The sequence below is a fragment of the Cylas formicarius genome, unplaced genomic scaffold (assembly GCF_029955315.1).
Source record: "Cylas formicarius isolate icCylForm1 unplaced genomic scaffold, icCylForm1.1 PGA_scaffold_4__25_contigs__length_36172078, whole genome shotgun sequence".
Taxonomy (NCBI): Eukaryota; Metazoa; Arthropoda; class Insecta; order Coleoptera; family Brentidae; genus Cylas; species Cylas formicarius.
The window spans coordinates 22,242,686-22,471,155 of record NW_026844334.1 but is presented as its reverse complement, the minus strand read 5'-3'; the positions used below and the strand labels follow the sequence as shown (position 1 = coordinate 22,471,155).

General features: G+C 33.3%; 16 protein-coding genes and 1 non-coding gene across 33 annotated transcripts; 12 read left to right on the top strand and 5 right to left on the bottom strand.

The window, feature by feature from the left end:
- Positions 1-768: 768 nt before the first annotated feature.
- LOC132701525 (nose resistant to fluoxetine protein 6-like) lies at positions 769-25,738 on the bottom strand. The gene is made up of 11 exons (XM_060669539.1): positions 25,268-25,738; positions 17,376-17,557; positions 12,610-12,779; positions 10,610-10,785; positions 9,139-9,403; positions 8,873-9,070; positions 8,629-8,811; positions 7,124-7,314; positions 6,892-7,037; positions 1,122-1,337; positions 769-1,060 (listed from the first exon to the last, which is right to left on the bottom strand). The coding sequence occupies exons 1-11, from the start codon at positions 25,602-25,604 to the stop codon at positions 953-955; spliced, it is 2,172 nt and encodes a 723-aa protein (XP_060525522.1). The 5' UTR covers positions 25,605-25,738; the 3' UTR covers positions 769-952.
- A 2,805-nt stretch (positions 25,739-28,543) lies between these two features.
- On the top strand, positions 28,544-38,263 carry LOC132700543 (calcium-binding mitochondrial carrier protein Aralar1). Of its 6 annotated transcripts, none has more exons than XM_060667924.1 (13): positions 28,553-28,882; positions 31,471-31,786; positions 33,253-33,539; positions 33,595-33,833; positions 34,017-34,052; positions 34,113-34,203; positions 34,606-34,681; positions 34,975-35,183; positions 35,238-35,318; positions 35,807-36,024; positions 36,084-36,304; positions 36,925-37,015; positions 37,127-38,263. In XM_060667924.1, the coding sequence occupies exons 1-13, from the start codon at positions 28,841-28,843 to the stop codon at positions 37,290-37,292; spliced, it is 2,073 nt and encodes a 690-aa protein (XP_060523907.1). In that variant the 5' UTR covers positions 28,553-28,840; the 3' UTR covers positions 37,293-38,263. The 6 variants fall into 6 exon arrangements, with proteins under 6 accessions (XP_060523912.1, XP_060523907.1, XP_060523909.1 ...); XM_060667927.1 differs by lacking the exon at positions 28,553-28,882 and adding an exon at positions 30,683-30,904; XM_060667925.1 differs by lacking the exon at positions 28,553-28,882 and adding an exon at positions 30,926-31,378.
- A 1,240-nt stretch (positions 38,264-39,503) lies between these two features.
- Positions 39,504-42,668, top strand: LOC132700545 (probable dolichyl pyrophosphate Glc1Man9GlcNAc2 alpha-1,3-glucosyltransferase). The gene is made up of 7 exons (XM_060667930.1): positions 39,504-39,857; positions 39,921-40,193; positions 40,246-40,402; positions 41,406-41,654; positions 41,709-41,814; positions 41,868-42,144; positions 42,214-42,668. Exons 1-7 carry the CDS (start codon positions 39,799-39,801, stop codon positions 42,641-42,643), a joined length of 1,551 nt encoding a protein of 516 aa, XP_060523913.1. The 5' UTR covers positions 39,504-39,798; the 3' UTR covers positions 42,644-42,668.
- Positions 42,669-43,283: 615 nt separating this feature from the next.
- LOC132701134 (probable insulin-like peptide 7) lies at positions 43,284-46,239 on the bottom strand. The gene is made up of 3 exons (XM_060668839.1): positions 46,139-46,239; positions 43,892-44,049; positions 43,284-43,792 (listed from the first exon to the last, which is right to left on the bottom strand). The coding sequence occupies exons 1-3, from the start codon at positions 46,237-46,239 to the stop codon at positions 43,620-43,622; spliced, it is 432 nt and encodes a 143-aa protein (XP_060524822.1). The 3' UTR covers positions 43,284-43,619.
- A 5,062-nt stretch (positions 46,240-51,301) lies between these two features.
- On the bottom strand, positions 51,302-75,030 carry LOC132701132 (uncharacterized). Of its 3 annotated transcripts, none has more exons than XM_060668838.1 (11): positions 74,768-75,029; positions 74,587-74,710; positions 74,385-74,531; positions 74,155-74,333; positions 73,033-73,239; positions 71,583-71,804; positions 71,145-71,351; positions 68,805-69,001; positions 62,740-62,914; positions 62,398-62,657; positions 51,302-51,751 (listed from the first exon to the last, which is right to left on the bottom strand). In XM_060668838.1, exons 1-11 carry the CDS (start codon positions 74,777-74,779, stop codon positions 51,742-51,744), a joined length of 1,740 nt encoding a protein of 579 aa, XP_060524821.1. In that variant the 5' UTR covers positions 74,780-75,029; the 3' UTR covers positions 51,302-51,741. The 3 variants fall into 3 exon arrangements, with proteins under 3 accessions (XP_060524821.1, XP_060524819.1, XP_060524820.1); XM_060668836.1 differs by lacking the exon at positions 51,302-51,751 and adding an exon at positions 52,139-52,602 and having other exon boundaries at positions 74,768-75,028; XM_060668837.1 differs by lacking the exons at positions 51,302-51,751; positions 73,033-73,239 and adding an exon at positions 52,139-52,602 and having other exon boundaries at positions 74,768-75,030.
- Positions 75,031-75,857: 827 nt separating this feature from the next.
- LOC132700684 (RNA-binding protein squid) lies at positions 75,858-83,195 on the top strand. Of its 4 annotated transcripts, XM_060668164.1 has the most exons (8): positions 75,860-76,138; positions 77,168-77,208; positions 77,563-77,837; positions 77,894-78,025; positions 78,661-78,922; positions 79,665-79,715; positions 81,213-81,313; positions 81,382-81,742. In XM_060668164.1, exons 1-7 carry the CDS (start codon positions 75,984-75,986, stop codon positions 81,290-81,292), a joined length of 996 nt encoding a protein of 331 aa, XP_060524147.1. In that variant the 5' UTR covers positions 75,860-75,983; the 3' UTR covers positions 81,293-81,313; positions 81,382-81,742. The 4 variants fall into 4 exon arrangements, with proteins under 4 accessions (XP_060524148.1, XP_060524149.1, XP_060524150.1 ...); XM_060668165.1 differs by lacking the exons at positions 81,213-81,313; positions 81,382-81,742 and adding an exon at positions 82,717-83,195 and having other exon boundaries at positions 75,858-76,138; XM_060668166.1 differs by lacking the exon at positions 79,665-79,715 and having other exon boundaries at positions 75,859-76,138.
- On the top strand, positions 78,517-78,592 carry LOC132701631 (small nucleolar RNA snR61/Z1/Z11). Its single transcript, XR_009618797.1, has one exon. It is a non-coding gene; the product is annotated as a small nucleolar RNA snR61/Z1/Z11 (small nucleolar RNA).
- A 196-nt stretch (positions 83,196-83,391) lies between the features above and the next one.
- LOC132701189 (ras GTPase-activating protein-binding protein 2) lies at positions 83,392-90,995 on the top strand. Its single transcript, XM_060668922.1, has 9 exons — positions 83,392-83,551; positions 83,932-84,087; positions 85,325-85,466; positions 85,578-85,736; positions 85,805-86,183; positions 87,934-88,167; positions 88,229-88,483; positions 88,542-89,052; positions 89,967-90,995. Exons 2-9 carry the CDS (start codon positions 83,990-83,992, stop codon positions 90,016-90,018), a joined length of 1,830 nt encoding a protein of 609 aa, XP_060524905.1. The 5' UTR covers positions 83,392-83,551; positions 83,932-83,989; the 3' UTR covers positions 90,019-90,995.
- Positions 90,996-96,213: 5,218 nt separating this feature from the next.
- On the top strand, positions 96,214-102,844 carry LOC132701148 (SPARC). Of its 3 annotated transcripts, none has more exons than XM_060668857.1 (8): positions 96,214-96,275; positions 100,885-100,991; positions 101,051-101,234; positions 101,300-101,415; positions 101,739-101,885; positions 101,947-102,149; positions 102,211-102,358; positions 102,417-102,844. In XM_060668857.1, the coding sequence occupies exons 2-8, from the start codon at positions 100,917-100,919 to the stop codon at positions 102,465-102,467; spliced, it is 924 nt and encodes a 307-aa protein (XP_060524840.1). In that variant the 5' UTR covers positions 96,214-96,275; positions 100,885-100,916; the 3' UTR covers positions 102,468-102,844. The 3 variants fall into 3 exon arrangements, with proteins under 3 accessions (XP_060524840.1, XP_060524839.1, XP_060524841.1); XM_060668856.1 differs by lacking the exon at positions 96,214-96,275 and adding an exon at positions 97,729-97,882; XM_060668858.1 differs by lacking the exon at positions 96,214-96,275 and adding an exon at positions 98,392-98,411.
- A 788-nt stretch (positions 102,845-103,632) lies between these two features.
- On the top strand, positions 103,633-104,804 carry LOC132700518 (histone H2A.V). Of its 2 annotated transcripts, XM_060667886.1 has the most exons (5): positions 103,633-103,713; positions 103,851-103,928; positions 104,038-104,151; positions 104,208-104,414; positions 104,580-104,804. In XM_060667886.1, the coding sequence occupies exons 1-4, from the start codon at positions 103,711-103,713 to the stop codon at positions 104,400-104,402; spliced, it is 390 nt and encodes a 129-aa protein (XP_060523869.1). In that variant the 5' UTR covers positions 103,633-103,710; the 3' UTR covers positions 104,403-104,414; positions 104,580-104,804. The 2 variants fall into 2 exon arrangements, with proteins under 2 accessions (XP_060523869.1, XP_060523868.1); XM_060667885.1 differs by having other exon boundaries at positions 104,208-104,802.
- An 824-nt stretch (positions 104,805-105,628) lies between these two features.
- LOC132701552 (uncharacterized) lies at positions 105,629-109,332 on the top strand. 2 transcript variants are annotated; one of them, XM_060669584.1, is made up of 10 exons: positions 105,629-105,852; positions 106,386-106,612; positions 106,668-106,890; positions 106,941-107,114; positions 107,165-107,444; positions 107,527-107,609; positions 107,658-107,854; positions 107,999-108,319; positions 108,722-108,849; positions 108,902-109,331. In XM_060669584.1, the coding sequence occupies exons 1-10, from the start codon at positions 105,742-105,744 to the stop codon at positions 108,976-108,978; spliced, it is 1,821 nt and encodes a 606-aa protein (XP_060525567.1). In that variant the 5' UTR covers positions 105,629-105,741; the 3' UTR covers positions 108,979-109,331. The 2 variants fall into 2 exon arrangements, with proteins under 2 accessions (XP_060525567.1, XP_060525568.1); XM_060669585.1 differs by lacking the exon at positions 105,629-105,852 and adding an exon at positions 105,891-106,293 and having other exon boundaries at positions 108,902-109,332.
- Positions 109,333-113,774: 4,442 nt separating this feature from the next.
- LOC132701550 (phenoloxidase 1) lies at positions 113,775-117,479 on the top strand. The gene is made up of 10 exons (XM_060669583.1): positions 113,775-114,022; positions 114,111-114,277; positions 115,199-115,497; positions 115,552-115,786; positions 115,843-116,018; positions 116,109-116,326; positions 116,380-116,607; positions 116,677-116,903; positions 116,964-117,159; positions 117,219-117,479. Exons 1-10 carry the CDS (start codon positions 113,882-113,884, stop codon positions 117,381-117,383), a joined length of 2,052 nt encoding a protein of 683 aa, XP_060525566.1. The 5' UTR covers positions 113,775-113,881; the 3' UTR covers positions 117,384-117,479.
- Positions 117,480-119,211: 1,732 nt separating this feature from the next.
- On the top strand, positions 119,212-128,270 carry LOC132700603 (chaoptin). 2 transcript variants are annotated; one of them, XM_060668028.1, is made up of 17 exons: positions 119,212-119,375; positions 120,623-120,914; positions 120,979-121,149; positions 121,206-121,381; positions 121,439-121,744; positions 121,800-122,110; positions 122,680-122,899; positions 122,961-123,185; positions 123,237-123,627; positions 123,814-124,061; positions 125,365-125,649; positions 125,703-125,897; positions 125,957-126,241; positions 126,292-126,417; positions 126,472-126,591; positions 127,355-127,593; positions 127,646-128,270. In XM_060668028.1, exons 1-17 carry the CDS (start codon positions 119,373-119,375, stop codon positions 127,911-127,913), a joined length of 3,861 nt encoding a protein of 1,286 aa, XP_060524011.1. In that variant the 5' UTR covers positions 119,212-119,372; the 3' UTR covers positions 127,914-128,270. The 2 variants fall into 2 exon arrangements, with proteins under 2 accessions (XP_060524011.1, XP_060524010.1); XM_060668027.1 differs by having other exon boundaries at positions 119,212-119,575.
- Positions 128,271-128,450: 180 nt separating this feature from the next.
- On the bottom strand, positions 128,451-191,221 carry LOC132700604 (homeobox protein Hox-A1). The gene is made up of 3 exons (XM_060668029.1): positions 190,281-191,221; positions 131,478-131,697; positions 128,451-129,354 (listed from the first exon to the last, which is right to left on the bottom strand). The coding sequence occupies exons 1-3, from the start codon at positions 190,999-191,001 to the stop codon at positions 129,126-129,128; spliced, it is 1,170 nt and encodes a 389-aa protein (XP_060524012.1). The 5' UTR covers positions 191,002-191,221; the 3' UTR covers positions 128,451-129,125.
- On the bottom strand, positions 163,787-164,546 carry LOC132700606 (sperm flagellar protein 1-like). The gene is made up of 2 exons (XM_060668032.1): positions 164,118-164,546; positions 163,787-164,061 (listed from the first exon to the last, which is right to left on the bottom strand). Exons 1-2 carry the CDS (start codon positions 164,515-164,517, stop codon positions 163,787-163,789), a joined length of 675 nt encoding a protein of 224 aa, XP_060524015.1. The 5' UTR covers positions 164,518-164,546.
- On the top strand, positions 174,023-184,280 carry LOC132700605 (kallikrein-1-like). Of its 2 annotated transcripts, XM_060668030.1 has the most exons (4): positions 174,023-174,206; positions 174,262-174,516; positions 182,954-183,217; positions 184,058-184,280. In XM_060668030.1, exons 1-4 carry the CDS (start codon positions 174,039-174,041, stop codon positions 184,265-184,267), a joined length of 897 nt encoding a protein of 298 aa, XP_060524013.1. In that variant the 5' UTR covers positions 174,023-174,038; the 3' UTR covers positions 184,268-184,280. The 2 variants fall into 2 exon arrangements, with proteins under 2 accessions (XP_060524013.1, XP_060524014.1); XM_060668031.1 differs by lacking the exons at positions 174,023-174,206; positions 174,262-174,516 and adding an exon at positions 180,564-180,898.
- A 32,645-nt stretch (positions 191,222-223,866) lies between the features above and the next one.
- LOC132701401 (mesoderm induction early response protein 1-like) lies at positions 223,867-225,330 on the top strand. The gene has a single exon (XM_060669282.1). The coding sequence runs from the start codon at positions 224,314-224,316 to the stop codon at positions 225,328-225,330; it is 1,017 nt and encodes a 338-aa protein (XP_060525265.1). The 5' UTR covers positions 223,867-224,313.
- Positions 225,331-228,470: the final 3,140 nt, after the last annotated feature.

Here is a 228,470-nt window from a genome sequence, read left to right as displayed (position 1 = left end):
TTAAAAGATACTTACCGGTTTTAGAAATATTTTCTCCTTGTTTCTTCTATTCTTAATATAGTCGGTATTTTGCATGCAATACTTATGTATACCATTTATTCAAAATATTTTGTTTTCATCGCCCCTGATGAAACAGAGTATAATTGACTTTCAATACAAAAGCGAGTTTCAGCTTGTATAAATTTCCTTTTCATACGCCGGAAGTGATTTTTTTTCTACTCCCGTTTGTAAAATTCCTAATTACTCACCGATCTAGCGTGCGGGAAGCGTCACTTTACCACGTCACTTTCGTTTCCCACTGATCCGAGCAACTTCGGACATTTCTGGGACTTTACCGCACGGATTTGGGAGCAATCGGATGTTTTCGGAAATATTTCCCACGCTTTGAATTTTGACGTTTGTCAATTCTGACGGTCATGTCAGTGAATATATTCGTGATGTTTTGCGAAAATATACTCAAAACCTAACGGTCGTAGAAAAAGTATAGTATGCAACATGTTCGGTAAAATTTTTAAGTCACTCGTTTATTAAACACTCGCTCCGCTCATGTCTAATAAACTCTTGAGTCAAATACCGTTGTTGCATAATATGCTATTCCATGTAAATTGGCATCTTCTTCAATCATGACGCTTGCAGTTCAACTGTCAAAAAATATATCTTTTGGAGTAAGGAAAAATCGCCTTAGCAAATAATCTCCTTGATATCCGGCATAAATATTTTTAACGTCAGCTACAACAAGGAACATAAAAGGTGTACTTTTATTCGACTCCAATTCAGTTTTCTTTTTGCCTAGATCTAGTTTTATCCGACAAGTAAATAAAGAAGCCACAATCACTAAATATCAATCAGTTTATTCTTTTTCATCTCGTTTTCACACTGCCTGGGAAGGTAACAACCCAGTTAGTAAGGAAAGTCGGGCAGTCTTGGCTCGGACTTATCTGGATCGTTTCAATTAATTAAAAATGACTTTTAATAAGTTTACCGCGGGAGCTTCAAATGCAACGGATATCAAAAACGCGCACATAAACGAGACCACTACGTTTCCAAAAAATATCACAATCTAAAACAATCAAATGCTATGTTATGAGATCTCGCATGTGATAGCGTTGACAGACACTCACCGTCATTACATTGTGCAGTTGTAGAGATCCGTCCAAGGCAAAACTTGTAAGGCACATGATAACTGGATGGACCAAATAAGCTCCGTATGTCAGTCTACTGAGTGGTAAAAATAGCTTACAACTAAAAATGCAATTAAAAGGGCCTCCATATCCTGTACAGCAGGCCACTGTTATCCACGCTATAGCCAAACCCCAAGCGGTATGTCCTAAAGCAACCTAAAAAAATATTTTCCGTACCCAAATTTGCAAAAAATATGATAAATGGATTAATATTATTACTGCCAAATAACTTTAAGGATGTTTATCGAGGTCCATTATAACAGTATTTTTCCAGGGAAGTGTCTTAAGACACGAAAAATATTCTTGCCCTTTCCTCATAAATAACGTATAACTAGAAACGTCAGTTATTTTCTATATTTATTTTATTTATATGATTTATTTATATATTTGAATATATTTTCCACAAACAAGCGTATCTCCCAAATAAGTCAAAACAAAGTAGATGTACTGAAATTTTAAATTTTAGAATTCGTTTACCTGGAAAATAAAAAATTCTTTATTTTTCTCGCAAAGCTGTTGTCATTTTTGCACTAACCGCAGAAATTGAAATATATGAAATTGGATATTTGGAATAGAACATCAATGAATGACAATGGTCTCGGCATATGTTTGTTCTCTTGCTTATCCGATAAATTTACAGTTTCACAATGTACGGCAAGGAATATTGCCTTTCAACAAGCTATATATGAGTGTCTATTATGATTTTCAGGTCTATTTTTCAACTAAATTTTCGCGAACTGTGTGAAAATACGAAGAGTTATAGAACACCTAAATATTATTGGATAAGTAAGTAATACCTACATCCCAGGTATAATTTAAAAAATACGCCGTTGTACGTCAAGTTAGTATTAGACTAGATTACCTTAAAACTCTTAAATACTTCTTTCGTATTTGTTAGGTTACGTATTTTGACAAAACTCGAATTATTAAAAGAAAAAATGTTGCACAGATTGGATTTTAAGTTTAAAGTGAATCTTAAAACAGAAGATTCTAGGGTTGGGTATGAGAATTTCCGAAAAAAAATTATTTGGATTATCACTTCGTTATAAAATTCAAAATGTCAGGAACTCGATCGGTGCCAGGACGGCAGAAAATGAACGTTGCAGTGTTAAAAAAGCCTTATTTGACTGAGCCGTACCGCATTAGATCGCCAAATGCCCGAGGTTAGAGAATAAAAGAGAGATGTATTTCGAAATAACTTTGCAGGGCAATTTTCTGGATCTATTTAACGTCCCTTTATTTTGATATAAGGTTTTGTACATGTTACAGCCAAGCATTGTAAAAAAACTGGATTGATAGTATGCACTGACAGTTAGTTTAGTACGGGACGTAGATAAGCGGCAAATTAATTTCCTGGAAAAGCGCAAATCTAAATCATGTGTGTTGTTTCTACGTCATTCAAGCTACGTTGTAAGGTTGGCGAGATGAGGTTTCCTGTGTATCAGGAAAACAGGATAGGGAATAAGTTAAATGCTAAAAACAAAACCTATACCTATATAAGCCGATCTCCAAAAAGAAATCCTAAATTTCATTCTGAAAACGAACCCCGAACCATATTATAATGCGGCGCAAAAAGAGAATGCAAAAAAAATATTCATTATTTATTTATTATATGGCGGAACCGAACAATTCTAGAAAAAAATGTCGAGGAACATTTTGAAATTTTGTCGTATAGATATACTCCAATGAAAAAGTTTAGATAGAATTTAACTGAATACTAACCAAATTTTATATTAGGTCCTGTGTTTTTGCTCATAATTCAAGATGTCAGCCTTTTAATCCAGCATCAGGATATCAGAAAAGAATGATGGTGAATAAATGCTCAGCAAAAAATTTGATCTTCTGCCGTATATGTTCCTAATACCATGATTCGAAGAAAATGCCGTAATATATTTTTGCACGATCAGTCCCAAATACGTCAACAAGTTAGATATAATACAAAATGTTAGTTCGACTCATTAAACAGGAACTTTGAAGAAATCGATCTCACAGAATAAAAAAAAAACATTGTTATAAACTTTTTAGTAACACCATGGAAATTTTAGCTAATAGCTAATTTGGCCCATATCATAGTGTCATAGAAAGAAACAAAATAATTGGACTTCGGTACAAAATGTTGTTTGGTGCTTAGAGCCAAACACGTACACACTACATTGGTGGCGTCAGGAACGCACTCTACTATCAGGATATCAGAATACATACGAGATCTATTTTAATTACAAATATAAATCGTAGCCTCAACCATGAGAAGCTAATCCAAAATGACCAGAAACGATGGCGAAAATATCCGTACTATCTTTGCTACATTATTAATAACTCTTGAATACGAGACGTTCCTGTGTTTGAGGCAAGCTCATTAAAAACATAATTGGGCATTTGCCCGTAATCGTTTTGATAAAATCGCGTTATTCAGAAACCATGATCGTTTACAAAAACAAATTGGTTTACGATGTTTATATATATGCCTTTTCAGAAACACAAACTAGGCCCACAGTTTATTTACACCAAAAAAGATTTTTTTCTTTGCCTTCACCCGATCAAAGACTGCGTTACGATAAAGATTATTTTAATGTTGGGGAAGCTTACGTTTGAAACGCATATGCGATACGTATACGACAACCTTCCTGCGCCGATGTATTAGGAGCGGATAATCAATTAAGAGATTTAACAACTCTACGCTGACTGCGCCACCAAGCCTGGACAATTAGCAACAACTAACTAATGAAAATCCAATGACAGTACGACGAATCGTGCATCAATGATTTCATCAAGAATCCTTCAAGAATTTCAGCATTGGTTAGTTTACAATTTATCATAAGGGCCGCAGAAGTTGGCAAATCCTAGAGGATGAATCCACGAAAAATGCCATTTAAACCAGGCACAAAACTTTTGGATATTTGTTGGATTTGTTGGATTGTTTGTTTGGATATTTTGGATATTGAATTCAAGGTGAAAAACACAGTGGAGGGGTTACTTCTACCAACCTAGATTTACGAATAAGTTGGAGAATATGTATGAAAATAATCCATACCGATCGCCGTTGGCACAATGTAAAATTTTCGATAAAAGTTTCGTTCTTTGCTGGCGGAAAAAATGTAATACCTAATGCGCCATGCGAGAAAAATTTACAATTTTCACTTCTTCTTATGTTTTCCCAATATACACGCGAGACTATGTTGTCAATCTTTCTTCGCAGCGATACGTTTCTAAAAAAAAAACCAACGAAATGTCTCTTTTTATTGCCGATATTTATACCCCGCCGATTTTAAAAAATGACGACAAATATATATAAATGATAATTTTTGATTTTTTTGAAATTCCTTCTTTTTTTTATTATACAATATTGGCAAAACATGACAGTAAAGATTGTAGTGGTGTATTTATAACACTCATTTGATAATTTCCTGTTGCTACATCATTTTAATGTAATTTTTACTTCCTCTCCAACAATTATTCCTAAAAACAACAGTATGGGGGTTTGGAGCGGTAAATACGTGAATCGCAACGAAAACGCGCAGGTCACCATTTTAATAAAATGAGAATGAAATTCCTGCAGTCTACGTTACACTTGAAATCCTGCGAATCAGTACGATCTGGGGGCCTGCCGGGTCGAGCGCTAAGAATCGTTCTCTGCAGGAGCCGGTGAACTTCCTCGCTCGGCAGGACCGACTTGAAGCTTTGCTTCGAATATCAGGATAGCAGTAACAGTCGGGAGATGTTTGTCAATAACGCTAAGGTGATTTACAATAATTATCGGCATCGCAACGGAATAACCATAAATAACAACAATCGATTCCGTGAAGTCGTTTGAGAAACAAATTACAATATTTTTATTAATGTATTGAGGATGTTTTTTTTTTATCTTTATTGTTCATAATAAAAGTTCTGGTCGGATGAAAATTGCGGTTTGATATTATTCATCGATTTGAGGACATCGGAGAGTTTCTCTTCGTTTTGTTGCCGAAACGGAGAAACGAAATTAAATTTTATCTATACTTTCATTTTAAAATTAATCAATTGATGATAGGTATAGTCGATGTCGTTACCTACACCACAGAAAGGATAGTGAGATCATCGTTACGTTGATTTATTGATTACATCCAACATTATCAGGACACTAGGAGTATACAGAAAGCAAACGATTAACGCAATTTATGGTAAAATGATTGATTCTAGTGCAGTATTGACTCATAACGGAATTACCTAGAAAACCCTAATTCCTATTTATACCCCAAGCACGCAATCTAATTATTTCACGACTTTAACTTCTTTTAGTGGTTGAGGTTTTTGATGGCGTGAATTGGAAGTTTCATGTTTCAAAATTAACAAATTGTCGATAGTTATCATTGTGTTTAAACATAATTACAGCGAAAATCAGTACTGTTTTAACTAATTATATGCCAGTTATTCGAGATTTGGGAAATTATATGTTTTTTTTTTCTTTAATTTTTACAAGATACCCTGAAATCACCAAATTTAAATTATCCGGGGTTTAAAATTAAGCGACGAATTGTAAATATGATCAAATTCGTTTTTAATACCAAATAGTGGAAACGCCTCATTATTAATATATTATTTCATTAACTAATGCGCGTAGTTTTCTCTGATCTCAAACCAACTTGAGAGATATTAACTCAAAAAATTGTGAAAATTTAGATTTTTCTATTGTTGTTTCTCGAAATCGAGTACTTATTATAAAAAAAAATTAACCATAAATTTAAATATTTCAAAATTTTTAGTACCAATTCAACATTGAGACATTCTATAGACAAAACATCAAACAACTTTTGTATGTTTTTTTTTGTAAAATTGGAAATAAGTGTGTTAGGAAGGAAATACTAAAATCAAAGGGTTCGATTTTTTAATATGTTTGTTAGTCCATCTCTAATATTCTAAGTTAAGCGTGATAGAATATGCTGATGGTTATATCAGAAATGCTAACTTCAGTGTTCTTATTGTTTTTAACACACTATCCTTTCTTTGAAAATATTAACTTTCAATTTTGGTAGCTTTATTCCATCAAAAACGTGTGTACCCTATCTCATCTTACATTTTAAGTTTCTCGTTAGTATTTAAGGTTAGAGATATGGCGGCTAAGGTTTTAATCACTCTATTTTTCAGTCCCTTATGTCACACTACAGAAGTATATATCTCATTGAAATTGTATTTTTCGGAAAAAATAATAAAATATAATATATTATCGAAAAAATATCTAGCGCGCTCGGTAAAAGAACACACACATGCCGCCATCTTATTTGAGGAGTGAAGTATGAAAGGTCACAACTAAAAGTAACCGTAATAAAGAGAATATTTTGTTCCAATTATTTAAAATGCATGTTATGAGATAAATTTTAGAGAAAAATAAATTTTCCTATTTACGCCCTTGAAATATGATCTTCGGCTACTTTTTGCATTCACTTTTACTAAAAAAAAATTACCAGAAGTACGGTCGCTTAATCCAATCGCTATTCATATAATAAGATCGGCTGATGAAAACTAATATTAATGAGCGTCGTTTTAATTTGCACCCAATTTAAATAATTATTACAAAAACGGAAGCAAATGGAACGTAAAAATAAAACTCCAAGGTAAAAATTACCCAACTATTTTAACCGTAATTGTGCCTTAATAAATCATTCATTACGCAGGACCTATATTCGATGCATCAATCACAATCGGTTTCCAACTTAGGAAATCTTCGTATACTTACGTAAAATGCCGACGCTGGAACTGTAAGCCCTTCTTTACCAAGTCCATAAACTAGAGTACCCAAACAAGTCAGAGCACATGTCCACCCAAACACTACCGTCATGGGTTTTAGGGTTAACTGGCAATTTATTTTGAACAGTAGGTATCCTAAAATCATCGCGAAAAATCTTACTTCAAATAAATTGAAACAGTGCAGCCTTAGAGTCCTAGAATTTGTTATGCAAATAACTAACCAATTATTATCCCCACGAGATAGGATCCCACTCTCATCCAGGGTTTATCATACAGTTGGTCGAATAGAGCAAAGGGTTCCTCGACTCGAGCAACATAGTCATTTCGCATAGCTATTAGGAAGGTTGTGATCCAAGATAACAGCATTAGAAGCGCAATAAAAATCGCAACGAATTTCAGATGCTTGTATCCCCTAAAAATGTCAAAGCGCTTGTGAAAAATATCTCGTAACTTTATTAGCATTACATACACGTTATTACTGTAATTTTTGCTAATTTACACAAGAAGTTATCTATTCACAAGTACAATGAAAATTATATTGCCTATACAAGGTATTTTAAAAAAACATACGCCAAAGCTTGACGGACAGCCGAGCTGACATCCAAAAAAAAAGGAAAAAATATCATATAAATAGAAATGCTTAATAGTTAAAAATATTAAAAATAAATATTAAATATTAATATTAAAAACTAAATTTTAAATTAAATAAATAAAATAAATATTAAAATTAAATTAAATATAAATAAATAAATATTATCCGGGAGGTATTTTCATGACTAGTATTGCCTTTAAAGGTACAATTTTTACTTTTACTCTTGTATGGTTTTGGAGAATCATGAAAATTTACAAAATATAGTTTTTTGAATATGATATATTTTTTGGACAATTTGATATTCAATAAATTTAGTTCAAAGAAAAAAAAAGAAAATACCTTATATTTAATTTTGGATAAAGTGCGCAATACGTTTGTATTTTGAAAAACCCTGTATCACTAAAGGCAACAGGCAGGCATTTCCGTAAGATTCCAACAATAATACGTTGTGTGCAATCTTAGTCCCCATTCAAATACTAGGTAGGTTTTTGTGCCAACATTTAAGAGTTAATAGTTTGAAATAATCAAAATTAAGATTTTGCGCCGCGCAAGTTACACCCAAAAAAGGGAAAAGCATAAGGAGCAAATTATTATAACCTTAATTTAAAAATTCAAATATCTTACAAGCCTAATACAATATTCGATTTGTTGTTAATGGCTTGTATTGATAGGAAACCTATCGGGCCCTTTAAAGTAAACTTATAATTACTATACGGTGCGAGATTCTAAATTGGAGTAAATTCAGTAAATCAAAGAAAATTTTAAACTTCTAGTCCTTGTCATGTATTAAGTATTTAACAAAAATTATCTTATTCGAAAAATTTATTTAGCAAAAACAAGATGTCTTCCAATTTTCGAACATTCTTGTCTAGTAGATAAATCAATAACTTCATTTTGTGTTCTTAGCCTATTAAATTAAGTACGGCATTTTCGTTGAATCTTTCGACAAACCATTTTTAATCTGCACAAAAATTTGAACTGGGTTGAATTTCAAATTTAATATTTGTTAAATCTTTTCTAGATTTGCAGGAACAAAAATTTGAAGTTTTAGAGCAAATTTCCGAAAAAATTAATTAATTTCATTTACTGAATTTAAAGACTCGCAATTATGAGCCTGTGGAAGGAAAATCTTACCTAACAGCAATTGGCAACAAAATAGCTGCGATTATGAAAAATTGGGTGTCATTTGCCATGTACCAGGACCATATCATACAAAATTCTGCTTGAGGAAAAAAATTGTTAATATACAGGATATTCCTCCACCAGTAAACATCGCAGGTCACGTGGTCCAATATCGCAGGCGAAAAAACAGAGTTACTAAAAACGTAATTTAAACTTGTTAAGGTAAAATAAAATAGATAACATTTGTGCGATTTACTTGTGAATATACCGCATGATAATTTCGTTGGCTCCCAGCACGAACAGGTACGCAGGAGTCAATCTCACGAACCTATAAAACACCATCACTGTAAATTTTCGTAATTCGACTCCAAATATTTCCAAACCGCTGAGCTGCTTAATCGATTTGATTTTCTTATTGTCCGTTCTGAAGAAAATTAGGGTAACAAGAAGACCGCTATAAAGAAAACAGAAATGTGCCACACTGTCGAAGAATAACAAAAGCGCATTTGGAAATTAACTCACCTGATAAAGAAAAAAGTATCGACGGAAAATGTTGCATTAGAAATTGTCTGATACATAAACCCACGTTCCGTGACCGTTCGTAGACTTTTATTTCTTCCTATTGCGAAAACCTCCAAATACGTATGCACCAGAATAATCCAAGTGATGGAAAAAAATCTCAACCCGTGGATACAGCCGATAGCGTCTTGGGATATACGTTCAACCGACATGATTTTTCTGCCGTTGGTAAGCGCAGAAAACGATAAGAGTAACCTTAAAATTATATCTGAAAATATAGTTTTGTAATGGGAAAATTGACTCGAGTCTTAGTTGTCTGGAATAAGGTAAATAATAGAAGTAAATCAAGTTATCAGTGATTTCTTGTAATTCAAACAGCTAAGAAATTAACTTTTATGCGTTACAGAAAATCATAAATAAACCGTCCAATACTGGATACGTAGTTTTGCGCAAAGCATACGAGACTGGACACTTAAGGGCTCAAAAAATCCACTAACAAAAAAAAATAAAAATCTTAAAATATGTATGATATTTTCAGGGTGTTCTTCAAATAGACGGAAAGATTTTAGAGTTTCTTTGTGAAAAATATGAAAAAAGTTTCGGTTTTGTTGAAATTTGGCAATGTTATTTTATGTATTAAGAGTGTGATTTAGTCCTAATAGATTAAATAATTAAAATTATTAAAATTAAAATTATTAGATGATTCGTCGAGTTAGAATGGTGGACATTTCCAGCATTTCCACTGCGCCTAATATTTTTATTCTATTAGGCCTAGCTTCTTAATATACCAAATAACATATTTCGTCAGATATTACTAAAAAAAATCTTGAACATTCTCTCTCTGTCTCTGTTAAATATATGCGTCTATTTTTTGAACATCCTCGTTTTCTTAGTGTGGAAAATCAAAACAATTACCATTTTTCAAAAGTTCATACGAATTTTTCGTTTTTTTTTAAGATGGTTATTATTTAAATTATTCATGTTTATTCCAACATGTACCACCAGATTTAAACCTATTTTTTACAAACGACAGTTAATTTTGATAGACCTCATAAGTATATCAATATTTGAACAAATATAAAAAATTAATTGATTAGATTGATTTTCTTAGTTTTGGTTAGTTTGTTAAATTATTGAAACCTGCAAAATCAAATTAAGACGAAGAAAATATCTTATAAACCTTTTCCTTTAATAATATACTTTAGTAATACAGGTAAAATTTTCAGAAAAACCTATGTATGTTTTAACATCCTGCTTAACAAAAAACACACACAGTTTTGAGAGTTTTTCAGAAATATATCTTAGAAAATATCTTTTTAGTGTTGAAGATATGAAAAAAGTCCACAATTTTTGTTAACCCGTTCGAGGGTCCAACACTGTAGTTCAACTTATCTTAAAGAGGAAAAAATGCTTCTGGAGCAACCTATTGCCATATTTGTGAAGTTATACCAAACGAGAACGTTGTTTAACTTACTATTCTTTTGTTTTTCAATTTCTTGTGATTTTACTACCGCTTCCTTGCTTCCTCCGTCAATGTTATTATTTTGAAATTCGACATCCTTGTGGCCAATTTTGTTTCTCCGATTTTTCAAAGACACCTCAACGACAGATGCCACGATTATAATAAATACCGTGGCAAGACCACATCCTCTAAAAAACATTAAAAAAGTTAAATATTTCGATAGCGCAGTTTTTTAATAAAATATTTCAAAGCACAACACTCAATAAACATTAAAATTTATAAGTACTTGAGTAACAGTTTCAACCATAGGTTGTACCAAATAGCAGTGAGGCAATAAAACCAAACATTACCAGACATAGAAATAAAATTGGGGTATCATTTAGTGTTGTTCAATTTTTTAAGCCCCAGCAAGAATTATGTAATATTATTACTAATATAGCATTACTTAATAATTTATTTCTGTGGTAATTAACTTTCGGTTCGTTCTCCGTATTGGATAATGTTACTTTAATCTGGTTTCAGATTTTAACATAATATTTATTAATATCTGCTTTTTACATATCCCAAATTTTTAATTAAGCGGTTTGAGCTGAGCTGAGCTGAAATTCTTTTGAAAGTCAGGATACCTCAAATAAATAATACTTCAAAATTATAAAGGAACTTTAGATATTAAAATCATTACAAAATTGTTCATTTGAAGATTTACATTTACAAGAAAATAATTAAACAACTTATTTGCATATGATTGTAGACTATCCACGACATTAAAATTATATATTTTTTATTACACTCAGACTAAAATAGTAGTTCAGTTAAACACTGTCGCCAGTCACATTCAGTGGTTTCCAGTAATTTAGTCACGGGTTGTTAGCGATTACATAATTTCGGTAGATTTGCACTGTCTATTTTCGTGTTTTTTTGCAAAAATGCAACATGTGTATTAACTTTATAAACAAATTAGTCACTTAAGTGTAAACAAAACTTGTTGCACAATATAGTATTATACATCAAAAGAAACTTTCTTTAAGAATATATGAGAGACACGTACCAAACTCTTACTTTATAGCAAAAGATCGTACAGATGGTATGCTGATACTAATTTTAATAACTTATATCTTATCTAGCTTCAAATTAACTTACGTAACACTGGCTAACGCGATAATTTGAAAGACGTTCATATAGGAATGCAAAACATAATTTTATAAACAACTGAATAAAATATTAATCACATTGTTTGCATTGTTGGCAGTATCGCAAGTAATATTGCATCGGAAACGTAATGACGTGATTATTTAAATCATGAAAATTCATCCTTTTGCCTTGTCCTTATTGTATTTATTGCCTTATTGATTTTAACGTTACGCATATAAACAGAAATATTTACCATTAACCTTAATTGTACACGAAACATTAATTATTCATTTTTTTGTCTTTATTTACTTTAACTTATGCAACGTCAAACCAATAATCAAATACAATATCCTTATATCAAATTTATAAATAATAAAATAAAACATTATACAACATGCACGAAAAAATTCGTCAGCACAACTGCATGTTTCATAAAAATGTGTACCATGTGGCATTAAACAAAAAGATTGATGATATGGCTATTATATTTTTCAGTGACTTTATTATTTTTGAAATTATTTGACACCAACATTTTCAAAATACAATCTTTAAAAGTAAGGTAAAACTTAAAAAAAGGGGAATTATGCAAAGATTCTTCTGAATCCAAAATCAAATTGAAGTTATTCTCGTTTTTGAAACAATCTTAATTCCTTTTCGTAATTTTAATTTGAATTTTCTTCTAACATTTCCCTTTCTACGACAGAATATTTGCCCCATTGACATTGAGGGTTCAAATTTAAATATAATTTAGTGCTGTTTCAACCCTTTTCATCTGTCTTTCTTGAAAATACTTTTTACCTATTTTTATCAACTTTCTAATAAATCTACCATTACAAGCACAATTTTTACCATTGTACTAGATTCATTTCCAAAATACTTACCCCACAATTTGAACTTTTACATCTGTCAGTAAGGAGTAGTCTCCGGGCACTCGTCTGACGTTGACAATACTAACCGAGGAAGCCCGGCTTTTTTCATAAATCAAGATCGTTTTGACATCCGAAATTTTACAAGATTTCGGAAGGCATTGCCCCAGATTCAGTTGGCGAGTCTAAAAAAATTGAATACAAATGCAAGTGTGTTAGTACAACATTGTGAAACGAAAATAATAACGAATGCAAACTTACTCCTATATTTTTTAACGTACCCTTTTATTTAATTTATTACATTTTTATAATAATATATAGTTATCTGATTGTGACATCTGAATCTGACCTTACTTTTAATAGCATATTCCACATATTTCTTCAAATTTTAGGATTTTCGGTTTCCCCCGAAAGAAAAATAACTAAAACCTGGTAAACCCGGTACAATACTATAGACCAGTTGCAGCATGAAATGTGATTTTTGTTCCATTTCTGAGTAGCAGCTAACCTTAAACGTGAACGGTTGATTCTACTAAAGGATTTAACTTTTGGTCCAAATTTCTTTATTTGTAGACAGATTTTGCTTTTTCCAGTTTTAAATCTTTAAATTCGGGTTTAAATTGACATAACGGTTACTCGAAATATGTTTTTTAAACTAGCTTGAGCGAAATAAAATTCAGAAAGAACCGTAAAATCCCACTAACGTGTATTAATAAATGAAAATAAATTAAAAATTATGTTAAATTCATTAGCAATTAACTTATATACACAGAACCACAAGTAATTCGTAAATTCAGTATCAAATCGTTAGAATTAATATTAGAGTTTTTTTATGTTTTGATAATGCAGTTCATAATTCAAGGATTCAGATTCAGATTTATGTTTTTGTTTGATTAAATTAAAAGTTGCGAAATATAACTAATGAAAAATGTTAGGGTAAATAAAAAAGCAATTTAAAACGTTATTAATGAAGTTATTAATAAATATGCATTCAACAAGTTAACCACCTGTATTTTGAAAACAAATGGAAACTGATATAAGGAAAGTCCCGTTATTTTTACGAAAAAGATGTATGGTTAACGGAATGACCAAGTTTTTTAACACCCCGTACACTACATCAGATGAAATATGCATGCAAAAGTAAATTCACTCAAAAAAAAAAACGAGAAAACTAGTCCAAACCGAAAAAGAAAAAAAAGGTCGCGGAATACCGAACAGTGGAATCTAGAACAATTCACGCCCAAACAAAAATGCAAATTGTTACGCATTCGTTTATACAACTTAATTCACGGTTGGTTTTTTGTTTGCAACTTGCTCTGGGCGAAATTGCATTAATAACGCGAGGTCAGACTCTCTTTGGGTGAATGCCTTTCTTCCTCAATTTGTTAATGAAACTTTCCAAAATTTCCGGACCACAAAGCCCGAGGCTGGTCGTAAAGTAGACACAAAAGACCCGCTTACGCAATTATTTAACATAACGAAAGTTATTAAATAAATTTTAGTAAAAGTTTATTTCACAATTTTTGGGAGTTTCTTTTTTTATGGGATTGCCAAATATGGGGATTAAAGTTTTTGAGTAATGTAGTAAACATAAAAATCATCCTCGGCAGTAGGTTAAGAGCTACAAACTAAAAATACTTTCTTTAGACCTTCCGGATGTATGTAGGATGATTAATGTTGCACTCTTTTTCTTATCCATTATTTATGATGTGTTACTATACAGCACAAAACAAAGAAGATCTAGAACATAAAGTTAGTTGCTATCTAAAGTTGGACACAAACGGGCTAATGCCTGATAAATTAAAAATTAATAGTGACAAAAATAAATAAATATTCTTTCAACGAAAAAAAAAAACGAACGGGAAATCTTCACACTGTAATAAATAATATGGATGTCGACATGGCCAAGAAAATTAAATATCTAAGATTAAATAGATCACAGTCTTGGTCCGAAGGAGCATATAGCCTTTTAATGAAACAAAGTATCTTCTATGTTTGGAGCAACGTGACGAACAGAATGAAAATAACTATATGTGCATAGTGCGTTTTGCCTCTCGCATTGCAGGTGTTCTACAAAATTAAATCTTAAAGATCATATTTGGTTGACCGATTAACCCACAGAGAACAACTCTACAAAGCTAGTGATATTTGAACAGGGCAAGCTGATATATAGAATCTTGAATAAAATACAAAAATCCAATGTGAATGTTACATTTAGTGTTAATGTATCGTCTGATAAAATATATTTAAATAACGTCAGGTATTGACCCCCCAGAACTACTACCTACATATCTACCTGCATATTTACAAAACTTCTGGATTCCTCCTGCGTCGTTTGTTGATGAATCGAACTGGAGAAACGTCAGCAAGTTCGTTTCATCAACAAGCAAAGCAGGAGGAATCCAGAAGTTTAGTAAATAGTATTACAATAGAATGTGTGAAAGTTTCTTTGAAAAATTAATCTACCTGTAACTATTTAAAAGGAAAGTAAGTTTATTAGGAAACTTAAGTTGTATGTAACGGCTAGCGACATAAACAAAGCTGTTTGAGAAGTGAAAACCTCCGAGCTTTTCTACTGATGTAAGGATTTTGATTTCTAAAACCCTATTTCAGACAAAAATCTGACGTGTGACTATTTATGTAAATATTTTATTACTGACATCATCCCTGTAATGTTCATTCATATTCATATTAGTATTTCGTGCTTTTGTAAAGATTTTTAGCAAATTTGGTTTATGGTCGTATTATTTTTCATAGCGGTTAATCTATAGTTTTTCTTTTTCAAACATATTTATTTTTATAATAAATACTAAATAAAACCTTCAATTTGCCGTGCATTTTCCCTCTAAACTAATATTTGCAACAGCGGGTTTTTTGAATTGAAACATGTATTCTACTTCAATATAAAGTAGACTGCGGGCATTTCCTTTCCAATTCTGAATATTGCTGATCAAAAATTATGATTACATAAGAATTAACGGACCTCATCCCTTAATATTTACATTAATATTGGAAATTTTTTTATCGATAGCTAGTGGCGGCCACATTTGTCCGCCATAGACGTTGTTTCGTTTCAACCTCTTCCGTGCGCTTCACGTAGCAAAGCTGCGACGTGATTATTAAACTGTGTGGCCCTGCTTATGCGACATGCGGACCACAGTGATGAAAATGTGCGCTTGCGATGCCTACGTTATTGCGCTCACAAGATGCAACGCCAAAGGAAGACGCAAAAGCAGCCCGTGCACCAGGAGATCAGAATTCGTAGAGGGTCACGCGTGTTTTGAACGCACGCAGCAGGTTCACGTAACTTTCATTTCCTCGTCTCTGCTCGATACAACCGCTGATTTCCCTAACTTGCGTGCGACTAACCCTTCATTTAAGGCGACCCTTGAACTATTTTAATCTATTGATTTTTTAGAGGAGCGTCACCGCAACGACAACAACACCTAATAAGTAACAGCAACCACAACTATCACAATCCTGCAAATGGGATCTCAAACAAAGAACGAACAACCTATGGACAATAAAATTATGACTACAACAATTAAGATTAAAATTATTATTATTATTATATTAGTAAAAAAAGAAAAAGTCGAAAAATTCAAGAAAAGCCACCGCTTTCACTTTTTTACTAAATATGTGCTACTAATTATTATTTGAAAAATGCATCCATTGAACATAAATATTGTTCTAGAATATTGTTCTAGAACCATACAAAATTGCGGTAAATTCCTTTTTTGTAGAGTATTATGTATTCGAATTAAATTCGTATATGTCAAAAATGTTGGAAAGATTCCACTCATTTTGAAGATTCCACTCAAATTGAAGATATTGTACAAATTTATTTTGGTTTCTTTTAATGTCTTCATTAAAATATTTACAACTTTTCATCGGTTGTGAACTATAATATTTTAACTTATATATCACATAGGAATAGTGTAAAATTTTGGTTATTTGAAAATGTGATAGAAAAGTTTCATTTTTCGTACAGTTGATTGTGCTATTAATAGATTATTGCAGATTAGAATAATCCTAAATTGAATATATTAAAGTAAAAAAAGTAAAGGAGTCAAATTTCTACTCTGTGGCACTTTTGATATAACATCATACGTTGAAAACGAAGAAAATATTTTCTGGCAAAGTCATTATAAAAATGAAAAGCAGCTAATTTTGCAAGATCTGTCTGGTCTGAACTGAAACAATTTACTCATTTTAATCTAAGGCATTTGCAATTTCTTACAAGCTGGGACTAAACCCAAAAATGAAATATCACAAGATATAAATTTTCAGAAACGATCAACTATTTTTCGTAATGTGGCAAAAATATATTTTTTAAATTGTGAGTGCTCAAATAATCTTTCCGGACAGCTAACAAAATTTGACTTCAATTTTGCTTTGTACGAGTTATTTTAACTAAATTTTTATTGTTACGGTGTAAATGCCCACGTTGGTTTTTAGTGTGTTTTATAAAATTAGATTAACTTTTATAACTTTATATTTTGTAACACATTTAAAAAGAAGATTATTTTATTATATTTTATAGATATCTTTCTATACTTTTTCGTCGACTATAATTCAATAATTACCAATCATTTACTTTGTCGAATTAATTCAGATATCATTCAAAAAAATTGCTCAGACCCATAAATGCAAAGCAGGTGAGTAGCGCTTCATAAGGAAGTCAATATTTTACGCCAATATTTCGCTGAAGACTAGAATGAATTTCTTCAATTGCTGCAGCAGAGCATGTAACAAATAGCGTAAATTAAATATTAACTTACCACAGGAGTGAGGTTCGCGTTAATATTTATCCTTATTTTCGCAACATAGAATTGAAAGTCGAACGGTGGTACTTCGCTGTTGGTGTGGGGATTTTGAAGTTCGTAACAGAGCGACATGGATCCCAACCAATAATCGTTGCCGAAGAAAAATTGACCACTATAACGCCCGGATGAATCATAAGCTGAAATGTCAAAAGTTTCCTTACAAAAATCACACGGATTAAAGGCTATATATTTATTAAATGTACTGTTTTCATTTTAAACTTTAAGATCATTAGAAATAGAGCTTGGGATAGGCCACGACAGAAGGTATGTGGGTAATATCGCAGATATGATCCATCTTCGAACATATTTCGATTTATTGATAATTTGGGAGAATTAGCATTTAACCTGCCCAGTCACTGCGACCCAAAGGATATATTACGAGGCACAGGCTTATCATTATTCTTACTGCTTTTTTTTATAATTTAGAAGGTCTAATGTAAATTTGGCGGATGGACTTTTTTGAGAAATAATTTTACAAACGGTTCGCCCACCCCACAAAAGCATTCTGCTCCAATCATGCTCTCTGGGAGGTAATCTCGATTAACATCTTATAACAATCACAAACTAACTGGGAGGTTACTTTGCTCGATTGCTTAGTTTTTGTTACTGCTTGGCTCTAGGATCTAAGAATATTGTAGCAGATGTTTTGTCTCCCTACCCGTGTCATTTTGAAGATATCCAAAAGGATCGACCGAAATCCGGACAAATTGAGATTAACTTATTAGTATCAAAATTAGCCCGTGAAATTAAAATGGATTTCAAAAGTATCATTGAAAAGCAAAATAAAAATGAATTTTGTACTAAGATAAAAAAAGGAATAGAAATGGCTAATGGTGCAAACGGAATAAAAAAATGGTATATTCTGTATGAAGGCAAATTATTTCGTAGCGGTTCGGAAGACAATAACGGTTTCAAGATTGTAGCACCAAAAGTGATGATATTAAACTTAGTAACTCAAGAACATAATGATAATGGTCACTTCGGTTCAAAAAAATGTTGGCTCTGGCTTAAACGATATTATTATTTAAAAAAAAATGCGTCCAATAATAAGGAAAAATGACTGAACGTTCGAAAAAAACTACGGGTAAATTTCATTCGGTTTTAGTAAATTCTCCTAACGTTTTGGTATGTCTAGATTTAACGGGTAGTTTACCAACATCAAGGGCTGGTGTAACACAACTGTTGGTACTAGTTGATGCACTTAGCAAATATGTTTGCCTATATCCGCTAAAACGGGCGAATAATAAAGCCATCTTGCGGATACTTATCCAAAAATATTTTGGCGAAGTTGGCAAACCACGGGCCATATTGTCTGATAATGGGACTCAATTTCGTAGTAAAATATAGTCAGAAAAGTTAAAGGAATTAGGAGTGAGAATAGTTCACACTTCCGTGTATTATTAGTAACCAAACAGAACGGATTAACATGAAGATTGGTCGTCTGTTACATATGTTTTGTAATGCGCAACACACTAAGTGGGCATTCTTCCTTAAGGACATTCAAATATACCTGAACAGGGCTATTCATGAAAGTACGGGGTATTCTCCCTACGAATTGCATTTCGGGAAAACTCGAGTCAATCAATTATTAGAGAATAGTCAATATCCGACGACTTTTAAAATAAAAAAGCAAATAAAATAAGCTCGTAGTCTCTTGCAGTCCAAGACCGAGAAACGGCGTCAGAAATTTAATTCCAATCGTAAAATTGAAACTTTCAAAGCGCGATAGTCGATAGAAATTGATTGAACTGTGCGTGTACGGTGAGGGGGGGGGGGGGTTAAAATGGCAGCGCTGGAAACGGGCAGGTAGTATGGAGTTGCGAGGCTTTATCTCCCTATAGAGTCTGTGGTGCTTGTTGTTATATTTGTCTCAGGCAAATGGTAATTTTAGGTAAACGGTCGTTTGTCTAGACTATTTCCCCGGGTAAATAGTGCCTTTTCTTTGTCAAGTGCTAAATAACTAGGCAAATACTATTTGACTAGTCAAATGGTATTTGCCTAAGCATGTTTTAGGCAATTAGAAATCGAAATATTTGTAATAATAAACTAAAGTCCAGCCTATTTAGTGAACAGTTTTTATGAGAAGCTAAGAAACTAATTCTACAAATAATAACAAAATGTAAACACAAAACTTTTGTTATTGTAAATTTCGTATATCTGGTTTGTTTTAAAATGGACTGCCACAATGGCACTTACGGCAGCAAAGATTTTTAGACTTAAAACAAGCACAACAATTGCCCCCCAATGAAACGGTGTCTAGGGATTTCATTATAATTAAAGGTAATTGCCGAAATGGGCATTAGATCACTCCAAGTAAATTAGTTTTTTAACACACCTGTTTTTGGGCATATTCGAAAGACGTCATTCTTTGTATCCTTCTATCTAATGGTCCTCTATCAAATTTTGGAACAACAACAGTCAAATATTTACCTACTTCTATGTCGCCAAAAACGGTTCTGCTTCTATTTAGTATTATTTCTGCAGCGTTTACCTGTCCATCATAGGATTTTTTCCTATTAATTCTAATATTTTCTTCACTGAGACAGAGATTGCAACTAACCCCAGTACTAAAATCGGTGTTAACTTTATTAGCAACAACAAATATCGTGTACTATTTTTTTACATAAGGAACATTTCTATGTACCTGCACTTTCGATGTCGCTAACAAAAACAGCAAGGTTTATATTGTCGACAATCCACATTTCTTTGGTATTGCTTGTATTTTCTTTTTGCTAGGTAACTTTTTCAAAAATCATTAGCTTTATTATTTTTGTGCAGATTCCTTGCTCATATTTCGCATTTAGCTGCTGATAATATTCTTCTTTGTCTACCTTGTTGTCTGTTGAAAAAAGCAATAATGCAAGTTGCCTAAAAGTATCATTTGCCTGCGACATATTCATTACATTTATTGTTCTTGTCCACCAGACAACCCCTCCATACGATATGATGTGATGTGACTACTTTTAAAAATAACCAGACTGCAATATACCGCAAAATATCTTCCTAGCAATGCGAAACGCTTTTCTTAATATTCGATTTTCTTGGTGATATATAAATAATGCAAGTTTGAGTATTCCAGGGTTTGATGATCTTCGTCAAATTTATTTAAAATATTATATTAAATGATTATTATTATTGTAGAAATTAATTCATTATTTTCATCAAAGGTTTGAAAGGTAAAAAATATTATTGCAATTTACTGATCAAAATATGGCAAAATCAACTAGATTGAATGTAACAACATCGCAATTGCCGTTTGAGGGTCAAAATAGCCTAGCGGATAACCTAAAAGGTAATTAAATGCAATTACCAAACACTAATTGAATACCGGATACAATTTTTGCATCGCAGTGGAAAGTAATTATTAAATAAGGCTGTTTTTACTTTTACCTTGTTTCCTTATTAAAATGACCAGATGCAACGAATTTTTTATAGAATGTGACGCATATCGACACATATTGGCACATAGCAGGCTCCGTACCTTCTTTTACTGATTGCGGAGTCAACCTATTGAGTACCTGCTAACCGCACATAAATAATTTTACGCGTTTGAAATTTGAAATACTATAGTAAAAATTCTTTAACTATTCTAAATACTACTGTATGTGACCACCATTTTCCTGAACACGTTTCTTATACACTCTAATTGTATGATTGATTGTTTGCCCCTGAAATCCTTTGCCGAAGTTCCACGGCTTTATTACAAGGTGTTCGGTACATGTGATTTTCTATGTGTCCCCAAAAGAAAAATCTATTATTGTTAAGACGCGGCTGTTGACTGGCCAATCCATAGTTCCGCCGTTCCCTATCCAACCCCTGGGATATTCCATATTAAGAACATTTTTAACTTGCACAACATTGTGAGGAGGGGCGCCGTCTTGCTGCCATATAATCAGCCCTGATATATTTAGGGGTAAATTTTCTATATATTGTTCTATTGGAAAATAATGGTCTCCAGTTAACTTTTGATCTATAAATACCGGACCCACAATATGCCTATCTATATTCTATTAAACATATATAAAATACAGGGTATTCAATTTAAAAAAATATGATGTAGGCTTATATGTCAGAAAGTTGGTAGTGTTTTGTTTTATACGTCACTTGGAAAAAACTTGTTTTTTGTTTACCTTGAAATCTCTAAAAACAAAAAAGTTACAGCCAATCAAAATGTTATCAAGATAAATTGAACGCACGGTACATATTTAAAAAACACGTTGCATGGTATAATTTACCATTAACATTTAGCTTCTTAACCACGGAAGAAATTAGTAAAAAAATATTGTTCAGCTATTTATTAAACTTATTCCGATTACATATATATGTTGCTTATCCTAGCAATATAAAAATAGAACAGAATGGGACAATAGAACTATATCGCATTTTTGTCTCCATAATCATATTTGCAAACATAAGAAAGTCTTAAATTTCTATGTCAGAAAATGTATTATAGGGGATCACAAAATGGAAATTAATGGTGATGAAAGCAAATGTTCCTGAGTAAACTGTAACCCTCTCTAACTAGAAGAACTATCCTTTGGTACAAACCTTCGGTGCTACATAATTGCGAATGAAATGGTGCGTATCAGTCAGCTAGACATAAATTCCGGCGAGTTGTATAATCGCGTATATCTGCCTGGCTTACTTTTAAGAAAAGTTAAATGCAAGCAATTATGAGCAGCACAGGAATCGAAAGTAAACCAACATGTAGGTATGTCGACGACTTTGCACGTTCTTATAATATTCCGAAGCTATGCGGTGAAAATTTGCAAAACACAATTTGCAGAGTATTTAATGCATAAACAAGTAGCACAACGCTTTCAAATTAATATTAATAACAGTATCTTTATTTTTTACCAAAACTTAATATGTATATCGATATATTCTTGTTGGTCTGCGGTGCACAGAGATTCTAGAATATTCCTTCAAAAATTTAGAAAAAATAGTATTTCTTCACCAATATATTTTTCGTTATTATTGTTTTTTGATTCGCAGAAGGGGCGCGTCATAGCAATATACAAAGAAAATGAGAGTGAACAAGTGAGGAACTAGAAAAATAAAGAGGATAGTAATATACCATTAATACAACATTACAAGTTGGATTTGTCCCTATGATCCAGAAGATGTATTGTGATTTTGTGATCAGAATCCTTGGAATAGCACGTTGTCTGTGGTTTGGTTACGTAGCGCAGATGCAAACGCACTCTTAAGCGACTACTGATATCACTCAATTAAACAATGTTGTGCAAATATAGGTCATAGTTACAATGAGAATGTTTAGTGCACATTTACTATCACCTGGAATTTTTGTTGAAAAATTATTATTATTACTAAAAGACTTTCATAGGAAGTATAAATAAGCAAATAATAAGTACATAAGTTCGTCAAGTTTTAATAATTTTGCAGTAAAGGTAAATTCAGACTAAACGAAACGTAGTCCCAAACAAACTGCGTTGCACCTTATCAAAACTTCAGCTTACTAAACACATTACAACACATTAAAATACAAATACATTAAAAATACATTTACAGGTCTGCTGTTGACGTCTCTTTTAATAACTGTGTACATTTGACAGAGAGTGATATGATATTGAATACGTTAAATAAACGAATATATATTTTTAAACATTCTATTTTACCTGGTGTCTGAAACTACAGAGTTCGAAAGTTTATTTAATTTAATTTCATTAGTAGATAACGAGTTGGTTGTCGATTAGTTTTTGCTGTTTTGTTCGTCGGTGGATATTTTTCCACGTATTTCAATCTTTTTAAGTCTACGAATATTGTACATCTAGCTCGTATATGGCAGGAGAGGACCAGGAAGAAAACGACATTCTTGGATACACAACCTGTGCCAATGGTATGGGTTATCATCTGCTGACTTGTTCAGAAATGCAAGGGCAATGGGGGAAGGAGAAGAAGCTTCGTTTAGGAAGCATAGCGATTGTGACGATAAAGCGCCAAAAGAGTTAAATAGTCGGTGCAAGAAACTTGTAGCGCGGTTCATCTGGTATTTTCAGATAGAACCACAAAATAGTTGCTTTCCAATGTTGCAATTGTTCAAATTATTAGGATCCTACTTGTAAGACAGGCCAGAAGAGCTCTACCAATTTGTTGTTTGTGCGCTATATGGATTAATCTTTCGTGCGACAGGAATGCAAATTTTCATAATCACTTCTATCTATCACAATTTAAATATGGATTTATAAAATAAAATATGCAACTTTTGGGGATGCTGCAAAAAATGTCAGGTCAAAATCCGACCCCAATTAATCGTTTCAATACAATATTTATCCTCAAAAACAATTGTCAAACTAATCTTCTTCAAAAAATTAGTGCGTCTTTGTGCGTGTTTTTGAAAATTTTCCTAACATAAATTCTGAATTATGATGTCAACACTCATATAGGGGGTGTGAAGTAAAATCATTACAAAATAACAAAAATTCAATTTTAGGCGAAAACCATTGAAATTGTTGTTACTTATTTTCGAATATAGATACGGGGTTATTAAGAAAAAACATAATTTGATTTTAAAAAATTTACCGAAAGTGTTTTTTTCTAATACCTGACACCCTGACATAAAAATGGTGAATCTATTTTGACTTTTATAAATTTGCGAGAAAAATGAATTTCTCTTTTTTTGGTAATTGCAAATTTTAATTATTCCAACAAAATGTCCAACATAATATTTAGTATGAGAGTAGCATTGAACTCTACGCAAAAAATAACGATGCCAGTGATTCTATATAATAAAACACCAAAAATACTCTGTATCCCAAAAATGAAAAACTCTATGACTCCACAAAAGTGTCTGGGATACTATGTATATAAATCACGTATATATTTAGAACAATGAATTTGTTTATTGTTTAAGAATATTTTTAAAATTAATACAAAGACGGATATTGCTGCAAACGAGTACAAAGATTAGAGCCATCGAGTAATCAGATTACTAGCCAGAGCTAGTCAAAATCAAGACGTTATCCGCTTGACGTCATATCGATTAGAATTTAGGAGTGCGATAATGCGAAAAACTTGTATGTAACCATTTCGCGCAAGAAATTTCTTCCTGTCGCAATTTTTTCGTTATCGAAGAGAAAACGAGGCGGCTAAAGGTTATTTCGGTTTGCAAAACCTTGAGTAGGTATAGCTAGCGGTCTTGTCCGCTTATAAGAACATTTTTAAACCTACTTTAACTCATTGCTGTAATATACATTAATTTTAAAAACACAATAAACCTGTATTTAACGCAAACCAACTCTATAAGGTGTTTCTGCATTTTTGAATAAAACCATTTATTATGACAAAACGTGGTCCCAAGTCTATTGAATTACTTCGTCTCTAACATAAGGGGTGTGAAAGCTTTAAAGAAGGAACTGCTTTTTCCATAATTTTAATATTAGTTTCGATTTTTCTGTCAACTAGAGTAATATTAAAATTATGATAAAACGCATTTTTTTCTTAGAGCTTTAATTTAATTATTTCATTAAAAAATGGTCACGAAAAACAAAGTCCACGCGGTACAATATTATCTCGGTTTTTTTTTTTGTCATAATGACTGACTTGCTTAAAGCTTATTTTATATTATTAGTTGTGTAGATGGTCAGAAGAGACAGAACTCCCATTTGCATCGAATTATTTATGATACTACTGTTGTATTCTAGATAAATGGCATGAGAAAATTTAGAAAGTCGGGTGTTTTAATTACGCATAAAATAATTTTGTTTGCAAAGTCTTAAAGGTCATTTTGACAAACTAAAACACTTATCATCGGAAATACATTGTAATTATCAAGATATGACCAAAGTTAATCCACAAACTTATTATGCGTAATAAACAAAACTTACCTTTAGCAGCCCACGAAGTGCCATTAAGCAAATTAAACAAATAAACGGCCATGTCTTCCTTGCACGTTTTCTCTGGAATTTTGTCCAGCCTATCAAACCAGTTGTGTTGGTCGTACAGCCCCGCGAACCACTTCATTTCGCTGACCCCCTCAGCGCCATTATATTCCACAATTAAATTGTCGCTGCGCTCAGAAAAAACCGGAAACTGTATTCCGTTCGACAAATACGATATATCAGACGAGTTGTACGTATATTTCGCTGTCGTAGGCTCAGAACCGATTTCGATCATCATGATTGCAAATGTCGTTGCCCTTAGCAAATGACCGACGACACTCATTTTTTGATTATGTTACAACCAAGACCAGAAATGTGCACAAGTTTTTTTAACTCAAAAATGTTGAGTTTGTTCAAATAACTGCAAAACTTCGATGCTCATTTTTAATAAACTAGCACGATACGCGCAAACATGTTTGGTAAAAGTGTGAAGCGAACTACTTGCAAGAAGTTATTCAACTGTTTATCATCGAGCTTTCGATTTCGTTGAATGCGTTGCCGGTGTTAAGCCCGCTGGTCATTCCGTTGCGTAATAATGGTAGATGGTGATGGTAGTCACTTAAGAAGACGCATTCGCACCAAGATTTTTAAATGAATCGAAGGAAATTACGGGGATGCAAACAAAAGGGCAATTCAAACGACGATAAAATTATTGCATTTATTATCTTTAATAGACTTCTCAATAAGTCACTTACCACAATTTTTGCGTCGAAGGCTTTTACGTAGAGCTCCATCCATAAGTTCACCTCATTGTATCTTAATTACGTTACTGTCCTTCCTTTCAGTATTCAGTATTTGTTTTTGATCATCTTTAAAATTCTATAGGAAATGACTTCATATTCACGTTACCGTAAACAGTAATTACTCAAAATCCAATATATGTTTAAGCGGCATCGATGTTCACTGGTGCACAGAGGATATGTATCTCTATAGCAAACGGGAATTCTGCTAGTTGAACGTAGTTAAATATTCGGAAATTATAAAAATATTTTTATAAACATTTAACCCGCAATCCGATGTTCTCTTCGCGAGCTTCACAAGACATGCACACAATTTACTTTTCCCCCTTTGACCTCTATCGGAAGACAACAATAATTCAACGGAAACAAAATCAATGTTTATTGTAATGCGTATTAACAATTCCCATGTTGTATAACTAGAGAGGTATGAGAAAAAATATGGTTTACATTTTTCTTCGTTCACTATCAATTATCGCACGGCAGGGCAGCAAGGGGAAAACGCATTATACTGTATGCACAGCTTGCACTAGATGGATTGTATATCAATTTGATACTTCCAATAAACTACTCACAAAATGGCGGCAGTGTTAAAAGTTTGCGTCGTTTTCAATAGTGATAAGATTTTAAATTGTCCCCAATCAGAGCATTATAAATTCCAGTGGAAATTGTCATCAACTAGACGATAATTATAAATTGTGGTGGCATTCCAGGGGCACTAACTAACATGTTCAACAAAAAAATAAATAACTTCTCTATTGAACCTTTCCGTCGATGGGATAAATTTGTATGTTATCACAGTTAACATCCCTGCTAATTTTGAACGAAATCAACAGGATACATATGTTGCAAACCGTCCATATCTTGAAACAATTTTTTCCATGATATTTTGGGCTCGTAGTTTTTTGGGGTGAAGAATTTGATTTTGTAGATAAATATTAGGTATTAATTTTGTCAGTTACCCGATAAATGTTGCTCATAGCGAAGGTTTTTGGGATTTAGATTTAAAAAGAGACAATTTTGATGAGTGAAACAAATGCAATAAACAATAAAGTTTTAAGTTGCGTAAATTTTTAAAGAGTATTAAACAAACTACTGTTTGAAGACACTCTGTATGGTTTGGACTAAAGTAAATTTGGCAAATATTTTTACCTATGTAATCTGCGATCTGTCTGCCATTAATTGTGGAACACAGTGCATAAACAAAGTAACACTCTCGCGTATCTATATAATTTCGTCGCAGAAAATCTGAGAGAATTTATCACAGCCAAGGGAATTTAAGCGTTAACGAGACAAGTTCCTGTGACTTACGCAACTCGCACCCATTTTCAGCAAAATTTCCGTGTTAACATTACATAACTGGAAACCGGTCAGAAAAACATTACCGCAAAAACACGGTCTTCAAGCAAAATTTTAACTCGAGACGTGCCGTTGCGTCAAATTGCAACGAGCTGGTTGTTTTTTTTTATATAAGCGATCAAGCGAATAGCGAAAGTGACCACATCGAGTGATGGAGATGAAGTTCATCAAATATTTAGCTGGACGTTTACGGGAAGTCAGATAGTATTAACCATCGTCCGGAACCGGCCTTAAACCCAATAAGGTCATTTGAAATTGTAATGGTGTATACTTTGTGTGAAAGTTCTATTTATGGTTAGCATAATATGTTCGCGGTTGCAAATGTTTTCCCAACTTGTTAAAAGTTTGTTGTAACTGACTTCCGAAAAAAATGAACCATGCTCACTAAATGATGTTTAAATGGGAAGTAAATAAACTAGACTAACCAAAAATTATCAAAAATTCTTCAATTTTAGGATAAATTTTATTAACATAGTTGAGCTTGGTTAAAACATTTTGCTGTTAATCTATTTAGCATTTTAAGCATATTTGTATGGTCGGAATTTTAGTATAGAAACATCATGCACATATGTATATGGCAGTTTGTAGTATAAATTATTGGAAGTTTTCTCCACCTTATACTGTTTTTATGACTTCTGCTACTGACATATTTGTGAGGTCCTTGATTTGATCTATAAATCTAACAGAGCATATGCCTCTCGATTTTTTGCCGTCTACTTTTCCTTAGATCATACTTTTCGCCATCTAGCCTTCCTTATGAAGTAAACGACAATATATATTAATTCAGATCTTGGCTGAGGAATAAAAAGCGTCGAAAGACAACAACGCAAGCTTGCATGTATTTCTAGTTGCAGCAACATTTCATAATGATGTAAAGTAACATTGTAGAAAATTTAGGCGATTTCCATGTGTAAGTTAAATCATGAAAAATAAACAGCAAATGGCACACTGCTTGCCACATTGGTGAAATTTGAAGTCCTTTGTGAGAATATTTTATTAAGTATTGTGCGTTCACAATTATGTGGGTCCCGTGGTCTACTAAAAGATGGCGCAGTGTAGGAATATGGTTGAAGTATCGCCCAATTTTTAAGAGAAAAACAGCTGTTGCAGCTGTTTGCTATGCTTGCAATTTCTCTGAATGAAAATGGTGTGCAATTGGCGAATTCCAGTCAAAAACAAAACCACCACCATCAAAACGGAATCCTCCGTTTTAATTAGTCGTCCTTGAACTGTACATCTTTTCACAGCTCGTGTCACCCGATAACGCGGTTGCCCTGCCTTATTCTAGCATTCGCATGATTAGCTGGAATCACAAATTCCCAATAAAAATATTTACCTATTGTTTTAATTGAATAATTATTTAAATCAATTATACGTGCATTAAATCGGAAAAGTTTGTGTGCTTCGCGGATTTTTGATTGGAATGGACAAATTGGGGTTTTTCACTAAAACATTTTGCCAAGAGGTGGGTGATATATATTCTATATTAGTTTGATTGACTGTAGTAAGGTATTATGTAATGCTTAAATTTTTTCGGCATAGCTATGACTCTACCGGTTTTTGAAGCAAAACACATTAAGCACAATACTAGGAATGTCAGAAATATTGTAATAAGCTGTACAGGAGGTTAGTTATCAAAAGCAGAAAAGGGCAATTTTTATGATATTATATATTGAATTAAAAATGTCACAAGAACTATAAAGACAAATAATAATATTAATGTTGAAACTTATTTTGCACACAATTTTTGTAATCACATTTCCAGATAGGGTGTCATTAGGCAATGAATTTGACGTTAATATAAGTGTGTGGCTAAATAACATTGTGAAATCAATAAATTCTTAGACAGGATTACTTTTTAATTGAAAACTGATTGACCAGACCCACACAAAAAGGGCTGTAGAATTAAGAATTTAGTAAGAATGTTTTATTTCAAGTTTTTTTTTGTTTAATTCGGAAGAGATTGATGGGTCCTTCTGTCTCATGTACTATAAAATATCTATTTAATTGACCATATTCTTTTTATTAAAATACAATCAATACTTTCATGTATTACACACCGTTAAAAGATGTTCTTTTAAATTTTACTTTTCAGATATATGTGTACGCTTATTGTGTGCAGCTACAAAATGTCTAAAACAAGCATCAATAAGCAGATTTTACAACAAAATCAGACTAAATTGACAGCCCAAATAAATTATCTCATATTTAGAAACAATGCAACTATGTATCAACTATGTAGATGCAATAAAACTTGTGTTTAAAACTTTTCAAAACGGCGCCAAAAACTATGGTGATAGCGCAAAATCATTTAATAAATAGGTAATTAAAGAATATATTCATTGGTAATAAGTTTAAAAAATATGGTATTCTATTTAAATTGATCAAGCCCCTAAAGTTCTTATTGAATTAGATTACATTTTTGGACGATATTACCTATTTTATAATCTTTATCTTTAAATATTACTTTTACCATTTTTGGGCATTTTTTTACGAAACCAGCTGAAGTTAAACAACATTCAGGAATCACCAGAGAATACAATTATTGTTATATCAATTATTTTCATTCAGTGATTGTAGAAACTAAATCAATGGCGAAATGTCGAATAAGATTCAAACTAAACCGAATCAACGCATTGCCGTTACGCATTGCTACGAGATAAAAATGATTGCCAACTATTTTTGTAATCTATTCCTTTGATTTTTAATGTCAATCAGTTTCGTTGCAGTTTTAATATAGTGCTAAAGATATATTAATCTTCTAAACGTTATACGCATATTTTTATTTCTTTCATTATGATTCATTTACTGAAATATATGTATCTGCCCAGCTAGGTGTAGTTTTAAAATCGGAAACATGAGTCTAACTCTACTACAATCGGTAAGTGCAACTAACTAAAAAAAAGTTTTATAGTATCCCTAAAGAATGTGGTTGGTCTTTTTCATTATACAATTTTCATTTGAAAAATTTAACCGATATGTGAAGTCCAACACACCCATGAAAAATAAGAATTATATTCGTACTCAATAAGGTCTCCATCATAACCTAGTATCATTTTGAAATCCTAATTATAATTTTTGAATATTATGAAATATTAAAAACTTCATCGACTTAAAAAATGCCATAGTTTTGGTTAGCTAGCAACCATTTTAAATATAGTTTTAAATCCATAGCTAATTAAAGAAAAATTATATAGTAATGATACTATGTTTTTTTCAAACTCAACGAATGCGTTTTTTGTTACTAGATATTATCCAATGTCGGAATATTACACGTTATCAAGATTATCTTATTACGTACCCGTGAATTTAAATATCTGATATCAAATTAAGTACGTTATCGCTTATTCATTGGTCGTTTTAAAGGACTTCGTCATTCGTTAAGTTCTTAGTTTCCAGGTGATATACTTGCTCAGAAATTTGGCAAAAATGCACTAGAGCAAAGCTTCGGCTGTGCAAAATCAATTAACACTAGCTTAGTGAAATGGTACGTATTATATGTATATTCACCATTCATTTAGTTCAAGTAATCCTTTTTGGATTATTATTGTAAATTGTGAAACTGCAAAAAATAGCTTTTGGAAGGTTAAAGAAAATTTAAACTTAATTTTACTTGAGTTTGCTTTACCACCAAGTGATTTGACAAGACGAGACGACATTTTTCTGTCATTATATACACAAGTTTAAATATGGAATTCTACAATTTTATATTTTTCGCGTACCTTTTCACCGAGGTTTCGCGTTCGTTTTGGTGTCGCGCGCTAACATTAATATTTAGCATGTTCGAAACATCTCTAACACTAGTTTGAAACTATTTTTAAACCGCTACGCTTTGTGGTATGTGACGTAACCCCCCAAACGACTCGTGAATTTTTCAAATTCGCGTATTACGAAAATTCCGCGATTAGTTACCTCGAAATTATTGTTGCAAATGGCATCCACGCAGGTGCAAATCCAAGAGGTCAGTTAATTAAAAAAAAAAAAGGTGAATTCCACATACTCCCTCATTTTGACTAGTGTTTCCACAGCTGGAGCTAATTAAAACTTTTGCAGGGTGGCGGATACTTGAAGCGAGCGAACCCGTCGAATCTCCAGGATATTTTCAACAGATACGCTTCCATCGAAAAAAATGGCGAGAAGTTTATGACCGCCGAGGACTTTGTTATCAAATATTTGAAACTACTAGATGACAAGGATTATAATGCCGATACAGTACGATTATTGGCTGGCATCGTCGACACCAGCAAAGACGGCCTTATTTCGTATCCAGAGTTCCAAGCGTTCGAGGGGTTGCTTTGCTTCCCCGACGCCTTGTATAAGACTGCCTTCCAGCTCTTTGACACAAACGGAAATGGAATGGTTAGCTTTCGTAAGTAGATGCGGCTCTGAAATAAACTCGACCTTGTCAAAGGTCAACTGAATTTACCGCCAAATTACTTTTTTTTTGTTTATTGTAGTAGAGGTATCAACTTAGGTGTGTTATATAGTTTGTAAAACTTTTCTTTTTGTTTTCACTTAAATATTATGTAATTCAAATGCGAGATGCATCCTAAATTGACTGACAGAAGATAATAAACATAATGTGCAGGTATATACATCGCTATCAGGTTGTTTTTTTATTTTATGTTTGTTGAACTGAAATAAAAGCTGCTTCAAAAAGCATACTTAATTGAAAAAATAATCATGTCACTTATTCGAAAATACATTAGGGTTGATGATTAATTTACGTTTCTATTTTGGTTAGTTGAGCCGATTTTGGGTTGGGGTTGGGGAAGCGTTGCCGTGCAGAGGAATGCATGAGAATTTAAATTAATTTGCAACATTTACATATATATAAAATGGTGCATTTACAGTTTTAATTCAAAGCTTTGTTTTCTTCAGAATCATCATAATTTAAATCCTATGATGTTCAATTTAAATTTCATTTTTGTCATTTTTTGACTGCCAAAACATCATATTTTAAATTTTTTGTAATACGACTCCGCTATGATTTTTTATTTTTTTTATGGTTTCTTATATTCTGATCATAGAAGTGTTATTCAGTGTGAATTATAATAATAATAATATATTGTCACGAAATATAATGTTCTCATTTAAGTAGGTTATTATTGTTACCCACATAACTTTCAAAAAATAACTTAAACTGACTTTATTTTTAAAACTATAAATCATATTTTAAAATCCCATTTTAGATTTTCAAATTAGCTGCCGTAAGTTTGAAATACTCTAGAACAAACTGGAAAATGTATTAATGTCTTAATGAAAAAAAAAAGTGTTACAATGGTATCTGGTATCAAAAAGTATAAAATACATTATTATTACCAAAAATCTAAAAGATAATATTTTTGAGAGTTGAAACATCGCGAAAATAGAGTTTGAATGAAACCTTTATAGAAAACAACTAAAACAAATATAAATTTTGTAAACAAAATGAGATTTAGATTCTGTATTTCGGTCCCCAAACAACTTATTTTGTTTTCTCGGCATGTAGGTGTTTTTAGAAAATATGGATATTAAAGAAAATATGGCAATTTTTAATCTTTTCTACATAGCTCAGACAAGATAGATGCTATTGAAAATCTGTTTATACAACTCTTAAAGACTCGAAAAAGTAAGGCTGTATTGTGCAAGTTACATTTTTCAATAATAACGACAAAATGACGATAAACTATTTGACGATCATATTTCCGCATACTACATAATTACTCAATTTGTATAGACGAAATTTCTTGTTGTATAATAAACGTTAAAACAATACTGATGCAACTTATAAATGATTTGAAATTTTCCATTACATACTTATATTAAAGGACATATTTGCTTTTTGCTTCTCAGAGGAGTTCGCTGAGGTGATGAAGAAAACCGAACTGCACAAGCGGATCCCATTTAACATGAACTCCCCATTTGTGGAACTGTATTTCGGCAGAAACAAACAGCGTTTAGTAACATACAACGAATTCAGTCAGTTTCTTCATGATTTTCATGAAGAGTATGCCATTGAAGGTTTTAGAAAGGCCGACAAAGACGGCACCGGTTTTATTTCTGCCTTGGATTTTCAGGATATCATGACTAACATCAAGAGTCATCTGCTTACGAAGCAAGTGCAGTCGCACCTGATCGAGGTTAGTGTTTCGCTTTGCCTCCATCAATTGCAACTGTTGAAATTAATGTCATCAGGCAGTTCAAGGATCACAAAGCCAGAGCCGCCGCGTTAGCTTTGCTTACTTCATAGCGTTTAACTCGCTCTTAAACAACATGGAGTTGGTAAAACGGATCTACCTCAACGTGACCAACGGTCATCGCTCGCAAGAAGTCAGCAAAGATGAATTCATGCATTCCGCGCAGGCCATGTCACAAATGACACCACTGGAAGTCGATATCTTGTTCCACTTGATCGATGTACTACACCAGAAAGGGTAATTACGCTTTATATAATTGATAACCGGTATTTTGTTTTTAAGATTCTCTTATAACTAACGCTTAAAATGTTGGCCATAACACGCTATTACGTAAGTAATTTCTAAATTTGCATGCATTATGTGACTAGTTGTTAAAAAGGGATTGTTCTTGTGTCTGTTGCTGCTGCTGCTGGTGGATAGGTTTTTGTACCAGGAAGATAACACCGTATGGGATGGGTTTGTGTCTGGACGTTTGTATGCGAAAATTTGTGATAATGTGGATTTTCTTTGTTTTAGGAGAATTATTTATAATGACTTATACGCCATTGCCCCAGAACAGTATTTTAAACAAATTACTAATCGATTAGCCGAGATCCACGCTGTGTCTGTAAGTATTTGCTTTTCAATTTAAACATCCATAAGGAAAAATAGATTAGATAGATTCCTATTATAGTGAAAATCCTTAATAACTTTATTATTGTTAATGAATTATTATTTAAGTGGGATTTTGGATGCAGGGAAAAAATAGCAGTGTAACTCAATTGTAATTTATTTTAAAATTCGATTTCGAATGAAGCAAAAAAAATAGAACATCTTTTCTAGCATTGGAACTAATTGGAATGTTTTCAGCTTTTAAACATCATTAGGTATTAAAATCTGCAAGGTTTATTTAATTTTAATAAGCTGATTATTATGTAATAATTTTAGAGAAAAGCTTAAAACTTGGATCTCCTAAAACAATAACTAATACTAAAAATATCTATTTGTATAATAATGTTTAAATTTTTAGAGTCCAGAAGAAAGAGGCATCATGATACAAGTGCTTGAAAGCACATATCGCTTTACATTAGGTTCTATTGCTGGAGGTAAGTGATAAATCAAGGGGTATACATGTATTGGTTTTAAAGGTCCTCCGACGTCTTTCGCTCTCCAATTGTTATTTGTCCCTATCATTCCACAGTGCCTTTTCTGATAACCTTATTGACACTCTCTCTCCGTCGCCTTCTTATTATTCGTAGAATTTCTTTGAGAAGAGGATGCTCTTCCATTCTGTGAACCTCTCCTTAGCCTCTCCTCCTACACAACTAGGGGTCTGTAAATTACTCCTATTCATATCACTGGTATCATCTAGGTATTCCAAAAAGAATTCCTTTTGTAGCTGTTGGCGCGACTGCTGTTTACCCCATTGATCTAGTAAAAACTCGTATGCAAAATCAAAGAACGGGTTCATTCATTGGTGAACTGATGTACCGAAATAGTTTCGATTGTTTTAAAAAAGTTATTAGACATGAGGGTGTGTTTGGACTTTACAGGGGGTTGGTACCCCAACTGATGGGAGTTGCTCCCGAAAAGGCTATAAAATTAACAGTGAGTTCTTTTTCATAGCTTTGAGGGTTTAATTAATCAAATGTCTTTTTGTAGGTAAACGATTTTGTACGAGACAAGTTTACCGATAAGAACGGAAATATATCATTATATGGTGAAGTTATATCGGGTGGATGTGTAAGTAGCGTAAGAGTTTTAGTATTTTAAGTTGTGCAAAAAATAAAATGAAAATAGCAACCCTGCAAAGTCAGAAATTTTTTTTTTTGGGAAAAAAATTTTAGCTTTGATTTTTAAATTTTAATTAGCGTATTGTTAAGTGGAAAGCTAAAATTTGACCCTTAAAATTTTGTCGTGAGTGGTTTGTTATACTAAAAATATTACATATTTTTTTATATCAGGAAAATATTTTGTTATTATATTATTATTATTATTTACCATGTTCGCCATATTTAAAACTTTATTTTTCTAGAGTTAGTGAATGCATGAATGAACTTCTATATATCATACAGGTTGTCTCAACAATATGCATTTATATTAAAATATAAAAATGGTGAAAAATATTTTTTTAGTTTATATTAGATATGCCTTTGAATACACTGGCCGACTTATTTATGTAGTAACTTTTCCAAGTTTCTTTTATTAGATTGTGGTGTTATTTACTGTAGGCAGGTGCATCGCAAGTAGTGTTCACCAATCCATTGGAAATAGTAAAAATCAGATTGCAAGTCGCTGGCGAGATTGCCAGTGGGGCCAAAGTACGAGCGTGGGCGGTCGTGAAAGAACTTGGTTTATTTGGATTATACAAAGGGGCAAGAGCGTGTCTGCTTCGAGATGTGCCATTCAGCGCGATCTACTTTCCAGCATACGCTCACACCAAAGCAAAGTAATAACTCCCAAAGCAATTAGATGGATCAACATAAATGATTTTCTATTGTGTTTCAGATTGGCAGATGAAAGTGGATACAATCATCCCCTTTCGTTATTGGTAGCGGGTGCTATTGCAGGTATACCCGCAGCTTCCCTAGTAACTCCTGCCGACGTAATCAAAACAAGGTTGCAAGTGGTTGCCCGAGCTGGTCAAACCACGTATACAGGGGTTTTAGACGCAACAAGAAAAATATACGCCGAAGAAGGATTCCGCGCTTTTTGGAAAGGAGCAGTGGGTGAGATAATTGATTACGTTCGTCAAGTATAGAAATTGCGTAAATGTTCTGGTATTCCAAAGTTGCAAACGCGAAATTTAAAAAAAGTAATAATAGCAGTCAAAACAGGTGGAAATCGTTATAAGGACTTGTATTGATTTGAACCCTAGGTTGGAATTATCAGAAAAGAGTACAGTAACCTCTATCTTTGTTTACGTTTTGTAAGAAATGAACAACATGAACACATGAAAAAAGCTATGATTATAGAGGAAGTTTTCTATGACTAGAATAGAGCAAATTGACGAAGTCTAAGGAAGATAAAATCAGCAAACATATTAGAATTACTTACAGTTTTGGTTAGTTACAAATTACTCATACCTGTTGAAAATACCTTAATCATTCTCGATGCATTGATTTATCTATTCTAATTTCAGTATAGACCAGTCAATAGTGGAAAAAATTTAAAATCTCCAGGCCGTACCAATACCATTATAGAGAAAATACAATCAATTTAAAGGTTTAAATTCTCATCGTTGTAATTAACATTGCTGCTTTAAGAAAGTTTTTGCTTCCATTTGTTTTGTTAAGTTACTTGTTTACTGTGTTTGTTTTGTTAATTAGTTACCTTGTTCTATTTTTAGCTCGTGTGTTCAGATCATCACCTCAGTTCGGCGTCACACTATTAACTTATGAAGTTCTACAAAGAGTCCTGTATGTTGACTTTGGTGGAAGGCAAGTATTGTTTATTATAATAAATTGGAAAAACTACATCTGATGATCTGATGACTTCGTTCTTGAGGTTCTTTTATATACAGGCATTTATGGCAATTTATGTTATTTTAGCCGTCCGTCTGGATCTGAATTCAAAGTAGCATCTATAGCAGGAAGCAAAGCACCGCCAAATCCGGATCAAATAGGCGGTTATTCCGTATCGGTACCAATATTCTCAGGGATTGAATCGAAATTTGGGTTGTGTCTACCAAAATTTAGCATACCGCAAAGAGCATAAGCAAAAATTTATTTTAGTCAAGATAAATTTAGGGCCTGAAAGTCATTTGAAAAATTGTGTGTTCTACCGTTTAATTATTAAAGAACCGTGTTACTACATTCAATTTAAGGTTATGTAAAAATATTTAGAGAACTAAAGTTTGAAGATCTACTTGGGACTCGGGTTCTCACATTCAGGAGATTTATCAACCGATTTAATGACAAACATTTATTTAATTTATTTTTACACATAATTATAAAATTTTGTACACATAATTTACATAATTTTTTCCAGCAACTCCACTCTGTAAAAGTTTTATTGACACTGTTTCTTTAGTAATTGAATTGTTGGGATCAGAGATTTATTGTATATAACATATTCTGTATATGTACACTGTTTAGGATTATAGATGGAAAAGTATGGTGGTTTCAGTAATAGGCCGGGAAAATATGTAACAATTTGTTTTTACAGGTGCTGTGATATATTCCAATTCTTTTTCTTTGACAGCTTTCGACATTTACCCATTTTTTGTGATACCTTTTTCCTTGTTGAGCATCAACTGATATTTTATTGCCAAGTGATATTGTGGCACCCCACTGTACAAAATCTGCACTGTTAAATCATGTTGTATCTAATAAAATACACTTCCAATTGGGTATATTATTGAAAAATCCAACATACAATTACATTTTAAGCAAGCATTTGCAGCTTGCATGTAGATATGTTCTGGTTTCACTCTATATCAGAATCATTACAATCCAACATTCCACTTCCATTCTATTCCATTTTTCAAAAAATTACTAATTAGTTTAGATCTCTAAACAATATACATTCATCATATAAAACAATCTAAGAAAACACTATATTAATATTAAAAAACTAATCCAAAATCTACATCACTTCATTTTGGTCAAATCATATAATATAATCACTAAACCACTAACAGTCAAATTCACATATCCCAGTATCCTTAAGTTTTAAGAACATTTCAATAATTACTGTTTTTAAAGAGTGTTACTGACACATCAGTTATGAGAAGCGGCAGCAATATCCAAAATGGAATAAGAACATGAATAAGTCCTAATTGCAAAGATTTATATTCCAGCTTCAAACACAATAAAATCTGCCCTGCAATTATTAAGGCAACCACTAGGAACAGAAGTATATTCTTGTTCTTAAATAGGTTCTTCAACCTATCCCTTTTGCAGCAGATAAATATATTAAATAAGGCATCTATTAGTAGAATTAAGTCGTATATCCACATGGGCAGAAATATCAAAAACCAATTCCAGTAGGTACGCCCCTCCAGCCGCAGACACAATAATATAAAAAATATTAACAATATGAACCAGGTAAATAGGGCTCTGTGCATTACCATTTTAGCCATTAAAAAGCGTTGTTCCCTTTTTTTAACTTAATTTGATACATGGCTTCTTTAAAATGTGAAATATCTGAATTAAACTGCTGTAAGGGTTAGGTGTGAGATTTTTCTTCTTTACGTTGTGTGGTTGATGGTGCCGAACACAATAAGGTTTTTATAATTTTGATACCTTACATTTAGCGTGAAAAACAAATTTCCATTATAGAACGATTTAACTACTAGTTTCTTACCATTGAGGACGGTAGTATGTCACATGTCCCCTTCCCAGTCAACCAGAAACTGGCATATGGAAAGTGAGTGGTTACAAGCAGCCTCAAGATTATACAGTTTTACAGGTTTAGTCCCTATATAGTAAAAATTCATGCGCCGCAGGCGCCATTGATATTTTTGTAGAAAAGCTAATGATTTTCAGCGCACGCCTGTACATTTCAAGCACTAACCTAACTAACCTGCAACTTTGGGCCAGTTTCTTTCTAAACGGCGATTTCCACACACTTAAGTCGTTTTCCAAGAATCTAGCAGAATTTTTTAAAAAATAATCGCGTAGAAATGCTACACCCTAAGTTATTAATAATCTGTCAGCGGCCATGTTTCGTTTCGCTTCGTTTTTTATCTGCAGCAACACCTCTATTACTTTAGTAGCTATATGGCAGTCCCAATAAATGTTTGTCTGAATTCCAATGTTCCCAACTTTTATCTCTTTCCTATATACGTATTTTTAAATAATAGTCCACTCTTTTATCTTCTCTATCACTAACCAAATATCTTCTGTTTCTAAACAATTAAAATACAGAAAGTTAATAACAACATTGGCTGATGGTCAAAGAAACAAAAGCTTGCAGTTAAACATTTAACGCCTTCTTCATTAGTGCTGGAAAATGGACATTAGTATATAACTTATAACACAGTGCTGGAAGTCTATTAGCAGATCCAAGTTCAAGGAAGAAAAATGTTTCCTTTGGTTCCTAAACAAGTTTCTCTGCTTCAAAGCATAGATCTAATGATTGAAAGTTGCTTAACCTTAAAATATATTTTTCAAATAAAATGCGGTTATCTGTTCTAGTTGGCGCATTAGAATGGCACAGGAAAATAAGTATTTATTAATTGGTTCACTGTACAAATTAAACTACTAAATATTTTGTAAACATGATTCTTACATGCATTTTACTAACCGCATGTATAAAGCTGATGCTAATACCAGCGTAGTACGTTCATTTTCCTTACTATTTTTGTATTTTAAATTTATCTATCTTGTTTTCGAATTTTAGCAGATCCACTGATTTTGAAGTTCATCGGAACTGGTTAGCAATAACATACAGCTTGCCCATTGACAAGTGGTATTTTGAAAATACTTCAGAATGGACACTGGATTATCCACCATTTTTTGCTTGGTTTGAGTATCTGCTCTCATTAGTTGCAGCTCTATTTGATAAAAATATGCTAGATGTATCCAATATAAACTACGCATCGGAAAGGACAGTTTTATTTCAAAGATTATCCGTTATTGTTACAGATTTAATATATGCTTATGGCACCTATAGGTACAAACCGTGATTACATTTAATTGTCTATTTTATATCACTTCTATTATAGGTGCTGCCATGTACTGCCAAAGGGGTGGCGAAGAGATGTAGTTCTTCCTATTTTGTTGCTCACAAATTGTGGTTTGCTCATGGTAGATCACATTCACTTTCAATATAATGGAGTAATGTATGGCTTTTTATTGTTATCAATTTCGTTTATGTTGGAGGTAAGTAGTGGGTGATCTATTATTTATGTTATCACCTCTAACTTTTTATTTTTGATTTTAGAAAACAAGTTTAATACAATGCGATAAAATACAATATAATAGATTTCATATTACTATATTAATATATTACTACATCAATTACTATACTAATATTAATATTATTAATAGGTATCTGGAAGAGTAAGATCTAGGCCGTTGGCTCTACATAATATTGTGCCGCAATGCTGTTACATATATTATTTAAATATTCAGTAATTGGGTCAACATTATGAAAATTGGCGCCATCCCGTTGCCATATAACATCTACCAATTCATTGATTCTGATGTTTCTAAAAGATTTCCTATATCTTGAATGTCATTTTGGATGGTATCTGCCTATCTTCCCTGTGTATTTTCATATATTCGAATCTGGTCCTACTTTCATTTTTATCATTTTTTATATATGACAATATTAAGAATTTTTCGTCAAGTGAATACATTATTCTTCAAACTTACTGACGGGCTGTCAGTAGCCATGGTGGTTGTTGAATGCCGTACGGTCATGACTTAAAAATGAAATCTTAAATCTCGCGCTTCTGAAAATTTTTTTTTCATAGTTACTTGACAAGATAAGTTCTTTATTATTGGCATAGGCAGGGTCTCTACAGTAGCTATATAGGGCGACGCGTGGCCAACTAAGCGACCATTTAAGTTTTAGCGAATTCTACGCTTAATGTAAAAAATAACTATAATAGTTTATATATTTTTGAAGTCTGCATAAAAGGCCCTTTCTTTGTATGATATACAAGTCTTCCAAAATATAACTGTGATATATGTTTTTGATATATAAGTAAATATGTATTATTAAATCTATAGATCAATCCCTACAAATTTGTATTTTACTTTTTTTCTAAAATATAAACTAAAAATGTTAAGGGGGGGTAACATTTATAATGGATCATCCCTGCACTTGTTTGAACCTATATTTGAGTGTATGGGGTAATAAATCAAAAATTTTTTTTAGGGAAAGTACTTATGGTCTGCATTTTGGTTCACTTTTTTGTTGAACATGAAGCATATATATCTGTACTTGGCTCCAGCATATTTTGTTTACTTATTACGACATTATTGTATGGATGTTCAATTAGATGGTCAGATAAGAAAAAATATTACTTTTTCAAAACACATTTTTATAAACTTGGTGAAGCTAGGACTGGTTGTTGTAGGAGTATTTATTGCATCCTTTTTGCCATTTGCCAAACACATTGGTCAGGTAACTGTCACATTTTCCACATTTGGCATTATCAGTTTTCACTAAATTTTATAGGTACTAATTCGTCTGTTTCCATTTAAAAGGGGTCTTTGTCATGCATATTGGGCTCCAAATATTTGGGCACTATATAATACTGGCGATAAAATTGCGACAGTGATATGTAAGATCACAGTAAGATGATAAGTTGTTTTATTAAAAGAATTATTATTTTAGTATCTAGTCTTGATATTCAAATTATCAATAAGCCACAAGCTGTGATGACAGGTGGACTGGTTCAAGAATTTTCACATTCCGTCCTTCCCAGCATAGCACCTTTGACTACTATGTTACTGACTTTATTATTTATGTTGCCGGCTTTGTTAAAGTTGTTCTTCATTAATAAACAACCTGCCAATTTTTTGAGGTGCCTTGTGCTCTGTGGATTGACTTCATTTATATTTGGTTGGCACGTCCATGAAAAAGCCATACTTATGACCATTGTACCAATGAGGTAAGTTGATAATAATAAGTTTTCTACAAATCACTTAACAGAACCTGAATCAAAGCATTTTTTTTACAGCATTCTTTCTGTGTCAGAATTACCCGACGCAAAAGTTTTTCTCATTTTGTCAACGGTAGGTCATTATTCACTGTTTCCCCTCCTCTTTCCATCATCTCTACTGCTGGTTAAAGTTCTATTGTTACTTTTATACTCTTCTTATGCTTTCTACAGTTTGTATAAAGTATATTCTTTGGCGATATGCAAGTACACCTTGCCGCTATTGAATATGATCGAGAGTGTTTACATTTTAGGATTGGGTGGTGTATTTGTGTATGAAAATTTTGTACATAAATTATTAGACAATGACACAAGGTTGCCTTTTTTACCACTGATGATCACTTCTGTATATTGTGCAATTGGAATTATGTATTGCTGGGTCACCTATTACTTATTTTTTTTGAACATAGGTAGAAGTAATATAAAATATAAAGCAAATAAAGAAAACTAGTCGACAATGTGTGGTTTCATTGATTCTACTTATACGCGCCTGGTAATCTATGTTGCAGTGTATATTGCAAATATAAAACAATCTATCACAAGAATGCACCACCAATATTTATCTGGTTGTAAAACAGACAACCGATGCATTTCAGCAAATCTAGCGTTGCCACATCTGCCCAAAGCCATTGGCAGCATTGTAATTTTAAAGGAGGCATATATGAGTCAAGCTTCATGTCCTACATAAAATTTAAGGTATCTCTCAATTTTTTTTTTTGGTAAGCCTTTTTTATACTTTAATGGAAGTTCGACAATCTCTTAATATTTGAAGCAAGAAACTTTTTTTTTCTGGTAATTGGATATATAAAAAGACGATATTTTTCGATGTATAGTGATCGCATAAGTAAAAAAAATAATATTAATTAATGTCAATTACTAAAATTTTTACAAAAATGTGAATATTGTAAATATTATAAATATATGGATTTTATACGAAAATTCGCTTACCCTGTTAGTAGAACAGTCAACGTGTGTTATTGGCTATTGAACTGATATCAATTTTTTTTTTAATAAAACAATACAAAACTGCATAGAACCTGAATAGAACATGAGCCGGGACAAAGTGGAAAAAAAAACCTTATAACCAAGTTTTTATTATATGGGTTATACAAGCCTTAAGGTATTGAAGTGGTTTTGACAATTATTATTGTGATAAAATGTTTGCGATATGGCCAAATTTGCTCACTGCTTATGGAAAAGCAATCGCTGATACTTTTGATTTTTAAACAACAATACAATTTGAATATATTTTGGTATCAAATAATATGAAGTGTACGTAGGGTTGTATAAGACACTGGAAGTTTATGATACTAGATAAGTATAGGTGTTTGGGAATTTTTTTTTTGTATATTCGCAGATGTTCAATTTTTATACATTTACATATTATAGTATGCTAGCTATTAATATGCGTGAGGAACATTATAAGTTCAGACAAATGTGGTGTATCTCTTGTTGGTGGGACAGTATTCAGCATATTCTTCCCAAGTGCATCCCGAGGATTTGCAACATTCATTGGTAATGGAAGAAGATCGACGATTAATTCCTCTTTTAAAACGAAGCAATCTTTTGGCCTTATTCCTTGGCAGCCACGGAAACTGCGCTGCAAATTTCTGTATAAATATAAATCTCGAAACTATTTCACTGAATAAACTACCCTTACTAGAAATTGATTTAATACAGAACTCAGAAATATATTTACCATCATCCATTTCGTAATAGTTATTTAGGTTGGGATCCGTTCGTCTTGTGAGCCGATAGATGTCCTTTTCACAAGCCCAATAAAGATGTTTAATCAGCGTTTCTCGGCATCTGGTATATTTCTCTTTATGCCAAGCATTTTGCCAGTCGGAATGGGTTCTGAAAAATACATTTTTAATATTTATTGTGAGAGTTGACGTCGGCACTAATTGCAAAAAAAACTTCAGGGAAATTAAAGTTTACCGCTGCTTGCATATTAAGAAGATACTCTTGATAGGTATTTGTTTTAAACTACATGTTTAGATCATATGCTCTGCTACGTCTTACAGTGTGGCGTATTGGTATATATAAAAGTAGCACAATCTTTAATATTTTAAATGGAATGTCCTATGTATTATTGCATTTTCTAATTATTTGCACTAATTTCCTATGTAAGCATGTGCCCAAAAACGCTTAATAAACGCCATTTTTGTTACCAATTTGATTTGACTCCAGGGGAGCGGGTGACTGAAGAAGTTTATCAACGTATTGCATACCATATTATTTCTATGACCATTAGTTTCTGAGCATATTTTTACAAAACAACATGGTCACGTCACACGTCACTCAGTGACCATCAAAACCGACAAACGTCCAAATAACATCGGTGTTTTTAATCTACCGACGACATCAGATTGCTCCCAATTCTGTGAGTAAAGTGACGAAGCTGGCGCCTTAAAGTGGCAGTTTGGGCACTCTTGATTCGTGCCAATGCTTTTTAAAGTAGGCAGTAGAAAAATGAAACTTCGGACATTTCCGGTTTTTAGTCACAGCTTTGAGAGCGATCGGTTGTTAGTGAATAAGAGAATTTGAAATAATTAGAGATAAATAACAACCCGTAGAATGGACATTTTCCCCAAAATCCAACTTTTTTTGAACGCTCTTTTATTCATTATTTTGTAATTATCTTGTTTAGGCGAACCATTTATTTTATTTATATTTTGGGTTAGTCTTAAGATATTAAGATGCGGTTTTCACTGGGTTGTTGGAACATTATTTAATAAATTTAAAAAAATCGCAAAATATTCCAAATTTATTCAAATGTGTTAAGTCTTTTTGAAGTTATCGACATTGATTTCCGAAAATATTCTAATATTCCCCACCAGAGATAGAGCAAACAGCAAAAAGATTTTAAATTGTCTTAGCTTTAAAACAGGGTGTACTCCAACTATGGTTAATATTGACAAATTTTGTAAACACCGGATAATCAAAATCAAGATATGTCGAAAATATTTTCTTTTATTTTATATTGGCCTATTTATTTTCGGGATATTTTTTCCGTTTCCCTAATACATTGTTGTCTTTACATTGACACCCGGTATAGCTATTTCACAAACCGCAACCCAAGCGACGCTCATACAGTCTAAAGTTATCTTTAACTTGCATTTCTTAGAAATTTGTTTCGTATCTCTTTAGGTGTCCATACAATATCGACTTAGTGGAATAATGTTGTGTTAATCCACTAGCGAGACACATTTTCTTTGTTATAGGAAAAATCTGAAATTTAATACTTTCTTCTTAAATCATATGCCTCTCAGTTTTCACAACGCCCTACCCCTTATCGGAAAGGGATAGTGCGTTGTCACGTAGAAATAGGCATTTATCATTTTTAAGGAAGTATATCTATTATTCTTAATCAAATTCCGATATCTATTTTTGCCTCTTCCTCTGTATTATTTTATTCTCATATACGGTACTTTTCGCTCCGCTTTGATAAAATTAAATTAAAACATGAATAATAGTTTCTATTGTCGATGGAGACTTAATTTTATACCAGTTGTAGCTATTAATAATAATGCTAATTAGAATGAATTATGATTAATAAATGCTGTTTCATTTTAAATGTCACTTGTTTTCATTTAAAAAGTTCTTTATACATAATGATTTTTAATATTATGATTATTATTATTTATTAATATTATGAACCACTTTCTTTCATATAATGTAGTATAACTCGCAACAACTATCAGAAAATTTGATAATTATCAACAATAAACATTTTTGCTAAGCTCTAGCATGCAAAAATAAATGTTTGATGCTCTATTTGTGTTTCGTGATAAAAGTATGACTAGAAGACAACTTTTTGCACAATTTGCGAACAAGCAATAATAAACAACAAATTTCCGAAATTTTTTCCTTTTAGAAAATAATTTCTCACTTAGCCTATATTACAAAATAAAATCTGGTCGGAATATAAAGGGGTAAGTACCTTTGGCGAAAAATCAGTTCCAAATCATTTTCAGACCGAGTCGCGTAAGAAATATCAAAAAGCACACAAATTGCCGCCAATGTAGACACCGGCAAAAACATTTCGACAGTATTCTTATTGCTTGAAAACCAAAAGAACCAAAAAAGCGAAAACAAAACCGTGTTGCAAACCGATGCAATTGCCTCGTAGTGAAAGCTGTCAGAGTAGGCAATTTTACAAAAAGGAAGTTGCGAATGGACTAACTTTCTGATGAGAGGTGTTCAGGAAGATTCATTCTTGAACCGGAGGCGGCAAAAAGTGGCGCAGTCGCTTTCATTTTGTTAGTTCAGGATGGGGGCGGTTTGTGATTTCGGTAAATTTATACTAGACGACATAAAAATTGTTACAGGTTGATTTTGTTGTCATAATATAATGTATTATAATTTTGTAACGTAAACTATTTACTTTTATATTTTTCAAAAACACTTTTTCGACGATTTCAATATATTTAAATGAACTTACTTGTTTAAATATTACTTCCAAAAATTAGAATAAGATAAGATGAAGTTACAACCTTTGTTTTAACGAAATTATATTGTATTCATGGTATTCATTGCTTGACGTTCAGCAATTAGGTGCGAAACTACGCCTCCGCAGAAATTATGAAGGTACCCGTTTGTTTCAATTTATAATGGAGAATAAAATACAACAAAATCATAAAAATCAAAAAACAATATGACAAACTGTACTAAAAAAAATACTGCTAAACCCTTTTACCCTTTCCCGTCGATCCGATTTATTTTCCTCTTTGCCTTCTTAGGGCCGGACAGACATTTTTTTAGGCGGTATAGAAAAGGCATGCGGTAATAATGAAAACTATTTTGGGGTGATAATAAAAGTTCAGAAATATGTATCACGAACAAGCAATAAATATAAAAATATAACTATGAAAAAAGACGAAATATGATTGGTATAGTTGAGAAAAACGATTAATATGGAAGTAATCTTTTCCATTAGGTATATCATAGGTATTTCATTTCATAACCATAATAATAAGCTTTCTGATATATATTTAAAAAAAATATTTTAAGAAAATATACTACAAAAAATAATAATAAAAATAAATCAAAGTTACGGTTAAAAGAGGGTGTCGTAGATTTAAAGATTAGCATAGCGCTTTGAATATTTAGTAATTTCGGATTAAATGCTCTAAAGTGGCACATTTTTTACTTCTGTTTTAACCCATTCTCAATTTTAACTAATCGATAGAGATTTTAAATATTTTTCCTCACATCGATTAATTTTTGTGGATGTTTGAAACGAACAACGTTTTCTGTTAACATTCGAAATGATATATTACTATGTATAGGCCGACTTTGCAAAATCAAGATTCGTTTGATAATACAAATCTTTCTAAAAATACTAATTGGAGAATCTAAATCGAAGAGTCTAATTTTCGCCATATATCGGTGTACCTATCAACGGACTTGGTTTTCAGTTCAACTTCGTGGACTTATTTTAAATTATAGGCAATTATTTCATTATACCATTCCTGGTCACAGTAATTAAGGTATATATCACCCCAATTTCATTTAGGCCTGAAAATCTGACACTGGAACCCAATAAATTGCTTGGAATAGTTGATTCAATAGCAAATAAAATGTTATTAAATGCGCGGTAATAATGAAAACTACTCTACCTACTCGCAGAGAAGTATTTGCAAATTATATACGGCAGCTTTGGAGGCGAAACTATATGAAGAAACTGCAAATACACGCTCTCAAGCCAATTTATTTCTGGTCTGATTTGTTGGCTGTATTTTATTGTTGGTTAAATCAAACGACAAGGTAACTTTGCTCCCCGGGGATTCGATTTCTCGAATGTGGGAACAACGAAAAGACGATGATCAACCCTCGCAGAGTAGGTAGAATAATTTTAAGATATCAACACCCTTGACTTACTGCGTGTTACGACGAAAGTTTTATTTTTATGAATCGAAATATGGATGAATTGCGATTTGTTGATTGGATATAATAAAATCTGGGTGTCTTTTCTCGAAAAGAGTTGTCGCACTGATGTTTAGTTCTTTCAAAAAAAACTCTTAGCACTTCATTCCAGTTCAAAGTAGGAATTTATATTTGCTATGATAGTTTCGTAACCAACAACATTTTGGTGCAAATTTGCAGCCCAAGTAATTAGTAATTATTTTCATTTAATAATGATATAAAATCAGGTAGATAATAATAATGTTCAAGCAGTTGGTGCTATGCAACAAAACATGATTTTTTTTATTCGTAGTATTTTTATGCTTATATTTTCCCGTTTAAATAACACATTTTTGAAAAGTAAATAATTTTGTTTGTTCTGCAAATCGCTTGACCGATACTTACTCTTGTGTTGGTACTTTTTATTATGTAAAAAATCAGCTACCATCCTGGGACCTCAATAAAAAAAATAGACAAAATTGCGTGAAATTTTATAGTATTCAATATTACATATAGTTCGTCAATAATGGTTATAATTGATTAGAATCTGCCAAGGCAAAATTATCAGTAACAAAATACAATTGTCTACGTTACGCGCTTTCATGAGCAGTGTCAGAGTATCTTTGAAAACCCATCTAGCTATAACAAGCATTTGTTCTTTCTTCAAAATACCTATATTATTGTACATAAACTATAGTGTTCAAGCGTCCTCAATTACTTGATTGGCCCATATAAGTAGTGCTTCAGAATGGGGACATTTTCTGGAAAATAGCATAACAAGATATTGGAACTCGAGTGCCGCTAGTTAAACAAAAACGTTGAAAATATCCCCAAGAATTCCCCGAAACACCGATAAATTAATTACAAACGTATTACAGTCTTCGACAATAGAGAAGAGATTGCTCAACCTAAGAGCTCGTAAAAAATCACCTTAGAAAATTTATTGCTTTAAATGAAACTGCTGTTTGCTCATTCGGACGATATAGGCGCCCGGGCGATAGTTTACAGGGCGTTGAATTTCTTGGTTTAAGTTACAAAACGTAGGAAAATAATATTTTAAGTACATAGGTATTTATGCATTTGTTAAAAATGTATATATTTACTATATAATGCAGCAAGTTTTGTAATCCACACTTTAGTGTGGATAGAATATGTGGAATATATGGATAGAATATTATTTATTATTCTTTTGTATTTCTCGACCAGTTTTCAATTTGTTTTTCCATTTAGACCAGAGTTTCCAACAATATGAAAGATTTTTAAGTCATACCATTGAAATAACTATTCTTATTATCACGGCAATAGCTGACTTGGTGCATAGTTTTTAAAGTTAGTGCTCACTAGACACTATACTTTATCTTATTCTCGACTTATATTACGGTGCTCATAGGTGGAAATCCTACCTACAAGATACTCGTTTATAGAGGGATTAATAAAAATTAGATCAAAACAAGCAAACATTTCAAATACAGAACAACAAATGAAACTATCCAACATGGTTATGACCAGATTAGAAAACAACAACATCACATATCCAGGTTCTTTAAAATAAACTATGTTAATAAACATAGAGAAGTGGCGCCAAGTTGCTACCCAGAGGGGTACCACAAGTGACCGGTAAATATATAAAAAAAAAAAACGGTCTTAAAAACAAAGACTGGAATTCAAATACCCGAGTATAAATTAATAAACAATATAGTTTATATAATTACCTTATCATTCGGGTTTTCCAAAAATAATCTTCCCAATATCTGCTTATTGTTGCAGCCATGAGCAACATATCTTGCATATAACACAAAACAGCTTAAATCACTGGGTTGCGAATGTTTTACGCAAGGGACGAATAACTTGTGATGAATCAAGTATCTGTTTTTGTGAAATTTGTGAAATATTTGAAAATTATAAGGTATGTCTATAATTTTGTTGGAGTTTTAATCGCTTTCTATTAATTAAAAGCACCTTTAAATCATTAACAAATTAAATTATAATATTTTTAACGTTTGGCACCCTAACCAATTTTAATAAATTAAATTTAAACAATAAAAACAAAATAATTAAACGACCTTTATCGCTGGGAACTTTAATTTGGATTTATTTTGTAATATTCACTCAACTATAATGATTGAGAATTATTTCCCCCTTAATTTTTTTTCAACCTGCATAATTTTCATATTTTCAATTATTAGATAGAATATAAATAATGCAGAAAAAAATTAAATGATCCATAACATTTATTATTGTTAGGGTCACAAAAACAAAATTTGCTTTTTTATAGTAGGCTATGATCACTCTCAACAGACATCCGGGAAAAGAAAAGTTTTGACAGTCCAATTATTGCTACAAACAAAATGGGCTTCGAAAAAATAAACGCCGTTATTGATAAATGCCTTTATTGACCGTTTAACTTCAGTTACAGTACAGTTAATTAAGTAGGTGACCTATTAATTTATGTGAAAATCGGAAAGCGTTACATTTTGTGCCATAGTGATTCTCGAGAAGCTGAGCACATGTATTTAAATACCTAACCCGATAGATTACAGCTAAATAAGATCTTTGGAAGACTGGTGGCCAATTTATTTGAGTATTCAAAAACCACAACATCTATATGAATATGAATTAATTATTGAATTATATATTATAAATTCGAATTACTATTTGTTTATTTATTCCAATGTAAGTAAAGAAATTGTTTTTTTTAATTTTTTTATTTTTTGTTTTTTCAGTTTTGAATAAACAACAAATTTAAAGTGGCCTATACACATGCAGGCAAGTGTTAAGACTTGCCTGTACAGGTCGAGACACGCGAGTAAGTGCGAATGTGTATGTGTCAAAACTCGCGGCGCGTTCAGTTCCAATCGTGGCTCGAAGCGAATCAGATTGTGTCTGATTTTTAGAGCAAGTGCGAATGCTAACTTGTCAGTGTATGTTCAGTTGTTTAGGTTTCGCGCCAAGACTATTTCTACGTGATTTTCGTGGCAGAATAGTCGCTGGAAAAAATGGCAAATTCTAGATTATTAAAGAAACACAAAGACATTATGAGGGAATTCATAGAATTATATAAAGACAATCCGTGCTTGTGGAAGATAAAATGAAAAGAGTATTTCAATAAAATATAAAAAGAAGAGGCATACAAAATTTTAGTTGAGAAGTTGAAAGAAATTAACGAAAATGCAGCAAAGGAAGACGTTATCAAAAAAAAAATAATTCAATGCGGAGTTGTTTAAATTCCATTCCATTCTCAGATAATTTCTGTGATCCTTCGATTCTAATCTCAATTCATTTATTAAATTAACATGAGAGTATGTATTACGTTTGGATAACCACGACTTCACCCATTTCCGTCTTTTTCTTTTCTTTTTTTCCATACTTTCAACTGCAAGAACGACAGCAATTGTAATCACCCACATTTCTTCGACGTTAATTTTTTTCACAGCAGCCGGTCCGACCAACTGTTGAACCTCGACGTTTAGCTGAATAGTGTGTGTGGCCGCAATTCGTTTCGCACTTGCTCGTGGACTTATCTCGACACACTTGCACGCGGATTTGCCTGTATGTGTACAGCCCCCATTCGACTAATTCGGTCTATGCAACCAATGGACTCTCAAAACCTTTGCTTTTTTCCATGTCTATTGAGAGCGATCAAGGCCAGCTATAAAAAATAATGCTTTTGTAACCCTAACAATGATGATAAATCGATAAATCAATTTAAAGCACTTTTATGCTGCATCTAATATCTATGGTGTATTTCCAAAACAGATGAAGAATATTTATCCGCTTTATGTCGTCATATTTTAGACTTTACAGACAAAAATATACAATTCAACTTTATATTTTCTAAAATTTCTAAGAAACGATTTACACTGGAAGCATTTTATGGTCAGATTTGAGTTTCTCATAATATTCTTCAAAACTTTCCCAATTTAGCCGATCCTGTATCTCCTATGGTTTTTGACATCCCCATGTTATTCCATCATTGTATCAGACACACTGTATACAGTTTTAATTAATTGTAATATAACTACGGATGAAAAAAAAAACATTTGTTAAAATGGATTGTATTTATCGGTAGCGTGCAAAATATCCAGCGCCTTCATAAACGCCCTATAGTCCACTTCATCACGCATTCCTCTCTCGAAGCCGAAACACTTGCAAATGACCTCGAATTCGTTCCTCGAAATCAGATTGTACATCCCTCTGAGCGTCAAAGCTTTAAGGAAGTGCGTTCTAGAAACTGTGCCGCAATTAGTCTTGTCGAAATCCTTTAGCACAGACGACAAGTTCATTTGCAAATCGGGCTTCTTAGACAAGTTCTGCAAAGCTACGCTGACCATCAGCCGCTCCTCAAAATTGAGAAAATTTTTCTCGCAATCTTTGGTCGGAATGTGCTGGATAGGAACGAGTAGCGGTGCCTTCTCGAGACACTGCTGCGTGAACGCTGATTCCACGACGTCGGAAAATCGTAGATAATCGACGCACTCGCATCTCAATGGGGATGCGAATCTGTTGTATACATCAAAATGACAACTCGGTTAATACGGGGCTGCTAAAAACATAGAGGCATCGCCTATGTCGATAAACATGCACTTCAACATAACAGCTGACAGTTCATTAAGTACAAAAAAAAATGGGTCGAGAAAATCGGACAATATAATGTCAGCAAACAATTCAAATCGAATTAGATGAAAGAATAAAAGATGTGATGGAGGGAGAATCTGAAAAAATGAAAATCACTGAAAAAATTCAGAGAAATTATATTGAATGTCCAAAAAAGACACTTTATGTCGAAAGAAAGACCAGTGGATGACACGGAGATATTAGAAGAAGAAAAAAAACTAAAAAAAATTAGGGTCCTAAATTTCACCGAGAATAAATCAGGATCAGATAAGCTAAAACGGTGTGGCATAAAAGAGAGTGCAGGAAACTAGAATATTAAGAAAGAAAATACGCTATGTGCACGCCGTCAACGGAGGGCTCCATAGGAGGCACACCGGAAACGGCAGGCGGGAAGCGGAAAAGAAAAATGGGAGAGACCACCCAGGTTGGGGCACCTGCCGGGGGTCGGCGGCCGACGCGTGGCCTGGCGAAAGCTAGGCCCGGGAAAGGCGGGCCGTCCCGGGGGGGCTCTGAGAGGGGGGCTCGGTCCTATGCACAAGCGGCGGCGGGGGGGCCTGAACTGGTGGTGGGCCTCAGAGGACAGGAAACTGACCTGTCTTCCGAGGACCTGCTGCGGTTCATAGGGTCTCTTAACCTCCGCATAAGCATGTATATCATGCAGGGGGGGCAATACACCCCTCCCCGGATACGCTCGGTTAGGCTGTGGAGGAGCCACATCCTGATCGAGATGATGGATGAAGAAACCAGGGAGTGGGTTCGCAGGGAGCTGATTAATGTCAGGCCCTGGGGGCTCGCAAACCTGGTGGAGGTCGATCCGGAAGGATTGAGACTGAGAAGGGCGGCGATATGGATTCCGGGCCTGGGGGCGGGTGTCTCGAATGAGGCACTAGTCCGCTGCCTGGCAGCTCAGAATGGCCTAGATTGCCGTGCCTGGAGGGTCTGGCAGAGGACGGAGGATGTAAGGGGCACAAGGTTGGTGGTGGGCGTGGACGAGAAATCGGCAAGCGCCATCACGGCTAAGGGCTCACTTCTCTTCTGCCTGGCGACACAGGTAAAAGTGAACCTGGCGGCGCCGAGGCCGCAGGGGGATGAGGTGGCCGCGGGGGGCTCACGCGAGGAGGGCTCGTCCATGGAGGTTGGCGGGCCTGTCGGAGAGGCGGCGCCCACGGCTTCTGTGGAGGAGACCTCCGGAGGGCCCTCCGAGGAAGCGAGAACCGAGGAGGTATCTCAGATGGAAGTTGACCGGGGAATCCCATCAGGGTCCACCAGTCAGGAAGCGGAAGCGGAGGGAGGTGCTACCTCGGGCTCGGATTCGGGCTGAGGCTAGCATCGTGACCCGCAGGTGGTATTCCCGCAATAACATCTTCACGGGGATATTACAGATTAACCTGCAACACAGCAGGGCTGCAACGGCCCACTTATGCAGGAAAATTTCGGAGGGCGGTACATCTATTGTACTGATCCAAGAGCCCTGGATTGTAAAATCAAGGGTTAGGGGCTTATCTCTGGGAGGATCGGTGCTGCATAGTGTCGACTCCTTAGAGGGCGGTCCCAGGGCCTGTATTCTAACCATGGGGCTGGAGGCCTTTTTCCTAAGGGATAAGGCGTCCAGGGACCTGGTTCCAATTCTGGTCAGATCCCCCACTCGGGACGGCGTGAGGGAGGTAGTGGTCGCCTCTGCGTACTTTCCAGGCGACCGCAGCTGTCCTCCGCAGGAGATCAGTGACTTGGTCTCCTACTGCGAGGAGGCGAATCTTCCTCTTTTGATTGGCTGCGACAGCAATGCTCACCACGTTTTGTGGGGCAGCGCGGCAACGAATAGAAGGGGGGGAGACCTCGTGGAGTTCATGGCCTCTGCAGGGCTGCAGGTGGCCAACAGAGGGGTAGAACCCACGTTTTTCACGACGGGTCGGAGCTCGGTCATAGATTTAACACTTTGTACCAGGGCTCTGCTCCCGGAAATAACTGGGTGGTGTGTCTGTGGGGAAGACTCTATGTCGGACCATAGATACATCACCTTTGGGTTGGAGATGGGTGTTCGGGAACCCGTTAGATTTAGGAACCCCCGGGCAACAAACTGGGAACTCTATAGAGAGGAACTTGCTTGGCGCCTAGGGGGCTTACCAAGGAAACACCGCACAATGGAGGAGATTGACGAGGCCGCCGACCGAGTCAGCTCCGCTATGATGCGGGCGTTCGAGAATAGTTGCCCTGAGACAGAGGAACATAGGGTGGGAAGGACTCCTTGGTGGAGCTCTTCCCTGGAGCGTCTCAGGAGGAAAGTGCGGAGGCTGTTCAATACAGCGAGGAGCAGCAGCCAAGGTGCGGACTGGGATCTCTATAGGGAGGTCCGCAGACAGTACAAAAAAGAACTACGGGCATCACGGAGGAGGGCCTGGAGGGGCTACTGCGACGGAGTAATGAATAACCCTTACGCGGCTAGGCTCCTTAGGGTACTCAGAAGTGACCCTGCGGGAAGACTGGGGGTGGTCCGCAGGACCGGCGGTGGCTACACAGCGGGACCAGCGGACACACTACAACAGCTGCTGAACACGCACTTCCCAGGGTCCGCTGATCCGGACACAGGGGGGAATATTGAAGCCGGGGGTCGTCTTGGAGGCGACTACGCCACGGCAAGGAGGGTGGTTACCCATAGTAGGCTGAGGTGGGCTATTGACAGCTTTGGCCCCTTCAAGTCGGCGGGCGGGGATGGAGTATTTCCGGCTCTGTTGCAAAGGGACGGAGGTCTCCTGACCAGCCCGCTGATGGACCTGTTCAGGGCCTCCATTGCGAGGGGGTAGTGTTCATTCCCAAGGTAGGGAAGAGTGACTACACAGACAAGAAAGTCGTACCGGCCTGTTTGCCTCACCAGCTTCATTATGAAGACTCTGGAGAGGCTGGTGGACCGGTATCTGAGGGACTGGGTGGAGCTGGAGGCCCCTTTAGAGCCAGCTCAGCATGCGTACCGAAGTGGCGGGTCTGTGGGCTCAGCTCTTCACCATCTGACTTCCAGGTTGGAGGAGAGTATGGGCTCGGGACGGCTGTCGGTGTGCGTGTTCGCTGACATCGAAGGGGCTTTCAATAACACGGCCCTGTACTCGATCTGCAGGGCGGTGGAGAGTACTGGAGTGGGGACGGCCATTGTAAGGTGGATCCGCTCCATGCTAACCGACAGGAGGGTCGAGGCAAGACTGGGTGGGGAGCAGGTCTCCATCGGTTCATCACGGGGTTGTCCACAGGGCGGGGTCTTGTCCCCGTTCCTGTGGTGCCTGGTGGTAAACGAGATATTGCATATTCTGAGGGAAGAACACGGGGTCTATGCTCAGGCATATGCAGACGACCTTGTGATAATGACGCAGGGGACGGACGTGAGAAGGATGCAGGGGCTCCTGAACGGGGCATTGGCAAGATTCTCACAATGGTGCCTGGATAGCAAGTTGGCTGTCAATCCTAGCAAGGTGGAGATGGTCATCTTCACTAGGAAAAGGAAGATGGAGTGCAACCTCAACATTTCGATGGATGGGGTGCCTCTTTCTGCAAGCGGAAGTGTCAAGTACTTGGGTGTATGGTTGGACTCTAAGTTGACCTTCCAGGAACATATAAGATCAAGGACCAGGTCGGCCTTTGGAGCTCTGTGGGCGTGCCGGAGAGCGGTAGGGGGCACTTGGGGCCTGGGGCCGAAGATCATGCAGTGGATCTACGGTATCATGGTGGTGCCTATGCTCACGCATGGGGCAGTGGCATGGTGGCCGGGGACCAGAAGAGCGGGAGCAAGGCTAGTTCTTGACAGAATGCAGAGATTGGCTTGCCTCTGCATAACGGGCGCCATGAGAACGGCGCCCACGAGGGCCCTGGAGGCTCTGGTGGGGCTGCCCTCTCTGGCGGATCGGGTGCAGATGGAGGCGGCCAGGACAGCTGTGAGGCTGGCGAGCTGCGGGCTCTGGAGGGAGGGAACCCTCAATCGGGGTCCGTACGACATTTTAGAGGGCTGTCGCGGGGATCGCGGGGTCATGGGCATGCCGAGTGACGTCATGATCCCCGAGATGACCTTCTTTGATAAATTGACCTTTCTCTTTCCATCAAGGGAAGATTGGAGTGAGGGCAGAGTCGGCTCGTGGGATGGACTTGTCTGGTACACGGACGGGTCCAGAATGGGAGATCTGGCCGGAGCTGGAGCGTACTGCGAGACAACGGGATCAAGCTTGTCGGTCCCTCTGGGTCAGTACTGCACTGTGTTTCAGGCGGAAATTTTCGCTTTATTGATGGCGGCCAGAGAGGTGCTTCGGCTCAACTACGGAAGCAGGAGAGTCTTCTTCTGCTCTGATAGTAGGGCTGCACTCATGGCGCTGAAGTCAGTGCGTACGCGCTCCTTGTTGATAAACGAGTGCAAAGGGGTACTGAGGAGGGTGGCTGAGGAGAGAAAGGTCACGTTGGTCTGGGTCCCGGGTCACACCGGTGTCCGGGGCAATGAGGCAGCGGACGCCTTAGCCAGGGAGGGCTCCTCGCATAGGCATATAGGGCCAGAGCCCCGCTTGGGGATCGCCCCGTGTGTGAGGCGGGGAGCTCTCGAAGCCTGGGCGTGAGACCGGGCCGCGGGGGGCTGGAGAGTTGCTCCGGGAATGAGGCAGGCGAGGCTTATGATGGATGGGCCCGCCCTTCCTCGCACCAGGGAGCTGCTTAGACTGACCAGGAGGGAGTGTAGAGCACTAACAGGGGACTACACAGGACATTGCAGGCTTAGGAGGCATCTCTGCTTGCTAGGCATTGGAGACGACCCGGAGTGTAGGTGGTGCATGGAAGGGGAGGAGACCCCGTATCATCTGCTCACCGAGTGCCCTGCCTTGACATGGGCAAGATTGGGAGTCTTCGGAACGGCCCTGATCGATCCGGACTCAGTGCACGGTATTGGGCTAAAGGAGTTGATGACCTTCTACAGGAGGGGCGGCATTCTGGACGCCCTCTAGAGCGGCCTGGGGGCACAACGGGCCCATCTGGTGGCCTAAGTGCTTGGACGCCCGCGAGGGCGCCCCCCTTTAATACCAATACCAATAATAATACCAATACGCTATGTGCAAACTACATAAAAAGTTAAAAACGGTTGAAGGTGTAAGAAAAAATCAGTTTGAGGATAGACAGGAAAAAAGGATTTTCAAAGTAGAAAAACAACTGGAGAGATAGAATGTACAAGCGAACTGGTTGACGATGAAAGGAGCCATTTGCGCCCACTAAACTGTACAACTTATTGTACAATACTAGAAAAATGCCATTAAAATCGACTTTTATAACTGTTTCTAAAAAATCAGGTCGAAAAAATGTATCAATTACAGCAAATTATTTTTACGAATAATCCAAGGAAGATTAAAAAAAAAATTAAGAACACTCTATTTGGTTGGTTTGGGTGAGCCGCAGTTTGGCACACACATACCAAGATGTCGGGATTTCGATAAAGCCAAGACATACAGGGACCCAGAGGCTGATGACAAGGACATTAGAATAATAGCACACCCAAGAAGTGGAGATCAAGCGAGGAATTAGACAGATGCATCCTCGATCCGCTAATATTTATTCTGTATATTTATTTATTTGTAACTATGTTTTGGAAGATATTAAAGATATCGACACGTTGACTCTTGCAAGCTCGGAGGCACAACTCAAATCAATAGAATGAATGGTCTTGTGAAAAAAAGCGGTATCATTCAGGATAATGAGATTGATGTGAAAGATACTCTCCTCGAAGGTGTAAGCTAATATACCTGGGAAGCGTAATCAATGAAATATGGGAATAGCCAAAGCACGGACGACGTTTATGAAAATAAAGCAAGCCTTGTACACATTTCACTTTACCATCGAGCTGAGAATCAGCATTCTCAATTGTTATGTTTTTCCCGTACTCCCATTTAGGGTTAAGGCATGGACATTAACAGAAGCTTTACTAAAGATGAAAGAATCGTTTGAAGAACGGATGTACAGAATAATGTTGAGAGTTAGCTGGGGGTCGTAAACTCCAATAATTTGGACTTGTTATGAGACACCCATAATAATACGCTCTACTATAGATGGTAATTCAGGGGATAATTCTGCCAACAAGAAGTGTAGGCAGAAGCACACATCTTGACCTCAAAACCTAGTTCGGTAAATCGACTACAAATATTTCGAGCTGCAGTAGATGAAACGATAATAACGAGACATCACGGTGAAGAAGAAATGTAAAAAATTGGGGGTAAATGGGCGGAAAATCATTCTTTAGGAAAATATCTTATCCGTCTGAGGCTCATTGTTTTTAAAATATTATAGGCCAAACTAATACAAATATACAAATTAATAATTTTTTTATTTTGCATGCGGTGAATGAGGAGTGTTCTGAAATGCAGATCTCCAGTGCCATTCTAGATGTATATATATTTTATGAAGCATTTAGCAAATTTTGTAACAGCGTTGTTCTTTTAAAATATATTACGTTTGTTGAAATGCATCGTCTTGATTTACAATTTAATTGTAAATGACAGTACGAGTTCTAAATATTTTTGTGAGCCTGTTAGTTGTGTGACTTTCGTGATGTCTAGAGTGATCTTGTGTAAGTATGCGTATAATGAACTTATTGCAGCGCTCTATATTGTTAGTTTAGAATTTTGTTATTTGTTAGAATACTGAGCCTAAATAAAATGTATTATTATTATCAGAACCTTTCAAAACTTTTATCTACAAAATTTGATCAGAAACTATATAGAGTATTCCGTTTTACAAGGAAATTTCAAACTACTTATGAGCGTCTTGAAATTTTTTGGCAAAAGTTTAATTAAATTAAGAATTAAAATTAATAATCAATTAATATTGAAAATCGGAGATAAAATTTTAATAGCGGTTCAGCGGTTCCAAAAAGCTGTTTTCGGTGCCATTAAAAACAAAAAATCAATCTGATAATCTCCAAAAATTAACGAAACGGCATTAATATCCAGTAATGTTTTTATAATAAATAGCATACTTGGAGACAAATTTGAATAAATTATAATTTTTAGATAAACTGTTATTAATACTTTTAATACGCTCCGCATATATTCCAAATGCAACATTTTTTCAAAGCCTGCACACGCATAGTTGAGGTTTGAGTTATTGATATTGCCTAAACAGATTACATTATTAATCATCATCAATGTCAAATATGTGTTCTTTATTTAGTTGGTTTGGGGCAGTTGCAGTGGATGGGTGGGAATTAATTCTTTAAGACTAGTGAACTATCTAGCCCACAATGTGGAGTAAAAGACAACATTTTTAATACTGTAGGTAAAGTCTGTTCATAGATATAAGAAAGTAGTGACTAACTGATACAAATTAAGGAAAGACCCGGGCAAGCTGTAAGAATGAAATATGGCCGGACAGGTCCGTACTTTGCTTAGAATTTAATTATTTGGGGTTTTCTTAGGAAAGATACTAAACAATATTTATTTATTTATGTATTTATGTCTAAATCTAAAATAAAATTACTAATTATTTTTATTGCCTACTTAAATTACTTAAAATTATTCACATAATATATCAGTATCACTATCGCTATCATCGCCTGTTCTAATTGTTATTTGTTCTATATTATCTGCAACATGGATATACGATTGTTATGCTTTTTCTATATGGTCAACAGAATTTACCCAACTTTGTGGAGAGATGCTAAAAACTTCGGTTTCTATAAGTTTGAGGACATTGAAGTTAACACGGTGAAAAACATTCTTACGACGAATGACAGATTTCAGTTGGTGCCAAACATGTTCAATGGGATTAAATATACATTGGTAAGGTGGAAACCTTAAAACTTTATGCCCTAGATTTTTTGCATAATTATCACAGACGTATTCCTTTTGTAGCTTCAAGCTCTGTAGAACCTCAATTAATTGCTTTTCGGTATAATCTTCGTGAAAATAAATGTGGTTATTATACATGTAGTTTTGGATTGTTGCTTTTGTGTCATATGAGGAAGGGGTTTTAGTCAACTGTCTACTGTGATAACTTGCATTGTCCATTACAATGACGCTATTAGGAGGAAAGTTTGGTACTAGTTTGTTTTTAAACCAACTTTCAAATAAATCAGCGGTGGTGTCTTCATGGTAATACAGAGAAGAATCTTTAATATTTTTCGCAGACAGAGAAAGTCCATTTGGAATCTAACCATCTTTAGAGCCAGCATGCAAAATAGTTATTCTTTTACGTCTTTTTGATGGCGCGTTTGTTTTACACATCAGTTGAGTCAACCCAACCCTTTTCCGGGGTATCATAAGTGTCGAACCAGGTTTCATCCAAGTAAATAATTGGCCTTTTTTGTTCTCTGTAAATCCTATTTTTTTCTAGATATTCCAGTCGCCATTTCCGAATCTTAAAAGATTCCATTAAAACTTGCCTTTTGTCAATTTTTTTTTAATCCAAAACGCACACATTTAACATCGGTTTCATCTTTTTCAAGCCTCCTAATTAAGATATCTAATGTAGGCACGCTTTGTTCCTCGTATAACTGGTAAATTTAACGCCGTATTATATCTTGATCACTTTCGTCTACACTCGAGAAAATGTCATTGCTTCTTTTTTTCCTCGCTGAAATGGGACTATTTACAATTTTCCATACAGTTGATGTTGGAATTTTCGTCAATGTGGCCGTTTCTTCTATAGATGATTGCTTGCTGGCACCACGTTCAATGAGAGTCAAATAAACATTGTTTATAACTTCCTTAGTCTCAATAGAATAGTGTTTTCTACATTTGGGCGGGAGCATCTCCTGAGATACAATAGACTCGCATATATTTTGCACAATTGGCACATGATTCAACAGACGCTGTATTACGCACGAAATAAGAATGATTACTAATAAACTTAAACTAAGTAGTATACCAAACTAAAGAATATTAAACACAGGTTGGTATAAAATTATTTTCTATTACGGACCACAATTTTACCTGAATTTAAATTCCCAAACTTTAGGTAATAATCTTGTTGCATTGTATGTTAATGACCACCCTTGAATAATCCCATTCAAAAGCAATTGGTCACTTTCTTATATCTATAAACAGACCATACCAAGCGGAACCACTTTTGTAGAACCAAATGATCAACGATGACAAAGATATAATCTAAAATTTAAAAAAATTACTACCTTCACACCTACTGTAACTGGATAAAGCCAACAATCAATAATTAGTTCATAGGTAAGTCAGGTTTTACGAAAAAGTTTCCACTACATGGAACATTTGTAGCACCAAGTAAAATCAAATGCGAGAGCAGTGTAATAAATTTAACTAAAAATTGAAAATGTAAACGTAAAATGTAAAATGTTGAGAGCTGGAAAAATGCACTACAGCACATTTAAAAAATTGAAGATTCTTACATTTGCCTACAAAATAACATAAAACCCAACGATAACCCTTGATGATAACTCTAAGAGTGAAACAGAATTAGATTTTGAAAAAAAAACGTAGTTATTTAGGTATATATTGATAATTTGTGTACATTTAGTGTCATTGTATTGTAGATTAGTATTAATGTGATTTTATTATACCTAAATAAACCTAATACAATTTATATTTTTAACTAAAGTTAGTTCGATAATTGTAGGCAAAAGTCAAACCGACATATTTTGAGATATACCTGTATCTATGTGTCTACCTACCGCTTCACCAAGCAAAAGGGCAATCGTGAACTTACACTTCAAGCAGCGTATCCAGTTCATTTTCGGTTAATTCGAATCTGCAATTAGCCAACGCCCTTTTGAAATTTGTTTTCGTAATCACCTGCTGGTTGTGTTTGTCAAAATCTTTCAAAAATTCCAGAACCCTTATTCGCTCCCTCACGACTTTCCCTTTGATTTTTGCCAGTATGCGAACGATATCTTTTTCGTGTCGCGTGGGTTGCTTTCCCGACGGTTCCGCGTTCAGTTTTTTCATTTCCGCTAGGAAGTTGACGTACTTAAAAGTTTGAAGAGTTATAATGATGCTCGCACATCCAAATTGGGCAAACGAAAATTCGTTGCAGTAGTGTACGTCTTACCAGTGGTTCGTCCGAAGGCTTGGGTTCAACCTCTCTTAAAAACCAAAAGTAATTAAAGCCCATGTCGTTATTAAATCTTTCCTCTAATGCGTAAAGTTCTTCGTCCGATAATAAAATTCCGTTGGAGTTTAATGCTTGCCTCATTTGGGATCTACTCACGTGACCGTTGTTATGCCTTTAAAAGGAATTGTACTTTACGGTTTGACCCGAAATAGGGAACTTGACCAAAAATTTCAATGAGAAAAAACTAAAACAGGTCTTATTTATGACAAAAGCGAAATTACAACTGTGAGAAAACGTGACTTTAAGGAGTATGATTCGTGTAAGGCATTCTTAGTTTTAGTTACTATGCTTTTGTCAGTAATTCTTTTATTTCGTGGCTGCCCACCTTATTAGAAACGTTTAGTAGCAGTTTAGTTTAGCAGAATCACAACTAAATCTCAAAGTATTAATAATAATAATAAGCCTGTCTTCATTAATTATTAAACTATAGTTGTTTACCTATCAAATCAACATTAATAATTATATGAGATCAGTGAGCATGTATTAAAATTTAATCAAAAACAAAAACATAGGTGTCCGTAATTAGTTCTAGGGGTAAATACGGATCAGTGCTGGATTAATTGATGACAACATGGGGTATTTACGAACGAGGTCCTATTTCATTTGCAGAACTCACAAAAGAAGACCCAATACTGAAATCTTCATGTGCCCAATTCTTACATTTGGTACACATAATCCAGTCTTCGGTGGGTGGATCACAATAGTTTTCCTGGCAATACATGTAGAAATAATTTTCTTTATCACATTCAAAATTGTATAAGTTTTTTAAGCCTTTTGGTCGTTTTTCTTTAGTGTTTTTTGGTTTCTTATTTGTAGTTTTGGTCTTTTTTTATTCCAGGTCCTTTCTCTTTCTTTCTATTTTATTTTGTTCTTTTTGATATAGGTTTACTTCTTGCGGTGTACTGGTGAAAATAATATAATGCTTTTATTTTAACTAACCATTCATAAATTTTTCAGTACTTTGAGTTTTATTAAAAGCCTTTTTATAAAGTCTTACAACTTATGCAGTAATTTTGGTGCCTGGATGGTTGACCATAAAGGATTTACACTCTCTGTTATACACTGCACTGTTTTTAGTGGGCTATGAAAAGTTAAATCTAAAGGCTGCATTCTATGGGATGTGTGAGATGGCAAAGTTAAAACATGAATAAAATTCTCTCGACAAAATTCGTGAGCTCTCAAACTAATGTGGCTTTCATGGTTGTCCAGTATTAGTAAAATCATATGTGCCTCCAGCATTAAAACAATTTATAACTGTGGTCAAGGAACACATTCTGCGCTGGTAGATTGAATTCGATTAAATTGGTAGTTTATCCGGAGTGTTTTTAAATATCTTTTTCTTGATTAAATGCTGTGATTCTATTTATTGAAATAAATTCTGGTCTTAGAAGTGATATATATTTGGGTGTCTAGCTATAAGATTATAATACCTGCTATTTTGGTATCTATATTGAAGTCATTTGCTATATTATTGGCGGCGTCAAAATCAAATGCAATTTTTCTTAGAATAGGAATTGTTATCCCAAAGAAGGTTTTGCAAGATTTTAACATGAATTCAAATAGCTCCAGTTTCCTGAGATTCATTAAAAACTGACTTCTTGCCTCTTTTTGGCATGGTACTAACAGAGATTTTTTTACTCGAACAAAAAGTGTTGCTCTGTGAATGCGATGTTTCTCTACCACTTGTCGAAAAGAAGTGTTTTTCTGTTTAATTTCTTGCACACTGGACCTTTTTTCTTATATATATATATATATATATATATATATATATATATATATATATATATATATATATATATATATATATATATATATATATATATATATATATATATATATATATATATATATATATATATATATATATATATATATATATATATATATATATATATATATATATATATATATATATATATATATATATATATATATATATATATATATATATATATATATATATATATATATATATATATATATATATATATATATATATATATATATATATATATATATATATATATATATATATATATATATATATATATATATATATATATATATATATATATATATATATATATATATATATATATATATATATATATATATATATATATATATATTCTCACGTATTGATTCACGGATGGAAAAATGTGATGACACTATATTCCGGGATATCATCCGTTCGCTCGATGAACTCCGACTGGAATCCTGCATCCGACTGGAATCCTGCAAATCCTGCATCCGACTGGAATCCTGCAGACGTTTCGCCAAAATCTCACTTGGCATCTTCAATGCTCGCGCTCCGAAAGTGTTCGAAGTGTTTTCGGAGCGCGAGCATTGAAGATGCCAAGTGAGATTTTGGCGAAACGTCTGCAGGATTCCAGTCGGATGCAGGATTCCAGTCGGAGTTCATCGAGCGAACGGATAATATCCCGGAATATAGTGTCATCATATATATATATATATATATATATATATATATATATATATATATATATATATATATATATATATATATATATATATATATATATATATATATATATATATATATATATATATATATATATATATATATATATATATATATATATATATAGCGATATGTTTTCTATGGCCGCCAAGAGTCAGGACGGACGAGCGGCATGTCGTTCCAGCTACGCAAGAACGAACGGCAGTACGATATAGACCGAAGAGCCGAAAGGCAATGCTATGTGTTTTTGGGGAGAGTTTTATTCCGTATAGGGTTGAAACCCTTACGCCATCTCTTAAGTTAACATCAGAAGTGGGATAGTTCCGTGTCCAGTATTGCAAAGGTAATACGAATTAGTGTGAAAATGGCGGCAGACAATTTCACAACCGGTGCCGCGCTGAATCTTACAACAGATTCGAACAGAGGTAATGTGTCACCTAGTGTCGAGTCTATTCCTGAACTTTCGAAAGGGACAGTGCAGTGGCAAGAAACTTTAATTAATTTAATCGCTGCCCAACAACAACAAATTGCTGAGTTGGCGAAACAAACAAAGATGGCGATGATGTTATCGTCACAGGAAATGCCAACGCCCAACCTTCCCGTAGCAGTAGGACCAAATACGCAGGCGTCAACATCGACATTCAAATTAACCAGCTACGATCCGGATAACAGCGCTTACGCAATCTGTGAGTGGTTAGAAGACGCTACGATATTAAAAGACGAATTAAACGTCAGCGATAATTTAATGATCGCTAGGGCAGGCGAGGCTTTGAAAAATCGAGGTTATCGATACTGTTGCGAATGGCAGCCGATCCGCCGAACTTGGGAAAATTTTTGTGCTGATCTCATCACTGCGTTTCCTGATAAAGAAACACCTGGGGTTCGCGCATTTAAAGCTGCCACCATGCGAAGTCGTGATTTTGATTCTTTATGTGATTATGGCAATCAGAAACTTCGTAGTATATATAGGTTTTATGAAAAATTGCCCTGGGAGAAGGTTTTAAGTATGGTTGAATATGGGTTAGATCACGCAGAAGTACGTATCTCGCTCCATTTACAACTACCGCAATACGATCGTGAGGTTTTGACATTACTAAGCGAATATGATGCAAGACGAAGTGTCAAACGTGTTTTGGAAATCGATGATCTGCCTAAAAGAAAATTCCTTTAGGGGAAAAACGAGAGGTAAGCCATGAAAAATCCAAGAAGATTTTAAAAGGATCATGGTTTATATGTGGCCGCCAAGGACACCATCGTGATACTTGTCACAATAAACACGACGCCCCAAACGTAGTTCGAGAAGAGGTTCCAGGTTCATCCAACTTGTAATCATTGTGCAAGTGATTGACATTTTTATTAAAAAAAAAATAACGCCATTTCAACGCAAGACCAACAGCGACGTTATTGTTCGAAAATAGTGCGCTTTCGATGCGATAATCAAAACAGACGATAGGGTCCGTGCTTTCTCGAGATTTGGGACCCAAATTGTTTATGCTATTGATGTTTGTAATTTAATCACTGTCATGCCGACGTTGAGTTTGGATATTACTTATGCGGTCGTACCAGATATTATTCCGCCAGGGAACACTGACCTAATTATTGGATGGAATGTCATCAGTCGACCTTGTTTACAAATCGAAAAAAAAACAATTTTGGGCTCGAATTGCACCATAACCTGCTCAATATTTCGAACGTAATGACTTTAAAAAGTGTGGATAGGGTTGTGATTAATCAACCTGACTTGAAATTAAGAATAGCAAGTCTTTTATTCTTTTACAAAAATAAAACTCCCGACAAGATTATGCAGCCGTTGCAGAGACTCTAGGACCTTGTGGCTGTTGAAGTTGCTCAGCTAGCCGACGGAGGAAAATTGAAACTGAAACACAGAGGACCATTTACTGTACGTGCAGTGCCTAATGACCGATATGCGTTACAAGAACAGGGACGGCGGACTACTGTAGCTGCTCATGAACAACTGCGTGCATGGCCGTCTACGAATTCACAAAAAGTCGGTAACGTACGATTGTTTACTTTTTCATTGTTTATTTAAAGTAAAAAAAAGTGAGGTTAATAATGGCAATCCCATTATTAAGTAGAAGAATAATGGCAATCCCATTATTGAAAAAAAAAGAGGTTAATAATGACAATCCCATTATTGAAAATAAAAGAGGTTAATAATGGCAATCCCATTATTAAGTAGAAGAATAATGCCAATCCCATTATTGAAAAAAAAAGAGGTTAATAATGGCAATCCCATTATTGAAAAAAAAAAGAGGTTAATAATGGCAATCCCATTATTAAGTAGAAGAATAATGGCAATCCCATTATTAAGTAGAAGAATAATGCCAATCCCATTATTGAAAAAAAAAAGAGATTAATAATGGCAATCCCATTATTAAAAAAAAAAGAGTGAGATTAGTAATGGCAATCCCATTATTAAGTAGAGGAATAATGGCAATCCCATTATTGCAAAAAAAAATCATGTTACAATAGCAACCCCGTTGTCTGATTGTAATGAGTTAAACTTTAAATAGTAACATTTACAAAAGTTCTGTTGTTGGTTTTTAAAATTTTAGAAATAGCGCTAGGACGCTTTCAGAGCAGGATGGCCGTGTTACGATATGTTTTCTATGGCCGCCAAGAGTCACGTATGCTGAGTCAGGACGGACGAGCGGCATGTCGTTCCAGCTACGCAAGAACGAACGGCAGTACGATATAGACCGAAGAGCCGAAAGGCAATGTTGTAATAGGTGGTCAAATAGAACAGTGCTTTGGTTTTTGGGGAGAGTTTTATTCCGTATAGGGTTGAAAGCCTGTTGTGCTATGTACTTTTCATTAACATTGCAATGGATCGAAGATATTACTTTTTAACTGGCACTTAGACTTTTTGAATAACACTCAAAATAGTAAATAACAAAAATTACATCAAAATAACAAAAAATGTAAAATTTCAATGACTTTGAAACGTGTGGGCAGCCTTAAGTCGGGAGTGTTTGGTGGGCACTAAAGATGGCGGAACGTAACGCGTGATCGCGGCGTCGAGACGCGGGTGGCAGGGATAGAGTAGATATAGGTTAGTCCGTATTTACCATTAACCCCAAGTCCATAATTCCCCCATCGTCCTCTAGCTTTTAATTTGTGTTCATACCAGACCAATTATAACTGTAGAATATTATTCTGATTAGCATTAGTGAGTGCGGTACATGTAAACCTAAACAAAAGATTCTTAAAACCGGTGGGGGAGCATATCCCAAAAGGCGGAAGACCATTCGGACGACTCAGACAGTATTGGTGAGACAACATCAAATCAGATCGCCACAATATGAACATCCCTTTTGATTATTAGTTGGCGGAAGTTATTTGGAACAAAGTTGTGCAGTCAGCCAAAACCCACCCACTGTTGTAGCGCTAAAGGATGATCGTAGCCCTTTTTCAAAGTGGCACGAACTTGTTCTTAGACAATATAGTTGTTAAACACCAATTTTCCACTTCAATGATACAATTAAAAACGACTACTCACTTGTCGAAATCCTTAAATACTGGCTTTAAGAGAATCCGTCTATGTAATATTTTCTGTTTCACTTTGTATACGGCCTCTTCGCATAAGTCTCGGGTGCGGGTGTTAACAGTTTGCCAGTTTTTGGCGCCTAACCTGGGCAATTCCCTCACCGCTTGAGGTGGTGGATCTACTTTTAGGTTCGGTGCTTTTTCCAGTTCCTAGCAAAATGTCCCATAGTGAAAGCAGAGAGAAAAATTGAACTCGTGAGCGAAATATGGATGAAAAATTCTTTAACACAGTTTATCTCCATATTCGCCAGATTCGAAAAGTCTTACCCGAAAATTTGGATTATATATGTATTTTATTTTAGTGTTAACAATCAAACTATTTAAAGGATTATGTCTCAGAAAGAATAATGGCCATCCAATTAGGAAGCACTCTTGTCAAGTTGAATATTATCAAGATATATGCCCCAACTGCCGATAAAACAGATGAAGGAATCGAACAGTTTTATAAATCATTAACAGATGTCCTAAAGCAGTTTGATAAACACGATATGACAATAATCATGGGTGATCTGAACGCGAAGATTGGAAGAGGAAAATGCGGCGAACTCATAGGTGGATTCGGTTTGAGATCAAGGAATGAACGCGGTGACAGATTAAAGCTCTTCGTTGAAGAAGAAGAATATGTAATACTTAATACCTTTTTTACCCTACCGCCACGTCGACTATATACCTGGATATCGCCAGATAAAAAGTGAGAAACCAAATCGACTACATCCTTGTGAATAAAAGATTTAGGAATAGTTGTCTATCCGTGAAGACTTTCCCTGGCGCTGACATCGAATCGGATCATTGCCTTTGGCAGGAAGATTTAGAATCAAACTGAAGACTGTCAAAAAGAAAACAGTTCGCAAGCAATGGGAGGGGGAAACACGGAAGAGAGTGACAAACGTACTGACAGGGAAATTTAAACAACTAGAGGAAGTAGATAACACTGAGGAATGGCTGCAAAAAATGATCGATAATATTCTACAACTTATGGAAGACAGGCGGAAACTGAAAAATAACGACGCGAGGTATAAAAATATTCAAAGAGAAATAAGACGAGAAATAAGAAGTACAAAAGAAAATTGGCTTGACGCAAAATGCAGAGAAATAGAGTCGTTAGAACCAAAATACGACACGTTTAATATGCACAAGAAAGTCAGAGAAACAGCCAGTACCATACAAAACTAATACATCTGGGACACTATATGATGAAACCGGCAAACTGATCACCGACGTCAAAGAGAAAGTGAACACTTGGAAAAACTTCGGACCCCAGGCCAGAAAGTCCTCCAGAGCTTAACAATGTAGACAGGCTACCAATAACAGTAGACGAGGTCACGAAGGCTGTATCCCAGCTAATAAAAATATGTAAATTCTTCAGGGATGTAAAGAACTATAAAAGCACAAAACTATAGAAAGCTAAAATGAAGGACTAGACAAGATGGGTCAAAAATCCTTTTTGTGAATGAGTTTTTTAAAATTACCGCTAGCGCCACCGCATTCTAAATGAATATAAATTAAGTTTTCTTTATTAATATAAATCCAAACAACAAAAAATAAATTAATCTCCGTGAATTATTTTTTTATTAAAATTAGTTAGCTAAAAGGCACGCAATTTATCTAAAAGCAACCAAAGCATCGACTGGCACTTCAACTATTTCCAGAACTACTATAAAAATAGCGACAGCAATTTTAACATACGACGTTATCCGTTTTAATATCCCATAGAAAAAAAATGTGAAATTTTTAACAGCAACAAATGAAAACTAATAGAAAATCATTAAAAACAAATAAATTACTTTTTCTAGTGAATTTTGGCGAAACTGAATATTGTGCCACCCGTCCAGAGACGACAGGAATATTCGATCCCCATTGCGAAGAGGGGCTGCCATGTGTAAAAGCGAAGCACTGCTTCCGTAAAATTAATGTATATAATAAACGTTATATAAAAGTAGTGTGTAATTAGTTTGTGGCTACAATCGTTATTTTTTGACAAAATAAACTTTTATTTCGTTTAAGTGTTCTTCCGTATTTAATTTTACCTTTCGAAGACCCCGAAACTATTTTAGTTGACAACTTCATCATAGTTTTCTTTGATGAAGCATGAATGTTTAGTTGATAAATGTTTTTGTTGACATCCTCATAATAATGAAACGCTTTTAGAATCCTTATTTAATGCAGCCACATTTGATTAGTTTAATTATTTAATTATGTTAAGATTTTTAATGAAAATACACAAATAATCTGTCCAATAACTAATTAACATTCTTTGATCGTTAACTTTTTGGTTTATTTTATAATATTTTACCTTTATTGTAAATACGTGGTCAATATCATCTTCGAAAGTCTTCCAACACACTCTTGTGGGGTCACACGGATCCCTGTATTGGTTGATTACGGCATCAACGTCAGGCAACGATAAGAAAAATCTTTGCTTTCCGCTAAGTGCTAGAGCGTCAAGGCCTCGATGGAACTGGTCTACTGTTATCCTGCCAGAATTCAATAAATCGAAATGCTGCAAGAAAATGTATTTTTTTTTAATTCTGGGTAAATAATACGAAACTTCGAACGGTTGTTAATGTTTATTCTATTTACTGACACAATGTTTCACTTGTTATCAATAGTGCAAACTCATTTCTTCCGGTGAGTTACTTAGTGGTAGTTAAATTTAAAAACCTGCACAACACAATTAAAATTTATTGCCTACTTTTCACTCATTTTTATTATGACTTTTATTGGCACTTACTTTAAAAAATTCATTGACTCTCAATCGGTTTCTTAGGACGTGTTCTTGGATCATGGCTATTGTGGTGAGAATGTGTTCAACTGTCTTAGGATCATTTAGCGCGGGGTGGAAAATACTTTGCTTCCCGAACAATCGGGCAGCGCTGACATTACCTATTTCTGGTCTAGGCAATTTTGGCAGTTCAGCGTCGATCACTCGGCCTGGAAATAACGCCATAATGTCCTGCAAAATTAAACACGTTACGAAAGAACTGGGTGTTATTTCTCTATGATGAAAAGAGTCATAATTAAGTTGCTCTGTCTAATAGACTTTAGACAAAAAAAGCTTCGGCACATATATTTATGACTTCTAAATAGACATGAAGAAATTTTTAATCTATATTTCCAAATTTGAGTATCTATTTCATTCAGTAAATAAACCCGAATTTGAATAAATTGTAAAATATGTTTTTAAATGCAAATGCCAAATAAACCTTTTATTGAAGCGGTGTGATGGACAAAAAAATTAAAGTCTCTAAATTCCTATTCTAAACATCAAAGATGCTACAATTTCAAAGGAACGGCAGCATCGCATGGCTGGAAATATTTTACACACATAAGCTGGCATCATGTACGTAAACGAAGAATGTTCATAACGATAATATGACTCGTTTTTGATAAATGAACCATTTTAAACGGTGAACGCGCACGTCAACTTCCTAAGGTGCACAGTTAAGTGACTTGGTTAGATGTTTTCTAGAATTCTAAGTTTTTGATTTCCAAGGTTATTAAAGAATCTTTTTCATTTTAAAATATTGTCGACTTACGGTTGTAACGAAAATCTCCATGACATCCTTGGGCGAAAAATTTCATGGGAACTTTATATCTCGGTTTACCCATTTTTTGAATAGTTTCGTACATATCTTGATTATTTTGAAAATTTTTAGTAATGTCGAAATTATTTTAAAACAATATTTCACTGGTGGTAGGCGCTTGTGTAGTATACGGGAACCCACGAATGATAATTTCGAGACTGACATTAAAAATATTATAAGTTAAAAGCTGTCTTTTTTTACTAAGCAACGGATAGTCCGAGGCAGAATTTCATTTGGCATCGGTTTTCCCTATACCCATTTTCAACTGTCATTGTGTTTTACCATTTTTCCTATCAATTGATTAATTCTGCACTCATATCACGATTGGAAAAGCCCCTTTTAACGACTCTTGGATTTATCTACATATATTTCTGAAAATGTTTGAACACCCCACCAGTTTCCTTTTAGGGATAGAGAAAAGAGCATTAAACCAAAAATATTTGCTATAAAATAACCATGGTAAAGATAAGAAAAATTTGCAGAAAGCAGGTTTTAAAAATCAAGATGGCAATTAAATCTCCGCCTGCCCAATTGAGAAACTCGAAAATACAGTGATAGCACAAATTAGAATAAATTTCTATTTTGTTTTTAACTTACTCCACTTAGATCCAAGATGCCGTGTTTGTTCAGATAGCCAACAACTTCGTCGATGGCTCGGATAAAGGCGACGTAATTTAGAGTGTAGCTATCTTTGAGGTACTTCTTTACCAATAGATTGAAATCAGCAGCAGATAAAAGAATATCTAGATAGGCAAGGATCCTTGCAAAATGGGCTATGGTTACTGTCCCAGTATTTTTAGAAACCTGTACGGATTAAATAACACTGGAAAACTTGATAGGATATATTAAACCTGAAAAAAACTTTATTTCTGAGTTCACGACACAATCATAGTAAACTCTTAACATGTTATCATTTCATCAATGTTATCTGTATACAGGGTGGCGTTATAGTGTGGCATATCATCTTATTAATTATTGTTTTTAAAAAATATTTTGATTCAATAAAAGTAAAAATCAAATATCAAAATATTTTCAATTATACTTATTTTCTTTTAAGCGATGGCAATACAAAAACATGTATTTTTAATTAGAATATCCTACATGTTTTTGCATGTAAATATTTAATATAAAATATTTATGTGCCTGCGGGATTATTTCCAAATTGGGAAAAAGCAGAAAATATTTCTTCTCTATCTGCTGACTATATAATATTAAAAGGACCTTTTTAGTAACTCGCCTAAGTAGTTGTGGTTGTCTACACTTTTTTCTATTGTTTTTATGAAACAACACCCGTATAATTCATGTTATACATTTTCATATATTACATTATACAGTTAATAAAATAAAATATTTTTTCAAAATTGTGGTAAATAAGGCATATATAGCTTTATATAGGACGATAACCTGTTTGTATTCTAATATTGTTATATATTTATATCATATAATTATATATATTTCTATTTTTAAATAGTCGAGTTTTTTATATTTTGTATCGAAAGGTCGATTGTTTAAATCGAACTATGCAAGCAGTTACTATACCTACTTTCCCGCATGTGCCAGCCTTGGTAAATTTATTATATTAGTTTAATATCCGTTTAATTATGGTTATATTTATTTTTATTGTAAACGCATTGACAATTTGATAAAGATGATTTAACGGAAATTACTAATCTTTGACACGTATCATTTATTGCATATATAAAATGAAAATAGCCATACCAGTTCATAATCTTGAAAGTATGGCTTCAATATTAACTTCCTCATATTTACTAATGAGGCAATTTTGGTGATTAACAGGCTTAGTCTTCTTTCTTCGCTAATGCTTAATCTTTTAGTGTGCAACGGATCTTCCCATTCTAGCCCGGTCACCAAGGAATTGTTTTTGCTAAATTCTGGCACTGAAACGTAAAAGATACATGATTTATTGTTACAACAGCAAAATGATCTACCGCTATCATTAATGACATCACACAGTTGTGAGTAATAAATCCTTCCATCCGGTACCCTAAAATAATCGGCTAGTTCTGCGACTTCTTGCTCCGATAGGCCTATAGTCGCACCAAGTTGTCTCCGAATGACCGAGATAAATTGCGATTCTGTCATAGACAAAGTTACATTAATATTATCCTTTTCCTGTTTGTTGTAAAATACCCGAAATAAGACAGTTGTTGTGGGGATCCAGTGGCTTAAAATATTCAAGGAGATTGATTCCCATTCGAAAAATCGCTGCCCGAATTTTGTTGCATGTTCGCCATACATCCCCCAATCGCTTTTGCTGTAACATTTTGTTTGTGCTTAATCACTGGATCGCTGGATTAAATTGAATACATACTTTGCAATGCATTTTGGAATTTTGAAAATGCGAATTTACGTCAGGATGACACTCTAATGATCGAATCTCCGATCTTTTATTAAGACTCTGTTAAATGTGTCAAAAGGAGAGACTAGTAAATAAAACTTCAAATAATTTTTTCGGTACATGCTTATAAAAGTTTACTGTTTAAAACCACCTGTTTTATTAAAAATCTCACATTGCCTGCCTGCCTGCCGTTTCAACAATAATGTAAAAAATGAGTTTAAGCATAACTAGTGTTTATAAGAATAAAGTAATTTTAGCGAATTAAAAATAAACAATGGATAGTATAAAGAAATGAAGATTTGCAAAATAAAGGTGGTTTCAACTGTCAGTCGTTAAAATTGGCGTTGAAAGTCAAATTTAATTATCGACGACTTTTAATAATTTTCAAAAAGATAAAGATATTAAAATAATTCACAAAAAAGATGATTAACGCAAAAAGAATTTCTCTTTCCTAGTATGAATTCAAAACGAACTCAGCCTTTACTGGGTAAAAAAAATGTGAAAAAAAATTATCATTACGATATGAAAACACCCTCTACAAATTAGGTTCAAACTAATAGAGAAATGTAAATTTGAAATACTGCCAACGGATCGATTATATCATAAAATTATATCGTGTACGATATTTTCCTAAATTTTGAGATTGTTTTTTCCAATCATTTCATTTCCGGTTGACTGAATCTGGGGAATGCAGCATTCTAGATAACTATCCTTTTGGTTTACTGTACTTTGTCCAGGCTATTAGATTAAAGTTTTAATAAGATTCGATAAGATTCATTTGAGCAGATGAAAGCGGAATTACAATTTAACATTTTTTGAATCACGATTTCCATGTTGGATTCTTTTCTTTCGGAAAATAAGAAAACATTTCCAAACTGAAGCGCTATTGTTTGTGTTTCGTGCCATAGATTAACTATGGCAACCCACCAAAACTAACCAAAGTTAATCTAAGGTTTGAAGTTCATGCGCTTGAAGTAACTTGGGTTGTCTGTTGCAAAGCAGCTAGCCTATTGGCCGATATCTTCAACCGGTAGTGACGTCAGGCGCAGCAAAACGGACGCCGAAAATTTCGTCCCTAGGAACGTCGGCCATCGATCTCTTCTTGCCCGGTGTCGCTAGGAGGTAGACGTGTGTAGCCGGTTGGTTGTATTTTTAAATTAGGTAGTGAAATTCAAACCAAGATAACACAATGGCTAATCAAGATAGTCCAATGGAAAACGGTGGAGAAGATTTTTCCCAAGACGTAACTACAGACGAAAACAATTTCCAAACGGACCAGAATGGCGGTGGCGATGCTCCACCAGATAGTGGTAGTGCTGATACGCCCGGGAAGGATGATGATAGGTAAGAGTTTTATTTAAACTGCGAAATTATTATTGCAATCTGTTTGTAATAATATTACATTTTACATACTTAGCCAATAGTTTTTTTCTGGTATATTATAAGCGCAGTGTCTTTGTCGTCTATTTTCCAATTCTGGGATCATCTGTGAATATCCATTATTTTCTGTCGTTTTTTTTGTTTTATTTTAGTGTTTCGCCTGTATACTTTCAAGGATAATGTGTATTTTTAGATTTTTTTGTAAATTTAGATTTAGATTTTTCTCGCATATCAAGACATTAAGGTGACTTGCAAAATTCATCCAGAAAATGGCGGCCAATGCTCTAGATTTGGCGCTCAATTTGAACCGTCAACGTAGATTTTGCAGACTTAAACTGATTTTTACATTTGCAGCAGTAATTTTTACGCCTTGCCTTGAAAAATGGTCATTACAGGGAATGTAACTTATTTCAGTCTTAAAAGTATTCTAATTAGTAAGTACTTCCTTTCACATGGGCCAATTTCATTTTGAAATAAAAGTAAATCGGGAGCGGTGTAGGATGCCAGATTTAGGATTTCGAGCATATCCTATTTAAAGCAACTTCCTTTTCTTCAGGTGGCTACGCCGCTAAAGTTTGAAGACTGGAGCTATGGTGCAGTGGACATAATGGACAGCAGTGGAGACCCATGGTATTTATCCTTGGGCAATACTTCTGCCGTAACTAGTAAAGCCAACAAGTCTTTAAAAATTGGAACATTCTAGTCATGCCCTTATATTCAGTCCTTGACCATATTAACGTTTAATTTTTGCTCTTTAAATTTGTCATATATTTATATATTTTGCTTATCCGATTGTAACTTGCAGATTACTTTGAGATTGCAGATCCATTTGATTGAACTTGATATATATCAAGATTGCATTATTTGATTTGTTGTGTTGTAAACTTTAAGAGTAAACTAAATTGTAAGCATTATCAAATTTTTCTAGTAATGCTTAGGAATTTATATATGGCCTTCATCAATTTTAATATTGTCTATTTTTTGTTTTTCCAGAAAATTGTTTGTTGGCGGTCTAAGTTGGGAAACTACAGACAGTAAGTTTTGAACATCTATTATTTTTATTAGATTTTTGCCTTCACATCACAAGTTACAAAATTTACATTGGGTGATGTAACTGTCATAGAACTTATACGATCAAATTTCATTACTTGGCATGTCTACTCCAAAAAATTGTTGTTTGTTAAGACTTACCTTTCTTCAACATTTATGAAAAATTGTATGGAAGGAAATTTATACCTTTTCTTCCATACAAAAAGGTATAAATTATTATGGAATATCCGGAAATACCTGAATTTTTTTTAGAACTTCAAGTAACCTCTGAGTAGCTCATTACATTAATGGTTTTCTAACTAAACGAAATTGATGTTTTATTATTAAATTTTTCTCAGAGGAACTTCGAGACCACTTTGGGAAATATGGAGAAATTGACAGTATAAACGTCAAAACTGATCCGACGACAGGGCGTTCGAGAGGTTTTGCATTCATCGTATTCAAAGATGCTGCTTCCATTGACAAAGTCACTGCGATCAGTGAACACACAATCAACAACAAAAAGGTGGATCCAAAGAAGGCCAAGGCGAGGCATGGGAAGATATTTGTTGGTGGTTTGACGCCTGAATTGTCCGATGACGATATCAAACAGTATTTTGGACAGTTCGGCAGTGTAAGTTCTCTAGAATTTGTTGGGTTTATTTTGGTAATTTTGGTGATAATTTGCAGATTATCGAAGTTGAAATGCCATTTGACAAAATTAAGAACCAGAGGAAGGCGTTTTGTTTTATTACATTTGAATCCGAACAGGTTGTTAACGAGCTGTTGAAGTCGCCAAAACAAACAATAAAAGACAAAGAGGTGAATGCATTTTTCAATATATTTAAATTGAGTACTTAGATTTAAATATTCTACTTTTTTATTCTTTTCCAGTATATATTTTTAATTTTTGTTATTCAGATGCATAGTTTTGCACTTATTTTAGATAATTTTCCTAATGTCTCGAAACACTTAAAATTTTTAGAATTGAATTGAGTGCATATTTTTTGTGTTCTAGAAACTTCCACAGGCTAATGTAATACTATTCCCAAAACTTCTGAATTCGTCCAGCATTGGTTGTTGTTGATTCTAACTTGTTAACGTTTCGCCAATCATCCTTTTGGCTTCTTCGGAGCTTGACTGAAACTGGTTACAGTTTTAGTTAAGCTGATTAGTTAAGGATGATTGGTGAAACATTAGGCAGTTCAATTCAACAACAACCGACGCAGAAGTTTTGTAAATAGTAAAACTTGTATGTAAATGAGGTAAATTTTGCTTTTGCTAAGATATCTGTTAAAATTTAATTTAATTTAGTTAAATGATGAAGCAATTTTGCCAGTTCTGCTTCTGATTGAACAGAGAAGACAACTTACTTACCACTTCTGATTTTGTAGAAAAAAAAAGTATCTTAATTGTGTGTAATGGTGTATTGTTAAAAACATTTAATATACATTCAGGTTGACGTGAAGAAAGCTACGCCCAAACCTGATCAGATGATGATGATGGGTGGTCGCGGCGGAGGTCGTGGTGGTCGTGGAGCTAGGGGAGGGCGTGGTGGTCGAGGTGGTTATGGTCAAAATTGGAATCAGGGTGGTAACTACGGCGGCTATGGTGGCTATAATCAAGGATATGGCTACGACGGCTATGGGAGCGGCTATGATTATTATGGTGGTGGATACACGAATTACGGAGGATACGACTACTCTAACTATGGCTATGGTAATTACAAAAAAAATCCCAAGGATTATCAGGCATAGACATTTACTCGTGGTGATAGTGTGCGTAATATTTTTTGTATAAAGTATTCTGTGTCCCGATGGGATTTACAAGATCCAGTTTTTTTTTCTATTTAATATTAGGAATATAAAGCAGTTTAATTTTGTGACAAGCTTGTAGTTTTTTTTTTTTTTTTTAGTTTCGATATTTCAACGTTCAGATCTGGCGCCATATAAATCAAAAATTTAACTTTTGACTATGGTTTATTTATTCTATGGATGGGTTAGATTATTTTTGTAGTCAAATATAAGGGATTACACTGAGCTTATTCATATAGAATTTATGTGGAAGCTTGTAGTGGACTGTGACAACTCGAATAATTAGCCAGTGTCCTCCTTTGACCGTGCCCGATTCTTTACTTTCGAGATACGAAGTGGGCAGTTGTTGGACTGCATTCAAATATATATATATATATATATATATATATATATATATATATATATATATATATATATATATATATATATATATATATATATATATATATATATATATATATATATATGTATGTATATATATATATATATATATATATATATATATATATATATATATATATATATATATATATATATATATATATATATATATATATATATATATATATATATATATATATATATATATATATATATATATATATAATGTAACTATTATTAACAAATATTTTTGTAATTTTGAGCAGACCAAGGCTATGACAGCGGCTATGGTGGTGGACGCAACTCCCGCGGAAAAGGTACATTCTAGTGCGTTTTCTGTTTCTTCCCTATTTTTGTCATGGATTTATTATCGGTATTATTTTATTTATGATTACTCCTCAGTATTCGTTATTTAGAATCTGAATGTGTTTTTTTAATGGTAAACAAGGTAACACGAGTTCTATGGGACATACATCAAAAACTGGAGTGTAATCAAGGGCGATTTTTCAAAGAAACTTCCACAGGCTACTGTAATACATTTTACAAAACTTGGATTTCTCCCGCGTCTGTTTTTGTTGAGTTGAACTTGCTAACATTTGGGAGAGCTAAAACTCAGTTTCAGTCAAGCTCTGAAAAAGCCAACAGGCTGATTGGCGCAATGTTAGCAAGTTCGACTCAACCGACCGACGCATTAGGAATCCAGATGTTTTGTAAAAAGTAATCACGGGCAATTTCAATCTTGGGAAGGGAAAGTTTTGGTATGAGTATTCTTAAGTTTTTTAAATTTCACATTAAAAGAGGGATTTCTAATAGTTCTAAAAATTTTCATACATGCAAGTTAAACACTAATTTACGTTTTTTTTTTTATATTTATTGCCAGTGAATTGGTCAACTGTTAAATGTTTCAGAACATGGTGGTCAGTGTGTGACCCATCAAATTTATCATAGTGCATGAATTGACTCAATATAATGTAAACCCCATTTGTCATCCCATAGATTTTTAACTAACTAAAACTATTTTTTAGAGAAAGTTGAAAAATTAATTTTTGCGCAAAAAATATGATAGTAAATGTTGATCTAAAGGATACACAATATAGTGACAAGTCGAAATTTACTTGAAGTGATGTAGTGTAATGAATATGTAGTAGTGAACTTACGATTTCTTTTTTAATATTCCGGAATTGAAGATTAATCCCTAAGACTTCCATATTTTATTACTGAAAAACATAATATTTTCTTCGTAAACTACTTTTGATGTCATAAATTTAACAGCTTTATCACTAACCATAGCTAATATATTCTAAGATTTGTATATGCAGGTGTATTTTTATCTGTTAACAAATCTGTTGCATAGATTTTTTTTTTTTTTTTTTTGAGGACTTGCAAAGGTTGAATCTTGCTTTTATTGCATATTGTATTTGTATCAAGATTTAGTAATTGTAATAAGTTTTTTTTTTTTTTTTTTTCTAAGTCTCAAATTAATATGTAAACTTACACCATTAGTGACCGAGATCGAGATCGCCATGTTATCCTCATAATTATCTCGCGGTAAACGTAACCTGCATTAATATTTCGTAATACAAACCATGCATTTATACAGCAGTCCGTTTACTTACTATGTACCGATTAAAATATCTTCAGAGAAAGTTGTGGTTATTCTGGAAAACAGTGCAATTAAAAAAAATGTAAAAAAAGTTGTTAACCCTTAGAAGATGTTATGGCAAACAGACAACGCAGGTGGCGAGAAAACATGTATTTTATAGTGAGTAAGATTGATATAATATTAAAATTTTTATACTGCTTTTCCTTTTCAGGTGCGTCAGGAGGTGGCAATTTTCAAGGTAAACAGAGAGGTGTAGGTACAAATCGAGGACAAAGGCACCAACCCTACTGAGCTAATTCCGGTTTACTTTAAGTAAGTGTGGTGTGTACCTGGGAGCAAAATATTTTGTAACTCATTTTCTTTATTTTCTTTTGTTTCAGATCTAGGAGTTTGTGTATTTGAATTGTTTAAATATTTTATCAGGCATTCCAATTGTTGGAAAACCCGCCCCGTTCTTCGTACAAACTACAGCTTCTGTTTTCATTTAAATTTAATGAAATGTTGTAAAAAGTCCTTTTTTATTTTTTGATATTAAAATTTATGATGTAATGAACTATCAAAACTTAGGTAGTAGGGGATTTTCATGCTCTCCTGGCAATCAGTTTCGTATTATGTTCCAGAATTTTATTTAAAATGTAGTTGTAGTTGAAATTTTTTAAGCTAGCGTATTGTACATGTTGAAGTAGGTCTGTACTTCCCTTGTGCAGGAAAAAAAACATGAATAAAGATGAATGGAGACTGTGCAAGTGTTTTCGCATTTTTTACGTCTTTACTCCCTGGAACTTTCCTATAAAACATTCGCATATGACGTGATTTGTCTGCGATTTTTGTTTGCTTTATCTAAGTGAAAATTGCTTTTTTGTATTTTTTTCCGGGAAAACTGTGGGTTATATAAAATTTCACAGGATATTCAATAAGTTTTGCAATGAAAAATGTAAATATTTAGCATGATGTTTATTAAAAACGATCCAGACAGTTTGGGCTTATAAATAAAACTTATAGTGTGTTCCGACAACGTATTTGTCTAAAATAATTTAGTCAATTTAAAATGTCTATGTAGGAGTGCAAATCAAAAGGTAACATGACATTCCCGTTTTATCTTGATGTACGTTGGAACAAAATTTTAGAATTCCACATTCTGCATATGAATTCAAGCCCCCGTAGTTCGTTGTCATCTTGCGGGTAAATCGATAATAAAAGGGATATTAGAGATTTGGGAGAAATAAATCGACACGTATTTAATTAGGAAAAAAATCTATAGAAAAGGACTAGTCTGACACACACCTGGTATTTTGAAAAATTGAGGGGTCGAAGAGTTCTCAATTTCCCAGTCGAATTAAATTATTGTAATGCCAAAGATGGGGTAAATTAAAAAGCCTTCGGAATTTACCATATTTTTTTTATAGATTTATAATATATATATAAAATTTATGGGAAGATTGTTAAATTTTCACTTATATTTAAAAATCTCGGCGGTAGTTGGTGATCCTTCCGCCAACCCAGGCTGTCGACATCACTACAACAATTACTGGAAAGAATCGGAAAATTACATTACATTACATTCATTCAATATTAAGAGAAAAATATGTTATTTTCTAGATTTAAATTATTAAAATTGAAATATATATATTTTAATTAATGTGCGATTTATTATTATTTGGTACTCTTGGTTGTTTTTCTAACTAGGTAAATTGAATTAATTTATTAATTTTTAGGGCAACCCCGCAACAAGAAGCAGTGGTCGAAGGAAAACTAAGATCTCCAGACAGGGTAAAGAAGAGACTGCAAAAAGAACTATACAATTTTGGTGAATTTTTTATATGGTGATCGTTTATAATTACCTCAATATAAAACTGTTATAACGTTAAAGATATATATTTTGTATATCCTTTTATATCCGAATTCTTTAAAGTTGTAACAATTTATTAGGTTATGTTTTGTAAACATATTTATAATATGTAATTAAAGTTTGTTTGCCATATATGAGACTATTTGTAACATAACACAGATATATTAATAAAGTTACGTGACTATATGTATGTATAATTATAGAATGGTAGATGTATATTCCTCATAATTCTGAAGTTTATAATAGATCAATAGTGTAAAAATTAAACAAAGCTTAAAATTGTATAACTTGTGTTCCGGAATTAAATTTGCAGTTCTTGGAGAATAAAACATGGTAAATAATAAATTTGTTTTCTGTTGCGAAATAATTTAGCAGTACATGCAAATTCAGTAATATTTGAAAGATAACGCGTTCCCGCGTCAGATAGAAATGTATATGTCGTCACATCCGTTTGCGCATGGCAATTCACCAAATAGGGTTTGGGTTCGAGAATAAAGTAACGACCTTGAACAGCGCCGTTCTGAGGATAAAATGATAACCAACAAGCTAAACTTGCCAATGCCAATTTTCTCCAAGTTTACACCCTGAAGTGTGCGATTTCTTTCGGCGAATCGTTTAAATTTTGCAAAGCATCCCTGTTGAGCTACTGACGTTCTAACTGGAAAAACCTTAATTCCGCCGATCCCTGTTGGTCCAGTAAGGTAAGAAAATATTAAAAAAAAGTAATTTAATAGGACTTTTACGAGCCGGTTGTCTGATCGCCATGGATAGCAGTTCCATATAAATTAGGCAGAAATGGAACGATCTCAATTAATTTCGAAACTTATTTGTAAAATTTGCGGAATATAACATTTATTGCTAGTTTCGGCGTTGTTTTTGTAGCCATGTTTGTCCATATTTTGTATTCTTAACAACACGTGCGATTTTGCGCAAAATGTCTTTGTTTGTACTGTACAACACTAGAAAAACTTATGGATATATTCGTTTTAAATAGTTTAATAATGATACACCTCATTCTCAAATAGATAAATTTGAACGACGGTTTTCGTTTTGTAAATGGATTGCGTTACTTTATTTGCAGGTTAACCACCCCTCGTCTTCAGAGCACTCTCCACATTACATTTTGGAAATCTATAGGAATGGTAATGGAGGCTCCCCCATCTCCTCAAAGCGTAGGAAGAGAGTTTGTGAGGCAGTATTATACTCTCTTGAATAAAGCTCCTAATCATTTACATAGGTAAAATATTCCTCAACAGGCATTTGTGTATAATTTAAAAGTTAAGAGAACCTTCCCTTGTCAATACATTCACTTACCATCCCCAATGCTTATTTGTGGTTTTAAAAATACCACATGATTTTAAGTTAGATACCTACTCACTTTCCACAAGAAGACATTTTAAATTTCCAGACAAAAATTTATGAAACATAAAATAAAATAATTGAATTATAGTATCCACAACCTCAGCAATTATTACCACCAGAAGCCCGTTTCAAAAGATTCAAAACAAAACCACATAAATCTTTAAAAATGCAATTCAAAAGACCTGAAGACTACCTCTAAGAAGCTGAATGTTTTCCAAGCTATCGTAGTAAACCCAAATTTTAACAAAAATTTCAAAAATGAAAAGCAAATAAAACGCAAACGAAACTTTGCTATTTTAACTATTATAAAAGGTTTTTTTTATGAAGCATTGGTGGATTCTTACAACTCTTATTTAAACATTTCCAAATGATCACTTGCGCTGAAAAAGTTCATAGTTATTTAAATCCTCCATACTTACCGTTTTACCAGTTTTTGCTGTAAGTAGATTTATCATTTGTAGGAAATGCTGTCGAGCAGGTATACAGCACATCGCGCTGCAGAGACATATTTGTTTTGTACAATAAGCCTTAAGTAAACTTTAATTTGCTTTTATAAGCACATCAGAAATATTTGAAATTTTTGGTCATTCGTAAAGCACTTATCACAATTGCTTAAACTTTTTGGAGCCATCACATCTTGGCATTAGATCAAACCTAGTTTCAGCTGCGATGAAATGGCTCTATGCTCTGATTAGTCATAGAAATCTTAGGATTGTTTAACTTGTTTCATGGTTATTATCAGTAAGATTTTATTAGCTAACATTGTTTGTTTTTTGTTATTGTTAATGCTTGACAGAGAGTTTATTCTAATATGTTACTTTTATATAGATATTGGAGTTAAATCAACTAACCAAAACTATCCTATTCGGAATGTAAGGCACGGACCCGCACTTTGTAATAAATATATAGCCAAATATTTTATGTTTACAACTCCATATTGTGTATTAAATTATTAAAATAAATAACTTTAAACAATCAACTTTTACATACCTAACAAGAACAAAAATTAATATCCACACCACAGACAACCAACTATATAACTTAACGCTTTGATGACATTCGTTGAGAGTCTTGCTAGGGTAGGGAATAATTTTTTAAACAATTTATTTTAGATTCTACAACCACCAGTCATCTTTTGTGCATGGAGGATTAGATCCCCCAAACCGTGAAACTGCGCCCGTCGTAGGCCAAAAACAAATCCATCAAAAAATTCAACAGCTTAATTTCCAGGACTGCCATGCCAAAATAACTCAAGTAAGAATTTTATGGAAAAATAAAAAAGTGACTAGGATTTTGATACTGTTATAAACAGATAATTAATTTTGCATGTATATCGTTTGTAAAATGTCTATAAAATTTGTTTAGGTTGACTCTCAATCGACTCTGGGAAGTGGAGTGGTGGTTCAGGTTACTGGTGAACTCTCCAATGGAGGTCAACCGATGCGTAGATTTACCCAGACTTTTGTGTTGGCTTCTCAGAGTCCAAAAAAGTATTACGTTCATAATGATATTTTCAGATATCAGGTATTTCATATTTTCATGACTTTCATGTAAATGCAAAATTTACCAATGATATTTTTTTTTTGCGCTAGGACGAGATTATTTCTGATGAGGAATGTGATACTGATGGACGGTCTGAACCAGAAGATGAACCTCAGACTCAACCTGCGGTTTCTGACCGCCCACCTGTTGATGTGCAACAACCCCTTGTTGGCACTCAACCATCCCCGACTGGCGCTGCTCCCATATTGCCAACATATTATGGAAGTACTGCGCCACCAGCAGTGGCTCCTGTTCCTCCTCCAGCTCAGTTGGCTCCACACCATCAACCCATTCAAGCTGCTGCGGCCCCTACTTCCCATCACCAACCTCCTCCACATATTATGGCCCAAGCACCTCCTCAGCAGCCACCCCAATCTATGCCAACCTCAGCTTTGAATGGACATCCAGAAGATATGGGTATTTTACAAGGTAAGTGAAGGAACCCTTTATTGTTCTAAATACAGGGTGTCATAGCAATGACAGGTCAGTCTGCAACTCCCTTGCTTGTTGAAATGTGTAGTAAGAATATGTTGTGATATTAAAAAAATATGTATGTTTATATCGCAGCTGTTTAAAACACAAGTGAAACAAAGTGAAATTGGGTCATAACTATATTATTTTTGGTTGAAGGAAAAAAAAAATCATAATAGACTTTTAGAAAGCTTCTGGATTCCTCATGCGGCGGTTTTTGCTGAGTCAAAGTTGCTGACGTTTCGCCAATCATCCTGTTGGCTTCTTCAGAGTTTGACTGAAACTGGTTACAGTTTCAGTTAAGCTGATTAGTTAAGTTAAGGATGACGGGCGAAACATTCGCAAGTTCAACTCAACAACAACCGACCCAGGAGGAATCCACAGTAGCCTGTGGAAGTTTATTTAAAAAATAGACTTTTAGACTTTGTTTTTCTGCTAGTACCACTTTAATCAATAATTTGACTGCAGTTTACTAAGTTAGGATGGTTAGTTAATTTCATAAAGTAAACCAATTGTCAAAATATTTGTATATGAAAGTAAAGCAATTTCTTGTAAAATTGTAAAATGGTTAAAAGAATTTAAAATAGGCTTTAGAAAATATAGTTCGGAGTAGTTAGATGGCAGTAGGAGGGTTATTGATAAGAAAATTAGCGTCAATAAATATACAAATTTACTGTGAATTATGTCCTTTTGTTATCGATAAATAACAATGTGTGTTGTATCAGTGTGTTACAAAATTATAGTGAGCATAAAAAAGAAGCAAATTTTCAACAATTTTACAGCAATAGATTCTAAAAAAAGTCTGTTCATTTGATACTTACTTTGTTCTGGTTCTTATCACGCACGGTTCTTCCACTCAAAATTTTCCAACGTTGCCAGGTTTTCTTTCAAATATTTATGTTTATATAAACTTCCTAAAATACATTAAAAATAAATTGGATAAAATTCAATAGGAAATGAATACTTCCTTCATCAATAAGTAATTATGTAGATTGTATAGTTATAGTATAGTTACTTTTGTACTATAATGTAGTCTTTGTTTGGTTTTTATTATAACTTAATGCCCATTTGCAAACTTTTGGGTAAAAGCATTTCTTTCTATTTTTTTTAAGATGAAGCAATAAATTATAAATTTTATTAGAGTTATTGGCTTTCATAAAAACCCTATTTTAATAAATTAGGTTAGAACACTGCGTTACACATTAAATATTATTGAAATGTTATGTTATGAAGTTGAAATCTTGTTAGAGAAGATGCCTTCTCTTCTGGAAGTGTATATAATACTTTATATAAAGTTCAGAAAATTAAGAGTGATACTGTTTGTTTTTAATAGCACTTGCTGAACTCACCTGACAAGCAACTGTAACATGGAGAAAAATACATGATGGATTTATCAGTCAGAGTACACTGTCTCCAACACTCATAGTTGCAAATGCGACTAGACAATATTTGAGCTTATTATCGATCTAACGCAATAATGCTAATTGTTTGAAATTTTTTTTGATTAATTTTTGGCAATTTTGTAAACTTGTACAGATTGTAATTCACATATTTGTGGACCGAATTTTCATTCGTCATGTAGACTTCCTGGCACATGAGTAGCATCTTGGTGCATAATTGAATCCAAACCTGGTTTTTTAAATCAGATGTTTTCCCACTTATTGTAAGTAGCTTGGACCTCACTGTATGTACTATCATTGTTTTTCAGGACAACCTTTGCCTGCTCACATGGCTCCCACTACAGTTCAGCCCCATAATTTGGCAGGCCCCATTCCGCAAGTTATCCCCCAACAAGAATATAGTGGTCAACCCCCTATGAACCCATCCATAGCAGTTGAAGAGCAGATTCAAGATAATGAGGAAATTCTAGAGGAACCTCTAGATGAAGGATATGGAGATGCTGGCGATGTGGAACCAGATCAGGATATCCAAGTGGAACCAAGTAAATTGTCTATTGTTTTTATTTTAACTTTTGCCTCTATATTCTCATATATTGTCATTAGCTTCCAATGAACCCAAGACATACGCGAATTTGTTGAAATCAGCTTCAGCGGGTAGCCAGCAACAGTCAAATTATCAACAGCAGCCATCCTATGGCTCCCAGTCGCCTCCTAATGTTGGTATTGGTCCGAGACCAAGCACCGGAACTACAAATGGGGCGAACAGAATGGGCCCACCTAGACCTGGTCAACAACAGTCACGTGGGCCGCCACAAAGTGGCCGAGGCCTGGGCGGTCGAAACTCAATTCAGGAAGATGGTAAAAGGAGTTTATTTTTGCGAATTTGAAAAATCTTAATCATTTTTGGTATTCGCAGATGACAGAAGGCGTTCTCAAAATCCACACTATGCCACACAATCTGATGCCCATCAGCTATTCCTCGGCAACTTACCCCATGCAGCAACAGAAGAAGAATTGCGCGACATCTTTTCGGAATTTGGCACAGTTGTAGATCTAAGAGTGCACACTAAGCCAGGACCTGGTGGACAAAAACCGGGACAAATTGGTAGGGCTCCGCCGCACTACGGGTTCATCACATATGAATCCCAGCAGAGCGTGCAGATGTGCCTTACTGCCAAACCGATATACTACCCAAAAAAGGACACATCTGGTATTGTGTTAAACGTTGAGGAGAAGAAAAATAGCAAAGACAGGCAGTCATATGGTGGTAGTGGCGGTGGACGGATTGGAAATGATAATAACAGGACGGGAGGGCGACCAGATGGTGTTGGTCAGAGGCGCCCAATGGGCGGGCCCGGAGGCATGAATAGGGGAGGGGGGGTAGGTTCACAGGGACCTAATAATAGAAACCAAGGAGGATACAATCGGTGAGTTGATTTAATTTGATGTCTTTCTGTAACTTTGACAAAACTGTGAGATGTTTTCTGTGATAGAAAGTATCAAAAAAATCTTTATTTTTTAGATTTTTTTCACCATTTTGTTCATGTTAAGCCAACTAAACTAAAAAACAGAATTTTTCAAACTTGTAAAATGGGGACAATAATATTATTTAAAAAAAATCAAATTATTTTCATAATGTGAGGCCAAGGGCAACCTTAGACGCGAGTTTGGCTTAATCTTCATAAATGCTTTGATACAGCGCTGTTTAACATGGCGAATTAGATTTGTATATTGGGGCCACAAATAATATATTTTGCAATATTTAGGGTTTCTGTATTATGTGTATGAGTGACTGAAGATGTTTATCTAAAGTACCAAAGTGACAGTTTCCGCACGCTTGAGTATTTTACAAAAAATTAGATACTCTCTCCGGTAGCAGAAATATCAGCGTGTTTAATGAGATATGAGTTTACTTCAACAGTAGATTAAGTCGTAATTTTAGTATTGTACTGTGTTGTTGTCTATGCTGCCATTTTTATGGTCCTGACTTGTCAGATATTTAGGTGGTAAGACCAATAAAAAACATAACATAACATAAAATGATTGCAAAGTGAAACATGTTCATTTTCTCTATACATTAAAGAAAAAATTCTGCATCATGTGGAGTTGCCCCTGATAGTATTTTGAAAGGAACACAATGTTGCCGCCAAATCTTTGGTTAGATCTGGCGGTGCTGCTAAATTTTTAACAACATAGTAAATGTTACTATCTTTTGATTTTAAGATCGAAAATCCAAATCCGTTCAAAAAAACGTCTTTCCATATTTTTGACTCAATTAGGGAAATTCTTCATAGAGAAGTCTTTTGCTGGTGTGTAGTGTTTGAGTAAAATTTTGTTTCAGGGGTGGCGGTCCACCAAACCGAGGTGGCCAACACACTTACAACCGTCGTTAAGCCCACGAACAGTAATATGTGTGCATTAATGCACGGCCTAGAGAGATACTATCATCGTTCGTTCGTTTGCTTTAGACATCCTCAAAGCACACCGTAATGGATGTGCGTACAGCCATTCGGCAGAGACCATTTTTTAACACAAATACACGAACCGTGCGTCACCATTCAGTGCTAGTGTACAGTGTTGTTGTTCTGTGAGTAACGTTTGCTGCGATGAAGGGTGATAATGTTTGTGTGTGTATGTAACGACCTTTTTTAAATGCGGGGGAATCATTATCAGTTTACTTTTGTATTTTTTATTTGCCTATTTAATTTATTTCACTTTTGAGGTGACTTATTTAGATACTTTTTTTTTTTAATATGGAATACTTTCAATGCTTTTCTTATGTAGACAGATTATGTGGGAGATTACAAAAAGTTGGTCCAAAAAAATGTTAATTTGCTATTGTGCCTTATAAAATATGAGCACTCAGTTTTTGGAATCCAGTTTACTTTTCCTCGGAATCTAGGATTATAACTAAGTACTTCTGCTTTACTGTGATAACATGAACATTTTTTGTAAAATACTTCAATACTACAAACTACAAGGTTTTATGTTTGGTCTGGGACTACAACTTTGCAGGTTTCGTTTTTCTAGGCTAGTAGGGGACAATATATTTTTTTTATTCCTTACTGATAAATTAGGGGAATTTGTGCCAATAAGGGAGGGGGTTATAATGATTCCTTTGCAGCTTGACTTTTACGGACAGTTTTTGCGTTTTCATTTTTCCATACTCTTAATTTTTACAGAATACGCGTGATTGGTGGAACAAGAGTAGATTTGTAGCATAAAACTATTTTGTTGTTTTTTTGTTTGGTCTCAAAATAGAGCGAAGTTATTATAATATGACTGTACCTTTTATAATAGTGTCAATTTTTTGTCTTAACTTATATTTCTTCCGATGCATTAAGTTTAAAATAAAATGTTTTTGAACAGTTGAAGGAGTTTTTATAGCATTTGTTTCTTTTTACCTTTTCACAGAGTTTTCTTGTTTCGAGACCAGACCAGCATTTGTCTAACGAAAAAATATGTGCCAATAGGAATTCTTACCAAGTAGAATTTCTCCAGAAAACAAAATATTTCTGCTAATTTACCGCATGTTTCCAATTCGACTCTCGCCATTAGTAGCTCAGTAATGGAAAGAGATACAGGGTGACTTAACTTAGGGCAAAGTTGTTTCGTTTAGAAATTGAAGTTATTAGAAGTTATTAGAATTTGGAACTTCGGTTTTTGTCTTTATTTTAAAACTTAGCAAAAACCTATAATTATGTTCTCATTGGAACTTTTTATGAGGTTTCTATCCAATTGTTGAAACAAAGTTCGATGAGGGAGTTGTCTTTCAGGATACATGTTCAAATACATTTCCCATTCTTTGATAGCGTTTCTATCTAGATATAAAGTTTTTGCTCAATATTTTGAATTTTAGGGAACAAAAATAGAACCTGTGATATATTAATACACGCCCCATTCAACACTGCAAAAATCCAATATGCCGACCATAAGAAAAAATTATGTTGATGACAGTTTGAGAAAAATGAAACGCCGTAAGGGATTTTTGACCTGGCCATAAGATGAAGCCTAAAAAGTTCCAATGAGTTATATGCCCCAAACTACAGACGAAGCCCAAAGTTAAGCGAAGATAACGCCTCTCTGACACCGCATCGAAAGCCCTATTTATTCGATCGTTATATTGTAAAATTGCTCTTAATTATTCCAGTCTTTTTGTTTTTAAAAACGCTCTCTCGAATTTTGAACATTTAAGTGGCGCAGTCAGTAGGATTTTCTAAGTGGACAATTAACCAGAATCTTCTGGGAGTTTCTGTGAAATCCCCAATCGTGGAAAGTTCGACCCTTTTCGACACTCGCTACATGGATTCTCAAATCCTTCAGCACACAGAACTAGTAGCAAGGGAAGCAGAACGACGGTCTACAAAGGTACAATCCACATGTGACGAGTTGGAAAATTGAGCTGGAAGGGACACGGAGAAATACGAAACCGTAAGTGTCATTTCCTTTTAGCCCTCCGATCTCTATAAGGTCACTTGAAGGGATAGTTAAAGGCTCGCATTGCACGCGATTAGGTTAAGAAAAAGAGAAGACAAATCGAATCTCGAAAAACATTTCAATTCAATTTTAAAGTTAGGAAACAAAACACAAACAAAATTCAAAACAATGACCCAACAAGGAAGCTCAGGTAGTACGTGCAGTGCGGGACCTAGATTTAATTGAAATCTTTTTAAATTTAAGGTAGATAACATAAAACCTTACGTCGGAAATAGCGACACGCTAAACAAATTTATTGCTAAGTGCGAAAGATTAATAAATTCCTACGTTAGCTTGGGAGATGCGGAAGTAAATAGATCATAGACAAACTAGTAGGGAAAGCAGAACCGATCAGAATTGACAGATTGGTTAAGCATAAAAGATGCGCCCATCCAATGCTTTGCAGATAGGAGAAATTTAGATTGTTTAATTTAGGAATTAACTAGAACGAGACTGTTTAAAAACTAACATTTAGTTAATTTTGGTGGTAGGCTACAACTTTTAAAGAGTAGTGTACTACAGCGGATTAGTAATTCAGAAAATTTAGATCATAAGGAATAACTTTTCCATGTAAATTATTACAACGAAATCGCGCTCAATCCAAAAACCACAATTTCCATCTCAACCAATAAATATTCAACCGAGGCAAATACCTCAAAGACACCCACGAAATATCTTCCAACCCAATGAAATATCACCCAACCAACTTCCTAAACCGACACCAATGTCAGGTATCTCAAGACAAACAAACAATTCATTTACAAGACGACCGATAAGATAAAATTATTCTGTCAATCAAAACGAGTATAATGATTACAACGAATTTGAGGAAAATTAGGAACAAAATGAGAATGAAAATACATCGCATATCGAACAAAACGTCGAAACAGAAAATCCAAATGACGAAAACAAACAACCAACCCTAATAGAAATTAATATTTCTGCTATCCACGCCTTACCGTATATTCAAATACGTAAACCAAATATTAAATTGCTAATAGACACAGGTAGTTCATGCTCGATATTACGTCCAACTATCGCTGAAAAATATTTTCCAAATTGCATTTATCATAAAAAATAATGAAATTAAGACAGCAGTAGGAAGTCAAAAAAAAATTCAAGCTAGCATACAAGCATTTTCTGAATTTAACATCGATTATCGAATAGAGTTTATCTTATATTATTTTCATGACTTTTTTGATGGAGTAATGGGCTTAACTGATTTAATTAATATGAATCTGAACATCGATTTAATAAACAAAAAGTTAATAGGATTTAACAACGAAATTGCATTCAAATATAGAAAACAGTCAGGCACAAACTTTACTTTAACTGTAAATCCCCATGAAACATCTTTAAAGAAAATACCAGTAAGCCAAAGCAAAGTTAAACACACAAAAGAATTCATTGATTCTTTTAACACGTGCAAAAATGTACTTACTTCGGAGCCAGTATTATCTTATCCAGACTTTACAAAGAAATTTGAATTAACAACCGACACATCAAAATATGCCGTCGCAGGAATTTGATCCCAAAATGCTACCTACGTATTTAGAACGCCGAACCCAGCAGAGATAAACTACTTGACAATTGAAAAGGAACTCTTAGCAATTGTTTGGAGCTGTAAATATTATAGACCTTATTTATTCGAACAAAAATTCATTATTTATAGGGATCATAAACCCCTACAGTGGCTACTGTCATTAAAAGAGACAAATTCGCGACTCGTTAGATGGAGACTTAAACTTGAAGAGTATGAGTACGAAATTAAAAACAAAAACGGTAAAAACGATATCCAATAGATTGAAACTGACTCGATATTTAACAACTTAGAAGACGCGATCATTTCTTCTTATGTTCAATCTCACAAAGAAAACTCAAGTAAGTTGTACCAACAAATAAAGGAATTAAATGAAAAAACGAAAGAAGACATCTTAAAGAGACACGAAAATAGTGAAGAACCACTAGATTTTAGCGATCAAAAATATCCTTTCATTAAAGCAAAATTTAGACACAAAGAACTTCCTAAATTTAAAAAGATACCGTTAATAAACCAATCGGAAAAAAAATTAATAACATCAAAGACAAGCTATCATAAAAGTAGTGCAAAGAGGCCAAAAGCTAATAAAAATCTATTCTTTCAGGAAACCAATGAAGATTAAAATGTTGACTCTTCTATTCACAGCAGTTCTAACCGAACTAATAATAACGACAAACGTAGAAGTTACAAAACCAGTAAATCCTATACTTCCTATCCAGATAGATAACGCAAAGTTAATTTATAACAAAAATACATTTATCAATTATGTATTCATGCATTCAAAATAATTAAAGATAAGTTTAATGTTAAAAATATAACTAATAATATTTCTTTTATGGACTTGCCGAAAATTTACTTTAAAGAACTGAATATTTAATACAAATTACTGTGGAAAAACTTTTTACATTTTTACAAATTTACATCCACCTGTTCGTAAAGAACAAGGCCTTTAACGCGGTTGGTAAAATAAATAAATGCCTCACCCCCGAGGTGTATGCGTGGAGAACTTATTTGACAACATCGGAATGGAAAACTGTCCGTTTACAAAAATGAACCTGTCAGAAGCAATTATAGAACAAATCACTCAAAATTTAGTTTCTCGTTCTGCCACAGAAGCCTGAGAAATTGCAAATCAAGTGTAACACGGATCGATATATGCAAATCGAAGTAAACTGTGAAACAAAAATTAATGAAGAAAAATTCTTCAACGATGTGAAAATCCAGTTCGGAAAACCAAAATTTTTAACGGAAATGAACGGAATGAAAGTCCTGGATACTCCCAGTCTTTCAAAAATAAATGTTGGCGAAATATACCAGCAGACAAAATAACTCCTATGTTACTTTGTTTGCATGGTTTACATGGTTACTCGTTTTTTGCCATTTTAAATTATAATTTAATAGGCGTGTGGTGTTTTGCCCATGCGGAATGGTAGAAAGGTGTTTTCAAATATTTCATATACAACAGAACTAAAACTGAACTAAACTAAAAAAAAGTTACTTTTTACAAAACTTCTGGATTTCTCCTGCGTCGGTTTTTGCTGAGTCGAAATTGCTGACGTTTCGCCAATCATCCTGTTGGCTTCTTCAGAGCTCTGAAAAAGCCAACAGGATGATTGGCGAAACGTCAGCAATTTCGACGCAGAAAGAATCCAGAAGTTTTGAAAAGTTAAAAAAAAAGTTACTATCAAAAGTTCCTGGGTGCCTGTTATTGATGTCTAAATAAGAATATTAATTTTATCGTTCCATAATCCGCCTCAATTGTCAATGGAAAATATTGCATGGGAAATTATTTTACCCAACTAGTGTCCCCATTTTAACCAATATTTTTTGAAGTTTTTTTTATTGGTGGACTCAAATGTGAAAATCTGAAGATTTAAAAGAAATGCTGAATTAAGATCAGCTTTTGGAGCAAAAATTGCTTGCTCCCCTTTCACTCAAAGTCCCCTTAAAAATCTTCAATGGCTTGGAGGTTTAATTTTTGGCATACGAAAGCTTAAAAAGAGGTTCGTTTTCGAGAAAATTGGGAATATCTTCTATTTTTGTATGGAATTTCTAGCTTTTTAATGTGTTACCCAGAAGGCAAGTTCCATGCTTTTGCGGAGTATATTTTCAAAAGCATCTCTTAGTTTCATAGTAATTTTAAATATTGAATTTGCAGTAGCGAGGAAAAAGACAGACAGAAACAATTTTCTTATAGAACTAAACTACACAAAGAAGACATAATTTTCCAGTTTTGTGGAAAACGAATGCATCAATGTCAATAAATCAGACACCGAAAAAAAGCTATTAAGAGGGCATTTGAAATAAGCTAGCACTCGATAATGACAGCAGATAAAACGGGTTTTTTTTTAAACATCAGGAATCGAAATATTCGAGTGGGAAACAAGTTCTGAAAATGTTTTTCTGTAATTTCTCTAGTTTGAATGGATACATAAATACAACAATGAAACAAAATTTTTAAAAAATTCTTGAGATGAATTGAACGTGCAAAATAGAACGTATAAACCAAGCGTGTGTGGTGCCTTTATATTTCGCCTTTATTACCGCAGATTTTACATCGGTGTGAGGGCGAGGGAATTGCATTATATGCTGGTTGTTCGTTTATGCGCTGAGCATCGACAGTGAAGAGGTTGGGTGAGTACGCACTTGTTTTTCAATAACAAATGTTTATTAAACGACTTAATTTGCCGAGTCTCGCAGAATCGTTGAACTTTTCATCGGTTCATTAGTTAATTTGCTGCTTAAAATACGATGTTTTTATAAATTTTTGTCGCCATAATATGTTGCTTTATTCAGAATAGGCTCTTTCGTAAAAGTTGTTAATAATGTCAAGAAAATTATAGGAATTGGGCTAAAATTCAGCAGTAATGTAGTCGTTGTTTACCAGGGTTTTTATGGACGGTCAAAAAACAATGGCAAATAACTTCACAATTCAGAAATAAAAATATGAATATTAACAAAAAAACAGATGCAGTGGCGGAGCCAACAAATATGTATTGGAAATCGTTTCCTATGATTTAACATGTTCAGGACCGAGAAAGAAGAAAGTAAATATAAATGTAGTGTAAATTTTATAATTTCCATCACTAAATTTTTTAAAGTTAATTAATCTAGAGTGTTCGAAACCATGAGTCCGGAAATGAAGAGATTTAAAAATACAGGTTTTGTTGACATTTGGCAATGTTAATTTGGCGGGCTAATTTAGCCTTAATAGATAAAAGTTATGAAGTCCAGTGGTGTCCATAACATAACCATGAACACATGAACCACGAAGTCGAGCTAAAATTCGAGGTCTATTCCATATCTTTTCGTAACGTAAGCATTGACGATTTTATTTCTTAATTCTTGTACTGTTTCTATGGGAGTAGCATAAACCATCATTTTAAGCTGTGTAAACTCTGCATTACTGGACCCAAAATAATTATTGTAGTTTCCGAAAAGTTCAATCTTCTCAAAAGAAAAGTCATTTCTACTTCTTGTTAAAAGAAGGTCAAATTTAGGATTCATTTTGTTACTACTTTAGATACAATACCTTACTTAAAAAAGAAACTTTTAGATTAGTATCTTTAGACCAACTAAGAATTTTTTAAATATTGGTACATATTTAAATAAATATCCACCGTCAAACGAAAGACACTATAGAATCAAGAAAGAATACTCAATTCATTCCCAATATTCGTATGCAAAATCTGTGCTTAATTAAAACTTAATTATACAACAAATTTTATATGGTTTATGATACAGTCTGATAAAGGTTTCCTTTAAAACGAAATCGCTACCATTATATTCTGTTATTTTAGGAAATTTTTGTTCATATTTTTAGTATGCGACACATTTACAATGAAAAGTTATTATTTTCTTTGGTATCTGCTATCGATGTCTAAGTTCAACGGCACGATATAACATGCGGCACATTATTCTTTTCATGAACCTAGAGATCACGAATAAGCTGCATTTTGTATTAACTGGTTCGTATACGAATAATGATTTTATTATTAGGTCATCGTTTAAAAATCATCTTTCAGTCAACCCAATTAAAAACCAAAAGTATGTCGTGATAAATGAAATGGTGCGGTCCGACGATATTAATGGATATGACGATATAAACAAATGTTCCAATGTTTTGAATTGCAGAGCCTCAAACGTTGTACCGTTCTCCGAGTTCCTTTCAGTTGTACTGCGGGTGTTCAGTGGAAACGTTGTTTTCTGGTTCTGTTAAAATTTTAAAAACCGTTCAGCAGGTATGAACATGCAACACATATTTTTGTTTCTTCCGGTATTAAAGTATTTCTTGAAGCGATGTTTTGGCCGATGTGCGTTATCGGCATTTTCAAGGAAAAAAAGTAGCAGTTAAAATTAAATTAGCTTTATTTGCGAGAACACAGTTTAAAGTTTTGAACACATCATTTCTTAATTCAAAAAGAAACGTGTGTGAATACAAAAAATAGATTTTGGGATAAAGGAATATCACGATAAGTTCTTAGTAGAGTATTGATTTTATTATTAAAGTTTGATTATGTCATTTATGAAAATCGTGTCTAATATGGTATATTTTGAATTTATGTTAAACTGAGTTTAATAGGTTATCGTGGTAAAGATAAAGTGTATTATGATGTAAGTATTTTGTTAATAATTGAAAACGATTGTTTAATTGTAAGTAAAGTGGTTGATCTTCTGCATGTTGTAAAAATCAAATATGGTTAATTTGGTAATATCGAAAATTATTACCTATAAAGAAAAAAGAATTGAACACAGAATAAATAAAATAAGGTAATTATTCTTAGACTTATTTTCACATAAGAGGATGTTATAGTTTTCGACATGAGATTCGTTTTTATCGACTCATTTCCTGCGGATAATGTGTAGAATAATGTTTATCGTATGTGCCCACAAAAACTGTTTTAAATTTAACAAATGAAATATGTCAACTCATAATAAAGTTGAGATTTTGTTTTTATATACCTCCTAATAAAATTATATTAATTTGCTCTTTTTGGACTTGTTATTCTTTTAGTAGTGCTAGGAATTACTTTATTTTAGTAGTTTATGTATATTCAACAACGACAACAATTATTTTCTTTCTTGCCAAAATGATCTACTAATTCTTAAAATCGAAAATCCTGACGTGACGCTTTTTAGAATCTCGCATTTCCTTCGTCCCAAGACGTTCCATACACATTTATATTTCCAAGCACATCGTAGCGTCGCCCCCACTTAGCTATCGATTTCAATGTTCGACCGATATACTTTTACATATGAGTCCTAAAGTAGTCCACATAAAAGCTGCTAGTCTTAATTATTTTAAAAAACAGGAAAAATGTTATACAAAACATGCGGCAACACTTGGCTGGAGATTTGTCATCCAAAAAAAAAGAATGAAGAGTTTATATAAACGTATTAAAAAAAAAAACTAAATATATTGCGTATTAAAATGTATAGAAAATAAACGTTCATAAAAATATGTTGAGACAATTTTAATGATCTGTACTTCATCCAACGTAAAGGACAATAATTTCAAACAAGTTCATGGCGTACACTTCTTTGACAATACTATTCGTTAAGATGCGTCTTACAGCACTGGACCTCGTAATTTTAATCTAAGTAGGTAATTAGTCCGTTATCACGGTTGCCGAATTTCAACAAAATCTGTCAACGTCAACACCTTGGAAAATAGCATTCAACACCCTGTATAGGTAACTATATTTTTATAATTTTCTAAATCTCGTTCTGCCTGTTTACAGACTCAAACAAGACGTTTAATTTAGGCTGAGTACATCTGAGGTATTTTTCTTTCATCCTGAACATGTAATATTAAAAAATTTCACTCGTTTCAATGCATTTACTCCTTCAAATGCAAATATAGGCATAACATGTCACACGAATGTGTACAGAAAACTCCTACAACTACAACAATTAGAAGTGACTTCCATTAAATTTTTGTGGAAAGACATTTTTTTATACTTTTCCTTTTATTTCTTTTCTTGTTCACTTCCGCAAATTAATTGACTTTTTTTAAAAATGGAATATAACTGAAAACAAAGCGTGGGAGTTTTTAAAATTTGCACACATTTTGTAAAAGATAAAATAAAGTTTTGTAACTCCGACATAAAGAAAGTTGCGTAGTTAACATTTGAGCCCACGCTATTCAGCGTGGTGCATTAAGTTTTGCACATATTTATATGGGATTTCTATTTAATATTGGTCATAAAAAAGCAATGGTGGATGTACCTACGCACGCCAATTGAAGTTCGATAGTACCGGGTGCAGCATAAGATGTGAAATATTGTCACGAGTTAAAATGTGTGTCTTATTTTGAAAAATACACCATTAAGAAAAGTTGTACCTAAATATCAAATCATTGTCTTTATTTGCAAAAAGGGCATCATTTTACCCTCGTGTAAAAATGTATTAAACTTGGAATATTTCTCTTAAGTGCACCTAAATATTTAAAAAAATTACATTGAAAACATACTGCACCGCACTGTATAAAGCAGTCAGTGGGCTCCAACAAAACGGTTTGTTCGTAATCAACGAACGAAATGATGTCATTCGCGATTCTACCATTTGTTATTTCAGGCTTTACACCAGACCTTCGGTTGCTCATAAATGAGCTAAAAATAAGTCGCTCTAGAAAATGCTGCTGCGAAATAACCCCTTTCCTCAGACAATGTAAAAACTGAGAATGTATGTCCTTAGCTAATTAATTATAGGTAACAGAAGATTTTGTAAAAAAATAGCTCGTGAAGATTAATTATTTTATCCCTAATTATGTATCACTAAGTATATGATCCAACTTGGTGGCTTGCTAATATACAGTGTTAAGAGTCGTTACATAGCAAAATAGTTTTGAAAATATTTTTAAGATTCTGTTAGATCTGGTTATTACCCTCGATTCCCTAAAAATGTTGTTGTCAGTCCTCGTGCCCATGATAGTCAACTTTAGAACACTTGAGTATACAGGATGCCACAACTCTACATATTTTTTCATATGAAATTATTTAATTTAAAATTAAAAAATATAAAAAATATAAACGATCAAACTTGAAAATTGAAAAATTCGATCATATGTTTTTAATTTAAAATATACAGGTTGATGTCCATTTTCGGTGTAGTTTCCTTAAAAAACTGAACGCACTTTATGTGGACCAATATCGTGTGGGTAATATAAGTAATATAATTATTAACGTTTCAAGTTACTTCACAACCTATGTTATAATATTTCCTATTGTGAATTATACTTCAGGATCTGAAAGAGGGTCTGCAGATCCAAGCAAGATGAGGGCCCTACCCTTGGTTTCAGCTCTAGTGTTTGCTCTTCTAATAACCGATGTTCTTGCCGATTCTAAACCTGTAAGCATATAATGCGTGAATTGTTAATCAGTAAGCATTATAGGTTGCCTTTTTCATAGAGAAAACATAAAAAATACAGGAAGCGTCCAATGGCGACGAGTCTAGATGAGTTCAAAATTGCTTCCGATGAAAATAAAATCGAACAAAGTGAGGAAAAATCTTCGGAAACACCTTCCGAACCAGCACCGCCTCCAATGGCTGCCGCCACCGGAGATATGATTGATAATAGGGTCCTTATAACAGGTAGAATTTATTTCAGGGAAACCAGTGTCTATAGAAAATACCGCTTATCACATAATTTGTTCTAGACCCTTGTATGGATGTTCAATGTGGTGCTGGTATGGTTTGTGAACTGGACAAGGAAGGTGAACCACAGTGTGTTTGTATTGAAGTGTGCCCGGAAGAAACAGATTCGCGGCGAAAGGTAAATATATAATCGTGATGTATCGTAATTTGGGCTGCTAGTAGCAAAGTCTGGTAGTAGGTCAGGTAATCATTTTTGCAATCATATGAAAAATCCAAACATCCCGAAATTCAACAAGACAAGAAAGTTTCATCAAGTATAAGGCTTGTTAAATTTGCATTCGATATTGGTCGTTCCATAATTGCAAAGGTGCAATAAATAAATGACTAAGTTACTGAAGTCAGTTTTCTCTTAAAGTAACAATTGGCTTATGTTATTATATACATATAGACGCAGCTGTTATTTATTTTATAATATATACATAAATAAATAACACGGTCCAGGTTTGCTCAAACCACAATGAAACATGGCCATCGGATTGCTCGGTATACCAGCAACGTTGTTGGTGTCGTATTGACGATGCCAAGTGTAAAGGGGAGCAATACAAACATGTCCATATAGAATATTACGGTACATGCAGGGAAATGAAGGTAATATTGTTATCTTATATTAAGCAGGTATATAATTTTAGTTTGGTTATTCTTTTTTAAGGAATGCACAGAAGGCGAAATGGCCGATTTTCCTCGCAGGATGCGCGATTGGTTGTTTAACGTTATGCGCGACTTGGCTGACCGTAGAGAGTTAACTCCGCATTACACAAAAATGCAGCATGAAGCTGAGTCAAACATGACTCGTCGCTGGACAAACGCCGCCATTTGGAAATTTTGTGACTTAGACGGCCACCCTCCAGACAGGTATTCTTTTATTTTTCATGGAATATCAAATAATTACTAAAATTTATATTTCGACGAGCAGGTACATATCCCGCCACGAGCTCTTTCCCATACGCGCGCCTCTAATGGCATTGGAACATTGTATCGCGCCTTTCTTGAACTCATGTGATTCGGACAATGACCACCGAATTACTATTAAAGAGTGGGCCAAGTGTTTGGAGTTGGAGGAGGTACTTATTTCTTTATCTCTTTATCAAACTCTATTTAAATAGTGCCCTTTCATTTTAGGACGACATAGAAGACAGATGCGAGGAGATTTCTCAAAACGAAGAGGCATAGATGTAATTAATAAAATTTCATACACTTTATAAAATAATTTTTATAAAAGCTGTAATTTTGGCCTTGTAATTCCTAAAAAAATAGACAAATTAGCTATTAATGTCGGCGGCAAATTTAAGTATAGCCATAAAGTACTTATTAAATGGCGAAGCTTTTTGTATGTTTTTAAGGATCAAGTGAACATAGTAGTAACATATTAGAAGCTAGTTTATAATTTTTGACACTGCCCTATTCTGTAGATTAATATTAGCTCTCCCAAAGAATCCTGCTTTCATTCTCCTGCCAGAGCTGTTCATAATAGAATTCTTGATTGGCCATGATCAATAATGTATATATAATATGACAAAATTGAAATAAATATTGCTTTCATTATTATATTTCATTATATTATCATTATATTATTATTCATATATGAGGGTCCCTTCTGAGAGCCCCCTTTTAGTTCTAATAAATTTATAAATCAACCAAAATTAGTTTCGCCCAGTTTTGTTGTAATTGAACAAAATTTTTATATAAACCCAACTGTGAAATTTGGAAAAATTTCTTAATAAGGTAAAAAATCATTAAAATATTGCAATACTTTTATTCAAAGCTTAATTAATAATCAATTTTACCATAAGCACATATTACGTAGTATTCAGTTAAAGCTTTTTCCAAAAGTTTTTTAGATTTTTTTTCTGATATCCGGTAGAAAATTTTCAAACATTCTAAAATACGATTAAACATATTAAAAAATTATTTTATTACTGGTTTCTGAAAATTACCATTTCAATTGTTCGTGGGTATGATTTGAACTTGCCCATCATAGGTTTACTTTAAAAACATGGCTCTGACGAATAATTATGTGGAATAATTTATAGCCATTGGTTATTGGTAACTTTATATATTCGGGAAATAGAGAAATAAATTAAACTAAGTATGCGACAACATACTTGAACAAATACTCAACGAAATTTTAAAACTTTTATATTCGATTAAATTTATTTTTTGCCTGAGTGTTCCCTCCAAAATTTCAATTATCCCAAGGCCAAGCCAAGTGACGCTTACTTTATCATCCAATCAATATACGACTTTGTCACATCGGTCAACATTAAAATGTTACTGGTCAAGACTGAACACGTGACCGTTGTGCGCATGTTCCGTCGAAACTGTTTTTCATTTGGCGCGCTTACGTTGATGCAACCGTTTTTATTCGGGTTTTGTCGTTTGCTAGGTTGGAAGCATTCTGGAATTTCGATAAATTATGGTAAGTTTTATGATAGAATTTACCCAAAATTGCCGGTAGTGGTGATAATAAGTTGTGATCAACGTTATTCTGCTGAGCGAGATCAATTTCGTGGTTTGTAGTTATCATCTCTAACAGAAAATTTTCGACATTTTTAGGCGGGCGGCAAAGCAGGTAAAGACAGTGGTAAAGCCAAAGCCAAAGCGGTTTCACGTTCCGCTCGTGCTGGATTGCAGGTATGTTTTTTGATTAATATTATTGCCTACGCTTTAGAAATTTCGATTCAAACAAATTTTCAAAAGCAAATAGAAAATTAGGTTAAGTTCTGAGCTAGTTCTCTCACAGTTTCCAGTCGGAAGGATTCATAGGCACTTGAAAAATCGAACTACAAGCCACGGACGAGTAGGGGCAACAGCAGCAGTTTACTCAGCAGCTATTTTGGAATATTTGACCGCTGAGGCAAGACATTTTTGATATGTGTAGAACTTTGTGTTTGTAATTTTAGCTTTGTTTAGGTATTGGAATTGGCCGGGAATGCGAGTAAAGATTTGAAGGTAAAAAGAATCACCCCTCGACATCTACAGTTGGCCATTCGGGGGGATGAAGAATTGGACAGTCTAATTAAAGCGACCATTGCTGGAGGTGGAGTGATTCCACACATTCACAAATCCCTGATTGGAAAAAAAGGAGCCCACTCGCAGCCAGCTTAAATTTAAATTTAGGTTAGTTGTATTCTAGGGGATGAAAAACTTGTACAATGTGTTCGATAATGTGTTTTAAGATTGTTGCACACATGACCAACTGTATGCAAGGCAATGCAGTAGCATAAATAATCATAAATACATTTTTATTTTCTTCTATTTGACTTAAATTGTTGTTTTTTTTAGATGTAGGAGTTACACACTCACGAGTAGTTTTATTTGAAATACGTTATTTTAATGTGCCTTGTCAATAATATTCAATTTAGTTGTAAAAAGCAACTTGTGTTCAGTTTCTAATAAAGGAAGACATTTTCTTATGGTTTAGTTTATTGTTTTGAATGTTTACATTACAAAATTCCTTTATGTTCTAGTTGGCAAAAAACTACCAATTTCATTTTAAAAGAATTATCTTATTTTGCAAAATTGTGACGGGACTAAAGTGAAGGAAGGAACTTTACAAATAAAAGGAATATATTGAAGCAATTTTTATTTTTTTATAATTCAAAATACCACATTAAAACATAAGAATAAGTTTTGATTTGATCTTGAATCTATTAGAATAGTTTAATATTTAACATTTTCAATATCTTTAATGAATCTAAGACAAAGTTTCATTCTCATCAAAATAAACTTTTGCAGAAGAGTAACGATTTCAGTCACATACCCACAAATATAGTACGATTTGATAACACAAAGTTCTGATTCCGGTTACCCATCGCTTCGCCAAGGAATAGCAGATTCCCCTCAGTTCCGCCAATTATCATCACGGTCCAGCAGTTCTCCAACCGGCGTGAATAACAGAAGCAGCGGGGTCGTATGACGTTTATACTTTGAAAACGTTCACAAAACTAAAAAAAAAAATTGAAACCATTTGATTCTGATCTATATAAACTAACTACAAGCAACGAAGTTAAATAATAATTATATGCTTTTTATAATTACGGAAATATCGGTTATAGCCTTTTCCCCACTTTGATTAGTTGCCGACCTGATCATGGAGAAAAATTTAATGCTCAACAAAACAAATTCCAAGATATTCAAGAAATTATTTATTAGAACCACTTTACAGAACAAAGCATATATTCGTCACATGCAATGCCGAAAAATAGAACTAAATGAAAAATGCATCCAATTATAAAAATCTGCTGAATTATACTTGATGGAAAGAATGCCCAAATTTATATACTAATCTTGATTATTGGTACGTTATATACTCACTTACTACAAAAAGAAGAATATTGAATATCTGTGGTTGTCATTTTCTGTGCCTTATTTATTTCAGTTAATTCAAACAGTCCATTACATTTTTTAACTAAAAAGAAATTAAACCAAAAGAATTGAAACAAAAATGGAGGAATGCCCAATATTGAGCAATGCAGTGCAGATTAAATCGAAGGTGCCTTCATACTTGTCTAATTTTGGTATCAATTATGAAGATATCTTATTAGTTTTCGCTAAGGTAAGGTGGATGATTCACCAGGAAATATAATTTTTTAGGTGTCTGACTATATTTGCTACTCTTTATCCATGCATTATTAAACAAAGTTTCTCCGAGGGAATATATCGCCATGTTTTCAAAGTTTCAAGAGTCAAACCCATTTTTAAAGGCTTGAAATAATTACTTAATTAATAAGGCACAGACTAGATTTTGAACCAAAAGTCTTGTCCAGAGCCCTGTCCTCTTTCACATTCATTAAGCACTTAATAATAAGTCCTACATTTTGGGACTTCTTTGATATGAGTAGGGTTTTTGACATGGCCAACCATCCCATCCAGGATATCAGACTTAAAAGAATTCGACATAAATGGTTACAATCATACCTCCAACATAGAAAACAGATTATAGGCAATATTTATTCAAATGTGTTTCAATTATGAGTTCCCATTTTTTATTTTTAAGGTAAATGTTTTAATTGGCGCTACATTTTTTTTATTCTCACTACAACAACAACAAAAATATAGAAATACCAAAAAAATCATCTTTGCCTTTAGAAAAGAAGCATTTGTTTAAATGATGACGTTTTCGAAGATGGTTCTTTACCAAATACCATTGAAGATGCAGTCACCTCAGATGAAGGTGACTTAACTGGAAACCCTTTAAAAGTCGATCTTGGCAGCATAGATGATACTGTTCAGTTGCTTGCAAATTCGGTCAGAGCTGTTAGCTTTTGGCCACCTGATGAAACCAAACATTTCCCGCTTTCAGAGAGAGAAGCAAGGTATTTAATTTATTTATGTAGAACACATTGCTATGCTTTAACAATTTCCTTTTAGAAAAATTGTTAGAAGGAAGTTGAAGAACCCAAATAAAAATAATTTACCCACCTATGTCATTTGCAGTGGTAATGACCCTTTAAACACGGTAGTCTTTGGTTACCACTTAAAAGATTTGATGTTTTCGAAAGTTTACATACTAAATTGCATTAAAAAAGATGATGCTTCGAAAAAATTAAATGACATGGTAAAATCACATCTTAAGCTGGAGGGTCCCCAAGAGGTAAACGAAACTGGCAAATAGTGTTTTTTGTTTTTTCTCTAACATTTTAGGTTACTTATTTGGTTAAAATGAAATATGATATCTACGGAAGAAGTTTTAAAACATTGCCAAATCAGAACGCTTCATTGCGAAAGTTAGGCAAACACGCCAGCCTATCTGTTGATGTAGTTTGCCCTCAGTGTATTTTCAATACATTTCCCATGAAGGATGCCATACTGAAAATGGTGAAGGTGTCACACAATCACATTTTTTTTTACTTTTTACTTATTTTTAGAATCTTGAAATAATAGTTGGCCATCCGGTTCTTTCTCTTCATAATTTGTGGACAGAGTTATCTCTTCTACAATCCTATATAAGTATTTTGTGGAATGTTAAGCAGGGTGTGGATGAATATATGTTATTGTCCAGTGATCCTATTGATATGAATGTTATATGTGGAAAGATGTGTGATTTGGTTTCACCCAGAGTTATGAAATGTGAAGTTGATAAAGAAGTCGACTTAAACAACATCAGGGAAGAAAATATATTAGACCATCTTTGGAATTTGTTAAAACGTAAGTTGGATTTTTTTTTTATTACACTTGAAGTTTTTAGTTATTGTGGAAATAGTATTACTTAAAAGTCAATGTTTTTCAGATTGCGAGGACATTTATACTTTAAGAGAGTGCTTTTACCATTTTTTTGAATTGCTTTTGGAGAAAAATAGCAATAGTGGACTAGTAATATAGTAACGGAAATGTTTCCTCTTTCTAAGGAATATTTTTCAGATTAAAGAGAACAAGTCAAATATAGTTACAATTATTAATAGCATACTAAGTGGTAAGTCGGTGCTTTCTCCTATTTCGCATCTCCAAGCAGTCGAACTGCTCTTTGAGTTAGGAGCTTTGAAATTGAAGAACGATTACCAGGTTATTTTAAAGCAATTTTCAATAACTGTACAATCAAAGATTGAGGCGGTTTGGAGGCAAGTATTCAACTTAAATTACCATGTAAGGTATTAATCAGAATGAGTGATTAAACTCTGTTTATTTGTTGTTTTATAGCTTAAAAACTAATTATAAGTTATTATATTATTCCGGATAGTTTACATGTATTTACTTGTTTTTAGTGAATATTTTCTGCAATGTCAACCCTCCGAAGATAATATTCGCCACACCCGAGTTACTCAAAATTTCAAGACTTTTGGATTGGAGTTAAGAATAGATCAGTTGTCCTATTTAACTCAGCTTCACATCGCGTCAGAATTTATTTACGTAGTAAAGGAGCTGGTTACATTATCAGAAGACAGTTTTTATTATTTGTGTGCCTCTTTGGAAAAAGAGTATGTGCATAAAAAACAAATGATTACGGATTTTATGGAGGTGTTTCAATCTCCTTTATGTGCGTTTTCATTTGAACTACAGTCAAAAGATGCCGCATTATTGGAAGAGTAAGTTTTTTGGTCACTCAAAACTAATTGATACAAAAATTAAAGTTATTTTGCGTATACTGCTTATACTATTTTTTTTGGTTTTATTTTATAGATTAATCCACTTTATATTAAATATATTTCAAAAATATTGTTCCACTCTTATAACTAGTTATATTATAGTTTATATATATATATATATATATATATATATATATATATATATATATATATATATATATATATATATATATATATATATATATATATATATATATATATATATATATATATATATATATATATATATATATATATGTATATATATATATATATATATAAACTATAATATAACTAGTTATAAGAGTGGAACAATATTTTATAACAAGTTTTTTATTATTGCAAAATTTGTCTTATTTACAGAGGACATATATTTCCATCGCGTTGGACTCTGAATGTGGATTGTAAACTGAATTCACTAGTGCAGGAAACCACAGTTTATGATTTGTCAGATTTTCCGGTTTTCCCACCTGTTATTTATGATGAATATGGTAAAATTTTATATTTTTGGAAATATATTAATTTGGCTTTTTATATTTTTAGACATTCCTATTAACCAGGAAATGGATTCGCCAAACATGTATTACGCTTCAAAAATGGTTGAAAGAAAGGGGTTTTAATTCGTTTAGTTATTTTTTAAAATTAAAAACTTTTTAAATTGTATTTGTTTACATGATGACCCACCCGATTTTTTGAAACAGTTTAGTTGTTGGTGATTATTAAGGATCCCAAGAGTGGCAGGTAGTTCGAGCAGTAGTTCACCAACCTTGGTGTTTAAAATTTAGTTACAACTGCTTTTCCACAGCTCTTGGCAGTAATTATAAAAAATGAGAACTATATTATTCTTAATGAGTTGAAAGCCACAACTCAAGAAAATCGGAAAAAATGCCAAGTTCTTTTTGGAAAAAAATTACGTCATTCTAATAAGGAGCAATTTCGGAAAGATATGCTCAAAAAGGTGCTACTGGAGATTGTAATTTTGAATAAAACCTCTTTTTACGAAATGTGTTGTCAATGAAATAGCTTCAAAATGAAATATAACAATACTTGACATTCCTCCATATCTGTGAATTAAATCCCCTAGAATTATAGGCGCAAGCAAAAGGATTCGTAACCAGGCATAAGTCCACTTTTAAAATGAAACATAATATAATATAATCTACAAATAAAGTTGTATTGCAAAAGGGCCTTTCTTAAAAGTATTTACTGCACACTGTTGAACGCGTATTGCACCAAGTTTCATCTAGATAAATTATAAATTTTCTAATTAAATCCACAAGCGAGCAATTTGTGCAATTCCATTACCATTGTCTGTTATGTGATATTTAAAACCTATTTTACAAATAACTTTATTTTAATAATTATATTGTTAGAATAATCTGGTTTTGTTAAAGGGTTATCAAATCTTTTACACTGTTGTTCAGACGGTAAAACTGAATATCAAGTGACACGTGATTGATATACATGACTTGCCCCTATCTACTCCATATTGACTGTTGGGTTTGGGCGTGCGTCCGTCAAACTCTAAGACGATATACTTTGAGACACACTTTACTAAATGAACAAGACATGTTTCTTTGTCAAATATACTTGTTTTCTATTTCTCTCAATGTAACACTGTATGGGTGCAAAACTATCTGATCCGTGAATAATGAATTCTTTTTGATCAACAATTTTTTTTTTCTTTCGCTCGTGGCTATTTAGAGAGCAATGACGATTGATGTATTTCCTTTTTTCCTCCCGCACCCAAACCCGAACCAGTATCAAATAATTTCAATATCAATAACAATAATTTTAGTAACGTTTTGGTTCAAAGAGTGGAAGTTAAGAAAGTTAATTAAAATAATCCTAGCAAGTCCTTATCTTAAATTGCATTTCCGAAGAAATGTGTAATTTTCGCCCTACATTGTACTAATTTAAAAACACATGTTAACTTATCGACTAGTAAATATTTTCCGACCACGAAAACTGGCGGTGCTCTCGAGACAAACATTGGATTATATAGCTGTTAACCTTTTTCATGATTTACAAATTCAATTCAATTCAATTATACGTTTCACAAAAAATGTTGGGCTCGACTGCTAGGATCATTCGCCCATTGCCGACTTCCGTCGAGGATTTTCGTTTCTGGTCTTTGACCACCATGTACAAAGAAGAAAAATAACCAATAATTTGCTCAGCTAGCAAAAAACGATTCTGACGGATACTTCCCCCCGCTTCCACCGCGGACCATCCGGGCCCATCCGGCCTCCATACCGGCGTGAACAGGGAAAAACGACGGGGCCGACGACGATTATCACTTTAAAACATACACTAAACACTCAAAACACCAAATCCACACCGTGGAAACCGATATCAAACTTTTTGGGACGAATACAAGGGACTCTGTCGGGAGCGAACGGAGGTTAAACCGCCGCGTGCAATGCTCCACCACAGAATCCATGATTTACAAATATAACTTTTCACTTCACTTTTTTTAACATTGTAATTCAATATTAAAATCATACATTGGAAATGTTTTCAAGTTACCCTCAACCTCAACAAAAAACTGCTATAGGCGACGTAAACTGCAAAGCACATTTCTTCAATCGCATATGCCTCAAAAATACTTTTGGTAGAACTGCAAAATTCTCTATTAAAAGTAAATATGAATATTTTCGATATATTAAAAATAATAAAGAAGCCAAAACCATAATCGGCTAAATTTACAGCCGACATGCTAAACTACAAAAGCAAAGTCGTGAAGACTGCCGGCTTAAGACCTAAGCTTAAGAAGGTTTATCGAGAGTGCAATCCACTGAGCGTAACCAAAGCAGAGGCAACGTGCTACATCAAGGAGTCACTATCCAATGTGTGGAGTCTAAGTAGAGAGACACTGTAACTGACTTTGGTAACAATGCAATAGGTCCTTCCGGTCGTAGTGACCGACAGGCTAAGTGCTAACTCTGATTCAGGTTCAATGTCCAATTAACAGTTTTAGATGAGAGATTTCGCAAGAGAATAATTTTCACAAATATGTACCACAAAACATTGATGAAGTTGGACTTTCAATATAGTATAGTATAAGTGTTAAAAAAAAAGAACAAAGTTCACTATTTTTACCAAACTATAAAAAAATGAAATGTATAGAATTTTGTTTTTTGGCTCACAAAGATTTTCTGAAAAATATGTTCCATGAAAAATTATTGGTTTCCAAAATATTACTAAAATTTTGGTCTTTATTGTATTGATCTTCTCCCATTCCCGAAATTGTATCCAGCTATTAACAGGATCGAAATTTCACGAAGCCTTAGACTATGTGAAATCTGAAACTAAAGAATGTAGAAAACAATGGGTGATGAAAAACGTCTTAAGCCCATATTTTGCTTGCTTGCATGGATACTGTCTAAAATTTTGTTTTTCATTGAAATTACTGATTCCCTGAATGTTATAAATGATGTTGATGTGATCTGCAAATGAGCCGGTCTTTGGAGTGAACCAAAATACAAATAACGCAGAAATACTCCGACAGTAATTTAAACTGTGGTTTAATAAAAAAAAATGCACCCTAAGTCTTGAGTCAATCTTTATGTTCATCCATCGATCATATATGATCCTGCTTTCTTAAAATAAGAAAAGGACAAACTCAAACATTTTAACCAATAATCATATACAAATTTAAATCAAAAATAATCTATTCTGACTGAAGCTTGATATTAAACTATTATATAATTGTGAACTGGCTCCCCAAACAATTCGCAAGAAAAAAATGATATTAATCAACAACTACGTTAGTTGCATATCTGAAAAAACATTGTTATTTTATATAGTTATTTCATATAGTTTAGCTCTAAAAATAAAAATAAAATGCTAATACTTAAAATGAAAAAAACATTAATGCTAAAGTAGTATCTTATATGCAGCTCTTAAATAATATGGCATCATGGAATGCAACAAATGAAGTGAGATTCATAATTGGCTAATAAAAGAAAAAATAACATGTACGTCTACAGGGTAGCTTGCTCCTGCGGGATTTTTTTATCTCGGGTAGCAGAGGCTCGTCAAAGTGACGTCATTCTCGAGTTATAAGTGGTCTCCATTCGTCAGTGGTCCAAAAAACAGGTAAAAAGAGATGTCTTGTTAACAAAAATGACTTCCGAATGTCGTCATAAAATGACTGTATTAATTCCAGATAAGAACCTCAAACTTAATAATTAAATTAAACTATTATCAAATTCTTCTATTTAAAACCACGAGGTACTAGAATATATCAAGAGGGTATCCAAATAGTGTGTCAAACCAATATATTTTGTTTATTATTTTTTTAGAGAAAAATGTTAAGTACAAAAGTTATAGACGAGACTAAAAGAAACAATTTAGAATTATTTTTAATTATACAGGGTGATTCATAAGTATGCGAAATCAAGCGTATATTTTTAAACATAACGCCCTATATATTAAAAGATGCTCCCTTTTATATTCAATATCCCAATGTAGGTTTACGGTGTCTTCTTTATTTATACGTTTAATAAATATTTTTGACGCCGTTTCGAACAGCTGTAATTTTATTGTGCCAACAATTTTATAAAGTGGCACAGTCATTTATTTTATATCTACTTGTCTTGAAGTTAGTTCGAATCGTTTAAACAGATTGAGTCAGCATAAAAATATTAATTTTTGTGAAAAAATTAAATGGAAGACCCTGTATATTATACTTCCGTTATTAAATTTTTTGAAAGGAAGGCTCATCTTTATTCATTACCTATAATTCTTCATTTCATTCATAGTGAGTCATCCTGTATATGTTAAGAGGCCGGCATTTAAAATATTGTCCGTGATCGACTCACATTTTTATATCCGTTCTGTCTGTTGTGAACTTTCAACAATGGTAATTTATTTATTTAATTTAGGAATAGTATAAATTAGAGCAAAATCGAAATAATTATAAAGTAATTATAATTATAACTAACAAAATGTCAAAATTCTCGTGACTAAAGTACCTCGACTGCTTGGATATTTTAGAGAAGGGAGTGGAAAAAAAAGATTTATTTTTGAAATTACGTATAATAAAACTTAAGCCGAATAAAAATACGATTGAAGCCACAACGGTTGACTATATGAAATCGTAAAATAATATTCGTTATGGGATGTCAAGCCATATAATTTTAATAATTTCCGAAAAATTTACCATCAGTAGTACATTTTTTCCAGGGTTCAATCATTATTAACAAGCTTTTCAAATTTTAATGAACTCATTGCATGAATAACTCTATAACCTATAATTTTTCATGTCGCTTCGTTTCACACGGGAATATGCATTTTTTTAAAAACATGTTTTTGTTTTTGGAAAACCACACGCCGTTTTAATCATGATAAATGTGGCAACGGCTTCATTCGCGGTTACTTTATCACTACCTATCTCTTCCAAACTGTATTTAAAGTCATTCGTTTGGATTATTTTGCCATTGGGCTCGTTAAGTCTGAAGTAAAGACACGAAATACTTAATAAATTGATTTTTTTTTTATTTTAATAAAATAATTGCAATGACCGATAAGAAAAATATTCTTCTGCTCTTCGATCGCCCAAAGGAACCAAGTTTTGTATCAAAAGGCGATCAAAAAGCGGTTTTTGATATTCCTCCCGAGTACTTGAGCGACAAGTATAAGCCTATTGGCAACCAAGTCGTAAGTATAATGTTGATAACAATTTTTCAACTCATGTTTTTCTATTAGTTATTCAAATATTTTAATCTGACTTGTCGACCAAATAAAGGTTTCTCGATTCGGGGATGATGCTGGCGAACGAATTCCTGTCAAGCGTATTTCAATTCCTCCATTGGGCGAGATTTTGGAATTGCCCCGAGATGAAAACTTTTCATTATTTCTACCTAAACATCGCAGAATTGCTGGAAGACTAATCGATATATTTTTGGGTGTTCGGTAAGTAGTAATTTTTAATGGACAAGTAAGTTTAAATGAGAAAAATCGATATCAGAACTATAGCAAATAGCTCCAAAACCTAGTTATCAGTGTCATGTCATGTAAAATTTAAGAAAAAATGGTTTAGGTTTTGCATACAGAAATTCACGCAAAAATATCTATTTTCATTTTTGCAGAAAAAAGTTCCCAATTTTGGTTCAGTTTCGAGTAATTAGCAGAGTCTTGATACGTGAAATCCTTGTGCACATTTAAATTTCCGATGTTTTGCGACATACTTAGTGTTTAAAAAAACTAGCTGAACGTTTTTCCAGCATTTTGCTAGAGTAAATGTAACAATAAAACATAATAATAAAAAAAAAGTTTGGTTAATAAACATGAATTCGCAAATGTGTCCAATGAAGCTCCAAAAAATTGTCTTTATATTATTTCTGAAACAGTTTAGTTATTAATCACTACCAGAAATTGTTACTTCATAATTGGGTGACTAGTAACATTATTATTTCCTCAGAAAATTAACTTACTCACGATTACTTGTCAAAAATCTCAACTTAAAAACTAGTTATTTCTTTGTATGCAATCAAGAGTATATTTTTAAAGGAAAATTGTTTAAAAAATGATTTTTGGATAAAATAATTAAAAATATCCCTGTGTGTGGGTGAAATAGATTACCTTTAGTGACGTTCCTGTACAAATTGATAACGTTTTGTAAACATTCATTTTATGATCCAATCAAATGTTTCAGAAACAATAAAGAAACGATTTTTTAAGGGCAAATATTAACTAACCAAACTAATTTTTTCTGTTATTCTATATCACCTAGAAATTAGTATTCTCTAATTTTCATAAGCTTTAAAAGTCCGATACTTTTTTCTATTATATTATGATTGTACTACTAATTTTGATTTATTTTATGAATTTTAGAAGCGTGGATGACTTGCTTGCAGTGGCAATATACGCAAGGGATCGGGTTAACCCGTACCTTTTCAACTATTGCCTCTCCGTCGCACTTCTCCATAGGGCGGATACCCAAGATTTGGATGTTCCTTCCATTATCCACTCGTTTCCTGACAAATACCTCGACAGTAAAGTGTTCGCTAAGGCTCGTGAAGAATCTAACATAGTTCCCGAAGGTGCGCGAATGCCTATTGAAATCCCTAAGGATTACACAGCTTCCGATTTAGAGGAGGAACATAGATTGGCCTACTTCAGGGAAGATCTAGGTTTTCTTTTTCCATGAATTTTGTCTACTGAGTAAAAACGTTTTGCTTTTTCAGGAATTAATTTACATCATTGGCATTGGCATTTGGTATATCCGTTTGAGGCCGCGCGTAGTGTCGTGGATAAAAACAGAAGAGGAGAGCTGTTCTATTACATGCATCAACAAATCATGGCGAGATACAACTTTGAACGACTCTGTAATAAAATGAAGAGGGTCGAGCGCTTCTTGGATTGGGATCAACCCATCAAAGAAGCGTATTTTCCCAAGTTGGACAGCTTAGTCGCCAGCAGGTATGATGTTATATTGCTTATTGCCTCGTATAAAACAGAATTTCCATTGCGCGTAGATCTTGGCCAGCTCGTGTGGCAAATCAGAAGATCCAAAATCTTAAAAGGGAAGTTGATGGTATTACTCTCGACATCGACGACATGAAGCGGTGGAGGGACAGGATTTATGATGCGATTCATTCGGGATCTGTAAGAGATAGGGCTGGAAATATCATTCCATTAACTGAAAATGAAGGTACCAACCGTGTGAAATTGCGGATACTAGTTATTCTTAAACAAACAGATTTTTTTTTTCATAATATAATATGGATGTTATAATTTTCAGGGATCGACGTGTTGGGTAATATAGTGGAGTCAAGTATTTTATCGCCAAATCGGGAATTTTATGGGGACCTTCACAATTCCGGTCACATCTTCCTTTCGTATTTGCACGATCCCGATCATAGACACTTAGAATCATTTGGAGTTATTGGCGATTCTGCAACTGCCATGCGCGACCCCATTTTCTACAGATGGCACAGTTTTATCGATGATTTATTCCAGGTTAACGAATTTTTATAAACTGCTTGAATCAATGTTTAACGAAACATTTATAGGAATTCAAAGGGACCTTGCCAAGATATACCGAAAGTCAGTTACAGTATCCCGGTGTTATCGTTGAAGACATTCAAGTAGAAATTCAAGGTGGAAGACCCAACGTTTTGCAGACCTTCTGGCAACAATCGGACGTTGATCTTTCTCGGGGAATGGATTTCCAGCCCCGTGGTTCCGTCTTCGTAAGGTTTACTCACTTGCAACATCGCAATTATAACTACAAAATCAAGGTAATCATTTGAAAATTAAATTATTTAATCTATTTATTTATTTGATAATCTGTTTCTGTTGTAACAAAGGTCCAGAGTAATACTGCTCGGCAAGGTACCTGTCGAATATTCATGGCTCCTAAATTTGATGAGAGGGGCAACCCTTGGTTATTTAGGGACCAGAAACACATGTTCATTGAGTTGGACAAGTTTAAAGTAAACCTTAAACAGGGGCAAAATACAATAACGCGCCGATCACTGGATTCCTCTGTCACTATACCATTTGAGAGGACCTACAGAGATCTAGATCTATCCAGGTATTGTAATACCAAATTCTTTCGGTTCATTAACATTTAAACGCATTGTTCTGATGGCAGACCGCAGGGGGGAGAACAACTGGCTCAGTTCAATTTCTGCGGCTGCGGATGGCCGCATAATTTGCTCATTCCGAAAGGAAGTCCCGAAGGATTCCCCTGTCAATTATTTGTAATGATTTCCAATATCGCCGATGACAGAATCGACCAAGATACATCTGGACCATGTAACGATGCTGATTCGTATTGCGGTATTAAGGTAAAAAACAAATTGGTTTACGTGGAAGTCGCTTTAGAACGCATTGTATTTGTTGCTAGGACAAACTGTATCCCGATCGTCGTTCTATGGGGTATCCCTTCGACAGAGCGCCCAGGGATGGCGTCGACACTCTGCAACAGTTTCTCACTCCGAATATGAGGGTTAGAGATGTATCGATTATTTTTGAGAACAGGACATACCGTCCAAAGGAAATCAATCAATAGTATATGTTATTCTGAAGGACGAACTTTTCATTGCCACCAAATGGACTTGCCTTTTCTGAGAATATTTGTATGATGCTATTTGAATAAAAGAGAAACAGTGCATTTTGCGATTTTATTCGTATCTTATATTGCATAGTATCAGGAAGATCTTATGTCAAAAGCTGCAGTGGTCGGAATAGATTGCTTCAATCTGAACATAATCAGATAAGTGGACCCATTACACACAAGAGAATTAATTGTCAACGTAAATTCGCATGACATTTCAGTCTTTGTCTGCAGGGGAGTCGACTAATAATGTTTCTCCTGTTCTTGCAAGAAAAATCACATTGGATTTAATCTAATCTAATTTAGCGTTTAACTTTGATGAGTTGAATTTGAAAACAACTCAGACCACAAAATTTCTTGGCTTCTATACTGATGCTTTCCTTTGCAGTAGATTGAATAGAGCATTTTTTGCAATATTAACACTGAGAGACGCTTTCTTGAAAGGGTGTTGCTTATTACGATTACGATATTGTAAACTGGTAAGTTACTCTTCAGGCAGGGTATTTATACAGCAAAAAAGCATCAGTCGACTCAACACACCGAAAGTAAGCTCATGAGTCCAAAGAAGGAAGGCAGAGTGGAGTGCACACGTATTAAGAATGAATAAATTCCGCTTGGTGAGGAAGATTCATTTCAACATTCCTTGAGGAAAAAAAAATGTAGCTGACTACGGAAAAGCCCTAGACCCATTAGGGAGAAGGTTTTAGAGGTCATACTGTTAAAACTGAGAAGACTTCCCAATTTATAGGCGTTACAATTGATAGGCAACGTTCTCGGTGCCAGCATAACGATTCTGTTTGTTTAAAACTGAATATAACCTTCTTTATGCTAAGTTCGTTAAAAAATTTTTTCACTATTAAAGAACTAATAAATGTTTACTATGCTTTAGTGTTCTTAACAATCTCCTGTGTGGTCTTGGAACAGGCCAGTGACGTTATGAGGGTTCTTATTGCTCCGACTCGTTTTTGAGCCGCCTTTTCATGCCAGCTGTAGGAAACACAAAATATTCATAGTACCATCTATATTTGAATTTAATGGAACTTTTCATAAATAGACCACAAGAAATAGAAAGAATTTGTGTATCCCGAGACTTTTATGAAAAGCGGCATTAACTTCGACCACTTCCAAATGAGTTAAAAATCTGCCGATTAAAAATGTTAAGAAATTTTTATCTAACAACACATTTTTGTCTGGGTCAGATTTTAACCATAGAAATTTTGAAGAATATAAGTTTTAATGCGGCTATGTTTGTGTAAACTAATTCGTAGTAAGTATTGAGGCTAAGTTAAGCAAGCATTTAATTTTAACTAGCTGTTCACGATTGGTTGATTCTTCTAGTAAGTAATTAACAAAACAATTAACTTTTTGAAGCAACAAGTTAGAGAGCAAATAGTCGAATATAAAACAAGGCATATTAAAAGAAATTCTTATAATCTTCATTACCTTATATAGCCATTTGATTGATTCAAAGCTTTGCTCGGTTGGTACTAATTCTTACGAGTTAATTTCTTAGTGGCCATATTACCGTACTATGTGGCATTCTCAAATACCCTAAAGACAACGTACGTCGCGCTGTTTTGCAGTCGGTCTTAACTGACAATTTTCCAGGCAGCTGCTTCCAACACAATGAAAATTAATTCGTATTAAAAGCGCGTGCCGTGGATCCTCTGCGATTGACCTCTACTTGTTCGTCACGGGATTACTCAACAATTATAGGTCAAAAACAATTATTATTATTGTCTTAATTCGCAACCCACTCACTCATTTCATTCATTCGGTTCTTTTCTCAAGTTCAGGCAAATACACCTCTGCGGTTTAAGGCATAATTTTTTTTTCAATAAAAAATCGCGGATGTCGGGAAAATAAGATTGGTTAATCCATACGGTTGCAGTTATGAAGTTAATCTAATTAAACGAAACCTTTGAATTCGGTTTAAGCCCTATTATGGTACGTGAGGGGTTTCGTTTGGCCAATTTTACGTCTGCACCTCAGTCAGTTTTATCATTCAGATAATTATGACCATACTGCAGGGTTGGGATGACTATTTAATACTTTTCTGCTGAAGGATTGGGGATTGCTGCTTGGTGTGGTGCTGTGAATGTGTTGCGTGGGGATTTTATAGTGATTAGTTGTCTAGGTAAATTATGGTAGGTATAATTGTTGCTCGACGGAAATTTACACTAATATTTTCAAAAAATTGTGCTGTAGTGCTGGATCTAGATTTATTATACAATTTTCGGTCAAACATACATAACATATTTTTTAATTTTTGTATGCATTGGCGTGTAGCATTCTTCAAAGTTTTGTTTTTTTTTAATGGATAATGAAAAAAGGATTTTACTGAGCGTGTGCGTTTGTACTAAGATTGTTAGGAAATTTATTTAATTTGGACAATTTCGTACTTAATTTTTAGATTTTTGTGTTGATTTTTATTTAATATGTGAAAATTTTACTGTTTCCATGTTGGAATACGAGGGCCGGATTCTACGGTATATTTTTTAAATATATAGTCCAAAATCCGGGCATATGATTTTATAAATTTATTTTGAAACATCAATAAGACCATATTTTAAATTAGGAATTAATAAATTAAAACTGACATAAGTATATGCACCTAAAATGCGACTTAAGAAGTGTAATTAGTAAAATAGTTTTCGTTTTAGTTTTTTAAAAATAAGAACAATCCACTAAGTTGGTCGCAATTCATTAAGTAATCTGAGATAAAACGTCTTTTTCACAATGCTATTCTTGGGTATTTGAAATTATTCTTAGTGGCTCGAAACTATACTTTTTTCCAGAATTATGTTTTGTACAAAAACATATTTTTAATTTTAAAATTTGAAAGTTGTTTGCTTATTGAAGAAAAGGTTCACTTTGTTTATTTAGCAACCATTATAAATTAAATAATGATAAGCAAGTGGCGATGAGACACGGTCGTATAATGGCAATTAATTAGCCTGGGCACCTGATTGAATTGACACAAGCATTAATTAATTGTGACGTTATTAGTCTTTTCTTTGTTCCCAAAATGTTAAATTACTTACTAAAAAGGACTATTTTTCAAAAGAAAAAAATGCGAAATTTTCTTTAAATCTAATTAAAAGTATAGTTTGCTTTTGTCTCTCTAGTCCAACGCTAACCTTGATGATGGTTTTTGTTGACAATTTAGTCATATGGGTTCAAAACATTTTCAGGAGTTAGTACGTGTCATGCAGTTAGGTTACGCCTTAATATTAGGGGTATTTTTCCTAATGATTTGGATTTCACTGGTGGAATCTAGAGAAACGGAAACAGTACGATATCCTCCGTGTTATTTCAACCCGTTATGTAGCTGTTCGAAAGCGGTACCGGATCTAGGAATTGTTAAATGTCAGGATATTCACTTGCCAAGGATTCCAGAGCACGTTAACATTTCCAAAGTTTTCATGTTACATATGGAAAACAACGGGTTGAGAACCATTGAACCGTTTTTTTTGCAAAGTACAGGTACTGATGCGAATCCTCTAAAGCAGAGTATTTTTGTAATCTATCTTGGCCTTGTAATTTTTAGGACTGTATAAAATTATAATTAGTAGAAACCCACTAACTCTGGTAACGGATGAGGCGTTCTTGGGGTTGGAGAGATCACTATGGGAATTAGAACTTAGTTACTGCCAAATAACAAAAGTGCCCAATCGGTCACTAAGGTACTTACAGAAATTGCGTCTACTAGATTTAACTGGTAAAGTATTAGTTGCCGCGTTAACAAATTCAAGTTTGTTGCTCATTTACTTGCAGGTAACGAAATAAATAAAATTTCCCCCGAAAATTGGAGAGGACTTGAAAGTTCGTTAGAGGTATTGGTGTTGGCAGAGAATTCGATAACTCACATACCCATAGATGCCTTCGCGGGATTACCATTGCTAGAAACTATAGACTTAAGAGGAAATAATCTAAGGGAGTTAGATCCGTCGGTAAATTAACTAAAAACACGTCGAAACCTTGACTTGTTTTCATATTATGTATTTTAGGTCTTCCGAGACGGCATGGGAAAGCTGGCATATTTGCTGCTGGGCAATAACCAGCTTTCGGCGATACCGTACCAAGCATTACAACCGTTAAGAACTTTGAAAACTCTGGACCTAAGCCATAATAGGGTCAACAAAATGTCTCCCGCTACCGAACCAGGAATTAAAATAAATTTAAACTTTCAACTTAATCTGGACGTACTTAGAATTGATTACAATCAATTGAAAATTCTGGAGCCGCTTTCTTTCCAATATTTTAACGTTCTAAACAAAACCTACCTTGACGGTAATCCTATATCGGTAATAGAGGTGAGGCATCAAAAAATTGGATTGCCATAAATTGCAAGGCACAATGTTTTTTAAGGACGAAGCCTTTCGACAAGCGAAAATTAAGGAGCTTTACCTTCGTGGCTGCGGATTGACCCAAATTTCCCCGACGGCGTTCATGGGCTTGGAAAACTTTTTGGAGTTGTTAGATTTGTCGGGCAATAACATATCTCTACTCCCTCAAGACGTATTCAATAGATTTCAACTAATTAGGATTCTTTTGTTGAGGGACAATATCCTATCTAAAATCAATCCTGCTGAATTGTTCAACGCATTTGTGCTTACTCTTAATACACTGGACATGAGTGGCACTGATAACGCACCCATGAGCATACAGGATTTACGAAGGTTTGCGAAAAATTTTAATCCAATAGGGGGTGTTTTATTCAATGAAATTCACTGGCATTTATCAATCGGTAAGAGATGGAGGGTGGATTGTTGCTGTTGGAAATTGCATATCTTTGAGTTATATAGTAATTAAGAACGCTATATTGATTTTTTTCTGTCTTTCAATATCTTTCTAATTGTCTACTTATTACGAGTTGTCAATGTTATTTTCTAATGCCGAATATTAAAGAAAAATTTTGTTAAAAATACATAGCCAAAGGCAAATGGAGGGGAAATAACTAAAATTACCACCATTTTTGTTCTATTTCGGATGGTAACTTGTACCATTAAAGAGGTAATCAAAAAAGCGATTCAAAACAATAATATTTGAATATGGAACGTCACAAAAAAATCCTAATTTTTTGCAATAAACACGTAAAAATCTAAAATGAAACCAATAATTTTAAATCTTTTTCATCAAATCTTGGGGAGAACCAAAGATAACAACATTTTGAGCCACCCAATATCTATTACCGTCTGCACGCAGTCGAGTTTGAAACTCAGAATATAATATTTTCACTACCGTATAGGTTCAGAAGCTTAAGAGCTTTATCCCTGTCGCGTTTACCTCAGCCCCATATTGACCTCGAGGATTTCCTTGAGTTCGGAATCGATCTGGAAGAACTAAAAATCAACTTCGCCGGCATACAAAGTATTAAAAATAATGCGTTTAAGTACGTCCACGGATTAAGGTCAATTGATATGGCAGACAATAGCATATCGACTATAGAAAATAATGCATTCGTTGACGTTAGTACAGTACAATTAATAAAAAATCAATTCCATATCAAATAATCGCTGATATTTTCAGATTGGACATTCCTTGGAGTACTTATCGCTGTCACATGCGTTGTCTTCTTCTATTTCGAGTGTACCGGTCGAAGCACTTAAAGTTCTAACAAATCTGGAACACTTGGACCTAAGTAATAATCACTTACGAACTGTGCAGGAAACGAGTTTTCATTTCCTCGGAAAACTTCGAAGTTTGGAACTGCAGGATAACGTCATAGAGGTCATTCCCAAGGGAACTTTTCAAGTAAAATTATCACTCATTGACTATAAAGACGAGAAATAAAATTCTTTGCAGAGTGATTACCATGCAAACTTGGAGGAAATTTACTTGTCATTTAACAACCTAAAAACGATTAGCCAACACACTTTCGTTCACCTGCCGCAACTTGAGCAACTCCACTTGGATGATAATAGGATAGACAAGTTGGAAAGGCGCTCTTTCATGAACCTCGAACATCTTAAAAGATTGAATTTGAAGGGAAATAAATTATCTACGGTTTCGTACGAGACTTTTCAGAATTTGCCTGAGCTGGAAGACTTAGATATGGCTTACAATAGCCTGATCAACTTCGATTTCTCCATGTTTGATCAAGTTGGGACGCTGGCAATGTTTCACGTAAATGTTAGTCATAATAGTTTAAAAGAACTCACGTTGAATATGCCGCCAGCTTTTGAATCCGACGTGGGTGAGTTGCTTTATGCTGAAATTATTGCGAGTTTTTATTCTTATTATTAAAATAAGTTGGACAACGAATTCAGTATAAGTAAATATAGATTTTATTTTAAGCCGCTGTCATACACGCCCAACTTCTTAAAAAAACCCTTTCCCCTCGTTGAAGCTAACATTAAATTAGTTTGTTCGTACTGCTCAGGTCTCGGAGGTCTCCATTCAAACGTCAAGGTCTTGGATATGTCCTTCAATAACATTTCACTGATCGCCAAGCAATTCTTCAAACCGGCAGAACTGTCTCTGACTCACCTTTATCTCGGACACAATCGGATCTTGAACGCCACGAGAGATGTGTTCGGAAACATGCCTCACTTGCAACGGTTAGACTTATCGTGGAATCAGATCTACGAGATGGATTTCGATATGTTCCGAAATACAAAAAAGCTTCAGGTAAATTTACCACGCGATATACGTGCAAATGCATTGAGTGATTGAAATGTAACGAGTTGTTCTCTGACATATTTAATCCACAATACAATTCAAATGTGGGCTCGATTTAAAACCAATTTTCTTCATCTTTATTAAACATCCTTTTAATTAAAATAATTATTATCTTCTTCGTTTAGTTCCTTGTCTGGCAATTAGATTACACCATTGTCGGATATTGCTAAGCCGGGGTAGCCTTTTATGCCCAATCCATCTTTTGCGTTCCAATTTTCCCTGATATTTTCGTCCCCTCCTCTTTATGGTGCTAACGGTAGCCGTTCCGTGTTCATCGTTCTGAGGACGTTCTCATTTGAAGTTTGCGCGATATCTTCAAAATTCGGCAATAGCGCCGTAGTGCAAACGCTTCTATTTTAGTGTCCATGTCCCGAACCGTAAAGCAGTATAGACCACACATATCATTTTAAAACTCTTCTACTGAGAAGCATTGAGATATTTATATTACATAAATTAAAAAGGCCTTGGGTGCTAATTCGTTTCGTCCTGCTATCTCTTCGCATTTGCATTTAGCCAACTGCCTGGATTTTCTTCTTTTCGCTGCCATCACCGATCAAAATTGCCCACTTATGCTTGCTTAAAATAATATTATCTTTCTATTTAGAATTCTTCTTTGTAATTTTGTTAAGTATTTTTTATATTGTTTGTTGTTGGCGTGTTCCATCCCGGCCTCGAAAAGAAATGTTTCGTCTAAAACGAAATGTTAAAATTTTTCAAAATTGATTCTTTATACTCCCTACTACAAGATACCCAATTATGCAGTGTTATTTTAAGCATTAACTGCCACGATTGGCTATTTTCTGTAGATTTTAAATACTGATTGTGCTTTCACAACAACAACTAATGGTTGTAGAAAAAGTATTATATGCAACACGTTTTTGAACTTCTTCATGTACTGAAATTCGTGGAATTTATGAACAACGAAATATGGAATTGGTTTGCATCGTCTACGTACCTACGCATCGACATCCCTTGTAATAAATACGCAAACTCCATCCCGTGATTTATTTCTAATAGATTGGACATTAGTGAATAGACATTTAATTAAAATTCAAATGCTATTGTAAGTTAATAAAATAAGGAAAAAGGTAATTCTTTCTCTAAAGAATCTAATTTTTCAGGTTAACTCATACTTATTTAAAATATGTAAAAAATATTTTAGATTTTTAAAGTTACTTTGCTAATTATTTTTAATGATTTGGATCCTCTGGTGTCCTCTAACTATTAATTATTAATTGTAATTTGTATTCAGCTTTTAGACGTTTCCAACAATAGAATCGCCGATATCCCAAGCGATTTGTTTAGATTTTTGAACAACCTAAGGATAGTGAACTTTTCCCACAACAGGCTTAGGGCGCTACCGGACAACTTGTTTCGAGAACAGGGTCTGGAACGTTTAGATATTTCTCATAACATGCTTAGCAAATTACCCTTGACGAGTATGTCAGTGGCTACGGCTTTGTCAGTCTGCGAATTGGATGTATCCTGGAATTCAATATCGTCTTTGTCTCACGGAGGAGTTTTACAGCGATTTAAGGTTGAACCAGGCAATTTGCTTAACGAAACGCTTAGTAGTTTTCTGTTTCGCAGAATCTGAACTGGCTGGATTTATCATACAATCGGTTAGCACAAATTGATTCCAATACTTTTAAGGGGCTTCCAAGATTATCCAGTCTAGATTTAAGTCACAATCTTCAGTTGGCTCTAGAGCCAAACGGATTAAGCTTTCAGGGCGTTGAATATTCGCTTCTGCATTTGAACTTGGCCAACGTATCTTTAAACATGGTAGGTGACAAATTAAAAGCGGATTTTAGGATGAAAATCGAAGTTTTCAATACTTCTAGGTTCCTATTCTACCCACCCCGAATTTAGTATCGCTCTCTTTGGCCCACAATTCCTTACCTAACGTGCCACCTGAAATGGCAACAAATATGACTAATTTGCAAAAGTTATATTTGGACTACAACGATTTAACATCGGTGCCAATTGTGACGCATTCGTTGTTTGAGCTGCGGTATCTGTCCATGGTCTCCAATCCCGTTACGTATCTAAGCAATACCAGTTTGTTGGGTGTTGCCGACCATTTGGAGGAACTAGATATTAGGAATTTTGATTTAAACACTTTGGAGGTGAGATTTCAATTGCCAGTGAGTGAAAGCGTTCCGATTACTTTTTGTAGGCGGGAGCGTTCTGCAAAATGTACTCCTTAAGAACTCTGAAAATAAATTTGTACACTGACCTTAAATTGTTTAATATTCCAACAATAATTCAGTGGAATAGCGGGCTGAGAAATCTTGAAATTCACGTAAGATGAATTTCTATTGAAAACGAAATTGCATGTCAAACTGATGTCTTTTAGGTAAATAAGGCAACAGATAGCACTTTGGAAAAGGAGATGATAGGAGACCTTCCTCCGAAATTAAGAAATGTGACTTTCTCCGGACGGGGCTTAAAAAAATTGGGAAACAATATTTTACAGGTAGTTTTTAGGTACCCTCTTAGGCTGGCAACAGTAATTATTTTGTGCCACCAACAAAAAGGTTAATTTTGATTGAAAAAACTGTAGAATTTGTGCTTAATATGGTACCAGAGATCGACTTAGGTGGCTGGTAACAACGGTTTCAGGCTTTTTGAGTTTTTCAGTAACATTTGGTTTCAAAAAATATTATAGTGTGATTTTAAAAAACCGTAGGGTTGGTGTTTATTATTAAGCTAGTAACGACCCGCTTAGAAAGTAACACTATAAAATATAGCGAAGGCAGAATTGAAAACTTTTTTAACAAAAAAAAATTGCATTATGTGTTAAAAAGCCGTAAATTTAACAACACATTAAAAAAGATAATGAATGAACATGAAAATGGTTAAGCTTCTAAAAAATTGTGGGGTTAAAAAAATATCTATTAATTAAAACGGAGTTTATTTCTTAAAAATATATGCAAAAAACAAGAAATAGGAATTTTGTCCTATCATAGTATCATCATAGAGTGCATAATCTAAATCAAAAGTACAAATAATATAGGATGTATCATTTAAAATTCAAAAACTACTGCCGTTTTAAATCAAGCAAAATATATTTTAAGAGATGCTGTATTTTTTTTGTGGAATTCTTTAATACCAAATTAGCTTTTTCATTTCTATCCTTCTTCTCTAAGACTTACCACATAATAAAATTAGATACTTGTACTTCTTAAACAATCGTCTTGCCGTATTAAAGAAATAATTTCTGGGGTTTATGATTTCAGGGTACAAGAAGTCCAGAACTACACCTCTGCTTTCGAAACACCAGCGTTATGAAAATCTCCGAAACATTCTTTAGGAACTTAGGTCGAGCCAGAAATATCACTTTGGATGTAAGATATAATCCAGAATTAAAAAGTTTAATGAATCCGTCAACTGGTTCCAAACCTGACCTATTTAAAAAGACGTTCCTTATGGAACTAGATATCACCGGCAATAAATGGGATTGCGATTGTGACTTGGGGTATATTACTGAAATAAGACTTCACCTTTTTCTTCACTAAAATACTTTTCAGATGGATTGAGGTCTGGCAAAGAAAACGCAGACAATACATTTGCGATCGTAGTCCAAGTGTCACTCCATCATTTAATCATTTTGACTATAGTTGCCGGCATGTGGATGACGACTTAAGGACCGCCGCTTGTGCGAATAGGAATAACCAATCTGTCATAGAAATTTTGAAATCGGAAATTGAATGTGGCTGGAGTTCAGCAATGCCATTGCATACGTGGCAAACGAGTGTTGCCATTCTTTTATGTTTGCTACTGCAATTTTTAATATAAGATGTCGTTAAAGTGTATAGGCGACTACTGGCAACGTTTTTTTTTTTGTTTTGACTCGGATTCGATTAGGAGTTTGTGATGACTGTTATGCTTATATAAAAAACTGTTCATTCGTTTCAAGCGGTTGTGCTTGCAAAGCACGTATTATACTTAAGTATTGTCATTTGATATAAAATATTTATTATTTCATTATAAGTGAAAAGTTTTTTCGACTTAGAGTCACCGCTAGTTGGGAAGTTTTTCTGCTATATATCGCAAATGTAAATATACTGTTGGAAACTTCATATTTTTAATATTTTTTTAAATAAAATATGATGGTACGTATAGAGGAGACCCCGTTGTATTGAATTAAATGTCTTGACTTACATGTGTAATGTTGCTGAATAAAACCAAAAAAATTCTAAAATTACACATGTGTGTGCGTGTGTGTGTGTGTGAACGCTAGGTATAAAAATCTGCAAAATATCATGATATTAGTAATGATTTTTGTCTATAAAACGATAGCCACGTCGTCGTCTAAATTAAATTTCCTTTGATTGGGACTACTTGGCTGCATTATGAGCGTTCAAAAGGGATTAAACAGAAAAAAATACGGCCTGTATATTTTGTTAAACAAACAATTGTGGATGCTTTTAAATTGTTTTTATTCGTAAATTAATAATACGGCATACATCCCTGAGTAACCTAATTAAACTATTATGTACATATTTTTACACGACACGATATCAATTTACTATGTACAATAATTAGTAGATAGAGACCTGATCGTAACAAACAGATGTTTTTTTGTTCATCAATTAATACAATCAACCAAATATCTGTCCAGTTCTCAAAATATGATGCTATATATACACCACGAAAAATATTCTAAACGATAAACGCTTAGTTAAATTCAATAATCTCACTTTTCTGATTACAAATTTGTAATAAATAGTTAACACTATGTTATATTGTGACAATATACATTATATATTTTACTAATTTCATATTTATCACCTAAAGCTTTCTTACGTTCTTTGGCGAGAATTTACATGTTACCTTTTTTTTTAATTTTACAGCTACAGACTAGCATTCCTAAAATTCAACTGTAAGAAAAATTTTAATTCTTATTTTTTAACGCTGTAATATTTGTCGTAAGGGTAACCCTACGAGCCGAAAAAGAAATGTTTTTCAAACGCGAATGAAGACAGTGAAATGATTCCATGTAGTACGTTAGTTCGACTCCCTACTGTTTTCGTTACTACCAACGGTACTATCGTTCTGTAAACAGTTTGTAGAAGTCGGGGAATTACTGGTACTTCTTGTCGTGTTCATTATTGGCTCGGGTGGGATCAAACCTTCTTTCATGCGTTTCTTTTGTTTCATTCTTCGATTTTGAAACCAAATTTTGACTTGGGTTTCATTAAGTTGTAAAGCTGACGCTATTTCAATTCTTCTTGCTCTGCAATAAAGAAAAACGAAGACATATAAGCGAGTAAACTTTTATTAATTAAATAACAAAAATTATACGGCACCATTTCAAAATTCAATATACAAGATAAACTAGCAAGATCACGTCACAAACAAGCAACAAAAACGTCCTTTCACCAAACTGAGTGATATCGTTTAAAGTGTCATTTAATGGAAAATCAAGAACTTTATTTAAAGAAGTTCAAGTTTAAAGTTTTTATATAGTCCGGTACAGTTATAAAAAGGGGCCTCTAATAATTATATTATATATCTTCTATAATCTAGTTTAAAAAAATCAATTTTTAATGAAATTTATAAAATGCGAAAGTTATTATAGTTATTTAGGTGGCAGAAGTTGAGGTACCACTGATAAAAACAATTTGGCTTTTAGACGGTAGTATAAGGAATTTCTATTTTTTATAATTATAATCACAGTGCTATTAGACAGCTTGACAACAAATTATATGATCATTTCACTGTGGAATACAAAATATGCGTTTTACGTCGCCTCGTTTATTATTGTCTTTTTCCTTTTCTTTGTTTTGGCAATAACGTTCTCACTATCTCAAAATTTTCTGTAGTCTCAGGAAATATCTCAAGCGAACAGCGAATCAAAGTATACCAACCAACATTATTTGACAGATACAGAAACAATTTCCCAAAATCTCGTAGATGCAATATCAACGTTCTTTTTACTTTTGGTTCTATATAAACGAAATATAACATACAACACTATCAATTAAAAAAAAAATCACAAGCTCAATTTGCTGTTCATTTTGTTTGAAAGATCTTTAACAAGTACCAATACGCTGTTAATTTTGCATAACAAAGTGGACCCTTTGACACGCAAAATTTGTAATGGTCAGTTTGGTCATCTGGTTTTACTTATTCTTTTCATATTTCTCTCCTTCTCTCTGTTCAGCCCTAACCCCCATTAGGGAATGTAGTGGTCAGAGTAACAGCGCTTCTGTCTTTTGCTACAGCTAGTCGTGATCTGGTCTATCTATCAAGTCGGAGAGCGTCCACGTGGTCTACCTTCCTCCACCTTGTCTTGAATTATGGGTTGACTTTTCCTCATTATATGTCCACAATATTTTAGTTGTTTTAGTCGGATTTCACTGGAATGTCTGTTGGTAATATTTATAATGGAGAGGTTTGTACGGCATTCAGACCATGGGATACAATATATCATAGCATCGATTTTCGTAGTGAGAGTCCGCGATTCGTAGCCATACGTCAATATTGGAAGTACCCGATAGTTTACTAACCGGTTTTTGATGACTCTCGAAATCTGGCGGTCTTTCCAGATCTTGGTCAGTCTCAAAACAGCTACATTTGCCATGTTAACCTACGCTTCACTTCCTCTTCCGATTTGCCTGTATTTGACAATAATGATCCCAGGTAGACGTGTGACTTAACGACTTCAAGACGGTCATTATGAGTTGCCTATCAATTACTGTCATTTTGGTTTTTTGTGTAGTTAGTTCCAGAACGAGCCGATTGCTTTCATTTCCTACACTATTTACAAAATCGACTAACTCTTCTTTATTATCATTTATTTTTTTGGTCATTTATTGAAATGCCTCCTTCTCAGTTTCTTGGTCATATACTTATTAGATAATATAGTGGCCATACTACGGTAAAAATTGATGCGCCGCAATGCCCAAGGGAATGATTTTACACGCATGCCTCTATATTTCATGCACTAACCTGCGCCACTTTCTTTCGAAATAGTGATTTCTGCATACTTAACTCGTTTTCCCAGAACATTTAACGAGATCTAAACATATTTTGAGAAGATCCGGTCTTAAAAAAACTTATTAGCGATCTGCCATGTTGGTTGTTGAATGTCACAAGGTCATTGGTTAAAAGTATGCTCCTGTTGAACGAATCTTCTTAAAAAAATGTAATATCTAATGGATAATCTTTAATAAGTATAAAAGAAATAAAAATAAATTACATATTCAAGTTCGGTAAAAAAATGCTGTTAAATTCAAACGCTATTATATTCTATTATCTATGGATTTAAATTGATTTGATGACTTGACCAGTTGTTATATAATGTAGATATTACAAGGTAGGCTAACATTACATTTAAAAATTAATTATACTTACCTTGTAAGGTACTTGTTGAAATGAAATTCTTTTTCGAGCTCAGTCAGCTGTTTGTTAGTGAAATTTGTCCTTCCTGTGTTTAAACAGTTGAGGCTCAACAGACTAGACGCATTGGAACCGAGGCAAGCTCCCCTTGTTGCAGGGTTTTGGCCTTCCAAGCCAGGAACATTTGGATTTTGCGTAGAGTAATCTGTCATTGTCGGCGCTTGTACTTTAGTCGCTGCAAAACATTAAAATTAAAAGATTTTTTTTTTTTAATTTACGAAAAATTTGAATTAAAATTTCCGTCTTTTTTTCCAACTTGATGCAAAAACATTGTTATTTTAGCCCAAGCAGTCTCTTATAAACGCTGTTTGTGAGGCGATCACAAACTTTCAGAAAAAGTTAAATTCAATAGCTTGGCAACAGTGCATTCTGCTTGCTGCTGTCATTCATCATCAAAGCACAATTACGAAGAAGGTTTTGGTTTTTATTTTTAGCACTTCTCATACAATTATTAAACAAAATAACAAAGTTTACTTTATAAAAACGATTGTTTTGTATTTCGAGAAATACAATCTTGATTTATTTCCCACATACCTATAGTAAGCAAGACGCAGAAGTTATGATTTGGTGAACCCGCCGGGTTCCGAATGCACGACGTGATAAAAGATATTAAAATTTGGTTAAGTAAATTCGTCAAAATTTTGACATAATTGCATTGCCATTTTTTACAAGTATTATATATCTCTTATCTATAATCTATCATATAGACGGTAGTTCGGAATTTTCTTTAATTGGACTGTAACTGTCGACAATAATAATGATAAATTTATTTAACCTTTCATCTTTCGGTAATGAAGACAAGCAAATGACGGAGTATGAGTAGCAAGTATATTGAATGTTTAACGGAGACATGGTGTTGCAAATTTCGCAATGTATAATCTTTAAAATTTGTAGTTTGTGTTAATTATTGAGATAACAGCAAAAATTTAGAAAATGTGCAGCTTGTGGATGTAGATTATCTACCTACTTATATATAATAAATTCAATATGTCCTAAAGAATTCAATATTCACAAATTAGGATAGGATATCAAAAAATAGCGCGTGAACTAAACATAAATTGGCATATTATATATAAGAAAAGGGACATTAACGAAAAACTAATATTTTAAGTTTTCTGAATAAATATGCTCCCCTGAAATACAAAAAACAAAAACAAGTGGATAACTGACAACATAAAGGTCTGGCAGACAAAGCGCATAACAAGTACTTGAAAACTAGAATATCATCAGTACTATAGACAACCCAGAAACTATACAAAGCACGCCATAATACGAGAAAAAGTAGCTTATTTTAATCACTTTTCAAATTGAAAAGGTAAAGGTTTTTGAAAAAGTGCCAATCAACTTAACTAAAAGCAAAACCAAAGAATTGACAGGAAATTTGTTAAACGCGCATCAACTTAACTACTCTACTCAACTATTTTAAAGACTGTGCAACAGTTACAGACACTGTATCGCAAGAGATTATTCAGTATTACAATATAAAAAGTTATGAGAATGGAATGCCGGAGTTTAATTTTCAACTCTGTGATGTAATAAAGTATGCTAACGAAATTAAAACTAATGCTACGGGTAAGGATGGAATTTCTGTTGAGGTTACGTTTGCCATTTTGTATAAATCATTTGTTAAATATAGTAAATAGCTGTCTTTTGGAAAATGCTTTTTCAGTATTTGGAAAAGTCTATAATTAAGCCACTAGCCAAAGTTTCACAGTCAAAAGAGCTCAAGGATTTTAGACCAATTAGTATTCTCCATGCGCTTTCCAAAGTTGTTGAAAAACATATGTTTAATCAAATTTACCATTTTCTAACTTCAAACAGCATAATTTCCAGTATTATTTTCAATTTACATCGCAGACATGGGTGAATGCATTCAGTCAGCTCAACAACTCGTGTCATTTAATATTGGCACTCTTCATATATCGCAAAATAATTTTAATCCTGATTATGCATTCAGTCACAATTTAAATTCCAATCCTGAGAAATCACAAGGTTTGCTTTTTGCTCGCAACAAAAATAATGAGGAGTTCGTCACGACCAATTTACACATAAAAAATCAAAATACGCCTGGAAAAAATTTGGCTGTAATATTCGAAACGCATGTCGGAAATAAACTTCAATTTTCCAACATACTTTTAAAAAAAAATAATCTTTTTTAAGCAACATTTGCCATCTATTCTAGTGGGGCTCTTTGCCCTTGCGGATGGCACAACAAATCCAGAAGTTACAAAACTCATGCATGAGATTTGCTTACAATGTATACCCTTTAGACATCACATAATTATATATAATATAATTATATAATAAATTATTAAATATAAAGTATCGTAGAAAATATCACATGCTTTGTTTTCTAAATAGAATTGTCTATGGTGGTCATCTGCCCTATCTGACAGTGCTATTTCATGCTTTTGACCTTTATTATAACATCAGATAAATACTGATTTTAGATTGCCGCTGCGCACAAAACTGAAAATTTTCAAAAAACTTTCTTCTATGTTGCTGTGAGCAATTGGAATGCCATACCTAATCATATCAAATTACCAAAAAAAAATTGAACTTTTGTTGGAAATATATAAAAAATATCTGAAACAAAGTGTATGCCGTAAAATAAATGCAGTTTTCATATATACTATGCTGCTATGGTTTTCTGTGGCTCCAGCTGTCGCTATCGAGATTCTGTCTCTATTTCCTTTCTGTCTGCCTCTCGGTCTGAGTGCGCGCGAGTCTCCTCCCTCTAATGTGTCTTTGTAAAAATAGTTTTTTTATACTTACAATATTTAATTTTTCATTTAATACGTGTTTACACATCACAGGTATGTTCAGTTCCTGTGTAGTCGTTTTTTTTATAATCACTGTGTACTCAATTTGCCGAGCAAGTGTATTGCAGAATTACTATTGTTTATATATATTCTGGCAAATAAAACTGTTTGATTTGATTTGAAAAGTTTTCACATTTAGTAAACTATATTTTAGAAATATTTTCGCAAATGCAGAAATCTACCTTTGGAATTTTAAATGAATTATATTTTATTACAGATTCGGGTGTTATACAAAATTCCACAACAGAGAAGTGATACATGTTTTCTAATGGATTGGAAACCAGTTATAAGTTTCTGCACCATTTCATATACTTCATATATCTTATTAATTAATCCTGGTTTATTAATCACGGTCACTTGCTTGTGTGGACCACCCGCGTTGAACCCGGTTAAGTTACAGCGTTTGCTATAACTGGATGCTGAATGGCACAGTGCTAACATATATATATCACATTCTAAACTCACATATAAAAGAGCGACTTCCGCTAGAAATGTACGTAGAAACTTCACTCAGAACGGCAAGCAAAGTGGATTTGTCCTCATAAGTAAGTAAAGGAAGTAAAGGAAATTTCCTCGTAAATGCGGAAAAATATGCTAGCATTTAATGGGTTTCATTCTGTATATTGGTGTTTTAGCGACCTGCACGGTGACCAGACTTCCCAGTTAACGTGCCTCTCCTGTAAAGCGCTCAATAAACCGTGCACTACACCAATAAAAAGCCTTTTTACAAGTGTTTGTCACTACGAGAAGGTATTTTTATTTAAGTAATGTCTACACCGCGGAAATTTTACATCGATTTCCGCACATTGAGATTAAAAAATATTGACAAGCGTAGTTGAATTAAATAGACCGAAAAATTGGTGGAATGGAGTTAGAAATATTTTAGACGAAACATCATTCGACACTCATGACACTATAAAGGAGTGATGTACAATGCATTTTGAATGCTTATGGAGATCCTTTTTACCGCTAGAGAGAAAAAAAAATGTCTTCTTCCATATATTCCACTAGGCAGATATATTCCACTAGGCAGCCTAATAGTTTAGGATAATGCTACTCTTCAGAGCACTTTAGTTAAAAAATTTTGTTTAATTTATTATACATATAATTACAATTTTACATTTGTTTTTGTTGACCCAAACATGCCTACGAGCAGATAAAAACGTTAATAGCCTTATTGCAGTAAGTCAGCAAGTAATTTTAGGCAACAGTGAACATGTCGTTGACCTGTAGTTGAGCTAGATTATTGTGGAAAAAATCACGTTTTTCTACTTCCTACTCTAAAATATCCAGGATTGTCAGTTCTGATTTATGTATTCAAAAACTTTGTGCATGCATCAGGTTGCAATTTTTCAGTCACTCTGCTCCGCTTTAAAATGACGTTTATCAAACTTATTGTACAATATACATTAGCACACGTAAGCAATGTCTGTTTGTCACGTGTCCGCTACTAGCGATTGCGCTATTAGTAGGTGGAATATTAATTGTAATTATTACTTACATAATTATATAAAAAAATGGAATATTATTTTACTATTTATTATTATTATTTCTAATATTGAACTACAAGTGATAGTAGAAGTTATAAATTTGATTAGAAAATTAGTGCATTTACAATGTAGTTCATTATTTATAACTATTTGGCGATAAGAAAGAAACTGCGAGTTATCTGTACCATAATTTAATCAAATATGTGACCATCGATTTTTAAATTAATCTCTTTAAGGCGCAGTTAACAAACTCAAGAAAAATATTTGTTTTTGCAAGGTTATATAGCGGGCAGGAAAAAATATCAATTCACTTTTCAAACTTGGGGTTTTAAATTTCACGCGTCAATTTATCTAATGGTTTTTCTCAGACGGAAGGCGTAATTTTAAATTAAAGGGGATTATTTGCTAGCTTGTTTTAGTTTATTACGTGATAAAAACTTCATTGCTAATTACATTTATCTCATTTCATTTGTTAAATGCATGGAAACGTGATATTTAGTAAGAATGCAAATACACGTTTTACGACCATTGCTAGATGGTTGGGATGGTACTATTTTTCGTTGTTTGTTTTTTAATACAACCTAAAAATATTAAAATAAAAAAAAAACTTCTCTGAAAGGTCTGGTATTGATAGGTCATTTATTGCAATTGGGGGCATCAAAACACTGCCTTGTAGACCCTAGAAGTTGGCCCAAGATGGGTGGAGCTATAAATTATGTATCCTATTTGCGATATGCTATTACTAAACAGGTACAAAAAATTATCATATTTGAAGGAGACAAAATATTTACTAGGAGGATGCAGGCTATTGCTCAAGCTATGTATTGTTGTCTTTCTTTTAAATAAATTCGATAACCAATATCGGGCTCTCTTATTCATTTCTCTATAAATATATCAAGCTTCAGATTGTAACTTATCGGCGAATAACATGCGTAAAATCCTACAGCGAGAGGAACAAAAAACACAAAAAGAAAATAAATAAAATAAAATTGCTAAAAATAAAATATACAACTTTTTGTCTTTAACTATATAACAGTCACTGTTCTTTTATATAAGATTTATTGTCCAAAAATATTCAAGCCTTCCACTGAAAAAAAGAAAAACAATAGAAAACCTCACTAAATAAAGGGCAATAACATCCAGAGCTTGTGTGCCTGCACGAAATTCGGTGTTCGCTGTAACAAACGAAGACTGATCGGCCTTCTTATTAGTGCGTTTCATTCCAACCCACATCTGAGCTAATTGAATCTTTCCCGCAATTCATCTTGTCTGGTGACTTTTAAGAAAACGAGGCGAACGTTACGCCGATGGTCAGCGTTAATTTGTTGTTCAAAACCCAAATTAAATTAAGTAAGGTAACTCTTTTTGCAGCCTCTGTCCCTCTTGATATAAACATCCGTGATTTGTTTATTATGTATAGTAGTTTCAGTCTCTGCTTTGGTCACATTAATTTATTATTAAGAGTCCTGTAGACACGATACATAACGATAACAGCTTTACGTGAAAATAATTCAGGATTTATATTTGTATCGAACAATAGCATCCTCGAAATAGACTGTTAACAATGTAGTAAATACGTTTTTTTTATTATTATTGTGTTGGAACAACAAATAAATAATGTATAAGTTAATATGTGTCATTTAAAATTTTTATTCATAATTGTATTAACAAGCGAGTTTACAAAACTTATCTTACGATTTAAAATTATTTATTTTTTAATTCTTGCCAAATTGAAAACACTTTTTGGGAAGTGACCTTGCATATCATTTTTGGAAGAAATTTTTGCTGAAGAAGTTGACGCTTAAAATGCGACTTTAGTCACGAATTTAATTTTTCAACAGCGGGATGTATGATTTTTAATAAACGAGTGTCTGAAAAAGTTTATAATGATCATTATTTTTTTGATAATTATTTGCAAAAGAGCATAAATCCTTAAATGAGGAACTAGAGACGTGACTGTCAAAACTGACAAACGTCAAAATTCCACATTGTTCAAAATCTACCGAAAATATCTGTTCTCAAGCGATCCGACCCGTGACCAAAGCATAGTGAATGGATGAAGTCTTAAAGTGATACTTTGCAAAGTGACTAGTGCATAATTGCGTATTTTAAATTGGGAAGTAGAAAAAAATAATATATATATATATATATATATATATATATATATATATATATATATATATATATATATATATATATATATATATATATATATATATATATATATATATATATATATATATATATATATATATATATATATATATATATATATATATATATATATATATATATATATATATATATATATATATATATATATATATATATATATATATATATATATATATATATATATATATATATGCAAGTAAACCTGGAAGTATAAAATCATTCAGTTCCTCACTATTAAATTATTTCTGAAGAAGGGCTTTTAGCAGTATTATGTTTATTCTTGTCTGGCCTAATTTTTTAAAAGACTCATACGAATCTTGCAAGGTTTAATTAACCCCATAACGATACACAAAAATCAGACAAGTAGCACATATTGATTCAATTGATATATATACATGTTAATAATACTACTCGATCTGGAACATTCTTATTGAAATAATGATTTCATGTGCTATGGACATCTCTTGCTTTGATTGAAAATCAGTCTTATATGAAATGTGCTTTAAAACGATTGTCATTATATCAATATAAGTTAAAATCTCTTTAAAACGGCTGAGCTATTGCAAATTAGACTTTCACTTTTCAAGTTCAATTTAAAATAGCGATGTACATGGTCGGGCGCCCTGTATAGTAGATAATATTAAATAAAACTATAAAGTGCATATGAAACTTCTTGTTTTAGTTGAAAATGAGTGGATACTTTTTCGGTTGGTATTAGTAAATTATTGTCAGCTGTAGTAGTTTCCAATATCTTTCTGAGGAAAACATTAATGCAAATAAAGCCACACGCGGGCTTTCACATTCGTATCGCCTTATCAACGACAGTGCGCAACCTGGTGCGCTTGACAGGTCGCCTTCTTAGAATACATAATAAATTTCTCATAAATGTTTAATAATTCATAAAGGCGATTTAATAGAGATATTCCGTCGGGTTATTAGCGGAAAAAGACCCGTTCTAAAATGCGAGAAAATGCCAGGTTGCAGTGATATCGCAAAAGTAAAGTGCATGTTGTTGCGGACGTTGTAGACAGACGGACGTAAACGGAAACGGCCGCTAAGTGTCAGTTAGTTATACGTCAAAAGTGTAGATATCATCTTCTCGCAATATGCAAATCTTTTGCTAATTACAGCGTCATTGAAAAAAAGTGTTTTGTGTAAGGGAACGGAAAACTTATTTTGTGATGGGATAATTCCGCCTCTATCACGTTAAAATGGTATATTATACAATGAGTTTTATATACGGTACTTTAATGAAAAAGTCGATAAACGTTGCATACTATACTTTTTCAACGACCAATAGTTTTGGGTACAATTTTGCAAAACAGCACTTTACTACTTGGATTAAAATCTACCGAAAACAGCCGATCATGGGAATCTCCCGATCGCCTGCTAACTCAGTGACCAGAGTCTCGGAAATTTAGATTATACCCGATTATGCACGGATCAGGCGTTCGTAAGGTCTAGGTTTAAAACGCCACCTTCAATGAACACTGTCGAGAGCCAATTTGAGCTTTGCCGATGTTTTGGGAAGTGATCGCGTGTTTTTGATGGATATTTATGACACTGATGGTATTTCAATGCTGATGGTTTAGCAAGTGTTTTGCTTAATTCGGCAAGAATGTGACGGTTGCAGAAGAAATATAGTATGCCACACCTTTTTAAACTTCTTCCTCTTCAAAACAAATTGGTGACTAAAAAACAAAGCAAGCCTCCGATAGCTGCCAACCTATGACCAAAGCGCTGGAAACGCGCGGATTGGCTCGCGAGGGTATTTACAGAAGCTGGTGTTGCGGAAATGAGATGTTTCGCACACCTGACCAATGCGTTTTTGGATATCTTAGAGTAGTTAGTAAAATATATCCTATAATATATCAATGTCAAAATGCAAACATTAGCGTTTTAGCTTTTTTCGAGAATTTTTCGTTAAAATACTAATTCATAGAATAATAACACTTAAAACTTCATCAAAAGTAGTTGAAGAGAGCTGGAATAAACTTATGAGAGTGTCTAATTAAATTTTTTTAGACCAAATTCCTCAACTTTGTACTTCATTTTGGCTAGCAATAGCAACAAAGAGGTCTAGCGTGTGAGTACGCCTTATTTACGCTACTATTTACAATATACATAAATGACCTTTATCATTTCATGGCCCCCAATCAGTGCGTGATGTTTGCCGACGATACATCCTTCACTACATCTGCTAAGAGTATCGAGGAGTTGTCCGTTAGATTTGGCATGTTGGAGGACAGGGCTAATGTCTGGTTCGAAAATAATTAACTTAAATTAAATTTAGTTTTCCTCCAATTGCTTGGTAAATAGTGGACAGTCCGCTGCTTGGCATTAGGATCGATGATAGTCTAAATTGGAAACAACATATCTCAGACCTGAAAAATAGATTGTCCAGTAACATAATCGTTCTTCGACGACTGAGAGGCCTGATAGGAACAAGGACTCTGGTTATGGTCTATTTTTCTTTGTTGCATTCACACTTATGCTACGGCACAGTATTGTGGGGTGATTCCTCAGCTGCTGTGGAGATTTTTAGAATGCAGAAAAGGACCATTCGAGTCGTTGCTAATATAGGATATAGGGACCATTGTCAACCTTATTTAAAAAAATTCAAAGTGATGCCCCTTCCTTGCATCTATATCTACTACCAGTTATTAGAGATACAGAGAACGAAAGGAAACTTTAGCGCTAATTCCGATTGCCATGCCTATTCAACTCATTCGGAGGATCTCCTTAGACGCCTAGGTTTAGACTGAGGAAGTCTGAGAACAACTCATTGAACCTCAAATTGTATAATGTTTTGCCACGTACCGTGAAAAAGATGAGCAATAGAAAATTTAAACATACTATTAAAGAATTTCTACAACGTCATTGTTTTCACTCCCTGCGAGCATACATTGACACTCTCACTGGTATCGATGCGCTATAAAACTGTATAGTACTGTCTAATTTTGTTTGTATTAGATGTGTGTCTTTATGTTATTTATTGATTTGATTTTATTGCACTTGAATATCACTTCAGACTTGCTACAATTGTACGTCCCTTTTGTACGAAACGTAGTCAATAAATGAATCTATCTATCTATCTATGATCACCTCAATACAAAATATAACCAAAAATGTTCAGAATCAATTGAAAAATAATAAAAAATATTTTATGGTAGCCCTTTATGATTTTTTCGCACAAAATGACTACCTAAATTGCCCGATGTGACTGTCAAATTGTAGTCATTTAGTCATGCTTAAGAAGTTTCTGCTTCTCCCTTTTTTCCCTTGTTTTTAATAAAGCTCTATTGTAAAGTGCATAGCTATTTTTTATATTATATATAGGTATATAGGTAATAAGAATAATGTCAATCTTCTGATGATTTCTTTTAACAGAACACCATGTACATTTTTATATATTCATAATATTTTTATTTTGTATTACTTAAATTATGGTACATCGTTATCATGAAGGAATAATTCACATGAGGTGACGATTATGTACAGATTGCGAACATTTTCAGGCTTGTTAGTTGAAAGGCCTCAAAGAGAAATTTTGTATGTATATTTGCATGTGATGAGCAATAGTAAAAGTGCATCTTTTATAATTGCCGATCCGTTACTGATTGTTTTATAACCGATAGTTTGAAAAAAATCTAAAAGTACCTTACATACAAGCTCTTTAGTTTGAAGGCACAGGAGAAAAGAAAGACTGACTAATTACTATAAAATTCGCAAGTTTAGTTTTGACTCTGCTTGTCTCCAGGATAAAGCAAATAAATAAAAAAAAATCACTTGTACTTGATTGACTGAATATTAAAACATTTTTAAAGCAGTATGTCAAATGGAGGCCACGAACCACTACAATGAAGGAAACATTTCATAAGATTTAGTTTAAAATAAGTATAAAATGCGCTAAAAATATGAAACATGTATTATTTTTGTGAGGCCTTTCGAAAATTTTAGCAAAAGCTATATCATATATAAAGAATAGCACAACACAGTGTCGTTGTTATCTGTTACCATTTTTGAGAAAAACGATAAGAACAGGAAAAAACTGAAATTTAAAGAGAATTAGGAGGACTCTATGACTTTTTGAGATGCATCTGATGAAAAATCTGCTAATCTGCTATCCTATATTCATTCTAAATGAATTTACTTTCACTCAAAAACCGAAGTGTGAAATTTTTAAATAACTAAATTATAAACAAGTTCAAAGTTCCAACTTGAGCACTAAAATTCTTAAGGCGAAGAAATTATCATCGCTTGCCTTATGTGCGAACTAATTAAATCAAAACAACTTTACCTTAGAACTTCCTGTATATACAGCGATATCTGCAAGGGTAATTATATCAAAAACACGCCATTCGTTTTATTGGTATTTAAAAATACCCCGAATATGAATGTTAACATTTTTTACAGTGAGTTGTTACCCGTTAAATTTAGACGTGCTTAGTTTTCCAGCTACAGAGCAGTAGGATTGCGTGAGACCGCATGCGGTGCGTGAGGGCATTACTAGCGTGATAAACTGAGATAAGAGATTCCCCCCACAAAAAAAGTTTTTGTCATGCAGATACAATTAACATACTATATTAAGTGATAAGACCTTACATTGCCACTTATTCCATCTAACCGCTATTTATACGGGAAACAAAATTCTCAAAGGTCACCAAAGACATCGAGTCTAAAAAACAGGGAAAAAGTTCTATACCCGTTTTTAGAAATTCACAAGAGTTGTTGTTCTAATTAATCCAACACAATTCAAAACTTAAGATTAAACTTTAAAATATATCAGATTAATATTAAAACAAGCTCCCCTCGAGTAGGAGAGGGTCTTCTTGTCGTCTCGAGGTGCAACTAAGTCTGGGGATACATTCATTAATCTGTTGTGACAGGCCAGTGTTAACTACACGCTACATCGGTAATTATTGGTGACGGGGCACAGACGTGACATGGGCTACGAACATTTCATCTTTGCCTCGTTTTACCTTCGAAGAAAATCATTAAAATACACCCCTTAATTGCTTACAACTTGATACTTAATATTTTTCATTCAATTAAAACTGATATTGATATACAAACCAGTTTGGTGAGATAAACAATTACGTAGAATCAACACAAACGAATCAGATTCGACGATATATTGTTTCCAAGGTAGGAGCGATTTATGTTTTGAACAGAATAACGATTACTTATAATACAATCTCAAATCGAAACATTAACCTTTTTGAAGGGATAATGATATTTATTCTCTTCTTTCTTTCTTAGTGATAATAATATAAATTTATAGTGTAAGCAACAAAAAGTAACCAAAACTGTGGGGTTTCTTAGAAATCTAGGAAATCTAGGAAACGTTTATTGAGCGTCTTATACAATTTGAAAATTCTTGATAACATTCTAAGCAAAAATGTTCATACCATTTATTTTTTTCATCAGTTATTGAAATAAATATTTTAAAATTTCGACTGCCTCTTTTTTGCCCTTATATTTTTCATATGCAACCGCTTTTTTAGAAATAAATGTTCAACTACTATCCCAAAAACGTCCTTCCAACGAAAAAGCTCTTAAATTTTTGAAACCGCATATAAAACATTTTTTATCTGTCTTACGTGTTTTTTTTTTTGCTGTTAGATTAGTGTTTCGGAAAAAAAAGGTAATGTTAGATAATACCTCGTTGGAAGAGACATTGAGCACCGAAGTTAGATCTTGAGAAAAAAGTTTTTTTACTTTTGATTAAGTATATAACTTGCAAACATTAAGCTCCTTCCTTAGGAGATTCTTATTTGCGATTTGGCGATTATGCAGACCAGAGAACCACTGAATGGGTACCAAACACTTTAACATGTCCATTCTATTTTTAAAAGAACAATTTCTTTGCATTTTTAATGAGTTTAAAACGCCAGGTATCTAATCTACTCTTGTATTGTAACTCAAACTGTTAATAAAGCTTCTGTCAATTCGACTGTCGAAACTTTAAAATAATTGGTCTGATAAAATATTTGTGTTTTCAAATGTTGAGAGCGATCATATCCTACTATAAAAAATCAAATTTTGCATTTGTGACCCTAAGATTGATGATAAATGCATCGTGTAATACATCATTTAAAAGCATTAATCATTAAGCGTTAAGCTCTATCTAATATTGAAAATATTATTATATTGAAAAAATCTCTTTTTTCGTCATCATATTCAATACCAAGATCATGTTTGCCGTATTTTTGGCAATACAGACAAAAATAGAAAATCTTTTTATATTTGACATATATATCGCCAGTATAAAGCAAATTTTTTTGCCTAGGCAATTATTGTGGTGGTGCCTTGCTCTATTTTATTTGCATTAAAGTCAAGATTTGATTAAATGCGTAGGTAAACGATATATGCCTAAAATTGCTTTAGGTCTACGACAAATTTTTCGATTTACAATAACAACAAATCATCATATGTGACACATTAAAAGAAAAATATAATTTTATTTAGAAAGGGCTTTACAGATTTAAAAAAAATTGTTTCAAAAAATAATGGAAAGTCGAAAAACCTGCAAAATAATTGCCTGGTAAGTAAATTAAAATGGATTTCTCTGCTGATAATTCCCGTTTTACAAAAACTTAGTAAAGGTGATTTTTTCCAGCGGGTTAATTGACCACACATATTTTAGACTTTTCTCTTATTTCAGTCGATTCAGAAAGCTAACCTTTAAATTCCCTTTCAACAAACACAGAATCTGATAACGTAACAGCTGATGCGAAAAATAAATTAGCCAACCCGCGGACGTTGTCCGTGTTAATGTAACAGCAAAGCCTAACCCCTTTATTGCATTAGTCTGACAGCTGGTCAAGCAGGCACTGGACGTGGCGGATTAGATGCAAGCGAAACAATTGCATCAGATTACAATTTCGCAAAGTCAGCTTTACAGTTTTACGCATTAATGGTACTTAATTCAACTAAAGATATTGCGAAATAAGGGCCAACCCATAGTGGCATTTTAATTTTTTCGCTGGAAATAAGAAATGAATAGCAATTTTAAAAAAATTATGTATTTTTAAAGAAAACCGTGGCTCACCAATTTTCTATAAAAATATTCGATGTCATGCTTGCTCCGACGCCACTGGTGAAAATAGAAAAAAATTATTTTCGCCCGAAAAAAAACGTGTTTTCATGCATTGTGATGATAATGAAAATTCTTTTTTTTTTGTTATTTTAGCAACATCTACATCTTATTATCAATCACCCTGTGAATGGAAAATCTATGACTATGACACATATTTTTAAAGCAATTAAGCCAGTTTTATTCTTATAGCTAAAGCCGCAAAAATATTCCGTATGACGATAAGTAAGCAGAGGTGGGAAATTTTGTTACCTATTATAAAAGGTTAGCCGTTCGGTTAGTTTTGGTTAGTTTGGTTGGTAAATGGGCTAAAGCAGCAAAAGCATTATATACGTCCCTATCCTAGAAAAGAGCAAGTTTATATTATATTATAATTTTCGTTCCAAGGCCATTCGTACAATGAAAAGTCTAGTATATCAGGCAATAATTGAGATAAACGCCATGGAGAGTGTTTAATAAATGAGTAACTGCAGAAGTGTTTCTACTACCATTAGTTTTGGGTCACATTTTTGCAAAACAGTACCAATACATTCACTGAGAGAACTGTCCAACTTCAAAATACAATCAGTGTTTTAAATTTACCGAATACATCTGTTCGCTCTCAACCCATGACTGAAGTATCAGGAACGCTAGTGAAGCTAACTTTTTAAAGTGATACTTTGAGAGGGCCTGGTGAATGCATAATTTGTTCATTTAGAGTAGGGAATAAAAATAATAATTAATTAAGTGCTAGACACTCGGAAAGAAGAAATGGCGAACTGTCTTCATTTTATGCGCTTTCGTTACATTTATGTTATTTTGTATAATTATATATTTAATATGTATATATTTCTAGCAGAAAAACAAAAGTTGTTTATATTATTGTTTATATCTTCACCAGTTTTCGAGATATTTCGGTTTTTAATAAACGGGTAGTGGATATTAATTTAACACTTGTTAAACTCCCATCAAGTAAAAGCCACCTCAGTTCAATTTTTAAAACAAGCTTAAATTGGTTTCTTGTCTATTTGGTATTTCAGATTGCTTCTACGTTGCCGAATATGTTGTTTTTTTATCAAAATAAGGTTTTTCCCAAGTTTCTTAAATTAAAAACCAACAACAAAAGTCTCGCTGTAAGGAAAGTCCAGATCCAAGGCCAGACGAAATGGATGAAGGAAGACATAAGTACAGAAAACGGGATACAAACAACATTTATGTAAAGGTAATACATTCTGAATTGTCTCATAGACTTAATCCCCTAGAATTTGACATATTTGATTATAGAGTTCGAACAGACATTTCATCTATCATTCAGAAAAAGTTTCTTAGACAAAAACTAAAGTTAGACAAATTAATTTCTAATACAACAATATCTGACCAGTTATTATAAAGTATACCGACCACCAATTTTACAACAGGTTCATAAACTTAACAGAGACAATATTTTCTACGTTTCTACGTTTCTAAGTTGAATTTCTGGAGAAAGGTTTCAACTTTAACTTACAGCACTCGAACATTAATAGAGAATTAGACTGATTAGTGATCGACTGTGAATTAGCAATTAAGGACATAAACGATTCTAATTTAAACAAACATGTATTAGCGAATATAATAAACTCTCAATTAATAGATAATAACAAACAAATGTCACTAGTAAAAACTATCAAAAACAAAGCTTCTGAAAAATACATAATATTTACATGTGCAGATAAACGGAAGACAGTCATAGCTATCAATCTCCCAGAATATATTTCAAAAACCAAAAATTTTCTTAAACCAGAACTTTTCCAATGTATTAAAGACGATTCTACCGAGTTATATCAAAGACCAGTCAAAGAAGTAATTACTAACTCCACAGTATTTAGTGGCAAAGACAAGTATTTTTTAACAACTATTCTTTAGTTAAATTACATAAACAAGATATGCCCATTAGACCAGTATGTAACAGGTATGTATGTAACAGCTCCAGCAGTTAAACTCTCAACAAAATTAGTAAATATTTTAAAGCTCAACACAGATTTTAAACCAAAATTTGCAATAAAAAATTCTTTTGAATAAATCAACAAAATTAAAGATATCGAAATCATTTCTAACGCAACACGATTGTCTTTTGATGTACAAAACTTATTGCCCAGTATTCCACCTGTGGATGCGATATATTTAGTAGATTTCATCTTCACTTGGAAACAAGTTAACACAAGGGTGAAACAAGATTTATTCGATTACTTAATAGTATCTTTAGACCAAAACTATTTTGAATTTAATGGACAGATTTACATCTCTAAGGAAGGTTTGATTATGGGAAACCCAGTTAGTCCTTTGTTAGCCGAAATTTTTATGGATAATTTGGAAAATATCCAAATATGGAACATGGAAAATCCTTTAAGTAAATGTTTTCTATGGTGGTATAGATGATGTCTTTGCTTGCTTTGTTGGAATGGACAGACAATTGAATTCTTTTTTAAATTAGATTAATTCATAAGCACAGAAAACACTTGTGTGCACTATCGAGATTGAACAGGATAACTATAATAATTTTTTAGACTTAACTATTACAAAAACGAAAAACAAATTAGATTTTTCCATTTACCATAAACCTTCACATACGGACACAGTCATACATAACAGCTCAAATCACCCTTGTACACACAAAATGGCTGCATTTCATTCTTTTAAACACAGACTTCTTAATACACCACTCTCAACAGAAAATTACATCAAAGAACTTAATATCATTAAACAAATTTCACTGAACAACGGCTACAATCCGTCCATTTTCGGTAAAATTATAAATAAAAAACAAATCCAGACAACAGTAAACTCAATTTATCCGAAACCTAATACAGAACACGAACAATTTAAAACAATTACATACATAGGAGAACCCAGTGAAAAAGTTTCAAAACATTTGTCAAAATGTGGTTTAAAAATAGCTTTCAGAACTAACAACGCAATAGGAAAATTTTTAAAAAACAATAAAACGAAATGTCCAAAATGTTAAAAACCAAGTGTCTACAGCTTGAAATGAGGATCTTGTCCTAAAACTTACATTTGACAAACAGGTAGATCCTTCAAGAAACGCATTAATTAAAATAAAAGAGCGTTTAAAAACAATAGTCCAGATTCTAATTATGCTACACACTTAAAGACAGAAAAACACATTTTCGACAACAATTTTGGTATTTAAAATATAGCCACAAAAAGTAGAAAATTAAATCTATTGGAGATTAACAAAATGAAACATTCAAATGTATTGCTTAACGATCAATTAATCAATTAAACTTAAATTCTCACAACATTAATTAAAGTTTTAATGTCATTTTTTCAGTTTGTAAATATTACATTATTTGATAAAGACACGGTGTTGTCGAAACAATTGTCATGTGAAAATATATAATTCGGTGAAAACCTGAACTATTAGTTGTTACTTATTTTGTTAACGCGTCATTAATTTTTCTTTTTCATTAGGAAGGCTGTCCTCAATTAGTATGACGTATTAATTCTAAATTTAACTGTCTGTAAAAAAATCTCAGATTTCAAGTTTAGTAAAATTTGAGTTTATTTATTATAATTATCTATCGATTATTATACCCGCCCATGCGTATTTTTCGTTTGGGTCTTAGTGTATTTGTTTTTTGAATTATTCATGTTCAACTACATACATCACGAAATTAACTGAAACGATTGTTTTGATCAGGTTTAGGCTTAAAATGTGTTAAAGTTATTGATTAAATAACATAATCTTATATCCAAAACTGGTAAGTAAAGATATTAAAAAAAATATTTTTTACCTCTAATACATAAACTTATTTAACGCTAAGTTAACTATACACAAAATCTCTGCGAGCACTTAGTCAAAGAAATTTCTGTTCAAAACAATGAAAACGAACCGTAGATTTTGTTTATCCGTTTCGAGTTGGGAAACTTTTTGATGAATATTTCATTCCTCTTTTTATATCTTGTATAATGTAACCATCGATTAAAAGCTATCATATATTATATGGATAAGATGAGATTGAACAATATGCATTTCTAAAACTAATATTTGTAAACTTTTAAAATCTTGATATCCGATCATGACCTTTAGGGCCCGCACAACCTTTCACCCCCGTTATACGATATTGGGTAATACCAAACCAACGACTACGATTGACCTTTTCCAAATAAAATTTAATGGATTTGTCTCCGGTTTTGTTTGTATTCGGTGCTGCTGCAGATTATTATTGCCTACTTAGAAGTAACCCCCAGCGGCGTACATGGCAAAGTTTATACGGCCTCTGAAATGTTTTGCTTGTTCGAAGCGCATAACAGCAAAGCAGGATGTCGTTTTCGTAGATGAAACCATATCAAACTTCACAAAAGAGTCGAACTACGTATACGACAATAGAAAATAGAAATGAGATAAGTGATATGACCAGCTCAACGAATGTACTCTCGAAATTGCGTTTGCATTATTTTATTACAAGATGATAAGGTTATTTATTTAAGTTTAAAACATTTATAATTTTTGGTGAAATCCCTAATCGAACAACATAGAGTAGCTCGTTTATTCTAGAATATCTTAGAACCTTTTAGATATATCAAAAAAAAATTAGAGACAAAAGTTTGCATTCACTTATACTTTGAAAATATAATATTGTTACATATAGAGATATTTTTTTAATTTCTCGGAACTTTATGGACATATTTCCTATACAATATATTCAACATTTAAAAAAGGAGGTTTTTGTATAAGGTTGTCTATTTGAAAGAGTTATAAATTTTGAAATATTAGCATCGGAAAATGCTGTAACAGCGAAAGAGCGAAAAAATCATCAAGCACTACAGAAACGTCACTATTTTAGCTTGCTGTCAGTTTGGAAATCAATGTTGGTCACTTTTTATTGCTTATGAAAATACTAATACTAAATATATTAATTAAATACTAATATCGAGTTCAGAAAAATATAAAAATATGAAATTATTTACAATTTTTTAAAATTTTTATATTATTCCTTTAACACTGTTTTTCTACTCCCGTCTGTAATATACCTAATTACCCACCGATTCAGCATGCGGGAAGGGTCACTTTACCATGTCAGTTTCGTTTCCCATGAATCCGATCCACTTTGGACATTTCCAGGATTTTACCGCACGGATTTGGGAGCAATCGGATGTTTTCGTTGATATTTCCCACGCTTTGAATTTTGATGTTTGTCAATTCTGACAGTCATGTCAGTGAATGTATTCGTGTTGTTTTACGAAAATGTACCCAAAAACTAACGGTCGTAGAAAAAGTATAGTATGCAACACGTTCGGTAAACTTTTTAACTCACTCGTTTATTAAACACTCGCTCCGCTGCGCTCCGCTCATATCAAATAAACTCGTGAGTCAAATGCCGTTTACCGCACTTGTTGCATAATATACTATTATTATATGTTTCTGTCCATCTGGATATTTTTCCGTAAATGCCAAAATATTTTAAATAAAACTAATTTCTTAAAGAAACTTCCACAGGCTATTGTAAAACTTTTTACTTCTGGATTCCTCCTACACCGGTTTCTGCTAATTCTAGTTTCTGTCAAGCTCTGAAGAAACCAACAGGATAATTGGCGAAACGTCAGCAAGTTCGACTCAGCAAAAACCGATCCAGGAGGAAACCAGAAGTTTTATAAAATGTAAAATTAATTTCATTCTTAGTTCGGTTTGTTTATGATCTTGTGATTTATGATCGCACCGTGATTTGTTTATGAATTAAGGAAAAATTTGCTTACAAGTAGAATAGTAGAAAAATATAGGGTGTTTCAGAAAACATGCATTAATTTTGCACCGTTTTCGAGCGAAGAAATAAAGATCATGAAAATTGACAATACGTGTATTTATGATTTTTGAACCCTTTTATGCACAATAAACTTACTTCTAAAAAATTGACCCCAAGGAAAAAGAGCATCATTCGCTTCATTGTGTGCACGTATTTATGTAAAAACCAAATCTTTAGAAAAAAGGCATTTTTGAGCATTAGCTTAATGATCTCATCACAATAAGTGTATTTAGAAATTTATTACATTTTTGTAGATGTAATAGAATGTTTATTCTTTATTTACAAAATTTTCTTAATTACAAATTATCAAATCTAAAGTTTCATTTTTCATTCATTCATTTCTCGCTTCAAATAGCGTTTACACAGCACAGCACTTACTTCATTTCTGCGTTCTCGGCTGGAGCAGAGGCGTGCGTGACTTGAAAATCGCAACGTGTGTTTGAAAACTCATGACTTGCGGAATGTTAATCATTAATAAAAGTTACTTTGGAAAGATCTTAATCGCATGTGTCCCTTAAGGGTTTCGTAAAAACCAGACAAATTTCACGATAACGGTTTATAATATATTAAAGTTATTTTTTAAATGAGCCTTTTAATGATGCCTGTGCATGCTATAAGTTTTTCCAGGTACCTGTTAATATCGTTAGAAAGCATGACTTAGGTAGCTCATAATTAACTGGCAATCGTCTAAAATACTACTAAGAATAAAAAAAATATTTATGGGGAGTTTTAGTGGAGTTTTAGTGCAACAATGAATAAAGTCAAAAGTATCTTTAATGCCGCTCTTGATTGTGATATCGCTTAAATCCATATTATGAAGTAACTTAACCGAATAAACACAAACACAGCTGAAGAGTGTAAGCCAACCCAGCAGACTGACCTGCTGCAATAAATAAATATGGTAGTTACATTAATATATACTGTCGAACAAAATTTTGAAATTGGAAACCTCAATTAATATTGGGGAAGATTTCATATGTCACAATAGAACTTCAAACCTCTCCCAGAAATTCCTCTTGTTCTTCAGACTCCAACTGACTGTGATATGTTAATATCTAAACCGCGCCCCAATTTTAATTTGATATCGAAAATTCGTTTATCGATTCTTCAAAAATAAGACTGCTAAATACTTCGAATTAATAGGATGTCTGCTTTTTAACCACATTCTGAACCATCGTTTTACTGTCAAACATATGCTACACCTTCTGCATATTTTTAAACATTAGAAAAATAATACTTCACGTCTGAATAATAATTATCAGGCTATGCTGAGTATAGCATGCCATCAAATTGAAAGCAAAAGCTCAGTTTACCAAAACATTTTCAGCGTAGACTTTTACATTTGGAAACCCTCAAGCACATTTAGAATCTTTTAATAGCGAAGCGAAGAAGTGGCAAAAAGTGTCGAACCTGTTAATAGTAAGCTGACAAAACGTGTTGACCCCCGTAGTCAAATAACATGAATTAATATACGGTCTAATATTAAACAATTATTTAGTATCTATGAATATGTAAAATTACGCTTTAGTGCGGAAAGGATGTCAGCTTAGATTGTATTGCTCATGTGATCGAGTAATAAATGTAAAAAAAGATTAGTACTTATTAATATAAGACAAGGTGACTAAGGACTATGCGACAAAAACTTGGGACTTTAGAATAATAGAAAAAGTTGGAAGACAAAACAAAATTGTTCAACAGTTTAATTTTAATATCACTTCCCACATCGCAGATCGAAGGAGCTCCAAAGCTTGCCACTTGTGCTAGGGAAATGTTTCAAGCAATTTCAACCGACGACGACCTTTTCATATTCATATAATAATAACAATAATATTAACATTTGTTCAATTTAAACTTTACAATAAAATAATCTATAAAATTGATTTAAGTGAAATAAATGTTTTGTTTCACTGAAGCATTGCGAAATGCTTATGCGTGCCACACCAATATTAAACCAAACCAATAGTAATTACAATAATAACAACGAGGCAAAGAAACTGCTTGTTACATTTATAGTAATATAAGCAAAAACAAAAATAAAAATAAAACGAGGATAAAAACATTAACTCACTAGGCTGTGAATATACATAATTTAGGATTTAGGTAAAAAAACAACTATGCTTGATTAAATATAATTCAAATCTTATTTACCTTTTGATATTTTAAGTTAATGAGGTTATCAAAAAGTCATCTGCCCGTCTGAAACATCCATATTTTGACATCTTTTTTAAATTTCGAAAAGATGGTTCGCAATTTTTAATCTATCTGTTATTTTTTCATTGTTTTCACTTATTATCTGTCTAATCTGTGTTTTAGGTTTGGAGGTAGAACAGATGCGATTGACACAATTCCACAACGCAGACGAAGAAATTGATTTTTATTAACTTCATTTTGTACATGTTTACAATTAGCCCTTTTTATTTGCACCCGCAATTTATTTTTATAACTGTTGTAACTGCTTTTTAATAATTGATTGTTCGGGTTCTTAACTATCTCTATATAATTGATTTTTTTCCCTAATTGTTTTTTGTAGCTCTTTCGTCATCCATTCTTTTTTAAAATTAGTTTTATGTTTATAAAAAATATTATTTGTGTTATTTTCTATGTATGTCTTTAATTTATTAATTAAATTTTCCATGGCAGCGTTGATATCGTTTGCATTGTACACATTCAACCAATTTTCCCTCTCCAAGACATGTCTCTAACGAGTATATCTTTGTCTTTTTTTGAGTTGCTATTAGGAGGGATGGCAATAACTATTGGATAATGATCCGTGATATCAACATCAAAGATAAACGATTTTGAATTATTTACTATATGGGCTGGCCCTTTTATGAAAAAGTAATCTAAACAAGTAGATGATCTTGGGATTGTAACTTTATTAATCTAGGATGTAAATCTGTATTTTGTTAAGATGTTTTTGTATTCTTCAACATAATCGACATCGACTATCATCCAAATATTGAAGTAAATGCATGTTAAACTGAACCTCGTCTATGCTAGGTAATTTATAGATACAACTTAGAAGAACATTTTGATTGTTTACTAAGATATTTATCTCTAATACTTTTGTATTAACCATTTGTACAGTGCTATACTCAAAATTTAGTTGCGATTTCATATATACAATGACACCATCATTCCTATTTAAATTACCATCGTTATAAAGAATATTGAAGCCCTTTAAATTGAAGGGAGTTTTGTTTATATCGTACTGGATAAATGTTTCGGACAGCACAATTACATCAAACTCTGTAACAAAACTGTTAAGAAACAAAGAAAATTCCTTTGCTTAATCTCTATTGCATTGAGAAATGTATTATTAAATATTTTGACACTGCTTATAAAGTTTGTATCAATTACCTCTCGTTCAAAATCTCTAATGTAGGAGTCCATTTCAAATATATTCTGTTAGTCTGTTTATTTTTTATTAGAATAATTTTCTTTTTATGTCATTTTCTCCGACGAATATATTTTCTGTTTTTCTTCTTTTGGTAAGCTGTTCTAGCGCTGGACTGGTCCGAGAAACTTCGTTTTGTATATGTTGCTATATAGTAAGTGTGATTTTATTTTTGAAGTTTTGATTAATGGGTTCTGAGTTAATGGCTCCTTAATTTTCATCTTTAGTCTTCTGGTAATTGGTCCTGTAGGTTCAGGACTCGCAATCTTTCTTTTCCCTTCTTTATCTGAAATAATTTGCTCAAAATCGGAGTTTTCGTTGTCACAGATTTCGTCTTGAAGCAAAGGAGTCGATGGTGCACTGCTAGTTTTTCTTATCTCAATTTGACTATAACTATCTTCTGCCGCCGTTTCTAGCTGATGCACTGTATAAGCTTCACCGTTTACATACAATTTGTCTCCGGTAATATATACTCTTTGGCTTCGTGATTAGGCAATTTTTTTGTGTTTTACTAGAATCTTTCTTATTTCGCGTTCTTCTTTTGTCAAATCCCCTGATATACTAATATTGGTGCCTTTCAATTTTTTGCTATTTTTCAAAACTTGTTGCTTTACTAAAAGTAAGACAAATTACACAAATTTGTGTAATAACAAACTCAGATAATGCGACGTTACCGATATAATCTAATCAAAGATTATAATATTATTTCTTCTAAAGTTTTTCTCTATGTGATTAACCTTTTTTTCAAGTTTTCTGCATTTGTTTTCAAGTTCAACTCTTTTATGACTTTCTTCTTGAATTGTGGCTTTTAATTCAATAATATCATATTTTACGAGTGAGATTTCAAACTGAATTTCTTTCTTTAATTCGGTTATCTATTTTTCGTTAGCCTCTTGGATGGTTTTTGATATTTTATCAAAGAAGTCAGTGCTTATATCGCTCGTTTCTATCGTCAGCAAAAATCTACGTATATGGCTTTCTTAACTGCCTTTCCACTGCCTTTCACTGATAAAAAATGATAAAAACTTTGGCGCGGATCCTAAGCCTACGTACGTGTACACGTAAATCACGTTTGCTTCTGTTATATTTTCATGATGTATACTTTTGATTCTACAACTTGCTCACACTACTGTCACCTACCATTGGACTCTATTTTCAAAATTCTACTACCACTTTAAGTAGAACTTTTTACTCTTTTACTGGAAGCACTTTTATACACTGTTGCCTCGCCAGTTTACACCGCACATATATTTGCATATTTAGCCTATTAGCATAATTTAACAGTTATCTGAAAGCGTTAAAAAGTTATAGGACTCTACTACAGACTTGAAATTTACACCTTTTTGGCATATCTCAACGGTTCATAAACAAACATTAATAAAAAAAATAAATGATGGTCTCAGCAGTCTCCCAATATAGCAAAAAAAAAATCAGTGGCAGAATTGGACATAATACTGTTTTGTTTATCTACCAAGAAATAGTAGTAGCTTTTTAATTTGTTCATATGGACTCCTAAATTTAACTACTACCTGACATAATAAATTTGAATCGATTTTATCCAAAGAGTTTGTTGTAGAGTTTCAAGGTAGGGTAAAACAATGAGAGCATTTCTCCCCATTTTAATATTAGATTCTTCTTAATCACTGTCGTTGCTTTACTGGAACATATACACATGGATCACATAAGTTGCTGCACTTTATAGCAACGTCCATAAGGTGAAATGATCATAAATATTTCCTGTTATCGCAAACTACAGATATGTTTACGATGATTCTTTTGACACTTTTGACACTTATAAATTTTAATTCTGTCAGCAAAATAAAAGACGGAAAACTACGAAAAACTTTTAAGAAGTTTTAGCAAACCCGTTGATTTTGTATGGCGATCTATGTCACATGATTGGAACAACCAATGGAATACTGCGGTTCATCAAAACAAATACTAAAATAAACGTTCAAAGCAGTGACGCTTCTTGCATTAAATTTTTAAAGCGAATATGGAAAACTATTAAAAAGTGACTCAAATAGAAACACATATTTTTACATGCAAATAAACTATGAGCGGAATTGTATCTGTTTCTTTGTTTATTGCCAACTTCCCTCATTTTTGTATAATCTACATCATGTCCTATTATCTTTTTGAACAGTAACGATCCATTTTAATAATAGTAATAACAATAATGCTCATAGATTTATTGCATAAACAACAATACATCATAAATGAAAATAATATATTGCCTACACAATACTGTAACAATAGGCGTTTAAGAAAGTAGAGAATTTCTCAGATATTGTTTATGCTTCAATATTTGTAGTATACAATCAGATGGACAAGGGGCGACAGGTAGCAACAACATTAATAAATATTGCTGTTAAAGCAAAATAATTTTAATTTATTCCTTCTGGAATGAAGGCAAATCGAAAATTACTGAGACTTTAGGCGGACCTGTTGTAGTCTACGCTCGAATACACAGCAGGGAATTAATCAATATTATAATAGTAACATCTTTTAGAACGCTCCAGTACCATAAGCAGATGCTTTTTTTATAAATTTGAACCCTAAAAACATTCACTCTAAATGAAATTTTGTGAAATAGATAAGCTTTCCTGACATCGTTCCTCGTAAATTACGCTTAGTCCTGAAGTGATTGTACCCATTTTATATCCGCTGAGTCAAGACAAGGGCAAAAAACTTCATAGTAGTGATCTAACTGGGATAAAACCAAGAACTTCAAAAGAAGTTTTTTGGTTTCTTGTGAGCAATTGCCAAACCAAAAAACTTCTCTTTAAGTACATGGTACTATAGGCTCTCCTAAGCTTATAAGTAACGCTTTCTCTAAATCTAAGTTTATCGTCTTAATACAGGACCGGGCTTTTACACGATTTCGAAAATTGCACTGGCAAGTCATCAACTTTTAAATCATTATACCTGAATAGAATTTCCAAAATCTATAACAGACAACTTCACTTCATAATTATAAAATTATATCGGAATTGAGACAATCATTAATTTGTTGACGTATACAAATTTGTCGATAAAATTTGAAAATATAAATAGTGTACGGTAGGGTACTTAGGACACTACCTTGAGATACTCCGGAATGAGGACTTGCTGAGTTCGATGAGACAAAAATGATTTTAGCAGGTTTTGCACACTATTATTCAAGCTAAGAAATAATTTTACTTTTCTTTTTTTAATTGAGACATGTGTTGTGGACTTCCTTAAAATAAGTAGTTTCAAAACTTTATACACCTTTAGGGGATGTTTTTGTTAAAGGAGATATTTTGCCCAATCAAATAGAGGGCCGTATGCTGAGAAGGGTAAAATGAAATTTAAGTAAATTAGATGGTTACCTGCGCATAGTCAATACCAAAAATTAATATTCATATGCTCGTTTCCTAAGCGCAGGGTTATATGCACCCGGACCGCTAGGATCTTTATAATATAATAGAATATTAACGCTACTGGTTCAGTAGATAAAAAGCTGGAAAAAATATGCGAATATGAATATGTTGGGCTGTCAGAAACGAGGATTGATCACCCAGTCCCTACAATATAAACTGAGCGAAACTAAACAACGATAAAGCTAGGAAAATATTCAACATGAAACCGGTACGGCAGACAAGCGATCGGTGCCCTTTCTTTTTCCTTTTAGCTGGGGGCGATTATTTCAACTTTTTCAGGAATTCATGTTTGAAATGCATTAATTATCAGACCATGTTTGTTCCATGTTTGTCTTACTTTCCGATTTCACATCGTTGAGATTTGAATTAAAGTGAGGAATAACGCAAACATAAATAATTGCCTAACGCGAGCTAAATTTATCTAGGATAATCAAATATTTTTCAGTGGGAAATAAAAAATAATAAATGTTGTCACCATCCTTTATAACTTAATTTTATAATTAAAAATCTTAATTTCAAATGCACTCTTTACAAGTTTTCTTGCAACAGACTTCGTATTAAAAAAATAAAGTTTGGTTTCGACGGTTGTTCAAGAATCTTATTTAAAGCCAAATTCAAGTTCGTACCACTTCAGGTAACACTGGAAATCCCCATTAACTTTCTTATTTAAACTGGAATACGCGTCTTATTAGGTTTTTGAATTCATGAGAAAAATTTTTGGTATGTTAAATCCGGTTTACTCAAATCTATATTAGCAGTTTCCTAGATATCTTTTTCTAATTCTGCTTTTACCTAACGGTAGAGAGAAACTCTGTAAAAGTGTCAATAACTTAAATTTACCTAATAAACCTAATTCAAAAGAAAATATTATATAAATATATTATTTTATATTATATAAATATATAAATATCAGAAAATCAAGTATGTTGTGCCATAGCGCTAGATTTAACAGTGTTTAGGATTGCACCACGATAGCTTTACACTACACACTTTACACCTATATATTGAATTCAAGTTTTAGTGTCAAATATTCCATAACTAAAGATAAAATACATCTCGTCATTCTGAGTCAAGAAGTGTTTTGGCATGAAGAATAGCAAAAATATTTTTACGCGAGTACGAAGCTCCATAAAGCTTCGTACTCAGATTACTTATGAGTAATCGCAAAAGAAATATGTCAATCTGGTATTAATATTAAAATAAAACTAGTACGTGCATTATAATATCATATTGCAAAAAAATAATTTTGTCTTAATTTAGTCTATATTCACTTCAGTTTGGAATACAACCTCTATGCGTTTGAAGATTTGTTTCTTTGATTTGGTAAAAACCGCAAAAAACTGGCCAGCTGCATTGTCCATTGCTGTATTTATGCCACGATCTAATGGCCCTAGATATGTAAGATGTTAAATAATAAAGATATGATGAACAAAAATTATTCTTTACCTATTACAACAAAATATCAACTATTTTGCTGCTTAATTATTAATAAAAAATCAGCGAAAATGTTATTTAGCGAAAAGTTTTTTATATGGAACACAGTTTCTCACAAATATAAAAAAAAAGTGTTCTATTTGATTTGAAATTACCTGCTCTGCAAACCCCTGGACTTTTGACTGACGTATATATTTGACTTTTATAATTTTAAAACTTATATTGCACTCAAAACATTGGACCTTTGTTTATTATCCTACTTAGAAAAAAGTACCAAAATTTTCATCAACCATATTCACAGCTGGAATTACGAAAGGTCATCAAAATCTACCGTATTAAGAAATGAACGAACATCCATGATAAGCGAACAAAATTAAACAAGGTGACAGTTTACTGACAACAAACTTACAAATATTGACATCTGTCATTGCTTGGAATCATGTTTTACGACACTAAAACGACTATTTTTATTTTATGGGCGCATAGGTACTCTACACTATACAAAATTCAGAGTTCTTCCATTCGAAAATATTGAAATAATTAATTAATTGATTGATGGTGTTATCTTTAGTATATTGCTAAAAATTTTCAAAACAGCAACTTAATAGTGGGTGGCTGTGTTAGTTTTCGTGGAGGCATGTATTTAATTGGTTTTCTTTAAACACATTTAACCTCTTACCATTCACATTCAGCTTCAACTTCAGTTTGGATTATCTAACGCTATATACCAAACTAATTAATTTATCAACAAATTTCAGGCCGCGATAATGACACCAGCCCGAAAAAGCTTTAATAAAATATCACTTTTTTACGTCGCATCTCGTACCACAAACTGCGATGATATCGATATCAACACAGTGCCTACTAAGTGACAGGTGAACCAGTCGTGTTAAATTGGTTCAATGGACACCGAATTCTCTTCTTTATTTTTTTCATTGACAGGGCGAGATAAGTTACCCAAAGGAGACGATTGTGCCCACGCCAAGACCTCGTAGACTGCTTTGCGGAGAGTCTGCGGTTTGGTGACAGATAAAAATGAAAGTTTTATACCTACCTGAAGGTTTGAAACTTATCTGGCCGAGTAATATTTGCCAAACTTTTATGTTGTTTGCGTTATAGAAAATTATTTATAACTTTTTTTGAATGATAAATAATCTGGGCGCTAATGATTCGTTTATACCGAAAAAGAAAAGATTTGGACACAATTTTTATTAGAAAATTTTCCAGACTTTTCTGTGATTTAACAATTAACAATTAATTTTAACGATATCATCAGGATGCCTATTAATTATTATTATTTACAACATATTTCGTGAATAATATTAAAGAATAACATAAACACTCTCGAAAATAGTTAAATGTCGATGTTCGTATTTTCAACGTAAAATATTAATTTGCTGTCTAATAACGTCACTGGAAAAGATAGCTTTCTTAAGAAATCCTGAAGAAAGAAAGAAAGGTTTAGGACGTCAGAAACATCACTAATTTATATGAATCCATTTTCAGAATCCAGTCAAATCATTTATTACCAAATTGCTTACCTTCGCATTAAAAAACTAAATAATAAAAAATTGCATTGAAAAATAAATGTTATTTATATATATATATATATATATATATATATATATATATATATATATATATATATATATATATAACTATATATATATATATATATATATATATATTATATATATATATATATATATATATATATATATATATATATATATATATAACTTTTATTTTTCAATGCAATTTTTTATCGTTATGAATAAGATCTAGACATAATAACAATAATAATAATAATGCTAGATTTTTATTCGTAACATTACATCTAACATTGGCAAATGCAAACCAAACAAAAAATTCTCTTGTGCAATTACAAAAATCAAAATGTGTAAAATTAAATCGGCATTAAATTTTATTGTCAAAATTCGAAAATGATAATTATTTGGTAATTTGTGAAAATCTAAATTGACTAAAACATATTTACATGTAGATGTTGTAATCAACAAGTGTATTTGTTTGCCGATATAGAATATCGGGTGTTAATAACAATACATCAAAAACCATAATTGATGGACTATTAATTCCATAATTTATTTGTATTTGCAAAAACATGCTATTTGTTGCCATTTCTTTATTAGTAACCGATAATTCCATTCAAGTTCACCAGCTGTACACGTTTTTGTTTTGTAGGTAAATCAATTCAAGTACAACAAAGTCAGTTGGTCATATTTGATACCCTCACTACCACTAAATTTAGTTGCAATAAAGTGCTAAATAATATTCTATAATACCAATGAAATGCAATACAAATGAAAGCTAACCAAATATGTTCCTTCCTAACTTTCTGCTATTATAGTATTCTATATAAAACGAAGCAACTTTGCGGGGTTGTAAATTTTCCACGAATGGAAACTCTAGGCGATTGATTGGTTTAATATTGGTAATTTTTCTTCCTAAATGAAAAATATCTTTTCCGTCTTCTCCATGCTCTTCATCTGATATGTATGCGACCAATATCGCATTCCTTTAAACTGATATGCTTTGAAGTGTAAAATAGAAGGCAAATACATTTTTTCATGTACCATTTAAATAAAATCGGTGATTTCGCCAGTTCAGGTGCGAATATATAATAATGAACGAATAAAATTGTAGTAGATACATTAAAAAAAAAACATTTACTTAAACATTTTTAGGTAGTGAGACATGCGAAAGTTATGTCCGAATTGAAATTGTTTTCGGTCGACATATTTGCTAAATTAATTGTTTTCTATAAAACACCTCCTATATAATGCATTTTGAAATGTTCACTTAGTTTTCACTATTTTTGAAATAGTTTTTTTTAGTATTTCCTTGAGTCTATAAAAAACATATACTAAATAATTGCATTTTTTACCGTGTTAGCCACGTGAACACGTTCCTAGATATTTACTACTAGTAACTCTTTTCTGACTCACACCATTAATTTTTTTATTTCAAAATCCTGTGAAACAATCTCTATAGTTTCCAAAAGAGACAAAAACAGACTTCTCTCTGTTGAGTACTAGTTTATTATGATGGAACCAGGAGTATATAATGTCCAGAGTTGATGACATGGCTATTGAAAGTTCATGCCACGATTCCGCGTATTAAGGGATCTTGCAAAACCAATAAATCATTTATATATAAGATGAACTATATTGGTCCTTGTATTGAGCCCTGAGGCACTCGAACATTTGTTTTAACTTTACATCCCTTATTTTCGTTCCGGTATCAAAAGCTTTTGTGTAGTCTAAAAAATTCACTACTTGATATGCTATGACTTAAGTTTTCATAAAATTATTAAATAAAGCTAAAGCATCATCTGTGCTTGTCTTCTTGAGAAAACCAAATTCTCTAAAACTTAATATGTCGTGTTTATTAAGAAAGTTGATTAACCTAACAAAAATATTTTTTTCAAAAATCTTAGTAAGATTTAAAATTAGTGCAATCGGACGTTAGTTATTCACCAAATTTATTTCACCTTGCTTATAAACTGAACAAATTACAGCTGAATTGATGTGGACAAATGAGAGTCAATACCGGGGTTAGGAATGAAATTATGCAGACATGAATGTCACTATACCCAGCAGCAGTTTTTAATTCCACTAATAAACTGATCAACTTCTGTCTCATTTGTTGTTGCTAGAAATATTGTATTCGGATGATATGATATAACTGGTAATTGATGTTGTCTTATTGGAGAAGTCACGCTTTCATTCAGTTTAGATATCAGTGTGCTAAAAAACTAGTTAAAATAGTTTGCCTTTTTAAGATCATTGCCATTCGATTTTTTATTTATCAATTTGTTTTCCTGTTTTTTGTGATACGATCTAATTCAATATTTACATATCACCACTATTTTTTACAGTCAGCATTTTGGAACTGTCTATCTTCATGCCTATTTTTAGCAGTCCTCAGCAGGGACTTAAGCTTTTTTTCGTATAGAAGGCGTTGCTCCTTTTTAACCAAATAATCTTGATTGTTTTTCTACGCCTAATATAATTTGCTTTTTTTATTAACTGAACTGATTATAGCAGTAGTAATACATGGTTTTCTCGATTTTTCTCTTTTAGGCGTTTATTATCAAAAATTATGTTGGTTGATGGATTTGTAATGACATAGTTTCACTGGAGTTTCCTTGCAGAGGAAGACTTTTACATACTTCGCTTGCTCTCATTCAGCGAAAATGTTTTTTTTTAATTAACCAACCCTCTTGTGTCATCCAGAATGAAAAATATCGGCCACCTTGTTTTAGGTTATCTGTTTTGAATTATTTTAGTATAGCAAATGTGTATTTTTTGTAATAACATGACACTAACCTTTTGAGAATCCAATACCAAATAAACTTACCCTATAAATATAAGAAATGCAAACACAACTCTTTCGTTATTTTTATAGTGTGTTCTGTCTTGCTTAATAATATATGACAGCGGCGTTGCGTTTTTCTTAAACAATAAAAAACATTATTTATAATAATTAGCACAAAATAAGTACTAAAATTGTAATAGGTCTGAGTCGAATCTGCCCTGAACTTAAGAGGTTTTTTTTTTTCAAACTACCATTGGCACAACAAAATTGCTATTTCGTTTTAATGAAAAAATTACGGTAAGTGGATTGAGAAAGTAATGAACCACTAAAATATTTTATTAAAAAATCTGGCCCTTGGTGAAATGCAATTGTCCCCCTTCGCGGGATCGTTGATTATTGATTGTAATTGTTGCGTCAAATCTTTTATCCTTTCATCCTTGACCACAACCATCTTTTCCAAATGTTCCACTTTATCTTTAAGTGCGACAATTTGGCTATCCTTTTCAGTCAAATCGAGTTCCATACGATCAAATACCTCAGCGGGTACCATTTTTTGATTCATCGTTTTCGTACCACTCATAATTTTAACAGGAACTACGCCTAAAGTAGAAAAACACATTATTCTGTAATTTTTAAGTAATTTTTTCTCAGTATACCTTGATTAGTTTGGTCGTCGATTACCCCATCCCAGAATAAAGTTTTTGTCGAAGAACTTTCATCTTTATGGGCGGACTTTTCAATTTTTACCTTAATTTTCATCAGTAGTTTTTCTATAGCGCCTGGCTTGCCTCTAGCTAGCTGCTCCTGTTCGTTGCTGGTCAAGTTAATTTTTAATTTATTTAACACTTTTTTGTTGATCATGTCCCAATTGATCAATTTGTGCTGCAATGAATTCCTCGGGGCGTAGTTGTGAAGGTCGACCAGCTTGGGAAAATGCGTCTTCAAAATTTCTGCCAAAGGCAAAGCGTCCGAGAAATCTCGGTTTAAGTTGCGTTTCTGGCGTGTAATTTTGTGATCGTCGATCCATCTGTAAAGCTCATCGAGGTCAAAATCCATTCCGATCCACAGTTGATTATATACAAAAATACGAGTGACAAATTTTGACAAGTGAATGAAAGAAGGTTTCGGTTCGTTCGTCTGTGCTTCCTTGGCGCGAGCAGGTTTATTCTTTCGATTCGCGTTAATTAAATCCTTTAAATCGGCTCAAGAAAAAGTTACTCTAATTTAAACTCAGAGGCAAGTTTTTGTTTGCAAGTTCTTTCGTTTGTTAACTTGACTTGCTTGAGCGAGTAACGCATGTACACAATGGGTCTATGAAAATTAGTTGGCACATCTTTCTGCTATCGTCTGTAAAATGCCTAATTACACGCCGATCTAACGTGCGGAAAGCGCAACTTTACGTTTTTTTTTAGTTTCGGTTTCTCACGGATCTAAGCCACTTCGGACATCTACGGGATTATACCGCACGGGTTTGGGAGCAATCGGATGTTTTCGGAGATATTTCCCACGCTTTCAATTTTGATGTTTTTCAATTCTGAGAGTCATGTCAGTGAATGTATTCGTGTTGTTTTGCGAAAATGTACCCAAAAACTGACGGTCGTAGAAAAAGTATAGTATGCAACACGTTCGGTAAACTTTTTAAGTCACCCGTTTACCGCACTTGCTGCATAATATGCTATTAATAATAATAACATATATAAAAAAATATATCAAATCACCAAATTGGTGACAGGTAGAGATCTGAGTCGAGGTTAAGATTGTTAGGTTGTTTATAGATTTCTATAGACTCTCGGATTTTTCGTTGGTAGAGGAAGTGATTATATGCAAGAATTTTAGTTTTATCAAATAAAATTTTATGTCCGGTTTCATGAGTGTGTTCGGCAACAGCGGATGAGTTTATTTGTCTTAGTCGTAAGGCTCTTTCGTGTTCTTTGAACCTAGTTGCCTTTGAACCTAGAGCCATGCATATGCGGCAAAGAATACATTGGAGAGACCGGACGGACGAAAAATATCGTCCTGTCACCAATTTGGGAATCAGTCATCGGAGACGGTGTTTATACCCCTCATTAGCCCCCCCCTCTCAAACAGTATATAAGCAGGTACAGAGTAAAATACGGGCCAGTTTCAGTCAAGCTCTGAAGAAGCCAACAGGATGATTGGCGAAACGTCAACAATTTCGACTAAGCAAAAACCGACGCAGGAGGAATCCAGAAGTTTTGTAAAAACCATTAAATTAAAATTATTAAATTAAATTAAATCAAATTGTTATTAAAATTATCACCCACTTAATTTTATTCACAGCTAATTTATCACTTCCAGAATATCATAGTCTACACTAAATAACCAGGAGTCAACAAGCCTCTTAATTTTTGTATATTCCCTAATTTGTAAATACACTAAATATTCTAGGGGCTGCAAGCACAAGGCTCGTCTGCACTGAAGTAAATTTTACCATCGGAACTGGCATGGCATGATTTGATACAAATCTTATTATTACTGAATGGCTGATTGTTTCTTTACGAATTTTGTGCAAAACTTAATAGTCTAATGACTGCTTTAATGAAGATTTTGTTGACAATTAGGACTTTCGATTCAGTAAACAATTCTTTAGAAGTTTGATTTTGAATAATATTATTTTCAAAACACACTTCTGGCTAATTGCTAGCGGTTGAAGAGCCTTATTTGCTGCAGCATCCCAAACACATATACAATACGCACATAAAATATACAACATAAAATGGATTCTACTAAAGATTTTTATATCCTAATAAGGGAACTCTTTAACAATGTTTAACGTAATATAAAAAAATTATGGAATAATTGAATTTTTCAGGACGACGCGGTAATCTCATTTAAAGTTCTGATCAAAAACTACCCCTAAATATTTTAACTTTTTGGTGGAATTTATGTAAAGATCGCATAGTAGACAATACCTTCCTTCGGTAAAATAGAAAAATTGAATTTATGTAAAGATCGCATAGTGGACAATACCTTCCTTCGGTAAAATAGAAAATATTGCATTCATAAATGATGTAAACAAGATTGGGCCCAGAATCACGCCCTGCGGCACACCATAGCCTACCGGAAGAGAGCAGCTCAGGGTGTCAGCTAGTTTAACTTTTTCGAACCTCATCACGATTTAATTAGTTTTTTATTAGGCTCGCCAACAATAGTGTCGAATGCCTTGGCCAAATCGAGAAAAACAGTAATTCACTATTTCCTGTCATTAAAAATGTGACTATACCGAGCCTACTTTTTTCCTAAAACCAAATTGTTTAGTGTTGAATAAGGCAATTTTTAAAAATTGTTTTAATCAAATTTCAATACACTGTTCAAGGAATTTACCTACGCTATGTACTAGTGATTTATATAGAGAGATAATAACTAATTCCTTAAAAATGTGTGTATTGGCGACAAAAATTTACTCATACTTTTTTCCTGCTTGAAACTGAGAGTTTATTGCAAAAATGGATTAGGGTCTCGTGTCCAAAATTATGTAACGTACATTGTATTATGTGAAACACAAAAACCAATTTTCAAAAGTATACCTGGAATTGTAACCTGTTAATTAATTCTAAATCTAGTTGAGATATCGTCGAACATAAAAGCACGTTACTTTGTGATGATTTGCATTTTAATAATTAAATATAATATAATTAATTGTAAATGTAATAAAGTTGATTTCAATATCTGGCAGTTCAGTTAGGAACACTGTTTCTACGAGCAATTTTGTAGTTTCTCTCGGATATTATTTACCTATTAGAAGATTGTGGACTTCGCAAACTTTCTTTATTCAAAGTAATCAGACGATTTTTAGAATCCACCGTTTTTTAGTTTGAAAAACAGTTATTTTCCTGCAAATTTGTGGTAGATAAAAAACCACCCAATTATAATTAACATTTTGTTTTAATTTTTTTGAATGATTGTTTTCTTTCTAGACAGGAATAATACTATTTTTATTGTTTTAGTACAAAACTGGTGACATTATATATGCATTATAAGTTATTATTTAAGTATTATTTTTAAGGCGTTTAACTACTTGATCGTACTGTATATGTACAGAAAGCTTTTAGTGGCGCGAGGCTTATCAAATGGCGTGCATCGCGAACACGTCCAGATCGGATCAAAGTGGCCTTTCAAATTTGACATCGCCGCATGCAGTCGGTTTTTATTTGCGTATACATGGTCTATTTTTTAAGGAATGTTTCTTTTTGTATTTATCGTTTCAAATGTCGAGCGTTTTCAGGTGTCGAAAATATTCATATCACAATAGTAAACACGTGTCAATCAGAGGAAAACCAAATTTTGAAGTGAATGGCGTTCCTCGACATTAGAACATTGATTCAGTCAGCCGAAAACCTCTACAATTTCGGGAAAAAACATGCGATAATAGCAATTTTTTAAGTGTTAACATAAATTACGTACTCGAAATTTTTATGGCAACGCTGATAAGAGCGTTATCTGTTGGAACACATTTTCTGTTAGAGAGACTCGTTTTCGCGTTCTATTAGTTTGAAATACAGAAATTTAGTTGTTGATTAGCCAATTCCAGGACCTTGTGCATAAAAGCCTTATTTGCTTACAGTCATACCAATTAACCACCAAGACTGTAAAACAAAATTGTCGAAAAAACATGTTTCTGGCATATAATCTGCATATTCCATCTAGATAAGACTTGTGTGTTTCAGATAAGCGTCCTACAAAATAAATATAAGAGACAGATATTAAAGCCTGGTATTAAAATAAATAAATCGTTATCTGAAATCTAATAATACCGTTACTAATATTGCAAAGAAGATTTGACGCGTATCATATTAATATAAGCTTTAGGCCGTATAATATTGCTACCGTTTAAACCCGTTTATCTAATCGCCTAATCCTTAAATATTTTATCAATATGTTTTTTGAAAAATTTACATATTGAAAATCACGTCTTTGAGAAAGATCAGAAACACATTATTAAATTTGTTTCGTTTATTTCATTTAGACCATATTTTATAATACAAGATCATGAATATATGCTTAAATGTTCAAGAGCAGTAATATTCTATCCAGTAATATTCTATCGTTATTATATAAAACAAAATGTTTTTCTCTCCAACAATACTTGAAATACTTGTATGCGATTTTGTAAACAAGTATTCTGATGAATCGGAGAAATACATACATACATATATATATATATATATATATATATATATATATATATATATATATATATATATATATATATATATATATATATATATATATATATATATATATATATATATATAAAAATAAATTGGGAATGACAGGGATCATTACACAAGGTGAATCACTTAAACGTTATGTCGCAAAGTTCAGATAATTTGCAATGATAGTTTCCGCTAAATTTCCTATTTCAGATTTTGAACCTTACACATTCCCTAAAATAATGTCACAAATAATCTGCATACAACAGACAGACGAATTTGGCGAATGAAAATAATGTGACAGCAGCATTAGTACAGGTTGTTAATCAGACTAATAATTGGATGTATTAGAATAATTAATATTATATTAATTATACGTCATTATAATTATAGAGATATAGATTTAATTGAGATATTAATTATTCGAAAATGTAATAAATAAAGACTTACATAGAAGTAAGAGTAATATGAAAATAGATAAGTTGTAAAAAATGTTAGCCGTCATGTTTCTACATTCGTTATTCAAGTTTATCAATAATCGATAATAGTTTTTCAATTTCTGATTTGTAGGAACGCATTGAAAATTCGCTTATCTTGCAAGTGCAGAGATTAAAGTATAAGATCATGGCTTCCAATACAATTACTAAATGTTGTTTACCTATAGAAACTGCTTCTAGAATGTTTAAATTGTATTGTGGATCAGCCCGTATCACCAAATCTGAGCCACTCTTTAGTCATTTCCCATTATCTTCATTGCCCATCATCTGACCGTCGCTTTTCGGGCAATTCTGATTACATATCCAACTCCAATCATCATACTGGTCAGCAAGGAGAAAACATTTACAACACAGATAAGTTTTAATTAAAAATTGCGGTAAATTCTGTGTCAATATAAATCAAGGAGGGTCACGATCAGCAGACCAACGGTGCTTGTAGCTCCCAACATTGCGTGTTAACCAACTCCGGCCGACATTAACACGCAGCCTAGCTAGTGTTGCCAAACTTCGCAGTTCTCTGTGATATCGATTAAAACGGATACTAGAAAATATCAAAAACTATATAGATCTCGCTTAAAGAGATGCCCTAGCAGAAAGAATATTTGTGTGAATAATATTATTTTAAATGATAACATAACAACTAAGGCCGAGTCAGCATCAGACGATAACTGATGAGTTTTTAGTGCCAATCAACAGAAGAACTTTATGGTTGGTTTAGTTGCTTTCATTATATGTGAGACATACACTTTAATTTTATTTTTAATTTAAATTTTAATTGGTGGTCGGTGGTTTGGTAGATCTAAAATTGAACGAAGAGGAACGAATGTAGTGTTTCATAACTAATTTCATCAATCTCATCAAACTGATCCTGTTACCCTCTACACATGGCAACCTTGCTTAGTGATACAGTCATTGAAATTTTTACATTTTTTTTTTTGGATTAGACCATGGATAATTCTAAAACATAATATCGACATTAGGGTGGTGTGTCAATTTTGTTTGACTGTCGAGACAACCTGATAAGAGATCAATGTCTCATCCCAAGCTTATTCATTTAGGTGGAACTGACAACAGCGCGTTCCTTATAGTAAAATTCAACGCACATTGGGCTTACAAGGCTACTGTCACACGAGGTCTTTCCGTCCGTACGCGATACGGTCAATGAGGAATAATAAGCTCGGCTCACGGTTGACGGTCTACCTCCTTATCGCAAAACGTGGTAGAGATTTGTAGATCTGCCAAAGCAGATAAGTTAGTTGGTTGGTGGGCTTGATATTTCGAGTCAGTTATTTGCTGAGTAACGTTCAAAATCCCTTACGCTGTTATATTCCGTATTTCAAACGATGACGGGGAGTTATGTTGATACGACATGTAACGGAATATCTAAATAATCGACCGATAAATTCTGACGTGGTATTAAGCTCTCCAGGTTGCAGTTGCGCATATTTACTGGGAGTATTTTTCATTTTATATGTTTCGCTTTGTACCCATTGCGAAGTGCTTTTCGGAAAGGTAAAATTCAGATCTGGATAATTAATTTTCTGATTAAACTAGTAGACTCTTCCGAACAATATACCGTTTTACGACACAATCGAGAATTTAACTTTGGTAAATTTTTATGATGGTCTAACCGCAGGCCTACCTCGCTTGGATTTCTCTTTGTAACTCTCAATAAATTGATTCGGACTTCGATACCTCGTACATACAAATGCTGAAGGCGGTGAGATTCCTCTATTATTATCATGAACTATGGCATACGATTTCAGAAATAGAAATACATTCAAAATTATAATTTTGGCAGCAACCGACAACGAGCGACGCCGATTTCAACTTCGTCGTCGCTGAACATCGCAAGTGACTAGTGTTTGGTAGGAAATAATTTGTAATAAAAGGTATATGGTACCTCAATAAAAATTGCATATTATGTCTTGAAAAACAATTGAATAATAGTAAGTTGGTAATTATAATAATGGAAATAACTCCAAAGCTTCGACGGTTAAGAAAACACTGGTTCATAAAACTGACAGCTTACCCCGATTTCAAAAACCTCTACAAATCAACCAATACTCAACTGAGACGACATACATTATAGATCACTTACCTACATAAGATTTTGTATTGCTTTTCTAGGAAAATCTTTTAGTCATGGATGTTGTACTCTTAAATTGGAAATCAGTTTAAGCTTTCCAATGCGTTCTTAATATATTAGATCAACCTACCTAATAGGCGAATTCAACTTGATTTATAAAAAGCGCGCTAATATGGATTAATATAACAATTTAATTAACATAAAAGGTTAAGAAAACGATATATATTTTTATAAAACTTCTGGATTCTTCCTTGCGTCAGTTTTTGTTGACTCAAATTAGCTAGCCTTTCGCCAATCATTCTATTGGCTTCTTCAGAGCTTGACTGAAACTGGCTCGCATTTACTCTGTACCTGCTTTTATATTGGTTGCGGGGCGGAGCTAATTGAGGGGTAAGACACCTGAGTCGCGGTTAAGATTGTTAGGTTGATTAGATATTTCTATAGAATCTCGGATTTTTCGTTGGTAGAAGAATTGACTACATACAAGAATTTTAATTTTGTCCAATAAAATGTTATGTCCGGTTTCGTGATTGTGTTAGATGAGCTTATTTGTCTTAGTCTTAATGCTCTTTCATGTTCTTTGGGCTTAGTTGATATTTTTAGTCTGGTCTTTCCAATGTACTCTTGGCCGAATATGAATGGAGTGCTGTAAACTCTGATTTTTTAAAACCCCTTAAATCTAATATTGCAAAGCCTGAACGCACTGTCCTAAAATCTCTAAAATCTAATCCCGACATCGTAATCCTAAAAGCAGATAAAGGAAATGCTACGGCGATCATGAACACAAATGAATATAAGAAAAAGATTCAAGATATTCTTACAGACGGATCATATCGTCAACTTAAAAAAGATCCTACGTCATCTATAGAACGCATCCTTAAATCTATCATTAAGTCTTCTTCTCATGACTCTAAAATTCCTCGTCTCTACGGAGGCTCAAAGATTCACAAACCAGGATTACCCCTTCGACCTATTGTCAGCACCATTGGTATATTCTCTAGCAAAATATCTAGCTTCCTTAATACCTTTACAGGGAAAACTAACAGTACATAATTCTTTTCACTTCATTGAACAAATAAAAAGCATTACATTAGATATACAACATAATCTTGTTAGGTTCGACGTAGAATCCCTCTTTACTAAAGTTCCTATTGCTGAAACTCTCACCATCATTTCAGATATAATAAAATCCGAGAGCCTGGAACCAAACCTTCTCACCTTAATTGAAAAATGCTTGTTGGGAACAGCTATGGGTTCTCCACTATCACCAGCCATCGCGAATATATTTATGGAAGCGTTTGAGAAGAAAACTCTCGACACTTTCCATCTAAAACCAAAATTATGGAAACTCTTCGTAGATGACACTTTGTTATTTGGCCTCATGGTTAGGCATCTCTAGTAGATTTTAGATTTAAACTGTATACACCCTAACATACGTTTTACCATTGAGTTGGAAACTAATGACAACCTTTCATTCTTAGATATTCTTATCAATAGAAAATCAGACCTAACATTGGATCAATGTGTTTACAGAAAATCTACGCACCCAGACGGTTATCAACTCTCTTGTTTACAGAGTCGTAAAACTATCTCAGTCTGCGTCATTGAACTCAGAATTAAAACACCTTACCTTTGCTCTTCTCTCTAATAGTTTCCACATTAAAGATATTAAGGCGTTCCATCACAAAATACACTTCCCCATAACCTTCCAATAGCAATGAAACCGAAAGCATTCCCACACTTGCCACTGTTGTCCTTCCTTATATTCAACACCTCACTGACCACATATCAAAATTATTAAACAAATGACGTCAAAACCACATTTATCACTTGTCCAAACATCTCTCAACATCTTCGATCCGTCAAAGACCAAATTCCATTTGAGATGCCAGGCCTTTACAGCATTCCATGTATATGCGGCAAAGAATACATTGGAGAGACCGGACGAAAAATATCAACTAGGCTCAAAGAACATGAAAAAGTCTTAAGATTGAGGCAAATAAACTCATCAGCAGTTGCCGAACACAATCACCAAACCGAACATAAAATTTTATTAGACAAAACTCAAAAAATCAGAGAGTCTATAGCAACCTAAGAACACCAATATGGGAATCAGTCACCCGAGACGGTGTTTATGCCCCACATTTATTTCCGCCCCCTCGAACAATACATAAGCAGGTACAGAGTAAAATATGAGACAGTTTCAGTCAAGCTTTGAAGAAGGCAACAGGAGTGAAACGTTAGCTAGTTCGACTCAACAAAAACCGAAGAAGGAGGAATGCAGAAGTAAAAGAATTACAGTAGCCTGTGAAAGTTTCTTTGAAAAATTAAAACGGTATATCGTAAGGAAGAGTTTACTGATTCATTTAGATTTGGTTATAAGCAACATATGAAGATTTTGTTGTTTTCATTACCAAAATTTTTGCTGGTTTAGTGGCCAAATACAAAAACTTAATCCAATCTCTAATAGCTTCACCCTGAAAAGTTAACTTGTTACTGGAAAATTGAGTGTGTAAAAACTAACTCTTCTTTGATAAATTTGTCCTGTTTTCAATAATTTTGCAATCATTTCTCATTACATGTCCGGAATGTCCTAGTTTCCTTCTCTAAATAGTGTTCATCGATCATTTGTTGGTTTTTGTCTTTGTCACATTATTTCCGGTAGATTGTTCCATTGGTTATTCCGTCTACACATGTTATTTTGTGGATTGAGAGTTCAATCATTACTAGTACTGTTGTTGCAATAAGTGAGATTTTCAAATGTTACTTTGACATTAACAAGCAAATATTTGAGTTGTCAATGTCCGATAGTCCTCTATGCTCGTTAAACTACGAATAATTATTAGTATTATTATTTTTGGCTCCTTCTCGATTCGCGTAAAAAAATGTAGCGGTTATACTATCAAAGGCATGGTGGACAATTTAAGCAAAGCAGAACGAATCATAGGAGGGTACCAATGTTCTTCCGCAGATTTTCCGTTTACGGTAAGACGCTCGGCTTAAGCTATTGACCGTTACTTATATTTATTATTATAAAAAGGTAAGATTGATTACTACTCCGTTTGGGAGTAGAGCTCGCCACGTATGCGGAGGCACACTTTTAAATAAGAAATGGGTGTTGACCGCGGCCCATTGCGTATTAGGGGTAGCCGATAGGTTTCCCAGCTGGTTCGCTGTTGTCTTCAATAAAGGTAGGTTTGATAATCATGAAATAAAGAAGAGTTATCCTCATCCGCTTTATCACCAAGAGATCCCTGGCGTCAACTCACCAATGCACAATATAGCTCTAGTTGAGGTACGTGAATGTAATATATTAGGAAGTTGAAATGCCACTAATTTCAAATTTACTTATTTGAGTCTATAGTATTTTTTATCCAGATATGAGATTTTCGGTTAACAACATTCGAAAAATCAAATTTGAAACCTTTGCTTTATATGTTTCAATTGCAGTAGAAAAAAAAACAGGCTTTGGGGTAGCGAAAATATCGTTTAACAATGGACGTGTAAGGAAATGTGCTTTAATGAATTTCAACGAGGTTTCGAGAAACTCTAAACAGGATTTGTGGGAGCACTGGGGATGTAAGAAGAACCAATAACCGCAAAGAGTTAATATGTGGCCTTAGAAACTATTTTAATACAAGCACCACAATAGGATACAAGTGATGGGTTACAGAGACCTTTGAAGTCAAGGTCACCACTCTTATCGCTTATACCATGACCAAATCATGTATTTACCCTCTACAGAGAACTATATTTACTAGACTAGTGTTTATGCAAAAATTATACTGGTTAAAAGACATGCAGGGTGTCTCAAAACCATAAATTTCAAATACAAAAATGAAATTCGTGTTCCCTCTATTTTGCAGAGAGGCTTCGGTGTAGTGAACTTTTTGATTAAATTTTTCAATTAAAAAATCTCTTACTTTGTGTTGAAAAATTTTAGAATGCTCTCAAAAGTGGCCTCAAATTTTTAAAATATTGTATTATTTCTAAAATATCTCTACTCAAATAGTACACTGTTTGACAGTTGCTGGCAAAACTAATATTTTGACATATACTGAGATTTACGTATCATTCCTGACCAAAATTTTGAATTGTACATATATACATCCACTGACATTTGTGGAGCGTAAGCGTGAATACTTTTATGAATATTGGTAGCCATTTTATAAGAATGAGTTTTAAAGCTGGATCATGTTCCGAGTGGAAAACATGTTATCTCAACAATATAAAAGCCAAGAAATTGGAAATCATTGGTCATATTATGGAATATTAGTGAAAACAGGTTTGTTATATTCCATAATTGTTATACCCTCATGGTAAATGATGTATTATAAAATAGAACTGCTAACTTCCAAGCTATTTTGTGGGCATTGTGATTTGTCGCCTTTTTAGCCCTCTATAGTAAGTATTAGTAGAATACATTTATAAGCTACAATGAATACGTTGGTTTGCAGGCTAGCACAGGATAATTTACCAGCTATGATTTCTCATCTACTCAGCACTCTACTAACATTCTTTAATTATCAAGTTGATATTTTTATTTGAAGATTTGCACTATTGATATACTTTGGTTGTCTGGATAAAGAAATCTAACTTTCTAATTTTATTGCGATTTTGATTAGCTTTGGTTAGTTCTGGAATCGGGAAACGATAAGTTAAATTGCAAAAAATGTAGAGAGGAATTATTTCTATAGCTTGAAGATTGAAATGGCGAGTGTGGAAGACGAAAACTAAACTGATTTGTCAATTTCCGCTCTAATTATTTATACTAATACATGTGCTTATGCTTAATTAAATGCTGGCTCAATATTAACAATACATCTCTGTGTAATAAATAATGTTTTCCTGCTAGTGTTGCCTAAAATTAGGAATGTTGGGAATAATATACAGGATGACTCTATCAGAACAGGATACTTTACAACTGAAAACCACACAAAACATTAGTTTTAGAAATATTAAAAAAAAGTACCTATTTAGAAATGTTTTTTCAAATTTACATGAATACACATACATCAATATGAATAATAAAAACAGACGTTAATAGCCTAACCTTCCGCCAAATACTCTGTATATTTTTGAGCACTAAATATAAAACGCTCAAGTAGACACCGGGGTGTAAAGCAAGTAAAAAACCAATTATCCACTAAAACACCAGTTTCGGCATTTGCCTCCCACAAACTATCCTTTTCTTCAAAAATTTTCTTCCTATTGTTTTACACATATTGTTGGGATTTTCTTAATATGCAATATGGTGGGGTTTTAAATTTTAAATAACCCGGCTTAGTTATATAGTCCTTAAAATATGGATGAGACTTTGGACAATTGTAATTATTAAACTTTACCTTTACATTTGATTGTTTAATTAACACTTATTCCAATGATTAAAACCTTGTCCCAATCATATATTCGAAAAGAGGTTAGGTGTGTAAAGATTTCAAAATGAGCATTTTTTATTTTGGTACTACTATTAATAAAATTCTATACAGACGGTATGCTTTGACACTCAAATCTGTCCGTTCAAAAAAGTTCATAAAAATTAAAACAGCAGAAACTGTCAACGAGTTAGGCAAAAAACAAAATTTCTATAATTATTTAATCTTGGCTGGTATAGCTATGGTGAACGTATTGACTGCTGCTCTAAGCATTTATACGGTTGTTTTCGAGTATGAGGATTTCATTTCTAGTCACGTGTTTGATTTATTTTGAGAGTTGGGCTCATTTATCATTATATGCCCAGTTTGCTTCTCTAAATCGTGTTTTTCTCATTTGTTTATCTTTTCCGTAGATTGTGCCATTGGTTACTCTCTAATATTCTATGGTATGGTATAGTTCAAGGTGCCGAATCTCCGAATAATTATTAGTACGGTTGTCGTTACTGTGACATTAACAAGCAAATAATTCAGATGTCAAGGTCCGATAGTTATGATCGGTAAACTGCGAATAATTGTTAGTATTATTATTATTAGTTGCTTGTCGATTCGTGTAAAAAAATGCAGCACAAATACTGGCAAAGGGTTGGTGCCCAATTTAAACAAAGCAGAACGAGTTATCGGAGGGTACCGATGTCCGACCGCTAATTTTCCGTTTATGGTAAGACGTTCGGCTGAAATTTTTAACAGCTACTGATATTTGTTATTATAAAAAGGTAAGATTGCTTCATTTTCCGGTGGGAACGAAACCTCGCCACGTATGTGGAGGTACACTCTTAAGCAAGAAATGGGTATTGACAGCTGCGCGTTGCGTATCAATGTCACCCGCAATTTTTTCTAACTTGTTCGCTATTGTCTACCATGATGAAAGATTTGACATGTATCATATAAAAAAGGTGCATCCTCATCCGGGATATCATCAAGAGATCCCTGGCTACAAAACATCAGGGCACGATATAGGTCTAGTTGAGGTACGTTATGAATTATGAATGTCAAATTTTGTCAAAACTTATTTAAGTCTACAGTATTTCTCAATCGGATGTGGGACTTTCGATTAACAACATATTTCTAAAATTCAAATTTGGAACCTTTGTTTTATATGGTTCAATTTAAAAAAAAAACAGGCTTTAGGGTAGTAAAAATGTCGTTTAGAAAATGTGCGTTGTACGAAGATGTGCTTTAATGAATTTCAACGAGGTTTCGAGGGGCTGGGAAATCCTTTCGCGAGACTCTTAGAAACCATTTTAACGCAACCAACACAAGTGAAGGGTTGCAGAGATCTATGAGAGTCATACTGTTCATAGTTGGTATTGATATTAACCAATAATGCCATAACAGTTGGACATTAATGATAGGTTACTACCTGCTAGGTTACCATAACTTCAGCAACTTTAACCTCTTCAGAGAAGTGTATTTACTAGACGACTGTTTATTCCAAAATTTTACTGATTAAAAGACATGCAGGGTGTCGCAAAAGGATGAGTAAACTATAAGTCATAAATACCAAATTGAATTTCGCGTTCCCCGTACTTTGCAGAGCGTCCTCGGTGTAGTGAACTTTGAATTTCTAAATGAGAAAGCCTCTACTGACCGTGTTAAGATGACCTTGAAAAATTTTAGAATGCTCTTAAAAGTGGGCTGTTTAATTATTGGCGGACTGCAGGCAATGGAAATTTTTGAAAATATGACTACTCAAGTGATACACTTGATTTAAATACAAAGATTTAAATAAATTTTCGATATATGAGTTTTAAAGCTGGATCTTGTTCTTTCTCGAATAGAGAACATGCTATACAACAATAAAAAGCGAAGAAACTGGCAGGTGAAATTATAGGTCATAACATGGAATATTAGCGAAAATAGATGTTATATTCCGTAACTGTTATACCCACAATTAATTCAGAGTTCAAGGAAAGTTGAACTCCAACTTCTAAGCGATTTTTTGCACATTGTGATTTGTCTCCTTTTTGGCCCTCTAGAGTAAGCACTAGTAGAATACATTTTTGAGCCACAGTGAATACGTTTGTTTGCCACACTAACACAGGATAATTTGGCAGTTTTCATTTCTCATCTAGTCAGCATCAAAATTAAAATAACTCTTAATGACTAACTAACCAACATTCTCTTATGTTATTTGAGTGGTACAACCAAATAGTCGATCTCGGAGAGATCCAAAATTGCCAAATTTGGGATTTGCATAGCGGATTGGGGATACGATTTTTTAAAGCATAAGAGTACGAGGGCTTGATTACGATTGCTTTGTTAAAAATAAAGTGAGGTTAACATTGTCGCACTTCCTTTTTGAATTATAAAATACAATGGTCAAGTGGAAAATAGGTAGAAAAATTAGATAGAACCACCTGTCACAATAACACAAAATATTAGATAATTATTTACTATTAGTTAAGGTTTCCGTTTGGATAAAGAAATCTTGCTTGCTAACTGCATTCGGATAATCATATTTTTTCCAAACTGTATAAAAATAATACCTATGGGTTGGGGTAGAACTGCAATGCAAAAAAAATTGATTTAAAATTATACATGTGCTTATGCTTAATTAAATGCGGGTTCTAAATAAACAATAAATAAGCAACAAATTATATTTTCCTGCTAGTGTGGTCTAAAGTTGGCAATGTTGGGAATAATATATATGATGTTTGGGGGAGGGTTAAATAAATCTCGTAAATTTATAGGTAGACCCATTTCAATTTTATTAATAGTTTTAGAACCCATTATTTCGGTAGTATTTGTGACTAATTAGCATTTTATTAGAAGAACGATGTCTCACAAATCAAAAACACAAAATATTAGTTTTATAAAAATTTGTAAAACAGTTACCTAATGGAAAAGACGTTGATGACACATGTCCTAGGAATAAAATATGTTTGCAATGGGCCTATAAGGCTACCAAATATATAAATGTAATACTAAATATCAAATACTCAATTGGTTAAAGCAGGTAAAAAGCCGAGTTTGTGCGCTATGACTTTACTATCTTCTTTTACCAGTTCTACCAAAGCAACAGTTTCCGCATTTGCTTACAATAAAAAAGCTTGCTGTAGACATTTCCTACTATAAATTTAGCACTTTTTTTTAAATCCGGTTTTTTTGCGACTTTTGGGATTTTCTTAATATGGGAAGCCTTTAAATTTAAAATACCCTGGTTAGTTCTAATGTCCTTGAAATATTGATGAGACTTCGGATAATGTTACTTTAATAAAGTACAAAAAACTTCTTAAAAACTTGTCCCTATCTACTAGATGTGTAAATAAACGATCCAAGCCATTTAAAGATCAGCGTCTTTAGTTTGGCATTACTATTAATAAAAGTCTATACACACGCTACGTTTTGTTCATGAAAATTGAAACAGCAAGTTTGGCAAACAAAATTCTATAATCATGTAACCTTGGTTGTTGTGGTATAGCTATGGCGTTATCAGTAATTCGGCGGTTGTTTTCGAGCATGAGGCTTTCATTTCCAATCACGTGTTGGATTTATTTTGAGAGTTGGACTCATTTATCATTATATGCCCAGTTCGCTTCCCTAAATCGTGTTTGCTCACTTGTTTATCTTTCCAGTAAATTGTCCCATTGGTTACTCTCTGATATTCAATGGATTGACCTGTAGGGCCACAGTTCAAGATGCTGAATCTTTTTGGACCACAGATAAATATTTACTAATACGGTTATTGCGACAACTGAGGTTTCCAAACTTTACTGTGACATTAACAAGCAAATGATTGAGTTGTCAATGTCCAATAGTCTTTTATGCTCGGCAAACTACAAATAATTAATAGTATTATTATTCTTGGCTGTTTCTCGATTCGCGTAAGAAAATGTAACAGTGATACTGGAAAAGGGTTGCTGCACAATTTAAAAAAAGCAGAACGAGTTGTAGGAGGGTACCAATGTTCTACCGCATATTTTCCGTTTATGGTAAGACGTTCGGTTTAAATTATTAATAGCTATTCATATTTATTATTATAAAAAGGTAAAATTGGTTATTCTTCCGTTGGGAATGAGACCTCGCCACGTATGTGGAGGTACACTCTTAAGCAAGAAATGGGTGTTGACAGCTGCCCATTGCATAATTATGTCACCCGGTAATTTTCCTAACTGGTTCGCTGTTGTCTACCATGACGAACTATTTGACACGTATCATATAGAAAAGGGTCATTATCATCCGGGTTATAAGCAAGAGGTTCCTGGTCGTAAAGCGCCAACCCACGATATAGGTCTAGTGGAGGTACGTGAATATAACATTATGAATATCATCACAGCAAATTTTATTATTTAAGTATACAGTATTTCTGAATCAGTTGTGGGACTTTCGGTTAGCAACGTAATTCGAACTTTTGGTTTAATTAATTTTACACAAAAACAAATTTCAAAAAAAATCGTTTCGCAATGCAGGGGAGAGAAAATGTGCGTTAATGAATTTGAACGAGGTTAGATAACAGGATTACTGGAATACTACAACAGTGGTCTGCAGCTACACGTTGTAGGGACACTGGGAATTTAAGACGAAGCAGTAATCGCGAAGATTTATTACCGACTCTTAGAAACCACTACAGAAATGTATGAAATCGATTTATTGAGAAAATGGAGCCATTCCAGTTGGACATTAATGAGGTGTTATAAATTGCGTCTCCTATTGGACAGCAAGGTTCACTTTTTCTGCAATAAAATAGTAGATCGATCCAGTTATTAAAAACTTGATCCGATAAGCTAATGTATACTTATACTGTACAGCACTTAGCACAGACAGATGTCGACCATCTATTCGCAGCAGGTCATGAATTGTTACAGACACTCAAAAATTACGTGGAGGCGCAACTAATTATTCAATTTTTAAGATTTTTTTTTTTTAAATTTGTTTGAAAGTGTCATAAAATATATTTACATATACTGGGTGTTCTAATTTTTCTACATGACCATACCCCGACTGAAATTTGTATTGTGCTGGTATTTACCATCTACAAAGAAAGATGTTTACCAGACGACTTCTGTTATGTTTAGGTGGAGATTTTTTTGATTAAAAGATATAAAGTGTGTTTAAACAGGACGAGTGGTATTTTCTGAATGAGCGTTACATTGCAAAGCGGCTTCGGTGTAGTCAACTTTGAATTTCTAAATGAAAAAGCGCAGAGATGAAAATTTTTAAAATGTCACTCCTGGAGTGATACACTGTTTATACGTTGTTGAAAATTTGGATCACCGTTCGCCGTTTGTACAGTGTAAATAAATATTACGAATGGTTAAATATTTATCGATATCTTAGCGTGTTTTAGTTTCTCTCCCTTTTCATAGACCTTGGCGGCGAACCAGTTCAAATCATATTCAAACCTCGAACTTGAAAACTTTGGTGGTTATTAGTAGCTATTGTCTAAAAATGAGTTGTGTTGTGTTGCTTTTTCTAGGCTGGAAAACATGTTATGTCGACAATAAAAAGGCATGAGATATTATTGAAAATAAATTTGATTGATTCCATATACAACGGACAATTCATTCAAAGTGTATGGAAAATCATTCATTCCTCTTAAAAGCTCAACAATCAATTTCTAACCGATTTTGTGGACATTGTGATTTGACTCATTTTTATGAGTATGATGTATCCTCATCTAGTCAGTATCCAAAAAATTTAAATAATTTGTAACACAAATAATCAAAATCCTCTTATATTCTTTTAAAGGCTCCTTAATGCCCCTTAATGCAACTGATTCGTCAATCTCGGAGGGATCCAAAAGTGCCAAATTTGTATTTGCGCAGCAAATTGGGAATACTTGTTTCGAAGCAAGAGAATGCGAGTGCTTGATTAAGATTGCTTAGTTAAAATAAAGTAAGATTACAATTGACGCATTTCCTAAAACCAGTATTGTATGAATTATAAAATACAACAACCAAGCGGCTTGAAAAAAAGCCAAAAATAGGTACGACCGCCTGTTTACATGCCACAATATTATTAAGTTATCATGTTGCTAATAGAATTTGAAGTTTTGCAATATTGATATAGTTTTTATATCTGGATAAAGAAAACTTAGACCCTAACTTTACTGAGGTGGTTGAGTTAGGGAAAATATCATTTGACAAAGATATTTTCCCTAACTCAAATTATCGCTCGAATTCGTCTCGTATTGGTTCAGGGAAGTTCTGAATTGGTTTTGTTGGTCAAGTTTTTCTCCAAGAAATATTCAAAGTTATTTTTTATTCGCAAGTCTCACATTCGGAATAGCCGATGGTCGATCATAGAATACTGTCACCTCAGATGATTAAAATTCAAATAAAAGGTAATATTTTGTAGTTGCATGAATACGTGGCGTCTGATATTCCATTCGTCAAGGTACCGGATAAGCCAATTACGGTTCCATTCGAAAAACTTTGCCCACAAGTATTAACTATGGGCTGGGGTATGACTAAACTCGAACAGCACGTACTACCGGACAAACTACAATGCGCCAATTTGACTACGATCAGCACAGAGCTCTGTTCCAAAATGTTCTTGTTTACCACCGCATATTTTGAAGACAGTTTGTGCACTTTCGAAGAGGGAAAAGACGTCTGCGTGGTAAACTGCAAAAAAATGTGTAGAATTTATGATTTTATTGAACAAGGATATCTCAAAAGATAAAAACAGACAAAAAATAGGTTTTCGAAATGTTTATAAAAAAAGTTACCTAAGTGAAATTATTTCTCTAAATTTTTAAATTTTTTTAAACATATTGCAAAACGAATAAAAAAAAATCGGGGCACAGGTCAATAACAAAATATCTTAGCAATGACCCTACCATATGCCCCTCTTTGCCAAACACATTATGTACGGGCTGCGCGGAAATAACGTTCAAATAATTTAAAAGGTGAAAGGGATGAGAAATAATAATTTTTTTTCATTTGCAGAAATGCATACTTTTCAAGACACAGATACAAATATCAAAACTAACCAATTTAATGCATGCCCCTAATTTTCAATAAATTCGAATCGGGTTTTTATTAACCGTTATCAAGATTACAATTATTAAAGATATTACTAAAAAAAATATTAGAATTTGTGGTCAATTAGGGAGATGCAATGAAGGATCAAACAGCTAAAAGCACAATTTGCGGGCCCCGATTTCACATATGACAATTCTAAGGCAAAATGTTCCACTAGTATGTCCACAGTATTTCAAAACGAATGGCCATAGAATACCAGCATTCCTGTTGAAATACACCGTATATATATGTATATAATATAATTGGTAATATATAACTAAATTAAACTACTGATTTTTTTCTTGCTTCTTTCTAGATAAACTTTAAAAATGTATAAAAAGAAAAGAAATGTACTTGATACACAAAAAATTATAATTCCTTTCTGCAGATACATCATTATCTGTAATATGTTAATTTCAGTCTTTTTTCCTTTTAGGGTGATACCGGTGGACCTTTACTTTGTAATGGAATTCAATATGGTGTCATTAGTCTTTCACAATTATGTGGGACTTATCCCGGAATCTATGTTAGGATTGACGCACATTTAGATTTTATTAAAAGTGTGATGAGTCGAGCTTCGAAAAAGCTAATCTTAAACAAGCTTTTAGGCTTGACCGTAATTGTGTTTACTGCGACTGTTGTGTGAAATAATAAACGTTTTCTGCCTTGAATTCGTTAATGTTTTGTGGCAGTAACAGATGTCAGGGAAACAGGCTTAATCTATAGAGAAAACAAGACATACTTTATAAAAGTGTTTGTTCAGTCCGTGTCACAGATATTTATCGAATTGTATACAAATACGAAGAACATTCTCAGCGCAAACAAATGCTTTCAATGATACTTTGGTGGGACAACATGTTTATTTTTTAATTTTAAATATTGGCTTTAGGCCACAATGCCAGGAAATGATATTTAGATTGACACTATCAATTCCCCGATGCGGGTAAACGTATATAGATTAAAATAAAAATTATTTGTAAACACGAGAAAATTAACAGGATGTTTGTAGTGCGGATCATTTAAAACAAAAATTTGATATTGCAGGATCTAATATGTATATACTCACTTATACTATACTTTCATCGCTATTATAGGTAGTAACTCACCGCTCACCCTATCTAAATTTTTCAGATCTGCGCATTACGTTAGGTTACACCCATATAATGTGCTTAAATTATATAACTTGGATTATTGCAATATCAACATTTAAGTGATGAGTCATAAGTTTAATTTGATTGACTTAATAACCGAGTGAATATCTATGTGTTACATACTATACTATTAGGGCAATGCATGTGTAAATTTCAATTATGATTTCGAAAGAAATGTTCAGCTGCATTGAATAAGATACTACTAGCAGGACGACTAATTAACAACTAACTACTTAGTTACGCATTTTTTAAGTAAGCATTTTAAGTTCAATTACAATTGCAATGTGTATACTTGACTTCGCCTAGTTAACGAATATCGTTCTTTAACGCCATATTTTTGGCAAATAAAAGGAAGTTTATTAAAACTACTTATTGAGTAAGTAGGGTATTAAATCCAATACCTAAAATTAAAATGGAAATATAGCACTTTTCTTTTACATTCACTAGATAGCGTCAAATAACATTATTTTTGTAAATGATAAATAAAACCGAATATTAAGTGAAAAATTTAATCGATCGGTGTAGGGAAAACAATAATCGTACAGGGGCAGTAGCGAATACAATAGTATTTTATTTAAAAAAATCCAAAAAAAAGATTTAAATTTAAATTTAAAATGAGCTTTACTGAACTCTTAATACTAAGATAGGAGATAATAGTCAACGATATTAAGATTTGACAACAATTAATATGCACGAATATGAAACCATTTATTCATTTAAAGAATATAAGTTTTTGTATAGACACTAGAAAGGAACATCCTGTGTAATTGAAAATATTTAAAAAATATATGGCTCTTGATTTTAATCAATACTCGTTAAAACACACACTAGTGAACCACCCTGTAGGTACGAAACTGTCGGGATGGATTTGTGGACTAAACCAAAGACAAGCATGAACCTTACTCTATCTAAACCTGACGACGCTCATAGCTTCTATCGAAGCATAAAATGAGATGTGTTAATACACTATTTACTTATCAATAAACATATCAGAAATTGGCGCACATGTTCGGTGCTTGGAGATAAAAATAACTATTAAAATGCAATGACAAAAATGAATGAAAAACGAATTTTTAATGTTGTTTAACATGGTTAATTTAATAAGTCGTCTTTTGTGTCTTGAAAAAATTTCACTTTTGAAATATTATAACATTTTTGGATTCTACAGTCAACATTTGTGTAAGTTTCAGTAAGGTACCGAATCCTAATTTTAATTTCTTCAGTAGTTAAGAAATTATAAAAGTAATGTTTACAGTGGGATGTAACATTAAACCGTATTTTATATATCGATTATAAAAAAATCTCATCTTGTACAGAGTCATAAAATCAATCATTTCACTTACAACTTTTAAGTTTCTATAAAATAGAACATACCGTGAAAATACTGTTTTTTGCTTCAGTTTTATGTTATCGTTAGTCACTTGGTTTAGGTTTCTTGAAATTTTGTAAAATCTTTTTTGAATATTGTCTTTATTCATGTTAATGTTTAGGTTGGTTTTTAAATATACCACAACACGTAATCCTCAATAATTTAACAGACAAAGAGACTTGGTCGCACATTCCGACCAAATTAATTAATTTCATTAACTAATTGAACACATTATTTTACCAAATATTACAGGCAATTAAATTTTTATTTGGAAAAAATCAAAATCAATGTTTCGTGTGTTCTGGAAAAACGTAAAATGCTAAGTAATGGACATCCTAACCTTTCAATTGGTAACCGCGTGCCATTTAAATGAATCAAGTTATAGTCAATTATAATTCTTATTAGATTAATTTTTTGGACATTTTCTTAAGAATGGGAAGATTTTTTTACAATTTTGCCGTACTGTAAACTTCGCCTACACGACTTAAATATTTTTTAAGTATTGAAGATATTAAAGCTAGGTTAGATTTTGACAAACTTCAAATTATCATAAAACACCGTGGAACGCATGGATTGTTGTAGGCAGGGAAAATATTTCCTCTACATCACCCAAGGACATTGCCCAGGAATTCAATAAGTACTTTAGTAGTGTGCACTTGCACAGAAGATCAAAAGGCCAAAAATAAAGTAAAAAATTAATTTGAGTATATTTTTGTCGCCGATACTAGAAAAATAATTAATACAAATAATAAAATCGCTGAAAAATACGGATTCAAATCTTAAGGATAGTGTATCTAACGCTGTTATTAGAAAAATATATGAATATTTGACTAGGCCGCTGTTGGATTTGGTTAACTTGGTCTCTCCACGGGAGTCCTCCCGCATATTTTTAAGGAATCCGTTATTATCGCTCTATATAAATCAGGTCGAGACCAAATCTCGAATTATAGGCCAAATGTACTAGTACATAGTGTGGGTAAAGTCCTTGAAAAGTGTATTGAAATTAGATTAGAACAACACTAATCAATTTGGTTTTAGAAAAAAAGTAGGTATTCCACACTATGTCGCATCATATCTTGCTGGAGAGACTTGAAGCTTTAGGTATTAGAGGGCTAGTAAAAAAACTAATTAAATCATACCTACAAGATAGAGTGCAAAAGGTCAAACTAGGTGACACCCTGAGCTGCTCTCTTTCGGTAGGGTATGGTGTGCCGCAGGGCACCGTTCTGGGCCAATCTTGTTTACATTACATATGAATGGAATATTTTTCTACTTTACCGAAGGAAGGTATTGTCGGCTATGCGGATTATGAGACATTGATTATTGTTGAAAACATTGGAAAAGAAACTATCGCAAAGGCGGAAAAATTACTAAGTCGGCTAAAAAGTGACCCTGCCGTCACTTAATTTAGAGAAATCCCAATTCATTAGTTATTCCATTATGTAAGCGTAAAGAAACAATAAGCCATTCAGTAAAAACCGGATTTGTATTGATTTGTATAATTTACTTCAGTGCAAAGGAGCCTTCTGTGTGCAGCCCGTAGAATATATAACGCCCTCCATTGTATATCTGCAAGATATGGAATATACAAAAAAGCTTGTTGACGCCTGGTTATTTAGTGTTGATTATGACATTCTGGAAGTGATATTAGCTGTGAATAAAATTAAGTGGGTGATAAATATAATAATTAGAATATTAATATGAAGTTAGCCATAATTAGTAAGGTAAGTTGCATTGCATTTCTCAAATTCATTGTGCATTTGATATAATTTTTTGAATGTATTATATAATTGCTGAAATAAATGCTATTATTTATTTATTTATTATTATAAAAATGATTAAAAATTGGAAATTAAACAGTTAAAAATTAAAATAAACACCAGACCAAGAATCAATTGCGCCAAAAAAGAACACAGAACAGAAACAATTATATATCTCATCCCAATCACTATATCGTGAATAAGTATATACAGTGTTTTAGTTGTATCATTGAATATGTACAACATAGCAAATTTGCCCCAAAGTTTTTCACCTGACCCCATATACGGGAAGTTGCATTGCGGAATGGAACCTAGGAAATCCCATGTACATTTGTGTGTGCTCAGATATTGGCTCTCCTATACATTTTATAGCAAAGTTGTAATATAAATTTTTGATGGGTTTGAATAAATTTTAATAAGCCAATCTTCCATTATTGAATTAAAGGTCAATGCAACCAACACCAGCGAATATTTTCCATGGAGCTATTTCCAAAACTTGACGAGGTTAAGCTGGACAATAACACATCAAATAAAGGTTGGTTTACAAAGGTTATGTTTTTCTTAAGATCAAACTCATGCTCGGTTCTTAAAACCTCGTTTTCATTGAACTTTAAGTCTTTTATTAAAAATAATTAGTTATAATAAAAATACGGCTATAAAACATTGCTAAAAAGAAACGTTATTTAAAATAAACAACCCTGCATTAGCAGTTAAACAAGCGATCATAAAATTCATTTCTAAGGAAATAGCGTTTTATAACTGTTTAAAATTTTCAAATTTAACATTATTATAGATTCAAGTGACCCCACAGAAAGAAGTCGTTCGGCGAGAGGTAAGGTGACCAAGGGATTCCGCACTTTGGGCAGAAAATATTGCCTTTAAAAGCATTTCCCAAATACTCCTTAACCATGTCCGCAAATTACCACCATAACATTGGTTTTTTGAGGATATTGGCTTCGAATATGAACAAAACTATATTCATTGTTTTGGCTAGTTTATAGGAAAAATACTTGTGTGTTTTTAATGTGCGGAACATTTTGGATTGATGTTTATTTACAGCTTGTCCAAGAATCCTTGTACTAATTTTGTTTTCCTCATCCTGCAAAACGTAATACGTTTAATTGTTGAAATCGAAGGTATAGTTTTAGCAGGAAAATAAACTGAAAACATTTCAGACACTGCTCTAAGATCATTTCCTGCATGGCACCACTTAATTATGTTTACTTTTTCTTCAATTGAATATTTCGCTTTAATTACAATGCGTTTAATAACGTATAACAATCGCAAATAAAAATATCGTTATTTTCACGAATTTTCGTGGTATCATTGTCAAAATGTATTTTACTGGTGTTTGATTTAGTACCTAAACCATAAACATTTTCTAATTTTGCCGTCATATTTAATTCAATAATAACTGAAGATTGGCTTATTAAAATTCATTCAAACCCGGCACATGAGTTAATCAGACCGTCCCCTTCCAACTGTTATATTACAGCTTTGCTATAAAATGTAGAGGCTATCTAAAAATTTACATGAGATTTCCTATGTTCCGTTTGGTAATGCATCACCCGTTATACTGTGTGTATATTGAATTTTATGCTAAAAATTATTAGCTTTTCGATAAATCACAAAATAGAAAAGAAACAAAATTCAACATTTTCTAAAAGGCCTTGTATAATTAAAACGAAAGGGCTAAAAAAATCAGTTTCCTTCTATATTTAAGGATAGGACGGCCGTAGACTTTCCATGGTTTGTCAAGTACTCAGGTATTCATGGGTTCAGTTCACACTCATCACTCAACTCACAAAAATTTTAACAATTGGTGTTGTTAATTTTCTTATCCTCTTAGATATAAAAAATTGGTTTGATTACTTTTATTTACACCTTAAATTCAAAGAAATCTTCCCACGTAAGTAGACTAAACTTCAGAAGATATTTTTTTTAACTTAAAATTACGCAATGTGCAGCAAGTCATAATTCAATTTACCAGAATATCTGATATACAGGATGGGCACTAACGGAAAACAAATATTTCAAAAGCGTAGCACCAAAATATATTGATATGTTAAAACAAAGTCGTTCTGTCTTTACTAAATTAAGTAAAAGAATTGAAGCCCAATAATTCATTCAAACAATAAGAATTTATTGTCATGCTGCAACTCGAAAGGGGATATTTCCGGACACAGGTTACGTAAGACTTTTTGGGTATTTCTACAATACAACCTTAAAATAATTCCCCCTTCACGAAACACCCTGGAATATACAACGTATACTTTAAGTTAGGTAGTCTGATATATAGCGACCGGGCCACCAAAAACTTTTCTTCTCAGCAATAAGTAGAGTATCAGCGCTATTAACTGCCACTTATTAATCACTTACCAGTTGGTTTCGGAACGTTTCTCTTGACTTGCATCCATTTGTATGTTGGTATCACCGGTTGAGGCTGTTGGGGGGCACCTAAACCATGCATCCCGTGGTGTTGTCTTAATCTAACGTGCGCGTCAGGCAAAATCTCCTCTTTGTACCTCTGCAGATGTTGAAATTCCATACAAGTTGAGCTCTGTCCCGCGTTCGAAGTAACTATGTGCGGGTGGTGATACGAACCTTCTGCAGATTCGTGATATTTATTATCTTGAAAATAGGTGTGGTGAATTTCCGAAGGCTCTTCCGAATGACGCAGCAAAAGTTCATGTGGTGGCCGTGGTGCGTAAGTTTCGCTGTATCCACTCTGATGGTGGTGATAAATAGAAGGACTATTGGAGTTTGCGTAGTCTAAGTTCGTGTAGCTCAAGCCGGTGTCTGTGTTAATAATGGGATTGTCTTGAGGTGGTTGTTGGGCATGGTAGTAATTTAAATCTTGAGGTGATGGCGGTGTCTCGACGGAGTCTGTTGATGTAGCACCCGCTCCGTACAGATATGAGGCTTCTTCGTAGTGGTGATAATTTGTGGGATAACTTCCGGTGTATTGATGATGGGAACCGACGCCATGGTTAGATAAATCGCCACCCGAATAGTTGTAATAATTAGAGTCTGTAGAATTATAAGAAGGAGCGTTATGTTGGTTGTGATGACCGTACATACTAACATCCATTGTGATCATTGTTCAATGTAATTATGACGCGGTACTGTCAGTACTTGCACTTAGTAAACACTCGACACCCTTTTCAGTCGTTTCACTTTTTTAATTTAAAACCCTGCACGTGCTCTAAAAGTTAGATCTGCACCGTTTGCACCATGAATCAACTCACTTTTCGTCGCGTTTTAAAAGTTGTCAGCCTAGACTGCACGGAAATCGTGTAGAACGTACCATAACCTGTACGCTTACATAGTCACCGCGCCACTAAAACGCCAACCGATGTTGCAACAAAATCCACAGACGTCGAGAGCTAAATCTATGGGCGGAGCGTTACGAAAATGGTCCTTTGCGCCAAGCTTGCATCGACCAATAGAGTGCGAGTGAAAAGTTCCCTTTAAGAGTCGTGCGTGGTAATTGGCCAGCATCCAGCCATCATTGGAAAGCAACATTTCAATTTGGGAGAATGTTACAAGTGTCAGCTACCGTGTGACATGACAGCTTTACTTGTATGTTCGCATGTGGTGTATCAAAGTGGGCTGTACGGTGGCACGGTCCTTATCGGTAGGCATAACGTGAGCTCTCCGTACATGCTCGCCTTATATTTAAATAAATAAATGACGCCCTTCAAGTTTACCGGATGCCTCCCATGTGTACTTTAATACAGCTGCGCAGTCTTTTTAACCTTCAATTTTATGATTTCTTTAATACACTACTAAAGTCGAAAGAATTGGTTTTCAGAATTAAAAGTTATTGCCAGGCTATAAAATAAAAATACTATTAATAAAAAAAATTCTTTATTTCAATTAGATTTTAGAATAATAAAATTCCTAATGAAATGACAAGAAAACAAGTGAATATGGTTCTAATCTCAGTAACTTTTGGTAAATCTTATATATCTTATGCATTTATAATAAGGGCCTTTCTCAGTCTGTGATTAGGCAGCATAATATTCTGGGTGCAATTGTTATAATTATATATTATATTTCGGGCGAATATTCTTCTTATTTATTGATCTTATGAGTCCTCTTTGTTATATTAAAAACTCTTTTTATGTCAGAGGCAATACCCGAAAATATTATGCCACATCATACAGATTTCTGTTCCCACATACCTACCGATTACTCTGATAGCGTAACCTGCCCTGTTTAATTTTATATAGTCAGTTTGTTGGTTCCCGTTTAGACGCTCATTTATCTAACTTTCTATAAACTCAGCATTTTTTAGCATTTTAGCCCTATATAACCAACAATGAGGATGAGTTGCCTTTACTTTGTATCGAAATAAAATCATATTTATTTTAGTTTGTTTTGTCTAAACCAAATTTGTCAAATTCATTTTTGGTTTTATTTGTTAGCTCCTATACGTTTTCTCCAGGAACTAGGATGTATGTGTCTTCCGCAAAGTTGTTATAATAAATTATCGATACCGATCCAATAAAAAATGAATAAAACTAGTCCCAGTATACTATCCTACAGTAGCCCTACTTTATTTTAGAAAATTTCCAATTTCACAATTTTGCTTTTATTTTGTATCATGACTGCTGCTTACTATTGGAAAGGTATGATTTTATCTCTTTACCTCTAATGCTATATCTTTCCATTTTATACAACAAAATGTCATAGTCTAGGCAATCAAAGACTTTACTCAATTCTAAAAATAAAATTATGGCTAGGATTTTTGTTAAACTATCCTAGAATTGTTTTAGTAAATTGAAAAATGGCGGACTATTCAATTCACATCAATATTTCAAACAGCTTTTAGAAACTGCGGAAAAGACTGATTTACTTTTTTATGCAAAATTCTATTGTTATGTTGTCAGTAACTTATTTTGTGTTACAGGAAGAAGCTGTATTGACAGATTATATTAAATAATAATAAACTGTCTTTATTGAAAGTCAAGAAATGACAAAATAATGCAAGGGTGTTGACATTCGTACTTTGTGCCCTTCCATGTAATCACAAGAACAACAGCACCAACACCATAATTGTCAACAAAATACACACCCGTATACACATCGCAAAAACTGGCGGCTCTAATAAACAACGCTTTTTTGAAGGACTCTATTGTGGGGAGGGACGTTATAGCATAAGGAATTTCATTAAATAATGTTACTGCGTTATAGCTAAAAGATCTCTGGAAAGTTACCGAAGTGTGTCTAGGAACGCAATATCTTAAACAACACAAGTACGACGGGGTCTTATTGGAGTTTAGTAAAAAAATAAAAGTGGCTAACTGAACTTTATGTCGGTCCTCCAGCTTAAGCCAACCCGAATCAGAGAGGCACTGTGAAATATGGTCATACATTCTGAGATTGTAACTAAAACGAATACAAGCATTCTGAAGTCCTTGGAGTCTTAAGTATGGCTGGCCATTAGATAATACTGCAATAAGCGACATGGGATATAACTAACATATCACGTTCACATTATTATAACTATCCTAACATATAATGGCGGATTCATACAACAAAAATGGGCCAATGTGCCAAACGATTAATAATAGGATAAGCAAAACTAATCAAAATTATCCGGACCTGTGTCCCCTGCCAGATTCTGAAATTTGAATAGGCCAATTGGAATAAGCGCCAAAGGTGTACGGTTGGGTTGTCGGATTCTAAGTTTTGAACAGCGGTTTTTAACATGAAGCATGAAAGTGTTTTAATACAGTTATTTAGTATATATAACTATATAAAACTAAGATTAAAGGGCTGCTTGAAGTCTTTTAATTGATGCTATTTTTGTTACTAACACATCTTTAGTATTGAGGTCTGGGGTCGGATCAGCGGGACATATTTCTGATCCCAGTTTTATTTATTGCGACATTAATCTCGCAAGGGTAGCAAAGACGCCAAAAAAATCAAGCATCGATCATTTAAACACTTTAACTTTAATAGTTTCGTGTGTGATATCAGCTCTTTACCTTGGGATGATATATTGTACGAAAATAACATGGATAGTAAAATAATTATACTGACTCAGTTTATTTTTGTTCAATCTGCATGCGCCTTTTAAAGAATCCTTAATAACTATGCTAAAATTCCTTATTTGACAGAAACAATAAATTATTTATGAAATCGCAGAAATTGAAAAAATCTAAACTACAGTCTGACTGGATACGCTATAAACATCTAAGAAATATTACATTAGCATCAATAAGAAAAGAAAAGAAGCAATATCTTAACTCATTTAAAAACCATTCTAAAAAAACTTGGTCAGTTCTAAAAAGTTTCAATATATGCCTCACAAAAAATAACGTAAATACACAAAATTTATCAGAACCTAATGAAATTAATAATTTTTTTTCTACATACCTACAAAATAAGTCAGACTGTTCAGCATAAATAAACTTTTATAATAACAATTGCTATACAAACAATTTCAATTTCTCGTTTAAAATTGACTGATATATGCACTTTGAACTAAATTCTTAATAATATTAACACTCACGCCACCCCAGTCGATGAAATATCCCCACTTGTGTTGAAATACTGGAGCTCTTTTGTGGAAATTTTCTATCGGTAAACCGCTACCTAAAGCATCAAATCCCTTATAAGTATTCTCCCAGTTTTGTCGAAGATATTCGAAAAAAATCTTTATGAACAACTTGTCGATTTTTGTACAAAATATAATAAATATCATTCGCAATACTCCGTGTGATTTTCGTAAAGGGTTTGGTACGTCGATAGCTTTGACTAATATATTGGATGACATTCTTCAAGCTTGGGATAAAAAAATAAGTTCTGTTTTAGGGCGTTTAGACTTTTCGAGGGCCTTTGATACAATTATTCACGGGCTGTTGGTGGCTAAAGTATGATACTACGGATTCAATGTAGAATCTTCTCAAATCATACTTAACTTTTAGATTTCAATCAATTCTTTCAAATGTTCGGCAAAGGTAGAAATTTTATCCGGTGTCCCACAGGGATCAATTTTAGGCCCACTACTTTTCCTTCTCTATACTTCTGATATCTTGAAATCTTTAAAATTCTCTAAAATTCAAGAATTAATGATCACCTTCAAACTTTAAATCAGATCTCTCAAGACCACAACTTAAAACTTAATCCAAGTAAATCATGTGTTTGGGAATAATAAGAATGTTAACTTCGTAAAGAAAAAATAAAATATATTAATCAGCAACTCGAAATTCAATTTTAAAAATTATGTCAAGAATCTGGAAATTATCTTAGACACCAAACTTAGATTCAAAAAATATTTAAAAAATCCTTTGCCTCCATGAAAGTTTTATATAATAATAGAGATATTTTAAGTAAATAACTGAAATTAAGACTGTGTGAACTTTGGTCCTCTCTAACTTCAATTATTCTGACTTGGTCTATCGTTTTTGTTTGCATCCGGAAAATAAGAAGCGTGTTGTCTATGGTGTGCGGAAATGAATGAATGAATGAGCGAAGAATCCTACATTTCTCGACATTTTTGTTTATAATAATAAATAATCCTAATCCGCCAGTTTCCATAAAAAATCACATAATATTTCGTAACACCGTTCACAACATTTAATATTGTGGAATTATGTCAAACTAACGACGCCACATCATAAAACTGCAATCTTTTAGCGCTCATTTTTATACAACGGCTTAAAGTATTTCAACTTATAAAATAAAATATGAAAAATATCTTCTAACTCTCTATTAAAAGGCTTAAACTAAAATTAGTAATATAGTACCTACATATCACGGAGTTCTTAGAAAATCTTAGAAAACCAATTAATTCTCCTCTATTGTCCTCCAACCAAAAAGTTACTTAAATGTATTTAATTTGTTTTTTCCGTAATTTATTTCCACAGGAATAATTACAGTAATTTCTATGGGTAAAATTTTTATAGGATTAACATGCCATTGTTAAACTATTTTTGTCTTTGTTTGGTTCAATAGAGTAGCCAAAGGCTTGAGCCATACTTGGACAGGTAAATGAAATTATTTCTTTGTAATAACTTTGTGATATCATATTGTTCAAATAAAGTCAATAATATTATTATTAATATTATTATTATCCTTTTCCTCAGCTGAAGCTGGAACTTTTACCTGCTTACTTCTTTGGTGTTTTATTCACATTTGGGCTAGGCTGGGAATGGTGGAGAAAAATTTCATTGTTTTCCATTAGATCCCTTTTTTTCTTTCATAGTTTTGTCCCATTCAGAAGCTTGCGCGTTATATGGCATGTCTGAAGAATTATGCATTTTTTGCATGATTTCGTATAATCGTTGGTAAGTTTAGTTTATCGATATTTTTCTTTAGATGAATCGTTCGTTAGGTAATCGTTTGCTGAAATTATTATGGGGACTATCTCTACTTTTTTAAGTTTCCAGACATTTTTGTTCTCTCTTGCCAGGTTCTCATACTTTGTAATTTTTATTATTATTATTATTATTATTATTATTATTATTATTATTATTATTATTATTGATATTATTATTATATTTTTACAAGACATAAAACGAAAGGAAATTTTACTCTTTAAATTTTATGCTAAACGACAAATATGCTCAATACAAAAAAAAATATACAAAAAGTGTAGGTATCTATTATTATTTTCTAATTTAATGTATTCTTATTTGCCAAAAAGCGGAAGGCGTGGAACTTGGCAACCCTACTTTACGGTCAGTGTACTGGTTATAGGTATGTTTAGAAATCAGGACGAACCACCAAACATTCCTAAATGTAAGTACATTGCTCTATATCTGGATATATTTACTCCTATGGTGTATCCCCAGCACTAATCGTTTGTTTTTGCTTTCTAGTGTTCAAGTTCAGTAATCAGTAATCGGTAATTATTGCCTTAATAATATGTTATAGATTGATTTGGAAGAAACTTAGAGGGTTGCTTTCGGAGAACATGTAAATGGATTAATTTGCAATGATTTATTGATAACACCTACCAATACAAACAATACAAAAACATTAAGATGATGTTTTTTTTGTAAATATTTAAAAAAAATCGTTGTCTGAGAGCCTCAAAATCAACTCACCGACCTGTATCCAAAACTTCAACTATAATAACAATAGGGCCTGAAATTTTGGAAAAGGACTTTATCGCACGAATTTTCGTGGGTTATTTACATTTTGGCAATATCGGTTTGAGGCAATATTCCGCAGAAGAGGTTGATTGTTTTTATTGCTGGTTAGTGCTTCTAATTTTGAAGCAACTTGTGTGCTTTTTCCTGCAGGACCATAATCCATAAGTCATTAAGGACTCTTGAGTTTTTTGCGAAAAATTGAAAAGTTTTTAAGACTAAGGTGGGGGCCAATTGCGAGGGTATCCCTTCTTCCATTTCTTCCATATATTTAACCAGTGGGGTTATTCTCATATCTTCCTTCAAGAATTTTCTAGAAGCTCATATATATAAGGTTGGGGTCCGATGCATTGACTTCAAGGATTAATTTGATAAGGACAATGGCCTAATGAGTACGAATTGTTATTGTAACAAATGTGGTGCAGACGGTAGCTTTTTCGAATCTTTGACCAATAAGACAACAGCGTTCCTCTCTTCTAACGCAACAGATGTGTGACTAGTTCTAACCATCTTAATTTGCTAATATTTCGAAATTCATTTTGTTCTTTATAAGCCAAAGAAATAGGCCCAAAAATATGTCTAGAAAGAATTTAAAAATGCTTTAATGTATGTTTTATTTAAAATAGGAAAGTTGACACAAACATATTGCACATAGAACAATATATTTTGAAACTATAAGTGAAGTCAAACAATTTTTGTCTTTGTTTTATTAAAATTGACTTGTTTAACACGTTATTGGGTATTTTCTCTGAATCCAGATTACAGAATTTAAACTAAACTTTAATTTAACTATGTGTACACGTAGTGGCTAAAGTAAAAAATAAGCCTAAGGTGAACTTTTGAAGTTATGTAGGTAAGTTTAAATGTATTCAACCCTGCTGGATGCCAGCTTCTTGGAATATGCCTTTTGTTTTCTTTCAAATTGGACAAATTTTTAATTGCATGCACATCTTTTTCAAAACAATAACTGCACTTATTATACTATTATTCCCAATATTATCCAGGAAAAGTTTGTATTATAGTTAGAAAGTAGACGGAAATATTTTTTTTGTTATATAAATTGAAATTATTTTCATCGAAAATTAATTACACCTTTTTAAAGTTTTAAACAATCGCAATATCTACGATTTTAGAACTCGAGGAATCCGAAGATCGTTGTCCTGTCTCTTAATATAGCTGACAGTTTGTAAACTGTGACGCCATTCAGAGACTACGAAGTCAGATAGGTGGAGGCCCCCTGCTGACCTGGCTCCATTGGGGGTCGTCAAATATTTATTTAAATATCCTTTTTCGTTTTCCTGTACTACATGAAAAAGAATTCAGTTAAAATTAACCTCGAGGATTTACACACCGTTAGGTAATTCAAATTAAATCTTATATTCCAATTTAGGTCAACAGATGGGAGTTTTACTTAGGTGTAATTATATAATATTCATTGTTGGTATATTAAGCCAATCTAATAAAATGACACAAAAATAATAGAGGTAGACATTGGGTATGTATTTACATTTTATAACTTTCCTCTCACTAGCCTTATTAATATTAGATATGTGACTCGTTATATCCAATTTCGTATTATTTGAGTTTGGAGCCTTATGGACTATTAAGTTATGTTGTAATGTTAGGTAGGAGGCAAGACAATTTTAGAAACGGTATATTCATATGCTCATATACTCACGCTTCCATGTTTTTGCCATAGGAATGATCTCAATTTTTTTATCCAGCCCTACAATACTTGAACCTCATTTTAGACACGATTCGCGAAAGATCCGTGAGGCTACTGCTTAACCCGTTTTAATTAATAATGATCCTTCCGTGTTTCAAGTCGACTTCATCACATTTTTGGCAGGTTTCATATCTTTATGCTTCCTACTTCCTGTTTAGGTTTGATAGCATTTTAATACGATTCTTTGTACTGTAGTCCCAGTATAGTTCAGTCGTAGCAACATTTGTCTTAAATCCCTTGTTAAATAAAGAACTATAATGTCACCAGCGTCGAGCAATAAATGTTTATTTGGATTAAGATGGCTTTTACTTGATGAAAATCCATTGAACACAATTAAATTAGAATAAAAAAATCTTCAGATTTTCAGTTATATAATCATATACAATACAAATACAAATACAAAATATTCCTACACCCATATGTATGTATAAACAGGTAGTAATAGATTTTTAATTACCGGTGTAGGGTTATAAATTTAAATTTAAGAAGGGACCGGCATTTAAATCCAATTGGTTATTAAGTAATTTTGTTAATCTCCATAACTTCCAACAAATTTAGTTTTTTGCTTTTTGATTGATTATGTAAAATATCAACATCATCTTGTGTATTTCTGAATTTAAATGAATGGCATAGTTAGAATCCGAAGTTTTATTTTTTGTGGAAAGTGGTATATTAAGTGTGGATAAACGCATAAAAGACAGCCATTTTGTGTGTGCAAGGGTGTTTTAAGTTATTAATTAATGTGTGCAAGTTTATTGTAAATGTTTAAATAGTTTCGTCGCTATGGTAAATTTTTAACGGTAATGTATGGAGTTAATATGATTCAAAAAGGGCTGCAGTTGTCTTTCAATTCCCGTGAAACAAGCAAAAACATTATCTACCACCCGAGAAATCCTTTACTCAGAGCATGTTTATGTATGATATTTTCTAAATTGTCTATGAAAATTTCTCCAAGTAGTGGACTAAATGGGTTTCCCATAATTAATCCTTTTTTAGCAATATAAAATTGACCATTAAATTCAAAACTATTTTGGTCTAAACAAACTATTAAACTATATTGTTAAATTATAAATTATATTGTTAAGAATATTGTTTATTGTTGTTTATTACGTCAATTGTTAAAAGTTTAACTGATGGTGCTGTTACAAAAGAAACTATAGCCCTATTTGGGATATCCTGTTTGTGTAATTTAATTAAAAAATATAATTTTGGAGGTTGAGGATTCATAATTATTAGTTGATATTTTTCCCTGACATTAAAAAATGATGAATCTGTAATTACTGTATTGATTTGTTTTTAGTATAACTCAGTGGGATCATATTGTATACTTTGATATAAGTCTAGTTTAAAAAAACTGTTTGGTTTTTGTAATATCTCCTAGACAATCTATAGCAATGACTGCTTTTGTAAATACTATATTATTACTACGAGTTGTAAGTTGAGATTTTATTAAATTAACTAATACGTGCTTGCTTACGATATTGTCGTTATGACCGTTAATAGCAAGTTCGAAATTAAACCGTAAACCATTTAGCTCCTTATTTCTGTTTGAGTTATTTAAATTAAAGTTGAAACCCTTTTTCAGCAATTCGGACTGTTTCTCAGAGAATATAGTATAAGTCAAATTGATAAAACCATTGTAAAATTCACGATTCCAACAGTTTGAAATGACTGACTGTTTTTTATTGGGTTTATTAAATTGTCCAACTTGAATTTTTGTCTTAGATACTCTTTGTGAATGTCTGTTATATCAGTTCCGATTCTATGATCTAATAAATCAAATTCCATGGGATTAAATCTATGAGATAATTTAGAATGTATTACCTTTACATAAATCCAATGTATATCCCTTTTCTTGTATTGATGTATTCTTTCTTCATTCAACCGTTTTGTCTTACCTTGGAGTTGGACTTTTCTTGCAGCGGGGCTGTGGTTTGTTTTTGGTTTCATAAATTCGGGATAGACTCCGTTGTGTAAGCACTTGTCGAAAAACCAGAAACCATTTTCCATTTAACACAATTAAATTAGAACAAAAAATTTTCTAATTTTCACAATTATTTATTACTTTATGATTGCTCTTGCGGCCTTTATCAAATACAAAATATGACAATATGCCGACACCTACATATATAAACAGGTAGTAATAATTTTTATTTTTCTCCGAAACACTAGAAGATGCTTTTTTAAGCCAAAAACGAATATGTTGAGAAACGATCAGTATGTATGAAAGAAAAAAATTTGGAGAAATACACTTACATACTTGAAATTTTTGGTACTTTAGGTTCACAGTGCCAATTTTAACCTATCCGTATCGCCCGCCGCAGAAAATCAGTTTAGAGTTTAATCGTGAGAGAAAATTTAAGCGAGCGAGCGCTCTTTACAGTTACTTATCATTGAGAAGAGCGCCCAAACACTCTGATGGTTTAACAAACAAATACTCGACATAATCCATTTGTGAAACCTTGTCAAGGTGTCTTCAAAAAGCAAGTGGTCTCAGGTAAAGCTCATTTTATTACACAGACTTTTCGTGGACGATGAGTGACAGAAGTCGTAGATTGTTTGGAAACATTCTTGCTGTGTGTCTTTGTCTGTCTAATAGGATTACCGCCCGTTGTGCTCTACGTGAGATGGGATAATAATGTAGTACCTATGTACACGCAAAATTTCATAGCAATTAAAACCCTAATGGGCCTAAATCTCGTGAATACGAAAGGAAATATTTTTCTATTTATGTTGGATGTTTGGAAATCGACTCATAACTTCATGATATAAGGTACGTGTGTAAATTAGGCTAAAGAATATATACTCATTGGAACTTTTTGATCCGCATTTTTGGCAAAAGAACAAAAGCCACTGTTTGTTTTTCATTATCATCTTTACTTAATTCTTTTTATTAGATATCAAGTTACACTTATAGAATAAGTAACATTTACCATTGAAGGTCCAAATATCCGAAATAATATAGAAAGTGTCTTTAGATTATAGCACTTTTTTATTAGTTGTTAAGTTTTCACATCAATTTTGCTTGCATAATTTTTTTCAAACGTTTCTATACAATAATTTGATATCAGCAGATATAGTTTCCAAACGCAAAATTAAAGTTGTTAATGGTTTAACAAAAACGAAACATGGTAAGGGATTTTTGAACTCGGCAAAAATAAAGCTCAAGAAGTTCGGGTGAGAATGCCTAGTTAGAAAAAACCCGACAAACGGAAATTTTAATTTTTCCGAAGTTCCCAAAGTTAATTTAATTTTTTAAGTAATTTTATCGCGTTCCTCGAAACGCAACTTTGACCAAACTTACGCTGCTCTATTTCCCTCTATGTCGTGGGGCTTGTGAGAATTTCAAACACCGGGTACATCTAAACTTGATGTGTGTTTACGGAGCGTTTATAGAATGGGTGGGGATATTTAAAGTCGCCATACAGCCTTGTTTTCAGTGACTAAATTATTTTTGAGTTAGGTAGTATTTCTGGAAAAATCAGTAGATGTATTTTAGTTAATAAAATTCAAACAAGATATAAACCAAAAGAAATCGGTAATAGCATATTATGCAACAAGTGCGGTAAATGGAATTTGACTCATGGCATGGCCATTGACAAGAGCGGAGCGCAGCGAAGCGAGTGTTAAATAAACGAGCGACTTAAAAAGTTTACCGAACGTGTTGCATATTATACTTTTCCTACGACCGTTAGTTTTTGGTTTCTGTTTTTTAAAACAACACGAATACATTCACTGACGTGACCGTCAGAATTCACAAACGTCAAAATTCAAAGCGTGGGAAATATCTTCGACAATATCCGATTGCTCCCAAGCCCGTGCGGTAAAATTCCGGAAATGCCCGAAGTGGCTCAGATCGGCGAGAAACGAAACTGAAGTAGTAAAGTGACGCTTCCCGCACGCCAGATCGGTGTGTAATTAGGTATTTTGCAAACGGGAGTAGAAAAACTACTTTTTAAAAAGAATGTATTTGATTTTATGCCCGTGTTCAATAAAAAAGATGCATTAGCAGTTTTTATTAAATTTTATTGTTAAATCAATTACAATGTTCATTTAATCTGTCGAAGTAATGACGAATAAAGAAATGTAATATTACCTTAAGATGCAGTTTGTCGAGAGGTTGTAGATTGTGTTTGTAGTTATCTTTTAGAATCTCATAAAATACACAGCGTTCTTTTACATAAAATTTATAGTAAGCTCAAACAAAAACAACGATAAACAAATAACGAGGTGTCATTTAAAGTGATGTTTCAGTTCAGGATAACTCGATATATTTTTCAGTGAAATGATTTCATTTCGACTGAAGAACAACTATACCAAATCTCAATGTCCGAAATGTTGTTGGGTCTTTGTCGCGATATTACTAGAATTATAATTCTAATGCATTACTCAAATTTCAAGTCTGAAAAAAAATCTACTATACATAATATCCGGGCAACACAGTTCTACCAGCATAAACTCGCATAACAGGTGCCGTGAAACCAAAAAACACCTGCCATATGTATATATTTAATTGGTACCATACCGGACTTCTAAAGTACTTTTCATATAATGGACTTGTCATAGTGCTGCAAAATATCTCCCCAGTTTCAGCAGCTACAAATACCAAATTTTGTGTCATTTTGCAATTCCAATGTAGCGGTGGCGTAACAGAAATTAAAAGAACTTGGGGTCGTGGTTACACGTGGTCTTTTAAATGTGACGACCACGAATCTGCTGTTAATAAATTTGTTATAAATTTTCATAACTTTCTAGTAGATGACGGTCAGAAATTATACCAAAATAATAAATACATAGAAAAAGTATACGTATAAACCTAACGGTAAACATCAGCTGACCATTAAATGCTTATAATAATAATAATTAATTTTTACATCTATAGCTAGTTTAGATTGCAAATTTAAAACAAAATAATTTGTTGAATTTTTCAATTAATATCATTTTTCTATTTATGTTTCTTTGAAGTTGTAGTTTGTCTATATTTTTGAATTTTATATATTGTTAAATAAAAAAAAAATTGAGAAAGCAGGATTTTTAACGGTTTTCAGGCCTAATTGCTTTGCAAATACATTTAAATCTATTTCGCTTAAGCGTTTAAGTGCTCCTTCGCAAAGAAAGCTTATACATTATTTAAGAAAAACCAGCTTCTTGCCAACACCATTAATACCTCTTGGAATAGATTCTTCACGAAGATAATTAAATCACATTCATAGTTATAATAGACTTCTTTGGTTTCTATAACCTTGATAGTCATTATAATGATATGTTAATCAATATTCATATTGGTAGGATTCATTAATAAGCGACACGTTAAAACAGAGACATGGACTATACAGATAAGACATTCAAGTCAACACTTCGATGATCGGCTATTAATATTCTCCTTATTTTTGATGTCACCTGCATACCTTTTCCTACCTTTAAAGTCGAACTTATCTGATTTTAACGTAGTAAGTGGTCAGGACAGTAGCGTAACTGGAGTTGACTTTGGTTTGATAAATATTTATGATTAATGTTGCCCAGACTAGCAGGCAGGGAAATTGTCCTCTTTCCGATTAAAAAGACATGCGCAGAGTCATAATAATTCTTTGCCATGTATATCTAGATACCAGGTGATTTTCTTACTCACAGATATGTAAAAAATGCAAATTGGATTAACGAAAAATTATCTGCAATGTTTATTTTTACATTTAGTAAAAAAATTGAACCAGCTGTTACAGATTCAATGAGTCTTGTTAGAAGCGTTTTTGTTCGCTTCTCTTCCTTTTGCTCTTCCTTTACCTTTATGGGTTATTAAGTATTTGTATGCGTCTAAAATAATTTAATTTGGTTTAGTTAAATTAACGCCTTAACAACCATACATTAATATTACACCCTATTTCAAATATAGATGTTTAAAGTCTGTATGTTTCAATTTAAAAAAAAAGACAATTACACATGTTTATAAATTCTAAAACAAAACAACTTTATAATAGAATTATATATAAAACATGTTATTCATTCCATTTTAATCTTAAAACAGTAAGCTAAGAAATAGAACTTAGTCTGGTTTTCAAGATAGAGAATGTGGTACTCATTTTTCTACATCTCTTATAGTTACTAAGATCTCTTATGGGAACATCCAAATTTGCGTAGTCTCCACATGCTGGATACCTAGAATAATAAACATTTATTTATTATTATCATTACGCACTGTTTGTAATGATTGGTTATATCTTCTATATTATTCCAACCAGAATTTAACCAACTAGATGAAAAAATAACTAACTAAAATAACTTACATTTTTATTAACAGACCATAGAAAAATTGATAAAATAAAACCCTATCGAGATAACTTCAAATTTAAGTATTTAAGTAAATCATACACCTCATATTTTTTCGAAGAAAATGTGCACCTTCGAAAATTTGCTAATAGATGTTCTACAATAGCTATAAATTAGCAAGTAATATCAGTCTATATAGGGTGTTTCCAAAAAAATGCAGTAATGCTCGGCTGTCATCCAAAATAAAGAAAAAAATATATATAAAATACAGGGAAATGTGCCCTGTATCATTGTTAATATCGTTGTCAAATTTCAACCAAATCGGGAAAACCATTTAATATAATGTAAAAAGACCGTTTTATTTCACACATTCCATACTGCAATTTAAAGACTACGCCCTAAATAAACCACCATCGTCAATGAAATCGAATATCTTGTTTTAACAGATGCGATACACCACTGCTAGCGCTTCATTGCCGATATAGCGTAAAAAAATTAATTTGTTAATTAGAAATTCAAAGCATCATCGTCGATGTTAACTTCAACTTTATCGAAGTAAATTGATCAACTATTTTCGGCGTACGTAATTTAATAACAGTTTTGAATGGCTAGTTGATTATGAATGAATCAATGTTGCTTTCCCTTTGCTTCACAGTATGAATATTTGTGTGGTGTTGTGACAGCGCATTTTGACATTAACGTATTATACATTGTTTGGTGTTATATCGTTGTTGGTTATACAAAGGTATAACTTATAACATATTTGCTTGTTTGGAAATACATAAGCTGGAAATGTCTCTCATCAGTGTTTGTATTTTTAAATGAAGCAGTCTTTGATCATTTAATATTAATAACTAATGTTACTTTTTGCAAGATTTTCTCTAAAATTTATCAAGCCATCCCGCAACAGACTTTTTATTTAAAAAAATTGTATTTTGTAAAAACTTGTCTGCATAATTAAATTGCGATAACCCTTCATATAATCCTCAAAATTAAAAACATAACACTACTGTAGTTTTGAGCCACCAAACTTTTAATGCATTGACGTTTCTTGTGTTACATTTTGCAACTAATGTGCAAAAGTTACCAAATAAAAGCACTTGTTTTTAGTATCGGCATCTATCGGCGACCAGAATTATATTTGCTTTTTTGTCCAACCTTTGGTACTTATAGGTCTCTTTCATTGTCTATAATATTCCAAAACGATTGGAGTATGGAAATTTTGAAGATCTTTGTAGAAACAAATCACCGCAAAATGACATAATTAAAGTTTACTTGATCCAGATTGTTAACACTACGTTTCGCACTCAATTATTTATTTTCAACGCAAAATTGTTGTATTAATAAATTTGTGTCAAATATGTGGGGCATATTTTCAAATCTTTGATTGATTCAATGTTTCTCTAAAATTATACTGCATGTCAATTAAATTGACGTTTCGGTTTCATCTCGCGTTGCGTAATTTATATTTTTAACCGTTTAATTCGCCTGAAAATCTAAGACGGATCAATAAATTAAAATATTCAATATCAATTTACAGTTTAATCCGCCTAAGCTTTCGGTTCAAAATTTTTAATGTTATTGTAAGCAAACCACACTGTTCGCATGTGAGATTTGTCACCGGGGCCATAAATTACTCTATTTGCCACAACAATCTTCCGCGTTTACGTCTGTTACATCCATGACAAGTTAATCCATAAGCAAATAGAAATGATCCCCACTAGCTACCCATAAGTCACAACTAAAGATAATCGCATCCGTTTGGTTTAATTTTTTTAGTAGGTACATGCTGATAGCAGCTTATGTAAGTGAACGCGTTTAGAAAATATTGTGGACAGAAAAACTCTGTATTGTGCTTAATATCTACGTTTTTTACTTCGATTATGTAAGCTAGTCGCTTCGCGTATGTTTTGTATTCAAATCTCAAAGCTCGTATTTTGAAACCCTCAATTGAGGGAAACTTTGCGAAACATTCTTCAATTATTATGTATTATTAAAAATACCATATATACTGAAAACTATTAGAACAATATTTGTTTGCATTATTTTATAATATTTGTGCTCTGCCATGATTGAATGATTTATAATCAGAATTGGAGTCACATTTGTTTTGTGAGCTTGGCTTGCTCTTACATAGTTCTTTTTATTTTCTTAAAGTTCTATAGGTCAAGGACGTGTTAATGTAAGAAGAAAACTCAGATGGATGCAAAATATCTAATATTTGTAGGTTTCGGTTTCTAGTCTATTAGTGAAACTTGAATTATATGTACGGCATATTTTGAGGAAGGAGTAGAAAATATGGGTGACTAATGATGTCTAATTTATTACTGTACTTTTTCTACATTATGGGAAGTTATAATATCCAAATATTGTATTGGCATTGTTATTATAATAAATCAGTTCGAATCAGATAGCTGCCTAAAGTGAACATAATTACTTCTACAACTGGAAAAATAACACGTAAGATTTTTTATCAACATTGAAAGAATTATTAAATGGAAATTTCCGTTGATTTAAACATTATTTTTATTAGTTCAAGAACAAGATCTCTCTTGGCCGAAAAGCTTCGTTTAATGGATTTTCTTGTATATTCTATGGCTGGATTGTCCCTTTTTAAATATCATCAGAAATCTGCAATCATTACACCATTCCATCGACCTTGATATCTGCGTTCCATTTATTTTATATCTTGGTGGAACCTCTCACCTTGCTAATCACTCGCGGCATCAAGATTTTCGAGAAACTACACTCCGCATATGGGTGTAAAAATTATAGTTTTATATTGCATCCCATTTCCCTAAATTTCTCTTTTTTTTTTGGAATTTTGGATAGGTGTTGTTTCCTAGAAAACCTTTTTTAACATCAGTAAATGAAACCCATGCAACCTTTTTAGATTCGATCATGATATTCACAAAATTTTGATCTTCAATTAATCGCCTTATTTAAGGACCTACAAAAATTCCTTCCTTTAATTTCTCATCAATATGTGGCGCTTAAGGTTTGTCTTGATCGCAAATTTTTACTGTAGAATAAGCGTAGTGTTTAAAAAGGAGTTTAATTTTCTTGACCGCAAAAGAGCCACACACATAGCAAAACGTATCTGGAATAATTTTACCAAGTCTTAGCATTTTGAAAAGAAATTTAACTGCACAATACTCTCTGACCTGACGAAACGACTGCCTACAACAAAGATAGACGGGCGACCCGACGCGGCAATGTTTTGTGTACATATTTGAGAATCTTAGAAACCATATTTTATTAATTTATGAAAAATGTATACTAGTGGCGTAACAAATACAATTTTTATAATGTTACGTAATGTTCCTATTTTTACAACAACAAATATGACATCTAAAAAAATAATTCAAAAATTATGCGTGATAGAAACCAAAAAATCATTGTTTTTCTATTAATTTAGTCCCTTAAACTCCAAAAATATGAGAAATACCAAATAATAAAATGTTTGTCTTTATAATAGCTAAAGCGTGTCGTAAAATTTGGCATTAAAGAATATCTTCCCATCCTTTCCCATGAAAACAGAGCCTTATCAGTACATGTCGCACCATCGTCAATTTTGGGCTGTCTTTTGGGTTTTGGCACTCAAATTAAAAGTAAAGGCAAGTTTTTAGTAGATGCCGACGATCTACGTATTATTTTCCGAAAATTCAACGCTAAAAAACGGTAAATAGAAAATTATAAAATTGTAAAGAACAATATTTCTGTAGAAGAATCAGATCAGAATTTTATTTAACTATTACACAGTGATTGATCGCACTACGTTTACATTTACAATATGAAAATGTATACAAACGCATGTATTGACACTACATTTACTTCAACAAATAACTTTAGTTGCAATAAGCATAGATATATAGAGCCATAGAGCCAGCTTTTAACCAGTTCGTAATATCTTTCGCTTTGGCTTCCGCGGTATATTTTGAAAATATGCTCAGATGCCAGTAAAGTTTCGACAAAAAAGTTAAGTGAGTAGAGAGTGCTGTTCGAAAACAATAATGCAAAATGTAGGCTAGTATGTGAAATTCCTGTGCATGCCGAGAAGATCATTCTCTCCTGGGCAAAAATGTCGTAATCGGTTAAGATCTAATCATTTTACCGAATTTACCATCTACTATATATCTATTAGCAAAAATGGTATGATGAGAGAAAAACCACTATTGTGAAACAATTACTAATTTTAAAGTTCCAATTTAAATCTTAGATGTCGATAGTTAGCCGCATTATAGAACAAACTACTATGAAAAGAGTGACAACAATATAATTATTACTATTATTAAGTTCAAAGCAATATGCTATTCGCATTTCAAATAAAACTAAACCATAGTAGAGCCTTGTTCGCTCGAGCAGATTTCAAGTTCCCGAATAGTTCGAGACAAGCAAAATAAGGCAACAGAATAACCCAATATTTAGTAATTGTAGGTATCTCTCTTAGTTGATGGATTATACAACAAAAGCGATGTTTGATAAGCAATTATTTCAAATTGAAGACCATATTAATTTGAGTAAGTAATTGAAGCTTGTTGACATAATGTTGATATATTTTTTTCTAATTTGACAACAAGATTTATGACCGCATGCGTGGATAAAAAAGATCGTTTTATCATGCATTTCCAATATATTTGGCTTGCGCTAATTTTATTTCCGAATTTTAAATTAATATTATTTATTTTTGTACGTTTAGAACAAACAAAAAATCGCATGAAAAATTCGATTTGTCCTCAAGTCTTTACCTGCGTCAGAAACGATGACAAAACAAATTCCTTTCCCTTTTTTACATAAACGTAAAAGATAGACTAGCGGCCTCCAGAGATGCTGCCGAATCCACAATGGAAACTGTGGGTAAGAAGGCATGACAAGTGACATCGAAACTGTTAGTAGTTTTACTTCGAAATATGTTTTTGTCAAGTAACGTCTCGTCTCGTGGGAATTTCTAACTTAGAACTTTATTTTTGGATCTTAAATAGTGTTACAATTAATTGGGACTTTGCGTAATGAAGACGAAGTCCGCTAGGATCAATATATATCAACATATCCTAAGATTAATTTAAAGAAGAAATAAAAATGTGATTTTTATTACTTAATATATTGGCAAATGCTTTTTTCATTTAGTGAACGGCTAAAATTAGTGCGTGAAATTTCGGCAGTCTACTTATACTTCGATTAATTTGTTTTATTCGGCTCATTCCCCTTTCTCACTTATATTCATAAGGATAATAATTTTCCATACATATTTATCACCGATCAAACTGAGCATATATAGCTTCGCCACCACATAGAGTACACATCATTTTTCAATTTGCCTTTTTTATTAAATTAGCTTACGGCTTTAGGATTGACAACTTGGCGGTCGCATTAAGGGCGGCTTAAGGTCTTCCCTAGAAGTAATCTGCATAAAAGGGGGTTCAGAAAGGGGCAAAATGGTCCGCTCGTTGCCAGTCCATACACTTACACTATTTGATCACATTAGTTTTTATTTAGTGTCATAATTTGCGGCCATTTTAAGTTTTAAAAACCGTTTGGAAAGAGAACTTCTGCTTTTTTTGTATATTCTTACATTTTATTACGTTTGCAACTATCCATAGAAGTTTAAAATAGTATTTTTGAACATCTTAATTGATTTTTATGTTTAATTTTTTGCTGTTTATGTTTACAATGTTACAGGATTAGGTTATCAGCAATCACTGATATTGGCTTTTGATATTGTCACTGCATACTTAGACGTCATTTTGACATGCCCGTTGAAGCTGAGCTTTATTAATTAGAATAAAATATTTTATTATAATTCTTTTGGTTAGTTGTCAGTTGATGTCTAAAGCCCACAATAGAGTATTCACTTAAAAAGTATCCGTGTCTGTTGTATTCAACTTAGTCTATGAAAAAATTATCTGATAAATCCTTTGTCTTGAAAATTCCAAATCATAGTTCATAAATGCTCAATTTTTTAAAAAATGTTAGCAAATAAACTTTAAAATTTTAAGTTAGGTTGTGTCTATGTATCACAAGCATGGGAGACGTCAGCATTATATTATTTCTGATGTTTTACTCTTTATTTTTACAAATTTTGAAATATTTTTTTTGATTTTTTTTAGTTTGAGTTTGATGTAGATGTTGGGGATATGAGAAATGTAAAAAAAAATCCAATTATTGATTAGGCATGCTAAAAGTGTCAAATGCTACCTTCTTCAATCATTGTCCCAAATCAATGCGGACATTTCCGGTATTTTGGGCAAGTGCAGGTGCGATCGGATGTTTTCATTAGATTTGAATTACTAGTATTTTGACATTTGTCAGCTCTAATGGTCGCATCACAAATCAGTCAATGTATTTTTTCGTGCTGTTTTTAAAAAAAATTGTCGTAGAAGGTATGCAACAAGTTGACAAACTTCTCCAGTTACTTGTTAATTAAAAACGACGCTCTTAAAACACGCGACTAATGTGCATTTATAAAACTTGTTGCATAATATACTATTTACACTTCAGCGAACCTTCATACTATTCCTCCATGTGCAGGTAGTTTGGTTTTTTAGCCAATCAACAAAGTCAAAATCCCACGCTCTCCTTAATCTATTTAACTTTTCAAAACAATTCAGACCCGTTACGCAACTAATTTACATCGTTTCGGTAAATCTGCTCCCAAGTACAACTTTGGTGGCAGCTGGAGCGGCGGCAGCGGGCCGCCCTCTTCATGGGGCCATTCGGGGCCCAGGCCGATCCATCACTTTGCCCGTCAGTGCCCATTAACACGCCCGCGTACTCCCGGTCTGATCCGTTGCTCCCGAGACTCAATAATTGCAATGTTGCCGGTTTTCTAGTTCTTTACTAATAACAATAATGATATTTGCAGTAAAGAATTATTTAAGAAATGTATCCCATAACTTATGTGCGAAAATTTAAAATAAATTTAAGATTGTTCATACTTTCGTTTTCGAATTTTAGAAATCTGTATTCGGTATTATTGCGGAATATATCCTAGAGCAGCAATTTTCAACCTTTTCCGACCAGCGGATCAGTAAAATTTGAAAAAAATTGCGGATCAGTAATATTTTTTAAAACAAAATTTTACTATTATTTTTCTATTACATATTATCATTTACTTACAATTTACCAGTCCAAAACGATCAACAAATAGAGATATTGCAGAGATCATAAAGCATGAGAAGCAGGAGTGGACGACTAGCGCGATTTTGGATATGATGGAATCTGAAGGCAATATAAGATCCGATCAGATCAACCTATGTATACCCAAATTCAACGAGAGATCCGGGTTAAAATTGCAAGAGTAAAAGAACAGTGGATGGAAGAAGGCTGCTATAAAGTTGAAGCTTTACAGAACAAATCTAGCATACGGAATGAGCAAAACGAGTAGATAACACCGGAAGAAGAGCTGTCCAGAATCTGGAAGAATTACGGCTTCAATATTTTCACCACTTGTAAGCACCCAACCGAGGGCCTATATGGCCCACCTATATCGAAAGAAGAGGTCGTCTAAGCACTAAAAACTGCAAAAATGCATACAGCGCCGGGTCCAAATGAAATTCACATCGAAGTCTTAAAGTTATAAGATCACAATAATGTGAACATCTTGGTGAAGTTATTTAATCGTATTTATAACACAGGCCACATCCCTTCACAATGATTACAGTCGACATTTATAATGATCCCGAAGACTTCCAACGCCGTAAAATGTCAACACCACCTCTTAATTAATTTAATGCGTCATCTTCTTATTCTCAGAAAAGCTGGCGTAGAGAGAGAGAGCTTTTTGAAGTAATTAAAAAACGTAAAATTAACTACCTTGGCCACCTACTCAGAGGGGCAAAGTCTAAAATCCCGCAGGAAAAATCGAGGGCAGAAGAGGTGTCGGTCGTAAGCAGATTTCCTGGTTGCGTAATATAAAACATTGGACAGGTAGAAACTTGTATTGAGATAGTCGTCTGTTAAATACTTATCAATAAAAAAAAAAATTTATAACTATTTACTGTGATCTGCCAATACTAGAAGAAATATTCTTATCTTATCCATTTAAAATTTATTATTATGTTTAGAAAATTCAATTTTAAATATTTTTTATTACCTGTTAACAGGGGCGTTCCGAGTGCAAATAAAAATGTTGGAAAGTAGTATTGCTATTGAATTTTTGTGGATTTTTGTGTTCATATATACCTAGTTGCACAAAACCAAAATTCATTAATTACCAAGTAACTAGAGAATTATTATTTGTAACTTCGGTAATTTCAAATAGTTCTTGTTTGATTATTGCTAAGATCTGGAAACAAAGATTGAAAAGCGGATTTTTAACCTATCCATTTAGGAAATTATAATTTTGATGGACGGTGTCAGTGTGATCTATATTTTCTTCACCGAAGATTGATCATTTTTTGTTTAATTGAGTATCTTTCGTTTGTCGATTTCCCCTTTCTGCTTTCTTGGATGACACCCATAAACAGAACAATTGGAGTGATCTTTTAATTGATCTCTTAATTGTGGTTTATATTTGAGTTAAAAGACAAAGAAGAAAAATCATCAAGTTTCTATTTTGTCTCCGTCATATTAACGGAAAGCAAAAACTAGGTACATAAATTAATTAAACGTAGTAATGTAATGTATTAGTATTTGTTGCCACTTATGTTCAAATATACAGAGCTTAAGGGTTAAAAAATGCATTTGCTCGTTTCCGTTTTTAATTAGTTCAAAGTTGATGAAAATAATTAGATGTAACTATCTGAAAACTAGATGTGTAGTGGCAACCCTGTTCCCTCCATATTTACTCTCGCATATAATACCATAATATGTGAGTGTATCGGATAACGGTGTTTTGCTATATTGCAAGAGAATTCAAGCGGGATAAATTTTCGTGAAAAACGTTCGGGCGAAAAATTGTACTCAGGGTTTCAAATAGATATCTGAAAACTGGAAAAAAAAACTGGTCATTTTGTGCAAATTGTTATTATATTTTTACATTTCGTTGGTAAAATGATTTTACCGACAAAGTAGTGCAGTGTCCTAGTTAAAGGTAAAGTAGATAAACAACCCATTGTAAGTATTGTTTCAAGGAGTCAATCTTACAAAAATGATTTAGGTTCATCAGTAAGGAGTACTTATTTCAAAACATTTCCGAATAAAAACGTCTTAACACATCTGCGACAGTGATCGGTTCTATCTTAATACCGGACTTTGCGCATTCTAGTATTTTTCAACGCTTTGATGCCATTCTCTAAGAGCGGAAAGGTTTTAGGGTCCCAATCCCATCCATCATGGCTTGTCAGGCGCGCTACTTCCATACACACTACCCCGCGTCACCCGAAGCTTGACGATCCCATTTGGGGCAACCCCAGCTTTTACACTGCCAATTATTACCAATATTTTGTTCTCCATTGAGACTCGGACTTTACGCTTGGATTGATTTTGAAACGTTGAGGCAGGAAACAGTATAAAAAAGAATATATTTGTGACTTAAAAATACTCCTTTCTGGTTTATAGGTTTTAGAGTTTTATTATTGCGCAAACAACGGTTAACAAACGCAAAGGCATAGGTGGCAAGTGTGGTTACGATTTGCGTACCCCAGAGAAGCAAGGCTGCTGTGGGATTCTCTTATATTAAACATTAGTTAAAACCAAGTACAAATAAGGGGTGTTTTTTTCGATGTATAGAAATGTAAGTTGCAATAAAACAACGATGGATTATTCGATTGACATGAATTTTATTTATCCGAAAGATAATCTTGTGGAATTACATTTTAAATATGATTTCTGGCATATGACCGCCACGGTTGGCGCGGATGTAGTCCAATCTGGACGTCCAATTTTCGATGACTTTTTCCAACATTTGTGGCCGTATATCGGCAATAACACGGCCAATGTTGTCTTCCAAATGGTAAAGCGTTTGTGGCTTATCCGCGTAGACCAATGACTTTACATAGCCCCACAGAAAGTAGTCTAGCGGTGTTAAATCACAATATCTTGGATGCCAATTCACAGGTTAGTTTAGTTAGTCTTGTCTTTCAATAAATCGATTGTGGCAAGAGTTGTGTGACATGTTGCGCCGTCTTGTTGAAACCACATCTCCTGGACATCATGGCTATTCAATTCAGGAATGAAAGAGTTAGTAATCATAGCTCTATACCGATCACCATTGACTGTAACGTTCTGGCCATCATCGTTTTTGGAAAAAGTACAGACCAATGATTCCACTAGCCCATAAAGCGCACCAAACAGTCAGTTTTTCTGGATGTAACGGTGTTTCGACATACACTTGAGGATTAGCTTCGCTCTAAATGCGGCAGTTTTGTTTGTTGACGTAGCCATTCAACCAGAAGTGCGCTTCATCGCTAAACAAAATTCGCTTATGAAAATCGGGAACAACGACAATCTCGTTTTGTGCCCATTCGACGAATCTACGCCTTACTTGATGATCGTTTGGCTTCAATTCTTGCACCAGTTGGATTTTGTAAGCACGTAAACCAAGATCCTTCCCTAAAATCTTCCATAAAGTGGATAGACACAGATCAAATTCCTGTGCTCGATGGCGGATGGACTCATTCGGGTCTTCCTCAATGCTACGCTCTACAGTAGCAATAGCTTCTTCTGTACGTACCGTACGGCGTCTCTGGGTATGCGAGTTATCAATAAGAGTAAACGTGGTGCGAAAACGTTCCATGGTTAATCGAATTAACTGCTTTGATGGACGATTTTGTCGACGATAAAATGGACGTAGTGCGCGATACGTATTCCGCACAGAACCATTATTTTCGAAATAAAATTGCACTATTTGCAAACGTTGTTCAGGCGTGAATCTATTCATGATGAATTGCCAAAGCAAACTGAGAATAAATCACTTGACAGCTGTTAAATCGGTCGCCATCTTGAACAGTAATGCCAACTTAAAGTTCTATACATCGAAAAAAAAACACCCATTACAAAACTCTCCTAACACCTAACTTTCCTATTTGATATAGAAAATCAATCCCAGTTCAGAGTCCTATAAATACTTTAGCTTAAATAAAACCAAAAATATATGAAATTCTATCAAAATGAATGGCGACTAGAACACACTTTGTGTTTTCGCTTACTTTTGATAGAAATCATTAAATAACAAAAAAACATTGAAAATATATGTAGAAAGGATCAGCCTGACGCTGAGTGGTACAATATTATACAGAAATGTTGCAGCGTTGAATATGATGTTATTCGTTGATAAATGAAATAAATATAAATCAATTATCAATGACAATTTCTACAACAATTCTTGTGTTTTTGAAAGAAATCCTGAAATAAAAAATATACTGGGTGTTTTATTTAAAATAAGAAAGTTATTTTCTTTGCAGTGCTTGCGTATAGTTGACTTCTATGTTTACATTTTTTTTGATAAAACAGACTTATGGACATACCAAAGAATCCCAGTTTTTGGATAATATGCACTTATTTCCCTTCCCATATTATATTATCTATTTGGCATCTTGTGTAGCAAGTTTTGTTCCTCAATTTCCGACAATGTTTTATAACCCTACTAAATCGTCTTATGAAATGCAATAAATCATTGAGAATTAAGAGAGTTTTTTTTCTGCCACTTGCCAAAATATGTGTGCTAAAAAATATAACAATTACTAAAAGAAACAAAATGAAGCAGATACCAGTGAAATGCTATGCGTTTATATCCGTTTCGTGACTGTCTTACTTTTAAAGCTTATAATATTAAATAAATAGGGAAATGTGTTAATATTTTGTGAATGATCTTAACTAGTCGCATCATGGAGCTATAAAAAAGAAACTACTTTATGAAATCAGTTTTTAGAACAAATTTTATTCGTAGAACAATCGTTTATCGTCATCAAAAATTTTTATCAAGAAGAAGTATCGTAAAAGTTCATTGCCATTTTTTTACGATGAATTTTCCACATCTGTGGCATTTGACATAGCAGATGTATTTCACGTTCTGACACTTATTTGTTCAGGAATTAGTGAATTCTGAAAAAGCGTGTATGAAATTAATCCCCGACCTCTGAGATCTCAAGATTTCATTTGAATCATCGGAAACAGTCAATAAAAGCTGAGAAAGAAGTAAAAAATTTTATGGTATATGAAAAACCCCCTGAACATTCCAACGCATTGGCCAGTCAGTACGTTGGAGAATAATAAGGGATGCGCATTTTCCATAAATGTGGTTATTTTCAATCGGAATGATCTCTGTATAATATTTTTCCTATGCAATTCCCAGTTAATAAGTAAAAAATAGGAATATTATTTTGGATCCAAATAAATAATACATAATTTTTTTGTCAAAAGACCAACAAAAAACAATTTTAATCCAACTGTCAACATATATCTTCAACTTAGTATATTTAGTATATCTTCAACTTAGTATATTTATATTTAACAAGTTCTTCGTTATTTTCCGGCCGGAAATTTTTTTTCACATTATGAATAAATGCGCCGCTAAGAGATGCCTGTAGTAACAAAAACTACCAGTCGTCGAAAATTAATTCTACGGACATCGTACCGACATCTAGGCCGCGATTTAGATCATTAAACTAATGTCGTGTCATCGATGACGTGAACGAATCCGAGGTTGTCTCGATTGCGTCACAGCGGTTTGTCGCCTGCCTCGGCGTTATTAAATCACTTCATCTGATCATGAACGATTAACCCGCTGACAAACAGATTTGCCTTTCACCCCTTTAAAGCGGATTTTGGTTTACGAAACGGGCGTAAAGTTTCCGCTGTGATTAACAGGATGTAGCTATCAAAATTTGTTAAGCAGATGCGATAAAGGAGGAGTTTTAATGCGTCATTGTGTTAAACAGGTCTATAAAGAAATTGTGCGGAAGAGTTTCACCAGTTCTACATTTTTCGGTTATTATTGATATTTCTAGTGCAACAATTACGTAGGGATTTCTTCCATTAATGAAGCAAATTTTATATCAAAATATCTTTTGATAAGTGAAAAATTGTTTTTTTCTATAAAATAAATTATATAAAACTGATTCAAAAATTTCTTCTTACTTTTGCTTATAATTTTTATATATACATATAAATGTTTTATAAATAATTGCTTTAGAGCCTACTGCAACTGACAATTATTTTATTTTGATTCTGACATCACAAAGTTCATTACGGACCTTTCAAAACTCTTGTCGGCAATTAACGGTTAGCCACAGGCCATATCTCGAGCACTATTGGACCTAGAGCTTCAGAAAACAAAATCAATGACAAAATTTGGATCGTGCTTAAGATGAGTAAATTAGGAAACAGTGACTGTATTCCTTTCTTCGCATTCAAAAAAGAATGGCCCGATGAGACTTCTCCTTGAGGATGCGTTTCTCGTTCTTGAATTAATATTGGGTTCGCTGATGCCCATATTCTACAATTTTACTGATTAAGAAAGTGTGTAACCATGTGTTTCAGCACTGAAAATTATGTTCTCACAAAACTTGGGTTATCCTGTGCCATTTCCAAAATTTGATAAGACAAATACCTAATAACAACACATAATTGTCAATAATCTCGCAAAAAATAGGAAATAACAAAAAAACAATTTTTGAAAAATGTTAAAAAGTATTACTAAAACGGAAGAAAGTATCAAACCGCGGATATAATTTACTTTCGCATTACGACATCAATATTATCTTCTAGGCATTTTATTTGAAACCACCGAATAATAATAGAAACAACATTTGAAAACTTCTATACTATTCTGTCAAATAAGCCTGAATATGTTGTAATTGGATAAGCTACTTCTCGCCTCGCGCTTATATTATCACTAAAGTTATAGCACAATTTAAGCATTTTAGGAGAAACCTTGAACATTATGTCCTTTTTAACCAAATAGGTTCAGTAATTTTCGAGATTATATAAAATATTATTTGATTTTTTTTTTTTATCTCTACTCTAAAATACCAACCTTATTCTACTAAGTTTATTGGAAAAGGGAGACCATCTTTACTTCGCTGTAACAAAGAAAACTCGAACGACTAATAGCATGTCAGCAATGATACGACTGCGGTTACACCATGCCCATTCGCATTCTCAAAAGTCCGTTCCCAAAAACCGAACCTCATCGGCATCCGATACCTTCACGAGAGAAAAATAAAGGTAAGAAAATTTCTATCACGGCCCCCCGCCGGCTCTTTAATTTAATTAGATTAGACCGAGATAAGTTTTGATAAAGACATACCACGATATAAGACCGTCTGTCCGTTCGTCTGTCGGTGTTATTAACTGCGCTATTAATCAAATCCGAAGACACAAGACATGCCGGACGTGACCGAAAACGCATGCTGGCCAAGTAGAACGGAAGGGTAAAGGCGGCCTGACACCTCGGAGATTCAATTGACATGGATTTTCACAAATGCGCCCCGATTTGTCCTCGTTAAGTCCTTCGGGGAATGGTAAGGCATGGACCAGCAATTGATACATTTGTGCCCGATATTGACAATTAGCACTGTCAAATAGTGATATACTGAAATATATACAAAATTTACCACATTGTCATATACAATTACAAATACAAGTTCTGTCTTGTTGAATAAATCTACTTCTATTGCAGTCTCAACAATTTCATCAATCCCGGCCACTGCCATTTGCGATCACCCTATTGATCCCAAACAGGTTTGCCCTTATATTTGGACATTACTTAATAAGTTGCTCATATCATTGAAAAAGGCATGTCTCAATTGCATAATCAAAAGGTTTGGTTAGTTTTGGTTAGACACTGATGTCTCTCATACCACTAATTGAAAAAAACGTTCTCCATTATCCATTTATTGGCAAAACGTCAAATTAACAACAGAACCAATTCTTTCAATTTTATACAAATTTAAAAAAAAATGTCAGATTTAACAAGATTTGACGTAACTGAGACTCCAAACAAATAATTACAAAAATTTCTAAAAATTTCTGTCAATACTTTTTTATAGCTCAAGTAGGTGGAGTGTTAGAATTTTTATAACCTCGGGATTTTAAATTTCAGTAAAGATAAAATATAAATAATAACGGCTATTTTGTTTTGTTGGGAACTATGAAACAGATTATCCCACCGAAACCACTGACAGGTAAAATCATTCCTACTCCTTTTCAAACTAATCAAAATCGGAAATAACCAATTAATAATTAATTAATATAATAAGAAATTGATAGTTTCGTACTTAATTCCTTTCATTTTGTTGAACAATTAAAAATCACTACATTAGATCCAAACGATGTTTTGGTTAGTTAACTAAAGTCTATATTCTCAGAGAATCTGAAACCAAACCTTCTCATCTCTCATTACTTTATGAACAAACGTCGGGAACAGCTGTGGGTTGTCACACTATATTGATGATACTTCTGTTATTTGGCCTCATGGTCAAGAATCCTTCCGGGATTTTCTTAGGCATTTATGCCTCTATGTACCCCAACATACGTTTTTTCATTGAATTAGAAACTAATAATTGGACCTAACATTGGGTCATTATGTTTACAGAAAACCTAGACACACAGACAAATACCTTAATGCATTCTCACAGCATCGATTATCAATTCTCTTATTTACGGAGCAGTAAAACTATCTCAACCCGAGTCACTGAACACAGAATTAAAACACTTTGCATTTACTATTCTCTGTAATAATTTCCGCATTGGAAATATTAAACGTTCCATTACAAAATACACTTCACCGAAGGCTTCCAAAGACAATGAGTTCGAAAACAATCCCACACTTGCCACTGTTGTCCTTCCTTATATTCAAAACATCACTGACCACATATCAAAAATTCTTAAGAAATGTAACGTCAAAACTAGATTTACCATTTGCCCGTTTGAGATACCAAGAGTTTACAGAATTCCATACGTATGCGGCAAGGAATACCTTGGAGAGAACGGAGAAAAAAATCCAAAAGATTTGAAAATAATATTACAGTAATCTGTGGAAGTTAATTTGAAAAATTAAAGTGTACTATTCGGGTACCTAGTTTTGATAGATATAGTGCTTATTTGCTTATTTTATAATTATTCTGTGTAAAAGCAAATATTAATTAATTCTCAGTTCATAGAAAATGTATTAAGAAGAATTGTTTAGATTTGCTCTAGTAACATTTCATTTTTCGCTTAAAATACCTCCCCCATAGATGCCAGAGTTATAAGGCCCCACCTAAATTCCGATAATAGAGGAAATTATGGAGTAACTATAACAAAAAATTTGAGGTTGATTCAACATGGCCTTGCGCGAGATGTAAAGTCTCTTTTTTGACAACCGACATGGCCGCTGTCAATAAGTTTGTATTGTCTCAAAATATTCCTAGATCTCGTTAAATGTTCTGGGAAAACGAGTCAATTGTTGGGAAAGAAAATGGCGCAAACTACAGGGCAGTCAATGAAGCCTGCTTGTATCAATTTTTACCGTAATAGTGCCACTGCATTATCCAATAGCCATATAGCCTCCTTGTTGACAATTTCAGAAACTGTAAAATAATTTTCAATACTTTTTCTTCGTTGATTTACTGATTTTGTTTCAAAATTTCTAGGACCGTCGGTTTCTCTAATGCGGTACCTTGTGGCATGTATTCGAACGCACGGTATAAAAAACTCTTCTTAATTCTTAAGAAAAAAACTCAATTTTTAAAAATTTAAATTATTTTCGATCTTAAAGTTTAACAAGAGGAATGCAATGAAACTAACGTGACATATACCGACTATTGGCAAATCTTCTGAATTCTTTATGCGTCTGTTGTTGATGAACCTGTTGACTTCTTCAGATGATGACGTAACGTCCGCAAGTTCGATTCATGAATAACCGACACAGGAGAAATCCAGGAGATTTGAAAACAGTATTATAGTAACCTATGTAAGTTTCTGTGAAAATATATCATTTAAGAAACACTGGTAAAAGTTGTTGTCACATGTGAAAAATAGATTCAAATCTGATTGAAAAATATCCGAAATTTAGAACGAAAAATGTGTATAACTGATAGGTCAATCGAACTAATAGGAAAAATTTTGCAAAATGGCTGTTTTTATTTGGAATGCAGTTGCTAGAGTCGTTGTACATTTGTTCTACTAATAATAAATATCTGCCGGTAGTGCTTACAAACTTACAAAATACTTCGGAACATATTAATTAATTCAGCATATCATACGGTATTTAGCACGAATATGAAAAATATGCTATCAATGAAATTTCTCTAACAATAAATAATCAATTTTTATGATTATTTTAATTGTCCAATAGGGGATCTTATAAATTTGCTAGGTAGGGGTATTTGAGACTTTTATGCACAATTCCATCAGCATTAAATTACAAATCACTTGCAAACTTTTACAAATAGTCTTCCTATTTATAATTTCTGTGCTTATATGCAACTGCAAATATATTTAGCAGTCATCGGAGAATTGACGAGTATTTATTTATAACACCACCCGAGTTCCGGGGACGAAACAAAAATTGGGTCTGGAGGTCGACTGAACTTTTGGGAATAAAAAAATGACGTAGAACAATGCTTATCAATATTCTTAAAAAGTTAGAAATTGCATTAATTTCTCACTTAGTTATTAATTTAAAAAATAAAAGTTCTACATTGCTGTAAGCGGCCATAGTTTTGCTCCAAAACTGCAGCCATTTTTCAGTTTAGTACATAACATATATGGCGTTACCCAAATAATGCGTTCAACCTAAAAAATTCAGGGAACTGTAACGAATGAATAGCAACTCGACAGTCGGGCTCTACCCTCCGACTACATTTTCTATTGTCGCGAGAATTTCTGAATTTTAGAAAAGATCCGAAAGCCACTCTGTCATTGGCCTGTCGAAAAGTTGAATAAGCACAATCAGTAAAATGGAAATGTCGACTACGCGGGTGCATGTTCAACGCTGTATTTTCCATATTTGACATCTGTCTAGGGAGGAAAGAATATTTTGTTATGGGTGATGTCTTACTTAAATATTCGTTTAGTTTTCCTATATTTCCCAGTATTTTCTCAAAAGATCCCTAGATCTCGTAAAATATTTAGGGAAAACGAGTTAAATTTGCGTTCATCGCTCTTTAGAAATAAAATGGCACCAATTTCAGCTTAGTGAGCAAAATGTAGCATAAAATCATTCTCCTTTACAAAAATATCAATGCCGCCGGCGGCACATCAATTTTAACGTAGTAGAGCCACTATATTATGTAAGAAAATTTGGCAAAGTGCAAATTCCGATAGAATGTATGTAATTTAAATGTGACAATATTTTTTTTTCTACTCCCTTCTGTAGAATACCTAATTATACAATGCAATACGTTTGGTAAACTTTTTGAGTCGCGAGTTTATTTGGCACGAGCGAACCGAGTGTTTATAATAAACGTTTATAGCACTTGTTCTAGTTTCGGTTTTTCTAAATTTCGATTTCCACAAGTGAGTTATAATAAAATGCCTATTACAGTCCTAAGCTGAACCAACAATTTTAGCCCACTACACTGTATCTTGCATGAAATTTAAAATTTTTACTGTGAAATCTATCCCTATTCTAACTTATTTGTTAGGATTTATGATCTTTGTTACGAGGAATATTTATTTGTAGCTTAGTTTTTATGCCTTGTTAGATGGGTAATTTATGAAGTTTTCGTGAATTGTCATCTAAAGTCGAACCGAAGAAAAAAGAAGCGATTTTTTGCTCAACTCGAATCGCCTTTTTCAATCGATGTCGTTCTCGCCAATATTTTTAACGCTTTTCAAACTAGGGCTTCATGAAAGCTAGGAGATACTGAAGCCTAATATTAAACAAACGCGCGCCATCTGTCGCGTAGGTGCTGCATTAGCCGCAGTTTTCTGCCCTCCCCAAACGCAAGCATGCATTTCCCCTCTTCAACAAAACCAAATAGAAAGTGTGTGTTATTCCATCTATTATTGATTCACAATGTTGATGTTATGATTCCCAAACTAGCTAATAATACACCGTTGTTGGTGTGCATAAAGTAAATAAATAAAGTGCAATGACATTATTATTTGCAGCTGGTGGTGATCAACTATATGAATAAATATACACTTTGCTGAGAGGAACTGAAGAAAATGTAGCTTCTAAAAGTTTTGTGCGGAAAAATCGTAACCTTTAGCTAAATTACTGCATTCATTGTCTCTCTCCTTTTATTGCGCCGAAAAATAGTGCAGCAAAACATGCTCCAGACTAGTGATAACTATGATAATGAGTGAGATGATAGTTAAATACTGTTTGATTCAATCGAATTTAGAAAATTTATCAAATAAATTAAAATAATTCGAATAGAATTGATAGTGACTATTTGCCAGAGGATTACATAAAAATGGATTCCAAATAAAATTATAGTTTAACATGGGTGACTCAGTACGATGCCTCAAAAAAACGGTAAAAGAAAATTCTGATTCAGCAACTGATGATAAATCATCTGATGCTTCAGTAGACACTTTAGCAAACGATTTTGAAGACGAAGTGCACATAGGAGAAGAAGACTCAGTTTCTTTGGAAGACTTTAATAAGAAAATGGCAACTGCTAAGAAGTCAAAATTATATTCTTTTGAAAACGAGAATCAGGAGAACGAAAACCCAAAATCATCTAGAGAGTCTTCAAGTGGATCTAATTTGAGGAATTTCTATGATTCTGAAAAATATCCTGATGCATCAAGGCTTTTGAGATCAAAAGTAAGTGAAGAAGATGATGACAACTTCCACTTGAAACACACAGATGAGGAAAACAGGATGATAATAAAAACAATAATGGTAGGTAGTGACTATCAGGCTCAAATTCCAGATGGTCTCCGTCATTATGATGATGCTCTGCCCTATGAAAATGAGGACAAACTTTTGTGGGACCCGTCGCCAATGACAAATGCAGCAATTGAAGATTACTTAAAGAAAGTGGCAAGCTTAGAAAAGCCTTCCATTCCTAGTGGAAAGCATCTTCGGGATAATGAACCAGCCCTACATCTGCTTCAGCAATGTGGTCACAATATCGACGAGGCTCTAAGACGGTTAAAAATGAATAAATATTTGTACGAAGACACTATGCAACCTTGGTCTGAAGAGGAGTGTCGAAACTTTGAAGCCGGTATTCGGTTATTTGGGAAGAACTTTTACTTAACACAGCAAAATAAGGTGAGAACTAGGTCAGTTGGGGAGTTAGTTCAGTTTTACTACATTTGGAAAAAGACCGAAAGACATGATGTGTTCGCAAATAAAGTGAGGTTGGAGAAAAAAAAGTATATTTTGCACCCTGGGGTGACAGACTTTATGGACCGATTTTTAGAGGAACACGATGTTAGAGATAGAAGTTCATCACCTAATGTTATAAATGATGAAACTGCAGTTTTAAAATATAAGATATCCAAATAACGGATTATTTTTCCTTTTCCTTTCCTGAGTAATTTTATGACATTTTTTGCCATTGCTTTTCTAAAATAAATTCAAGTGTTTAAGTAGGGCAATCAGAATACAACCACCCATTTTTATATTCAATTTGCTTATAATTCATATTTTAAACACTATTTTTTATCAATGTTTAAAAACCACAAAGATAAGGGAAAACATTGTGGTAGATACATTTAAAATTAGGAAGCCTCTTTTATTATTCATTAAAATAATTTTCGTACCTGGATTACTTGAAATCACAGTTTGAGTTTTTACATTTGTCAGAATAAATTGAAACCAAGTAAGAGGTTGCTATTCTACCTGTTACTGGCACAACCGAAACATTTATGTGGTATTTCACCAAAGACTTTTAAGACTAATTATTATATCACAATTGCTTTTCATTTATTTCTTATACCACAACCAACGACGTTGCAAGCATTGAAAATAACTTGGAAATCAGTCAAGATTTTAAGTGTTTAGCGCCATCTTTTAGTGACTAAGATTATTAGAAGAATATAACATTCTTCTTGGCAACAGAAATCGTTCTAGCTTTCTAAACCGCTAGGTTAAGTTCTTAGGTATAGAGGTCGCCACAGTAACACAATTTTAAGGTGGGGGTGTATAGAATAGAATAGGGAAAGGTAAAAAAAATCCTAGAGAAATGTTATTGGAAACCTCTATTTATTTCCGGTAAGTTTCAATTTCATATTTTTGTAAGCGGCTTTAAATGGCGATAACGAATTGTATCTGAAACTCTATTTAAATTGGGAACCGGCATTGGAATAGAAATGATTTAATCAGAAAGAAAGTTTTTAAACTCTCCTAAGATAATTTTCTAACTGTTCACATATAAGGTTTAAATTTGGCTAATGTGTTTTAATTTGGGTTAAATTAGTTAATTGTTGTAAACATATGTTTTAAACAATATTTACAGCGGATGCTGATAACATTAAAAACTAAAATGGAAAAAACTGCCTAAAATATTTCTTTGCCAAAAATGGAAGTTTGATTAGTTTGAATAGAAATGTTTTTTAAAAAAATGTATGGTTTACGAAACATTGGGAGCAATTAGAACAGCGCTCTATTGTAAAAATTGTCTGTAGTGTGCAAGGCGGCTATTAAGATTTCTTTTTACTCAGTCATGGGGTGCTTAAAAATAGTTTAGGCAAGATGATTTAACTTTTTTGATACCTGATTAATTAATTAATGTTCTTTTCAAACAAATGTAAAAAATGTTATTTTATTGTTACTCTATTATGTCATCAGAATGACATTTTACAAACCACACTAGTTTTATAGAAATATCTCAATTGTGGAATGAAGTAGTTAACCATTAATTGCAATTTTTAATTTATGAAATTAAAACTTAACGATATAGTTATGCTAATAGTATTTTTACACACTGCTTATTAGCGAATAAAAAAGAAACATGATATTGGAAAATCTTTATTTCTTTGTTAGCCGTTTTATCATTTGAATTTTTTTATTTGAATGCTTGAGGTTTTTCGGGTTCTGACAAGACCCATATATTAGAAAGAGATATATTGCAATATCAAAAAACCAAACCGAGACTCAAAACGCGTAAAGCATTCACCATCACCGATGGTGTGAAAAAGGTCCCTGTGGGATAAAAGGAGAGAATTCTGTTTTTTTATTGAATATTATATAAAAAATACATCTATTATCAAGTAGTTAATATTCCACATTTTGTTCTTCTTTAATGACAGGCTGAGCCTTTTTTCGCCAGTTCTCTTTTGTCACTTCTTCAATATCATTATTAAACTCTTGCTGAATATCGTGGTGTATCTTCCTACAAATCCTTTTTCATTTACACCTATATAAGTTCTATAAGATTTAATTCGCAATGATATGAAGGTGTGTTGCCGTATATATTAGTTTCTTCTTTATCAAATTATCTTTAAAATCAATAATGAAGATGGAGTCTTATTGTATTATTCATAACTACTATACCTTGAAGATATTTTATCATTTTACTAAAATAGCCTTCAAAAACATCAGAATTCATGTCCTCGTGGTAATTTACCTTATAGCACGACTGAAAAGGTGCCTTTACCCCGTCACAAAGACCATCTTCACGTTGAAACCTTCCAAGTGGACAGAAAGACAGTAGATTGTGAATGGAGCTGATATTATACGACCAAAAATATAGTGCATTTATTGCTTTGACATATTTAATATTTTACAGTGCCTTAACCGCAGACCTTCGTATTAAGTAGGTCTTGCCCGTGATGGACCGTAACGAATATTTGTAGAAACTTGAAATTTTTATTTGAAGGTTAAATGGACCGTTTGAAATTTGATTAAGCATTGATGCTGCGGGGTATTTTTGAATAATTAACGCTTCTAATTTTAACATCAGGTGATATGTATCATTCTTAAGAGTTTAATCTAAATTACAATATGTTCGTATATATTACGGAGGTATTTGAATGTGGTCCTTCTCGTAAGTACGTATTTATGTACCCGATTCTCGAACTTTGACCCTGCGAGGCGGTTTTTAGTGGAGAGTTCAACGGGTAAGGGTAAGTACCTGCACTCTATTTATCTTACAGGTAAATTTGAAAATAATTATTTTTGTCTTGTGTGTCTGTCGATTAACAACATCCTTCTTCTTGTATTTTCGTGTCTTCTACATTTGTCTTCGATTTGTAAACAACAGTCTTTTTTAAGACTATAGATTATATTCGCGGCAGATAAAGGTACGTCATCAGAATACAGATAACTATTTATTAGAATCTTACAGTTAAACATTTTTTAATGGTTCCTGTTTTTTAACACTTTAAAATGTGGAGACCGTGGAATGAAGCAGATGTTCCCCTGTGAGAAGAAGACATGGAAAACGACGCAGAATTTGAAGACGAAGCGGAGATGGTACTCGAACCTAATCACAATTTAAAAGACGAACTACCTCAGCAAATAAAAAAACGAATCCATTTGTCTTCGGATGTTAAACAAATTCTTTTAAATGTTTACAATTTTATAAGAAATTTAGAACGTAATAAATTGTTACTTTGCACTAATTTTTTTATGTACATGTTTCAAGGATTACGTGGCAAAAAAGATTGAAAAAATAATTACATTCCGTTTGTTAGTGTGGGTAG

What these genes read in the sequence shown, in the direction of transcription:
- LOC132701525 (XM_060669539.1), bottom strand. Translation starts at nt 25,604, where the DNA reads ATGAGTGTCGTCGGTCATTTGCTAAGGGCAACGACATTTGCAATCATG. An exon ending in GTAAAAGTTCAAATTGTGGG is followed by an intron (nt 10,786 to 12,609) that starts GTAAGTATTTTG and finishes AATGTTTTTTAG; the next exon opens with AGGATGTGGTCTTGCCACGG. An exon ending in GATACTTTTTTCTTTATCAG is followed by an intron (nt 9,071 to 9,138) that starts GTGAGTTAATTT and finishes TTTTCTTTATAG; the next exon opens with CGGTCTTCTTGTTACCCTAA.
- LOC132700543 (XM_060667924.1), top strand. Translation starts at nt 28,841, where the DNA reads ATGGACAAATTGGGGTTTTTCACTAAAACATTTTGCCAAGAG. An exon ending in CTAAAACATTTTGCCAAGAG is followed by an intron (nt 28,883 to 31,470) that starts GTGGGTGATATA and finishes AAACTTTTGCAG; the next exon opens with GGTGGCGGATACTTGAAGCG. An exon ending in TGCAGTCGCACCTGATCGAG is followed by an intron (nt 33,540 to 33,594) that starts GTTAGTGTTTCG and finishes TAATGTCATCAG; the next exon opens with GCAGTTCAAGGATCACAAAG.
- LOC132700545 (XM_060667930.1), top strand. Translation starts at nt 39,799, where the DNA reads ATGATTCTTACATGCATTTTACTAACCGCATGTATAAAGCTGATGCTA. An exon ending in CTGATGCTAATACCAGCGTA is followed by an intron (nt 39,858 to 39,920) that starts GTACGTTCATTT and finishes TTCGAATTTTAG; the next exon opens with CAGATCCACTGATTTTGAAG. An exon ending in ATGACCATTGTACCAATGAG is followed by an intron (nt 42,145 to 42,213) that starts GTAAGTTGATAA and finishes TTTTTTTTACAG; the next exon opens with CATTCTTTCTGTGTCAGAAT.
- LOC132701134 (XM_060668839.1), bottom strand. Translation starts at nt 46,239, where the DNA reads ATGTTTTTGCCGGTGTCTACATTGGCGGCAATTTGTGTGCTTTTTGAT. An exon ending in GAACTGATTTTTCGCCAAAG is followed by an intron (nt 44,050 to 46,138) that starts GTACTTACCCCT and finishes TGTATTTTTCAG; the next exon opens with AACCCATTCCGACTGGCAAA. An exon ending in CTATTACGAAATGGATGATG is followed by an intron (nt 43,793 to 43,891) that starts GTAAATATATTT and finishes AGAAATTTGCAG; the next exon opens with CGCAGTTTCCGTGGCTGCCA.
- LOC132701132 (XM_060668836.1), bottom strand. An exon ending in ACTTTCAAGATTATGAACTG is followed by an intron (nt 73,240 to 74,154) that starts GTATGGCTATTT and finishes TAATCCGTACAG; the next exon opens with GTTTCTAAAAATACTGGGAC. An exon ending in CTGGATACGCTGCTTGAAGT is followed by an intron (nt 52,603 to 62,397) that starts GTAAGTTCACGA and finishes TGTATACAACAG; the next exon opens with ATTCGCATCCCCATTGAGAT.
- LOC132700684 (XM_060668164.1), top strand. Translation starts at nt 75,984, where the DNA reads ATGGCTAATCAAGATAGTCCAATGGAAAACGGTGGAGAAGATTTTTCC. An exon ending in AAGTTGGGAAACTACAGACA is followed by an intron (nt 77,209 to 77,562) that starts GTAAGTTTTGAA and finishes AATTTTTCTCAG; the next exon opens with AGGAACTTCGAGACCACTTT. An exon ending in ACGCAACTCCCGCGGAAAAG is followed by an intron (nt 79,716 to 81,212) that starts GTACATTCTAGT and finishes TTTCCTTTTCAG; the next exon opens with GTGCGTCAGGAGGTGGCAAT.
- LOC132701189 (XM_060668922.1), top strand. Translation starts at nt 83,990, where the DNA reads ATGGTAATGGAGGCTCCCCCATCTCCTCAAAGCGTAGGAAGAGAGTTT. An exon ending in ATGATATTTTCAGATATCAG is followed by an intron (nt 85,737 to 85,804) that starts GTATTTCATATT and finishes TTTTTGCGCTAG; the next exon opens with GACGAGATTATTTCTGATGA. An exon ending in GGATATCCAAGTGGAACCAA is followed by an intron (nt 88,168 to 88,228) that starts GTAAATTGTCTA and finishes TATTGTCATTAG; the next exon opens with CTTCCAATGAACCCAAGACA.
- LOC132701148 (XM_060668857.1), top strand. Translation starts at nt 100,917, where the DNA reads ATGAGGGCCCTACCCTTGGTTTCAGCTCTAGTGTTTGCTCTTCTAATA. An exon ending in AAACAGATTCGCGGCGAAAG is followed by an intron (nt 101,416 to 101,738) that starts GTAAATATATAA and finishes AACACGGTCCAG; the next exon opens with GTTTGCTCAAACCACAATGA. An exon ending in GTACATGCAGGGAAATGAAG is followed by an intron (nt 101,886 to 101,946) that starts GTAATATTGTTA and finishes TTCTTTTTTAAG; the next exon opens with GAATGCACAGAAGGCGAAAT.
- LOC132700518 (XM_060667886.1), top strand. An exon ending in CCGCTCGTGCTGGATTGCAG is followed by an intron (nt 103,929 to 104,037) that starts GTATGTTTTTTG and finishes GTTCTCTCACAG; the next exon opens with TTTCCAGTCGGAAGGATTCA. An exon ending in TGGAATATTTGACCGCTGAG is followed by an intron (nt 104,152 to 104,207) that starts GCAAGACATTTT and finishes AGCTTTGTTTAG; the next exon opens with GTATTGGAATTGGCCGGGAA.
- LOC132701552 (XM_060669584.1), top strand. Translation starts at nt 105,742, where the DNA reads ATGGAGGAATGCCCAATATTGAGCAATGCAGTGCAGATTAAATCGAAG. An exon ending in AGCTGGAGGGTCCCCAAGAG is followed by an intron (nt 106,891 to 106,940) that starts GTAAACGAAACT and finishes CTAACATTTTAG; the next exon opens with GTTACTTATTTGGTTAAAAT. An exon ending in GATGCCGCATTATTGGAAGA is followed by an intron (nt 108,320 to 108,721) that starts GTAAGTTTTTTG and finishes TCTTATTTACAG; the next exon opens with AGGACATATATTTCCATCGC.
- LOC132701550 (XM_060669583.1), top strand. Translation starts at nt 113,882, where the DNA reads ATGACCGATAAGAAAAATATTCTTCTGCTCTTCGATCGCCCAAAGGAA. An exon ending in GATATATTTTTGGGTGTTCG is followed by an intron (nt 114,278 to 115,198) that starts GTAAGTAGTAAT and finishes TATGAATTTTAG; the next exon opens with AAGCGTGGATGACTTGCTTG. An exon ending in CTACTTCAGGGAAGATCTAG is followed by an intron (nt 115,498 to 115,551) that starts GTTTTCTTTTTC and finishes TTGCTTTTTCAG; the next exon opens with GAATTAATTTACATCATTGG.
- LOC132700603 (XM_060668028.1), top strand. An exon ending in ATCCTATATCGGTAATAGAG is followed by an intron (nt 121,745 to 121,799) that starts GTGAGGCATCAA and finishes ATGTTTTTTAAG; the next exon opens with GACGAAGCCTTTCGACAAGC. An exon ending in CCAACGTATCTTTAAACATG is followed by an intron (nt 125,898 to 125,956) that starts GTAGGTGACAAA and finishes CAATACTTCTAG; the next exon opens with GTTCCTATTCTACCCACCCC.
- LOC132700606 (XM_060668032.1), bottom strand. Translation starts at nt 164,517, where the DNA reads ATGGATTTTGACCTCGATGAGCTTTACAGATGGATCGACGATCACAAA. An exon ending in CGACGACCAAACTAATCAAG is followed by an intron (nt 164,062 to 164,117) that starts GTATACTGAGAA and finishes TTTCTACTTTAG; the next exon opens with GCGTAGTTCCTGTTAAAATT.
- LOC132700605 (XM_060668030.1), top strand. Translation starts at nt 174,039, where the DNA reads ATGCTCGTTAAACTACGAATAATTATTAGTATTATTATTTTTGGCTCC. An exon ending in CCGCAGATTTTCCGTTTACG is followed by an intron (nt 174,207 to 174,261) that starts GTAAGACGCTCG and finishes TATTATAAAAAG; the next exon opens with GTAAGATTGATTACTACTCC. An exon ending in AGGGAAAAGACGTCTGCGTG is followed by an intron (nt 183,218 to 184,057) that starts GTAAACTGCAAA and finishes TTTTCCTTTTAG; the next exon opens with GGTGATACCGGTGGACCTTT.
- LOC132700604 (XM_060668029.1), bottom strand. Translation starts at nt 191,001, where the DNA reads ATGATCACAATGGATGTTAGTATGTACGGTCATCACAACCAACATAAC. An exon ending in AAACGTTCCGAAACCAACTG is followed by an intron (nt 131,698 to 190,280) that starts GTAAGTGATTAA and finishes AATGTTTTGCAG; the next exon opens with CGACTAAAGTACAAGCGCCG. An exon ending in TTCAACAAGTACCTTACAAG is followed by an intron (nt 129,355 to 131,477) that starts GTAAGTATAATT and finishes TCTTTATTGCAG; the next exon opens with AGCAAGAAGAATTGAAATAG.
- LOC132701401 (XM_060669282.1), top strand. Translation starts at nt 224,314, where the DNA reads ATGGGTGACTCAGTACGATGCCTCAAAAAAACGGTAAAAGAAAATTCT.